Source organism: Stegodyphus dumicola, chromosome 1 (assembly GCF_044657685.1).
Source record: "Stegodyphus dumicola isolate Sdum_Otavi_A_Nest chromosome 1, ASM4465768v1".
NCBI classification, from domain to species: Eukaryota; Metazoa; Arthropoda; class Arachnida; order Araneae; family Eresidae; genus Stegodyphus; species Stegodyphus dumicola.
This window is the reverse complement of record NC_140768.1, coordinates 225,832,559-226,120,916: the sequence shown is the minus strand read 5'-3', so window position 1 is coordinate 226,120,916 and position 288,358 is coordinate 225,832,559. Positions and strand designations below refer to the sequence as shown.

Genomic DNA, 288,358 nt, shown 5'->3' with positions numbered 1-288,358 from the left:
GACTCATTCTTAGAATGGTTCCCATTATAAAGGGTGAGTGATGGTCTATTTTTGGAAAGGGTGAGACATCCTTCCCAGACAAAAAGGGGGTTCATTAATTTTTATCATGTCTAGAAGACATGATAAAAACTAACCAAAAGTTTTTTTTTTTTTTTGAGTAACAGAAATTTTTTCCAGCCGACTCGATCGACAAGACGTCCCCATTTTTATTTAAGAATGGATTCTTGTTTATTTGTGTAAGCATTCCGAGTTTCGTTTTAGATGAGTCTATGTTGTTGAAGAGGAAACATGGGTACCCTCATTTTTTTTTCCTATCTGATTTAAGATGAATTCAGTGAGTTCACCTTGACCTTTTCAAATTTTGTTTGTTTACTTTTAGCCCAGAGGTCGACGGATAAATCATTCTAATTTTTTATATATTTTTTGTGTCCCTCTCTCTCTAAGAAACCTATCTCGTTCCAAGTCTTCTCAAAGTGCTATTGGTTCGTTTCGAGACGAGGTCATTTCACATCCCCCCTCCTCAAAAAGTATATGTATATAAATTAAAGGAAGTGATTTTCTATACACACACTTCACCTTTTTGAGTGGTGTCACGATGAGCCTATCCAGTAGAGAACGTCTTAGGGAAAGAATGCGTGAACAGAAACGACGCTGGCGAAGCATTTCAGCTAATCGAGGGCGAGAACGAATACTTCAAAGGGAACGTTATGCTGTTCTTAAAAAGAACTCCCGACCGCGAAAGGAACATCTTCCTCCCAAGCAGTGGGAAAGCTATACGAATTTGCAGTATAAGGATATGTGGTCCGAAGAAGCCTATCAAAAATGTATTCGACAATGTAATAAAGAGCAATACAATTTCCTGATCTACGTTCTCGTCCGTTTGTACACCTATTACGCGTTACCTGAATCGAAACGTCCCCCTCCTCTGGATATTATTGTGCAAGGATCTGCCGGAACATGTAAATCTTTCCTGATCCAAGCTTTATACGAAACTCTGATTCGAACGCCTCTTTTTAGCGAAGCGTGCTCGGTTCTCAAACTCGCACTCAGTGCTCAAGGAGCGGTCTACATTACGGGAGATACTTTGCATCATGCCCTGCGTCTTCAAATGAACGGGACTTTTGTTCGACCTCTGACCCAAGAGACTTTAGACTATTACAGACCCCTGTATGCTCCTTTACGGATGGTGCTTTTTGGATGACGTTTCCACGATCGGATCCAATTTATTTTCGCGCCTCTACCAGCAACTTCGACAATTGTGTCATGTGCCGGATAAGCCGTTTGGGAATGTGCATATGATTAAATTCGGAGATTTGCAGCAGCTCCAACCGATTCGCGACACGCCCATTTTTTATTCTGAAGGGTGGTGGACGCCTCAATCCTCGCTCTACTATGAACTAGTCGAATGTATGCGATTCTCTCTGGATTACGAGGAGAGACTCGATCGTTTAACGAGAAATCACTTTTTAGAACCGGACGATGTGGCATTTTTCCAGTCCCGCGTTCGCAGTTTCGACGAAATTCCTCGCGAAGCTATTATTCTCTGTTTTTCGAGCAAGGATGCAGAGAAATATAATATGAAACGTCTCCAATCCCGAGGGACGTACTGTTCGTGTCTGGCTCGAGACGTGATTTATTCCGAGAGCGAAAAATTGCGCAAGAGGATGATGAAACGGAGTCGACATTTACATCGATCTCAGATGGCGAATCTCGAATCCGTCCTCCATTTACAAAGAGGAGCGCGATATCAATTGACTAAAACGCTCGACAGATCCAAAGGATGGATGAATGGAGCGATTGGAACACTACACCAAATAGACCAGGACGAAGACGGAGTTGTGACGCGTGTCTGGCTGCAATTTTCCAATAGTCTAGCTCCTATCGATCGCGTCTCCATTCGTATTGACACCTGTTCGACGAAAAGACTCGCATTTTATCGCGAACAGTTTCCTTTGATGTTAGCCGAAGCGATTACGGCTCATAAAGCCCAAGGAGCCACCTTTCCGTCGATCGCAATTTACATGCACGGACCTTTTAATCGATTTCAGCAATATGTCGCTTTTTCTCGAGTGACTCAACCCCAGGGATTGTATATTCTGGACCAGTTTCGTCCCCGCATGAAATTGGCGAGCAAGCAAAAATACGAGGAGGAACTGGAGCGATTGCAAAACATGTCCCGGATTCCGTATGATATATCGGCTCGAAAAGAGAACCAAGATCCGTACGAGTTTCTCATGAACCTTCTTCAATGTGAGAATCGTCTTTCCTTCCATCTTTCCAATAGAAACATCTCCCAAGAAAAACAAGTCGTCAAACTAGAAGAAAAACCTTCTTTCCATGTAAAACCTGTTATAAAATGTCACTCTTAAATCTTTTTTTAAAAATTCAATAAAAAGAAATATTCTCCATCAAAACCCCTCCATTCTTTTAAGCTTCACAAAACGCTCAACAATGTCCACACAATGGGAAGAGAAAAATCGATCTCAACGGTCCACACAACATGTTGACTCCTCAAAATATGTCTCTCCCAAGTGACAGGATGCTTCTTCTTCGACGGCTGACACTCATCTAAAGCCAAACTGGGAATGCTTAAATAGATAAGCGAGAGTTTATTCTTAAAAAAAATCGCGCTGTCTTGTCAATGGAGAATCGAGTCGGCTGGGAAAAAATTTTGAGAGCCTGGAAAAAAATTCTCTAAATGTAAAAAAAAAAAAAAAAAAAAAAAAACTTTTGGTTAATTTTTATCATGTCTTCTAGACATGATAAAAATTAACTCTACCCTCCTTTTGTCTGGGAATGTTGTCTCTCCGTTTCTAAAAGTAGACCAGAACCCATTCTTAGAATTTTATTCTTTTTAGAAAGGATGAGTGATGGTCTATTTTTAGAAACCGTGAGACAACATTCCCAGACAAAAGGGGAAGGTAGTTAATTTTTATCATGTCTAAAGACATGATAAAAATTAACAAAAAGTTTTTTTTTTTTTTTTTTTTTTTCAAAGTTAGAAAATTTTTTTCCTGGCTCTCAAAATATTTTCCCAGCCGACTCGATTCTCCAATCGACGACACAGCGTCGTTTTTTTAAGAATGGATTCTCGTTAATCTATTTAAACATTTCGAGTGTCACTTCAGATGAATGTTAGCCGTTTAGGAAGAAAAACGCAGATTCCCATTTTCTCATTTCCTTCAGAGAGAGAGAGAGACCTAGATTTTCGAGACTCGATGACTTTTCAAGCATTTTTTGTTTAAGCTATTCGACTTCATATTTGTCTGACGTTCAAGAGTATGATCTCTCTTGGATGGATCTCTTCCACCTCATTCTCTTTCCAGTCGATTTAGAAGGGGAAGGGGAGATTTTTTTCCCTCATGGAGGATGTCTCCTGAATACCGTTCAAAGAGTCTATGGAGAAATTATATGGTCAGAGTCACAGATTTCCAGGGCAATCTGCTTCTCAGCTAAAAAAAAGGATCTCTCTTTCCCAGTCTGTCTTCGATTGCCTCGTTAACTGTGAAACCCATCGCTTTTCGATTTTATGGTTCTCCCAGTATAATCAGACAGTCGGTCACAAAAGTATTCGAACACCGGTACCCTATCAGAAAATGACAAGATGGCGTTTTTTTTTCTCTTTCTCTCTGTGTGTCGTGTTATTCCATCCTAGGCTTTCTTCTCCCCCCCCCATCTTGGAAAAAACTGGAAAAAATTGGTCACGATCTCTTTTTGAATGGGGAGATGACATTTTGAGAAAAAGCTGACGACCCTATCTTGGAGAATGAACATGACCGCTCTACACACCCTTTCACTCTCTCTCTCTCTCTTTGAATTGGGAAGCCATTTTGGGAAAAGCGGACCCTCTTCTTCTGATCTTGGAGAACTGGAAATGAACGCTCTACACGATCTCTCTTTGAATTCAGAAGGTATTTTGGGACCTTCTAATGTTGGAAAACTGAAATGGACGCTCTACGCTTTTTCTCTCTCTCTCTTTCTCTGAAATGGGTAGCCATTTGAAAACTCCCTAACCTTGGAAAAAAACAGAAATGAACGCTCTACACTATCTCTCTTTGAAAATGGGGTGTGTCATTTTGAGACCTCCCTCCCCTAAACTTGAAAAAAAACTGAAATGAACGCTCTACACTTTCTCTCTGTGGACATGGGTAACCCTTTGGGGACCCTCTCCTCTTGGTAGGAAAAAAAGAACTGAAGTGAAGGCTCTACACAATCTCTCTTGGAATGGGATCCATATTTCGGGAAACGTGGATCACCTCATGCTGGAAAACTGAAGTGAACCACCAAGATTGGACTCTATATAATATTTTTTTAATTGACATTATGACCCTCCTCCAATTTGTTATTAAAAAAATTGTTTTTTTTTGTTTTGGTTTTTATCCCATTTCCGATGTGATTTCAGAAATGCAATTCCATAACAGTTCAATTTCATTCGAGGTTAAATGATCTAAACAGTCTTTGACCCACCCATCCGTATGATTATTTTCTTCTCCTTCCTGTTGCATCAAATTTTGTAAGTCCATATAATCATTCCATACTCGAAGGGCTGGATCCTCACAAGGCTGTCTTGAAACAATTGGAGTCTCTTTGGGATGAGTGGAGGGATCTAGGATGTCTGGACCCGGCTGCGATTCTACCTCCATGATTTCTGGACCCGTTGGAACTTGTTTACCCGGCTGAAATTCTACCTCTACGATTTCTGGACCCGTTGGAACTTGTGAACCCGGCTGTGATTCTGCCTCCATGATTTCTGGACCCGTTGGAACTTGTGGACCCGGCTGACATTCTACCTCTACGATGTCGGGACTTTTTGAAGCTTGTGGACCCGTCTGACATTCTACCTCTACGATGTCGGGACAGGTTGGAGGAGAAGAAGAAGAAGAAGAGGATACTGGAAGAGGTTCTGTCTGTGAGGAGTCCAAAAGAGGTTGCCTGTTTGAACAAGTCGGGGAAGAAGAAGAAGAAGAAGCTTCTGGGTTCTGAAGCGGATCTTGCACGCCAGGTAGGTTCCGGTAAGTCGACCGTTTTTTAAGAGGTAATTTTTTTTTCTTCCTCCTCATCTTCAATTGTGATGACTTCAATTTCATTCCGTTGCCGGGTCGATTTTGTTTCGGGCCATGACGGTTTGGTCCAGCTCCTCTTATCATCTAAGGAAGGGATGGGTAAAGGTGGCGGAGGGTTTTCTTCTTTTTCTTGAAACATCATCGGCGATTGGAAAGAAATCTCCTCTTTCAATTGTTTCCAAAGCGAGTACGAGCACCGATCGACGAGAAAGAGACTCTTCTGGGTTGTGACGATGAGATATTGCGTTTTCGGGGGAACGACATAGTTTTGAAAAGGTCTTAGAATATATTTCTTATATTTCATCCTGTCGCTGACTTTAAAACTTCTTTCCTTTAGATTGGGGGACGATGATTCGTAATAGGCGAGAGGAGCGGCTGTGGTCTGAACAATATGAACTTCGTCCTCAGCCGTCGTTCTCACTCCAAACGTAAAATATCGTTTCGTGAGAAAAATATTCTTCCACCGAAAACTCGTGCGCGGTTCCGTATATCGCCGGTCTGTTTGAATGGGCCGTCTCAAAGCTCGATCCATCCAATTCCAAGAGAAGGGAGATTCCTCTTTCGTTTGTTGCGATTCGAATAAATTTCTGTATATATTCTGAACAAGCAGGTTGGAGGATTCGACATCTTGGTTGAAAGAAACGATCGCTTGATGAGGTGGAAATGCGGAATAAATGTCGCACAATGACACGCCAAAAAGATTTTCAAGTTGGAGATTTGCTTTAGCGTCTTCAAATCCTCCCCGTTCGAAATCCGTTGAGTTGGAGAATCGTCTAATAGCGACATGGCTCCCAATGGAAAAGAAATGATCTCGCCCAGTACTCTCGCCTTTTTGTATATATATAGACACACACAGACACACATAGAGGCTCTATGACGTCCGTTTTATTTGTTTTTTTTTTGTTTCTCTCTCTCTTCTTTCCAGGAAATCTTATCTCCATGACCTCTTTTTCTTTTCTTAAAAAGATGAATGTGTGTGGGAATGAGGAAGTGAAAGTAATAATTTAATAAACAAAAAATTATCCAACCATGACCTTCTGTTTTTTTTTCAAAGTCACCCTTTCCAATCCAAGGACGTCCAGAGATAGAGGAAGCAGGGAGAGAGGAGGAGGGAAGGGAAGGTCACACTCTCTTTCTCTTTATAAATAAAAGGGGAGAGCCCCAAAGTCGTATTTTTGTCCAAGTGGATCATGAGGAGGCATCCCCAGCTCACTACGTGTATTCCTTTCAAATATAAATATGTTGATCTTTCCTTTTATATCATCCAAGGAGTCGTTTACCTGAAAGCCTCCGATTTTTCAAAATGTGCGGGTTATCATACCGTGGGGAGTTATCAAAAGATGCGGGACGAATTTTTATCCGACGAAAACGTGTTGATGGCTCGTGACATTCCACCTTTGGATGCACAAATTTTGTTATGAAACGAGCCAAATATTTTTACACGTCCCACTTTCTAACCGTCTCGCAAATGAATAGGATTATGGATCGTCTTGAGAAGACAAAAGGGATTCTCGTTCATTTTAGTGAATGGTTGCACAAATGTTTGCACGAACCTCTCTCGATCGAGAAGACTGGGAAGAATACCTATTATTTTCTTCTCGAGGACTCTCCTCCTTCGTCTCATCTTAGAGAGGCCACGACTTTTGAAAAAATCCTCGAGCAAGAAAAAATAGAATGGTGGAACAACTACCCCATCCCTCTCCCCGAGCATCAAGAGGAGCCTGTTCAGAAGAAAAAGAAAAAACCTTTCCAAAAGCCTATCCTCATCCTCCTCGATAATGATGGGGATGAGGAGAAGCCTGTTCAGATTCCTCTCCGTTTGTCAAAACCCGTCGAGGATGAAAAACCTCTCCCTTTCTCAAGACCCCTTGAGGAAGAGAGACCCCTCGAGAAGGAGAGATCTCTCCCATTGTCAAACCTCCTCGAAGATGAAAAACCTCTCCCTTTCTCAAGACCCTTCGAGAAGGAGGGACCTCTTCCTTTATCAAACCCCCTCGAAGATGAAAAACCTCTCCATTTATCAAGACCCCTCGAAAATGAGGGACCTCTCGATTTGTCAAAACCCCTCGAGGATAAGGGAAACAAAACTTCTCTCTCTTTCGAAGAGGAGGGACCTCTCAATTTGTCAAGACCCCTCGAGAATAAGGGAACCGAAAATCCTCTCCCTTTCTCAAGACTTCTCGAGGAGGAGGAGGAGAGACCGCTCCATGTCTCAAGACAGGACCCCCCTCTATCTCTTGAGGATCCGAGGGAAATGATTCCTATTGAAAAACCATCTATCGACGATCCCCAGAAAAGGTCTTCGGAGGAGATTAGACTTCCATGTAGAAACCGAATCTGCCACAATCATCATCATCATCATCATAATAATAATAATATACCCCCTACTCAACAACAGAATCCTACAACATTTGTAGATAAATGCATTCAAACCAATCCCTTTATAGTAACCCTTTTGATTGGAGAACCCGTGCATTAGCCTCGAAAAAAAAATGAGATTCTAGACTGTTTCTATGACCAGAATGTTAAGCCAATAGATAGGTCTAGCTCAGAATTTTTCTTTTTAAAAGAAAATAAATAAATAAATAACCCAAAGACTATTCGTAAATATAAATGGTAAAGTCTCGAGTCGGCTGGAAAAAAATTTTCAGAGCTGATAAAAATTCTCCAACTCAGGAAAAAAAAAAATAAAAAAGAAAAAAAAAAACCTTTTGTTAATTTTTATCATGTCTTAGACATGATAAAAATTAACGACCCTCTTCCCTTTTCGTCTGGGAATGTTGTCTCACTCTTTTGAAAAACAAATCGTGATTCATTCATGGAATGATTGCCATTAGCGAAAGGATGAGTCATGGTCTATTTTTACAAAGGGTGAGACATCCTTCCCAGACAAAAAGGGAGGGTCATTAATTTTTATCATGTCTAAGACATGATAAAAATTAACCAAAAGTTTTTTTTTTTCATTAGAGAATTTTATTTCAGCTCTGAGAATTTTTTTTTTCTCCCAGCCGATTCGAGACTTTACCATTTTATTAAGAATGATTTCTCCCTGATCTATTATTTCAAAATTCTAAGTTTCACTTCAGAACCATTTGTGCTGTTGAAGAAGTAACATGATATATGTATTTTTTTAATGAGTTCTGTCAAGATTGAATTGTGCAGGATCGACCTTGCGAATTTCTTCTCTGTGTCTTTAAATAATAATGATACCGAACCGCTTTTTGTAGAGCGCAATGGAAAAAACCTTTTGTATGGTTAGGACAATTCATGTGTTCGATCCCATTGTATTTGAGAATCTCTTGCGTCGATCCCGAAATGCAATAAATGGATCTTTGCAACCATTTTTCTAAAAACCGCCGTTTCATTTCTCCTCGCACCCAAATCATGGAAAAAGGTTCCGTCAACATCGTTAACACCCATGGAAAATAACTGTACGGAATTTCTCCTTCGTACCACGACAAGCCGTGATAATAATCACTCGCCCACACAGCGGCTCGTTTTTCTTCCTCGGTGAGCATTTTCCATGGAAACGGGGATTTAAAAACAAATACCCCTCGAGAAGTACCGTCCTATGTGACGTAAGCCAATTCTTTCACAATAAAGGCTCCTTGAGAATCGTAGAAACCTTCAAAGTCGAGCACGAGTTCCATGTTTTTTATTTCTTTTTCTTTCCAAGGTGACCTTTATTATTATTATGATGGATGTGTATTGAGATACACATGATATTATTCAAAAACAAATATATATACGAATGTGACCTTTCCCAGAATTCATACGACCTGTCACGTGCAACATTCTCTCTCTATATAAAAGAGGAGACGGCGAGAGAACGCTATCCATTTTTTCCTTCAGGACACACAGCGAGAGAGAGAGAGAGAATTTTGTTTTCTTTTTTTCCTCAATTGAAGAAGATGGACATTTTGAGTGCCAAACCTCTCAAAGATTCCTACATTGTTCTGGACATGGAATACTTTCACTGTTATGATCCAAAGACGGGAGATATATGTTTCATCTTGAAAGAACTGGGCTACATCACTTGCGATTTAACCTTATGCGGATCCATGATTTTTCTCCCTCCTGTCCATTACGATGACTTATCGTCCCGCAATCAAGCTGTGGTCAACCAGACTACAAATAACCGGCACGGCCTGCAATGGACCGAGGGTCGTCTTTCCTACGAGCATCTTCCTACGACCCTGAAAATACTGACCGAAAATGTGGAGACGATCTATGTCAATGGATACGATAAAGCCGAATTTTTCAGCAAGCTCTGCCAGCGATCCGTTCACGAGTTTTACATCCCAGGGAAAACCGAGTGGCGGAACAAGTCGAAATGCACGCGACACCAATATTTCCAAAAGATGATTCATTGTGCCGAGAACAAGGTGAGAAATTTTCGATACCATTTGATGGAGGGTAGTTACGTTTTTCGGAAATTACATTGTTACCCCTCCGAGAGCAAAGCTGTCGAAGACGAAGAGGAGGCGGAAGAATCTCCCCAGGAGAACTCGTGCGACGATGAGGAGGAGGAGGATGAACTTTCTAATAATAATAATAAATGTCTAAGTTGGGATGCTTTAGAGACCCAAGAATATTGGTCTCAACCCTTATCTCACCTAGACCTGAAAGAGGATCCTCAAGTGTACTCTTTGGGGTCCTCTTCTAAAATTTGGTCTTGGAGAGAACCCTTGAATGTTCATGAATGAAATGGTATGTAAATCCCTAGAGAAAAAAATAGAAAAAAAAGTTCCTTTTTTTGTAATATGTTGATTTCTTTCCAATCCCATTTCTTTTCCATAACTCCACCCCAATCGACGAGAAGAAGAAGAATTTTCCAAGTTACACAAGACGAATCTTCCAAGTTACACAAGACGTAGAAAGATTTCACAAGGATTTATAAATCACACTCTCCCACATGATATATGTATAGAGAGAAAAACACCCTCTGTTCTCTAGCCAATACGTCAAGACTTCCCTAAACTAAGAGAGACCATGAGTACCGAGGAAACCTTAGCAGAGCAAGTGGAAAGACTTTCAAAGAGATTAGAAGAGTTAAGACGGGATAGATTTACAGTTCCGCCGACTAAAGAGGAAATTATCATCGATTTCAACAAACCGCTGTACTTTCATCCCCTACCCCAAAGAATGAGACGAATGGACTCGCCGTTGAACAGTTCCAATGAGAAACAAAATGTCACTTATTTGAATAGCCAATTTCAACACATGAATATTTCATAAGTATTTTTTTGTTTTTTTTCCCTAAAGCGTAGGAAGATCGGATCAGTAATTTTTCCCTTTTCATCGTCGAAAAAGATTGGGAGGAAAAATCTTTCTGATCTCTTTCAGAAAAATTTTTCAGCCTTTAAAAAAAAAAAAACTTTTTGTTAATTTTTATCATGTCTTAGACATGATAAAAATTAACTCTACCCCCTTTTGTCTGGGAATGTTGTCTCACACTTTCTAAAAATAGACCATCACTCCTCCTTTCCTAAAGAATAGAATTCCAAGAAGGGGATCTGGTCTATTTTTAGAAACGGTGAGACCCTATTCCCAGACAAAAGGAGTCTTAGAGTTAATTTTTATCATATCTAAAGTTCAGGGTCCATCCATCTTCTTATGTGAAACGGTGACCCTGACGAGATCGAGATAAACAAGTCCTGTGAGTTGTTTTGTAATCTTGACGCGATCCAAGAAAGACTTTTTTTTTGAAATAGGCGGGGGGTGGGGAGAGAAAATGTTCTCACGACCCTCAGATATCTTTTCATAAATATATTTTTTATCAAAGTGTTTCTTTCATTCCGATCCTTTTAAGAGGTTGGAATGACCCTGACATTTAGATGGGGTCGCGATCCCGACAGATGTCGCGCGAGTATAAAAGTGTGTGTCCTCCGCAAGATTTCTTCAGAGAACAGAAGAAGACGTGAACTGAGCTGGTAAGTCCCTTTGGTCCTATGAATATGGTGATCTATAAAATCGATTTGATTCTTAGTTTTTTTTAATAATCATAATAATCATAACTTCATTTAAAAAGAACTCTCTTCTTAACCCTTTGAAAAGAAAAATGTCTCTTTCAAGACGACGACTCTAAAACGCTTTATTGTTTTTTTTTCCTTTCTAGATCTTCCCTGTTATACATATATACCTTTTCGATTCTTTTTTTGCTCCTGTTTGTGGGAGACATCACCGTATTCATCGCCATGGCGTGTTCAGAAAACTTTATCGTGCTCGATCTAGAGGGTTTCCAGTCCTACAACCACAAGAAGGGTGAATTTACCTACGTTTTAAAAGAATTGGGCTATGCGACAAAAGATTTTTTGACCGTGGGATCGTTGACGTTTGCTCCTCCTCACCCCTTCCACCAACTGAGTGAAAAAAACCAAAAGACGAATGCCTGGCTGACGAGAAACCGGCACGGACTTCGTTGGAACGAGGGTCATATTCCCTACAACCATTTAGGACGCATTCTCCAATCGCTCACTCACAGCTTCTCCACGATTTATGTGGTGGGATGCCAGAAAGCTAAATTCTTTGCTAAAGCCTTGGATTATCAAAAACCCGTGACGGAAATTTATGTGCCAGATGGAATCATTTGGAAGTATCGGGAAAAATGTGCCCGACATCATCAAAGGAGGAAATATTTCCATTGTGCCGAAAACAAAGTGCGCAACTATCGATGGCATATTACGGAAGGAGATTTTCATATCAATCACGTCTATCCAGACGGAACGGAGAAAGAGGAGAGGATTCAGGAGGAAGCAGACAATCCTCTGCAAGCTTTTGATAAGGCCTACGATCAGTTAGAGAAGGATCCGTCCCCAAAAGCGTACGATAACCTCATCCAGAAATGGGATAATCTGTCCTGTTTCCAAGTGATGGAACATCCGGATGAGCATACGCCTTTCCACTTGATGGGCTCTTCTACTTCTTCTTTGTCGTCAACTTCCTCCAATAAATCGAGGAAGACGGAGGGTTGGGGAGACATACCTGAAAATATTCCCCATTACGATCCAGCAGCCTGTTGGGACGAACCTTCCAAAGAATCTCATGAGACCCCCAAAATATCTTCAGAGGATCCAAAGACAAAATCCACTGAGTGTTGGGACAATGAACGGACGACTCATGCTCCAAAATCTACTGAGACTATGTCCACTGAGTATTGGGACAATGAACTGACGACACATTCTCCAAAATCTACTGAGACTATGTCCACTGAGTGTTGGGACGAAGAAACCGAAAAGACGACAGAGAATTGGGATGACCTTTCTCAAAAGTATTTGAATTGATATATACATAAACTCAGGAGAAAAAAAAAAGAAAAGATTTTTAGAAATAAGTAGGGAAAGGTTCTCCGCTTTCCCTATATTTATGGAAATGGACTGAGAAGAGAGAGAGAGAGAGAGACGAATCAGGAGACCAAAAAAATGGGTCTTGGAAGGAATGAGTGCAAATGCATTCGATTCCTTCCGAGACCCATTTTTTTGGGTCCCTCTCTCATCCAATCTTGGAAAAGAACTTTGTCCTATTTTTCTAGGTCCATTCAAAAAGAAATGAATCTATCCATAAATTTTCTTAAAAGAAAAAAACAAAAAGATCCTTTACCTTTTGACGGTCCAAAGTCGAGAATCTTGGAAAAAGTCATCCACTCTCCATCCAGTCAAGCTTCTCTGTAGAAAATCTAGTAGGTGCATCTGCATTCTTGAACACCCGGCAGTTATTATTGGACGCGAAATGTCGAATGCTGAAATAGTTAACAGTGAGCCCATTCTTAAAGAAACGGGGATGTTTTATTCATCCAGTCGAGTGCGGAAAAATTTCTGAGAGCCGGAGAAAAATTTCTCTGGCTGGAAAAAAAAAAAAAAAAAAAAAAAAAAACCCTTTTAGTCTGAAAATTGATGTCTTCAATTTTTCAAAAATTGAAGACATCAATTTTCAAATTTTCAGACTAAAAAGGGGGGTAATTTACTTTTCAGAAACTTTTCCCAGCCGACTCGATGTGAATAAAACTTTACTGTTTGTTAAGAATGTTATTTAATGGATCGATTTCAACCTATCGAGTTTCGCTTGAGTTCCGGCCGTGCTGTGGGCCCACCTGGATACAAGTTTTCCCCTTTTGGAATAGAATAAAACTTTACTGTTTGTTAAGAATGTTATTTAATGGATCGATTTCAACCTATCGAATTTCGCTTGAGTTCCGGCCGTGCTGTGGGCCCACCTGGATACAAGTTTTCCCCTTTTGGAATAGAATTTCCGTCAAGGTAGGCTACTTTTCCTCTTTTTGCATTTTTCATGTCATTTCATTTGTATTACAATATACTAAAAACGGGCGTTCGAACTGATTTCTAGGCTATTTCTATACAAATGGAGCTCGGTCCAAAAAAGAAATGATGTCTTTTTTTTTATTTTGTGGACTGCCAATTTGTATTGGAATATACTGAAAACGGGTGTTTGAGTCGGTTTTCAGTATATTTCAATACAAATAGAGCTCGATCCAAGAAAGAAATGATGTCTTTTTTTTATTTTGTGGACTGCCAATTTGTATTGGAATATACTGAAAACGGTTGTTTGAGTCGGTTTTCAGTATATTTCAATACAAATAGAGCTCGATCCAAGAAAGAAATGATGTCTTTTTTTTTTTTTTGTGGACTGCCAATTTGTATTGGAATATACTGAAAACGGGTGTTTGAGTCGGTTTTCAGTATATTTCAATACAAATAGAGCTCGATCCAAGAAAGAAATGATGTCTTTTTTTTTATTTTGTGGACTGCCCTATTTGTATTAGAATATACTGAAAACGGGCGTTCACGTCGGTTTTCAGTATATTCCAATACAAGTGGAGTTCGATCCACTAAAGAAATGATGCTTTTTTTATTTTGTGGACTGCCAATTTGTATTGGAATATACTGAAAACGGGCGTTCACGTCGGTTTTCAGTATATTCCAATACAAGTGGAGCTCGATCCAATAAAGAAATGATGTCTTTTTTTTATTTTGTGGACAACCAATTTTGTATTGGAATATATTGAAAACGGGTATTCACGTCGGTTTTCAGTATATTACAATACAAGTGAAGCTCGATCCAAGAAAAAAATTATGTCTTTTTTTTATGTTGTGGACAGCCAATTTTGTATTGGAATATACTGAAAACGGGCGTTCACGTTGGTTTTCAGTATATTCAAATACAAATGTAGCTCCATCCAAGAAAAAAATGATGTCTTTTTTTTTTATTTTGTGGACAACCAATTTTGTATTGGAATATACTGAAAATGGGCGTTCACGTTGGTTTTCAGTATATTTCAATACAAATGGAGCTCCATCCAAGAAAAAAATGATGTCTTTTTTTTATGTCGTGGACAGCCAATTTTGTATTGGAATATACTGAAAACGGGCGTTCACGTCGGTTTTCAGTATACTCCAATACAAGTGGAGCTCGATCCAAGAAAAAAATGATGTCTTTTTTATGTTGTGGACAATCAATTTTGTATTGGAATATACTGAAAACGGACGTTCGAGTCCTTTTTCCGACTATTTCTCCACACATTCCACTATATTAAAATGACGTTATGGTTGAGTCCAAACAGAGTCGTCCCCGGACAGAGTCGTCTCCGGACAAAGTCGTCCCCGGACAATTTTATACCGAATTTGTATAGAAATATACTTAAAAAGGGCTTGGAGGGGAGGGCGCTTTCTAGTATATTCCTATATACATTCGGTTGCATTCAGAAACAAAAAGAATGTCTTTTTGAATGGACAGGATGACTATGGAAACCGGATCTCTCTCTCTCTCCCAAGATTGGATGAGAGAGTGCCTCCTATTTGTATTGTAATATACTGAAAACGGGCTTTCGAGTCAATTTCTAGAATATTTCTATACAAATGGAGCTCTATTTACGAAAAAAATTATTTCTTTTTTATTTTGTGGACAGCCCTATTTGACATGATAAATGACATGATTTATGACATGATTTATTTTGTGGACAGCCCTTCTAGACATGATAAAAATTAACTCACCCCCCTTTTGTCTGGGTATGTTGTCTCACCGTTTCTAAAAATAGACTAGAACCCAGTCTTTTCTTGGAATTCTATTCTTTAAAAGGATGAGTCATGGTCTATTTTTAGAAACTGGGAGACAACATTCCCAGACAAAAGGGGGGGTGAGTTAATTTTTATCATGTCTAGAAGACATGATAAAAATTAACAAAAAGTGTTTTTTTTTTTATTTTATTTTTACATCTCAGAATTTTTTTTCTGAGCTCTGAGAAATTTTTCCTAGCCGATCCCATTTCGTTTTTCGACTTTCACTTTCAACTCTTCACTTTTCTATAAAAGCATTCCATGTTTCTGTTCAGAACAGTGTCTCTCTCTACCCAAATCTGGAACCCTAGTCACGAGAGAATATGAGACTAGAAAAATAGTTTAGCTTATTGATCTAAAAAATGTCCCATGCTAGAACTCAGAATTATAATCAGAGCGGGGCTTTCCAGTATCCACTTCCAAGATTTTAGATTTGCCTCTCCCAAGATTGGAGGAGAGAGTGGCCCAAAAAAATGGGTCTCGGAAGGAATCGAATGCATTTTGAAATGCACTCATTCCTTCCAAGACCCATTTTTTTGGTCTCCTGATTCAACTCTCTAGTCTATGGTATAGGGAAAGCGGAGAACGTTTCCCCTTCTTTAAGCGACTGGAGACCATAGCGCATCATCATCATCATCACCATCATCCTCTTTCTGATACTTTTCAACGAAGGCTTGATGTCTCTGGATGATTTTGGGGAGATGATGGATCCCGAATTGAGTGATGAAAAAGAGAGGACTCTTTTTCCTTTCTTGTTCGTCTTGCACAGTCTCTCGGAGGGTGATATACGTTTCCCCGTCCTCCTCAATTTTCGTCAGAGGTCTCATGAATATTTTACACATCCAAGGGAAGAGCGACTTGTTATGCAGGGATTTCGAAGCGACGAAGGCCGCTTCATTCGAAGTGAGGACAATCTGGTTCGGTTGACCCCATTCTTTGGAGTAGTTGTCCAAATCGCCTAGTCGAAGAAAATGGTGTCGATTAGGAAAAAAGACTTGGAGAACACTCGTCGTATGCGAGACGTTCGTAGGCAAGAGGGTCAAGATATCTTTGGCATTCCAGTACAGGAATCCTAGATCCACATACGCGTGCACGTAATAGTCATCGTTATATTCCAGTTTGAGCAGCATGGCTTTTGTATTTTTTTTCCGTTCTCAAGGCGAAACACTCGTCTGATATGAACAAGAGCTCGCTGGCGATCCGTTTATATAGACTCCTCAGAGAGAGAGAGAGGGAGAGGGGAGCAGGAACAAGGTTGATGAATTCTAAAATAAAAAAAATGATAAAACATGAGTGTTTGTGATCGGCTGGGAAAAATTTCTGAGAGCCGAGAAAAAAATTCTGAGTCAAAAAAAAAAATTTTTGGTAATTTTTATCATGTCTTCTAGACATGATAAAAATTAACTATCCCCTTTTGTCTAGGAATTTTGTCAATTAACTATCCCCTTTTGTCTAGGATTGCTGTCTAGGAATGTTTCTAAAAATAGACCATGACTCATCTTTTCTAAAGAATAGAATTCCAAGAAAAGAATGGGTTCTGGTCTATTTTTAGAAACGGTGAGACAACATTCCCAGAAAAAAGGGGGTACATTGAGTCTGTGCTGTAGACCCTGAACAACCTATCGGTCACCGGTAATATATCTGGAAGGACCCCAAAAAGCTATCCACTGTCGTTGGAATTGTGTTCACTGGAGGCTATTTCTTTTTTTGCAATCTCGCTTTTAGTTTTCTCTGAGATTCTTTAGAAATGGGTGAAGATGGGTAGCGTGAAGCGGGGGACACCTGGATCAGGATTCCCGATTAGGGTAGAGAGGGAGGCGTGTTGCCTTTTCAACAGCCGACAGTGTTCTGAACAGAAACGTGGAATGCTTTTATAGAAAAGAGAAGAGTTGAAAGTGAAAGTCGAAAAACGAAATGAGATCGGCTGGCAAAATACTTTCAGAGCTCAGAAAAAAATTCTGAGATGAAAAAAAAACTTTTTGTTAATTTTTATCATGTCTTTTAGACATGATAAAAGTTAACTCATCCCCCTTTTGTCTGGGTATGTTGTCTCACCGTTTCTAAAAATAGAACAGAACCCAGTCTTTTCTTGGAATTCTGTTCTTCAAAAGGATGAGTCATGGTCTATTTTTAGAAAGTGGGAGACAACATTCCCAGACAAAAGGGGGGTGAGTTAATTTTTATCATGTCTAGAAGACATGATAAAAATTAACAAAAAGTGTTTTTTTTTTTTTTTTTTTTTTTTTTTTTTTTACATCTCAGAATTTTTTTCTAAGCTCTGAGAAATTTTTCCTAGCCAATCCCATTTCGTTTTTCGACTTTCACTTTCAACTCTTCACTTTTCTATAAAAGCATTCCACGTTTCTGTTCAGAACAGTATCTCTCTCTACTCAAATCTGAAACCCTAGTCACGAGAGAATATGAGACTAGAAAAATAGTTTAGCTTATTGATCTAAAAAATGTCCCATGCTAGAACTCAGAATTATAATCAGAGCGGGGCTTTCCAGTATCCACTTCCAAGATTTTAGATTTGCCATGGGTGACATGTTCCCAAATTCATAAATTCTTCAATTATAGTCCCCTTCTTTGACAAATGGCTAAGAAATTCTTAAAGAATATCATGATAAAGATTTAGCTATCTATATATAACATTATGTTTTCTTTTCAAAAAAAAAAATCCAGTCTTGATCGAAATGGAATTTACGCACAATTTGTGTCCCCCCTTTCCAAGATTGGTTTGAAGAAGTGATCAAAAAAATGGGTCTGGAAGGAAAAGAGTGCATTTCCAGAAAAAAAAGAGGACCCTCTTTTTCTCGCAATGCACCCGTTTCCTTCCAGACCCATTTCTTTTGCCTCCTCAGAACTCTCTTTCTTTTCTCCTCCCTCTCTCTCTCTTAAGAGGGATTGAAAGAAAGAGGCTAGATGGAAAAGTTTCTTTTTTTTTCTTTCGAGAAGATAAAAAAAAATTTGGAGGAGGAGCAAATTTTTTTTGGGTGGTGGTGGTTGTTTTTTTTAGAAGATGATAACTTTAGTGACATTTAAAGAGACCACCAGAGGATCCGTTTGAGTCTCGACGACCTTTTCTTGACGGGGGTCTGTCTGGCAATAAGCGCTGGCATATTGTTTAGGGTAAGTAGAAGAGTCCGTCATGCCTGGATGAGGCGGTATGTAGCGCACTCATAGATTAAAGAGGGTGATGAAGGGAAATCTCTCCCCCGGATAGAGCAGTCGGTAAACGGGTTGATTGGGTACAACTCGAACCAGCGGCTGAGCTAAAATGCTATACACCCAGGCCAGAAGCTGATTATTTTTAGGATTCGTTTCGGCCAGATGTAACATTTCTTCGCTGGAGAGGACATATCCCTCTTGAGAACTGCCGAGACTCTCAAGATCTTTTATTTTCCTGAAGACGTGGTGTTCGTCGAAAAACACGGAGAGAATGTCCCAGGTTCTTTTACTGAAAGTATGAATCAGAGGCAAAATGTCCGTAGCGTTCCAAAACAATCTTCCGTCATCCACATAGCAGCGAATGCTCACAAACTCATTATATAAGACGCGGATCATCATCTTGAGTAGAAATACGGCTACGCACAGCAGTCTCTCTCTCTCTCTGGGGAATAGAGTCTGTCTTCCACTCGCCTCTCTATATATACGAGAAGACCACGTGATGGGCGACGTGACGGTTGACTTCTAGAAAAAAAAATCAACTTTGTCTCTCTCTCTCCCTCTCTCTTTCTCTCTCTCTCTCTCTCTTTCTCTCTCTCTATGACCTTCTATTTTTTTCCTAAAGGACACCCCGTCACCTTCTCAAAGGTCATGGGATTGAGAGGAACGAAATTAAAAAAAACAACCATCCTTTGTATACTACCTATGACCTTCTCCTAGAGACCCCTGTCATTTTCTTCTCGAGAGCTACGTGATGAAAGCTTTTTTTTATTCTAGAGTTTATCAACTTTGTAGACACATGACCCCGTCACCTTCTCAAAGGTTATGTCGTATGGAATGGGACCCTTTTGGTTTTTTCTTTTGAGGAAATAAAAAATAAAACAACTTTATAATCATCTCTCTATGACCTTCACAAACACTCCTGTTTTATCATTTTTTTTATTTTAGAATTCATCAACCTTGTTCCTCCTCCCCTCTCCCTCTCTCTCTGAGGAGTCTATATAAACGGATCGCCAGCGAGCTCTTGTTCATATCAGACGAGTGTTTCGCCTTGAGAACGGAAAAAAAATACAAAAGCCATGCTGCTCAAACTGGAATATAACGATGACTATTACGTGCACGCGTATGTGGATCTAGGATTCCTGTACTGAAATGCCAAAGATATCTTGACCCTCTTGCCTACGAACGTCTCGCATACGACGAGTGTTCTCCAAGTCTTTTTTCCTAATCGACACCATTTTCTTCGACTAGGCGATTTGGACAACTACTCCAAAGAATGGGGTCAACCGAACCAGATTGTCCTCACTTCGAATGAAGCGGCCTTCGTCGCTTCGAAATCCCTGCATAACAAGTCGCTCTTCCCTTGGATGTGTAAAATATTCATGAGACCTCTGACGAAAATTGAGGAGGACGGGGAAACGTATATCACCCTCCGAGAGACTGTGCAAGACGAACAAGAAAGGAAAAAGAGTCCTCTCTTTTTCATCACTCAATTCGGGATCCATCATCTCCCCAAAATCATCCAGAGACATCAAGCCTTCGTTGAAAAGTATCAGAAAGAGGATGATGGTGATGATGATGAAGATGATGATGATGATGATGATGATGCGCTATGGTCTCCAGTCGCTTAAAGAAGGGGAAACGTTCTCCGCTTTCCCTATACCATAGACTGGAGTGTTGAATCAGGAGACCAAAAAAATGGGTCTTGGAAGGAATGAGTGCATTTCAAAATGCATACGATTCCTTCCGAGACCCATTTTTTGGGCCACTCTCTCCTCCAATCTTGGGAGAGGCAAATCTAAAATCTTGGAAGTGGATACTGGAAAGCCCCGCTCTGAATATAATTCTGAGTTCTAGCATGGGACATTTTTTAGATCAATAAGCTAAACTATTTTTCTAGTCTCATATTCTCTCGTGACTAGGGTTCCAGATTTGGGTAGAGAGAGATACTGTTCTGAACAGAAACGTGGAATGCTTTTATAGAAAAGTGAAGAGTTGAAAGTGAAAGTCGAAAAACGAAATGGGATCGGCTAGGAAAAATTTCTCAGAGCTCAGAAAAAAAATTCTGAGATGTAAAAATAAAAAAAAAAAAAAACACTTTTTGTTAATTTTTATCATGTCTTCTAGACATGATAAAAATTAACTCACCCCCCCTTTTGTCTGGGAATGTTGTCTCCCACTTTCTAAAAATAGACCATGACTCATCCTTTTAAAGAATAGAATTCCAAGAAAAGACTGGGTTCTGGTCTATTTTTAGAAACGGTGAGACAACATAACCAGACAAAAGGGGGGTGAGTTAATTTTTATCATGTCTAGAAGGGCTGTCCACAAAATAAATCATGTCATAAATCATGTCATTTATCATGTCAAATAGGGCTGTCCACAAAATAAAAAAGAAATAATTTTTTTCGTAAATAGAGCTCCATTTGTATAGAAATATTCTAGAAATTGACTCGAAAGCCCGTTTTCAGTATATTACAATACAAATAGGAGGCACTCTCTCATCCAATCTTGGGGGAGAGAGAGAGAGATCCGGTTTCCATAGTCATCCTGTCCATTCAAAAAGACATTCTTTTTGTTTCTGAATGCAACCGAATGTATATAGGAATATACTAGAAAGCGCCCTCCCCTCCAAGCCCATTTTAAGTATATTTCTATACAAATTCGGTATAAAATTGTCCGGGGACGACTTTGTCCGGAGACGACTCTGTCCGGGGACGACTCTGTTTGGACTCAACCATAACGTCATTTTAGTACAGTGGAATGTGTCTAGAAATAGTCGGAAAAAGGACTCGAACGCCCGTTTTCAGTATATTCCAATACAAAATCGATTGTCCACAACATAAAAAAGACATCATTTTTTTCTTGCATAGAGCTCCATTTGTATTTGAATATACTGAAAACCGACTCGAACGCCCGTTTTCAGTATATTCCAATACAAAATAGGGCAGTGCACAACATAAAAAAAAGACATCATTTTTTTCTTGGATGGAGCTCCATTTGTATTAGAATATACTGAAAACCCACGTGAACGCCCGTTTTCAGTATATTCCAATACAAAATGGGTTGTCCACAAAATAAAAAAAGACATCATTTATTTCCTTGGATGGAGCTCCATTTGTATTGGAATATACTGAAAACCAACGTGAACGCCCCTTTTCAGTATATTCCAATACAAAATTGGCTGTCCACAACATAAAAAAAAGACATCATTTTTTTCTTGGATCGAGATCCACTTGTATTGGAATATACTGAAAACCGACGTGAACGCCCGTTTTCAGTATATTCCAATACAAAATTGGCTGTCCACAACATAAAAAAAAATCATTTTTTTCTTGGATTGAGCTCCACTTGTATTGAAATATACTGAAAACCGACGTGAATGCCCGTTTTCAGTATATTCCAATACAAAATTGGTTGTCCACAAAATAAAAAAAAGACATCATTTCTTTATTGGATCGAGCTCCACTTGTATTGGAATATACTGAAAACCGACGTGAACGCCCGTTTTCAGTATATTCCAATACAAAATTGGTTGTCCACAAAATAAAAAAAAGACATCATTTCTTTATTGGATCGAGCTCCACTTGTATTGGAATATACTGAAAACCGACGTGAACGCCCGTTTTCAGTATATTCCAATACAAATTGGCAGTCCACAAAATAAAAAAAGACATCATTTCTTTATTGGATCGAGCTCCACTTGTATTGGAATATACTGAAAACCGACGTGAACGCCCGTTTTCAGTATATTCCAATACAAATAGGGCAGTCCACAAAATAAAAAAAAGACATCATTTCTTTCTTGGATCGAGCTCTATTTGTATTGAAATATACTGAAAACCGACTCAAACACCCGTTTTCAGTATATTCCAATACAAATTGGCAGTCCACAAAATAAAAAAAAGACATCATTTCTTTCTTGGATCGAGCTCTATTTGTATTGAAATATACTGAAAACCGACTCAAACAACCGTTTTCAGTATATTCCAATACAAATTGGCAGTCCACAAAATAAAAAAAAGACATCATTTCTTTCTTGGATCGAGCTCTATTTGTATTGAAATATACTGAAAACCGACTCAAACACCCGTTTTCAGTATATTCCAATACAAATTGGCAGTCCACAAAATAAAAAAAAAAGACATCATTTCTTTTTTGGATCGAGCTCCATTTGTATAGAAATAGCCTAGAAATCAGTTCGAACGCCCGTTTTCAGTATATTGTAATACAAATGAAATGACATGAAAAATGCAAAAAGAGGAAAAGTAGCCTACCTTGACGGAAATTCTATTCCAAAAGGGGAAAACTTGTATCCAGGTGGGCCCACAGCACGGCCGGAACTCAAGCGAAACTCGATAGGTTGAAATCGATCCATTAAATAACATTCTTAAAAAACAGTAAAGTTTTATTCTATTCCAAAAGGGGAGAACTTGTATCCAGGTGGGCCCACAGCACGGCCGGAACTCAAGCGAAACTCGATAGGTTGAAATCGATCCATTAAATAACATTCTTAACAAACAGTAAAGTTTTATTTACATCGAGTCGGCTGGGAAAAGTTTCTAAAAAATAAATTACCCCCCTTTTTAGTCTGAAAATTTGAAAATTGATGTCTTCAATTTTTGAAAAATTGAAGACATCAATTTTCAGACTAAAAGGGTTTTTTTTTTTTTTTTTTTTTTTTTTTTTTTTCCAGCCAGAGAAATTTTTCTCCGGCTCTCAGAAATTTTTCCGCACTCGACTGGATGAATAAAACATCCCCGTTTCTTTAAGAATGGGCTCACTGTTAACTATTTCAGCATTCGACGTTTCGCGTCCAATAATAACTGCCGGGTGTTCAAGAATGCAGATGCACCTACTAGATTTTCTACAGAGAAGCTTGACTGGATGGAGAGTGGATGAATTTTTCCAAGATTCTCGACTTTGCACCGTCAAGAGGTAAAGGATCTTTTTGTTTTTTTTCTTTTAAGAAAATTTATGGATAGATTCATTTCTTTTTGAATGGACCTAGAAAAATAGGACAAAGTTCTTTTCCAAGATTGGATGAGAGAGGGACCCAAAAAAATGGGTCTCGGAAGGAATCGAATGCATTTGCACTCATTCCTTCCAAGACCCATTTTTTTTTTGGTCTCCTGATTCGTCTCTCTCTCTCTCTCTCTCTCTTCTCAGTCCATTTCCATAAATATAGGGAAAGCGGAGAACCTTTCCCTACTTATTTCTAAAAATCTTTTCTTTTTTTTTCTCCTGAGTTTATGTATATATCAATTTAAATACTTTTGAGAAAGGTCATCCCAATTCTCTGTCGTCTTTTCGGTTTCATCGTCCCAACACTCAGTGGACATAGTCTCAGTAGATTTTGGAGAATGTGTCGTCAGTTCATTGTCCCAACACTCAGTGGACATAGTCTCAGTAGATTTTGGAGCATGAGTCGGCCGTTCATTGTCCCAACATTCAGTGGACATAGTCTTAGTGGATTTTGGAGCATGAGTCGTCCGTTCATTGTCCCAACACTCAGTGGATTTTGTCTTTGGATCCTCTGAAGATATTTTGGGGGTCTCATGAGATTCTTTGGAAGGTTCGTCCCAACAGGCTGCTGGATCGTAATGGGGAATATTTTCAGGTATGTCTCCCCAACCCTCCGTCTTCCTCGAGTTATTGGAGGAAGTTGACGACAAAGAAGAAGTAGAAGAGCCCATCAAGTGGAAAGGCGTATGCTCATCCGGATGTTCCATCACTTGGAAACAGGACAGATTATCCCATTTCTGGATGAGGTTATCGTACGCTTTTGGAGACGGATCCTTCTCTAACTGATCGTAGGCCTTATCAAAAGCTTGCAGAGGATTGTCTGCTTCCTCCTGAATCCTCTCCTCTTTCTCCGTTCCGTCTGGATAGACGTGATTGATATGAAAATCTCCTTCCGTAATATGCCATCGATAGTTGCGCACTTTGTTTTCGGCACAATGGAAATATTTCCTCCTTTGATGATGTCGGGCACATTTTTCCCGATACTTGCAAATGATTCCATCTGGCACATAAATTTCCGTCACGGGTTTTTGATAATCCAAGGCTTTAGCAAAGAATTTAGCTTTCTGGCATCCCACCACATAAATCGTGGAGAAGCTGTGAGTGAGCGATTGGAGAATGCGTCCTAAATGGTTGTAGGGAATATGACCCTCGTTCCAACGAAGTCCGTGCCGGTTTCTCGTCAGCCAGGCATTCGTCTTTTGGTTTTTTTCACTCAGTTGGTGGAAGGGGTGAGGAGGAGCAAACGTCAACGATCCCACGGTCAAAAAATCTTTTGTCGCATAGCCCAATTCTTTTAAAACGTAGGTAAATTCAACCTTCTTGTGGTTGTAGGACTGGAAACCCTCTAGATCGAGCACGATAAAGTTTTCTGAACACGCCATGGCGATGAATACTGTGATGTCTCCCACAAACAGGAGCAAAAAAAGAATCGAAAAGGTATATATGTATAACAGGGAAGATCTAGAAAGGAAAAAAAAACAATAAAACGTTTTAGAGTCGTCGTCTTGAAAGAGACATTTTTCTTTTCAAAGGGTTAAGAAGAGAGTTCTTTTTAAATGAAGTTATGATTATTATGATTATTAAAAAAAAACTAAGAATCAAATCGATTTTATAGATCACCATATTCATAGGACCAAAGGGACTTACCAGCTCAGTTCACGTCTTCTTCTGTTCTCTGAAGAAATCTTGCGGAGGACACACACTTTTATACTCGCGCGACATCTGTCGGGATCGCGACCCCATCTAAATGTCAGGGTCATTCCAACCTCTTAAAAGGATCGGAATGAAAGAAACACTTTGATAAAAAATATATTTATGAAAAGATATCTGAGGGTCGTGAGAACATTTTCTCTCCCCACCCCCCGCCTATTTCAAAAAAAAAATAAAAAGTCTTTCTTGGATCGCGTCAAGATTACAAAACAACTCACAGGACTTGTTTATCTCGATCTCGTCAGGGTCACCGTTTCACATAAGAAGATGGATGGACCCTGAACTTTAGATATGATAAAAATTAACTCTAAGACTCCTGTTGTCTGGGAATAGGGTCTCACCGTTTCTAAAAATAGACCAGATCCCATTCTTGGAATTCTATTCTTTAGGAAAGGAGGAGTGATGGTCTATTTTTAGAAAGTGTGAGACAACATTCCCAGACAAAAGGGGGGTAGAGTTAATTTTTATCATGTCTAAGACATGATAAGAATTAACAAAAAGTTTTTTTTTTTTAAAGGCTGAAAAATTTTTCTGAAAGAGATCAGAAAGATTTTTCCTCCCAATCTTTTTCGACGATGAAAAGGGAAAAATTACTGATCCGATCTCCCTACGCTTTAGGGAAAAAAACAAAAAAATACTTATGAAATATTCATGTGTTGAAATTGGCTATTCAAATAAGTGACATTTTGTTTCTCATTGGAACTGTTCAACGGCGAGTCCATTCGTCTCATTCTTTGGGGTAGGGGATGAAAGTACAGCGGTTTGTTGAAATCGATGATAATTTCCTCTTTAGTCGGCGGAACTGTAAATCTATCCCGTCTTAACTCTTCTAATCTCTTTGAAAGTCTTTCCACTTGCTCTGCTAAGGTTTCCTCGGTACTCATGGTCTCTCTTAGTTTAGGGAAGTCTTGACGTATTGGCTAGAGAACAGAGGGTGTTTTTCTCTCTATACATATATGATGTGGGAGAGTGTGATTTATAAATCCTTGTGAAATCTTTCTACGTCTTGTGTAACTTGGAAGATTCGTCTTGTGTAACTTGGAAAATTCTTCTTCTTCTCGTCGATTGGGGTGGAGTTATGGAAAAGAAATGGGATTGGAAAGAAATCAACATATTACAAAAAAAAGGAACTTTTTTTTCTATTTTTTTCTCTAGGGATTTACATACCATTTCATTCATGAACATTCAAGGGTTCTGTCCAAGACCAAATTTTAGAAGAGGACCCCAAAGAGTACACTTGAGGATCCTCTTTCAGGTCTAGGTGAGATAAGGGTTGAGACCAATATTCTTGGGTCTCTAAAGCATCCCTACTTAGACATTTATTATTATTATTAGAAAGTTCATCCTCCTCCTCCTCATCGTCGCACGAGTTCTCCTGGGGAGATTCTTCCGCCTCCTCTTCGTCTTCGACAGCTTTGCTCTCGGAGGGGTAACAATGTAATTTCCGAAAAACGTAACTACCCTCCATCAAATGGTATCGAAAATTTCTCACCTTGTTCTCGGCACAATGAATCATCTTTTGGAAATATTGGTGTCGCGTGCATTTCGACTTGTTCCGCCACTCGGTTTTCCCTGGGATGTAAAACTCGTAAACGGATCGCTGGCAGAGCTTGCTGAAAAATTCGGCTTTATCGTATCCATTGACGTAGATCGTCTCCACATTTTCGGTCAGTATTTTCAGGATCGTAGGAAGATGCTCGTAGGAAAGACGACCCTCGGTCCATTGCAGGCCGTGTCGGTTATTTGTAGTCTGGTTGACCACAGCTTGATTGCGGGACGATAAGTCATCGTAATGGACAGGAGGGAGAAAAATCATGGATCCGCATAAGGTTAAATCGCAAGTGATGTAGCCCAGTTCTTTCAAGATGAAACATATATCTCCCGTCTTTGGATCATAACAGTGAAAGTATTCCATGTCCAGAACAATGTAGGAATCTTTGAGAGGTTTGGCACTCAAAATGTCCATCTTCTTCAATTGAGGAAAAAAAGAAAACAAAATTCTCTCTCTCTCTCGCTGTGTGTCCTGAAGGAAAAAATGGATAGCGTTCTCTCGCCGTCTCCTCTTTTATATAGAGAGAGAATGTTGCACGTGACAGGTCGTATGAATTCTGGGAAAGGTCACATTCGCATATATATTTGTTTTTGAATAATATCATGTGTATCTCAATACACATCCATCATAATAATAATAAAGGTCACCTTGGAAAGAAAAAGAAATAAAAAACATGGAACTCGTGCTCGACTTTGAAGGTTTCTACGATTCTCAAGGAGCCTTTATTGTGAAAGAATTGGCTTACGTCACATAGGACGGTACTTCTCGAGGGGTATTTGTTTTTAAATCCCCGTTTCCATGGCAAATGCTCACCGAGGAAGAAAAACGAGCCGCTGTGTGGGCGAGTGATTATTATCACGGCTTGTCGTGGTACGAAGGAGAAATTCCGTACAGTTATTTTCCATGGGTGTTAACGATGTTGACGGAACCTTTTTCCATGATTTGGGTGCGAGGAGAAATGAAACGGCGGTTTTTAGAAAAATGGTTGCAAAGATCCATTTATTGCATTTCGGGATCGACGCAAGAGATTCTCAAATACAATGGGATCGAACACATGAATTGTCCTAACCATACAAAAGGTTTTTTCCATTGCGCTCTACAAAAAGCGGTTCGGTATCATTATTATTTAAAGACACAGAGAAGAAATTCGCAAGGTCGATCCTGCACAATTCAATCTTGACAGAACTCATTAAAAAAATACATATATCATGTTACTTCTTCAACAGCACAGATGGTTCTGAAGTGAAACTTGGAATTTTGAAATAATAGATCAGGGAGAAATCATTCTTAATAAAATGGTAAAGTCTCGAATCGGCTGGGAGAAAAAAAAATTTCTCAGAGCTGAGATAAAATTCTCTAATGAAAAAAAAAAAAAAAAAACTTTTGGTTAATTTTTATCATGTCTTAGACATGATAAAAATTAATGACCCTCCCTTTTTGTCTGGGAAGGATGTCTCACCCTTTGTAAAAATAGACCATGACTCATCCTTTCGCTAATGGCAATCATTCCATGAATGAATCACGATTTGTTTTTCAAAAGAGTGAGACAACATTCCCAGACGAAAAGGGAAGAGGGTCGTTAATTTTTATCATGTCTAAGACATGATAAAAATTAACAAAAGGTTTTTTTTTTCTTTTTTATTTTTTTTTTTCCTGAGTTGGAGAATTTTTATCAGCTCTGAAAATTTTTTTCCAGCCGACTCGAGACTTTACCATTTATATTTACGAATAGTCTTTGGATTATTTATTTATTTATTTTCTTTTAAAAAGAAAAATTCTGAGCTAGACCTATCTATTGGCTTAACATTCTGGTCATAGAAATAGTCTAGAATCTCATTTTTTTTTCGAGGCTAATGCACGGGTTCTCCAATCAAAAGGGTTACTATAAAGGGATTGATTTGAATGCATTTATCTGCAAATGTTGTAGGATTCTGTTGTTGAGAAGGGGGTATATTATTATTATTATTATGATGATGATGATGATTGTGGCAGATTCGTTTTCTACATGGAAGTCTAATCTCCTCCGAAGACCTTTTCTGGGGATCGTCGATAGATGGTTTTTCAATAGGAATCATTTCCCTCGGATCCTCAAGAGATAGAGGGGGGTCCTGTCTTGAGACATGGAGCGGTCTCTCCTCCTCCTCCTCCTCCTCGAGAAGTCTTGAGAAAGGGAGAGGATTTTCGGTTCTCTTATTCTCGAGGGGTCTTGATAAATTGAGAGGTCCCTCCTCTTCGAAAGAGAGAGAAGTTTTGGTTCCCTTATCCTCGAGGGGTTTTGACAAATCGAGAGGTCCCTCATTTTCGAGGGGTCTTGATAAATGGAGAGGATTTTCATCTTGGAGGGGGTTTGATAAAGGAAGAGGTCCCTCCTTCTCGAGGGGTCTTGAGAAAGGGAGAGGTTTTTCATCTTCGAGGAGGTTTGACAATGGGAGAGATCTCTCCTTCTCGAGGGGTCTCTCTTCCTCAAGGGGTCTTGAGAAAGGGAGAGGTTTTTCATCCTCGACGGGTTTTGACAAACGGAGAGGAATCTGAACAGGCTTCTCCTCATCCCCATCATTATCGAGGAGGATGAGGATAGGCTTTTGGAAAGGTTTTTTCTTTTTCTTCTGAACAGGCTCCTCTTGATGCTCGGGGAGAGGGATGGGGTAGTTGTTCCACCATTCTATTTTTTCTTGCTCGAGGATTTTTTCAAAAGTCGTGGCCTCTCTAAGATGAGACGAAGGAGGAGAGTCCTCGAGAAGAAAATAATAGGTATTCTTCCCAGTCTTCTCGATCGAGAGAGGTTCGTGCAAACATTTGTGCAACCATTCACTAAAATGAACGAGAATCCCTTTTGTCTTCTCAAGACGATCCATAATCCTATTCATTTGCGAGACGGTTAGAAAGTGGGACGTGTAAAAATATTTGGCTCGTTTCATTAACAAAATTTGTGCATCCAAAGGTGGAATGTCACGAGCCATCAACACGTTTTCGTCGGATAAAAATTCGTCCCGCATCTTTTGATAACTCCCCACGGTATGATAACCCGCACATTTTGAAAAATCGGAGGCTTTCAGGTAAACGACTCCTTGGATGATATAAAAGGAAAGATCAACATATTTATATTTGAAAGGAATACACGTAGTGAGCTGGGGATGCCTCCTCATGATCCACTTGGACAAAAATACGACTTTGGGGCTCTCCCCTTTTATTTATAAAGAGAAAGAGAGTGTGACCTTCCCTTCCCTCCTCCTCTCTCCCTGCTTCCTCTATCTCTGGACGTCCTTGGATTGGAAAGGGTGACTTTGAAAAAAAAAAGAAGGTCATGGTTGGATAATTTTTTGTTTATTAAATTATTACTTTCACATCCTCATTCCCACACACATTCATCTTTTTAAGAAAAGAAAAAGAGGTCATGGAGATAAGATTTCTTGGAAAGAAGAGAGAGAGAAACAAAAAAAAACAAATAAAACGGACGTCATAGAGCCTCTATGTGTGTCTGTGTGTGTCTATATATATACAAAAAGGCGAGAGTACTGGGCGAGATCATTTCTTTTCCATTGGGAGCCATGTCGCTATTAGACGTTTTTCCAACTCAACGGATTTCGAACGGGGAGGATTTGAAGACGCTAAAGCAAATCTCCAACTTGAAAATCTTTTTGGCGTGTCATTGTGCGACATTTATTCCGCATTTACCACCTCATCAAGCGATCGTTTCTTTCAACTAAGATGTCGAATCCTCCAACCTGCTCGTTCAGAATATATACAGAAATTTATTCGAATCGCAACAAACGAAAGAGGAATCTCCCTTCTCTTGGAAACGGATGGATCGAGCTTTGAGACGGCCCATTCAAACAGACCGGCGATATACGGATCCGCGCACGAGTTTTCGGTGGAAGAATATTTTTCTCACGAAACGATATTTTACGTTTGGAGTGAGAATGACGGCTAAGGACGAAGTTCATATTGTTCAGACCACAGCCGCTCCTCTCGCCTATTACGAATCATCGTCCCCCAATCTGAAGGAAAGAAGTTTTAAAGTCAGCGACAGGATGAAATATAAGAAATATATTCTAAGACCTTTTCAAAACTATGTCGTTCCCCCGAAAACGCAATATCTCATCGTCACAACCCAGAAGAGTCTCTTTCTCGTCGATCGGTGCTCATACTCGCTTTGGAAACAATTGAAAGAGGAGATTTCTTTCCAATCGCCGATGATGTTTCAAGAAAAAGAAGAAACCCTCCGCCACCTTTACCCATCCCTTCCTTAGATGATAAGAGGAGCTGGACCAAACCGTCATGGCCCGAAACAAAATCGACCCGGCAACGGAATGAAATTGAAATCATCACAATTGAAGATGAGGAGGAAGAAAAAAAATTACCTCTTAAAAAACGGTCGACTTACCGGAACCTACCTGGCGTGCAAGATCCGCTTCAGAACCCAGAAGCTTCTTCTTCTTCTTCTTCCCCGAGTTGTTCAAACAGGCAACCTCTTTTGGACTCCTCACAGACAGAACCTCTTCCAGTATCCTCTTCTTCTTCTTCTTCTTCTTCTCCTCCAACCTGTCCCGACATCGTAGAGGTAGAATGTCAGACGGGTCCACAAGTTTCAAAAAGTCCCGACATCGTAGAGGTAGAATGTCAGACGGGTCCACAAGCTTCAAAAAGTCCCGACATCGTAGAGGTAGAATGTCAGCCGGGTCCACAAGTTCCAACGGGTCCAGAAATCATGGAGGCAGAATCACAGCCGGGTTCACAAGTTCCAACGGGTCCAGAAATCGTAGAGGTAGAATTTCAGCCGGGTAAACAAGTTCCAACGGGTCCAGAAATCATGGAGGTAGAATCGCAGCCGGGTCCAGACATCCTAGATCCCTCCACTCATCCCAAAGAGACTCCAAGTGTTTCAAGACAGCCTTGTGAGGATCCAGCCCTTCCCGTATGGAATGATTATATGGACTTACAAAATTTGATGCAACAGGAAGGAGAAGAAAATAATCATACGGATGGGTGGGTCAAAGACTGTTTAGATCATTTAACCTCGAATGAAATTGAACTGTTATGGAATTGCATTTCTGAAATCACATCGGAAATGGGATAAAAACCAAAACAAAAAAAACAATTTTTTTTAATAACAAATTGGAGGAGGGTCATGATGTCAATTAAAAAAAATATTATATAGAGTCCAATCTTGGTGGTTCACTTCAGTTTTCCAGCATGAGGTGATCCACGTTTCCCGAAATATGGATCCCATTCCAAGAGAGATTGTGTAGAGCCTTCACTTCAGTTCTTTTTTTCCTACCAAGAGGAGAGGGTCCCCAAAGGGTTAACCATGTCCAAAGAGAGAAAGTGTAGAGCGTTCATTTCAGTTTTTTTTTTCAAGATTAGGGGAGGGAGGTCTCAAAATGACACCCCCCATTTTCAAAGAGAGATAGTGTAGAGCGTTCATTTCTGTTTTTTCCAAAGTTAGGGAGTTTTCAAATGGCTACCCATTTCAGAGAAAGAGAGAGAGAGAAAAAGCGTAGAGCGTCCATTTCAGTTTTCCAACATTAGAAGGTCCCAAAATACCTTCTGAATTCAAAGAGAGATCGTGTAGAGCGTTCATTTCCAGTTCTCCAAGATCAGAAGAAGAGGGTCCGCTTTTCCCAAAATGGCTTCCCAATTCAAAGAGAGAGAGAGAGTGTGAAAGGGTGTGTAGAGCGGTCATGTTCATTCTCCAAGATAGGGTCGTCAGCTTTTTCTCAAAATGTCATCTCCCCATTCAAAAAGAGATCGTGACCAATTTTTTCCAGTTTTTTCCAAGATGGGGGGAGAAGAAAACCTAGGATGGAATAACACGACACACAGAGAGAAAGAGAAAAAAAACGCCATCTTGTCATTTTCTGATAGGGTACCGGTGTTCGAATACTTTTGTGACCGACTGTACCCAAATCCTTCCAGGGCGGCAGCTGGCATTTCTGAATTCTGAGCCGTTTCTGCAGGCAGCACAGGTTCTTCTTGAAACTCGGCCATGGTTATTCTTCTACGTTGGGCGCCACTATCAGGTTCAATGTTTCTCCTAACCTTTTTCGCGAACATACAAGGACCTGACTAGGAACAGAGAGCTTACTAAAGCTATGTTCACTAATTGTAGTAAGTAGACAGGATACAGACGAAGGGTATTCAAAACCCTTTATTTTTCTTTATATACAATGACTTCCGTACTTCGGAATACAGTGACCCTCCACTCGGGGTCTAACGTAAAAGATATCAAAATAAAACTAAACTCTAATTTAACTTTAGAATAATACACGTGGAAGATTGGCCTTATAATAACAGGAAGCGTATGTAGCACAGAGACTGTGAACACTACAACACGTTTAATTTATCAAGAGGATTAAAACCTCTGGCCTGGAAGGCAAATAGCAACTGCGTAACTTCTAAGGTAAGCGGCCTGCTTCGAACTCACTGCTTCCTCCCTTTCGCTTGGCAAAAAGGCCATACTTAAATACTTGGCGTTCGCCAGACAAACTTTGCATAAAATCCTTAACGCTTATAATTCTGGCCGGAAGTAGAAAATAAGAAGTGATAGTAAAGATTTAAAATAAAATAAACGTTAGTAAAACTTAAGATCCTTACAAGACATTTAAATACGGTCATCGTAAAAAACTCACAGCTACCAATTATACAAGTCCTGGGTGGCGATGTACCAGTAGAAGCCCTCATCGATACAGGAGCAGAAGGAAATTTTATGAGTGAAAACTTCTTCAAAAAGAATTTTTATAGGGTTCGACTATTTAAAACCAAAAATACGGAAATTATAGCGGCGCAAGGAAAAACATGTCACTGCATCGGGAAATTATCATTAAACTTACAGGTAAAAGAGGAAAGTCTCAAAGTATTAATTTTTGTGGTGAAAGATCTGCAACATTCTCTTATTTTAGGTATGGAGTTTTTAAGGGCCTCGAGGGCCAAATTAAATTTTCAAGATAGTTCCGTGGTGTTGGAGATGGACCAGAGGGTGGTGGAACCTGTGGAGACACCGCAATTGAACCTTAGCCATCTGAATGACCATGAAAGTAAAGCAATACAGCAAGTGGTGAGTAATTTTTCTCATTTGTTTTCAGAAAAACCAGGAAACTGCCAAATAGTGACGCACAAGATTCAATTAAATGCCGAAAAACCTTGTAGGACTAAGCCATACCGTTATGACAAACAAAAAGACTTAATCATCGAGAAACATATTCAGGAGATGTTAAAGAATAAAATAATAACGCCCATAAATAGTGAGTACGCGAGTCCAGTCGTACTATGTAGGAAAAAGAACGAGTTTCCTCCTTCGGATAAAAGGGCTTGGAGGTTTGCTATTGATTACAGAAAACTAAATAGTATTACCAAATTTCCAGTTTACCCTTTGCCGGTTATAGACGAGATCATTAGACAGATCAAATCGACAAGATATATGTCTACTTTGGACTTAACGTCTGGCTACTATCAAATAGCTATGAGACCCGAAGATATACATAAAACCGCGTTTATAACAAAATCGGGCATTTATGCATTTTTACGCATGCCTTTTGGGTTGTGTGGGGCCCCATCAACATTCCAGAGAGCTATGGACATTGTTCTAAAGCCTGTCCTAGGAAAATCAACTTTAATTTATCTAGATGATATAATTATAACGAGTAGTACGTTGGAACAACACATTAATGACCTCGAACAAGTTTTTAAATTATTAAAAGAGGCCGGTCTTACAATTAACGCCTCAAAATGCAAGTTCGCAACTAAAGAACTTAAATATCTCGGTTATAAAATTTCGCAAAAGGGTATAGAAACGCAAGATTCAAAAATAAAAGCTATTAAGAATTTCCCACCGCCCAACACCGCCAAGAAACTTTCTTCCTTCCTTGGGTTATGTTCTTACTATCGATCTTTCATAAAAGATTTCGCTAATATTGTTGAACCACTCTTAGTAATCAAAAGAAAAAAGGGGAAATTTACGTGGACAGCGGAAGCTAACACAGCTTTTGAAAGATTAAAAGAAGTGCTTATTAATGCCCCTGTTTTAAAATTCCCGGAGGGGGACGAAAACCTGGAAATTGCAGCAGATGCGTCAGACTATGCGGTGGGAGCGGTTCTTATGCAAAATAACCATCCTCTGGCATTTTTTAGTAAAACGTTGAATCAGACTCAAAGGAATTATACAGCTACAGAAAGAGAAACATTAGCCGTATTAATGGCTGTACACAAATTTCGAGTTTATTTCGGCAAATCGCCAGTAACAGTCTTTTCGGATCATGCGGCTGTTGGTAGACTTTACTCGGGGAAAAACCTAACGCATAGGTTAATAAGATGGGCTTTAAAACTCCAAGAATATAATATCACAATAAAATATAAACCGGGTAAGGAAAACAATGTAGCTGACGCACTTTCTCGTATAAAACTGGACGATGAAGGAAATGAACATAAATGCGCTGTGTTAACTTCAAAAATTTTAGATTCTAGAGATACGGTTATTATTGAACTGAAAGCTGATCCTGAATTTGGAAATATCTATGCTTATTTGAAAGACCCCGAAAGCTTTGAGCACACAGATATCGATGCGATAAGAAATAGAGCAAAAAACTATGAAATAATAGATAATTTATTATTCTATACGAAAACAACAAACGAAAATCTTGAGTATAAGCCAGTCATCCCAGCCTCGCTTCGATTAAGCATTTTGAAGGAGTTGCACGAAGCAAAAACAGCGGGCCACCTAGGGGTCAGAAAGACTTTAAAAAGGGTACGCGAGGCGGTATATTTCCCGCAATTATACAAAATAGTAACGGCGTATGTCAGGTAATGCAATCAATGTGAGTTAATAAATGATATTAATTACAGCCCGGCCGGGTACTTAAATAGCATTCGCGCTACATTTCCGAATGAAATTTTAGGAATAGATCTCCTTGGTCCCTTCCCCCAGAGCGAGTTAAATAAAAATAGTTTTCTTTTAGTAATAGTAGATCATTTTTCAAAATGGATAGAAATTGTTCCTCTTAAACGCGCGTCAGCCAAAACAGTCGCAGATGCATTCTTACACAGATACATTTTAAAATACGGTGCACCGATAAAAGTCATTAGCGATAACGGAAAACAATTCATTAGTCAAATATTTGAAAACATATGCAATGGACTTGGCATACGCCATATCAAAATGGTTCCGTATAGACCACAGGCTAACATAGCAGAAAGAGTTAATAAAAACATAGTAGAAATAATTCGCAGTTACGTGAGCACACATCACAAGCGCTGGGATGGCTACATAAATGAATTAGCTTATGCTTTAAGAACAGCACATCATGATACTACGAGAAAAACTCCAGCAGAATTATTCTTAGGCCGAAAGTTAATTACGCCTTTAGATAAATTATTCTTTGTGCAACAAAGAGAGCAGGAGTTTAAACAAAAAGATGTGCAAAAGTTGATTGATCAGGCGCTTAAAAGCTCGGATACGGCAAGAAATAGGCAGAAAAATTATTATGATAGAAAACGCCGTGAAGCAGATTTTAAAGTTGGGGATAAAGTATTGAATAATAAGTAATAAAGTATTGAATAATAAGATAAAGTATTGAATAATAAGATAAAGTATTGAATAAAGTATTGAAGCGGAAATTTTCTTTATCAAGTGCCCCAGACAATTTTACGGCAAAGCTAGCTCCAAAGTTTGAAGGCCCCTATGTAATTCAGGAAATCAAAGGAGTAGTATTATATCTTAAGAACGAGAGAGGGGAAATCTGTAAAGCAAGCCCCGACCAGGTGAAAAAATACTATAATCCAAATGATTTTGAAATCCTTAAAAGTTTCTTGCAGGACTCAAGTCTAAACGAAGTAGAAGGTCCAACGACAACAACAACTATTCCATTACCCAAGAAACAGAGAACTGAAGAGAGACCTAGCCCTTCTACAACCCGGACGTCGGTATCAAAAAGAAAAAATAATTTTCAAACTCCAGCGTTTAAGAAAAACAAAAATACAGATGCACCGGGTAAAGAAACCGTGGTAAAGAGAAAAACACCACCTACAAAGGATGGCAGGAGAAATTTCACATCAAGGAGAACGCGCCCACGGCCACAGAGTCAGGTGCCAGCAAGGCCGCCGTTCCGGAAACTGAAACGGCAACAGGAGGCACAAAAATACGGGGAACAGAAGAAATTCAAGAAGGACTCCAGACCAGAGGACGTCAAGACCAGCCGTCCCAGGGAGAAACGGAAATGCCAACAACCAGACGATTACTCCGCCAAGAGACCAGCATGTAGAGGACGCAAAAGAAAAAGTCAGGTGGACGACACTCGGAGGGCAGTAAGGAGAAGATTAACATCCATGAAAACTCTAACTTGGGACCAATTCTGCCAAAAACGAATGACGGAGTTTCAAGCATCGAAAACTCAAAGATAAGTTAAAACCTTCTATAAATTTTTTTTTCTGTTTTGTTCCGAAATGTTATGCATAAGTACGAAGTTCTATGTTTTGACGAAAGTCAATATGTCTCGGTTGAGACTTAGTTTTGTTTTATTTAGCTAAGGCAAAAGTATTATTTTCTTTAAGTGTAAAAGCTAAAAACAAGCATTTTCTGTTGGTCGAAAGACTAATTCTGTTATGTTAAAGCCAAAATTTGGCCGAAGATAAAAATAACTTCGTATTCTTGTACTAATAAGAATTTTAGTTTCAGTGCCTCCAGTTTGGCGAAGAATGACTAAAGTAAAAATTTATTTTCTCTTATTCATTTTATGGTAAATTGTAAAAATCATATGTATTAAAATTTTGTAAATGTACGTAAATACTTGAATGATATGTAAAAGTAGAATTTAGTCTAGAAGCATAAAATTGTAGATGCTAAAAGTGAATGCTTAAAAGCAATGAAGTCAAAATTTAAGTATTAAATTGTAGATAAAGTCATGCTTTAGAGCGAAAGCCTGTATGTTTAAAGATGAATGAGGGGGAAGTTAGAATGAATGTATTTTGTAGGGTTCTCCACCTACATTTGAATTTTTAAGAATATTAAAGTAGCTCATTGAGTTGTAGAATGTCGAGTAAGGTGTGTCTATTTGGTCGTTGAATTCTAACAAATCATGGTGGTTAGGGGAAGTGTTGTAAGACTAAAACACGAATATTCCCGTTTGACACCACACACGGTGGAGAGCCAGGGTAAAGTTAAATTAATGCTTGAAAAATTGAATGAATGTGAAGTAAGCAATAACTAAGAAAAACGAATCGTTTAAAAAAATTTATTGTGTCAAGAAAGTGTAAATTATAATGTATTTAGAAAGATACTGATACTTATTCCTTCCAGATGCTGGAAGGAAAGACCAAGATTGATTGATGAAGTCCAGGAAAAGTTGCTATAAGAAGAGAGCTTTACAACGAGCAACAGAATTTTAGTATATAATTTGTTACATAAGATATTTTTTTGTGTAAACGAGGTTCTCGCCAATTAGTTCAGAATTAGAGAAACTTACAACAGGTCGTTTGTAGGACCTGCTTCCAAGTTTTCCAAATTCTGGCAGCGGCAAATGTAGGGTTTATATTTATTTTAACTAACATTTATTTTAAGTTTAAACTATCTTTCCTGTCAAGCCTTACTTTCCCCTGGAACTGCCAATGCCAGAATATGTAAATTTTAGTAGAACGCGCAAGGATTCAAATTATCAGCGGAAGGATTATGATTTAAATAGAAGGAAACGAATTCGGTGTGTGATATTCTTACTTCACGAGCGCGGAGGTAGTTAGCGAGAATTGAAGAACCCCGCGTTTCAGCCTATGTGCTTGGCGGGAAGTAGTGTTAATCGTCCCAGTGAGCTTCAAGTCTGCTGAATTAGCAGCGGTATTGTAAAACGCGGTGAGTTAGTTATTTTAGAGAGCCTCGTAGTTAGAGTCTTGTCTTTAGTTTCTTTTCAGATTATTATTTTTATTTGACTGCCGAGTTGGCACAGTCTGTGAGCGTCAAGAGCACGCAATTGTAATTTTTACGTTGAATGAAAAGGGACTTAAACCCTTCACAAGACTCTATCTTTTATACAGTTTTCACAGTCACCCCTTGGTTGCGTGCAAGTTGGAGGCGCGCAACGTTACAACCTCTCGAACTCTTTACGAAAGGACCCAAGTGATCCATGTGAACAATAGCAAGCAGTCTTTTACCAGGTTTTATGGGATGTAACAGTCCTTGTTGCTTGCCACCTGTCGCTTTATTCATAAGGCACTCAATACATGCTGATATGTGTCTTCGTACGTATCGTTTCATGCTTGGAAACCAATATAATTCCTTAATTTTGCTAACTGTTCTATCCACAGAAAAGTGACCAAATAAATCATGGAATTTCACCACTACACTCTTCCTCATGCTTTTTGGAATCGCATAGAGTAGTCTTTCCTTTCCATCTACTACGGTTTTCCGAAACAGTCTATTCTTCTTAAACACGTAATTCATAATTATTTTTTTCTCCTCAGCAGTTCGTTCCTCTTGTTTCTTCTTGAAAATTTCGATAATTCTTTTCAGATCTTGGTCAGCATGTTGTATCATTAGTATTTGCTCTTTTTCGGTTAGGGACTGGCAAACTTCAAAATTTTCAGCTATTCTCGTCATCGTATCATCAGCTTCTGATACAGGACCTCTGCTCAAAGCATCAATATGTGACAGTCTTTTTCCTGGCCTATGCTTTATCTCAAAATCGTATTCTTGAATCAAACTACACCAACGGGCTATTTGAGAATTTTTAGTCTTCTTAGCATTCATATATATTAGAGCTTGACAGTCAGTAATAATTGTAAATCTTATGCCGATTAAAAACTGTCTTAACCTGTCCAACATCCATACGATGGCCATTAACTCCAATTTGCTGGAATGATACTTTCTCTCTGCTTCTGTTGTTTTCTTACTGACGCAATAAACAAGATGCCATTTTCGATCTTCATCACGTTGCATTAGCATTCCACTCAAACCTTCTGCACTTGCATCACAATGGACTTCAGTATCTGCATGCGGTTGATAGTGAGCTAATATGGGCTTATCAGTCAGTTGTTTCTTCAGTAGTTCGAACGACTTCTTTTGTTCTTGCTTCCACTCGAAGTCTCGATTCTTTTTTGTCAATCTGTCAATGGTTCGCTCTTTAACCTTTTCACGTGGGCTGGAAAAATAGTTGGGTTCCTTCACTGGGGGCTCTTCGCTCAGCGGTTAGGGAAAGGGGTAAAATTTTTCAGATCGAGTCTTAACGACGAGGTGATTAGTGCTCTTTTGTTGGCAGGCAGAGAAACGGTCAGCATTTCTTTTCGGTCCAGTTCCAAAGCTCTAGGCGATAGAATGAAGGGAGTATTCTAATCGCTTTCGCACTGCAGATGTATGCAGTTTTCCCACGAAACGTAATTTATTGTTTTATTTTCAGACGAAATGTTTTATGCTACAACTAGGCAATTTTGTTCATTTTTTGGTTAAAATAACATTTTAAACCTGCGTTATATACTGAAAAATAAGAGAAGTAATCAGAGTTAGTTACCTATATTGACTTGTCACATTATAGAGAATTTAGTGATTTAAAATATTCAAACATATCCTTCAAACAATATATAGATTTTCATTTTAAGTATTATAATTATCCTGATATTGAAGAGCAAATTAAATACAGTTTAATTATTACAAGTGTCATTTAGAAAGCATTTTCGAGTTCCCAAAGAGTGTTATTGGATTTACACTTCTGTAAAATTCATTTCTGGAGAAAAAGAAATTGGTAACTACGTTTGTGCTGCATTGAATCATTATTCAACAACACTAACAAACATGCACTAACAAAAATTGACCAATGCACGAGGTAAGAATTTTTTTAAATAAATTGTTCTTCCATGTGACGTTGCAAATAGCGTTCCCAGGCTTGATCTGCCTTCATATCAGGGATATAAGATCTTTATTTTTTTAACCGCTTCACAGTTTTTGGTTCGGTAAAGAAATGCAGGAGCAAACGCTGGAGGTTGAGAAAATAATATTGAATTATTATTGAATACATTGAAACTCAACAAGTTTCAATGTATTCAATAACAAAAATTTAGGTTTACCACTTAGAGATATTGTATATTGCTTTTACCTTAGAATAGAAGGGAAATAGTTGTTCGTCTATTCAGATTGTTGCTGCATTTTTTCTTTAAAAGCAAAATTGCATATTCAGGAACGCATTAAAATTTTAAAAAATAAAGATTTTTGTCGAATAAAGAAATATTTCTTCAGTTTTTTATGATCTACATTTTCAGAATGCTAAAATCGACTTTGAGGTATCAGATTGTTATGCGAAATTTTCAGATCTCAAGCTTTTTATTGTTGCTTTCTTTCGGAGTAATGAAGCTCGGAATGAAGATTCGTACTCAGTTGATGAAGATTAATAAAGAATCGTACTGAGGATTAAATTCAGGGAACTAAAAAATAGTACACATCTCAATTACTCTATACATCCTTAGTATCCTAATATATTGTTTGATTCCCTCCAAAATACAATTCTCAGGTAAAATTACTTACTTTCTGAACACTACCTGTGACTGAGTGGTCAAAACCACTGAATACTGGTAGTTCGACTTGGGTTCGAGGCCAGGCGATTGCGTTGGCTGCATGGTTGGTTTTCGTTGTTTGCCCCATGTGAAACGTGAATACGAGAAAGTTTCCCCTAAAAAGTTCTCCTCGAAGGCATCCTTTTCGATAGGTAGGCATCCTTTCCCTTAGAAAGGCAGCCTTCGTATGTTTTCCCATGTTTAATTAATCTAAACTAACGTATCTACTTTCTGAAAGAATTGATACAGATATCATCTTATAGACGCAAACATATAACAACGGATAAATTAATAAGTTTTGAAACTTTTTTAAATTTTGAATTATGAAATGTTCTTTACTAACTGCTGTAATAAAAATTCGTGTTTCATTTATCGCACAGTCGAAATTCATTTTGTCATCAAAATTATTCATAAAGGGAAGGGTTTCTAAATGTAGTTAGGAGACGTTCATAAATATAGCTTTCTTATTTCGAATATAATTTTATTTTCATTCGTCTGATAAAAGAAAAAATTATTCGCCTAATCGAAGGGGGCTTTCGTGGAGGACGTTCGAAGGAAATTGGCTCATATACATGAACGAATACGAAAGGTTCATGCAGTCAATCTGTTCTTCGAAATTTGAACCCGGTTTGAATTATTAGTGTTAAAGAAAATTTATCCGCTCAGCCGCTAGTTATAATTTAGAACATAACAAACCAAAATTTCACTCAACAGTAGTCGTGAAATGTATGTCATTTAGAAATAACATTAAAATTAGTTTTCATCACCTGAAACGTTTATATTCATTACCCTGCCTTTACATGCACATTAAAAACTGAAATAAATTGAAATAAACAATTACAAAAAGAATGAAACAAAGAAAATTTCCTATACGTTTAGCCATTATTTACTACCGAATTCGAAAAAATGATAAATATCAAGTCAAAGAATTTATAACGGTATTTACAAAAGAAAAAATTCAAGAAAGATCTTAAAACGCAAACACGCGAGAATCGAAGTAACAAATTAGTCTTTTTATTTTCTCCTCTTGAGAAAATATTTCCCGGAAGACACCGAATTCCCAAACAAGCCAAAATTATTCATAAAGGGAATGGTTTCTAAATGTAATTAGCAGACGTTCATAAATATAGCTTTCTTATTTCGAATATAATTTTATTTTCATTCGTCTGATAAAAGAAAAAATTATTCGCCTAATCGAAGGGGGCTTTCGTGGAGGACGATGAAAATATTTCTTCAGTTCAGTTTCTTCAATTCAAAATATTTCTTCATTCATTCTTCTTTGAGAAAATATTTCCCGGAAGACACCGAATTCCCAAACAAGCCATGTGGGTTCAAACTACGGACAATTACCCTTACCCATTAGCGGAATCCCTCAAAAGAACGCACTCGTTTGGGTGTCATAAAATAGTCGTCAAGCCTCAAGCGTTAGAATTCCACCCTGCGACCAAGGAAAAACTGTCCCGGGCCCCCAGTTGCCGTACACGTTACTCGAGACATATATGTCCCAGCCCCCGGGAAAAGGTTAACGCATACTTCGGCACAAATCGTCTGAAAAATCCAGTCAGGCCCAAAAATCTTCGCACTTCGTGCACATTCTTTGGTTCCGGAAATTCTGTTATGGCTTTTATTTTTCTAGATCCCGGTCTAATACCGTCTTCGTTTATAATAAAACCTAAGAAATCTACTTCTCTTTTCCCAAATTCACATTTAGATAATTCTAAGGTTAAATTTGCTTTTCGTAGACATTCTAATACCTCTTTTAATTTGAAAATCATCTCTTCCCAAGATTTTGCAGGAATAAGTATATCATCCATTTAACACAACACCTTAGTATTCAACAAGGGGCCTAGGACATATGACATTGTGATATCTGGCGACTGTTTGGCGATCAACAGAGCATGCTTGGCGCAGGTAGCTCTTCTTCGAGAAGGGTTAATGTATTTATTAGGAGTTGCATGTTAGCCTCGGAAGAGGAAGGTAGTAGATTGTACTATGCGGTAGGAGCGACGTACTGCTCTGAGTAACTATTATATTATTATTTGAATTATTTGTTTAATAAATGTTTGTTTCGTCTTGCTAAATGGTGCCTTATTAAACCATGAAGTCATCACAACACGCTCTCTTACGAGAACCAGAGAGGTTAGAAGCTTCGAGCGTTGAAAACGGAAGAGGCGTAAAGTTAAGCCTAACTAACGAAAGAAGTGTTCATTTGCAAAAGAGAGTAAAAACGTGAGAATTATTTAATCGAGAGTTTGAAAGGCTTGATTCTAAAGGAAAATAGAAGAAAATGTTCAAAAACGCAAAGAAAGAGGATTTAGTAACAGTTCTATTGGAAATTGGCGAAGAAGCATCCCCAGATTTGAAGCTGGTAGAACTGAAACACAAACTCCAGAATAGCAAGGAATACATCGAAGATGTTGATTTCGTGAAAGAAATTCTGATTACTACAGTGGAGAATAGAAAAAGAAAAGAAGAAATGGAAAGAATGCAAATGGAAGAAGAAAGAATAAGAACAGAAAGAGAACACGAAATAGAACTAGCGAAGATTCGAGCAACTCAAAATGAAGGAAGTAGAAGTCCAACACCTTTAATCCAAAACACAGAACGAGAAACCGAAATTTCCCCTGACAAGCTGATCAAAGGAGTAGAAACACTGACTATACCAGTACCGAAGAGAGCAGAAGAATGGAATATATTTTTCGATTCTATCGAAAGAGCATTTAAGCACAAGAAGGTTCCTGAAGAATACAAATCAGAAATATTATTGAAATTAATTGGAGAAAAAGCTTCAAATGTTCTTGTTTATATAAAGGAGGAAGATCTGCAAAATTACGAAAAAGTGAAAACTCTTGTTCTGAAGGAATATCAACCTACTCCTCAAACCTGTTTAGAAAACTTCAGAAAAACTAAACGTTATTCTGGCGAAACGCATATCCAGTTCGCTTCAAGACTAACAGCTACATGGGACTATTACTGCAAGTCAAGAGATGTAAAGGATTTCGAAACACTCAAGGAGTTAATTATTTCCGATAAATTATTCCAAGCATTAGATGAAGAAACAGCTGCACACGTCGCAATACGCCAAGGAAATAAATGGCTGAAGCCTCAAGAATTAGCTACAGAATGTGATATTTATTTCACGGCCAAAGGAAAATCTTTCGACGAAGTTCGAAATGGAATTAAGCGATCACCGAGATTCCTGGATACAACATGTGCACACGACAAATATATTCCACCACCCATGAGAAAAGAATATCCAAAACACGAAAGATTTCACGCGAGAAGAAAAGAATGTTATATTTGTGGAAATTATCAACACATCGCGAGAGATTGCCCAGACAAAAGAAGAAAGAACGAAACTGCAGTAAATAAGAAGGGAAAGGATGATTCCAAAACTCAAAAAAATTCAAACAGAACATCAAAAGAAGAAGCCATCGTAGCTAAAGTAGACTCATCCCATCTACGATCTGAATTCGCAGAACGCATCGTTCAACCACTGCAAAAAGTAGATATTTTTATTAACTCTGAGAAAATCGAAGCTATCGTAGACTCTGGAACGCAGATAACGATCGTACACTCATCGCTCATTCCAAATTTAGAGGAGAGAGAAGGAGGTAAAATATTGCTAACACCTGCTTTCGGACAACCAATTGAAGCAAAGGTTTGCCGTGTACCTATTTACCATAAAGATCATGGAAGCAATATATTTAATTTTGTGGATACATTAATTGCAGTGACTGATAAGATAAATGTGCCTTGCCTAATAACTCCAGAAATATACGAACTGTTGATTAATCCTGTGGCAGAAGAACCAAACGCAGAAAGAAATAATTACGGAAGCGAAAACTTACAAACTTTATTCGCCAATGCACAGTCAAACGACAGCGTCGATTCCCCCCCGCTAATGCTTATGGAGGAGAAAAACGAAGAGGAGGAAGGGAAGAAGGCGAGTGTTTATGTAAACACAGACTTATCGTCTGCTGAACGCCTACGCGAAGAGCAAGTTAACTGTCCCTCGCTGAGAGAAGCATGGAAGCTAGCAATAGAAAAAAAAAGGAAATTATTTATTTATTGATCATCTTTTACATCACCAAGAAAAAATATTAGGACAGAATGTTTTTCAGTTAGTGCTTCCACTTAGTATAAGAGCACAAGTGTTGGAATGAGCACATAGTTCCATTTTCAGTGCACATCTTGGGATAAGAAAAACAAAGGAGCGAATACGATATTCATTTTATTGGCCTGGATTAGCACAAGATGTTGAAACCTTTTGTAAAACGTGCAAAGATTGTCAGTTGAAAAGTCCAGAAAAGCGATCTGACAAGATTCCCATCACACCGGTCAGAAGGCCAGGATTACCTTTCGAAACAGTTAACATCGACATTATTGGACCTATTGAACCTCCCTCTGCTAGGAAACATAAATATGTGTTATGTCTGGTAGATCAACATTCCCGATGGCCAGAAGCCATTCCACTGAGAAGCTTGACAGCAAAAGCCACTTGCGACGCGCTTTTGGAGATTTTCATGAGAACAGGAATCCCTAATACAATAGCTAGTGACAACGGAAGTAACTTCGTTTCAAAATTAACTAAAGAATTCCAGAAAAGACTAGGTTCTCACCCTAGGTTCTCTACACCTGCTTACAGTGCTTCAAATGGATTTGTAGAAAGATGGAACAAGTCCTTCAAGCAAATGTTACATCATGTCATCAGGACTGATCCTTCGAATTGGGATAAGCACATCCCATACCTGCTCTTTGCATACAGAGAAGTACCAAACTGCACCACGGGTGTCTCACCATTTCAGCTGATGTATGGAAGACAACCAAGAGGTCCTTTAGCAGTACTGAAGTCTTCATGGTCAGGAGAAATACCTATACCACCTAATCTAAGTGAATCGGCAGTGGATTACTTACAACTTTTAAAAATAAGGTTAGAACAAGCAGCCGAACAAGCCAATTTAATTGCAAGTGATAAACAACAAAAATATGCTGCGTACTTTAATCGGAGATCAATACCAAAAAATTTCAAAATCGGAGAACAAGTTTATTTACTCATACCAGATTCAAATAACAAACTCTATGCACGATGGACTGGTCCAGGAGAAATCGTGAATCATTGCCCACCTCATTCCTATAAAGTAAAACTACCTGATGGAAAGATCAAACATGTTCATGCAAATAAAATTAGAAAATTCCAAGCTAGTGTCAATGCAGTTGGAGTGATATTTGAAAATGAAGAAGAATTTGGAGAAATTATAACTTTACCAGGAAAAGATCTCTCGACCCCCCTGGAAGATTTTAAAATAGATGCAAATCTGAGTTTAGAAAATTTGAATCCGCAGCAGAGAAGAAAATTGATAGCTCTTATCAACAAACACCGAGCACTATTCACCGTAAAGCTGAAAATAGCTAAAGTTGAAGCTCATAAAATTAGATTAATACCCAATATGGAGAGGAAGAAACCTTACATTTATAGGATTCCTGAAGCATTGAAACCCAAGGTCGATGAAGAAGTAGAAGAATTATTGAAATCGGGACTAATAGAAGAAAGTAATGCAGAAATAGCTCATCCAGTAGTTTGTGTACGCAAAAAAAATGGAGATATCAGATTGTGCTTAGATTATCGAGCTTTGAATGCAGTGACGAAGCCAGATGACTTTCCTATGCAAAATGCCATTGATTTAATGTACAGTATAGGAAGAGCCAACGTCATAACAACTTTAGATTTGCTGAAAGGATATTGGGCAATTCCCATGGAGGAACAAAGTAAAGAGTACACATCGTTCAAAACTCATCGAGGTCAATATCAGTTTAAAGTGCTACCCTTTGGATTAAGGAACGCAGCAGCAACTTTTCAGAGAGTAATGAATAACGCACTGAAAGAATTTCAACAATTTTCAAGAGCCTATATTGATGACATAGCTATATTTTCCACGGATTTCGACACTCATCTCCGACATCTGGATAAAGTTTTTACCAAACTAGAGTCACTTGGATTTACTATCAATTCGAAGAAATGTTCGTTTGCAAAACCTCAAATTAAATATTTAGGACACATCATTGGATCAGGAAAACATCAACCAGATCCCGAGAAAATAGAGGCAATCAAGAAGCTGGAAACGCCGAAAACGAAAAGAGATCTTAAAAGTCTGTTAGGACTATGTAATTATTATCGCGATTATATCCCAGGGTATGCAGAGATCGCCTACCCATTCACAGAACTCACGAAAAATAAACAACCGGAAATACTCGAATGGAAAGAAATTCATGAGTCAACATTTCAACAACTGAAGGAACGATTAGCGATGTCAACGGAGCTGATCACCCCAACACTGCAGGATCCGTTTGTCATTCATTCTGATGCATCCCAAATCGGAATAGGTGCATGTTTGTCACAGCAAAGGGGAGAGAAGCAATTTCCCATCTGCTACGCGAGCAAGAAATTATCGAAACCTCAACAGAGCTGGCCGACTATAGAGCGAGAAGCTTATGCTATAGTATGGGCATTGAAGACGTTTGAACCTTGGATATTCGGTTCATCGGTGAAAATTGTGACTGATCATAATCCTCTAGCCTTTATAGTGAGAAATGCTCCGCAATCGTCCAAATTACAACGATGGGCCATAGCTTTGCAGAAATATAATCTCGAAATAGAACATTGCCCTGGAAAAAAACTGTCAAACGCGGATGACTTCCCACTTGTGAACTTTGAACATTAATTTACTGTTCATCTTCACGAACATTTTGTATAGTTAATAATTAGATAGTTTCTTTGCTTTTCATAATCATTTTACAATTTTGTGCAAATAAGATGTTTATGTAATTTGAAATAGATAGAGAAATTATTGGATAACAAATATTCGAGGTAAGTGGTAAATTTAGATATTTGTCTCCCAAGGATTTAAATCATGCTGCAGCATCATTAATTAAAAGGAATGTTAAGAATATAATTTTATATATATATAAGAAACTTAATAATTTTACTGTCATCATTGGAATAATACTAGGGTATATTTTAACATGTTTATAAAAGAAAATATCAACTTGGTTTCTTTGAATTAAGAATTGATAAATTGTTACAATAATAATAAGGTTCGGAACAAGTGAAGTTAAAAATGATTTATCTATGTTTATATATAAAAATGTGTTATCTATGTTTATGTAGTAAATTGAGGTATGTCTATAGTAATTGAGATTTGAAAATTAGGAGAGAATGTATAAAAGTATATGTAGTTTTTTTTTTCTTTTTCACGTTGATCGCAAACAGTTGCTAGATTTTAGTTTCCAGATTGCTGATTGATTTGTAAATAATATCAACAACAATCTTACGACGGGGGTGTGATATCTGGCGACTGTTTGGCGATCAACAGAGCATGCTTGGCGCAGGTAGCTCTTCTTCGAGAAGGGTTAATGTATTTATTAGGAGTTGCATGTTAGCCTCGGAAGAGGAAGGTAGTAGATTGTACTATGCGGTAGGAGCGACGTACTGCTCTGAGTAACTATTATATTATTATTTGAATTATATGTTTAATAAATGTTTGTTTCGTCTTGCTAAATGGTGCCTTATTAAACCATGAAGTCATCACAGACATTAGGCGCTGAAACTCAGCAGGAGCATTTACTAATCCAAATGTCATCCTTTCGAACTGTCCTGTTTCATCTGGAGTAATGAACGCGTCTTCAATTTAGCTTCTTCATTTAAGGGTATTTGCAAATAGCCATGGGCTAAATCCAGAATAGTTAAAATTTTACATCCTCCTAAACATTCTAAAAGATCATCTATTCGAGGCAAAGGGAACTTATCCTTTATCGTCTGACTATTAAGTCTGCGGTAATCAATTACTAGTCTGTATTCCCCTGTTTGTTTCTTTACTAGTAACACTGAACTAGCGTAAAGCGATCTAGTTTCGGAAACTATCCCATTATCTTTCCCTTCCTTAACAATTTCTTTTATTGCATTACGTTCAGCTGCATTCGTTTTGTATGGGCGAGAAGACACAGGCCTACTCCCGTCAATTTCTTTGATGTGCATTTTTATAACGTTCGTGCAACCTAATTCACTTAAATTAAGAGCAAAGCAATCTCTAAATTCATTTACTAATTTTAAGATATCAGTTCTTTCACTATATGTAGTTGCCTCATCAAATTTTATATCATCTATCTTTATTTGGTGAATATTTTGAGAAATGGAAAATATATGGTTTTGTTCTTCATCTTTGTTTATATTGGGCTTGTCTACTTCCTCTAATTTCCAATCTTCTGTTATATCTATTACCCTGCTGATACACTGATTTTCTTTTAATCTGATGTTATTGTGTCCTATGTTCATAAGTGGGACTGTTACTCTACCATTTGTAACCTCCATTACTGAATCCGGACTTCCATGCTTGCTTTGAAATAAAATTAGTCCATTATTTATATCTGGAGCTACAGAATGCACAAAGTTTATCGTGTTACTTTTTATTTCTATTGGTTTCTCAGAATATAATGTAATGTGTTTACGCTCCGTTTCGTTTATCAATTGCGCGAATGGAATTTTATTAGCATACCATATATTAAACGAATCCCCTATTTTTCCATAAGCCAACATCTGATCGTTCAAAATATCTCTCCAAATAATTAGGTCATACGGCTGTACTTCATCATTTACGATAAACAAATTCGCGGTTGTTTGTATTTCGCCGATTCGAAGTGAAACATGAACTTTTCCCAAGGTCGTTCTAGATGCGTGACTTACGCTCCCGATTCCAAACAATTTTTTCGTTTCCGGTTGCACTGGTAATCGTAATTTCGAAAAGACCGAAAATCTTAATAGACTGACAGCGCTTCCAGTATCAATCAAACATTCGATATGTTCACTGTCGTTAATTATTGCTTTCTTCAAATACTTTGAAACGTCAGATAATCCATCATGATTCATCGCGACACTATTTTGATCTTTCATTTTGTCATTCTTCATTTCTTCGCGACTCTCTATCTGACGCGTGAGGCATTTGGCGTCACAAATCAAGCTAGAATGTTTACGCTTACATGTCGTGCAGCGCTCTTTTCATTTACATAAGCGGACCACCTGAAATTTCTGGAAACATAGAAAACATCCCGCGTTCCGTTTTAAACTTTCTAATTTCTGTTCAAGTTCCTTATCACAATTTTCGGAACTGTGCTCAGAATTATTGCAAAAAATGCAAATTTTCTGAAATATGCTCAGTGCGGTTGCGTTAGGAATCGAATCTTGCTGCTTTCCTTTAAACTTCTGAAATCTATTCCCCTTTTCCGAAAATTTATTAACTGACAATTTATAGTCTACGCTTTTAACTGATTCATTATTTTCCCGTGTTTGTCGAAACAAAAATGTTCGTTCTCGCGTTTCTATTTCTCTTCTAAGAAATTTTAATAATTCTGTTACATTCTCAAGAATCGTCTTTTTCATGCTGTCTATAAAAATCTAGCACAACCCTACTAAAAATGCCCCATAGAAACCAGTAAAACTTTTTATGGGTACCCATAAGATTTTATGGGTTTTTATTGACTTTTACTGGTTTCTGTTGGTCTCTGTGGGTTTTTTTTACTGGTTTCAAAATGACCCATAGAAACCAGTAAAACTTTCTACTGGTACCTATAGAATTTTTGATGGTCTCTATTGACTTTTACTGGTTTCTATTGATCTCTGTGGGTTTTTCTTACTGGTATCAATTGACACCCATACAACCAACATTCAATGGCAGAACTTTGTACTGGTTTGTATAGGTTTATATTGACTTTTGCTGGTTTTCTTACTGGTATCAATATAATAATAAATCTTCTGTTGGTTTATATGGGTTTGTGCTATTTTTTTATCTGACGTTAATATACTTCTTGTAAACAAAATTATGAAAATATGATCTCTTTAAGACCACCAGAGTAACCTGTAAACGCAGGTGGTCGTTTTAGAGAGGGTTTTTACTAAATATGCTATTTTTTTTATTTAATTTTTTTTCGGAAACAATAACAGTAATCATATACACTACACACAACGAGGTCTCTCCAAGGCGACCAGCCGCAAATAAAAATTCATCTTTGCAAGTAGTCGCCTTAGAGAGGTGATGCTCAATACCAATAGATACTCACGTTCTCAGAGATACGTTTATCTTTTAGAGGTGGTCGTCTTAGGGAGATTACATCTACGGAATGAATCTCTCTAAGGCGACCAGACACACTTGCAGAATTTTCTTTTTGAATGGTCGCCTTACAGAGGGAATATTCAATACCAAAGTATACTTACGTTTTCAGAAATACTGGTTTCTTTCAGAGGCGGTCGTCTTAGGGAGGTGGTTTTTGCTACGAGTTGGTTCTCTGAATACACACACATAAGCACTTACATTTCTGATATTACAAATAAACACCGGTATCAACCAACATCTCTTTAACGCGAACAAGTTCATTCACAATCGCAAAACTTTTCTCCCTGTTAACGCTGACGTGAAGAAAAAAATTCTCCCTCCCTCTCCCACTCTCAGAAGTTTCCCAAACAAGCAATATGGCGCCGCGCTAGTTATTGTTGTGTGATGGTGGTGTTATTTTCTTCGTGGTTGTAGTAATGCAATATATTATTTACTAGGATTTACTGTATTACAAATTTTACTATGTTTTACTGTTTAGAAATTAGTAATAAATAATAAAATACCAGCACTGACTATGAATATACCACTAAAGCCATGCACGTGTAATCGTGTCTAATGTTTGAGAGAACGTTGCTGATAACTGACTATTTGTGAAATGTAGTTTCTGAGCGTGAAATCGATTTTCCATCTTTACTTTTATTCTGAAAAACAATGTGCTTAAAGACTGAAAAGTGATAATTTCAGGCTTGATAATTTGTTTCGGTGTGCAGATGCAGAAATGTAGTTTTTGCATTCTACTGAAACTGTATTTTGGAAAATTTATTTTTTTGATTGCAGTTTAGAAATACTTTTTTAAAGCTTGTTCATGTAGATGCTTTATCATTTGAATATTATGTACTAATAAATTTGAGCATACCTTACTTAAAAATGATCTTGCATGATTTAATTTTGAATTTTTCGACTAATGTGATGTGGCCGAGCAAAAAGAATGTTTTTTTATGTTTTAAAAAATGTACTAATTATATTTCGCGAGCAAAAAAGGTAAGTTTTATTAATGAAATAAACATTGAAGTATTTAATGTGTTTATTACTTATTGAATGGGGTAGACAAGACATACAAGCTTAAGGAAACTTTTTTTCCACTTCTAAAATTATGTGAAAATTTAGATGATCATAGTAGCTTACATTGTTTTTTCTTTTTGGTCTATTTTTCTTTACAAGTATGACACTAGAACCACATTTTTACATTAAATATTTTGTGCTATTTTGTTAAAACACATATAATCATTTTTATGCATACTTTAATTTTCATTATTATTAGTTTGATGAAGAAAATTTGAAATGTGTTTTTCCTAAATTGCTTTTGAAATAGAAGTAGATTTGTGAATAAGATTTATGTAATATTAAATGTACTAGTCTTGGGAGTATAAAAAGTGAATTATTTATTTGAAAAAAATTACATTTAGTTGAAACCTCATATAGTGGTTATTTTCTTAAATGACCACCTCTGATAATGGCACATTTGTCAGGACAATAATTAAATAACAGGACTTAAAAATCATTCATAGTTTTGTCAGGCTACAGGAAACTCGCATTATCTCGAATTGTGGAGTTGATTGTTTTAGGAACGTTTTGCTGTATAATCAATTGGTGTAGTAATTTTTACGTGGGTATGAATTTTGCAGAAGTAATTGAAAGTTTTTACGAGACATTTAAAACCAAAACTTTTCGGATCAATAGTCTTATAAGGGCACTGTTATAGCATTGCTTTCAAATATAGTTAGAGTAATATTTAAACATTTTATTTGAAAAAAATTACATTTAGTTGAAACCTCATATAGTGGTTATTTTCTTAAATGACCACCTCTGATAATGGCACATTTGTCAGGACAATAATTAAATAACAGGACTTAAAAATCATTCATAGTTTTGTCAGGCTACAGGAAGCTTGCATTATCTCGAATTGTGGAGTTGATTGTTTTAGGAACGTTTTGCTGTATAATCAATTGGTGTAGTAATTTTTACGTGGGTATGAATTTTGCAGAAGTAATTGAAAGTTTTTACGAGACATTTAAAACCAAAACTTTTCGGATCAATAGTCTTATAAGGGCACTGTTATAGCATTGCTTTCAAATATAGTTAGAGTAATATTTAAACATTTATTTTCGGAATCACTTCCACAGGGAATTCGGTTGTTCTCTGCGGATGAAAACCCATATAAATAAATCTTCTGTACAGCCTTATACAAATGCAGTTAAACTTACTGTCATTAATATTAAGCGAATATAGCCACATTTGTTTACAAAAAGTTATTATTGCTAAATACTGCACTATATCAATTTCATTTAGCATTGTAATTTCAGGAAATGCTCAGCATGAGGTATTTTTATATTATGTAATCTACTGTCAAAAACAATAGCTACCTTTTCAGTACTTTAAATTTTACTATTGAGAATTTTTATGGTTCAAAATAATATTTCTATACATTATTTCAAGTATTCTTTCTACAATAGAAATCTAAATAACTTGCACGTAAAACACTGACTCAAATTTATTCCAATAATGCATCGCTTTAATTAAATTTATGTTCCTTTGAGATGATATTTTTTCGGGTAAAGTGCAGAATCGCCCACTTATTTATTTGGCACTTTATACAAAAATAAAAGGAATTGGATTTTTGTCAATTTTCTTTTGACTTTTTAAGTGAAAATAAATTGATGTGTACATGAATAAAGTCAAAGGAGTGCACAATGGCATGTTTGTGCAATTCTGAGATTTTTTTTAAGTGAAAATAGGTCGATGTGTACATGGATACTGAGTATGTGCAATTCTTAAAAACACGCCAAGCAGTGGGCGATTCTACACTTTTCCCATTTTTCTATAGGAATTTAGTTTCATTAAATTAGTTATTTAGTATAATTATGTGTATATGAGTATATTCATACTTATTCACATAGATGGAATTTTTACAGTACGAAAGTTTATCTTTTTTACATCAAGAACTACATATACTATAGATACCCATTATGTTATAGATTTTATTTATATAAAATCTGTGGAAGATTATATAGCACTAAAAGTGAGATACGAAATAAAACATTATACGCTATGAGATATTTTCTTAATTCCTGAACTGAGCGTTGAGAATTGGTATTTGTTGAAACTTGTAAATTTTTTTAAATTCATTTTGTTACAATATAATTTATTGTATTTTGGGTACTATTAAGTTTATTATATGTTATCTTCATGTTTCATTTATCTTTTGAGAGATACAGGTAACATTCAAAGTATTGTAATAAGGGGTCGACACAGTATTTGTATATTATTATTTCTTCACTACATTATATTCTTGGATTCATCCTTTCTTCCACGCAAAACATCTATGTGTATGCATGTCATAATAAGCTGCAGCGTGTTACTATCATCGGTAAGCGAGCTTTAAGGGGATAGCAAGTATGCTAAATTTGAACTCTGTGTTAAGTTTCTAATTTGCAAGTCCCGTATTCTTTTTGCTTGCTTGTTAATAATGTTTCTCTTCCTGAAAATTTGGGTTTCTTCTAGTTTTGTTTTTTAATTTGGTTTAGTGCATTGTAGGTAACTTAAAATTTAAGCAGATGCTAGAAAGTACCATCCTTTGGCAATACATTTCTCATTAGGTATCAAATTGTTAAACAAGCTGATGTGATTAAATACAATTGTTTAATTTCCCAATTAAAGAACTGAAATACAAATATATGCAGTGAGGTACAGTACTATATGTATATATTTATAATGAAATCAATAATATATATACAGTCAAAGTAATGATTCGCAACCATCAAATGAAATGATATTATATATATATGTAATAGATTCTGTAGTCAAATACAAGCAGCTGAATCCGTAATGAACAGCAAGAATTTTGATGGCTTAGAGATGTTGAAACTCCAATCCACAATGAATAAGAAATTTGGCAGTCGAGGTAGATTTAATTCAACTTTTCTTTCAGCAAATATGTTGCAGCCACAAACAAGTTGGCAATTTATGCCTATTCCAAAAATTAACATTTTTGATAAATGTGTAGTAAGAAACAAGGAGCAGACAGACTGCAATCCAGCTAATACAAAGTGTAAAAAGCAAATGCGTTACGTTAAGGGTGAAATCTTAATTCAGACCGAGTTAATTTTCGTTCTCGATGCATTTTTACTCGTCTTTGATAGTTAATACTGCTGTAAAATTACTATTGGCTGTTTGAGTTTTAGTTTCTTTTACAACATCAAATTATGTAAGAGTCATATGACATGAATTAATCTCCAAATGATGCAGTGCAGAAAGATTACTGTTTTTAGAATAGAGAAGGAAAATTAATTTTACGCTGCTAATTTAATCTTTTGCATATTCCTTATTTTTCTTACATATATATATATGTACATATATCATTCGATGGTTGTGAATCATGACTTTGGTTATTAACTTTCTATTAATTTTATTTTCAGAATTATATAAAGGTAGTTTAAAATTTTGTAAAGAGAATTTATACAAATATTTTGTAATATGTTTATAGATATTGACGTGCATTAAGAAGCACGGGCTCGTAGGCTTCTAGATATTTTAAAATTTTTATTTATTCGCACTGAGTTTTATTTAAAATTACTTTACATGCTATCTCCGCAATTTAGTTCTGTACATTTGATCAGTGCTAATTATGTACTTCTGCTGGTTTATGTTTTTATGGAAATTTGATTTACAGTTCTATTTTTGTGTATTGTTTTTTATAGGGATTCTGTATATGGATACCCGTTCTATGTACGATTCTATGTATGGATACTCCACTATGGTATAATGCTATTGGTTCTGTTTATGGGTTTTGTGCAGCGATTTTTCCAAGAGGTACCTTTATTGGTCTGTGGATTTTGTGTAGTGGTTTTTACAGGATTTGGCGTATGGGTGCCTGTATAGGTGTACATGCTTTTGTTTACTGGTTTTTACAAGGCATAGACCTACGGAATATCCATTTTTTTAATGGAAATTTGGCCAATGGATATGCATATAAAGTTTTGATTTTTGGCTATGGGTTTTTACTGGGATTTTGTTTATAGTGCCTACAGTTCTACAGAGATTTGGCCTACTCGTAACTGTACAGTCGTACGGGTTTCCGTTTACAGGTTTTTTACGGGTATTTCGCCTAGAGGTACCTATACAGCCGTGCATGTTTCTTTCTATGGGTTTTTACGGGTATTCGGCCTATGGGTACCCGTACAAACGTACAGGTTTCTTTTTATGGGTTTTTACGGGTATTTGGCCTATGGGTACCCGTACAAACGTACGGGTTTCTTTCTATGGGTTTTTACGGGGATTTGGCCTACGGGTACCCGTACAACCGCACGGGTTTCTTTCTATGGGTTTTTACGGGGATTTGGCCTACGGGTACCTGTACAGTTGTACGGGTTTCTGTCTGTGGGTTTTTACGGGGATTTGGCCTACGGGTACCCACAGAGCTGTACGGGTACCCGTAGGCCAATTCCCCGTAAAAAATTTTATGGGTTTCTACGGGGCATTTTTAGCAGGGAATGGAATCTGGAATAAGTTTGGTTAGTAGTGGAAACAGCAAACTTCCATATAAATTCAGTTCGACACCAAGAGTTTGTAAACCCCGTACTTGGATTTCTATCGTATCGTATAACTCCCTTTACTGTTTCAAATACGAAGCGGATTTTACTGCATTTAAATTTAACAAATGGTTAATATGAGATCTTACAATAATTTCTTTTTTCCCGTATCTTTCTTTAAGCAATTCAACTGCTAAATCATAATTATTTTCCGATACCAATAGTCCTTGAATACTAATTAAGGCTGGTCCTTTCAAGAAAGCTTTAAGATAATTATATTTATCTACTTTAGGTAAGCGTTCGTTACTGTGAATCGCGTTATCAAACTGTGACCAAAATTCCTGAAACTTCTCTAAATTACCCTCAAACGGTTCTACATGAAGTTTCGGCAAATTTCTTCTCGGTTTGTCTGGTTCACTATTCGAAATAAGTGAAGAATTATTCTTCAACGAAAAATCTCCCTTATTTCTATCTGAATTCTGAAGATAATTCTTAACTTTCGATTTCGCGTAGATGATACGTTCTCTGTATTCCTGATTATTCTCGACTTCTGTTTCTAGATCAGATACTTCAGGAATTAAATTCTCAATTTCTACATCTAACTTAAATATCTGATCTGCTTTTTCTTGTAGATTCATATTCTAATGATCCTAATGATTTTGTATCTACAATATCCTGTTCTAATAATTCACATATTCTGTTAATGACTTGTGTTGTTAACTTTCTTAACGTTTTACGTTTCGTTTTTGCTTTATCTAAAGCTTTCTTTGTATTCTCATCCATAATATTACCTAATAATATAATTCTATACTGTAAGGATCTTAAGTTTTACTAACATTTATTTTATTTTAAATCTTTACTATCACTTCTTATTTTCTACTTCCGGCCAGAATTATAAGCGTTAAGGTTTTTATGCAAAGTTGTCTGGCGAACGCCAAGTATTTAAGTTGGGGCCTTTTGGCAAGCGAGAGAGAGGAAGCAGTGAGTCAAAGCAGGCCGCTTACCTTAGAAGTTACGCAGTTGCTGTTTGCCTTCCAGGCCAAAGGTTTTACTCCTCTTGATAAATTTAAACGTATTGTAGTATTCACAGTCTCTGTACTACATACGCTTCCTGTTATTATAAGGCCAATCTTCCACGTTTGTTATTCTAAAGTTAAATTAGAGTTTAGTTTTATTTTTATACTTTTACGTTAGACCTTAAGTAGCGGGTCAGTGTATTCCGAAGTACGGAAGTTATTGTATATAGAGAAAAATAAAGGGTTTTGTATACCCTTCGTCTGTATCCTGTCTATTTACCATAATTAGTGAACATAGCTTTAGTAAGCTCTCTGCTCCGAGTCAGGTCCTTGTATGTTCCCGAAGAAGGTAAGAAGGAACATTGACCCTGATAGTACTTCTAAATTCTGTTAGAATTATTCTACAGTTCGCATGCATTCAAATCTTTAAGAACAAAACTTACCCCTTCTTCGACGTTCTTGTACGCGAGTCATTCAATGCCTGCTTGCATCAATCATCCCACTTCTGAAATGTTATCTTTAATCTCTGTTATCAATCTCAGGACGGCTTGGGGTAAGTCGGGCTTTCACTTTTCATTCAATCGGGGTAACTCTTGCATTTTATAAATGCTTTATTATTACAACAATTATATACATATCATTACGGAACATTCTTTACATCAATCCCATTCTCTCGCTTCCCGATTGATATCGTGCGCCCTCTATCGGCGGCTTTTCTACAATTTCTATCGGCTGATAACAACTTTGAATGACTGTTTCTTTTTTTGTACTAAATGAGTTGAATTTTCTTTTTTCTTGGTGGATGTAGTCGGTTGAGTTTTATTTGGTAGAATCTGCGTACTTATTGATTTTTGGGTGGACACTGTACTAGATGATTTTACAACACTGGCGTATGATGTATTTGGTCGAAGCTGTGTGCTTTAGACTAATCTTCTGGCTTCGGCGTATGAGATGTTCCTAGTAACCTTTGCAGTCTGCACTTCTTTTTCTGATTTTCATTTTGGGAACAGGTGTGAAAATGCTGGGTGCTCACCCTTGCAATTAATACACAAAGGCGCAGCGGTACAATTTTCAGAATCGTGGCCAATCTGTGAGCATCGGGCGCATGTGAGGCTGCCACGACAAGACTTCTTAGAATGGCCGAAATGCTGGCATTGGAAGCATCACATAGGGTTTGGAATATAAGGTCTTACAGGACAATTTAAGTATCCGGCCTTAATATTCTTAGGCAGATCAGGCGTGTTGAAGGTCAGGATCACGTGTTTCATGTGGATCAACTTACCTTCCTTACGCATCTTGATCCGCCTAGCACCGCAGACATTTTGGTCAGACAGCTCGGATGCGATCTCTTTTTCAGAAGCATACAGAAAGTCGAATTCCGAGATTACACCGCGACAATAATTCAGTGTCTTATTACTGTTACTGTGACATTCTCTTGTCCAAGTTTGGTTATTTGAAGTAATAATGCAGACTGAGTTGCCGAAACTGTATCAATAAGCAAGTCTCCAGAGCGGAGACGCTTTATATTTCTCGGCTCACCAATACAAGACTGGGTCTATTTATTTATTACGAAAGGAGACATCTTATGCAGTTCGCCAGAAGGACTAGAGATAACAAGGAAACGGGGACTATTTGGATCTTATTCATTTGTATCTGTACGTACTTTTTTAGATTTTTCAGAACTAGTGCTTTGACCGACTTAACTCACTTCAAAATCTTTAATTAGAAAAATTTGAGGGTTGGCCATGATGAAGAAAGAAAAAATTCGGGTCCGACGGCCCCGCCCACCACGGAGCCCAACAAGGGAACACAGATTCCTACGTTATGGAGATGTAGTTACTATTTCATTGTTAAAAATAGGTTTGAGAAAATTAATTTCTGCACCATTCAGCAATTCAACTGTCAAAGTTTGTAAAACCAGTCTGTGTTTTGTCTTGTAATTCTATATATGCTGTGATTTATGGTGAAAGAGAAAATCAGAAGGAAAATGAAGATTTGGTAATAGGAGCTGCAAATACAAAAGTAGTGGAAGAACTTTCAGAAGACCAAAAATAAGTTTTATCTTCATGTTAGAAGTTACTTCTGTCGAGTATTTGATTACATACTACATAAATTTTTAGTCGACGATGAAGTGATTTTGCATGCTAAAGTTCCTGATGTTTCTGCTCTAGCAAATGCATCTTTTTCTGATATAAGAAAAAATTGAATTTAATTAAATAAAGTAATTAAATTTAAATACAAATTTCATTAAATAATTCTTTGCGCCATTGCTGCAAGGAATAAAAATTAAATTTAAATTTTAACAAACACGTATAAAAGTAAAAATGCAATTTTAAAGCCAAAATTAAAAAAAGCAAATATAAAACCAAAAAATTTTTTTTTAAATTTAAAAAAATGTGTAAACATTTTTTATGTAAAAAAAATGTGTAAATTTTAAAAAATGTGTAAAAAATTTAATTCTCGAACCAATCTACAATATCATTTAAATTCAGAAGCATAAGCAAATCAGGTGCAAAACCAATCAATGAAAATAAATTCACTAATTTAGCAAATTAAAATTAATCCAAACAATTTTTTTAAAAATGCATAAGTGAATGACTGTTGAGCAGGCAGGAGACAGACTTATCAAGGAGAAGTTGCCTCCAAACCTAACTCTCCAATCATTCAATTCGTGTTTCGTCATTCATGCAGGCAAGGGTAAAAGTCAAAACCAAAAGTAAAATGTGAAGAATGTCCAAAAAGAAATACCAATAAAGTGGTACCCTTAGAAATTAGCATTTAAGAATTAAAATTAAAAAAAAAAAAATACTAATGAGTAAACAAGTAAAGTCAAGTATAAATTAAACTTTTTTCAAAAAAATTAAATTTTTTAAAAAAATAATCTAGATACTAATGTATTTAAGAAACCCTTGTCTACAGAATCCTCGATCATATCTCCGACATGAATATGCATATCAATAAAAAGAAATTAAAAAAGAACTAGACATAATCCATATAAACCAATAAGAAACATAAAGAACTAATTCACAATTTAAAAAAAATATATATATATATATGTACTTAAAAATATAATCCGCAGTGAACCCGGTAAACGTAAACATCGCCAACATTGGCGATAATAGTTCAAACCTGGTAACCCAGCGGATTTATCCTATTCTCTTGTTTGAAGTTTGCAACCATTCCTCTTGCGTTCATTTTGTTGAATTATCCTTGTCGTTCTTCGCATTTGCAGATTTATATTATTCTTCTCTTATTTATTATTATTTTTTCTGAATTTTTTAACAACGAATAGATAGAAATATTTTGTAGATAGATGCCGGTTCTCGGTTCGGGATGAAAGGAAGAAAATACGGCGGGAGGGGTGAATGCTAATTTGTAACACGGCTGTTCACGTTGTGTTCTGAATTATTAACAGCTCTAAGAACCATGAGGTTTCCGACCTCTAAAATAATTTGTTTCCGTAGGTCGCAAAAATGTGCATGTGCATTTTAAATAAGTAATGCTTTTATTTTTATAATTGGTTATTGTCATCTAAAATTATGAGAATAAATCAATTTTTATGGCGTAAAATTTTAACAAGATAATATATTGTTAATGCTTTTCTAACAATAACCTTTCAGAGGATGGCAGGTGTGACATAAATAGCTGATTAAATTGAAATAAAAAAAACATTATTGATTATCTAAGATGACAGCATAGTTTGATGCATCACCATGGTCATCAAAATTAGCAACCACTGCTGGTGTAAAGAATATATTATTTTCTGTGTTAACTGAAATTTAAGACAAATTGTTTTCGTTTATCACGTGTAACCGGTTAATTTCAGTATACTATTAATACTATTTTTTAAATTTACATTTTTTAAATGAATTTTTATTTCCGTTATATGCTAACTTGAATTTAATACAAATTTATTTTCGTATATCACGTTTAACCGGTTAGTTTTACATCTACATGCTTATTACCTGTGAATTTTTACTACTATATGCTTAATATAATATATTGTTTTGTTTGCTAACTTGAATTTACATGCACTAAAAATTTCGTTTACAAAATATCACGTTTACGGCTCGGCCAGTGCCTCCTATGGCTCGGCTCATCGTCGATGAACCGCGAGCTTGGCGAGTAAAAATGCAACGGCGCCAACGGGTTCTTTCCCGAAGCGCCAACGGGTTCTCTCGTGGCCTTCGAGAAACAAGGCCGTCCAGCTCTCTCGTGACGTCACCGTATGGAGTGCGAAGAAACGTTTCTCCTCCACTGAAAGCCAGCGAACTCAGAGCGCGCTTATTTATTAGTAAAAGCTAATTTTATGTTATTCTGATGTAAAGTAAACAGGAAATTATTAAATAAGTGATACTATCTTAGCATTTATTAAATATCATGCTTTAAGACTTCAGGTATCTGAGCTTATTTTTCTTAACGCTTGATAAAAATTTTCACCTGGGTGATCAATAATTATTTATTTCAATCCCATTTTACTTTCTATAGTTTGGATAAACTTTTCAACACTTAAACGCTGTAACGCAAAAATGTTATGCTTTCGAACTGAAAATACTGCACATTATTTTTCATTTATAGATAAAAATGAAAACTATGAATAAAAAGAGCATTTTACAAGAACCCGATATTTCTTTACAGCCTTTTCTAAGTAGTACATAATTTTGTTCAGTATGGCGATAAGATAAAAGAACGAGCACTTTCGGTTATTACATTTATTTTTTTAAAACAAAATCTAGTGTAAAAAAGGTCTTTTACAATAAACTAAATATTAAAAAAGGCATAGTTCATCATTTATTTATTGGTATAAATAATTTAAAATGTAATTTTTTATGATAATTTTTAATGCCAGCATTATTTTAAAATGGTGTTACTGAAAAAATCCTGTTCATAAAAATAATTATTCAACTTACAGTGAGCAATATTCTTATAGAATCGAAACCAAAAATCTATTTTAAACTATTATTAATATAAAAAACGTAATAACAAATTTATAAAAATGAAATTTTTTTAAAAATAGTTCTATGTTTTATAAACAACTGGTTTAACAATATATTTTTCCAAGTTTTTTTTATAATTTTTTTTAGATATAATGTTAATTACAATTTTCAGAATAAACTTGAAAATGTGACAAAAAAAGAGTTGAAAGCGTAATGTGTTCCCTTAAAATATTATAAGCACACGAATTTGAATTTTTAAATGAAAAACATTATTACTTTCAGATCTCTAAAACTTACAATGACAAGTGGTTTTAAAATAATAGTCGAGATAAATTAGATATTACAAATGCTATTTTAAGTTCCAGATTTTTTATATTTTATCGATTAATGCTTTATATTAAGTACTGAATTTTCTACTGAATATTTAGTCTGCAGTATATGAAGTAAAATTTATTATACATTAAATAATACTATAGTATTATGAACTTAATTACCCATTAAAATATTCACATGCAATTTATGAAGCAACATGCATTTATTAAAAAAATTATAGAATTCACTTTAAGACAAATTGCAGGAAACAAAAGCTTATTATACTGCTTATTTACATTAGCAATGATTTATTGTATACTTTTATATTTTACACTAGTTATTGTTTACTATTATATTTAACACTAGTTTTTCATTGGAAATGATTTTGGCTTTAAAAACAGACATATTAAACATATTGAATATTTAATTTATATAATTTTTCTTTGAATATCAATGAAATCATAAGAATAAAAGCTCACCCTGCTATTTTTAGTTGGAATGAAGTCCTTTCGCTATATTGCACGGATCCACTTTTCTTTCAGACCGGCATCATTACGAAAAGCGAAAATGTGCACTTTAGGTCCAGATTTGTAATTGCCGTTACATCGCGGCACTGAGCACATGTAAGGCATTATATTGTTTCTGGAACTACTCACAAATTGCCAAAAACTCAAATTTAATATATCCAGCTGCAGGAAAATCCGGAATGCAGTTAATATCTCAAGATTTTAGGTTAAGAATTTTAGTTCAACCTCTTCTTTCGAAGCAATGGCGACTGACAACCTTTGACCCAGCGTTGCCCTCACCGCAAGAAGGGGTGCACTCTTCACCCCAAGAAGGGATGCACTCTCTGGCATGACGTCACACGCTCAACGTCACTGAGCTGTAGGGCCTTGTTTCTCGAAGGCCACGGTTCTCTGCGGATGAAAACCCAAATAGAAAGGCTGTGTGATCACCGAGGCAAGCGGCAGCACGATCGCTGGGCTCCGTAAAAAAGTGAAAATTTTTCCTTTCCTCTTGGTGATTATCAATTAAATTTCTTTGAAAAATGTTTATTTTTCCCCTACAAAACCTATATCAGTCCAATGAATTTCGGCTCCGATGCTGACGAGAATAAAACAGCGGACAATGTAAGGATATACTCCAAAAGCCTGGAATTTTAAGATAAGTACTTTTCTTTCATCTAAACTAAATCAAATTTCTATAAATAAGTGCCTTTAAATCAATAAATCTTAATTTTTCATCAGTTTAAAGCATTAAAAAATACTTTAAATTGCCATTGCTTGTGGCTTCCTTTGTGTATCAACTCGAAACAGACGCCAGCGTTATCAGTTCACGTCTGTCAACACTTACAAAGCCCTTAAGGAATCTCGAGAGAGGGAAAATTTGGGGATGAGAGGGATAATTTGGGCATCGCGCTATTTCCCTCTCGGATCTTCCGGATTCTCTTTTCTTTCTAGATCGCTTGAATATAGTTTCACCTTTAAATAATATTATACCTCACCGATTTTTTCTCATACTGTTCTTTGCTATTTGTTAAATGTCCATATGTAAGGGATGGTTTATTCTTCACCGCCTTAAATGAATTTTTAGAACTATGAGCTTACATAAATAACAGTGTGCCTCATTGTGTTAACATTATTTAACTAGTAATAAATTATGATAGTAAAATAATTAATCTTGTAATAAATTATGATAGTTAAATTAATAAATACTGCTTAATTTGTGTTCTTAATACATATACTCAGTAATTTACACACATAAATATATATATATATATTTTTTTAATTTTATTTATTTATTTATTTATTTATTTTTTTGGGTGTATGCGGTTGTGGTCTTGTATTGTATATGGTTCTATGTTGTTAGTCTGCTGCTGCTTTTTGAAAAATGTATGAAAATGTTGAGAATGAAAGTAGCATAAGTTACTTTGGTTAATTAATATATACTTTTGTTTGATGACCTTTGTTGATATCTCAGGATGCAAGCGTACATATTACTTTATATTCCATGCTAAATACCTTGATACGAAGCATTTTAACACCGTCAATATTTGTTTTTTCCCCAATAACACATCTATTCACCATTACCAAACACACTCACTACACAAACACACCTGTGAGACACTATTTATTGTAAATGAAGACAGTTTCTTCTCCTTTTAACTACACTCATGGACACAATCGTATTTTAGGATATTTTCTACTTCTTTTCCTTTTCTTTCTATAGGCCCCCCCCCCCTTTTTTTTTTCTTTTTCCCTCTATTATTTTTGGGCCATTTATTTTAAATTTTATTTTGTCCCATCTTTTCTTCCTGGCCTTTTGAACTCGTACAAGATGTACGAAGTTCCTTTTTACTCTCCTCAAATACGAAATTGCCCCTCTTTCTATATACCTTTCCTTCGCACCTATGCTTGATTTTTCGCCCATCGGTGCAGAAAGACTTAGCGGGTGCAAAACAAGACATCTGTCTACTTTGTCTGTCTGTCTGTCTGTCTGAAAACCCAAATACTTAAATACTACATAAAAAATTTTAAAAAATACTTAAAGCAAGTAAATAGTAAGTTTTAATTCTAACTTATCTACTAAATGAGCGTTGGGGTCTGCAAAAGTGTTTTTAAAGAGAAGTAAGTGTGTTCTTCAAATTAATTATAGATGGCGCTTATGTAGGTAAAGTTGAGTGCCAAGCTGCTATCTTTGTTATATTAAAATTTTTTTGCAAACATTAATATTAAAAAAATAATAAATTAATTAAAAAAATAAATCTAGAAAAAATTAAAAATCCTAAAGGTATGTAATTCAAGTTTTAATTTTAACGATAAATTATTTAGGGAGTTAAGCCAATCAAGAGAGGTAAGTTTGCTTGAAGTAAAATAGAGTTAAGTGGTATTGTGAATAACTGTTTGTAATGTGAAATGGGTGTTCTGTTGAAAAACTGTGTAAATATTGCAAGGCAAATAATTAAAGTAATTAAGTAAAAATGAAATGTTTTAAAATTTAAGTTTTAAAGCAAAATTTAAAATGTTATAAAATTTCCCAAAATTTGGTGAAACTAAGTTCTTAAAAAACCTCTAAAAATGTTCCCAGTAATTTTCCAAAACTTACTATTTACTTGCTTTAAGTATTTTTTTTTAAATTTTTTATGTAGTATTTAAGTATTTTCTGGATATGAAATTATATTTTTAAGTATATATTTGTTTTTTTTAATTGTGAATTAGTTCTTTATGTTTCTTATTGGTTTATATGGATTATGTCTAGTTCTTTTTTAGTTTCTTTTTATTGATATGCATATTCGTGTCGGGGAGGTTTCTGTAGACAAGGGTTTCTTAAATACAATAGTATATAGATTATTTTTTATAAAAAATTAATTTTTTTAAAAATTTAAGTACTTGACTTTACTTGCTTGTTTCTCAAAAGACTTCATTAGTACTTTCCTTTTTAAACTTTAATTCTTAAATGCTAATTTCTAAGGGTACCACTTTATTGGTATTTCTTTTTGGACATTCTTCACTTTTTACTTTTAACCCTTGCCTGCATGAATGACGAAACACGAATTGAATGATTGGAGAGTTAGGTTTGGAGGCAACTTCCCCTTGATAAGTCTGTCTCCTGCCTGCTCAACAGTCATTCACTTATGCATTTTTAAAAAAATTGTTTGGATTAATTTTAATTTGCTAAATTAGTGAATTTATTTTCATGGATTGGTTTTGCACTTGATTTGCTTATGCTTCTGAATTTAAATGATGTTGTAGATTGGTTCGAGAATTAAATCTTTTATATGTTTACACATTTTTTTTAAATTTTTTAAAAATTTTTTTGGCTTTATATTTGCTTTTTTTAATTTTGGCTTTAAAATTGCTTTTTTAAACTTTTATACGTGTTTGTTAAAATTTTAATTTAATTTGTTTAAATTTAAGTGTTTCTGATATAAGGTATTTTTTGAACAGATTTCCTGTGTTACTTCATTAGTCATGAAAGATGATATTCATGTTGCCACTGATAATATTGCAGTCGCAATTTTGCAGTTCACAATTAGAAAACTGGATGAAGTTATAAAATCAGCTAGGATTGACATTCAGTAGAGTTTAATTAGAAAACTGAAAGGTGCTGATGGAATTTTAAAATATAGTGAACTGTCTAGAATTATGTTGGCCATATTGACAGTTTCCCATAGTAATGCAGAGTGTGTGGACTTTCAGTGTTGTGAAAATGAGGACTAAATTTAGATCTAATATTAGTGATGATTATATTGCTAATATTAGGAATATTTTCGCTGACATGGTTATCTTTTGAATGGGTTATAATTTATTTCTATTTCTAATATAAATGATGGGATACTCGAGATTCTAAGCAAGAAGTGAAAGATAAGCATAGCGAAAAGAAAAAATGAATTTCGCTATGAAGAGCTCTTAAAGAACTTTTCGCTTTTGGGGATGTGAATTCTTTTATTAAACGGTTCTAAATTTGGCGACTTATCTACATTTTGGAGATTTTAAGATCAGTTTCCATAATTTCAATATTTGAATCTGAAAAATAAACAAGGTATAATGCTATAAAAAGCACAATTTATGAAACAGCTCTTAGCAAAAGCAAAATTAGCTATATAATTAATTAAAAATGTCTTTTTAATTTTTTCATAGTAAGATTTTCCCCATGTGATTGTCTCAGAATATGCATCAATTTTTCTGTATAAAATTCATTTTACCCTTTTCCCTTTCCTTTTTTTCCCAAAATATTTCTGGCCTTTTGCTGTAACAGAATTGTTAGGGATAATTTTTCTTTAGGATTTTAGACATTGCAGCTTGGAAAGGTTAGAAGGATTTGAAGGCAAGATTTATAGAGCTACGATTCTAGAAGATTCGAGAAATATGTGACAAAATGAAAACTGTCTCCATGGTATCAACATGTAATGGATGTATTTTACAGAAAGTTTGCAATGAATTTCTTACTTTTTGAAGAACAATGAAAACATAATATTTGAATGTTTTACTTCTGATTACTAGAATCTTAGCATGTTTATCTTCCCTTTATTTTCTCTACTTTTCACTAGACACAAGCATGGAAAATATCAAAAATGCTTCTAATCTTATCACATGGGCAAGCGGTTATAGAAAGGGATTTTTTTATTAATAAAGAAATTGAAAACTTACAATTTAAAAGATTAATTTAATATGTCTTAATGCACCATACACATAGCTGGCACTAGGCATTTTCCCACTCGATGCAGTCTTTGTGGATCCTGAATTCTGTTGCTTAGTGCCTTTCTAAATGCTTCCAATATCAGCTCTAATTTCTAAAAGTTTTGCGATTTCTATATTTTGTTGTTTGGGGTGTTATTAAATTTTTAAAATTCTGCCACATCAGCTCTGTAACCGGCCTTTACCATATATATTTCATATTTCTTCTGAATGTTCATATTACTAAGGAAATAAAATTATCCACCTTTTCTGTACATTCTAATTGCATTTAGTATTTTATAGAATAACAGAAATCCTTAATTAAATCCAAAAAATCTAAAATGAAAAGGAAACGTGTTGAAGAAAGAAATTGAAAACATAAAGAAAATTATTCTTCAAAGATATGTGCAGCCTAACTATAATTTCCCATTTCTGTTTCCTCATATGATAGTTACTGAGCTAGATTAAATTTAAATTGTATAATCTTTGACCACTAATCCACATTTTTAGTTTGAATTTGACTTTCTTGTTTAATTATGCCACCGGGAGCTGTAATTGATTTTGTTGGCATCAGAACATGCCTTTATGTTTTAAGTTCTTTTTAAATAACAGGCTTTTTTAAACCTTTGTCTGATATTGCAGTTTGAGACATAGCAATAATATGCTTCACGTCTCTCGGGGTTTTTTGGACTATTTAACTTTTACCAGATGAAGTAAACCCTCATAGGTACATTGTGGAGAGGTTGACAAGTTAGGAGATAAAGCACGCAGAAACTAGCAAGAGCACTGGTTTGCATATTGAGACAAATTTCTTAATTGTTAGAAAAGATGCTTAAAGAGAAGGAAATCCATATAAACTAGCCAAAATGTCTGAGAAGGCTTCAAATTAAAATGACTGATAAATATTTTGTTGAGTGTTGTTACAAAACATAAATGTTTTGTAGCTTTTAATGTGTAATTATCCTAATATCGTTTAAGAATCAATGTCATAAACTACATGTATTTTAAACTGAAATCTTATTAGATTTTGATTTTAATAGGGATTTTTTAAACAAATATTGTTAAAAAATAATATTTAATAGTGGCTATGTAAATCCATAATGACTAAGGTTATTAAACTACCTAATTTAATTACTGATAACTAACTGTTTACTCTACGTATTAAATCGAGTTATAGCCTTTCATCAAATACCCACTGTGGTCACAAGATAAAATACAAAAATGTAAAAATTCAAGTAAAACTTATTCTTTGCATCTAGTGAGACTTAAAATTATACAAAACAACTTATCACCGCTGGTCTGCCATCATGACTTGACTTACTTTAAAGTATATTAACTGGGTTACAGCCCCTGGAACTTTACACGAAGCTACGACACTAACTGCATCAAACAGAGCCTGACTGACTTTCAACACTTGCCAAACGTTTCTACATCAGGCCTTTCAAGTTTGTTCAAATCAGCAGGTCTCTCTCTAGACACGCAGCAGCGGTGACAACATTCAATCTTTTGTTATGAATCATGCTGAATATGATCTTATTTCTTATTTTAACTTTTGCAGTTTGACATAAAATTTACCTGCTATTTACTAAACCTGTAGACTGACTGACCAAATATATGACAAAATGAGACAAAAACAAAAACAAAAAAATAAAATAAAAAAAAAACAAAGCAAAAAAAAAATCAACATAAAGCTAACTGTTAGTAAAACGTAAGTGTCACTTATCTTTTTCAAATATGTAGTACAACTATTATAAATGTAAAATATTTAATGCTACTTGATAAATTACATAAAGTTTATTTTATTCTCAAACTTATTAATAATTATGTTAATTAATTCATGTTTAGTAATAATGCATACTACTTAGGAATCTATTTTATTTTTAGAATGGTATTACCAAAGTGAAATTCAGGCGTAGATAATATTTTTTATTGAATTTATTCAGTTCCCATTTGCTCATAGGTCCTTAATTTTTTTCATTAATGGTCCTTAAAGGTACTTAATTTCCATGTGCAGAAATCTGTACGGAAATCTGTGCAGAACCTATTGAAGAAACTGCATTTAATATAATACTTCTTTTTCTGCATTAAAAATTGAATTCCACAATTAGCAAATTTGATAATGTTCATGCAAAAGTTTTTAAATTAACGAAAATTAATCATCAAGATTAAAACTGTCGAAAAGTGGTCATGAAATGTTAAGAAAAACAAACGTGAAGCCATTAAAATGCATAGAAATATTACATGAAATCGGATACATACTAGCAAGCTTCTTTTCTGTATAAATAACAGCTTTCTTAATTTGGTTAAATCGCAGAATAGGCTGCATCAGTCGATGCTGTGTTTACTTCTCTTATGCTTGCACACGCCTTTTTATGACGTAATATTGGTTACGCCTCTTCTTAAAAACAAGTTATAAGTATGCTATAGCTTCGTATTTAAAGAAAATTATATTTTAACTGAGTTGAAATGGTAGGTTTATAATGTTCTGCCCGAAATTTTTTTAATTATAAATCTACTTTTGTGTGTTGTGTGGTAGTGTTAGCATTTAACGCAACGAATTATCTCTCACAAATGTATTATTAAGATACCAAACGATTGAAAACGATCATTAGCAAACGATTGAAAATATTGAATGCATGAATTAAAAATTATAACCGTAACTTCTGAAAATACAGAAAAGAATTCTTTTGCTTAAAGAATGTTTTGATTATTGATGAATGTGTCTAATTCGGTGCTTACTGCAGAATGGATGAGTATCTGAATCTGGATTTTTTTTATCAGTTGGAGCGAAGAAATAAAAAAAAAGTGTTATTGAGTGGTGTATGGAGAAAGGTTTGATTGCAATATCGTATAAATGCCCAATTTGTAGAACAAATATGAAACTAGTAGAGCGAAAAACCTATATGTGGTTAGGTAAGTGCGGGAATGATTTTATACGAACGGAATTACGTATTGCTAAAAACACGATGACAGATTGGAAAAGTTTTTGTAGGGAAGTATGCATGGAGTTATGTTTGAAGGAGAATGTGATGTTGGGTGGGGATGGTGTCATTGTCGAAATCGACGAAAGCAAGTTTGGCAAGCAAAAGTATCATAGAGGGAAAAGAGTCGAAGGAAGATGGGTTTTTGGTTTGGTTGAGAGAGGGACAGATAAATGCGCCGTTAAAGTTGTTGAAAACAGATGTGCCGAAACATTGCTAGAAATCATTAAAGAGAATGTTCTACCAGGATCGATTGTTATATCGGATTGTTGGAAAGCGTACGTCTGTCTCGAGTTCGAAGGGTATGCGCACCTGAAAGTCAATCATAGCTTGCGTTTTAAAGATCCAGAAACAGGTGCGCATACCAATAGTATTGAGGGAACTTGGGCGATCGTATTTTATTCTCACACACAGATCGTATTTTATTCTCGAGTGTCAAGATGTAGAAACATCTTTTTACTCGACCTCTGATAAGGATCGGTTGGGGGGAGAAAGAGTAGGGTAAAAGGAATGTGGGAGGCGGATGAAAAAGAGTGAGGTCCGCACTAGCGGCGGTGAAAAAGGGGGTGTCATGTTCAGTGTCGTTATAAGATGTAGCCGCGGGTGGTAAAACCGCAGAGTCAGTTTAGCGTGAATGAGTCAATTAAGGTTGCAATTCTTATATAGGAAGGATGTCACCAGGGTAGCGATGTTTTTCTCTGGGACGCGGGGAGTGTCTGAGAGTGATAAGAAGGCTATTACTGTGGGATTGTACTGAATAAAAGAAGTTGACCGCTAATCGTTTAATATACTCTTGAATAAGTTCGATTCGAAGGTCTCTGTGAATATAGATGTTGGGAATATACCAAGGAGCATTGATAATTTCTTGTAGTATTTCATTTTGTGGAATTTGAATTAATATTGGTTTTAGCTGCATGTCCCCAGATCGGTGCTGCATAAAGAAGAGCTGGGCGCAGTATGGAGCGATATAGAATTAATTTGTTTGTAGTAGATAAGTTGCTTTTTCTACCAAGAAGAGGTCGCATAGTAGCTGTGGTGATTTTAAATTTTTGTACTACGGACCGGAAATGGGTTCTGAAGGTAAGTTTTTGGTCAAGAGTGACTCCAAGGTATTTGGTTTCATTAATCCAGTCTATTTCTTCGTCAAATATTTCAGGGTGGGGAAAATAGTATTTCATGTTTCCTTTACGGAAAATTATTGCCTTAGTTTTATCAGTGTTAATTTTAATCCTCCAAAGGGTAAGCCATTTTTCCAGTTTTATGAGATAGCTTTGGAGTTGGTTTCTTACGGCGATAACTGTGCAGGCTTTAGTAAGTATGGCGGTGTCATCGGCAAAGAGTGCAAGAAGAGAAGGATCTTTAGAGATGTCTTGTGTATAAATATTAAAAAGGTACGGCGAAAGTGCCGACCTCTCTGTGGCACTAGCATTGATTATTCTGGTGGTAGAGTAAGCAGTACCGATTTTGATTCTGAATGTTCTGTTGCTGAGAAAAGAGGCTATTAAGCGAATAAAATGATCTGGAAAATTGAGAGTGATTAGTTTGTAAATAAGACCTCGATGCCATACCCTGTCAAAAGCTTTCGCGATATCGAGAAATATAGCACCGGTCGGAAGCTTGCAGTTGTAGCCTTCAGTGATAATGTTGATAACCCTAAGAAGTTGGTGGCAAGTTCTGTGATGATTACGAAAACCGAATTGTTCTTCTGGAAGAAAATTCATGGAAGGGTGAATTTTTTGGATGTGGAAAAGTAGGATTTTCTCAGGAACTTTAGAGAGGTCGCTAAGTAAACTGATAGAGCGATAGTTCTGTGGGAAGGTTGGATTTTGTTGCGGTTTAGCAAAAACAATTATTATTCCATGAGTTAGGAAAATGACTGAATTTGATAATGTTGTTGAATATCTTAGAGTGTCAAGATGTAGAAACATCTTTTTACTCGACTTTCTGATAAGAATCGGGTGGGAGGGGAAAGAGTAGGGTCGGAGGCGGAAAAAAAGGGGGTGGTGGCAAGTTCAGTGTCGTTATAAAATGTAGCCGCGGGTGGTAAACCGCAGAATCAGTTTAGCTTGAATGAGTCAATTAAAGTTGTAATTCTTATGTGGGTAGGATGTCACAAGGGTAACGATGTTTTTCTCTGGGATGCAGGGAGTGTCTGAGAGTGCTAATAAGTCTATTACTGTGGGTTTGTACTGAATAAAAGAAGTTGACCGCTAATCGTTTAATATACTCTTGAATAATTTCGATTCGAAGGTCTCTTTGAATATAGATGTTTGGAATATTCCAAGGAGCATTGATAATTTCTCGTAGAAATTTATTTTGTAGAATTTGTAATTGTTTAATATTGGTTTGTGAGTCAGAGTCTGCAGGCTGTATTTCAAGGCAGAGTCCTTTTAAGGTGCCAGTTATCTCTTTTCCGGTTTGCTTGTTTAAGTTTTTTAAGAATTCATCCACTTTTGGTACGTCATCTACGACAATAATGGCCACTTTATCAATTCTGTTTGTTTTTGGGTTGGAGTTTGGTTTTCTATTTGCGGGAATGGTGTCACTTTTGTTTGGTTGGTCTTTTGGGGTGGTAGTGAGCTGAGTGGCTGATTCATCTTCGTTATCCAAATGCATGTCGTCTATTTGGTTCTCTAATTGTTTATATCGATTGCTGGTTTTGAGGAAAGGCTACTCATCGGAGTCAGAATCCGTTTGTCTATGGCGCAGTTTTCTTTTTCTTTGTTCTTTGAAACCACTAGTGGATTGAAGTATGTCGCAGAAGTTTTTAATTTCTTCAAATTGTTTCGCAAGCTTTTCGTTAGAGGTTTGTAATTCGTTTATTTTTGCATTGGCCATCTCGTTTTCCTGCATACGCAGTTGATTAATGGCTTTTACAAGGAAAACGTTTAGTTCTTTTTGATCACTAGCGGACATAATCACATTTGGGTCGTTACGGGTATCTCGGATATCTTCCACCAAGGATCTGGTAGTTTCGACGTCATAGGATAAAGTAATTTTGTGACTTAATATTTGGAGAACGTTGGGTTCATCATTGAGATGTCTCATGTGAGAATTTTGTGAGTTTGGAGGTGAATTTTCCACGTTTGTGTTATTATTAGTTACATTTATGCTTGTTGTATCATATTGATTAATCATGTGAGGGAAATAGGTTGTAAAAAAGGCCTAACTAGAGGCCGTACCCGAAGGTACCCTTATCAGCACGGTGAATAAAGAGAATCAGAAGAAAGAATAAAATATGACCTGTTTTATCCAGCGAAGGATGCAGCGGTGGAGTTAAGGCGATGCTTCTGCGAGGCGAAAGCCAAAGAAAAAAACAACCCAGAACCCGTGAGGCGAGGTCGATGAACTCGGTACAGTAGCGGGGGTGGCAGCAACGCAAGGAAACGGAGAGCGAAGCGATAAGGCGTTTATCTCGAATGCTGTCCCACCTCGGAATGCTTTTAATTTAAAGTCTCTACGAAAAAAAATCTACTCTTTAAGTTCAGTATTCGTAAGAGACTGTGCTCGGTATCACGTGAAGAACATCGGTTTTTCGAAGTCTCGACTCACCACTTTTATTAATGAAAATAACATCATCAAAGACCATCAATTCGGATTTCGCCAGGGATTCTCAACGACTCAGCAGATCGCTCGAATCGTATAATTCATAAGTGAAAATTTTAATAAAAAGGAAGTAGTTGCCGCTATTTTTATGGAAGTAGAGAAACAGAAAGCTCTCGATAAAGTTTGGCATCACGATCTTATCATCAAGCTGATGAACTATAATTTCCCACATGCCATTATCCATCTAATCGCTAATTTTTTAAAGCACAGAACTTTCAAGTTAAGATTCAAGATAACTATTCCACCAGAAGAAATATTCACACAAGTTTACTACAGGGGTCGGTAATTTCCCCGCTTCTCTATAATTTATATATTAATGATCTTCCTAATATTGAAAATATTCTCACTGCATGCTATGCCGATGACACGGCACTTTTATGTCAGTCACTTAATACATATGCACAAGAAATAAACTACAGAATGCCATTGATTACATTTCACCCTGGTTTTGTGGTGATGGCGATAAGGAGCGCGCCTTGCGCCCTCCGATAAGTGTGGCAACCCTAGAGGAGAAGTTTCTTACGAGTAGCGAGCAGAGCGAAATAGGCAGGCTGTCGGGGAGTATGCGCGATGTTCCTAAATAAAGCTTAATTTTTATTGTGCACTATGTCTTGTTAATATTTATATTAATGCAGTACGAACATAATCTGTGATATGGAATTCGAGGATCGGTGGTAAAAACATAACCGGAAATCACCATAATGGTAACCCGGACTGTGTTAAATCGTATGAACAGTTCTCAAGCACTTTCGGTTTTGACTACAAGCCATCACTCAAGATCTCCAAACCAGAAGTAATGGATTACATCGGTTTTCGTCCTCCGGATCACGGATGAGTAGTAATTATAGATCATTTTATAATTCTGTTTTCTACTTATCATTTAATTTCATTTTCTATAGTTAAATTTTTGCTTTTATTTTGGCTTAAAAACCTTGCACAATGTCTGATGTTTATGCCGTCCAAATTCCGGTTTATAACCGATCAGACCCATCTTTATGGTTTATTATGTGTGAAAGTACCTTTGCTCTTGCCACCCCCAAACCTATCACAGAATCCATTACTAAATATAATTATGTAGTTGCTCATCTTCCTCCAGATATTGCATCAATAGTACGGGATTTACTTATGAAACCAGACCCTATTGATCCATATGCAAAGCTTAAAACTGAGTTAATAAATCGTTCAGGAGAATCTTCTCAGCAAGAAATTCGCCAATTATTATCTGGAGAAGAATTAGGTTCTCGAAAACCTTCCGATTTGCTTAGAAATATGAAGCGTCGAGCAGAATCTTTAAATGTTCCTGATAACTTAATGTTAGAATTATTCCTTCAACGTTTGCCTTCGACTGTTCAGTCTATTTTGGCAGCGGTTTCCAATTTAACTGTAGATAAAGCTGCAGAAATTGCCGACAGAATTTTAGAAGTAAATCCAACCCCAGGGACTTGTGCCGTTTCTCGCACAGTCGATCAGTCTCTTGAGGATAAATTATTTAAACAAATAGAAAAATTAAACAAACGTATTGATCGCATTTTTCTTTCTCGTGGTCGCTCGCCAAATCGCGGAGATCGCAATAAGGAAAGAAGCAATTCCAAAAGGAGAGATTATTCTGTTTGCTGGTATCATAGACGTTTTGGGGAAAAGTGTAGAGATGACAAATGTACAAAACCTTGTTCATGGCAGGGAAACGAAACCAGCAAAGAATAGAGGCGACTTATTCTTTGCCTCAAGTTTCACGTCGCCTGTTCGTTCGTGACCGTAGAACAAACCTTTCATTCTTGGTCGATACCGGCTCTGACGTGTCCTTACTTCCAGCAAATAATTCTCAAAAACGGAATTCGTCCCAACAAACACTTTTCGCTGCTAATTCTTCTACTATTCATGTTTATGGTCAAAAAACACTTTCTTTGGATTTCAAATTAAGACGACAGTTTACATGGACTTTTCTTATAGCAAATGTTAGTACACCCATTCTTGGAGCAGATTTTCTCCATTTCTTTGAATTGGTGCCTGATCTCAGAAACAAATGTCTCAAAGATTTAAAAACGCATTTTAAAACCGTCGGTTGCGTGAAAAATGCAAGCATTTATTCAGTAAAAACTGTATTTAGTGATACACCATATCACAAAATTTTAAAAGAATTTCCTTCAGTTACTAGATTACCAGATCCTAACCAACCTGTTAAACATAACACCGTTCATTATATCATAACTAAAGGTCCACCTGGGGTTGCAAAACCTCGTCGGTTAGCTCCAGATCGCTTAAAAATAGCAAAACAAGAATTTCAAACTATGATGCAATTGGGGCATTTGAGACCTTCGAGCAGCAATTATGCATCCCCACTTCACATGGTTCCAAAAAAGGGAAGTCTGGAATGGAGACCTGTAGGAGATTATCGAGCATTGAACGCTCAAACAATAAAAGACAAATACCCTATTCCATGTTTAGCCGATTTTACTGCTGCATTGCACGGTACTAAAATTTTTAGTCATGTCGACCTGATTAAGGCATACCATCAAATACCAATTAACCCAGCCGACATCCACAAAACCGCCATATGCACACCATTCGGTTTATTCGAAAGTATCCGTATGCAATTCGGCTTATGCAATGCATCTGCGACTTTTCAACGTTTTATAGATGAAGTCACGCGGGATTTAGAAGGCGTTTACGCTTTTGTCGATGACTTGCTCATAGCCTCTAAAGATTCTGAGGAACATTGCAGGCATTTGAAAGCTTTATTATCCAAACTTCAGGAATATGGACTTTGCATAAATGTTTCAAAATGCACCTTTGGTCAAACATCTATTGATTTCTTAGGTTTTCACCTTAGTGAAAACGGAATTGAACCTCTTCCTGACAAAGTCAAATGTATTTTAGATTTTCCTCAACCTACCACTCTCACTCAGCTTCGCCGATTTTTAGGCATGTTTAACTTTTATAGATGTTTCATACCTAAAGCAGCACATATTCTTTCTCCTTTAATAAAATTGTTAGAAGGCTATATTAATAAAAAGAAATCTCGTTCTCGTGTTCAGGATTCATCCCCACAATTAAATTGGAACGAGAATGCTGAACAAGCCTTTATTGCTGCCAAAAATGCCATTGCTCAGGCTACCCTTTTGAGACACCCTATTCCCGGAGCCCAGCTAAGCATCTGGGTAGATGCCTCAGACGTCGCAATCGGCGGCACACTTATGCAGTTGTCTCAACAAACATGGGAACCTATAGCATTTTTCTCTATGAAACTCAGTAAAAGTCAACAGAAATGGTCCGCGTACGATAGGGAATTATTTTCTATTTATTCTGCAATTAAGAAATTCCGACACATGTTAGAGGGCAGAAATTTTATAATTTATACGGATCAAAAACCGTTAATATACGCTTTTAAACAGAACCCTCATAAATGTTCACCTCGACAATTGCGACATTTAGATTTTATTTCTCAGTACTCTACTGATATTAGGCATGTGCAAGGTTCAAAAAACGTCGTTGCTGACGCTCTTTCAAGAATCGAAATTGATTCCATAACAAAATCTCCATTTTTGGATTTTAAAAAATTTTCGGAAGCTCAACGGCATGATCCGGAGGTACAAAACCTTCTCAAAAACAACACATCATCTTTGAAACTGGAATTTAAACCGTGCCAATATTCTGATGGTAATATTCTGTGTGACATATCAACAGACATTCCTCGTCCATTTGTTCCGAATTCCTTTCGCAGACTCATCTTTAATCATCTGCATAATCTGTCACATCCAGGAATTGCAGCTACTACGAAGCTTATTTGTTCTCGTTATGTATGGCCCGATATGAAACGTCATATCAAAAATTGGGTGAAATCCTGTGAATCTTGCCAAAAATCGAAAATTACTAGGCATACTAAAGCACCACTGGGCACATTCTCTCTTCCTGATGCACGTTTTTCAGAAATCCATATGGATATCGTTGGACCGTTACCTCCATCAGAAGGCAACGTGTACCTTTTGACTCTAATAGATAGATTCTCCAGATGGCCTGAAGCCATTCCCATCCCGAATATGAAAACGGAAACCATTTGCAGAGCCATCTTCAACTGTTGGATATCTCGTTTTGGCTGCCCATCGATCATAACAACAGACCAAGGTTCTCAAATGAGATCCGCACTTTTTGCAGAATTTACGCGCATTTTAGGTACGAACAGAATCACAACAGCCTAGCATCCAATGTCCAACGGCATTGTTGAACGATTTCATCGACATTTAAAATCTTCTCTCAAGGCTCACGAGACCAATAACTGGACTGAAACACTACCAGTTGTTATGCTTGGTATTCGGACAGCCGTAAAGGAGGATCTACAGTCATCTTGTGCTGAACTGGTGTACGGCACAACTCTCAAGCTGCCTAGTGATATGATAACGTCATCTAAGATATCTCCGTATGACACACAATTTATCACGAATCTTCGGCATAGAATGCAACAGTTGAATCCAATAGCAACATCTGCACATTGCCAAGAAAAATGTTACGTAAGTGCTACCTTAAAGTCGTGTACGCATGTATACTTACGTGTCGATCGAGTAAAGCCACCTCTGTGCCAACCATACACAGGTCCGCATAAAGTCCTTTCTAGAACGGACAAAACTTTCACAATTGATGTTAACGGTCTGAAATCTACTGTGTCTATAGACCGTGTGAAACCAGCCTATTTGCTTTCGGACTCTAATTTGCCTGAACTAAAAACAAATAAAGACTTAAAGACAGTTCAGCAGAATAAATCTGCAAACGAACTCTCTAAGACACAAACTGTCACCAGATCGGGAAAACATGTTCACTTCCCTAAGAAACTTGCTTCTTACATAACAATTTAAAACATTTTTTTTAATTCATATCTTAACATATTTCTTGTTATTTCATGTTTATTATATGTGTCAATACCTTGTTATATATTGAATTTCATTTTGATCTTTTCTAATTTTATATTCTAATTTTGTAATCATGTAAAAAATACCCGACAGCACGGATACTCTGAGATAATTTCATAACCTATGTCGTTCCTTTGAATAGCCATTAAAGGAACTGGGGGAAACTCTGTGGTGATGGCGATAAGGAGCGCGCCTTGCGCCCTCCGATAAGTGTGGCAACCCTAGAGGAGAAGTTTCTTACGAGTAGCGAGCAGAGCGAAATAGGCAGGCTGTCGGGGAGTATGCGCGATGTTCCTAAATAAAGCTTAATTTTTATTGTGCACTATGTCTTGTTAATATTTATATTAATGCAGTACGAACATAATCTGTGATATGGAATTCGAGGATTGGTGGTAAAAACACCACAGGAAATTTCCATAGTTTAAAGGATGGAAAATAAAAATTAGCCCCGAAAAATCAAGTGATTTACTTCAAAAAAGGAAATACCCCTCAAGACTTAAAAGAAATTACGATGAACGGACAAATCGTGTCACGTGACCACCAAGTAAAATATCTAGGTGTTTATCTCGACCAGAAGTTAAGTTTCATGTTAATGCATGTTAAATCAAGCTTAGATAGTACAACAGTACTCTGTATCACAACAGATCGTATTTTTATTCTCCCACTGATCGTATTTTATTCTCACACACAGATCGTATTTTATTCTCGAGTGTCAAGATGTAGACACATCTTTTTACTCGGCTTCTGATAAAGATCGGGTGTGGGAGGAGTGTCAAGATGTAGAAACATCTTTTTACTCGACTTCTGATAAGGATCAGTTGGGGGGAGAAAGAGTAGGGTAAAAGGAATGTGGGAGGCGGATGAAAAAGAGTGAGGTCCGCACTAGCGGCGGCGAAAAAGGGGGGTGTCATGTGCAGTGTCGTTATAAGATGTAGCCGCGGGTGGTAAAACCGCAGAGTCAGTTTAGCGTGAATGAGTCAATTAAGGTTGCAATTCTTATGTGGGAAGGATGTCACCAGGGTAGCGATGTTTTTCTCTGGGACGCGGGGAGTGTCTGAGAGTGATAAGAAGGCTATTACTATGGGATTGTACTGAATAAAAGAAGTTGACCGCTAATCGTTTAATATACTCTTCAATAAGTTCGATTCGAAGGTCTCTGTGAATATAGATGTTGGGAATATACCAAGGAGCATTGATAATTTCTTGTAGTATTTCATTTTGTGGAATTTGAATTAATATTGGTTTTAGCTGCATGTCCCCAGATCGGTGCTGCATAAAGAAGAGCTGGGCGCAGTATGGAGCGATATAGAATTAATTTGTTTGTAGTAGATAAGTTGCTTTTTCTACCAAGAAGAGGTCGCATAGTAGCTGTGGTGATTTTAAATTTTTGTACTACGGACCGGAAATGGGTTCTGAAGGTAAGTTTTTGGTCAAGAGTGACTCCAAGGTATTTGGTTTCATTAATCCAGTCTATTTCTTCGTCAAATATTTCAGGGTGGGGAAAATAGTATTTCATGTTTCCTTTACGGAAAATTATTGCCTTAGTTTTATCAGTGTTAATTTTAATCCTCCAAAGGGTAAGCCATTTTTCCAGTTTTATGAGATAGCTTTGGAGTTGGTTTCTTACGGCGATAACTGTGCAGGCTCAAGGCCAACTAGATATCTACAGGCCTAGAGCTACTAGAGATACAGGCTGACTCGTCAGCCATTTTGAATCTAAGCTTTAGGGTTGCAATTTAGGTGTGGAGCGGCAACTTTGGCTCTTTAGCGCTGTCCGCTAAAATTTAACATTCTAGAGAATCCGAATTTCAGCTTTTTTCTGCACTCCTATAAAGATGCGTGGCTTTTTCCCCTTCTTTTGTCTGCAGTACAGATTCTTTCTCGTATTTTTTTTTTTTTTTAAATTGCCAAATTTCTCGTATGATTCAAGTTATTTTAAAAGTTTCTAAAACATTTTCACATATCATATTTCAAATTTGTATTTTTAGTATTAATACAATTTGCCAAATTTGTATTTTTATGCTTTCTTTCTGAATTCCTTTATTGAATTTTCAATTTTTTCTTTTAAATACACGCATAATGTTATTTATCTCAAAATGTATTTTTTGACAAGAGCTTTCCCTCAACCACCTCAACCTCCATTAATTTAGGATAAGGTTTAATCTTTAATTTTTGTTTTTTATTTTTAATATGTTATTTGAATTTTGCTCACATGGAATCAAACGTCTATTACTGTAGCAAATTTGTTAAAAATGTTATTTTGTGTGTGTTTCCAGAAAAAGCTGCTAAACACTTTATTATTTTAAATACTGATTCAAGATATACACCTTTAAATTATAACGCTTTTAGAATGAAGTGCAGAATGCTATAAAAATTACTTCAATGCTCAGATGACTGTGGGATTCATAGATTTAATAGAGTAAAAAATTCCAGTAAACTTTTTTTTTTTTTGGTTCTTTATTTAGCTATAAACAATATTAAAATAATACACACACAAATAAATAAAAATAAAAATAATACCTTTACATACAGAATTTACAGATACTATTTACTTATAAGTTTATTTGTTGTTGATGGTTACTTTTTATTATACTTGGAAAAATTATACTTACATACATATGCTCTTAATATTACACGTATCTGAATATTTAAATGATAATTCCATAACATAATAAGATTCAATCTATATCACAGCAAAGACAATACTTAAATCACAGTTCTTTTTATTAATTAATTTGCATAAGTAAAAACATAAAAATATTATTTAGCTTCAAATCTATAAAATAAGTCCTCTAGTAACAAACATATGACAAACACATATAGTGAAAATAAAGATAAATAAATAAAAATGTTTTGCTTTTTGGTCTAATGTAGTGCAATTCAGTCTATTATATTCAAATTTTATTAAAACATACTGCAGTAATTGAATTTTTTCCATTATACATCAAACAGCTTTATATAGAATTTGGGGCTAGCAGAGAACCACGATATGGCCTCCCAAACCAGAACAGAACCCCCGCCATGTTTCACTCTTGGCAACAAACAGTCTGTATTATAGGCTTGAGATGGCGTTCTCCAGACGTAAACTCGGCTAGAAGTGGGAAACAATGTGAAAGAAGACTCGTCAGACCATATTACTCGCTTCCACTGCTCTATAGTCCAGGCTTTATGATTTAAACACCACCTTTTCCTGTAACGGGCATTAGCGTCACTGATGAGTGGCTTCTCAATTGCAGCAATTCCCTGTTTATGAAGCTCCCTTCTAATTGTTTTGGTACTCACAGGGTTCGGTAACACAACATTCATTTCAGCAGTAACTTTTGCAGCTGTGGTCTTCTTATTTTTCGTCACAATTGCTCTTAATGATCATCTGTCACGATCACTCAGGACACACTTTCGTCCGCCCTGTGATTTAGCAGATGATGTTTTTCCGCTTTTCAAATATACGGAATAAGTCTTCGATAGAGTACCTCTTGAAACACTAAACACCTTGGCTACCTTGCTTACGGAAGCACCTACCATACATGCTCCAACAATTTTCCCACGTTCAAAGTCTGTTATCTCTGACATAATGCAATGACAACCTCACATAACAGTACTCCGACAACAACTGAACTGTTTAGCACATTTTCGAAGTTGTATAGGTGGCGTCAGTAGTCAAAAACGCCAGCGCCACCTACATTTCATTAAAATCAATCTTTCTTTTCAAACATGCATTTCACAAGGTGTTTCCATATTTTTGTCCATCCACTGTATCTCATTGATATATTATAAATATAGCTTAAACATGTTTTATGTGCATACCCAAAGGGGGTGGGAAGTAAGCCTTGATTCAAAATCTGTTTTAAAGCAATAAATAAATAAATAAAATACACTAGTTCTATTAGAATGTCAAAAAATACTGTTATGTATTCTATAAACAAATCCAAATTATCACATCATACTACATAACCCTGGTACAAAAGAAGAAATGTCTGATTAGGAACATACTCTATTTATTTGGTAAAAAAAAAGAGTAAAACATATGCAACATCCCATTATGAAAAATCCTGCAAGCCATTACAATACTATAAGACACTGATTAGTAAGGTAAACATCAGTTGATCATTCTTTCACAACAGCAATAAATGTTTCATTTAAAATTCCTAATAACATGCCAAAACAGATTCACAATTGATGCCTCATTTAAGGTCACACAAAAGTAAATCCGATTTAGCTGACTATGAGATCTTCTATTGTAGAGGATTTTCTAAGGAGAACTGGCTTGTATTCACATTACACATGGGGAAAAACCACAAAAAAACCAACCATGCAGCCAGCCTGTTCGGAAACAGAAGATGGAACTCCCAGCATTCAGTAACTTTAACCATTCAGCTGTTGGTGGGCCTAATTATTATTTGAAGAGACAAACAGCAATTTTTCAGTGAAAACTATACTTTTTTACAGACAGAACTGAACAGCAAAAACTTCTTAAACTCTTGATTAGATTCTAGTTTACTTTCTTCCTTTTAAAAGCAGGAGATGCAAAACTTTGCCGCTGCTGCCTTTTATTTTGAAGAAGCTTCTTGAGACCAATTCCACGGGCAGTCAAATAATATTTTATTATCTTTGTTTTGATATTGCAACAGGAGGGAATATTTACCTCGCCTGCTTTCTTACAAATCATATTAACAAATTCCACATCCATAGTTACATTTCCATGTATTATTTCGTCTCGAAAATTTTGAATTATTTTTTCACACAGAAGGCACAATTTAAAAATTTCTGGAGAAGGACATTTAAGCCCACCTAAATTTGCAAAATTAATTATGTACTGCTTATTTTCATCAATGGAAGGAGTATTTTGCTCACAAACTAAGAGAAACTGTGAGCATGAATTACAAGCATTTTTCAAAACAGAATTTATTGCAGCTCCTGCAATATAACAGACGTTATTTTCCTCACTAAGGGTGAGATTCTGTAGAGATACATCAGAAACTTCCGGTATGGTAACAGGCTCTAAAGCTTTTTTCTCCTTCAGAAATTCAAATTCATCTTTCGCATAGTTTAATAAGTAAATATCTGAATCAGTAGCATAACTGGAGTTCTTAATGTCAGATATAAACTGAGATAAACAGATAAGCTTTAATGCTTTCACAGCTTGCAAAGCACTTGGCCTCAAACCAGCTTTTCTGCGTATCTGAGAAAATACATTTTCTAGAGCATCTTGTGTCAATCTGCTCATCAAAATAAACTGAAAATCATTCAGAAAACATGCCTCTGCTAACTGTATGGCTGATAAAGTAGAAAGAATCAAACCAGTATGTAATGGTTTCCATCCTTTACCAATTTCTATAAGCTGTATAACATTAATAAATTCAAAAAGTAACTCAATTTTTTTGCTTTTATTTGTCACAGAAATTGAGTTCTTTCTACATCTAGAGGATAGCATTTGAAACCACTGACATATAAATCTTATCCACCATGCTGTTGTAAGAGCATTAGGGCTTATCTCTTTTAAAGCTACTGCCTTCTCCAATCCCACAGCTGTTTTAATTGGAAAAAACCTCACAGCAGAAGCAACATTCATTTTATCAAAATGTGAGGGGAAGAGGTCTTCTTTGCTGAGATGATGCATAGTTCTCAAACCACAATTTTGGTTTCTTTCAGTAATCCAGATATCTTTTATAAATCCTGCAGATAAATGCAAAGTAACCAAATTTTCTTTATTGCAAACATAACTGGGCAGTTTTATACTATGATTAAGAGTTGCAGACCAGAGATTTTTTAAAAGATGTGGCACATCTGCAAATACATAAATAATTTTGCCCTTAATTTCAGTAGTGAAATTATTTCTTTGGTTTCGAGAAACAGATATTCCCAAAGAATTCCACAGGCTTCTATTTACTGCTGCCATATCGCTAACAATACCAGCAACATTAAATCCAACAGAATTGACAGCTTCGATAACATTGACAACAAGTTGTTTGAGCTGGCATCCTGTTACCTGTCCAGTTATCTCATGGGCAACCACTTGCTTCCATTTCAGCTTCAAACCTCTTAGTAAAATAACTAAATAGTGATTTCCTGTACCCTTTTGATTTCCTAATGTACATTTACCAATAAATTTACGTTTTGAAATATCAAAATCAGGATTGCCAGAAATCTCCATTTCATCCAATGATAAAATACAGTCTTTATCACTAGCATTCATTTTTTCTCCTTTAATTTTCAAAGGTTCAATCATCTCACTGATGACTCCAAAATTCATTTCAAGACCTTGAAGTCTTTTATTTAAAGTGCTGTATGAAGGCACGGAAAACCTATTCTGTGCAAGTAATTATAACCATGCTTGCCCAAGGCAAATCTAACTTTGAGGCCTTTTATTATTCCCTCGTTAGACCATTTTGCAATGCTTCTACGAGGAATTTTCAACATTGCTATTTGTTCATCTGAAAGAAATGTTTTCACTCCTTTCAGCAATTCCTCATGCTGTACTTGAAGGTCATGAAGTTGAATTTCAGTGCTATGCTATTTTTTTAAAACATTAATTTAATTTTTTTTGGTTGCTGTAAGTTCTTTCAGTAATATTTTGTTCTGGCATTGCAGAAGCGAGATCAATTCAGTCTGCTGTTTTATAAAATTCCTTAAAAGAACATCCTGGAATAAAGAAAAAATCTATATGAATAATCATCAAAGAAGGGGGGGAACACAACAAACAAACAAAAAAGATCTGAAAGGTTTCAGATTTTAAATTACACCCAAAGGGGCCTTTTTTTAACATTTTGTGTTTTACCTTTATTTATTAAATATCAAATTTTTCACACTTAAACTATAAAATTCAGTTCAACAGCAATATTGCAAGATAATTTTAAAATGAACATATCTTCAGAATTCCCGATTCATTGTCTCACACGCTGGAGATAAAAGTGTCTTTTCTGTACAACATTGCCATTGCTCGCTTTGAAATCCTGAAGTTTGTTAATCAAAAATTCGTTAAAGTTTTACAACATATAAAATATATATTAAAACAAATTCCGAATTTCAAATTCGATCTTCCAGATGTCCATATTCACAGTAGAATTAAGTCATTCAAAATTTGATGGCTCTAGGTACCGTTGTTTTATCAGAATGCAAAAAACATACATGCATTTATGCAGAGTCTTCATTATATTATTTCTTTAGATATAGTACAGGGTGATAATATTTGGTGGCAACAATTTGAAAAGTGATGCAGCCGTTTATAGTGTTTCAATACAAAACGAAAACAATAGTCCTTCAGGGACAAAGCCCCTTTGGATTAAATGTCAAACTTAAACAGATAATAAATCCACAAAATAAAAATGCAAGTTCCAGGTCTCTTTTCCTATACTGTGGTGGGTTTTTAAATTTGACTCTATTGTTTTCAGCATTTTCTAGATTATTTTTGTTTTATTTCCTAATATTTAAAATTTATTTCACTTAAAAATAGATTTTTAAAATTTATTTCCAGCTTTTCAAGGAATCGATTATCTCCGTATTCATGAGCAATTTAATAACACAAATTATCAACTTATATCACAGCCTTCACAAATGCTGATGAAATTAATTAAAATTAATTACAATTTGGTTGCAAGATGAATATAAAGGTTGTTTTTGCAAACAAAACTGAAATTTACATAGAGAATTTGCAACTATTGATGGAATTAATTACATTCCTTTTACCAAAAAATTACTTTATAGAACATTTTAAATGCATATAAGGAAGTAATTTAATTATACATTAGTTATCAACTTACATCAGAGCCTTCACAAATAGATGGTTAAATAGTTAAACGTTTTGTATAAGCTAGCAATTTAATAATACACTAATTATCTTACATGAGATCCTTCACAAATAGATGGCATTTTATCACAAGATGAAGTTGAAGCTTGTTCTTGCAAACAAACCTGAAATATATATATAAGAAATTTAGAAATACAGATAATATAAACTACATTCATTTTAAGAAATAATTATTTTACATAACATTTTATAATTCATAAATAGATAATAAATTGTTAACACTCAAAATTCAAAAATAATTCCATAGCACAACAGCCAGATATAGTACAGCTGTTTAGCAACCATAAGACAAACAATTTCATATTTCAGAAATCGTATAAAAATTCATTAATACATGTAAAACATATGACATTTAATAGCTGCTCAAATGAAAACATAGAATAGATTCTTTACTAGCAGATGTTATTTAATCAGAAGGTAATGCTAAATGTTGTTGCAAACACACCTGAGATGTACTGTAATGTACACATTTGCAACCACTGGTGAAATGAAATAAAGTGCATGATTATGAAGATGGAAACATTTAAAAAACATAGTACAGTTTACGAATAGATGTTAAAAAACTATTAAAATTTTTTAGAAGTGCAAAATGGCAATTTACATCAGATACTTCGGCAGCAAAATTTATTTCTCCAAAATATGAAGCTGAAGGTTGTGGCAAATGAACCTAAAAGAAATTATAATATATGAAATATGTGGAAGTGAAACAAATTATAAACTCTGTTCGGATAAAAATAAATACAAATAATCATTACCATTTTCAAAGTAACTCAAATTATAAAAAAGCATAAATACATTGGACTGTTCATAGCATTCATACTTCTTAAACATAAGTAAATATTACGTTAATATATTTTTTAATTTTAGAAACAGTGTTAATACTTTTTAGAAAAAGTTTATAATACTAAATATTTAATAACTGTTCAGATGAATACTTACAACAGATGGTTCAGCAACAGAAATCACTTCAGTTGATAAAGGTAAACCGTGCAGCAAGCCACCCTGAAGATGCAAAAATTATGAAACACATATAAGTAAGGATACCTGAAAATGCTGATAAATAAAATATACTTAATGTAATTTTAATAATAAATAATATAAATAATCCTAATAAGTTTTGTAAATCTTAAACAAAAAATAACAACATTCAGACAAAACATATAAGACATTAAAATATACATTTAAATCAATGTATTATAACTATATTGTTGTATTACTCAAGATTAAAGTTATTAATTTCAATATTATTTCTTCTACTTACTCCATACATATTTCTCTCTATTTATCTGGAATTTAAAATTAAGCAAAAAAGCAACTTTATTTTAATACAAATTTTGATTTAAACTCTTTTGACTTTGAAGGCCATCAGATACCGGTTTCTTTCTTTTAGGAGCAAATTTGAAGAAACCAGACCCATGTGTGACCGTCCTCGAAAAACTACAAAAATTTTATCCAAAAACTACATCAAATTGAGGTTTTATGCTTAATTTTCAATATATGATTATAATAACAAAGTACATACTTAATTATATATATAACAACAGCAAAATTTTAATTTTTTAATCTAATCTTAGGGACTGTAATTACAGCTTTATCACATAATGCCTTAATTTCAATATTTGGATTCTTTTATAAAGCAATTTAGTCCATTTGTAATAAAAACATATTTTTTTATGAAAAACCATAAAAATAAAAAACTACATACATTACAAAAATTGGATGTAACTGAACGGTGCTTTGGTAAACCAATGCCTTTTAGACGCTGTGGGGTCAACATTTGTGGGGGATTAGGCACATTGAAAAGAGTTGGCACAGCATTGGGCTTGAGTTTTTTACGCCCATCTTGCCTAGAGCATTCAAATTGATTTTCTTCAAAATGTACCTGCATATTTAACAAAAGCATGCATGAAATTTAACATTAAAATCAAAAGCACTAGTATTAAATTACAGTTACATATATTATAATAATTTAAGAATGTAATTTTCTGATAAATTTAAATTTTTTTATGAAAATAGAACAAAATTTTTAAAAAGTAATCATGTTTGTAAAACTACTTAAAACATATTTCCTGCTCACACACTAAAAATAAATTTAAAGTACCTATAGTTAAAAATACAACATTAAGATTTGCTACTACAATAAAGGATAATAATGGGATCAAAACGATTCATCGAATATTTAAATTAATATTTAACTTCTTAAAAATGTCTAAAAATACAGAATATATTTATCTTACTATAAAGAAAAAACAAAATCATTTATTATTTGGATCATACCATCCAGTTTTTAACATTGGCGCCAACTATCCGATTTGGCGACAATACATCAGAATCAAAACATAGAATGCTACTTTAAATCACCAATCGTACAGTATAATTAGAGAAAGAAAAAGGCACATCACATTTCTAACTGAGCACAAAGTTTACATGAAATGTATGATATAAATTTTACAAACGGTATAAACTTTTCACGATAACAAAAGAAACAACATGAAACAACGATATTTTACTGCACAAACACATACACATTCCGCAGTTGATTTTGTACTTATAAAATCAGTTGATCGTCAATAAGTGACAGTTAAATGAAAATAAATATTTTAAATATTTCGTAATGTTCGAAAAATAAACCCCATAAACGTTTTGCGAAAATATAAACTAATAATGATACTCCCAAAACCCCATAAACGTTTTGCGAAAATATAAAAAACTTTATTTTCTTTTACCGTAATGTTCGAAAAATAAACCCCATAAACGTTTTGCGAAAATATGAACTAATAATGATTTGCGACTTTCAAACTTTATTTTCTCTTACCGTAATGTTCGAAAAGTAAACAGAAAATTTCCCTTTTCCTCCTTCAGGAAAATTCCCTGTGTGGGTTGCAACAATTACCAGGGTTACCATATTCTGGCGCACGTACGCTCACTTCCGATGTAAACAAATCCGCAATTTCGCCAAGTGCCGGTTATGGAAACATCCCCAAGGAACCGAAGTATCAATTTAGATCATAGGCAATAGCTAGAAGAATTTACTTTTGTCGCATAGGCAATAACCACAGTGGGTTTATTTTTGGTGCTTTTATCCTCCTGTCACTGTTAAAAGGTTATAGTACTAGAAAAGCATAAAAACAGTATTTTAACACATAACACATTGTGAAAATCTAACTTAAGCATTAACTATAAAGAATACTTATTTTTTTTTTTTTTTCAAATCCATTGAGACAATATAAAAATACACAGGTTTCCATGCCACCCAAGAGGTACTGTGCAAGCTCGTTACCATGCTGGTTCCCCTAAACTAACATTTTTACATAGCTGCTCTTTTGTTAACGTCAATTCTGAACATTCAAAGAAAATTATATCAGCTAGTTGAAAGAAAAATGATAATTTAAGGCCTATATAAAAACTATGTTACAAGGCTTTAAACAGCCAATTTTGAAGCTAAGTACCATCAAGTGTTACTAAAAATAACAAGACAAGACCAATTTAATACGGGAAATACATTTCGGAATTAAATTTTACAAACACTCAATTCAAGGTTTAAAGCAAGAAAAAAGAAAATTCATACTAAATGCAGTCTTTGAATTTACAAGTTACGACAGTAAAATATATAAAAAAGTTTAGGGCACAGGAAACACAAGACAAAATACTACCTACGTGAGTTTAATGCTATATCAATAGGTCAGAAAACAAAAATTAAATAATATTTAAAACAAATGAATTATATATTTAACATCTATATTTTCACAATCTCTCCACCTAATTATGTAAAAATAAACTTCCTAAATTCATATGAATTGAAAGCCTGTTTAACATCTAAATTTCTGCTAATCTGATAGGCATAATAACAAATGAATACTCCACAACTCATGCCATCATTCTGAATAGCGTGATTGGGAAACGAACAATACCAATTATCACATATATCTAAAACATTATTAAGGATACTTTGCCACAAATGAATTAATGAATACACAGAATTTTGAACGGCATTAAAACCAAGTGGATCATAAAACTGAAACATTCTATCTTTAATCTTTGCAACAAGTAAAACCCAATGATTATTATTGATAAGAGCTGGAATAAAAAAGAAATCAACAGATGCAAAATCAGCTTTTCTCCATACATTTTGAGTTTTATTACCTGACTGAAAAAATGGTGTATGGTAACATTTGGCAGCTATGGAAGAAGTATTATGAAGAATGGTAAAAAAAAAAAAAGCATCAATATTGTCACTAAAGCCAGCCAAGCTGAAAATTATTATTTACAGCTTTCAGGGATAAAATTTCTTCATTTGAAATATAAGGATCAAGAGATTTTATATCGAGAAATGTTAGAAGTGTTTCCCCAGCTCGCAAAACACATTTTGAAATATCGGATACATTAAGCTCAGAGGTAAAAGAATTATATTTAAGTAAATTGCTACCCTTAACTTTAATTGTGGTATCCTGTGATGATTTATGATCATTCACATTAATATTACAGTCAAATGTCATTAATTCGGACACCCATAATTCGGAATGATCTATAATCCGGACCTCAAAACTAAAAATTTTCTGCGCATGCGACGCGTTGACACATGCGCATAGGCGTTTACGCGTGCGCGTAAGACCTTTTACAACTGTGCATATGAGTGTGCGCAAGTGCAGAATACGTTTTCGCGTGCGCTTTTTATGTATAATGGACATATAAGCTAAAATTATCTAATTATCTATTTCAGTTAATGTTGATGATTGCGTTGTTCCTTAATTTTCGAATTGGATCCGGCTTATTATTTTTTGCAGAGTGTAAGAGCAATTTTATAAAAGTAAGCTTAAACTTCTGATTATATCAAATAGAATTTCCGATATATATTTGTTAATATGTAAAGGATCTAAAGCGAAAGTATGTTTTGAAATCCGAAATTTGTTTATAAATTTCACGCTGCTCGGCGGGGGGAACGCCGCAGCGGGCACGTAATGAATTGGAAGTTGATCTGTCAGCACTATCCTTATCTTCATAGCAGATGTTTTTATTTTATTTGGCTTATAATTCCTTATCAAATTAGTATTTCATCTCAATGTGCTCCGTCTTTGATATCATTTAAAACAAGTTCCTCGTCATTATAATTCGCTTCCGATAGCGAAGAAAGTGACAGATGTTAGTGAAAACGAAAAAATTTCGATTGACAAATTAGTCGGTGTTCTTGACACAGCAATTATAGGACTTGAACAGCAGAACTTTGTAACTGACTTTATTGCTACTATGTCTGTTTATGTGAATTATGTCTGTTTAATAGAATCAAAGAGAAAGTATTATCACATGAAACGAAGCAAAACTTAAACAACTTACATTGAAAGAAATGTTTAATAAAGTAAACAAATAAATATTAAGCTTTTTCTTTTTGCAAATTTTGATACCCTTTACATCATAATTGTTTCTTTATTTCATAAATTACAGTTTCATATTTTTAATTTTAGAATTTCTGCATGCCATCTTACGAGATTTAAACTGATGATCTATAATCCGGAAAAATCGATAATCCGGAATCGCCGAAGTCCCGACGAGTCCGTATTAACGACTTTTGACTGTATTTGATAACCCTAACAAACCTTCCTTGACATTTTTTTTTTTATTATAAGTATTGGGATAATCTAGAATTTTACGTTTTATACCTTTCACAGATGTTGTACGAAACAGAGTTTGACGTGATAATTTTAAATTTGGAGCAACCTGAATAAATGGCATTTTATCAGAAAAATCTTTCAAATGGTTTGATTTTATTGCACCTTTACAATTAGAAACTATATCTTTTAAATTCTTTGTTATACTAGGTATTAATATCTTTTGGATTGTCGGATGCGGCAACATAACTAATAATTCAGACATTAAAGTCTTACAAGTGTTAATTTTAGGTTCAGTGTTACACACAACGGTATCTGAAATAGCATTAGATTTTTTAATCAATTCTAGAGGGGAGGAGTTTTCTGCTTTAAGGATATCTGTTGCAATTACAGAAGGACTTGGTTGCCTGCATGTAATTGAGTGTATTTTATGTACGTGTTTACATAGTGTGCTGAAGTCTGGACAATTACAATTATATAAATGATGACACAAATTTAGACAGGAGAGGTTAATACACTTTGAATAACAATGATCTGTTTCTGAACATAGTTTATGCAACCGCTTAACTGTATATTGAATATTTCTACGTGTCTGTGATTTTATAGACCACAAACAAGGATGTGTTTCTGCTACTAGTGGGTATTTTCATTACTATCAGGTATTTTCATTCCAGATTCATGACATTTATTATAAGTTGGCTGGTAGATGCTCTCTTTACAGTTAATTTCAACTTTATACTTATAAGCCATGTAAATATCTTCTTCAATTTTTAAAAGCACATTAATTAAATTATCGAGGCATCTGTTAAATTTATGTTTTAAGTACATAGTTTTCAATTTATTGTGAATTTCAATTTATTATTTATTGTTTCAATTTATTATTTCAATTTGAATTATCACAATACATGTTAGTATCTGTGAATGCATGAGGGAAGTTTCTGTATGCCACTGACCACAGACTTCCTCGGCAATAATAATACTCCTCAAAATAATTTACAAACGATGGTGCAACAGCTTGAAACTTTTGAAGGAAATTATCCATCATAGAAATAAATAAAGAAGAATTAGTTTCTTCAAGCAATATAATTAAATTAAAATAAATTTCATCCCTAAGTTTTTGACTTGAAACCATTTGAAATAAACTACGTTGCCATGCACGATGTACATGCCATTTACATAGTATATGTTTAATACCTGGACCAAATGGTTTTTCAAATGCAGGATGTGTAGTTTTATCATCATCTGTCATTAAACAATTAATATTAAGCTCAGGTATTACACATTTGATACTAAGAAATAAATTGTACATTGTATCCTGATCCAACTGATTTGAAATAAAATGTGCTACGGGGTAACCACTACCAAATTCATCTGGGACAATTAAATTTAGCAAATAAAAATCATACTGATTTGTTTTGTGAGTAGAATCTATACATAAAATCCTGCTACAACCTTTAATCATCATTTCTTTTTGCTCCTTTGTCTGCAATCCTAGTGCAAAAGACAGTGTGTCAAGGCCTTTCGGACCATACAATGTTGGTTTTCCTTGAGGTTTGTAAATAAGAATAGGGTCATACGATTCCTGCCTAAGTTTCTCAACTATGGCAGCAACAGAAAGTGAATGATCACTAAGAGAAGAAATCATTACATGCTTTACATAGTAATTTATAGTCCTACATGTTACAAAATTATCTTTAATACTTAAGCTCTCTCTATTATCACGTAATCCACTTCCATCTCAGATAAATTCTTGAATTTGATCGGTGGAAACACCTAACTGAGCATAAGTTTTGATTTGATCACGACAATTCTGACTAAGCTGTTAAAATTTGGTATTTTCAAACGACAGCTCATGATTGTGACCTGAATAAAAAATAGCTGTCGCAAGATCTTGTTCCTCAGAAACTAAAATTCTGGATGGACATCTGAAGCCTAATGGTAAAGAACCTTTAAGATTTTTTCTACTTGAAATTGGCACTGGTTTTTTTTTTTTTTTGTGTTACAGTGAAGTGACAACAATAATAATGGTATACTTTATTAACTTTATGTTTACTCCCAGAACACTTCTTAAAAGAACTGAATGTTTCCTTAGAATGACATTCTAACCACAGATGAAAATGTAAGCTCCTTCACATCCATCTCAGAATTGTGAAATTCAGCCAAATGTTTATTATGATCACTAATAAACTGGAAGGATGCCTTGCAATCAGGAAAAACACACGGTTTACGAATATTTAAATTATTTTTAGAACAGCAAAACTTCTTATGATGAAAAAGGTTACTGCGGGTTTTACAGTCTATTTCACAGTTGTCACAAATATATGATTTTGAATCAATTTCAGAAGACACAGATTTACACCTTTTTTCATGATTAAAAAATGACTGTCTTGAAGCATATGACTTCATGCATACCTCGCACGTTCTTGGATATTTATTTTCTATTTCATCATTCTTTATGGTAGTGCATAAATTATCCTTATTTAAAATTTTACAGTTACGTTTGTGTCTTGATAAAGTTTCTTTACAAGAGAAATCTTTCTTACAACATGGACAAATTATAGTCTTTATATTTGGGTTAACAGAGGTAATAACTTTGCAGTTTTCTTCAACATACCCATTTTCAGATTTCTGTACATTACTTTCACCCTGATTAGAATCATTTGCACCCCCAAACTTAATGTTAGAACATTCTGAATAATTTTTAAGAATAGAAAACTTGTTAAAATGAAAATATGGATGGTAAGAATTAAAATTTGCACAAGAACCAACAACTGATGGGCAAGTATTGGAATTGGTGACAAGCTGAGTAGATGAAACAGAGCCTCAAAAGCCAGTAGGCTGAGAAGTGACTAACGACATAAAAGAAAATTTAGATACAGATATAGTAGCCTTCTGCAAATCTGAATCAGAGCAAACAAATGAACCCTTAAAAACTGGAAAATTCGACATGGAAGTACAAGAATTGAAACTGATACCAAGATGAGATGATGATGAATTGAAATCCGAAGAGCCTGCAGGTTGAGAATTAGACACTGAATTTCCAGGAAGTTCAGAAATAGCTGCAGTATCAGGAAGTTGAGATCCAGTAGAATTTAAAACACCTGATGTAGTGTGGACAGTACATTCGAGAGCTGGAAAATCCAATACATCCAAAACACTGGAACTGCTATCCAAAATCATACTAGAAAATCCATGTTTTAAAACATCTGAGTAAAGTGGCTTAGGAGGTGGATCCAAAAAATTTACACTAGTGCCAAGTGAATATTCAAGAAGTGGAAAATCTGATAAACTCAGAATACTGGGATTAGTATTCAAAACAGAGCTAGTAAAACAATCATGCTTTAAAACATCTGAATAAAGCGGTTTAGAAGAAGAAACATGGCACAAAAAATCTCTAGAATTACAAACCCGAACACTGGCAACTAAAGAACGTTTCACAACAGCTGAAAAGAGTGGTTTGGAAACAGAAGCACCAGATTACTACCCAAATGAGTACTCAGAACAGAAGGAATACTGGTTAATGCTGGGAAACTGCTAAGGGATGTAGAACAAAATGGTGCACTTACCTCTGCAACAGTCAAACTTATCCTGATATCTTTTACAAAAATTGGCTAAATCGCAGAATAGGCTGCATCAGTCGATGCTGTGTTTACTTCTCTTATGCTTGGACACGCCTTTTTATGACGTAATATTGGTTACGCCTCTTCTTCAAAACAAGTTATAAGTATGCTATAGCTTTGTATTTAAAGAAAACTTATATTATATTTTAACTGAGTTGAAATAGTAGGTTTATAATGTTCTGTGCGAGATTTTTTAAATTGTAAATCTACTTTTGTGTGTTGTGTGGTATTGTTAGCATTTAGCGCAACGAATTATCTCTCACAAATGTATTATTAAGATACCAAACGATTGAAAACGATCATTAGCAAACGATTGAAAATATTGAATGCATGAATTAAAAATTATAACTGTAACTTCTGAAAATACAGAAAAGAATTCTTTTGCTTAAAGAATGTTTTGATTATTCATGCGTGTGTTTAATTCGGTGCTTACTGCAGAATGGATGAGTATTTGAATCTCGATTTCTTTTATCAGTTGGAGCGAAGAGATAAAAAATGTGTTATTGAGTGGTGTATGGAGAAAGGTTTGATTGCAATATCGTATAAGTGCCCGATTTGTGGAACAAATATGAAACTAGTAGAGCGAAAAAACCATATAGACGGTTTTGAGTGGATGTGCAGAGTTACTGGAGGCGAATGTAGGCATCGAATTTCAAGATCAATTCGAAAGAACTCCTGGTTTGCGAAGAGTAAATTGAGCATGTGTGATGTTTTGCGAGTTACCTATATGTGGTTGGGTAAGTGCGGGAATGATTTTATACGAACGGAATTACGTATTGCTAAAAATACGGTGACAGATTGGAAAAGTTTTTGTAGAGAACTATGCATGGAGTTATGTTTGAAGGAGAATGTTAAGTTGGGTGGGGAAGGTGTCATTGTCGAAATCGACGAAAGCAAGTTTGGCAAGCAAAAGTATCATAGAGGTAAAAGAGTCGAAGGAAAATGGGTTTTTGGTTTGGCTGAGAGAGGAACAGATAAATGCGTCTTTAAAGTTGTTGAAAACAGAGGTGCCGAAACATTGCTAGAAATCATTAAAGAGAATGTTCTACCAGGATCGATTATTATATCCGATTGTTGGAAAGCATACGACTGTCTCGAGTTCGAAGGGTATGCGCACCTGAAAGTCAATCATAGCTTGAGTTTTAAAGATCCAGAAATGTGGTGCACAATGCCGAGTTTGTGCAATTCTGAGATGTTTTTTTAAGTGAAAATAGGTTGATGTGCACATGGGCAAAGCCAATGTGGTGCGCTATGCCAAATTTGTGCAATTCTGGGATGTTTTTTAAGTGAAAATAGATCGATGTGCACATGGGCAAAGCCATGTGGTGCGCAATGCAGAGTTTGTGCAACTCTGGGATGTTTTTTTAAGTGAAAATAGATCGATGTGCACATGGGCAAAGCCAATGTGGTGCGCAATGCCGAGTTTGTGCAATTCTGGGATGTTTTTTAAGTGAAAATAGGTCGATGTGCACATGAGCAAATCCAATGGGGTGCGCAATGCCGAGTTTGTGCAACTCTGGGATGTTTTTTTAAGTGAAAATAAATCGATGTGCACATGGGAAAAGCCAATGTGGTGCGCAATGCCGAGTTTGTGCGCGATGCCGAGTTTTTGCAATTCTGGGATGTTTTTTTAAGTGAAAATAGATCGATGTGCACATGGGCAAAGCCAATGTGGTGCGCGATGCCGAGTTTGTGCAATTCTGGGATTTTTTTTAAGTGAAAATAGGTCGATGTGCACATGGGCAAATCGAATGTGGTGCGCAATGCCGAGTTTGTGCAACTCTGGGATGTATTTTTAAGTGAAAATAGATCGATGTGCACATGGGAAAAGCCAATGTGGTGCGCAATGCCGAGTTTGTGCAATTCTGGGATTTTTTTTAAGTGAAAATAGATGGATGTGCACATGGGTAAAGCCAATGTGGTGCGCGATGCCGAGTTTGTGCAATTCTGGGATGTTTTTTTAAGTGAAAATAGGTCGATGTGCACATGGGCAAATCCAATGTGGTGCGCAATGCCGAGTTTGTGCAACTCTGGGATGTTTTTTTAAGTGAAAATAGATCGATGTGCACATGGGAAAAGCCAATGTGGTGCGCAATGCCGAGTTTGTGCAACTCTGGGATGTTTTTTTAAGTGAAAATAGATCGATGTGCACATGGGAAAAGCCAATGTGGTGCGCAATGCCGAGTTTGTGCAACTCTGGGATGTTTTTTTAAGTGAAAATAGATCGATGTGCACATGGGAAAAGCCAATGTGGTGCGCAATGCCGAGTTTGTGCAACTCTGGGATGTTTTTTTAAGTGAAAATAGATCGATGTGCACATGGGAAAAGCCAATGTGGTGCGCAATGCCGAGTTTGTGCGCGATGCCGAGTTTGTGCAATTCTGGGATGTTTTTTTAAGTGAAAATAGCTTGATGTGCACATGGGCAAAGCCAATGTTGTGCGCTATGCCAAATTTGTGCAATTCTGGGATGTTTTTTAAGTGAAAATAGATCGATGTGCACATGGGCAAAGCCATGTGGTGCGCAATGCAGAGTTTGTGCAACTCTGGGATGTTTTTTTAAGTGAAAATAGGTCGATGTGCACAGGGGCAAATCCAATGTGGTGCGCAATGCCGAGTTTGTGCAACTCTGGAATGTTTTTTTAAGTGAAAATAGATCGATGTGCACATGGGCAAAGCCAATGTGGTGCGCAATGCCGAGTTTGAGCAATTGTCTGATTTTACTTTAAGTGAAAATAGATAAATGAGCACAAGGACACTGAGTTTGTGGAATTCTTTAATGTTTTTCGAGCGAATACTGATTGTTGTGTAAAAGGGGAAACGAGGTTGTGCGTGATGTCGAGGAGTAATGTGACTTTATTTATGTGCAATGTTTAACATATCGTTTGTGTATTTTAAATTTGTATTGTTGTTTTAATTGTGAATTATATTTAAGACATAATTTTTCATTTAAATTGTATTTTTAATTTTTTGTTTTTTGATATGTTTATAACGCTTTCCGATTTACGATATATATGGATAGTCTGACGATCGACTCAACAGTAGCAAAACTGTAAACTTTAACGCTTGAAGTAACGTTTACCTCATATTTTAATACGTAGTGTTTGGTATCGTAATTGCAAATAATATGTGTGTGTGTGCGTATGTGAAGCATTGCTTAGTGTTCCAAGTTTGTAGTATTTATTTTATTATATTATTTTCTTTCATTCTGAGAAATTAGATTTTTTTATTTATTAATGCGTAGAATTCTAGCATGCCTGCACAGAATATAGCGTGATTTAGGAATTTTAGAAACTGATATGAAAGCTGTGTAATGATGTTCATATGCAATAAAAAATATTCTTTTTTTATTAACGTAAAGTTTAAAATTTTTAGAAATAATGAAAATTGTCTAATTATTGGTATGTAAAGAATTATGTCGTTACGTAGCAAGAAGGTAATTTGTAAAAATGATAAAATTGAAATGTTCCACAATATGAATTTAAATTAAAAAAAAATAGTTTATTTGTATTAATAAAAAAAATAATAATTTAATATTGAAGCTCTACAACTATTAGAGACTGCGACGTTGTTTATCGTTTTAATAATTGGTAGAATTCGCTCACTGTATCATGGTAATTTTATAAACGATTTATTATACTTATTATCAGTAACGCCTAAACTTAAATGTTATAAATGTAAATTAAAAGTAAGGAATTTGATATTAATTTACAATAATAAACAATTTATTATTGTTATTTTTAAGAGAAAATAGAAAGTACACGTAGTGTAAATGCGAGACTACATTGTGACGTCATAAGCTTAGTCCCACCCATTTAATGACGTCACGCAGCTCCTCGTACTGAACTTTGTTGATGCAGCCTATTCTGCGCTTTTACCCAAAAATTTTCCCAACTGCTGATTACCTCTCCGATTTAGGTGTAAACCGTCTCTGGATAAACAAGTACTCCAAGAATAGTCAAAAGAGCTGCAAAAGAAAAACCCATCTTTACCTTCGTATATTGTGAGAAATCTTGAATTTATGTTTAGAATCTTCCTATTAAGTTCTTGTAGGTGATACGTGTTACAATCTCGATATAAATCCGGGCATCGTGGGAGAACACCTGAAAACAGAATGACCTTCGGGTTTAATCGTTCAATTCCCTTATATAGACAACCATATTTACGATGAATTTCATCTAAATCGTCATTTGAATTATTGGTACCAACGTGGACAAAAACTAAATGAAAATGGTTGTTCATAAAGGCAATCTCACGTGTCAACCTTTCAATCCTAGCTCCTGGAGAGCAACGAAAATCAACTTCGTAATCAGGTAAATTCGCAGACAAATATTCTTGTAAATATTTAATCATAGAAACCCCGATTATGAGTATTTTCATCTTTTCAGATTGCTTAGACAAACACATAACTAAAATAAGATAATTAAAACACAAAATATCAGCGCTAATACTACGTACCTTGCTTCCCCCACAGCAGCACGTGCAAGCAAAATGGCGAAAACGTGTATTGCTTACTTCGAAAAATTACATTTGGCTTCATTTTTCAATTTTGGCGCAAATTACGGTAACCTCTTAGTGTTGCCATCGGTCACGTGAGACCCGCTAACTTCTGTAAACTCTCAGCGTTTGTCGTCGCATATATCTGCAAACCTCAAACCGATAATGGTGAAGCCTCCAATTAAATTTTCGGATTTCTCTAAAAAATTGAGGGCTGAAACTAATTTAGACTTTGCAGCTAAAGTTACTGGCGAGTTTTTAAAAGTTTTCCCGAAAACGGAAAATGATCACCGTCAGATAACAAAATATTTGGATGAAAAAAGTGTAGATCATTATTTAATTACCAGAAAGATGGATAGGCCCATCAAAATAGTTATAAGAGGTTTACCTATTGATTGCCCCTCAGATGACATTTTTGAGGAGCTGGTTAATTTAAAGTATAAACCTCGAAAAGTTACCCAAATGCACAGAACCAAATCTAAGGCTCCTATGCCTTTGTTTCAGGTTCATTTAGAGAATGTACCAGGGGTGCAATCTATTTATGATGTTAAAAAACTACTATGTTTCTTTGTTGAAATACATCTTAATAAAGTGCGTGGAAATGTTGTGCAGTGTCACAACTGCCAACACTTCCACCACAGTAGCGAAAATTGCAAACTACAACCAAGATGTGTGAAATGTGCGGGTGCACATCGTACTGATAAATGTAATGTTAAAAAATTAGACTCTCCTATTTGTTGTAATTGCCTGCAAGAAAGACACACCGCCAATTATCGCGGATGTCCGAAATTCCCTCGACGCATAGTCGGAAATAAAACTGTGAATAAGAGTGCAAACTCAGAAAATGTAAATAATGGTGATAAAATGCCTAGTACTTCTAATGCAAATTTGAGTTATTCTGCTGTTGCCTCCGGGCGCAGTTATGCTAGTGTAACCAAGGGTGACGTTCAAAGATCTGTAAATACTGTTAATAATTTTAATGTTGATATGCATAAACAGACTGTCAGCAGTGGTGGTGCTGCTAGTGCTACTGTTGGTTCGGGTATGTTTATGGACTTTCTCAAAATAATCAAAGAGGTGTGTGATGTTTTTAAAGGCACCACAGTTATGAATGTTTTTCAAAAAATCTCGGCAGCCATGCCTGAATTGCGGGCTGCGAAGCATTCAATCGATAAGTTGTTTATATTATTTAATGTTTTTGACAGTGTTTTTTCCAATGTTGAATAATTATGTATAGTGTAAACAATAGGTACTTAAGTATTATTACTTGGAACGCAAATGGTTTGTTCCGTAAGATTAATGAATTGCGGGATTTTGCAAGTGAGCACAGTCCCGACTTATTTTTCCTACAAGAACACAAGCTTGACCCTAAAATACCATTGTGTGTGGCAAATTACTATACCTACAAGTCGCACAGAAGTACTACCGCTCCTCGCCCACGTGGAGGTGGCACTGCACTTCTTGTCAAACGCTGCATTCCCCATTATCACGTGAACATTCCACAGCTCTCAGCCGTAGAGGCCACAGCTATCTGCATCACAACAGACACTAACACTCCATACACTTTTGTCTCCACCTACATTCCTCCCATGAGACCTGTGGCTGTCGTTCAGGCAGACCTTGAAATTCTACTCACACTTGGTACACATGTTATTAGTGGTGGAGACTTGAACGCAAGACACCGCGCATGGAACTGCTACACTTCTAATGCAACAGGCAGACTGATTTATTCCTTGGCCGCGTCGGCACAGTTTAAATTGGCAGTTCCAAGTACCCCAACACGGTATGCTGCTGGGTCCACCGCAATTATTGATTTTTTCCTGTTGCGGAACACCAGTTCTCCACTGGATATTTACGTACTGGACGAACTTTCAAGTGATCACAATCCTGTTAGGATTATTCTGGACCTCAACAGATATACTACATCAGACACCAGGGCCTTTCGTACAGACTGGCAGGTCTTTGCCAAAGCCCTCTCCAACACCCAGTACACTTTACCCACGATACACAAGGGGAGTGACATTGATAGTTTGGTCAAGGACCTCACTGAAAATATACAAAATGCTTATGAGAAAGCACAAGTTGAAGTTAAACCTGGTATGAAACACAAGCCTCAAGAGCTCAGATTATTGATTAAAGAGAGAAATGCTGCAAGACGAGCGTATCAACGTACCAGACACCGTGATGATAAAAGGAACTTCAATCGCCTGTGCGAAGCGGTCAAGTTTCTTACAAATAAACTCTCACAAGATCGCTGGACTAACTACCTCAGATCTCTTTCTGCAGAGAATAACTCCTTATGGAAAGCAGTGAAGAGGTACAAAAAATGCTATAACGCCATTCCGCCCCTTCACGGCCCTCAACGGATCCATTACACCGGAACTGAGAAAGCAGAACTTTTAGCTCAGCATCTGGAAGCTCAGTTCTGCATTAACAACATTTCAGACTCAGACACTGAACAGCTTATTGCTGACTTCCACTCCAATTTTACAACACAGCCATGCACAGACAACATTATCTCAGCCATGCCATCGGAGATCTGTTTCTATATCATGCGAATTGCGAAAAGGAAGAGCCCTGGAGTAGACGGGGTCACAAATGAGATGATCAAACACTTCCCTGTAAAGATAATACTCTACTTCACCAAGTTAGTGAATATCATACTACGATGGCAGTACTTCCCAACTTGTTGGAAAACTGCCAAGATTGTCCCTCTGCTAAAGCCCAACAAGCCTGCGACTGCTCCTGAGAATTACCGACCAATCAGTTTGCTAAGCTCAATTAGCAAAATCGTGGAAGCAGTTATTCTACATAGACTAAACATCTTCCTGGATGAGCAGAAGATCCTCATACCCTATGGGTTCAGGCGTAAGCACTCGACAACGCATCAACTCTACAGAGTTGTTGAGTTAATAAGCAGTGGGATGCAACAACATCGTGTCACTGGTGGACTTTTCTTAGATGTCGCTAAAGCCTTCGATAGAGTATGGCTGGATGCCCTCATATACAAATTACACAACCTGGGACTCCCAGGCTACATCACAAACATAATTAAATCCTACCTAACCGGTAGACACTTTGTCGTTCATGTTTCTGGTTCATTATCCACAAACCGGCCTATACGGGCTGGTGTTCCACAGGGATCCCTTCTGGGCCCTACCCTATTCAATATTTACGTGAACGACATCCCCACTACACACAACACAACACTAGCCATGTATGCAGACGACACAGCGATCCTAACGCAAAGTGCATTTGTTAGTTCAGCAATACAACAGCTACAACACCACATCCATTCGCTAGAGACTTGGCTGACCAAATGGAAAGTTAAAGTGAATGTAGACAAGACGCATGCCATACTGTTTACTACTAAGAAGAATTTCCCGACTCACCTGCAAATGTATGGTGTGGACATTCCCTGGGTCAAGCAGGTCCCTCATCTTGGGGTGATCCTCAGTAAATCTCTTACATGGAACCCACACGTTACACATATTCTCAGGAAGTTTCGAGCTAGTAAAGCTTCACTCTTCCCCTTAATTGCTCGAAACAGTGTTCTATCTATTGATAATAAGTTGCTCATTTACAAAACCATGTTGCGTCCAATTCTTAGTTATGCATGCCCCGTTTGGGCATACTCGTGCAAAAGTTTGAGAAGGCAGTTACAAGCTGCCCAAAACGGGGTATTGCGTATGATATGTAATGCCCCCTGGTACATTCGGAATAGCCAAATTCGTAAAGAGTTAAGAATAGAGGATCTTTGTGATTTTTATTGCCGCCTATCTAGGGCATTTTATCATAAACAGGAACTTCTGGACAATCCTGTGGTTGTTAACTATTGTTATGATACTAGGGACCCCAATTTCAGTAAACGCCCAAGGGCGATCCTAAATGTTAGTAATGTGTAATTTTGTACATGTGTTATGCAAATTGTTGCTCAGATTCTTTATTGTATATTGTTCTTTTTTCCTCCTGATTGCTTTTTGTTTTTACTAGTGGCACTAAGGCGTCGCACTTCGTATTTTGTTTCTCTTGTGTGTACATGTATTCTTCTGTGAAATAGTTGTTAAAAAATAGTTAATTATGTATGAATTAGTAATTAGGTACTTAAGGAAAAAAAATTGTATTTAACTATTAGAAATTATGAATTTAAACTCTTGCTCATTTAATTATTTAGCACATTCAGTTATATTTCTCAGAATTCGAAACTTTTATCATGTTATTCGATGAGGGGTAGGGCTATGGCTCCCAGGCACCCTGGTGGTTAAGCACCGCAGTTCAACATCTTCTCGAACGACAAATTTTTTCTTCAAAATGCTTAATGCATACAATACTGTGTTTGCCAGCTACAAAATCTTTGCGATTAATATTTTTTATCCATTTCTGAGAGAGTACAGGATACGAAGGAAATTTGAAAGTCGACACTTGTTCATTACTGCTATCGTAATTTGATCGGCATTTAGATACACTACACTTTCTTGGCATTCTAAAACACACTTTTTCTTATAAATTCGAATTCACAATATAATATTTTACTTTCCGGTAAAATACAAAATTTTTCAGAAGAAAAAACACATGTAAACAATTATTTCACTAGCACTAGTCCTACGGCGAAGCAATGTCAACTTACAAAATTGAAGGACTAAGATTATGACGTCAGATCATGTGATCATCAGATTGGAGTAGAGCTACTAGAGATACAGGCTGACTCGTCAGCCATTTTGAATCTAAGCTTTAGGGTTGCAATTTAGGTGTGGAGCGGCAACTTTGGCTCTTTAGCGCTGTCCGCTAAAATTTAACATTCTAGAGAATCCGAATTTCAGCTTTTTTCTGCACTCCTATAAAGATGCGTGGCTTTTTCCCCTTCTTTTGTCTGCAGTACAGATTCTTTCTCGTATTTTTTTTTTTTTAAATTGCCAAATTTCTCGTATGATTCAAGTTATTTTAAAAGTTTCTAAAACATTTTCACATATCATATTTCAAATTTGTATTTTTAGTATTAATACAATTTGCCAAATTTGTATTTTTATGCTTTCTTTCTGAATTCCTTTATTGAATTTTCAATTTTTTCTTTTAAATACACGCATAATGTTATTTATCTCAAAATGTATTTTTTGACAAGAGCTTTCCCTCAACCACATTCTTAATATGGTTGAGGGAAATCCCTCAACCTCCATTAATTTAGGATAAGGTTTAATCTTTAATTTTTGTTTTTTATTTTTAATATGTTATTTGAATTTTGCTCACATGGAATCAAACGTCTATTACTGTAGCAAATTTGTTAAAAATGTTATTTTGTGTGTGTTTCCAGAAAAAGCTGCTAAACACTTTATGATTTTAAATACTGATTCAAGATATACACCTTTAAATTGTAATGCTTTTAGAATGAAGTGCAGAATGCTATAAAAATTACTTCAATGCTCAGATGACTGTGGGATTCATAGATTTAATAGAGTAAAAAATTCCATTAAACTTTTTTTTTTTTGGTTCTTTATTTAGCTATAAACAATATTAAAATAATACACACACAAATAAATAAAAATAAAAATAATACCTTTACATACAGAATTTACAGATACTATTTACTTATAAGTTTATTTGTTGTTGATGGTTACTTTTTATTATACTTGGAAAAATTATACTTACATACATATGCTCTTAATATTACACATATCTGAATATTTAAATGATAATTCCATAACATAATAAGATTCAATCTATATTACAGCAAAGACAATACTTAAATCACAGTTCTTTTTATTAATTAATTTGCATAAGTAAAAACATAAAAATATTATTTAGCTTCAAATCTATAAAATAAGTCCTCTAGTAACAAACATATGACAAACACATATAGTGAAAATAAAGATAAATAAATAAAAATGTTTTGCTTTTTGGTCTAATGTAGTGCAATTCAGTCTATTATATTCAAATTTTATTAAAACATACTGCAGTAATTGAATTTTTTCCATTATACATCAAACAGCTTTATATAGAATTTGGGGCTAGCAGAGAACCATGATATGGCTGCCCAAACCAGAACAGAACCCCCGCCATGTTTCACTCTTGGCAACAAACAGTCTGTATTATAGGCTTGAGATGGCGTTCTCCAGACGTAAACTCAGCTAGAAGTGGGAAACAATGTGAAAGAAGACTCGTCAGACCATATTACTCGCTTCCACTGCTCTATAGTCCAGGCTTTATGATTTAAACACCACCTTTTCCTGTAACGGGCATTAGCGTCACTGATGAGTGGCTTCTCAATTGCAGCAATTCCCTGTTTATGAAGCTCCCTTCTAATTGTTTTGGTACTCACAGGGTTCGGTAACACAACATTCATTTCAGCAGTAACTTTTGCAGCTGTGGTCTTCTTATTTTTCGTCACAATTGCTCTTAATGATCGTCTGTCACGATCACTCAGGACACACCTTCGTCCGCCCTGTGATTTAGCAGATGATGTTTTTCCGCTTTTCAAATATACGGAATAAATCTTCGATACAGTACCTCTTGAAACACTAAACACCTCGGCTACCTTGCTTACGGAAGCACCTACCATACGTGCTCCAACAATTTGCCCACGTTCGAAGTCTGTTAACTCTGACATAATGCAATGACAACCTCACATAACAGTACTCCGACAACAACTGAACTGTTTAGCACATTTACGAAGTTGTATAGGTGGCGTCAGTAGTCAGAAACGCCAGTGCCACCTACATTTCATTAAAATCAATCTTTCTTTTCAAACATGCATTTCACAAGGTGTTTCCATATTTTTGTCCATCCACTGTATCTCATTGATATATTATAAATATAGCTTAAACATGTTTTATGTGCATACCCAAAGGGGGTGGGAAATAAGCCTTGATTCAAAATCTGTTTTAAAGCAATAAGTAAATAAATAAAATACACTGGTTCTATTAGAATGTCAAAAAATACTGTTATGTATTCTATAAACAAATCCAAATTATCACATCATACTATATATCCCTGGTACAAAAGAAGAAATGTCTGATTAGGAACATACTCTATTTATTTGGTAAAAAAGAAGAGTAAAACATATGCAACATCCCATTATGAAAAATCCTGCAAGCCATTACAATACTATAAGACACTGATTAGTAAGGTAAACATCAGTTGATCATTCTTTCACAACAGCAATAAATGTTTCATTTAAAATTCCTAATAACATGCCAAAACAGATTCACAATTGATGCCTCATTTAAGGTCACACAAAAGTAAATCCGATTTAGCTGACTATGAGATCTTCTATTGTAGAGGATTTTCTAAGGAGAACTGGCTTGTATTCACATTACACATGGGGAAAAACCACAAAAAAACCAACCATGCAGCCAGCCTGTTCGGAAACAGAAGATGGAACTCCCAGCATTCAGTAACTTTAACCATTCAGCTGTTGGTGGGCCTAATTATTATTTGAAGAGACAAACAGCAATTTTTCAGTGAAAACTATACTTTTTTACAGACAGAACTGAACAGCAAAAACTTCTTAAACTCTTGATTAGATTCTAGTTTACTTTCTTCCTTTTAAAAGCAGGAGATGCAAAACTTTGCCGCTGCTGCCTTTTATTTTGAAGAAGCTTCTTGAGACCAATTCCACGGGCAGTCAAATAATATTTTATTATCTTTGTTTTGATATTGCAACAGGAGGGAATATTTACCTCGCCTGCTTTCTTACAAATCATATTAACAAATTCCACATCCATAGTTACATTTCCATGTATTATTTCGTCTCGAAAATTTTGAATTATTTTTTCACACAGAAGGCACAATTTAAAAATTTCTGGAGAAGGACATTTAAGCCCACCTAAATTTGCAAAATTAATTATGTACTGCTTATTTTCATCAATGGAAGGAGTATTTTGCTCACAAACTAAGAGAAACTGTGAGCATGAATTACAAGCATTTTTCAAAACAGAATTTATTGCAGCTCCTGCAATATAACAGACGTTATTTTCCTCACTAAGGGTGAGATTCTGTAGAGATACATCAGAAACTTCCGGTATGGTAACAGGCTCTAAAGCTTTTTTCTCCTTCAGAAATTCAAATTCATCTTTCGCATAGTTTAATAAGTAAATATCTGAATCAGTAGCATAACTGGAGTTCTTAATGTCAGATATAAACTGAGATAAACAGATAAGCTTTAATGCTTTCACAGCTTGCAAAGCACTTGGCCTCAAACCAGCTTTTCTGCGTATCTGAGAAAATACATTTTCTAGAGCATCTTGTGTCAATCTGCTCATCAAAATAAACTGAAAATCATTCAGAAAACATGCCTCTGCTAACTGTATGGCTGATAAAGTAGAAAGAATCAAACCAGTATGTAATGGTTTCCATCCTTTACCAATTTCTATAAGCTGTATAACATTAATAAATTCAAAAAGTAACTCAATTTTTTTGCTTTTATTTGTCACAGAAATTGAGTTCTTTCTACATCTAGAGGATAGCATTTGAAACCACTGACATATAAATCTTATCCACCATGCTGTTGTAAGAGCATTAGGGCTTATCTCTTTTAAAGCTACTGCCTTCTCCAATCCCACAGCTGTTTTAATTGGAAAAAACCTCACAGCAGAAGCAACATTCATTTTATCAAAATGTGAGGGGAAGAGGTCTTCTTTGCTGAGATGATGCATAGTTCTCAAACCACAATTTTGGTTTGTTTCAGTAATCCAGATATCTTTTATAAATCCTGCAGATAAATGCAAAGTAACCAAATTTTCTTTATTGCAAACATAACTGGGCAGTTTTATACTATGATTAAGAGTTGCAGACCAGAGATTTTTTAAAAGATGTGGCACATCTGCAAATACATAAATAATTTTGCCCTTAATTTCAGTAGTGAAATTATTTCTTTGGTTTCGAGAAACAGATATTCCCAAAGAATTCCACAGGCTTCTATTTACTGCTGCCATATCGCTAACAATACCAGCAACATTAAATCCAACAGAATTGACAGCTTCGATAACATTGACAACAAGTTGTTTGAGCTGGCATCCTGTTACCTGTCCAGTTATCTCATGGGCAACCACTTGCTTCCATTTCAGCTTCAAACCTCTTAGTAAAATAACTAAATAGTGAATTCCTGTACCCTTTTGATTTCCTAATGTACATTTACCAATAAATTTACGTTTTGAAATATCAAAATCAGGATTGCCAGAAATCTCCATTTCATCCAATGATAAAATACAGTCTTTATCACTAGCATTCATTTTTTCTCCTTTAATTTTCAAAGGTTCAATCATCTCACTGATGACTCCAAAATTCATTTCAAGACCTTGAAGTCTTTTATTTAAAGTGCTGTATGAAGGCACGGAAAACCTATTCTGTGCAAGTAATTATAACCATGCTTGCCCAAGGCAAATCTAACTTTGAGGCCTTTTATTATTCCCTCGTTAGACCATTTTGCAATGCTTCTACGAGGAATTTTCAACATTGCTATTTGTTCATCTGAAAGAAATGTTTTCACTCCTTTCAGCAATTCCTCATGCTGTACTTGAAGGTCATGAAGTTGAATTTCAGTGCTATGCTATTTTTTTAAAACATTAATTTAATTTTTTTTTGGTTGCTGTAAGTTCTTTCAGTAATATTTTGTTCTGGCATTGCAGAAGTGAGATCAATTCAGTCTGCTGTTTTATAAAATTCCTTAAAAGAACATCCTGGAATAAAGAAAAAATCTATATGAATAATCATCAAAGAAGGGGGGGGGAACACAACAAACAAACAAAAAAGATCTGAAAGGTTTCAGATTTTAAATTACACCCAAAGGCGCCTTTTTTTAACATTTTGTGTTTTACCTTTATTTATTAAATATCAAATTTTTCACACTTAAACTATAAAATTCAGTTCAACAGCAATATTGCAAGATAATTTTAAAATGAACATATCTTCAGAATTCCCGATTCATTGTCTCACACGCTGGAGATAAAAGTGTCTTTTCTGTACAACATTGCCATTGCTCGCTTTGAAATCCTGAAGTTTGTTAATCAAAAATTCGTTAAAGTTTTACAACATATAAAATATATATTAAAACAAATTCCGAATTTCAAATTCGATCTTCCAGATGTCCATATTCACAGTAGAATTAAGTCATTCAAAATTTGATGGCTCTAGGTACCGTTGTTTTATCAGAATGCAAAAAACATACATGCATTTATGCAGAGTCTTCACTATATAATTTCTTTAGATATAGTACAGGGTGATAATATTTGGTGGCAACAATTTGAAAAGTGATGCAGCCGTTTATAGTGTTTCAATACAAAACGAAAACAATAGTCCTTCAGGGACAAAGCCCCTTTGGATTAAATGTCAAACTTAAACAGATAATAAATCCACAAAATAAAAATGCAAGTTCCAGGTCTCTTTTCCTATACTGTGGTGGGTTTTTAAATTTGACTCTATTGTTTTCAGCATTTTCTAGATTATTTTTGTTTTATTTTCTAATATTTAAAATTTATTTCACTTAAAAATAGATGGTACTTTTCCGTTTCGCCGGCGCAAATCTCGCCAAGCAGACTTTGTTGGCGACAACATACAGTATACACATAAAAAATGTTAATTCTAAGAATTTTTTTTATTTTGAAGGCATGAACATTTTAATATGGTTTAAAATTTTGTAAAAAGCCAATAAATAAAGACAATAAATTTGTAAAAAGACATTAATTTAAGAATTTACTATGATTTCATGGTTCAAAATCCTGATTCGCCGGTTCGTATCACGTGACCCCAAGTGATCTCATCTCACGTAAACTACGCTACTAAAATCTAATTCGCTCAGTAATTATCTACATTAATTTCAAGTTAAATCTTAATTTGGAATACAAGTTTAAATGCAAGAATTATTTCAATTCGTACGAATAGCTTACTCAGAAATTATGTAAAACCGCAGTGCTTGACTTGACTAGTGCATTCTCATTAGAATTGATGAATTTAACACTTGATTTCGCCTTCGGATGAGCGGTGTAATTGCGTTCTAATTGACTTAATTACCGTGAATTGTCTTAGGGGATAAAATTTAAATATCGTGTAAAAATTCTATATTATTGTATGCCAGTATTGAAAGAAACAATCTGATAAGAAATGGCTTCAACTTGTTTTGAAACTGAGGCGTAAAAGGTTACCAGCGAAGATATTCCGTCTGGCATCAGTTAAACCATTATTGGCGACTTTATCGTTTGCGCCGGCAAAACGGAAAAGTACCAAATAGATTTTTAAAATTTATTTCCAGCTTTTCAAGGGATCGATTATCTCCATAATCATGAGCAATTATCAACTTATATCACAGCCTTCACAAATGCTGATGAAATTAATTAAAATTGATTACAATTTGGTTGCAAGATGAATCTAAAGGTTGTTTTTGCAAACAAAACTGAAATTTACATAGAGAATTTGCAACTATTGATGAAATTAATTACATTCCTTTCACCAAAAAATTACTTTATAGAACATTTTAAATGCATATAAGGAAGTTATTTATTTATACATTAGTTATCAACTTACATCAGAGCCTTCACAAATAGATGGTATTTCATTGCAAAATGAGGCTAAAGGCTGTTCTTGCAAACAAACCTGAAATGTACACAAAGAATTTGTAAATGCTGATGAAATTAATTACATTCCTTTTACCCTTCCCCCCCAAAAGTTAATAGAAATGTTTTGTATAAGCAAGCAATTTAATAATACACTAATTATCTTACATGAGATCCTTCACAAATAGATGGCATTTTATCACAAGATGAAGTTGAAGCTTGTTCTTGCAAACAAACCTGAAATATATATATAAGAAATTTAGAAATACAGATAATATAAACTACATTCATTTTAAGAAATAATTATTTTACATAACATTTTATAATTCATAAATAGATAATAAATTGTTAAAACACTCAAAATTCAAAAATAATTCCATAGCACAACAGCCAGATATAGTACAGCTGTTTAGCAACCATAAGACAAACAATTTCATATTTCAGAAATCGTATAAAAATTCATTAATATATGTAAAACATATGACATTTAATAGCTGCTCAAATGAAAACATAGAATAGATTCTTTACTAGCAGCTGTTATTTAATCAGAAGGTAATGCTAAATGTTGTTGCAAACACACCTGAGATGTACTGTAATGTACACATTTGCAACCACTGGTGAAATGAAATAAAGTGCATGATTATGAAGATGGAAACATTTAAAAAACATAGTACAGTTTACGAATAGATGTTAAAAAACTATTAAAATTTTTTAGAAGTGCAAAATGGCAATTTACATCAGATACTTCGGCAGCAAAATTTATTTCTCCAAAATATGAAGCTGAAGGTTGTGGCAAATGAACCTAAAAGAAATTATAATATATGAAATATGTGGAAGTGAAAGAAATTATAAACTCTGATCGGATAAAAATAAATAAAAATAATCATTACCATTTTCAAAGTAACTCAACTTATAAAAAAGCATAAATACATTGGACTGTTCATAGCATTCATACTTCTTAAACATAAGTAAATATTACGTTAATATATTTTTTAATTTTAGAAACAGTGTTAATACTTTTTAGAAAAAGTTTATAATACTAAATATTTAATAACTGTTCAAATGAAGACTTACAACAGATGGTTCAGCAACAGAAATAGCTTCAGTTGATAAAGGTAAACCGTGCAGCAAGCCACCCTGAAGATGCAAAAATTATGAAACACATACATGCATTTATGCAGAGTCTTCACTATATAATTTCTTTAGATATAGTACAGGGTGATAATATTTGGTGGCAACAATTTGAAAAGTGATGCAGCCGTTTATAGTGTTTCAATACAAAACGAAAACAATAGTCCTTCAGGGACAAAGCCCCTTTGGATTAAATGTCAAACTTAAACAGATAATAAATCCACAAAATAAAAATGCAAGTTCCAGGTCTCTTTTCCTATACTGTGGTGGGTTTTTAAATTTGACTCTATTGTTTTCAGCATTTTCTAGATTATTTTTGTTTTATTTTCTAATATTTAAAATTTATTTCACTTAAAAATAGATGGTACTTTAAGTAAGGATACCTGAAAATGCTGATAAATAAAATATACTTAATGTAATTTTAATAATAAATAATATAAATAATCCTAATAAGTTTTGTAAATCTTTAAACAAAAAATAACAACATTCAGACAAGACATATAAGACATTAAAATATACATTTAAATCAATGTATTATACCTATATTATTGTATTACTCAAGATTAAAATTATTAATTTCAATATTATTTCTTCTACTTACTCCATACATATTTCTCTCTATTTATCTGGAATTTAAAATTAAGCAAAAAAGCAACTTTATTTTAATACAAATTTTGATTTAAACTCTTTTGACTTTGAAGGCAATCAGATACCGGTTTCTTTCTTTTAGGAGCAAATTTGAAGAAACCAGACCCATGTATGACCGTCCTCGAAAAACTACAAAAACTTTATCCAAAAACTACATCAAATTGAGGTTTTATGCTTAATTTTCAATATATGATTATAATAACAAAGTACATACTTAATTATATATATAACAACAGCAAAATATTAATTTTTTAATCTAATCTTAGGGACTGTAATTACAGCTTTATCACATAATGCCTTAATTTCAATATTTTGATTCTTTTATAAAGCAATTTAGTCCATTTGTAATAAAAACATATTTTTTTATGAAAAACCATAAAAATAAAAAACACATACATTACAAAAATTGGATGTAACTGAACGGTGCTTTGGTAAACCAATGCCTTTTAGACGCTGTGGGGTCAACATTTGTGGGGGATTAGGCACATTGAAAAGAGTTGGCACAGCATTGGGCTTGAGTTTTTTACGCCCATCTTGCCTAGAGCATTCAAATTGATTTTCTTCAAAATGTACCTGCATATTTAACAAAAGCATGCATGAAATTTAACATTAAAATCAAAAGCACTAGTATTAAATTACAGTTACATATATTATAATAATTTAAGAATGTAATTTTCTGATAAATTTAAATTTTTTTATGAAAATAGAACAAAATTTTTAAAAAGTAATCATGTTTGTAAAACTACTTAAAACATATTTCCTGCTCACACACTAAAAATAAATTTAAAGTACCTATAGTTAAAAATACAACATTAAGATTTGCTACTACAATAAAGGATAATAATGGGATCAAAACGATTCATCGAATATTTAAATTAATATTTAACTTCTTAAAAATGTCTAAAAATACAGAATATATTTATCTTACTATAAAGAAAAAACAAAATCATTTATTATTTGGATCATACCATCCAGTTTTTAACATTGGCGCCAACTATCCGATTTGGCGACAATACATCAGAATCAAAACATAGAATGCTACTTTAAATCACCAATCGTACAGTAAAATTAAAGAAAGAAAAAGGCACATCACATTTCTAACTGAGCACAAAGTTTACATGAAATGTATGATATAAATTTTACAAATGGTATAAACTTTTCACGATAACAAAAGAAACAACATGAAACAACGATATTTTACTGCACAAACACATACACATTCCGCAGTTGATTTTGTACTTACAAAATCAGTTGATCGTCAATAAGTGACAGTTAAATGAAAATAAATATTTTAAAGTACCAAGAAGAGTAATTTTTCTAACATTCTATGGAAAAATACGAAGCTGAACTTACCTCACAAAGATACGCTCCTGGGCCCGGGATCCATTGATCTCGACGAGAATTAACTATCCATTTTCTTCGTCTTTCTTCATTTCTAGGGAAACGAAACATCCTAAAGTTATTTTTAGACTGATTCGAACAATTTGGTGCAGCACAACCACCCATTTTTCTGAAAATTAGGTCGGAATCGATCCACAAATATGTCAAGAAATCAGTGCTAATCCAATAGCGAATACCAACAAGTTAGCTTCAAAATGGATGATGATTCAGCTCTTCTTTATAGTAGCCTTAGATTGGAGCAGGCCTGTAGATATCTAGTTGGCCTTGGCAGGCTTAGTAAGTATGGCGGTGTCATCGGCAAAGAGTGCAAGAAGAGAAGGATCTTTAGAGATGTCTTGTGTATAAATATTAAAAAGGTACGGCGAAAGTGCCGACCTCTGTGTGGCACTAGCATTGATTATTCTGGTGGTAGAGTAAGCAGTACCGATTTTGATTCTGAATGTTCTGTTGCTGAGAAAAGAGGCTATTAAGCGAATAAAATGATCTGGAAAATTGAGAGTGATTAGTTTGTAAATAAGGCCTCGATGCCATACCCTGTCAAAAGCTTTCGCGATATCGAGAAATATAGCACCGGTCGGAAGCTTGCAGTTGTAGCCTTCAGTGATAATGTTGGTAACTCTAAGAAGTTGGTGGCAAGTGCTATGATGATTATGAAAACCGAATTGTTCTTCTGGGAGAAAATAAATGGAAGGGTGAATTTTTTGGATGTGGAAAAGTAGGATTTTTCTCAGTAACTTTAGACAGGTAGCTAAGTAAACTGATAGGATGATAGTTCTGTGGGAGAGTTGGATTTTGTTGCGGTTTAGCAAAAACAATTATTATAGCTTGCTTCCATGAGTTAGGAAAATGAGCAAATTTGATAATGTTGATTATCTTAGTTAGGCAGGTAAGAACGTTGATCGGAAGATGCTTCAGTGCTTTGGTCGAGATGCCATCGTGCCCTGGGGCTTTCTTCGTTTGTAAGGCGCTGATTGTGTTGTCAACGATTGTTGGGGTAGTCAGGAAAGTGAAGTTGTACGGAGCAGGGGTATTAAGGAAGTTATTGACCACCTGGTTGACCCGTTCAATATGGTTATTGTCGTACGGAGTGGGATTAAGAGTGAATGTATCTTCCATATAGTCCGCAAAAGATTTAGCTATTCTTCTGTATATCAAGTTCCACTAAGTCCATGGATAGGTGGAATAGGTTTATAAGGTTTCTTGAATTTGCGGGAAATGTCAAATAGGGAATTGTGCTCTATAGCTAGATTATTTAGGAAATTGGTCCATTTTTGGTTTTTGAAGTTCTTGATTCTTCTGTTGATTTCTTTTTGCATAGAGTTTAGTTCGTGTTTGAGTTGTGGATCCCTGTTGGTTTGCCATCTTTTACGGATCCGGTTTTTCTCTTTAATCCTATTTCTTATATCGGCAGGCAGGGGCAGGAAAGGCTTGTTCACATAAAAAGTATTGGTGGCTTCCTTTAAAGCAGTATTGATGCTGTTGGTAAATTGTGAGACTTCGTGTTTTAAATCTTCTGTATTGTTGATGCATGGGTTACCTTGCATGGAGTTATTCAGAATTCCAAAGTATTTGGTCCAATTTGTAACTCCTATACTTCTGTCAAGTGAGGAGAGGTATTTATTAATGGGGATTTCAAATACAATAGGGTTGTGGTCGGAAGACAGGGCTGAAATTACAGAGATATTGCATCTGTTAGTAATGTTATTTGAGAAGTATTAGAATTAAGGAGGTGAATCAATTCTTGTGCGCTGGGATTATTTGGTGGGATGTATATATTCGAAATTTTGAGTTTTTTATGTTCTATTACAATTTCTATTGTGTTACTTTCGAAAGTGGTGCTCGGATTAGGAATTTCAGCGTGTTTTATGCTCCTTTTAACAAATGTGATGATGCCACCGCCTCTTGCTGTCTCACGATCCGTACGGTAGGTGTTATAATTAGCATAAAGTACTGAGTGCTGGTTTAAGGTGAGTCTCTTGTATGAGTATTACGTCAGGTTCAATTTCAATAATGAGGTTGGATAATTCATCTTTTTTATGGCAAAGACCGTTAGCGTTCCAAGAGAGGATTTTTATGTTGCATCTGTTCTTGAATTTACTAGCATTAAAGATGATTTCCTACTTTTTCAATGAATTCGACTACTGCGATTATTTTATCAAGAGGTGATTTCTTGGTTTTAATGTTTTCGAGTCCTTGTATCACTATTGTCCAGATTGTTTTTAGCGAAGAGAAGTCAAAGAGGTCTGACAGGGAGGATTTTGCGGTGCTGGTAGTTTCTTCTGTTAGAATTTCGTTTTGAATGGAGGTTTCAGCGATATTTTCGTTACTGTTTGATGTCAGCGGAGGAAAGTCTTGTCTTCTGTTAGTCCAGGGATTGGTTGCTGGTGGAGGACTGGGTTGGAACTGAACTTGTTTGTTTTTTCGTCTGGCCGGGCAATTTGAGAAGTTGGCTGGGTGAGGACCTATGCAGTGATAACATATGGCTGGCTAGTCTCACAGCCATATATTCTGCAAAAGGAGAGGATTGAAGGTAAGTTTCATTTATTATTATTGACTTAAGTAAAATATTGGGTGCTTTTCTAATATGGCAGTTTGGATGTTCGATAGTTGCTTTATTTTTGTTTAGTATCATTTTTCTGGACACATTTTTTTTTGCAACTCGAATCAATGGAGTTGGTTCCGCGCGAGTTTCTGCAATTCTCTGATTTCTTTAAGTGAAAGCAAATTTCTGAGTATATAAGCAATGGAGAATTTATTCAATGTCTGATTTTTTTAAGTAAAATAGATCGATGTGCACATGGGCAAAGCCAATATGGTGCGCAATGCCGAGTTTGTGCAATTCTGGGATGTTTTTTTAAGTGAAAATAGATCGATGTGTACATGGGCAAAGCCGCAATCTGTGGAATAGTACCGATATCCGGACAAGCTTAACATTTATTTTCTACTATACTGGAACACTTTCCACTGAATTCAACATCATTAAATTACAGTGCGTTGATTAGACGCTACTGAATTGTCATGTGTTCAGATTAATTGCAATCGTAGAAGTGAAGCTAAGAAATTCCCCGAACATGCGAGTTAGGCTTTATATTATTCTACTGGTGCTCTTTGTTCTGCTCTGAGTAGTATCTTGGCTAGTACTTCTCTGTTACGAATAATGTCATAGTCTGAATTATTTCAGGTGATTAATAAATAATAAAATCCTGCATATTGATGTTTGGAGTTATAGCGCCTCCTAACGAAAGATATATTTCTGTGGAAGAATTTCTAAGGAAAATGGTCTTATATTCACGCTACACATAGGGCAATGCGTTTTAAAATATGGACGCGCCAATAAGCCTAGACATTAGTGATCAATACATGCATAGAATACACCTAAAATAATAGGAAACTTCTTTAAATATTTGAATTAATAATAAGCAGTAAACATTAATATAGTTAATAGTTTTGGAAAAGAAATAATTGTCTTTAAAAACTTAATTTAACTGCCCTTTTTAGGTTCTAAATACAATTTAAATTTATTTCAAGTTCATTTGCTTGTTTCAATGCAAAATGTTGGTTGAAAGAAATGGAGTGCTAAAACTGATGCATAGTTGTACAAATCATTAGCATAAAAAAATCCTTAATTTGAATTGAAGATTATTTCAAAAATGAAATATTTTTACTTATTAGTTAGACATCAAGTTCCAAATGCCGCTGTATGCTGACGATTAGCCTGAAGTATGTTAAGCTTTGTTCCGGCGATCTGCTGTTAGATGTAGCGTTGCAGGTGTGTGACCATAAGCTAGGATAGAAAGTAGATAATTAGATATCAAACAGAACGTTGCAGTAATATTTATTTTTGCCTTTCAGCCTCAGCTCTAGTTAAATGGCTAAGACCGTTGAATGCTGTCAGTTCAACCTTGGATCGAACAGGACACCTACCTGTTTGGTTTTTGTGATTTTCTCCATGTGTAACATGACCCAATTTCTCACAGAATGGGCCCCACTAAGGCCGATACCTCTTGTGGACTTTGCTATACAGTCAAAAGACATTAATTCGGACACCCATAATCCGGACCTCAAAGCTATACTATGTAGCTACCACGAGGAAACGAACTGATGACAAAAATGGTAACAGATTCTTGATGCGAAACACACCTTAACACGTTACTTCTATGCAAGTTAAATTTAGCATGGTTCTCCAATATGGATTAATTTTCAACCTAATCATTTTCAGCTAATGTGTGCACTTTTTCTGCAGTTCCACTTCTTTTCCATCAAACAAAACAATCATTCCATGAGTGTGAGATATGCAAGCACACAGCCCCACATATTCGTGTGAGCCCGAAGTCAGCCAAGAGATAGAGAGAAAAAAAAAAAAGTTTGCCGGGTGTTTATATATGCATGTGCAGTTCTGCGATTCTGATTACTGTTATGATATTGTCCCTGATGAATGAGCTACGTGGTGTGAGAAATTTCCATTCTCACATCCGTCAAGAAAATTTGTGCAAAAAGTCCTTTTCAGACTTTGAACATGTGATGAATGTTGTTGTAAAAGTGGTTAATTTCATACAGTCTAAAGGACTTCACAGACAATTCCAACAGTACTTGAGTGATTTGGAAGCTGAAGATGGTGATATTGTGTATTAACGCGGAAGTACGTTGGTTGAGCCGAGAAAAGATGCTTCAGCGCCTGTTTTCTTTGAAGAGCGAAGTTCAACAATTCATGGAATTTTAAGAGAAATCTCTATTTACGAGTTGAGTGTTGAGAAATGGCTGAAAGACTGCATTTCTTGTCGATATTTCAGGTCATCTCAATGATTTGAACTACCGCTTACTGGGAAAAGATCTACTTATTCATAATCTTTATTACTTTGTGAAAACTTTTGAGACACTATCCTGTGGGAAACTCAGTTGCTAAATAAGAATTCCACTCACTTTCCAAAAGCGATGGAGTGTGTCAAGAACTCTACAACATAATATTCAAAAAACTATGTAGTACAAGGCATTTCAAACTTGAAAGAGGAATTCAAAAGATTTTACGATTTTCATGAAAATGAAATTTTTATGAGAATTTTCTCCTTGCTCTTTTCAGTAGACGTTGGAAATGTTCCACCTGAACTTCAGTTAGAATTTATAGATTTACAGTGCGACTCTGCAGTAAAATGCAAGTCTCTTGAAAATCCTACCTTGATTTTTATTCGAAGTACGTGACCAAAGACAAGTAGCCAGGAATTCGTAAACATGCACTTTTCATGTCTTTTCATGCCTACATATGTGAAGATCATTTTAGTAAAATGAAAATCCTAAAATCAAAAACAAGAACATGGCTGACAGACAGATATTTGAAGGAAATTTTACAAATTGCAACTACACAGAATAAATGGGATATTGGAGCTTTAATCAAGCAAAAACAATGCCAAATTTCACATTAAAACTAAACTAACTACCATCTCTCACCAATAATGCAATTTCTTTTTTTATTGCAAATACATTTTGTAACATCGTTCTGAACTGTACAATTATTTTTATACTTTTTTTTCATAGTTAAAAAAAGTTGCAAAATGTTTTAATTAGATTTCCATTTGACTTTTTGGAACCAATGTATATAGTATGTACAAATCTGTAGCACTATCTCTTCGCTTAGAATCAATTGTAGTCTTGCAAAATAAACCTCCCTTTTTTATATAAATTTTCTGACTACACTATTTTTTTGACAGACATGTGGCTCACTGATATTTGTGAATTTATTGATGTGGCCCTCGGGTGTGAAAGGTTGAAGACCCCTATTATAAGTAAAAGGGGGATATAGTCCTGTTACAATTTCACATTTATTAATTTTGAATGTAATATACAAGTTCACTATATTTTACAATGTTTCATAATCGTGCATAATTTCATTTATTATAGTTCATAAGTTTAATTCATTCATTACAATACACGATTGTTCATGATAAATTTACAACATAATAGTTTTGCAGTGTTTTTAAATATATTTATAATAGTTCATACGTAATAGTCCATTTGTAATGGTGTATTCATAAATTCATTCAGAATAGATCATAGTATTTCATAAAGCTCTTTATGAGTTCATATGTAATAGTCCATTTGTCGTTTGTAATGGTGTATACAGATTCTTTCGTGGGCATAGTATTTCATATTACACTTTTTTGTTTGTACAATTTAGTCATAGTACATAAGTAATCATATTAAGATTATAAGAGATCATATTTTTCATAGTTCATTATTTCTAATACATGTTTGTATATTGATAATTCGTAATGGTAACATTTATTTCTAATTCATAATAGAAGAAATTTATAGTTAATCTGCGAGGTTATAATTATTGGAGTTATTGTGTAACATAGCTGTATTTTATAATTTTCATAGATTTACAGTGCTTGTTAATTAGCACAGTTTTTCTCCTGGATGAAAGGTGGCACATTATGGTATTTTCTATTTTCTTTTCTGAAATGCTTATTCTTGATTGCAAATTTAAATTTGGTGTTTGAGGTAGGTAATTTAATATGAAATGATCTAGTTAATAATAATTTATATAATGATTAGGGTCTCTTCTATCCCCACATATGCATTGATCGGAAGTAGAGAAAGTAGTGAAGTTATTGAAAGTATGTGCGAAATGGGCCATGTCCTGTGAGAATGCAATTTATGTAGTGGTTGACCATTCTGCATTGTTCGTTAACATGAGGAGCGATTTCACAGTCTTCTACCTATGTCATTATTTTGCCATTCATTTTCTGAGATATTTGTTTTAATTTTTCCAAGATTAAGTTTTAGGTAGTATTTTGGCTAAGAATGCTATATTGGAATACTGTTGCACGTTATGGCTGATCTTGCAGCTGTATTAGCTTCCTCATTCCCTGCTATTCCAACATGAGCTTCTTGGAGATGTTGATAGGCAAGGAAGGTACTATTAATAATTTGTCAAATCAGTTTAGATTTATGTTTAGTAATTTAGAGCACTACAATTGCTGACTGATTATTTGTAAATATGTTTATTTGCTGCCAATTGTTAATTATTGATTATAATCAAGTGCTAATTTTATTGCTAGGAGCTTGAAAAATGCCATTTTGTTTGGCAAGATATGCTTTTGTGCAATTTTTTGGTTTAGATTTGGTAAGATAGTACAAGCACATCCATAACAGGATAAGGAGTTCTGAGGAGGTGATTTTGGTGTACAAGAGATTCTGAAATTGGTAGCTGGGTGCTTGCTATATATAAGGGCTTCCAGGTAATTTTAATATTATGCCTTTAATATCCTCGTACTCTCCTGTAATATGGCAAGGTGGAATTCCAAAAAAGACTCAGAGAGCTGCATTTGAAGTTGTTCGATAACATTTGGTGATGCGGAGGAGAAATATATATTGAATCGCTTGTTGTAGTGTCTTTTCTTTTTTGTCACTGGTTGCAACCCGACTTCTGCACTGTAAAGAACTTTTTTAATAACTGTGTTGAAAAGTATTTTTTTTTTTTTTTTTTATCTGTGGGCTTAAACCCCAATTTAATCTTTGGACATTTCATAGATTATCTTCTAATTTGGATGTTTTTGTTCTTATATATAGATGGTGCTCAATCCAGTTTTATTTTTTGAACCTAGAAATTTCAGTTTTGGAACTCTTAATTCTATTTTTGTCTGTAGTAAATTTTGGAAGTCTTGTAATGTTCAGAGATATTTTGGGAAATATTATTGCTGTAGCTTTTTTTCGTTGATATTCAAGTCTGGCACATAGTTTTGAAAAGATGTAGTGTTTCATTTACATTAGATTCAAGCTGGTTTATGTTTTCCACTTTGACGAATGCTGTATCAGCAAATGTTTGGTGTGGTCTGGCCATAAATAAGATATTATTGAATTAAAAGTAAGGTTGCACAAATCAGTGCTGAAACATGATCTCTAGACAGCTTCGTCTTTTCTATAATTTTATTGTTGATAATTAGGCTCATCCTTTCTTTTAGAAAATCTTGTAAGATAAGGAAGATATTTCTAGGACAGTTTGAAACTCTTGAGTGCCTCTGTTACTGTAGGCCACCAAAGTAAATCAAAAGCTTTAGTTATGTCTAAGAAGATAAGTGCTGAGTGTAATTTGGCTTAACCCCTTTGCGCCTAACGGGACACATACGTCCCAAGCAAATTACAAAAAATACTCTTGGGATAGAAACGCTTCTCTGTCTAATGAGAGACTTTCTCACCAGTCCTGCCAATATTTTTGAAGGTATTTTCATTCACAGAACATAGATGGCACTACCATACATAATGCAATTCCCACGTTTTTGAAGTGTTGTAGCAGCTCATTCCATACTCTACGAACGTAAATAGTTTAGTTTTGGAAAATAATGCCTATTGTCGATTAAATTTTGATTTATCCATAAATCTAAGGCCAGATAAGTTACTCACGAAGTGGATGACCTCTAATAAACTGGTAAGTGGCAAAGTTTTACTTCCGTTTTTATTATCGGGACATATGTGTCCCTCTCGTCTTGGATAGTGGGAACACATTGTCCCAACAGTCCTATGAGATCATTTCTCTAGATATTATATTTTTCGGTTACTTTTGAAATAGTTGCTTATTATTTTTAATTTAGGCACATATTAATTCACTCTAAAATGACTCAATGCCGGGGACTTACTAATGAAGAAATCAAAAAAATTTTAGAAGAGTCAGATGACGAAGATATTGATTTGGATGATGAAAATAGACGATCCCGATTTTCAAGATCCAACACACAATTTGCAGTACTCATCCGATTCAGATGAGTGTGAAATGGATATCGATCATGATACCGTTCCCCCAAATACAAAGAACAGCAATGCTTTGAGTGATACTGATATGGCATCACTTTCATCAGTTGACGAGGTACCATCAGCTAATGCTTCAGACTTCAAACCAATCTTATGGTTTCAAGCAGTTTCAACTTTCCAACCTCGAATGACAATACCAGCAGAGTCATCGCCTAGTTTGTTATTCAAATTAAATTGTTCAGCTACCGAATTGGACGTGTTTCTCAAGATATTTCCAAAAAGTCTTATGATTTGGATCTCTCAATGCACAAACCAACGACTCGAAAAGTTAGGACAAACAATTCACCCTACAGACCCCTCTGAAATTATGCTTGTCATGTCTTACAATAGGGTGCCAAAATTCTCTCATTATTGATCATCTAATCCTTCTTTGGGAAATGTAGCAATAAAAAATGCTGTTTCAAGAGACAGATGTAAAACTTTCCTGTCGAAACTATATTTTTCTGCACCAGAAAAGCCAGAAAATGCAAGTAAAACATATTATATTGACGAGGTTGTTTCGTGCCTGAAACAAACCTTCAAACAGTGCCGAAGCGAAAGCTCATATCAAGCTATTGATGAATCAATGGCAAAATTCAAGGAACGTTCATCCCTCAAACAATATATGCTGATGAAACCTGTGAAAAGAGGGATAAAAATTTGGCAGCCATGTGATTAAAAAACAGGATATGTATATGACATGAACATTTATTCCGGAAAAGAAACGGGTGAAGTTCAAGGCACACTCGGGGAACAGGTAGTAAAGCTAACGGAGACAATCCGAGGTAAAGACGTGATGCTTACGTTTGACCGATTTTTTACACGTGTGCACCTAATGGAAACCCTGAAATTTCCTGCTGTTGGTACATGCATCAAGACATGCAGAGATGTTCCTAATTTTGCAACAAAACTAAGCAAAAGGGGTGAGGCTGAGCTTCTCGTAACTAAAATTGGAACATTGTGTGCGAGGTGGCTTGATTCAAAGGAAGTCATGATGCTAAGTAATTGCCACGAAACTAAATACACAAAAGTAAATCGCACCATGAAAGATGGAAGCAAAGAAGAATTTGAGTGCCCTGTGGCAATCAAATTCAACAAAATCATGGGAGGTTTAGACCTTGCAGATCAAATGGCAAATGTCTATGAATTAGGTTGAAAATCTTGCAAGTGGTGGAAAAAAGTATTTTTTCGCCTATTGATGAGCGCAGTGGTCAACTCATGGATTGCGTACTGCGAACTCAAACATCGAAAAACCCCACTTCTTGATTTCATTGTACCTCTTGCAGAAGCCATGATGGCGTCTGGAAAGCTCAACGCACAGTATCAACGCCGTAGAGGAACTGGACGCCCATCCAAAACATCACCAAGCTTACTCAATGTTGGTGACCATCTGCCAGTAACAACAAAAACATGACGACGGTGCCGTAAATGTGCACAACAAAAGAAGGAATTGCGCACTAAAACAATGTGCACGATGTGTAATGTCTCATTGTGCATTGATTGTTTCAAACCATACTATTCGTAATTAAATTTTTATGACTAGAAAAATCATTGGTTTTCTTTACAAAATTACTCACTAAAGACTACTGGGACACGTATGTCCCAGCAGTCAGGACTGATGGGACATATATGTCCCGGTCCTAAATCAGTGTTCAAAATTTTTCTAAAAATATAACATCTTAATTTTTAGCATTCTAGAGTGCCCTACTCATAGTTTATGTTATCAAAATTGTTCTGTTGTAAAAAAAAAAAAAAAAAAAAAAAAAAAAAAAAAAAAAAAAAACTCGTCGCGAAAGGGTTAAGGCTGAGTCTATTGCATTTGTGGTCGATTTATTTCAAATAAAGCCGTATTGATTGCTATTTATATAGCTGATTTTCGTGAAATTGTGGCAAAGATGAACAGCTATTGTTCTCTCTAGAAGCTTTCCTGCGGTTCCTAGGTTAATTGGTCTGTAAGAGTTTGCATTATCAGGATCTTTATTTGGTTTGCTAAATAGGACAACTTGGCCTGTTTTGAAGTAACTTGGTAAGGTATTTAATCGAGCATTTACTACACATATATAAAAATGGCAATCTGTCTGAGGAGTGAATGAGTTTTATTATTTGGTCTGTAACTCATAAAGTGAAAGGTACGTCATTTGGTGAATGTGGAGCAGTATTGTTAATTCTAACTGTTAATTGTTCAACTATATCTTCATCGGTGTTATCTTGTATAAAAACATTGTCCATAATTTTTTATATTGCTACAGATGTTACCTCTTGATTTTGAAGCAAAGATTGACTGGTAACTAAAGGCATTTTGATTTGTGTCCGTTTGAAGACTGTTCATACATAGTTTGTAACCTATATATATTTTGTATACTGAACCATAGGTATCTTAATTTTTGGTACAATGATTTCCAGCAATTATTTTTGGCTGTTAGGATCATTCTTTTGTAAAGTGCTTTTTGTTTCTTCACTTTCCTGTAATAAGTTCTTATCTTGTTTCTTTGTGTCCTTAGTTCTTTAGTCCACCAGTTTATGTTAATTTTATTATTTGATGTTTTAGTTTTGATGGAAACTTTGCAATTATTTTGAATAGAGTTCGTAAGATCTTCTACAGCATTTTAGTGGAGGAATTATTAATATTGGAATGAATTCTGAAGAGGTTTTGTCTTACTGATTGAATTAAGTGCTTACTTGAACTTGGGTTGATTTTAAAGCAATCAATAGAGAATATTTTAGTATTCACATTAATTATAAAAGAAATTAATTTATGGTCTAATAGGTTCTCCCTATCAGACCATAAATTAATTTACCCCATGACCTTTGTGAACCTTCCACGACAAGAATATATTCGCTAAGGAGGTAAGTGTAATATCTGGCCAGCCACGTCCTTGAATAGTTTCATAGGTTGGTGGAGCATAATTGAAGTTGTGAAGGAAGAGATTATGAGATGCTATTACATTTTCTAATTGTTGTTCTTTTAGGTCGGTAAGATTGTAACCACATGCTGTATTGTGTGCATTGGTCTCCTCCTATGACATGGTGGAGCGGTAAAGACGCTAAACACTGGTAGTTCGGTTCGAGGTTCGAATCCCGCGAACGGGCTGGCTGCATGGGCGTTTTCGTGGTTTTCCCCATGTGTAACGTGTATACGAGCCAGTTTCCCTTAGAAAGTCCTCCACGAAGGCATACCTCACTTTAGGCATATAGCCCTCGTGTGCTTTGCCATAACTGAATAACCCCAAGCCCCTCCTATGACATGGTGTGAATTCTGAAATTTTCTTATTGAAGAAAGAATATGCAAGTTATTTTTGAGAGTTTTCTGATGGTGATGAATAGAATGTTTCCTTGTGGAAAGTATTTTTATTACATACACAGGGTTCGTAGCGGTCCTTACAAGTGCTTATAAGTCCTTATATTTGAAAATAAAATATAAAGGCCCTTATAGGTGCTTACTTTTTCTTTAAAACCCTTATTTTTTTGTTTTTAGTGCTTATTTTTTGCTTTTAGTGCTTTTTTTTTAATCCTTTGTTTTTAATGAACGCGTATTTTTTCCCCGTACCAAAGCCGAAACTAAATAAACAACTTTTCTTCCTTACATGCAATGTCAAATGGTGAATCATACTCCCGAAAATTGCTTTCCCCCCCTTCGTCTGCATTAACGTAACCTATGGTGCGCGCAAGAGTACAGACAGGTACATGTCGTTCTATTGGCCAAAGAATTGTGAAAGATGCACGTCGTTCTATTGGCCAAAGAATTGCGAAAACGTAGAAAATTCCGGTACATTCGGTATTCTTTTCCTCCCACCCAAATACTACACATGTTTGAATTTCTATCAAGATTTTAATAAATTTGCATTCTCGTTCCGCGTGGTCAGTTCATATTCGTGTTTATTATGATCGCTATGCTTATATTATGAGCACATGTATGAATATTTATTATAATATAATTGCAGTAACTGCTGAAGTATAGATAAACTTCCAAAAATGGGTGTGTTTTTACACAGATTAGCTTTCTAAGGACTAATATTCGGAATGACTTAAATAAAAGGAAAATAATCGAATAGTCAAAATAATTTCATTTTCTTTCCCAATACATTATACAGTACGGAGGTTGGGAGTTTCTGCGCAAAATCTCTAATATTGAAGCAGCGGACCTTTTTTTTGTCACTGTCCAATCTGGATTGAATAGGACTAAAAGTTTTTGCGGTCTACCCAACTCAAGCGAAGATTGATTCTATTCCGGAAATTTAATACAGTCTGTTGAAAATTAGAATCAGAAAGACTCCAGATTAGTAAGTCTCTTTCTTTTCCTTTATTTAGTTCTTTCTCCGAATACCGGCAGGTGTTGATTCTGATTGCTTAATATCACATATGGAAGAATTACGCTGCACGTATTGCGCAATAACGTTTGCGGTATTTTGCATTGGTAATTAATTTTGATGTTCAGTCTGAGATTTGTTTCTGAACACTCAAAAGAGTTTTACTGTGCTTTCTAAGCAGAATATTTCTGAGTTCCATTGGTTCTTATATGATGCACATATCGAAATGTCAAAATAATTTATTTAGCCTAAATTTAAATCTAAAGAACGGCTACAATCTCCCCCACTCCTCTTTTTCCAGTTACTATCCGGAAAATTCGGGAATTTCCTTGTATGCTGGTTAGTTAAGCTTTTACCGTTAAAGGATGACTGAATGAAGCAATTTCCCGTCTTCTGATTTCAGAAATGCGCCTCTTTTTTACTTAAATTACTTTGCTTGGGATATATGTTAAGGGAAAACTGTTATGCAATGAAAATTTAGAAAATGTTCAGAATTTTGATTTAAGTTAAATTCTTTAAATATTAATATGAGTGGAAAAATAAATTGTATTTATTATTAGGTGCCAAACGAATACAATTAATATGGCTTATTATTTATTTTCTATATTTTCAACTGAAATATCATCATTAAATTTTGTAATATAGTTTAGTTCTGCATAGTTTTTTTCCCTCTCATTGTAAACTAATTCTGTAAATTGAACTGTCATTTAAAATAAAAAAAAAAAAAGTTAATTGTTTTCCATTGTTGAGGTAATGCTCATTCTCTTAATTAATATTGCATTGCTCATATTTTAAATTACAGTCTAATTTTTCTTTTAAGGTTATGTAGTTGTGTATAATGTAATTAGACAGGTGCTTAATTTTTTCTTAAAATGTGCTTGAAAAGTGCTTATAGGTACTTATTTTTTTAACTAAAATGTGGCTATGAACCCTGATACATTTTTACTTTTGATGACTACCTCTTCTGTGAAGATTTTTTCTTTTTTAAAATTTATTTCTGATATGCACAACATAGTTCCCTTCACTACAGCTAACAGAAACACTAGCTTTCTGAGAAAAATGACTACAGTTAAAAACTTATTTACTGTGTTGATAAGCACTGAAAAATAGGGTGCAGTATATAGTCAAGGCAAAAATACCATGCCATTTTGTTATTTTAAGACACATTTGTTACCCTTTCTATGCTTCCTATTGACAATTTGCATTTGAAAGGGCTTTCCTCACGATTTCTGTAAAGGGTAATAAAATTTACATTGCTTCCATGAGTAATTTGGGTCTTAAAATTAGATTGAAATATCTTCATGTTTCTCAATTCTTAATTTTTAAAAGTCCTCAAATGAGATCAATAGAAATGATAATCTGATGTTTTAAAATAATTTGTTGCTAAAATTTACATAAAAACATACTTTAGTTTGTTGCAAGTTTCAGGTAAAACTATTTTGCTGCCTAAAATTTTTACTTTACAAAAGAAATTGAACACTCTGAACATTATGCCAAACTTAGTTGTGCTAGAACTTGGAACAGTTGTACAGGGAATTTTGGCAAAATGAATATTTTACATTAGTGTTTCTTAAACTAAGTTCCACTGAACTCTGGAGAGCTCACAAAGGTTGCATGTGCTTTTTTTATTCATAACATTTAAGAAAATAACATCAAAAAAGGGAAAACGGAAATTAATGCCTGTCCTAAATAAATAAATAAATAAATAAATAATAATAAAAAAGAATAAGAACTAACCATCGTTTAATCTGGATAATCGATGCCAGTACGATGGTGCATAAAGATAATTTTTGGCATTTTACAGCGGCAGTGCTGGGGAATCGTTTGGAATCCCACTGATTCCCCGGCTTATTTCTTCATTGATCTCTACACTTGGAAAACCCACAGATCTATAAGTAAATGGTAATCCCCCAGTTTTAAAACTGCAGGGAAATACCATATACGTAATACAGTCAAAAGTCTTTAAACCGGACGTCCATAATCCGGAATGATCTATAATCTGGACCTCAAAACTACAAACTATCTGCGCATGCCTTTACGCATGCGCATAATACGTTTACGCATGCGCATTTAATGTATAACGGACGGTATAAGCTGAGCTAAAATTATATAATTATCTATTTCAGTTAATGTTGCAGATTGCGTTGTTCCTTAATCTTCGAGTTGGATCCGGCTTATTAACTTTTGCACACTGTTAGAGCAATTTTATAAAAGTAAGCGTGAACTTTTGATTATGTCAAAAAGAATTTCCGATTCTGGAGTGTTGGAATGAACTGGAAGTTGATCTGTCAGCGCTATCCTTATCTTCAGGACAGATGTTTTTATTTTGTTCGGCTTATAATTCCTTACTAAATGTAGAATTTCATCTCGATGTACTCCGTCTTTGATATGATTTAAATCAAATTCCTCGCAATTATAAATATCACGAATACACATCAAATAGTTTTCTAGTAGCAATTTTCTAATTTTGATTATGCGTAATGTATGCTTTACGCATGCGCGCGTTGAAAGAAATGTTTAATAAAGTAAACAAATAAATATTAAGCTTTTTTTTTTTTTTTTTTAAATTTTGATACCCTTTAGATTATAATTGCTCTTTATTTCATAAATTACAGTTTCATATTTTTAATTTTATAATTTCTGCATGCCATCTTACCAGATTTAAATTGATGATCTATAATCCGGAATCGCCGAGGTTCCGACGAGTCCGGATTAAAGACTTTTGACTGTAATAAAAGGCTACTGTAAGCAGGGCTGTGGAGTTTGAATCTGAGTTTGGCAGATTTTTGGGTAAAAGGAGTCTGAGCTGCAATCACTAAAAACATGTTGACTCAGACTCCAGTTTGAATTTGAAATGATATTAAAGTGAATTGAGGGAGGGGGATTAATGACAAACTGAGTTTTTATTTTTATATACATTAATAAATTAATATAAGGGAGGAGGATGGGTGTGATATTTGCCATTATTGATTAAACTGATTCATTTAGTTACAGATCTCATTAATAAATTTAGGTAAGCAGTAATACCATCAAGAACTCCCAAAATTGATGCTATTCTTCGGAAGCGATCAGAAAACGGAGCAATTATTGATCGAGCTATGCGATAGGGAAGTATACATTTGATGATAGAGAGGTTGCCAGAATCGAGAACTTTTTTAGAAGATGTAGATAACCCTAATGTTTCACTAGCAGAAAGACTGGAACGATCTTGCAGAATAGGAAGCTTATCTTTCTACACCATATATAAACAAAAAAGCTACAATCTGAAGAATTAATAAGAGGCGAGAATAGGAGAATGTGATGTTTGTTCTTTCTGAAATGGAGGGTTTATTGCAGGAGGAATCATTTCTTCAATGAAGAAAAGAGAAATTTGATTGCCACTAGATCATGAAGCTGGAATTTACGGGATGGTTTACGTCACAGATTGTAAGCTTTACGATTTTCAGCCTGGACCTTGAAAATCTGTTGTTTAGCTTCCTTGCGAAGATCATCTGGAGTGTTTATGAAATTGGACTGGATCTCAGTATTTAACAGTTCTGTAATTTTATTATGATTAGCGGATTTCATGTTTGTTCCAAACCATGAGTTCAAATGGAGTTGTATTGATACTGCATTGGTGTGTGGAATTGATGACTTGAACTTCACCGACGTGTGCATACCCTTTTGATGGATTTTGAAAGAACAGAAATTGAGTCAATAACAGCAAATATATACTTGTAATTTTTATGAGTACTCTGGAGTGGTTCTAAATGATCAATGTGATATGTATGAAGTGGTACATCTTATTTGGGTATAGAATGCAACATACCTTCTTGCTTACCGCATTTATGATTAATTAGTATGCAAGGAACACAATTAGCAATATAGTTGTCAATTTTATCTTTAAGTTTAGGAATATAAAATTCTTGTTTGATGAGTTCTTCAGTTCTTTTAGAAGCGAAATGTCACGAAGATGTGCGTCCTTAACCCTTTCAAGACAGGCGTGCCATATACGCATTCCCTAAGAATGTCTCTTACAGCCGGGTATTCCATCCACGCATCACTAGAGATTTCATTCAGAGAATGGGTGATGCATATATGCATTTTAAGCTTGAACGTTTTTCTGAAAGCCACTAGATGGCATCCTATGTCCATTACTTTTGAAATGAACACAGTTTTAGGTTCCTGGTATTTTACTCATCAGCTGTTGCGAGGGTGGGTGGGGGGAGGGAAAGCGTAAACAGAGGTGTGCTCTTTAAATCGCTGCATGCTAATGAAAACATTCTCGTGTCTGATTTACATCCAATTCCTTTTTTTATTCTATTTTCCTCTCTACAATGTATGGTCTTTTAGGGCTGCTGTGTGAAGTTCTTTTACGTTTTGCATTGCCTTCAGATATATTTCTGTTTCTTTTTTTTCTTTAGGAAAGCCTCACCTCCAGTCTACTATGGCGGGAAGCTGCTATTTATCAGAGGAAGAATACTCTCATATGGTTAGTGAACCATTTACTAATGCAAACGAGAGTGATGATTCATTTTCTAAAGAGTTAGAAAGCGATACTTTTTCTAAGAGTTAGAAAGTGATACTTCTCCGTGCTTCGAGATTTACCACACTCAGTCTTCATTTAAAGTTTTGTTACTTCTTACTGTAAATAGTCTTTATTGTGTTGTTTTATTAATTTTAAACTTTATTGATAGATTTTATCAACTAAAACTTTGGAATAATTTGAATGGCACTTCCGAAAAATATTTTACAAGATAAGCAATTTTTAAAGTATATTTTCATGTAAAATAAAGAAAAAGAAAGAGCTCAAGTAATAATCTAATATGATACTAAAAATTACGATGCTAGAGGTAAAAATTTTTTTTCTGATTTTTTTTTTTTTTTTTATTAAATTAGGATTAGGGATGCAAAACCTCCGTCTTGTATGTTGACTGCCTTCGATTCCCTTCCGTCCCGCATGAGCCATCACGAAAAGGTTAATTATGTCACTTTGCATTGATTCTGGAACAACAAGTAATTCTTTACCGTCTACAAATTTATAAAGTATATCAGATTTAACACAATAGTCATCATAAGGTTTAACTAAGACTTCTTTGATAGCTCAGATTTGATCATCTTGAACGTTTCATATTTTCAAAATGAGGCTATCTTGAGTGATGACCATAACAGGGGATCTGCTTAATGCGTCAACATGTGTCATTCATGTTCCAGTTCTGTGTTCTATTTCGTAGTCGAAATCTTCTAACATCAATGCCCAACATGCTATTCATGTATTTAAGTCTTTCTTGTTCATAGTCATTTTGAATGCATTACAGTCAGTAATAATTTTGAAGGGTTTTCCTAAAAGATAAATACATCTTTTCAAAGCTTGAATTACAGCTAATACCTCAAGTTCGTTCTGGTAAATTTCTTTTCCACATCAGATGTCTTTTTACTCATGTAATAAACAGGATGTAGGCAATTACCAATCACAGAACCTTTGCATGAAGATACAACCATAACCATGGATACTGGCATTGGTGTGTATTTCGGTATTGCTGTGCTGATTATAAATGCTGAGTTTCACATAAACATTGTTTAAAACAATTGAAAGCTTTTCTTTTGTTGTCACCAAAGTGGAAGTCAGTTAATAGTTGAGCAATTATGGAAAAATTGAGAATAAATTTATGAAAATATCCGGCAAGACCAAGGAAACTTTTTAAGTCTTTGTGACTTTTAGGTTCAGGATAATTAATAACAGTGGCTTTTTTAAGAGATGGGAACAGTTGACCATTTTTGATGACATGACCAAGGAATTCAATTCTATGACTTAAAAATTTAGATTTCTTAAAATTAATTTCAAATCCATAAGGAGATGCAACTGAGAAAACGAATTTCAAACACTGAATCCCTTCATCTTTAGCAGAAATTATGATATCATGTAGATACAGTAAAACATGACCTTGCAAGATTAAATTCTTGAAAATGGAATTTACAAACCTTTGAAATACAGAAGGCGAAGCACAGAGACTGAAAGGTACACGTAGAAATGATATTGTCCATTATGTGCAACAAATGAAGTGTAATGTCGGCTGTTTTTGTCGACACTAACATGGAAAGCATTTTTTAAATCGACTGTGGTGAATGTACGAGCATCTTGTAGTTTATCCAATAAGTCTTCTATTAAGTGTAAGGGATACCGATCTTTAACTATTTTCTTGTTTAATTTCTGATAGTCAATACAAACTCTTGGGTCGCCGTTTTTTTGCATACTACTACAACTTGACAAGAATATTTGGAAGAACAAGGTTCAATTATGCCATCAGCTAACCAAGTTTGAATTTGTTTGTCTACAATGTCACTTTCGACAAAAGGTAATTGTCGAGGTCCGTGAAAAATAGGTGTTTTATCTTTTACTTGAATAGTCATCTCAATGTTCGTAGTTTTGGTTTTGAGAGGTCTGTAATTGGAGACAAGATGTTCAATAATTATAACTTGTTCTTTTGTAGCAGTAGGACCTATGTCTAGTTGAAATGTTTGATTAAGGGAAATATTATTAATGTACACATCTTCCGGATCATTTTGTTTAACAACATGTTTAGAAATATGAACACCATCTTTGTTTATGTTCACCCTGTTTAAGAATGTCCATGTCAATTATAGTGTCAAATGGCTTTACATTACTGTCTACAACATAAACATTAGTTGTAAATAATTCCGTATCTATTAAAATATCAGCTGTAAAATAACCCATTGGTTTAATTTTGTCATTACCAAAGCCAGTCAACATACTATGAAACACACTTGCAGAGGAATTCCCCATTTGTTTATAAATGTCATTAGACAGAACGTTGTTTCCTTTCTGGTATCAATGATAGTGGTGAGTGACTTCATTAATTTTGATTACTTTATGGAGTAGGTTTGGCATATGAAAGTTTATTGATGTGACAGCATTTGTTTTTTCAGATGTTGGTGTGTTGCTTTCGTTAGCATTTTGCTTCTGAGTTTCCTTAACACAGGTAAAGGATTTATGACTGAAATTTTCACAAAATAAACATTTGGGTCCGCGATGTTTGTCGGGACAAAAATTAAGATAAATGACCAAACCCATTACAATTATAACATTTCGATGACTGGTAATTACTGGAATTTGCTGAGAAACATTTTCTGTCACTTAAAGCTAAAAATGTAGATTCCCGAGATTGAATTTCGAAATTTTAAAAAGAAAGAAGATCAGAAAATGTTACGTTGCATCTTGAATATGTGTTTCGCTTAAAATCTAAAACAAGATTATATTTAATTAAGATAAATAAATTTAGAACAATTGAAATCAAAAGTGGACCATAGGATTTTGAATCCTCTTGCAGTGAATCTAAATTTCGTATAGTGATATCAAGCTCATCATATAACTTTCTCAAAGCTGGAACATTTGAAGAATTTTTAACACTTTGCAAGTTTAAAAGTTTACTCGTAAAAGAATATATGAAGATATCTTTTTGACCAAAGCAATCTTCAAGTAACTTTACACAGTTGCCGTAATTTTTATCAGTTAACTGAAAACCAGATACTACACTTAAAGCTCCTCCTGTCAAGTATGTTTTTAAATATGCAAACTTTTCAATTTTCGAAAGTGAATCATTTTTTGATCGATAGTGATTTCAAATGAATTCCAGAACTCATTCCACGATTTCGGATCTCCTGAATACAGTTTGATTGTTAACTTAGGAAATTTAACTGAAGAGGGTAAATTTAAACTATTATTCTAACTTACAGTTTACAGAGTACTTAACAGTTTTTCAGATGTCGACGAGGTAATAAAAGCATCTTTCTGTTTCAATAAACATTTAAGTTTGTTAGTATACCTGAGCCATTTTTCTTGGTAGTCAGTACTAGTGTTTACTTCTTCCTCTATTAAGTTTACATCAATGAAATGTTCAATTTGACTATCTAAGGACTTTAGTTTTTTCATTTGTTTTTTTATGTTTTTTTATTAAAACATTTTCCTCTACTAAAGCAACATCAATTCTTGAATTTAGTTTAGTAGTACTGCTTCTTTCAACACTCTGCTTTTGTTTTAACTTTTCAAAATTTTCTTTTGAAGACATGTTTATTACTTGAAACAATTATACAGTCAAAATGAAATTGATAAATGTAAAGTGCTCACCAGTAATCCTTCTAAAAATAGGCTAACTTTATTAATCCAGATGCGATGGTGATCAGGATACAGCACAGGTGAGCTAACATAATCCAGTTATGGGCACGGAATCGAAAACAAACCACTTCTGGCACCAAAATACAGGGAAGACTTGATGATAAACATTACTACAACTCATGAAGTTCAACTAGGACTTCACTGTTTCACAACTTATCACTGTTTGTATAAAATTGCTATTAAAAATAAATCCATTAAACATGAGAAATCAGTTATTTAATTAAATATAAAAAATCAGTCATTATTTACAAAATAAAAATTAGATAAAATATAGTATATACAAAATTATAAGATAGTACAAAATGAGTAAAAATATACATAAATATTTACATCAATATACAATATCATGACAATTTTCAATATTATATGACCATTCTTGGTGTTCAGGTTTTTAATCTAAATAATTCGATTTTTTCAAATTGTTATATAATAGGTAAAAATACTAAAGCAGCTTGTATTAATGTTGAGCCTATTAAATCCTGTTAAATTACTGAATAAACACAGCTCAACATTTTTCAACACAAAACTTATTCTCAGGAAACACGAGAATTATCATCTAATAGGATTTTGCCTTGGAGATGGTCTCAAGATGTAAATGCTCAACCTCAGGTTAATTTTCTTTAATTATGACAAAAGATTTTTACAAACAAGGCAACTGTGTGGTAGAAAGTTGAATTTATATTAAGTGTTATAATTTATGCATTAATAAATATACAAAAAATAGAAGCTTATTGACTTTATAGAACATTAAAATGTTATTAGGAATGCACACTAAGCACAAAAGTTATTTGTTGACTCACACAAAAAAGGGGGGCAGTTCTATATCTCCCGTTCTACTGGGCTGATCGACAAAATTCAAATTGAGTTTTTCACGTCTCGAAAGCGTGACTTAGGATATATGTTAGATTTATATATATATATAGCTCTATTCTAACATAGTTATTTTGACACAAAAATTGGACTTTTTTTGAAATAACATACCGATTTTTTTTCCCATATTTCGATTCTACGACTCAAATTATGCCAAAATATGAAATTTTGTAAAATTTGGTGCGAAATTTATGGAGATATTCAAATTTATGTTGGTGCTTTTTTTTCAGTTTGCTCCAAGAATAGTTCACTTGGCGCACTTCTTAATGCATGGCAGGGATGGCCAAGACGTCGACCTCAAAGACATTTTAGGTAGTCCGTGCGATCATCCCGATAATGACCTCGGATATTAATAATTTAATTTATGACTTATGACATAGAATTAATGAATTATTTAAAATATAACTTTACTACAGTTTATGCTTTAAAACCTAAAACAAACTGTGCAAAGTAATACAATGAATTTGTCGTTAGAATTAAATAGAAACAACTTGACAAAGTGGGATGCTTAGATTATATCCAGTAGGTGGCGCGACGATAGCGACGCGGCAAGTCGACTAGTCTACCCGTCACACCCACTCGTTTAGTTCCAATTCTCAGTAAATCGTCTTACGTTGCAGGCCACTCGCTTCCTACTGCACTGATACGATAATTTGTTTTTTCAACAACCCGTCCAAAATGACTCAGCCAGGTACCAGTGCTAAGAGAAGTAAAACATACCATTATTACAATGACTGGGAAGATGATTTCTTTTTTGTTATGGTGAAGGAGAAACGTGTTTGTCTCATATGTAACTCAAGTGTGGCACTACCAAAAAAAGCAAACGTTGAAAGACATTTTAAAACCATGCACTTAGAATATGCTACAGACTTTCCCATCGGCAGTGAACTTCGAAAAGTTAAAGTGCATGAATTAAAGTCGAATTTACATTTACAGCAATCGTTATTTCACTAAAGCTAAAGCAGTAACATTGCTTTAGCTTTAGTGAAGGAACCAAAGCTAAAGCAGTAACATTGGCGTCGTTTAAAATTACAGAAGTTTTGATAAAGCAAAAAAAACCCATTCGAAAATGGAGAATTGATAAAAGAAGCTTTCTGTAAAGCGGGAGAAGTGCTTTTCCACCATTTTAAAAACAAATCTGAAATAATATCGTCAATAAATAATATTTCTTTGTCGCGTAACACTGTGATGCGATGGACTGAAGCTATAAATAATAATTTGGAGGATTTATTAAATGACGAATGACGATTTTAAAGCTTGTAAGTTTCTATCACTTCAATTTGATGAATCCACGGATATTAGTGACATTGCACAGTTATGCATTTTTGTGAGAATGGTTTTCGAAGATATGACTTCAAAAGAAGAGTTATTAACTATAATTCCATTGAAAGAACAAACAAGAGGCCAAGATATCTACAATTCATTTAAAAACTTTATTGATAAGACAGGATTTCCAATATATAAATTGGTCTCTATTACAACAGATGGAGCTCCAGCAATGGTCGGGAATCAAATTGGTTTTATTGCCTTGTGCAATAATGAAGAAATTCCCAGTCTTACCAGCTATCATTGAATTATCCATCAACAGGTATTGTGTTCAAAAATATTACAGTCTAATGATATAATGCAAATTGCTTTTAAAATCGTCAATTCAATTCGTTCAAGAAGTCTTCATAGACGACAATTTCGGGCACTTTTGGAAGAAACTGAATCAAAGTACGGAGATCTCTTATTGCACACAGACGTGAGGTGGCTAAGCCGTGGTGCTTTTTACTTCCATGTACGAAGTAAAAAGGAAGTATTGTAATCACGAAAAGTTTCAGGCAGCATATTTCAATGAAAATATCAATTTTGACCGATATCGAATGCAATTTAACGATGTTTTTGCGTCATATCTGTACGTAAGGACAGAATAAAATACTCTTTTCCTTCAAAAAAATTCTAAAACTGCTTTAAAATTAATTCTGAAGAGAATTTTTCGTGGTGTCTGTACGAACGTATGTATGTTCGTGCGTATCTCGCATAACTCAAAAACGAGTAGCCTCAGAACGTTGAAATTTTGTATATAGGACTGCCATAACATGTAAATGTGCACCTCGTATTTTGGTTGCACGAAACGTATATAAATATATTTATATATATATCCACTCTATTACCCAGCTCAGTGATCTCAGTTTCTTTACTCTTATATGTTTGTAAATTGTACATTTTTCGCTTTAAAAATGATTGAATTATGTTGTTTTTATCTTCCGGTTAAGGATTTTATGCCATTAGTAAATCTGTGTGCAATATTGTTAGAATTATCAGCAATTTTAAAGTTTTTTAATTGCCGCTAAGCCTGTTTTTAATGGCGGCCATTGATGTTTACATTTGAAACAGGAGACTAGTGGATTTGTTGCCAATCTAGAAAAACTTAGCTTCGCAACAACAAAGATAACGCATTCATTTATTATTGCCAATTAAATCATGCTTAATTCTTTCTGGAATTTTTTCGAGGAAATAAGTGTTTGAGATTAACTTCGTAATTTTTAATATAGATATTTTGAGTTTTTATGTATTTTGGCCTTCTCGCGAAGTGAGAACTGAATTAATTGAATGAGAAATACTCAATCGTCTGTGAAAAACTGTTTCTGTTTTGTTTTGTTTGCTTAATTTCTTTTATACATAGTTCTAGCTTTATTATAGTATTTGAATAGAACATGTGGCAACGACTAGATAATTCTTTAAATGATATACATTTTGTGCATTCTGAGTTATAATATGAATGAAATATAATACTGTTAAGTAAACCTAGCGCCAGAGTGTCGCTATGGTAAACAAAGTGAATTTTAAAGAATGCATTTATTCTATTGTGGTTTATGCGCTGTCGGCGAAGTTGGTTTAATTCAATCTAATAAGTTTAAATAAAATGCAAGAAAAAATGCATATAATTTAATATTCCGTACAAGGAAGTCATCAGATTTTTTAAAAAGATTTTGTATTCTTTTACCAGAAATAAAAAATTTTCTACAAATGAAAGGAGAGCACATTACTGAATTGGAAGATGAGAAATGGCTCATGAAACTAGCTTTTCTCTGCGATATCACTGCAAAACTTAATGACTTAAACCTAAATCTACAAGGAAAGAATAAATGTTTAACAGACGTGATGAGTGCAATTAAAACTTTCAAAGAAATGGTAAAAAGGTATGCATCTCAATTAAAATACATGAATTGAGAAACTTCAAAAACATGGAGGAAGAGTGCATCCATATTCCAAACCGAGACTTCGAAGATTTCGCTGAACACTTAGATGTTTTGTTTGAAGAATTTGTAAGAAGATTCATTGACTTATTTAGGTTGGAAGAAAATACTCAAATTTATGATATTTCCATTTAATGAAACTGTCAACATTGATGGAGTATCTGAAAAAAATAGGATATTTAATAGATACCACATCAGTCACGGTCGAGGAAGAAATTATTAAATTAAGATGCGATATATTTCTTAAATCCAGAGCATCTAGCGATACTGATTTTTGGAAATTAATTTCTAAGGAAATGTTTCCAAATATTTACAAATTGATTTTGTATTTGAAATCATATTTTGGATCGACATATCTTTGCGAATTTGCTTTTTCAACCATGAACGCCATAAAAACCAAACATCGGTAACGTTTAACAGATGAATTTCGTGTTTACACATCGCAATAAGCTCGTACCAGCCACAATATGACAAACTTGTCGCAGATATACAGTGCCAAATTTCAACTAAACGAAGTGAATAAAATGGTCATTTTTTGATATATGAATACTTTGATTATTTTCGGCAGTAAATTTTTATTTTGTAAATATTAATATTAATTTTTTTAAAGAAAAATTATATAATTTAACATTTTTTCTTGTTACGAAAATAAATATATAAACATGTACGTTACGTTAATTTAGCTCTGCCATCGGCAGACCGCCTTCGATTTTTTAAATGTGGAGTAGACTATGTATCCCAAATGTTTGGCCACCCCTGATATATGGCAACCTATTTTCTTTTCCCATGGGCGGGAAAAAGTCACAATCGTTCCTTTCTTCAAATAATGTTCTTTATATTATATTTTTAATTATATTTGTTATTAAGTAATTTTTCTTTTTCGAATTTCATTTTAATTGTTTAAGTTGCATAGTTTCTTTTGAATAACTGTTTTAATGTAGTTTGTTGTAACTGTTTTAATGTTTGTTTGTAGAATTTCTATTTACCCATTTGAACTGCTTAGTTTAAACCTCTGAGCATTATGGGTTTAGGCCTGAAATTTCAAAGCTCCTCAAAAAGTCACGAATAAGTGATATTTTCTTGATTTTAATTAAAAAATGACTCTTTCATTTTGTACAGTGATTCCTTTTCTTCCAATATACATCCAAACTGAAATCGGATACATTAAAAGCTAGCAGAAATTTTCATGTATAATGAATGTGGAAGGCAACCTTCGGTACAGAATTTTCCAGTTGTAACGCTGAGAGGGTTAAATAAAAGGTGCATCAATTATTTATTTTTTTCAAATAGTTTTCTTTATATATATGTATATATTTGTCAGTTATTATTTTAGGTAATTTTTAAATTTTTAGACTTTTATTTTAATTAATTATGTTGCATTGTCTATTCAGATAATTGTTTTAAAATTTTCTATTTATTCATTCGAACTGAGCATTTTAAATATATTTATTAATATAAATTTTCCAGTATTTTATTTTATTTATTTGAATTGCATTTCTTTCAGAAAACTACTTTGTATCCCAGACTATGATGTATCTGAAAACTGAATATATTAAAAGAGAAAATAAAGCACAGTTAACACGCCTTTCAATGTTCCGTTCAGAAAAGATATATAAATGAGAAAGATGTATAACAGATATTTTCACTTAGGATGACTTTCATATATTGCTTTAAATAGCTTTAACATTGTGCTCATTGCTTTACACAATTTTATCATTCTACATTTATTTTCTTAAAGTGTTACTCATATTTTAATAAAATATTTTATTTTTGAAATCGCAAGAAACAAATATCATAAAATTTAAAAAAAAAAAAAAAAAAAAATTTATGCAAACATTAATTTTTTTCTTCTTCATGGCTTGCTCTTTTTCTTCAGGCATTCTGCAAGTACATTAAAAAGTATGAAATTTTTCGAAACATCTTGGTATTTCTGACATTCATTTTAAATAAAGTTATTGCCTTCCATTTCATAAAGACACGCAAAGGACCGAACGGTAAAGTCGCTGAACACTGGTAGTTTGAATCCCGGGAAACAGGCTGGTTGTATGGGCGTAATCGTGGTTTTTTTCATTGTAACGTGTATGCCAGCTGGTTTCCCTCAGAATGTTCTTCACGAAGGCAGATAGCCCTGCTTTGCCGTAACTTAATAATCCAGTTCAATCCATTTCATCAGTATTTAATCAGAGCTTTATCAGTCTCTAGAGGCATAAGAATAAAGGAAAGACTGGTTTCATCAAGGGGGAAAATGTCTTTAGGTCACTGGATAAATTCCTGAATATTCAAATATTTCAGCTAAGAAATCATGGGATTCTCCGTTTATGATGATATGATGTTCTACAACGTAATTTAAATTTATACAACCATATAGTTGAAAACCAGTGGCTCTTTACTTTAATCTCCAATGATATCATTTTTGTCTTTTCCGTCTCAATTGATGTATCTGCTGGTGTGCACGTCCAAGTGTTTTCCTTTTGAACACCCAAATTCCTTAAAAGCACTCTAAAAGTATATTCAAAAGCATCCAACTTTTCAAAACACCTTGACATTTCTGACAGCCAAATTCCCCTTCAAATTTTTGCTTACTTTTCTTCTTTCCTTCTACATTTATTTTCAGTACTCACCACAAGAAAATTAAGATTTTTCGATTGTTACACTTCCATAAATTTTGCATTCCTGTCAATTTTTTTAAAATATCAATTACATCAACTGTGTTTCAGTTGAAGACAGCTTTTCATTTTCTAGGCATTTTAACTATAAATAAAGTTTAAAGCAAAGTCCAAAGGATAAATATTTTAATTAAAAGATTTTTTGCTAAATGACAAAGAAATAAAACAGTCCAGCAGTGTTTTTCTGTACCACTGAGTGACCCGATTATTATATCAACTACAGAGTTATCAAGTCTTTAATCCAGACGTCCATAATCCAGAATGATATATAATTCGGACCTCAAAGCTACAAACTTTCTGCGCATGCACATATACGTTTACGTATGTGCGTTTAATGTATAACGGACGGTATAAGCTAAGCTAATTTTCTATTTCAGTTAATGTTGCAGATTGCGTTGTTCCTTATTCTCCTAATTGGATCCAGCTTATTATTTTTTGCAGACTGTTAAAGCAATTTTATAAAAGTAAGCTTGAACTTTCGATTATGTCAAAAAGAATTTCCGATTCTGGAGCTTCCAAAGGATCTACAAAACGAAAGTCCATCAAACAATAAGTGGAATTCCTGCAAAAAATGGATAAAGACATATCCTTTGTTTCTCTAACCATTCCGAAATCTGTTTATCAATTTAACGCTGCTCTGTTGGGTGGGTGGGGGCGAATGTTGCGGCGCACAATGAACTGGAAGTTGATCTGTCAGCATTATCCTTATCTTCAGGGCAGATGTTTTTATTTTATTTGGCTTATAATTCCTTACTAAATGTAGTATTTCATCTCAATGACTGTCTTTGATATGATTTAAATCAAATTCCTCGTCATTATAAATATCACGAATACACATCAAATAGTTTTCTGGTTGCAATTTTCTAATTTCGACTATGCGTAATGTATGCTTTATGCATGTGCACGTTGAAAGAAATGTTTAATAAAGTAAACAAATAAATGTTAAGCTTTTTTTTTTTTTTTTTTTTGTAAATTTTGATACCCTTTAGATCATAATTGTTCTTTAACTGACAATCTATAATCCGGAATAACCGATAATCCGGAATTGCCGAAGTCCCGACGAGTCCGGATTAAAGACTTTTGACTGTACAAGCAATCTAAATCATATTAAAGATCATGTTCTTTATACAATCTATAACATGAGAGAAAATTAGCTACTTAACATTGTTTCGAAGAGGATTAATGTAAACATTTATACTTATATATATCATTTTTAAAGCCGGGACATGACTCAAACTGTCAAAATCTTGTTCACTTAAAAACATTGTGAAAATAAACATCAAACAAAATTTCTCAGTTTTAGACCATTCAAAGTAACGTAGCAGATGATAACATGGCGAAGGTAAAAATTTACTCTTACAAATATTAAAGAAAGAAATTTTTAAAAAGTTAAAAATTTGAATAATATCAAGTTAAAAATTTGAATAATATCATCTATAATTAAAAAAAAATAGCTTTTCATATAGTATCAATAAATATATATTACGCGTCACTGAGGGAAAATATTTCATATAATTAGTTCTCCGTAAAAATTTATTTGAAATTTAAGGTTAAAAATAGCTGTGGCAATTCACTGCAACAAAATTCCATAAACCACATTTGGCATTATTATCGCTCAAAAAAAAAAAAAAGATGCCAAATTTCAAAATGCAAAAATATGTAAATTCATGTGTATCTTAGAAAATTTTGAATAAAAAACTCTTAAGTTTTTGCAAGTATGCTTAGAACTACACCTACTCTAAGATGATGCTAAAAATTTTATAGGTTATGATTCAAAATTTTTTTCGAAAAATTTATAAAAATGATTTAAAAATAGAAATTTAAAATATAAAACACAAAAAATGGGTGAATTTTATTTGGAATGAAAGTAAATTTCTAAATGTAAAGGAAAAATAAAAAAAGTTCAATAAAAAAAAGAGATATTAATAAATATATGCTAAATTCAATTAACATTCAGGAGCTAAAATTTTGAGAGCTAATTTTTTAAAAACTACTCGTACAATTTTTACAAAACTTGGCAGTCTTGGCATCGAAATATGTAAAAAAATTGGTATGTTATTTCAGAAAATGTCCGATTTTGTGTCAAAATATCTATGTTAGAATAGTGCTATACATAAACCTAATATATGTCCTAAGTTGAGCTTTCGAGACATGAAAAACGCAATTTGAATTTTGTCAATCAGCCCAGTAGAACGGGAGATAAAGAACTGTCCCTCCTTTTTTTGGTGCATTGTACATTTTTCAACCCTCTTAACTGGCAAAAGAACTCACACTTTTTATTTCAAAAGCACAACTTATGATATATATTAGATGCATCTATAAGTATAATCTGTAGTGTAGAGCTGAAGTGGGGGAGGAAATATCATTTAGTTCAGAAAAGTAATTTTGTATAAAAAATTAATTAGTGCAATTATGTATAATCTTAATATACCGGGTTGTCTGGAAAATAATTCAGGTTTTTGCAATTGTTTATCTTTCTTGTACATTTTTAGGAAAAAAAATATTTTGAATTATATTATTTTGAACTCTATTTTTGGTCTATATTTCTATAATAATCATTTTGTTCCAAAATTATCTTAAAAAATATTCACTAGGTGTTTTTTTAGATGTGAAAATGGGATTTTCGACAAATTTATTTTTATGAGTACAAGCTAGGCTGCAGCGCAGCACAAACGGCTCAAAATGTCAACGAAGTATCGAGTGAGAAAAGTGTTAATGAATCTGCAGTTCAAAGGTGGTACCAAAAGTTTTGCTGAGAAGAACTTGACCTGGAAATTTAAGATGGTCATGGTTGCTCTTCAACTGCTGATGACGACGATTTGAAGACTTTAGTTGAACAAACCCATGCACAAATATTCGAGAGCTTGAGAAGGAGCTTGGCGTAAGAAAAACAACGATTTCTGATCGCTTGAATCGTATAGGAAAGTCAAAGAAGCTTGATAAGTGGGTGCCCCACAAAATTCAGATAAAATTAAAAAATCGCCGTTTTGAAGCGTCGCCTGCTCTTTTCTGCAACGAAAACGACACTTTTCTGGATCGAATTGTTATGTGTGATGAAAAGTGGATTCTTTATAACAAGTGGTGATGTTCGGCTCAGTAGCTGGACAGCGGTCAGACACTACAACACTTTCCAAAGCCAAATTTGAACCAAAAGAAAATTATGGTGACTGTTTGGTGGTCTGCGGCCGGTCTCATCCACCACAGCTTCCTAAATCAGGGCAAAATAATTACGGCAGCTAAGTACTGTCAGCAAACAGATAAATGCACCAAAAATTGCAACGCATGTGCCTGACACTGGTCAATAGAAACGGGCCAGTTCTTCTCCACGACAAATACTCGGCCGGACGTCGCGCAACTGACCCTACAGAAACTGAACGAATTGGAATACAAGACTGTGACTCATATTCGCCTGACCTCTCGTCGACGAATTACCACTTTTTCAACATCTGGATAACTTTTTGCAGAAGAAATGCTTCAGAAACCAAAATGAGGCCCAAAACACCTTTAACAACTTTATCGCGTCCAGAATTTTATTTTACTGGCATAAATAAACTTGTATCTCGTTGGCAAAAATGCATTGATTTGACTGATGCTTATTAATTAAAACAATTTTATTAATCAAAATAAAATTGTTTTTGAGTTGAATTATGCTACTTTAGATATAGGTTAAAAATCTGCATTATTTTCCGGAAAACCTAATATATAAGTTGTGCTGTCAAGACATGAAAAATGCAAACTGAATTTTGCTGACTGGGCACCTAGAATGACAGAGAACTGTCCCCCTTTTTTCTTTTGCGTACTATCTGAATAAAAAAATTCGTACTAAAAATTATATTTTAATGCATGGCAAGAAGTCTGTAATGTTGAAAACTTAACCCTCTCACTGTGTATTTTTTTTATCAAAATAGGTTCAAAAATTGCGTATTTTTTTTTATTACATATTTCAAATCTACATATATTTTAGACTTAAAATATACAAAAATTTTTTGTAAAACAGTTTTTTTCAATATAGAATTAGATCATAGAATAAAGTTGTCAGAATATTGAAATTGAAGAATAATGATAAAAAAGCAAAATTTTGAAAATCAATTTTGGTTAAATTATGATTTATTTTATAAAATACAAAGGTAAAAAGTATATACTAATGAAAATATGCAAAATACTTACAAAACATTTATTAGAAATGAAGTTTTGTATGATAAATTTCGAAACAAGGCTCGAGGCAAAGTCCGACCTCGCAATCTTTGCACCAAATTCGCGTTTCTTTTCGAATTTTTTTTCCGCTTTCAGTTTTTTTTTAACAACAGACAGCACACTGTCTACGAGGCTCTTTCTTGATGGGATTTGGGGGTATATGGCTAGCAAAATGTCGAGCAGTTAGCCTCATGGGATTGAGAGTTGAACTACATCTGCTGGAATTTCTATCTGAATACCTCTGAATGCTTAGTTCAATAATTTGCAAACGGAAATCTAGAAGCGTTATATTTTGTAATGGGTTATCCTTTTTATAAAGGATATAAGCATTCCACAGTGATTGATCCATGAATTGTCGGAAAATTTTTATATAATATTTCCCTTGTTGTTTTCTGAGGGTGGGGTAATATGACATTTCTTGGTCACATAAATCAACCCCACCCATCGTGTTGTTGTAATCACAAACAACAATTGGTTTGAGTACAGTTTTCTTTGATTTGCATTTCACCAAACGGGAACTTGCATTATGAACTGTACTTATAACACTTTTTTTATCTTGCCACTTCAGAGCCACAACTTTACCACTTTGGTAAGCAAGGACGTCACCTTTAGGGATTTTTTTCTTTTGCAAAATTTGGAGGAAGGTCTTTCCTCATCTTATTTACAGTTCCATATAAGTCTGTTCTTTCTGAAATTAAAATGTCTGCTAACTTTGGAGACATGTAGTAATTGTCCATGGTTACACAGTAACCTTGGCCCAGGAATCTGTCCATCAGGTGCAGAACAATTTTAGTGGAAACTGGATAATTTGCAAATTTCGGGTTATACACAGTTCCATTACCTGTGTATATGAGAAAGTCTGCAATATATCCAGTTCCCACTTCGCAGACCACAAAAAACTTAAGGCCAAAGCTTGCTCTTTTTTTCGCGATGAACATTTTCCAGCTCAGTCTGCCTTTGAAGCGCATCAAACTCTCGTCTATGCTGAGATTTTTATCTGGTATATAAAGATTTCGAAATTTGTTTCGAAGATGCTCCATGATGTCATAAATTTTATTTAATTTTGGCCATGGATGATTATCCTTATCAAACTCTTCGTTATTTGTAAAATGAAGGAACTTCATCAGCAAAATAAATCTATCTTTCTGAATTACTTGTTGAAAAATAGGTGTTTGCAATATGCGACGTTTGGACCAATAATATTCTTGTTTAGGCTTTTTTACAATTCCTTGGAGAAACAAAACGGAAAAGAATAATCTAAGTTCTTTCTCATCCGTATCTGTCCAATTTTTCCACCTTGATCTTTCTTTAGGAACTGCCTTATTCATATACTGCTGAGCATATCTGTTGGTCTCTTTTACTACTATTTGCAACATAACATCGTCAAAAAAAAGTTCAAAATAATCCAAAACAGTTCATCTGCCATAGTGAAATTTGGTCCGGGATTGCCAATAAAAGGAAATGAAGCAGGAGCTGGTGGAATATTTTGCATATCAATTTTGCACCACTGTCGGGCGTTTTGAATAGAAAATGAATTTTCAGATTCATCACTATCCACAGAGGAATCCGAGAAATTTTCATCAGTTCCGCTATAAATATCATCAATATACTCGGAATCAGAGTCAGAACTACTGTCAGTGTCGGAAATATCGTCAGGAACATAGGTCATATCACTCGCGAAATGCTTCCTGCCAGACATCTTCGAGCTCTGAAAAGCGCGCGCAAAATGCTAAAAAAAATTCTTTTTATATTTCGCAGAAACGTGGACAACTAACGCCATCTGTTAGTCGACATCTAAATAAACATTACAGAAAAGCCGAAATGAAACCATAAACGGGGAAAGAGCGGGTTGCACACTTAAATAGGCGGCAAAAACGCATCCCCGCGATAATCGCGGGTTGCGCAAATTTTGCTACTTCTACGTTGCCCGTGGAAATCGCGGGATGCGCAGCAAGAGGGTTAACAAAACTGGAAATTTTTTCTTCAGGAAATATTCAATAGCTTAGATTTATCTGTTGTATGATTACTGATTTCTCCCTAATATGGATTACTTATTTTAACATTAAGCCTTTAGTTTGAATGTAATAACATTCTTTTCTCTTCATTAAAAGTGCTCAGTTCAATAGTGGTTTGAATTTTGTGGTGAAGCACATTTAAAACATAATCTTGATTAGTCTCTTCATTCAAAAACATGGTGTACATTTACAACTGTAATTAATACTTAGTCAATGAAGTTCGGTGAATGTGGGACCTAGCCTCTCACAGGACAAATATTTAATAATATGAGAAATCTTATAGAATTTCCTTCTTTATCCAACATAGTGGATTCCGTGTGTAATGTGATTATCAAGTATCTAATTCATTAAAGGCATTTTTCACGCATCTGATCTGTTTGTCAACTACATGTAGCAAAACTTTGTTGCAAAGCTTATATGGAATTTCAAAAAGGGCCAAGACTCAAAATTTTTAAATTAGGACTGTTTTATGAATATGATTTAAATTCAGTATAGGGCAATTAACTAGAAGTTCTTCATCGTCATCACAAGCATGTGTTTTTGCATTATCCCGTTGTATGTATATCAGTTTTTGCTTATGACTTAAGGTAAACTTAATCACTGGAATTGCATTTTCAAGAATCATTTTTCTACTTTCTGTTAAACTTAGGGATTCCTACCTCCCCTTTCTTTTTTGTTACCAAGGTTCACTTAGATACATTTCTCTTTTGCTTAGCTGATTCCTGATAAACAAATGACTATATCGCAATTTTTATAGCAAAGTTTTAATAGCTATATTGGAAAAATAGTTTGGCATGTTCTGCATTACAGCCTTCCAACCACACCATCTAACTTTGTTGATGTTTCTCATACAAAATCAAGCACCAGTCAGTTTGTCTTATTTGTTAAACACATAATTTATACATAAGGACACCATTGAAAAACCACTAAAACCATTTGAAAATTTAACTGTGAAGCCAGCCGTTGTAATTATGTTTCAATATTAATTTATTTTACAGTACTATTATGAAATAGCAAAATTTTAAATAAGTTTCTTACTCAAGTTGGTGAATGAACATGAGAAACGATGAAGGCACTTAATTTATCTACATGTTCTTTTAGAAACTGGTTTTCTCATATTTTTATAATTTGCAGAGCAATAGTCCCATCTGGAGCCAGAATTGACTCTGATGATATTTTCTGATCATCATCATCATGGCTTTCATCACTTACTGCAGTCTTTTTCTTCAGGTCTTTTAACAAAGCCTTCAAGTGACGAATAGTTCGATCATGTCGACGTCTAGCTTGGTGAAGAGACTTAATTTTCTTTTTATATTCCATATTTCTTTGCCACACTTCATTTAGTTTTTGAAGGAGCTCCACCTCGGCCGGAGAATGTTTAAAAGTTTTGCTGACAGTTCCACTGACATGTACTACTGGTTCCTGAGAAAAATAGTTATTGATATATAAAAGAACTCTAAGTAAATATCATTAAAAGTACACTAAAATCATTTTTCAGTCATGGTTACATATGCATATACAAATTTTAAATACCAAATTCAAAAAGAAAATCTGCTGAATGCACACAGACTTGATGATGGCTTGATAAAATTTATTTTACCAAAAGAAACACTTCACAATTCTGGAACTTTCTACAAAAATAATCTTGCAACTCATCACAGTATAACAAAGTAGAATTAGTAGTTACACTTCAAATTACTAAGAACTTTATACAAAGCAGTGCAAAGAGAAGTTAGCTGGGAGCAGATACAGTTATAGTTGCATATGAAATCAATTAGTTATTCAGTTACAATACCTATTAAGGTAAAAGGTAAGGTAATAAGGCATTGGATCAAAATGTTGCCAAAACATCACCTTGGCGATATCTTGCCAATTAATGAGATACACTGACCGTTAGACTTGCCCTTGTATTCCTGTTTTTCTGGCAGAGCATCATCTCTCTAGATTTTCATGTTACATTACACAGAAAAAATACAATTTCACTTATAATTTTACTCATATTATTTATATGTGTACAAAATTCCTACCGGTATCACTTCCAGTTTAGCCAAAATCTAATATGTTGGTTCTCTTGATTATATGTCTCAAATATTAAAATTGAAAAGAATTTAATAATCTTTCATTAAAACTTCATTGAAATTCATGAACTTCATTTGAAATACCACTTCTGATTGCCCAGTTTTATCCAAAATCTAAACTCACTATGAATGAGAAAGCTTAAAGAAAAATCTGATGTGTACACCACATGACTGCCTTGTACGGAATATTAAAATATACATATTTTTTCTTGCATTTCATTTAAACTTATTTCCTTGAATTTCATTAGAGATATATTTCTCATTCAATTAATTCAGTTCTCATTTTGAGATAAGGTAAAAATAGATAAAACCTCTAAATATCTTTATTAAAAATATAAAACACCAAATACAGTTTTAAAAATAATAATTTTTATAACTAAAATAGAGTTTCTATGCAAAAACAAGCAATTCGGCCAACGGGCAAGAAGGAACCTTTCCTGGTGCACAAACTGCAAAGTTTGCTTTTGGGCCTACTCGGCAAGAAAACGCTGAAGTTTCAGAAACTGGCTTAATTCATTTAATTTGTTTACATTTGAAACTTAGTATTCTGCTAAGTTTCAAATGTAAACAAATAGGGCTGCTATGATAAACAAACATTAGGCTTAGCCACACTCAAACAACTTTTAAATGGCTGATAGTTCTACAACTATTGCATGCAGATTAACTAAAGACATAAAAACCTTAACCAGAAGATAAGAATAACATAAATCAATCATTTTTAAAGTAAAAAAATGCACTATTTACAAACATATAAGACTAAAGAAACTAAGCTTACAGAGCCGAGTAATAAAGTGGGTACATATATACTTATGTACAGTACAAAGTTCGTAATCCAGCAGGGTTCATAGCCACATTTTAGTTAAAAAAATAAGCACCTATAAGCACTTTTCAAGCACATTTTAAGGAAAAAATAAGCACCTGTCTAATTACATTATACACAACTGCATAATACCTTAAAAGAAAAATTAGACTTGTAATTTAAAATATGAGCAATGCAATATTTATTACGAGAATGAGCATTACCTCAACCATGGAAAACAATTAACTTTTTTTAAATTTTAAATGACAGTTCAATTTACAGAATTAGTTTACAATGAGAGGGGGGGGGAAACCTATGCAGAACTAAACTATATTACAAAATTTAATGATGATATTTCAGTTGAAAATATAGAAAATAAATAATAATAAGCCATATTAATTGTATTCGTTTGGCACCTAATAATAAATACAATTTATTTTTTCCACTCATATTAATATTTAAATAATTTAACTTAAATCAAAATTCTGAACATTTTCTAAATTTTCATTGCATAACAGTTTTCCCCTAACATATATCCCAAGCAAAGTAATTTAAGTAAAAAAGAGGCACATTTCTGAAATCAGATGACGGGAAATTGCTTCATTCAGTCATCCTTTAACAGTAAAAGCTTAACTAACCAGCATACTCGGAAATACCCGAATATTCCGGATAGTAACTGGAAAAAGAGGAGTGGGGTAGATTGTAGCCGTTCTTTAGATTTAAATTTAGGCTAAATAAATGATTTTGACATTTCGATATGTGCATCATATAAAAACCAACGGAACTCAGAAATATTCTGCTTAGAAAGCACAGGGACAGGGAAAAGTGGACGGAGGACCAGAACTTCGTCAGTGACTTTTACAGGTGTTGCTCCGCCGCACTACTGTACCCCGCTGGGCTTTTAGTTGGCCCGCATCGGATGCTAGCCTACCAAGACATTTACATAGTAATTTTACATCAATACTAGACTTACGTATTGAATATACAATTACAAAGACACAGCATACAATTATTACAAAGAGATTGACCTATTAACAAAAGTTGGATTATGGCAGATTAATATAACATAATTACTTCGAACATACATACAAACTTTCTTTTTACATTGTACTTCATACAAACAATATATTTACATTAGTATAGCTAGTTATATCGAATTACAATAAACATCTTTTTAAGAAACTAATTGGGGAAGAAATATTTTTTTTTGTACATCTTATTTATTATACTTAGTTGAATTACTAAGGCAAAATATTTTATTAATACATTTCCTTTCATTTTTTAACTTGTTACACACAACTACGTCAGCACTGAAGTCTTACATTATTATTTTTGTATATTAATGTATCATAAACACAGAAAATATATATTAGAAGATCACGTAGTACTTACATTTATACTAATACATCTAATAGAGTCATATATTATTTTTTTAATTAATGAAACAAATCTCAGACCGAACATCAAAATTAATTATCAATGCAAAATACCGCAAACGTTATCGCGCAATACGTGTGGGGTAATTCTTCCATATGTGATATTATGCAATCGGAATCAACACTTGCTGGTATTCAGAGAAAGAAGAAGAACTAAATAAAGGAAAAGAAAGAGACTTACTAATCTGGGTTGTTTCTGATTCTAATTGTCAACAGACTGTATTAAATTTCCGGAACAGAATAAATCTTCGCTTGGGTTGGGCAGACCGCTAAAACTTTTAGTCCTATTCAATCCAGATTAGACAGCGACAAAAAAAAAAAAAAAAAAAAAAAAAAGTCCGCTGCTTCAATACTAGAGATTTTGTGGAGAAACTCACAACCTCCGTACTGTATAATGTATTGGCAAAGAAAATGAAATTACTTTGAATATTCAATTACTTTCCTTTTATTCAAGCCATTTCGAATATTATTCCTTAGAAAGCTAATCTGTGTAAAAATACTTACACACCCATTTTTGGAAGTTTATCTATACTTCAGTTACTGCAATTATATTATTATAAATATTCATACATATGCTCATAATATATGCACAACGATCATAATAAACACGAATATGAACTGACCACGCGGAACGAGAATGCGAATTATTAAAATCTTGATAGAAATTCAAACGTGTGTGGTATTTGGGTGGGAGGAAAAGAATACCGAATGTACCGGAATTTTCTACGTTTTCGCAATTCTTTGGCCAACAGAACGACGTGCACCTGTCTGTACTCTCGCGCGCACCATAGATTACGTTAATGCAGAGGAAGGGGGGGAAGCAATTTTCGGGAGTATGATTCACCATCTGTCGTTGCATTTAAGGAAGAAAAGTTGTTTATTTAGTTTCGGCTTTGGTACGGGAAAAAAATGCGCGTTTATTAAAAACAAAGGATTTAAAAAAAAAAAAAAAAAAGCACTAAAAACAGAAAAAAAAGGGGGGGCTTTAAAGGAAAATTAAGCACTTATAAGGGCCTTTATATTTTATTTTCAAATATAAGGACTTATAAGCACTTATAAGGACCGTTACGAACCCTGTACCAGACATGCATTATCCGGAATGATCTATAATCCGCGCCTCAAACTTTTTTTTTTTTTGGTATGCTTTACGCATGTTGAAAGAAATGTATAATAAAGTAAACAAATAAATATTAAGCAATTTGATACCCTGTAGATCATAATTGCTCTTTATTTCATAAATTACGGTTTCATATTTTTAATTGTATAATTTCTGTATGCCATCTTACCAGATTTAAATTGATGTTCTATAATCCGGAATCGTCAAGATTTCGGCGATTCCGGATAACAGACTTTGTACTGTATATACTTTTGGCACTGCTGATAGGAACCAAAAATGGAAATGCACAACTACATGTTATAGCAGTCCTATAGACAAAATTTCAATGTTCTGAGAGGCTACTTGTTTTTGAGTTATGTGAAGTACGCACAGACATCACAAAAAAATCTCTTCTGAATCCATTTTAAATCCTATTTGCAACCTGTTTTGGGAAAAAGGGTAATTTATTCTGTTCTTATGTACAGATGTCATGGAAAAACATTGTTAAATTGTGGTCAAAATAGATATTTTCATTGAAATATGAATCGAAAATTTTCAGGATTGTACTTTGTACAAGGAAGTTAAAAATGGGATTTTTTGAAGTTTTATAACAAGGAAAAAAATCATCACACATGTACATAGACTTCACTGTAAAAATGTATTGCAAGGGCTCCATTTCATTGCTTGTTCATACCTTTATGTATAATGTATAGTTCATACGTACTCCCATACCTTTATGTATAGTTTGTCTGGAGGTAAAAAGTATCTTCTCTCGACTAATTTGTCTCTGCAGTAAGAGTTGGCACTGGAGGTGGATGATTGTTACGAGAGAGACACACATACTTGCTTAGAGTAGATTGTGCAGCCAGGTAAAATTATAGGGTTATAAGGTATTTCTCCCACTTTCCTAGCCTGGTGTAGTGGTCAGCACACTGAGCCTGTATTTCAGAGGTCCGTGGTTCGATTCCCAACGAAGATGTTGCTAATTTTTCATCTCTCTGGCTTTCCCAAAAATCCTAATGTCTATACAGTGGTGCCCAAACTAAAAGGGTGTTGGATGATGACTCTAAAATGAGTAACCTCAGAATGTTGAAATTTTGTAAAGCATATTCATAATATTGCCCAATACAATACTAACATACCAGAAAATAATATGATTAGATACGTAGTCACAAACTACTGCTACTAATAAGCTGGATGTAAAAAAATTTGCACAGATTGGTGAATTTCAACATTATGATCCCAAACTGATTCATCTGTTGTCTTTGAAAGTATCTCATTAAAACTATAAAAGATAGAACTGTCTCTTAGACTAAATATAAATTGTGACATAAGTGATGACAAGGACTGCGTGGTCTTATGGCCAGTCATATACCTGAATGAGATTCATCCAGATATATGACAGACCAAAAGACCAAGACCAATACTCCTACCTTTTAACTCTCATAAACTGACTCTTCCGATTACCAGAAGCAATACAAAAAAAAAGATATGTTGGCAGAAACTGTTCCTAAAACTTTTTTTCTCTCATTGGATTGATAAGTTTAGAGTTCTCGTACTGATCAGGGCAATTTGAGTCGTGTATGTTCACTATTCCCAAAACTTAGTGTTCACCAAACTTGGACTACCCCATAGCACACCCTACAGCGAATGGATTACTCGAGTGATTTCACCGCTCACCACTAGCCATTGATTTGTCATAATAATGTCCAGGGATGATGAGTCTTCCAAACGTGCATCTCAGTCTTCGATCAACATATAAAGAAGATCTGGGTGGAACCTGCTTGGAGATAGTCTAAGGAACTACTACAGTCAAAAGTCGTTAATTCGGACACCCATAATCCGGAATGATCTATAATCCCGACCTCAAAGCTACAAACTTTCTGACGCATGCGCGCAAGACCTTTACTGTTGGAAAATATGACCTATTGTAACCCTTTTTCTGCATCATCTCTCCTCCTTGAAATATTTCTAACTTTTACATAAGGCTTAGTTCTTATTTTAAAGGGATATAGTAGTTATTTCTACTTCGTTTTTCACTGCCACTGTTCGTATTAAGAACGGACTGTTCCAGCCTAATTAAGATGCAGAAACGAAGCTTGATGTTACGTCATCTGGAAAGCTGAGTCGTGCCGATAGCTGATTGATTGTCGTGAGATGACATCATGTCTACTTCAGGTATAAGTATCTTGCGTTGCTCTGACTTATTACTTCTGGTTCCTGTTTCTTTGCTCCGTCATGTGCCGTTCCAGCCCCCATTTAAAGATGATATTGAGATGCGTGCCATCCAGTGATAAGTGCCGTGGTTCCAGTCTACAAGATGACTTTTCCTGGATTCTCAAAAAAGGCTATGATGCGATCGACTGCCGTGGCCGGCATCCTGTTTTCATGAAGGCGGCATCTTCAACACAAGTGTTTTTCCAGAGTTAGCGGCGATGATTTTCCAAGCTGTGATTTCTCATATGTAACTACAGTGAGCGGCGTTTTGCCGGTTTAAGTGCTCTCAAGGATTTAATTTAATTTTCCAGGTGTCTTCTTGACCACGAAGCATGGACTTATTGATAGTGTAGAGAATTTCATTATAACCACGTAATTTCTGTTCAGTGATATGTTTTTCGCGTATTGAATGCCAGTATTTGGAGATCAGGTAAAATATTTACTGTGTCTTTAATTCTTTAAAGGAAAAACCCTTGGGGTTAATGGACGATCAATAAAGTGTAATTTTTGATAATGATTATGTTAAACTCTTTACGTTTCTGATATTGATTAAATTTATTCATTGTTTTTCTTTTTATTGTTATAATAAATTGGTTAAGTTTAAAACTTTTGTCTTCAATGTCTGCACAGTACATAACCTTAGGGAGCTTCTATTGCTACTTTTGCTAAAAGTTTAATTTTACAACTTTAAACTTTGCCTTTGCATCATTTACGGCTGCGAATACGCGTGTGTGCATTCGCATAATACGTTTACACATGCGCGTTGAATGTATAAGGGACGGTATAAGCTAAGGTAAAATTATCTAATTCAGTTAATGTCGCAGATTGCGTTGTTCCTTAATCAATCTTCGAATTGGATCTGACTTATTATTTTTTGCAGACTGTTTAGAGCAATTTTATAAAAGTAAGCTTAAACTATCGATTATGACAAATAGAATTTCCGATATATATTTAGTAATATGTAAAGGATCTACAAAGCGAAAGTATGTTTCGAAGTCCTTTAAACAAAAAGTGGAATTGCTGCAAAAAATGGATAAAGGCATATCCTCCTTCTTTCTCTAACCATTCCAAAATCTGTTTATCAATTTCACGCTGCTCTGAGGGGGGAACGCCGCGGCGCGCAGTGAATTGGAAGTTAATCTGTCATCCTCATCTTCAGGGCAGATGTTTTTATTTTATTTGACTTATAATTCCTTACTAAATGTAGTATTTCATCTCGATGTACTCCGTCTTTGATATGATTTAAATCAAATTCCTTGTCATTATAATTCGCTTCCGATAAAGAAGAAAGTGACACAGAGGTTACTGAAAACGAAACAACTTACATTGAAAGAAATGTTTAATAAAGTAAGCAAATAAATATTAAGCTTTTTTTTTTTTTTTTTTTTTTTTTTTTTTTTTTTTTTTTGTAAATTTTGATATCCTTTAGATCATAATTGCTCTTTATTTCATAAATTACGGTTTCATATTTTTAATTGTATAATTTCTGCATGCCATCTTACCAGATTTAAATTGATGATCTATAATCTGGAAAAATCGATAATCCGGAATCGCCGAAGTCCCAACGAGCCCGGATTAATGACTTTTGACTGCATTAGCCTTTCTGTAGAGTTTTTGCAACAAAATTTTGAGTTCTGTTGACCTGACTTCATTTATACAGAAATTATGTGAGACAATGACAGAAGCATCTCCAGTATCCCCATCAGCTCATATTACCAAGAATTATTTCATGCACCCAGCTTTAGAATCATGCACTCCTGTGTTTGTGAGGCACGATGCACTGAAACTACCAGTTACTTGCCTATATGATGGCCTATTTAAAGTAATAAAGAGGCTTAATAAAAATTTTACACTTTTCAATAATGGAAAGAAATCAGTGATTGGCGTCAATCACCTCAAACCAGCATTTTTTTTCACTCCAGCATAAATTTCTGAGCAGACTCTTACAGGAAATCCATCAGGCACCATGGTTGAAATACCTGTACAGGCCAAACCACACCATCAGTGTATATTTGTCTCAGTTGTGTTTAATAACCTCTGCTGTTAGCACTGAAAATCTTACAAACAACATTTTCATCTTTTCACAGTTTTGCAGTAAAGCTTTTCTTGACAGGGTTCATAGCCACATTTTAGTTAAAAAAATAAGCACCTATAAGGACTTTTCAAGCACATTTTAAGAAAAAAATAAGCACCTGTCTAATGACATTATACACAACTGCATAACCTTAAAAATTAGACTTGTAATTTAAAATATGAGAAATGCAGTATTTATTAAGAGAGAATAAGCATTACCTCAACCATGGAAAATAATTACTTTTTTTTCCCTTTAAATTTTAAATAACACTTCAATTTACAGAACTAGTTTACAATGAGAGAAAAAATGAGAGAAAAAAAAACTATGCAAAACTAAACTGTATTACAAGATTTAAAAATGAAATTTCAGTTTACAATAGAGAAAATAAATAATAATAAGGCATATTTATTGTATTTGCTAGGAACATAATAATAAATACAATTTAATTTTCCACTCATATTAATATTTAAATAATTTAAATCTAAATTCTGAACATTTTCTAAATTTTCATTGTATATCAGTTTTCCCTTAACAGATATTGCAAGCAAAGTAATTTAAGTAAAAAAGAGGAACATTTCTGAAATCAGAAGACAGAAATTTGCTTCATGCAGCCATCCTTTAACAGTAAAAGCTTAACTAACCCACATACTTGGAAATTGGCGAATATTCGGACAGTCGAGCTTAACTTGAAAAAGAGGAGCGGAGGGGGGTAGTCTGTAGCCGCTCTTTAGATTTTTCCGCTAAATAAATGCTTTTGACATTTCGATATGTGCATCATACAAAAATAAACCAATGGAACTGAAAAATATTTTGCTTAGCAAGCACAGTAAAACTCTTTTAAGTGTTCATAAACAAATCTCGGACCGAACATCAAAATTAATTATCTCTGCAAAATATCGCAAACGTTATTGCGCAATACGTGTGCCGTAATTCTTCCCTACGTGATATTAAGCAATCGGAATCAACAGCTGCCGGTATTGGGAGAATAAAGAACTAAATACGAGTAACTGGGGTGTTTTTCATTCTAATTTTCAACAGACGGCATTAAATTTCCAGAATAGAATCATTCTTCGCTTGGGTTGGTAGACCGCAGAACTTTTAGTCTTAATTCAATCCAGATTGGAAAGTGACAAAAAAAAAGTCCGTTGCTTGTTTTGCAGCAAACTTGTAACAGTTTCAATATTCGAGATTTTGCGGAGAAAAGGGAGAACCTCCCAATCTTCGTACTATATAAAGTATTGGCCAAAAAAATGAAATTATTTTGACTATTCGATTACTTTCCCTTTATTTAAGGCATTCCGAATATTATTCCTAAAAAGCTAATCTGTGTTAAAACACAACCATTTTTGGAAGTTTACTATACTTCAGTAGTTACTGCAACTGTTATTATAAACATTCATACATATACTCATAATATAAGCATAATGATCATAATAAACACAAATATGAACTGACCAAGCAGAACGAGAATGCAAATTATTAAGATCTGGATAGAAATTCAAATGTGTGTAGTATTTGGGTGGGAGGAAAAGAATGCCGAATGTACCGAAATTTTCTACTGCTTTCGCAATTCTTTGACCAATAGAACGACGGGCACCTGTATGTACTCTTCGTGCACACCAAAGGTTATGTTAATGCAGAGAAAGGGGGAAAAACTATTCACCATCTGACATTCCATATTAGGAAGAAAAGTTGTTTATTTAGTTTCGGCTTTGGTACGGGGAAAAATAGCGCGTTCATTAAAAAAAAAAAAAAAAGCACTAAAAGCAAAAAATAAGCACTAAAAACAAAAAAATAAGGGCTTTAAAGAAAAAAGTAAGCACCTATAAGGGCCTTTATATTTTATTTTCAAATATAACGACTTTAAGCACTTATAAGGACCGCTACGAACCCTGTCTGAGGTGAAGTTGCTGATATGAAAGTACTAAATATATACTATTGTAATGAAAGAGTATCATACGATTCATTTAAAATAAGCTTGAGCAAGAAATCTTTTCCAAAGTTTTTCGTAAGTTGTTTCAACTTTTATCAACATCTGGCAACAATTTGTATTTCACTTTCTTTTACCATTTGCAAATAAATTTGTTTCCAACGAATAAAGAATTTTTGCCTACTTTGGCAGTTTCCTAAAATCAAGCAAAGAATATGTATTACGCTTTTTGCAATGGAATTTTTGCTTAAAAATCATAGAAAATGCTGCCAAAAAATATTTTATCATAAACAAGTTTTTCAGTGGTATTAGATGTTTAAGGAAGGCAAAGAATGTGCTAAAGATAAATCATGCTTAGACCATTCACTTTAACACATTGATCAAGCCAGAAGTTGAGTGTTAAGCAGCTGTCCTTTAGCAATTAAGAATCTTAATGAACAAATTCTTATATCATCTAGATAATATTGTTATGGATTTTGTATTTAGTTAGCTATTTTTAGTAAAATTGGATTAAAATTAAAATTGTTTTATTTCCCCATGCAATGCAGCGAATGATGAGTTTTAAGAGAAAGCTACATCAAAAAAGTAAAATACAGGAGCACATGCATTTAACATTTAAATAAATAAATATCTTGTCATTTATACTGAATAAATATCATTGACTACTGTGTTAGCTGTGACCATAATTCTACTCTTTTGCTTTCCAGAAATCTTGAGAAAATGTAAATTACGAGAACTTTCTTGCAATGAATTAAAAAGCCAGAGAGAGAGACATCTCAGCTCAGTTGTTGTTGTTGATTATAGCGAATTCACGGTGAGATTGGATTAGCTTTCTCTGCGCTTTGGATTGTGTTCTATTTAATGTTTTAGTAGTTTAAAATATAACTACTGTGTGATATTTTACAAATATCTCTGAGAAAAAATTTCAGCATTTTCTTTTATTTCTTGCGGTAAGAATAAATTTTATTAAATTTTTATCAGACTTGTGCATTCAATCTATTACGTACGCGTACGCACGCAACAATATCAAACAATTCTGAAAGATTCTATTTATTTGCTTTATGGTTTAAGACACACTGCTTCTTGAACTGTTCCAAACATAAATTATTCCAAAAACAACAACATGCTCAAGTGGGCCAAGAGATGCTTTCTCAAGGTTCTTAAAACATTATTACTAGTGTGAAACATGAGCTTACATTTTAGATTTGTAGAAACAGCTCAACAATAAAGTGAACTGTGCTTGAAAGATACAGCAAAATAAAAAAGATTATGCAAGTGAGTCAAAAATCAAGGTAATGTTCCTGTTTTCTTTTATTGCAGAAAGTTGTTCATGAACAACTGAACAAACTGTTAATAAAAAATATTATTCAAGCACCTCAAGGCATTATGTGACCAATGCAATTTGAATTGTGGTACAATAATTTATGGATCTTGAATCTTGCACAGCAATAATGTGCTTGCCATTCATGAAGTTTTTAGCCAAAAATTCAATGACTCTCCAAGGTCAGTATTCACCTGATACAGCACCATGAAATTTTATTTTCACAGATTAAACTTAAATTTTAAGGTTACCATTTTGAACCTATTGAAGCAATAAAAGAAAATTCATTGCCTGTCCTCAACAATGACATAGTTTAGTTCATGACCTGGATTGTATCTCAGATCCCTTCTAGTTTATTACTGTCTTTTTTGATTTTATATCTTTCAAGACTTTAATATACCTCTGACTCAAGTTATCATCTTGCTATTCAAAATAATATGTGAACAGATCCGTTTATTTATTGTGTTCTTAATTATTGTATTGGAAAATTTATACAGAAGAATTTTACACATTTAAAAATCCATTAATTACATTTAAAATCCCAATAATTTACATGTACATAAATTTCCTTTTCGCATAAACTTCTCCAAATATTTCATCTACGTATATTGTCACACTTTTTAGAATGACCCTTTTTATTGCTAAAACAATTAAGTTCTTTAAGTTCGCGTATATTTAACAGTCAAAATTTTCTACAACTTTAATTAGTCTTTTTTATCTTTGTGATATCAAGAAAACTGCAAATATATTTTTGGTAATTTCTTTCAGTAATAAGTATTCTTGGGATTTTATTTTGAGACACTGGTATATATTTTATTACACACAGCATCAATATAGTTCAGTACAATAAATAACTGGATTTTGTTTGCCTTATTCCATTCTATTAGAAACTTCAGCTAAAGATACCTTAATTATTTCTAATGTGATTTTTTTTCTGTTTTTGTCTTAATTTATTTCTAATGTGATTGCAACATTAGTAGCATTGCTAAATACTGCAGGTGATATACCTCTAAAAGCAGAGCATATATTTCATTGAGACTGAATCGCTGAGATTGTACCATGAGGAGCTAAAATTTCTAATACCTGTAAGTATATGACTTTGATGAATTTTCAAATTCTATAGCAGTGGTTCCCAAAGTGTGGGCTGGGCGGTTGCGAAAAGAGTTCCAAAATAAAACAAAAACGCCTTGTTAAACTATTTATTTTAGCAATCTAAATAAAAATATAACAAAATAGTGATCAGATCAATCCAATAATGCAATTATCAAACTGCAAGTATATGTCATATATTCAGAAATGTACACAAAATATTAAAAACTTTGAAAATATAAAATAGATAAAATATTTTAATAAGACCCATGTGCCTGTTTCCCCAAAACCAGCTTTTTGAAATCTAGACTGTTTTTGATACACACACAATTATATCATTCTCAGGTTTGAGGTGAATTCTCACCTTTATTTCGATGGCAGATCAGAAGCTTAACTAAAATTTAAAATGACAAATGGAACCAAATATTTAGATAGCTTCACTCACAATCTGAGAGTATTCCTTTATTATTTTGGTCCAAAACTGAGCCGGGTTCTAGAAGAAAAATTCCAATTTCAACATTCCATATTATTTATTGGTGTTGCAGCATGTTAAAGAGAATCATCTAAAAATGGGTTCAGTACCTATCTGTAACTGTTATAATTACTTTGAGTTTCTTTGGAGAAATAGTCATAGAGCTGTTGTTTTACTGAGCAAACAAACTTGCATGTCTACAAAAAAATGCTCAAAAATTGTAATATTATACATATACTTGGTTATATCTTTTGTAAGTTTCTGAATATAATGAATGCATGAATTCATAAGATTTTAAATCCAGTCTGAATGAATCAAACTACTTTTGCGACCTGAAAATGAAAATATGACCTGAAATATGAAAGTAAGTCAGTTTTTGCATGTAAATAAGCAATCCTACATGTTGTCCAATAATCCCTTTTCCTCCTGCACTTTCCCTTCCTCTTGTCACAAGGTCTAAAATATCTATATCTTCTGTTAGGGTAACAAGACCAAAGTTGCCTGACTTATGACTGCATTATTTGTTTTAAGGTAAAAACATTTTCATAATACTTTTTTTAATTAAAAAAAAACACTTAAAGCATTACCAAAAAGAGACTTGCTTATTACTTACAGGAACAGTTTCTGGTACTTCTTTTTTTTTTTTTCCCTGAGCTTCACAGCTAACCTAGCTAGTCTGGAATCTATGCAACTGCTACTCAGCAGGTTTCACAAGAATGACTTTAAAACATGTTTCGGGGTTTGGGAAAAAAACTGGCATAAATGCATTGCTGTCAGAGGGAATTTTTTCTGGAATCTTTCTGAATACATTTTCATCATAATATCATACATAATAAGTACAAAATATAGAGATATTTTATTTCAAATTAATATTTGTGAAGGTAAAATGAAGTGTGATTAATAGTTATAGAAAATGAACTAAACTACCTTTTTAATAATCCCTTGAGGAGAACAAAGCACAGTAGCTTTTGGAGACATTCCTGTCTGCAAGAATAAAATGAACATATAACAATCATTAATTGTAGATTGAATCAAAGAAAACAACAATATAATTTTCATTGCAAATCTGCTGCAAAAATGAAATCTTTACCCTGAAATGCGTATATACACATAGTTATATCAGTTGCCATGATTTGATCCAAATGGCAAACATTAGTCCTAATTTTTTCCAAACTGTATCTAAGAATAAAATTTGGCACTTTGTTTATGATCCTGAGATTGTAAATTTTCCAAATGCATGCTAAAATTCAAATTTTACATGTCTCATAAAGCTTTAATTTTTGTGATGCTGCTAGTTTAGCTATTAAAATACCGACTCTTGCCAAATGAATAGTACTGGATACGGAATATGCATTTGGCAGCAATATACAATGTGCCCAGTCATACTTTTTTTTTTTTTTTAGAATTAGCTAACAATCATGAGACATAAAAATTATTTGAAAGACATGAATTATTTATGTAAATATAGTATATCTCATTGTAACATGTAAAATATATGGAAGTTTTCCATTAACAACACTACCTAAGAAAGGTGTCCAAACTTTATCTTTAACAGTTTGCAGGCCATAGTCTAAACATAAAAACTTCAAAATAACTTGCTGCTGTTTTGCAGTTTCACACACTTTGCTGATATTTTTCAATTTAATAGTCTGCAGTCTATTTTAAGTCTTTTTGAAGTGGAATATATTTACATAAAATGTGTTTAAAAGTAATGTTAGATCCAACTCATCAGCAAGAAGACATGAATTTTACCTAGAAAATTAATACATGAACTACATAGAAGTAAAAATCTAAGATACTAAGACATTGAACTGAACGTAAAAATTAATAAAGAAGAAAGTAATTTTGCTAAAATTAATCTCCCTTGTTTGGAGCTTCATAACAGAACTTGTCAAGGGAAAAGTGTTTTGAACCTCCATACCTGGTTGATTAATAAGAGAGCCAAGACAAATTTCATTCCAACAAATTCACTGAGACTCGGAAGTGTAGTACTTAATCAGTTAACTAATAAGTAGAATTAAGAGTCTCATTGAATTGTCTCTTTTCCCTATTTCTCTTAGCTTTCTAACACAAAATTATGAAAAGAGAAATATTTTACATTTTACAAAAACAAGCTATAACAATTTTGCTTCAAAATATACAAATAGTAAAAAACCTGTGAACTCATGAAAAAATTTTACTATGTAAAAAGAGAAAATGGAAAAATTTAATATTAGTCTCTTTTGAAGAATTAAAAGAGACAGTCCTGTAAAACAACTTAAAAAAGGAGTGTCTCGAAAATGAAGAAAAACTGTTTAGAAAATTATAAATTTTAAATGGACTAGAGACTATGTAAGTGAATGAACAACAAATTAGTAATAATTTTATATTACGATCTGTAAAAAGAAGTGGCATCAATGCAAAGTAAAATCAATTTGTTATGAGGCAGCTTTGCAAAAGTAGAAACATATTTAAGTAAAAACTAATTAGGGGAAAAAATAATAGTTAAAATGAAGAGGTTCTAACACATTAGAAACTGCAAGTGCTAAATGAAAAAGAGAATCAGAAAAGATATTTTCTTCTAAACTAACTTTTGCAAAGAAACTAAATGTGTTAATAAAATTTATGGAAGATTAACTAGCTTACTTTTTTAACAAGATCCCATGGAGAACGAACTATCATAGGTTTCGGAAGTACTGCTTCCTAAAAGAAAAGGAAAATATATATATATATATATATATATATATATATATATATATAATAATAATTGAACACATATCAACATGAATTGCTATTTGTATCAGAGAGGAAGACAATAATAATTTTTTACAAGAATAGTTGAAAACTATCGACTAGAAAAATGAAGCCTTTGCTTTGAAATGCAAGTGCATGTACAGTTGCAATTTATGACAGTTTCTTGCTTAGAACTTTTCCATCATAATTTTCTGATAAGGTATGATTAATTATATATGAACAAAATATTGAAAATTGAAAGGACATATGTAATGCACAGCAAAGCAAATTCTAGGCACCCTGATCCTTATGAAAGCTATAGGTACCAACCATTCTTAGCAGCTATAATAAAAAAGTACTTATGTATAAAAATAGCAACAATGCATGGTGTACAAATATTTATATGGTAAATGCTAAATACTTACAATTTACAGATCTATATAAATTACAAAATTAATATACATCATAAAAATAATCAACTATGTCACATATTAAAATATTTAAAAGTTTTTCTTTTGGTTTCAAAATTAAAATTTTCGTACCAGATTTTAGCCTTTTGAGCTATTACTTTCTCACCAAGATTTTTTAGTTTCCCAATTGAAGCCAAAATGGCAAACCTGTACATCACTACTGTAATGCATCTCATAGTTTAGATTGTGTCTAATGAGAGTGCTTGAAGTTCTTAATTACTTCTTGTGCATTTTAATTAGGTTTTTTTTTTTTTTTTTCCAACTATGTTTTATTATTTCATTCACATCTTAATTCTTTGGATTACCTGTTTAAAGGTAAACGTTTTGATTTAAATTTTTCACTGAAGTATTTTGTTTTTTCACTATCATTTTCAATTTTTTAAATAAAATAGAATTTTCTTTATTTAAGTTTCGAAATTCTAACTGGAATTTACTTTGTTTTTTCCTTGCTTTAGGGAAGGACCAGAATTTTCCAATGAGCTATTACAATTAAAATACACTAAAATGGTTCATCGGCTAATTCTGGATACAGAAAAGCAAGGATTCTTGTAGAAGTGAGATTTCAATGTCCCCCCCCCCCGATGAAGTAGCATTGAAGTTAATTGAATTCCTCTTCTGTTTTTGTTCATTTTTCTTTAAATTACTTTTTTTTTTTTTTTTTTTTTTTTTTAATGGGGTTTTGCTTGTTTGAAAAGTTTTGGTTTCAACATTTTTTAAATTTTTAGTTGCATTTATAATATTATTTGAAATTAATTACAAATTTAAATTTTTGGTCTTGGTGAAAAATTAGTTATACATTTCTTATGTCTTTAATGATACTTTTTCTGCAGCTTAATGCACGAAGTACATGTTTATATTTTGTTTTTAAAATACTTGTTTTGTAATTACATATATATGTTACCGTGAAAGACCGAAATTGGAGAATGTCAACATTCACCGAATACGTTGATGAAAGATCAAATATTGCATTACATTCTTCTACATTCGAACCCTCACCGGTGTATGTCGACAATCCCAAACATGCTCTGGTGTAGGTCGAAAAGAGAGGAGTATATGTACACGCTGTCATTGCAAAAGGAAGTGTTCCACAAAAAAATTCAGTTGTAAAAACAAGGGCCTCTTGTGCAATTCAAAGTGTCATAATAGTTTAAGTTGTTGCAATAAATAAGATTTGAATCACATAATTTTGAAAGTTTTTAACTTCTATTATTTTCCTTTCTCATTTTGAATGTACTGTGTGTTTTAAGTTCTTATATTTTTAAGTTCTTATTTTAAGTCTCAAGTGCGTTTTTTCGAGACTGAATTACGGAGAAGAAAATATAATATTCGTTTATGTTCAACATTCACTATTAGTACATTGTGAATGTCGACATTTACCGGTGTAAGCCAGAAATAAGAGTATTTGGAAAATATTTCGGACATACACCAAGCGACTATGTGAATGTTGACATTCACCGGTGAAAGTCGACATTCTCCAAATTTCGATGTTTCACCGTAACATATACATGGAATGGGTATATATACATCACTCTTTACTCAGCTCAGAGAGCTCAGTTTTTTTTTATTCTTATACTTTGGTTAATTATGCTTTTTTTTTTTTTTTTTCTTTAAAAATAATTGAATTATGTTGTGCTTTTCTTCCAGTTAAAGTTTTTATGCCTTTAGTTAATCTGCATGCAATTGTTGTAGAACTATTAACAATTTAAAAATTGTTTAAGTGCGGCTAAGCCTAATTTTTGTTTACCATAGCAGCCATATTTGTTTACATTTGAAACTCAAAAGAATAGTGAATTCAGTTTCTGCACCTTCAGTGTCTTTTTACCAAGTGAAACCAAAATTAGTTTTGCGCACCAAAAAAATTGCATTCTTGCCTGCTGGCTGAATTGCTTGTTTTTGCATAGAAACTCTAATGGTAAATATTAACTCTATTTGGCGTTTTATATTTTTAAATTTTATTAAAGATATTTTGAGGTTTTATGTATTTTTAAGGAGTATTGTAAATTTTTAAAAACTATTCATATGAAATTTATTTTCATTTCTTCTAATTATGTATAATAAATATTTATGAAGAGCTATTTTTTAATTATAAAGAATATTAATAAAATATTTAATATATTTTTGTTTTTTATGCTGGTAAAAGCAAATTTTTACCTTTGCTAAGTTATCACTTGCTATTTTTACTTTAATTTCATTAAAATAAAATTTTTAAAAAAACTTAGAAAGCTGATTTGACAATAAAATTAAAAAAAGTCATGAGATACATTCCACAAGAGAAGAAGAGGAAAAATGTGGTTACGTGGTTTAATAACAACAACATCCGCATGTGCTATGTTTACAGTGGAGTCGATAGCAGATATTTCGCTGAAATTAATTGATTTTAGAATTTAGAAATTTATAGCTATTGCGAGAAATAAAAAAATACGCTTGGAAATGATGTCCTTGATGTCAACAAGAAGGGTCTTTTGTTATTCAAGGAAAAACCTGTGAACAATATTTGTTTCAAAGTAATGCTAGATAGCACGGTACTTATAACAAGCTGTGTTAAAGCTGAAATGAAGAAATCAATTAATTATGAAACATCTGTGCAAATTTCTGCAGAAAACGAGGTAAGATTTATAAATTTTTCTTATGCATAATGCTTACCAGTATTAATAATGTTTTCATTATGCATGATGCTTACCAGTGTTAATAATGTTTTCATTAAGAATATTAAGTGTTTATCAGTTAACTGAAAACTATTCCCGAGACCTTGAATAACGTTTTCCAAACTTTTAAATGTAAGTGTAATAATAGCATATTCATGCTTAATGAATAGTTGTTCTAAATTACTGAAATAGCCGAATTCATGCAAGATCTGTTTATCTCCAAGAACATAAATGCAAAGCCAATTTTCTGTTATTAATATTAATTAGTGTCATAGAGTATTTTATGCAGCTAAAAGTTTACTAATTTCATCAGGATATGTTTTAATATTTTAGATGTTGTAATAGATTTTTAATGAATACACATAAATATAGGAATGTTAATTTTTTAATACCTTCCATTGTATATATTAAAGATACCAATAGCTGTTACATTAGAAGCATCAGTAATACTGAAACATTTTAATATAAATAATTAAGAATTTATACTTAATTCTAAATTTTCATGGGAGATTGCCGAGTTTTTTAGTTTAAATATTAAATTAGCATGCATATTTAGTCCTTGAAAATCAGTGGTTGTGTCAGTCCATAGTTTGAGATAACATGTGCCATAGTTACACTAATCTATTTCATATGGTAGATCTTTTCAATAAACACACTTGAAAATCTTCTTGAGCTACATGATTTTAATATAAAAAATTCTGCACATAAATTATGTAACTAACAAGATTAAAAATAACTATAATTATTTTTTGGATCTTTAAAATGTATACAGATAGTACTTTATTATTATTTATTATTATAAAATGAAGAAAAATGTATTATGAAACATTTTGACACTTATAGTATACAAAATGTGTTAATTTGAAGTTTATACTATCAATAAAAGAATAGTCAGTTGCTAAAAATTAAATTTTAAGTTGTATAAAATTATATATTAATTTTGAACTGTGCAGAACATTGGCATCATTATCCTTATACATGATTTAAGGGCCAACTGCATTTACAGTGCTCCAGAAATTTGACTACTACGATTTTCAGAAATCAACTATTTATATTTACTGTTCTGCTTGTTAAACTGATAAAATTATGATAATTATATTCAAAATATTTATAGTAACTTTTTTTTTTAGTGTAGAAGAGCAATCTACATAAAGATGATTTTATGTATTTATTTTTACATTTTTTATAAATGAATTAATTATCAGATCAAGGAAAGAATTCATAAATAAATATTAACAATCAATACATGGTAAAGCAGGGAACAAAAGAGTATCATGAAGATAACAATAACATATAAGAGTTACCAAAATTATACTAACCAAATGAATGAACAGTTAATTAATGGATGAAATGCAAATTTCACCACTAATTAAAACTAAACAAAGTTTCTGAATTTTCAACACATCTACCACAGCACAAGCTCATTTGTTTACATTAGCAGTTCTTACATCACATGATCTCTGACGTCACCGGAATGTATCTCATTAACCCATTAACCGCCAAAACTACAAGGAATGTTTCTTTTCTCATGAAAATAATAACAAATATTAAATTAAGCATTTATAACATAAATTTACATCGAAAATTTAAAAAAAATGCTCTTACCTGTGGAAAACGCGAGTGTTGCGTTCGCGCAACGTCAGCGGAATAAGACTACGGATGTTTAATGAGTAGGATTGTACTCGTGTGATGTTTCTTTTGAGTGGAGCGCAGGATTACTTTTTAGCTGTATAACGTTTTATAAATCTACAAATCACTTTACTTGTTATTAATTTAATATCAAAATATACATTGTATTTCTTTTACAAATACAGATTATTTCAATTGAAAGATTCAAGCATGAAAAGCTTGATTACAATCATGATGTAAAGCTACATTACATACTTTTCATCTATAAACAGTCTGCCTATGGTACTCTTTACAACAAAGTATTTAGTTATCAACGGACTTTATGATAAAATGTCTACCATGTTCATGCAATAGTTTTTGAATGCTGAATTGACTAGGTCTTCCTGTTGCTGATCTATTTCTGGCTAATTCTACACTCTCAATAGAAGTTTGCAAAAAGGAATAATGCATTCTCGCGTCTGAAATCTAAAAGAGACTTTATATTTCCAGAAGTAAAAAGTGGTGACATTTAGTAAGTTAGATACGGTCTCACCTCATATAATTTATCAGTATTGTGAAATGCAAATTCTGCTTCATATTCCTGTACTGCAAACGTGATATCGATTCTCATACAACAGGAACAGAAATGTCCTTATGAAAAGATCAATAAATTTTTTCTTGAGGTAAAGAATAATATCCTGTAAGCAAATAATATTCCAATAAATCTTCTCATATAGGTTTCAGATGCAATAAATTCTGGGCCTTTTTTTTTTTTTTTTTTTTCATGAGCGTATATATTTGTCTGTTCAACGAGAAGAAAGTAAATGCCTAAACCAAAACGAAAATCTGCGTACTAGCTTTACCTTGTATTTTGTCTTTTATAATTTCTCTTCTATCTCTTTCTTCATGTTCTTCCTGAGACATAACTAATGTTATATAGAAGTTTCGGCACCAATGTTAAATAGCTTTACTTCAAGGTACCATTGTTAAATAAGAAACTACTTGCCGTGAAAGGTTTCTACTTCCTCTTAGGGAGGAAACTAAACTCTTAAGAATTTTTGCTAATTACCCAAACTTTTAGTGATTGTATAGTGAAACGGTAAAGCATTTTGCGTTGTGAAAAAATGCATCCCGGGACTGCGCCGTGAGAGGATCGAAAACATAAGAAAAACATATACAAGATATATAGGAAAAACATATTAAATATATAAAGAAAACATACTGTAATAGGTTTCCAGATTAAATATCAGTTTATTCAATTACATCACAATAAAAAAAATCTTAACCTCATCTGAGAGTCTAAGGAGAAGTCATCAATTTGTCATTTACCCTTTTTTTTTCATTTAAATTCATATAAAAAAAACTTAAGGTTTGTCTGGTAATTTAAAAGGGGAAAGGGAAACAATTTAAGGCCTGAGAATTAATTTAAGATTCGACATTGTTTTTACATTCTAAGAAAAGTTATTGAAAACTTACTTAAAGTTCAAACACAAAAAAATAGAACTTAACTTGGGTGGACATCTTGAAGTGGAGGACTCGTATCCTAATAAGCGCTGACGTCGGCGGGGCTCATCTTTACACTGGTTCTCATAATGTCGACATTATTTTACCTCTGTAGAACAGAAACAGGAGCACTGCTGCCCAGCACGGCTATCCGCTTGGTCTTGAAAGTCTTAAGTCAACACGCAGGTAACTGGTTTTTCATAATGACGAAGCATTTTTTTTAAGTCTGTAAAACAGAAACAGGAGCACTGCTATCCGCTTGGTCTTGAAAGTCTTAAGTCTACACGCAGGTGACGGGTTCATAATTTCGCCTTTTTACCAGAACGCGGCAGGGGAGCGTGTTTGCAGCTTCCGGCCAGAAACGTTTTTCTAGGCAATTACGGCTCGCCTGTTCTTGCTCATCCCAAGAGCAAGCTTCACGAGTAACGTCCAAAGTAAGTTCCACACGCCAGTCAGTAAGAGAGTCCTCTTAACCAAAACGCGGCCGGGGAGCATATTTGCCGCTCCCCGCCGGGAAACATCTCTCGTCGTGAATTACATCTTGTCGATCTCTTTCAAGCCAGTTTTCAAGAGTAACGTCCACAAGTCCAGCCAACCAGTCAGTGATTCCAACTCGAATTGCCTTCGTCTCCTTCACAAACGCAGGCTCCCACTATGGCTTTAATTATCGCCCCCTTAATTTTGGCAAAATTTGCATTTTCAACCCTAGAATGCGGAAATAAGGGTGATCGCGCATGCGCGCCCTTCTTCACTTAGCCAACAACCGGACCCTCAATTGCCAAAAACCTGAATGACTTACATTGAAAGACAAGTAGCAACCTTTGACCTTTTTGTCACGTACTTCCTCTCTTAAGGTCAACTCCACAATGAAAATTCCTTCTAGAACATTCTAAAGGACAAAGTGCGCGAAATCATGACTTGGCAAAAAAATTGCTTCCCTTTCCCTGCTTCTTTCACAATGAATCAAAGCTTGTACAAAATTTGCAAATAAAAGAAAATAAATAATATTCTTTTAAACTAAATAATATTCCCAGAAGCATCTGTTTTCCCCCAAAATTAAAGCCTTAAAATAAATAATTCAGAATCAAATAAAAATTAAGATTTCCATAAATCAGAAAATCATTCACATAGTTTTTATAACGCTATCAGACAAATTTTCTACACAACACTAACAGTTCCTTTTTTATCCACTTCAAGATTTCAATCTTCTACTTTTTAAACTTTTTAGTATGACTATAACTGCTTTTAGAAGGCTGAAACTTTCTTCTTATGTGAATTTCAACTTCCCCAGCAGTATCATTTGGTAAAATATCATTATCATTATTTAAAACATTGCCATTCCTTTCTTCGTCACTAGTTTCTGCAATTTCTGGAGGACAAAAACAATATCATTTTCATTCTGGTCATTATTATCATTATCATCATCTGTTTCTTCATCAAAAAATCTTTGAAAGGCTTCTTCTAATGTAAGGTACCTCATTGTAGGTATTTTTAAACAACAAGAACATGAACCAGAACATTGAAAGGAATGAGTGAAAAAGGAGATTGACTACCCGTTTCCTGCTGATGTTGCGTCAGCGCAACACCTGTTTTCCCTTGCTTCCCAACACAAGTATAAACATCTGACAGATGTAATGTTCTGATAAACGGTGACCTTGACTAAAAATAGCTCACTCATAAAGACGGCGATTGTTTCATTAAATATTTTCAGCAAAAATACCCTGTCGAAAATTTTGCTTAAAGTATGAGATTAATTATTATAAAGAAAATAACTGTTGAAGGCAAATATTTTTTTACAGAAATAATCTTCATAATATTCCCTACACAAAATTATCTGCTGGTATAAAATATCTTAAGTAGTTATATTTATATATGCATTTATTTTGACCGTTGTGTTAACGCAACACCAGCGGCTAATGAGTTAATTAATAAAACTGATCTAGCACTTTAAAATACAAAACTTGCTGCACCAAAAGTTTACTAACTCAGTAAAAATGTTAGTACTTTATGAATTAAGATAATCTCAATTCATAAAGAACAATTCAATTTAAGAGCTTTATTATATAATTAAAATAAACAGTGAATTACTATTGCTATCTCAAAATGTTACAGACAGAAGAAATCATAGCAGTAAATATTTCAAATTGTGGAACATTTTTAATATTGATGTTAGTTTCTGAATTAATACTCTGGAATGAACGTTTGAAGCAATACATGCAAGTGCAAGACATAAACTGGAATATATTTATGTAGAAATACAGAAAGAGAATTATTCAAAGAGTTATATGTGTATAATTGAATTATTAATATTAAAATTTGCAACATTTTAAAAATCCAAGCTTTGCTCTTTATTTAAAAAACTGACATCATTTTGATTTTAAACTAAATTAAATTTGTCAAAATTTATGACTCAGTTTTATTTTTCAAAATTTCATCCCATTACCTTAGGTTAGGTTATATGAATATGGCAAAGTCAGAAGTGTTATATGCCTAAGAGACAGATGCTTTCATGGAGGAATTTTGAAAGAAAAACTGGCTCACATTCACATTATACATGGGAAAACACTGAAAATGCAACCAACAAAGTTTGCCTGGATTTGAATCTGAGATAAATTATCAGTATTCAGTGATCTAAATTAAATTTTCCAAAATTTATGATTCTGTTTTCTTTTCCAAAATCTTGTTGCATTATCTGAATATGGCAAAGCACACAAGTGCTATCTGCCTAAGAGAAGGGATCTTTTCGTGAAGGAAATTTCCATGGAAAACTGATTCACATTACACATAGGGAAACTACAAAAATACCTCCAGACTGTCTGCCTGGGTTTGAATCTTGGATGACATACCAGTATTCAGTTATATCTAACCCATCAGCCATTAGTGTGGCCCACTTAAATTTGAAGTTGAGTTATTGGTCTCTAATTTACTATTCAGTTAGTAAATATTAAAAATGTTATACGCCGAGCATAAAAACCAGAGTTAAATTTTGTTAATATGTTACTCAGTAAACTACCACACAATAATGCAAGTGAATATTCAATTATGCTTGCTATTATTGTATTCCATTAACGTTATTGAAATCTCAGCTACAGGCAAGATGGTAATTGCTTTGCAATCTGGAAAGATTAAACATGAATTAGAATTTTTAGGTTAGTGACATTAGATTTATCTTACAGTGTAAGGTGTTCTGCAGTTTTAAATGTTCGTCTGAGTAATTCAGTTAAATAGCCGATAATTAAGCAGATAACTTTTAATATTATTTTATTCAGTTCAAAATTACTATTCCAAATGTATTGTACTAGATGAGAATGTACACTGCTAGCCATTAAAACTACAACACCAAGACGAAATGATGTGACTAATGTCAAAATCACATGAAAGGAAGAAGAGGTTGGGATATGCACGATTCGTATTTCAGCACATTTAGAAGAAACAGGAGGCAGAAATGACATCTGAAGCACTGCATAAAAGAAAAGTTGTGTAATGGATTTCTCATTCAGAAATTACCCTTCTTTAGGGTGTATTTATTATACACGACACAGTATTTAATTATATGCTACTTTATTATACACAAGACACATCATGTTGTACACAAAGGCTTACAAATACAGTAAGACCCCGCTTAACACTGTTTCGGTTTAGCGCTCTTTTATTTCAACCCGGGGATTCCACGAAATCGCTCGCAGCATATGGGGATTCCACGAAATATTATGCAGCGATAGGTTTCAAATACATATCCGAAAGAGTGTACTTGTATTTCTTGTTTGGTGCGGTATTGTACAGACATATTTTGAAGGGGTAAATGTGGAAGATGTCAAAGAAATAATTCAAGAAGCAGTGGCTAGTCTTTCTAATGATGAGCTCAAGGAATTAACTGAACAAGAAGAAAACAAAAATGTTGACAGCAGTGATTCAGAAGAAGGGCAAAAAGAACTTTCGATGGCATTTGTAAAAAGGAGTTTGTCTACCATAACTGAAATAATGGATCAATTCATTGAAAATGATCCGAATTTTGACAGGAGCTCAAAAGTAAGGCGTGGTGTTAGAGATGCTCTATCCGTTTATGAAGAACTTTTAAGAGAACAACGCAAAAGAAAAAGGCAAACAACATTAGATGCTTTTGTCACAAAAAGACAGAACACTGAAAACGCGGAAGGCTAACTAAATATGAATGACTGAGAATTTATTTGTTTTTTTTAAGAATATTCGTTTTGTTATTTATATTTTGTTTTTATTTTTGCAAGAAATAATAATGTGGTATTAATTTGGGCTTTAAGAAATAAATGTTTGGTTTTATTTTTATTAAAAAAACATACTTTTTAAATTTAATACCTAACCAATTTCCTAGCCATCTTCTCCTAATCCCAATATTTACATGTAAAGATAGCCTCGTTTAGCGCTGTTTCGCATTACGCTCTACTTTGATGGAACGTATCCCCCGCGTTAAGCGGGGTCTTACTGTACACATGTACAACTTCAATAACCAGCACTTAAAGTCTGTCCACGTCCACACTCAATTCATGCGCTACCCGATGCTTGGCGCATGTCAGTTCTAAGTTCAATTACGATTAAGTTATCGATACACCACATCCCTTTACCATAACTGCAATCTATCAGGGAAATGTTGAATTCTACTGGACCGACCGACAGGTTGTGGCATATCTGGTTTCTTTGATAACCTGACTGCATCAGCAGCAGGTCTGGTGGATGAAGCTTCTGGTAACATCTTTGGCGCGGAAGACGACACAGACTCATCTATCTGGTAGCTATTATTTTTGGATGGTTCTGAAACTCCACTCTTATCACGCTCTTTGAGAATCATGAGAACTGGAGGTGTACGTAAGAACCCCTCATCGGTTATCATTCCTCCATTATGCATGTGGTCGACATGTTGCCGCCACAGTTGACCGTCTACATTTATAGTGTAATAAAGCTGTCCATCCTTGGATTGGATGATACTAAATCTCCATTGTCTGTCACTTTGGCGATAATTTCTTACTGCCACCTCGTTACCAACCCCAAATCCTCGGCCTGCAAATTTGTAGGTTCCTTTTCGAACTCTGTCTTCCACCTTCCTTTTGAAATCTGGTTTCAATAAATCTATTCTTGTTTAAATTTCCCTTTTCAGCATTAGAATTGCAGGGCTCTGTACAGTAGTTAACCTTGGAGATTTTCTATACTGCATCAAAAATGTACTGAGGTTTTGTCTCAGAGTTCCTGGATAATTTTGTATGGTTCTTAAGTATTGTTTCACTGTAAACACATACAGTTCGGCCTTCCCATTACTAGATAATTTAAATGGTGCTGTGGTTGATTCCATTACTCCGTGGAAATATCTTAAACTCATGTGAAGTGAATTGTGGTCCGTTATTACTCACTAACAGTATTAGAAAACTGAATTGTGCAAAAATGTCCCGTAAACATTCTATCATTTTGAGAGCTGAGCTTAATTTCATTGGATAGGCTTCTAGCCATTTTGAGTGAGCATTTATGATTATCAAAAATATATGCTCAAAATGAGTCCTGCATAATAAATGTAAATATGTTCCATTGGAGTGCTCAGGTACTCCCAATGACGAACTTTTACCTTCCGAGGATCTATTTTATGTTTTGCACATTCAGAACAGTTTTTGGAAGCATTTTCGAAATCCTTATCTACACCATTCCAAAACATGTAAAATCTCGCAATTGTTTTCATGTTTACAGTCCTTAAGTGTCAGTGTTACTGTTGATGCCAGAGGCGCCATCTTTGAAAAATATGTAATATTTGTGTTCTAAAACAATGACGCTGATGTTTGTTTAAAGCGCCACCTTGCGGCCACTTGTATTGAGCTTTGAGTGTGTTCTGAGACGCTGCCGAGAGGTGTGAACTAACTATGTGGCTTTTTGAAAAATTAATAAATTTGAGTATACAGTAAATTTTTGAGTTTTTGTGTAAAGTGATTTATTTAATTATGATTTTTACTGAGCTATTGACGGGCCCATTGTTGGTCCTAACCCATCCGGAGTTCGAATTGTGTGTCAAAATCAAAAGACAAGTGTTATGGAAGAAAACTTGTGGATTACTCTTAAATAGAAGGTAGGTGGCCTTAATTGTAATAAATGTGTAATTGAAAAGTAGATTCAAAATGTTTAAAAGTACAAAAAAAGAAGATTATCAGCGTATTGCTATAGAGCTGAATTTGGACATTTCAGAAGTGAAAACTATATCAGATTTAACTGATATAATTAAAAACAGTGAAAGCTATAAGAAGGATCCTGTATTAGTTGAAGGTAAGGCTAATAATATTATCGATGAAAGGAAAAGTGACGAGAGCCGATTGCTCGAACTTGAGAAATTGAAAACGGAATAACGAAATCGGAACTAGAACTCGCGAAGTTGCGAGCAGAATCAAAGAGTGAAAACCTCATAGAATATGAGAAAAGAGAAAATATAGAATCTCTTGACTCTCTTATTAAAAGTATATGCACATTAACAATTAAAATTCCAATTAGACCGGAAGGTTGGGATTATTTCTTTTTATCGTTAGAAAGGGCGTTCTCATTTCAAAAAGTGTTCCAGAGAAATTTAAATCGGAAATTCTTCTAGATTTGTTGGGAGATAAAGCCACAAATGTTATTACATACATTAAAGATGACGAATTAGGAGATTATTCGAAGGTTAAAGAAATAGTGCTAAGAGAATTCAAACCATCCCCCAAACTGAGAAAGGTAAATGACTTTGAAACATTAAAACAATTAATGGTTTCTGATAAAATATTTCAAACACTTGTTAAAGAGGTTATGTGTTTTATAAATGTAAGGCAAGGAAATTTTTGGCTTAAATCTGTAGAATTGGCGAAAGACATAGATTTATATTATACATCAAAGGGAAAACCTGTAGTGGATAATTCTAGGTTAAGTAATAAAAACAGTTATCCTAAAAATATGTCAAAGGTTTTTCTAACTCATGTAAACAATTTAAAATGTATTTTATCATGCAATGAAATTCATCCTTTGTACAAATGCCCTGTTTATAAAAACATGACAGTTAGCGATAGAGTTGGGCTAGTGAAATCGAAACAGCTATGTTTCAACTGTTTAGGAAATCAAAGGGGATTGATTGCAGCAATGAATTCTCTTGCCATATTTGCAAAAAGAAACATCACGTGATTCTTCATTTCCCTCGCGAACAAAAAATAAACAAAGACATAGTTGCGCAGGTGGTGAATCATGAAAATAAAAATATTCCTTCAAATTTGGACGCTTCGGCTCCATCATTTGAACCTCTGCAAGCTAAAACAAGTACTGATCAAAATTTATTATCAAAAACGTGCAATCTCGCGAATGAATTAAAAGCTGTCTTACTCAGCACTTTTGTTTGTTTAATTAAAGATGCATCGGGTAACTTTCTTAAGGTTAGAGGTTTGTTAGATGTTGGCGCTAATTCAAATTTTATGAGCAAAAGGTTAGCAGATTTGCTTCAATTAAAAGGGAAAAAAGACTAACATTTCTGTTTCAGGAATAAATAATTTGTCTTTGAATATAAAATCTAGAGTTAGTGCAACTATTTTAAATAGAGACAAGAGTTTCGATTTAAGTTTAAATTTTTTGGTGGTTTCTAAAATAACAGAATATATGCCCTCTAGGCCTCTTGAAATTAATGTTTCATCTTTAGATACCGTAATTTCCGGTACGTGTTTAAAACTTAAATTTTCAGCGGGTGCGGCGTTTCTACCCATGCGGCGTTTAGGTGCACTAAAAATAAAATATTTCCTATGATGGTCATTGTACATAGTTTGGATGGCCTTGTCATTGTGCATAGACTGGTGCTGTTCCCACACAAAAGACCACTCAGTTGCTTTTTGCGAATGTTATTTTGTTTACATTATTTCCCTTGAACGGACCTACATGCCTTATTCACCCTAAACGAGATCTCAGAACAATAACATTCTTCCCCCTTTCAAATCAACATTCTCATCAGTTTGAATAGTCTCTCTCCTCCGACATTCGATGAATCTTCCAGGACCTATCCTCTCCCCACCCCTGCCTTTTCTGCAATTTTTTTCAAAGGCGGACACGACTCCACCTGCCTCGCAATAACGAACTCTGACGTATTTCCCCTTCAGCATGAATGGATTTTTCTTGGCATTCTGCCAAATACAGATCCCGTCAGTTTGGGTACAAGTACTTGTTGGATAGTTTTTAATTAGGGAGCGGAAAATTTTTGAAAATGTCTCTAAACGGCACAGAAGCTATACATTTCTTACCTTTAATTTATTTTTGAGTTATGGTTTCATTTCATGCATTTTTCTTAACTGGTATGTCATATATCAGGACTTAGGTTGAGTTTTTGCATCTATACAGCCCACGATGATGTCGCGAGCAATTTAATCTATTGTGGCGTTTCTGTGTAATTTTAATTTTTCCCCCGCCATTTTTCTCGAGTGCGGCGTTTACGCTGATGCGGCCTTTCTTCCGGAAATTACGGTAATATCAATTTAGCAGATGACAAATTTTTTGAGCCAGGCCCAATTGAATTTCTGATAGGTGCAGAACATTTCTATGAGCTTTTAAAACCAGGTCAAATTTTCCTTCAGGATTCAAATTTAAGATTACAAAATAGTGTTTTCGGCTATGTTATAAGTGGGACTCTTCCTGCTAAAGGGGAAAGTAAATTACATTGTGGGGTTATTACAGATAATTTGGAGTTAGAAAGAGCAGTAAGAGAGTTTTGGGAAATCGAAAAAGTAGAAAGAGAGTCTGAGATTTCTAAGAGTAAAGAAGCAGAAATTTGTGAACAGCATTTTCTCAAAAACTATTCTAGGACTGAAACTGGAAAATATGTAATCAAGATACCATTTAAGGAAGATCCAATGTGTTTAGGGAATTCGAAACAAATCGCGCTTAAGAGGTTGAACTCATTGTGGACTCGTTTAAGTAAGGATGAAAATTACTTATTATTGTACTCTGATTTTCTACATGAATACAGTGAATAAGATCACATGACTGAAGTGAAAGATGAAGATGAGCAAAAGGGGAAATATTATATTCCACACCTTGGTACTTATCGCCCTGAGAAAAGTTCGACACCTTTGAGAGTAGTGTTCAATGCTTTGACTGCAACGTCAAAAGGTAATTCACTGAATTCAATTCAGTATAATGGTGGTATAATTCAAGAGGACTTGTTTTCAATTATGGTGCATTTCCGAAAACATATTTATGCTTTTACAGCGGATATCAAAAAGATGTACCGAATGATATCGATTCATCCTACTCAACGGTAGCTACAGAGAATTTTGTGGAAAGAGTCACTTAATGGTCCAGTTAAAACTTTTGAGTTGAACACGGTCACCTATGGCACAGTAAGTGCACCTTTTTTAGCTATGAGAACATTACGTCAGCTTGCTGTAGATGAGTTCACACATTTTCCATTAGCAGTTGCAGTTCTACAGAGTGATTTTTACATGGATGATGTTCTAACAGGGTCCAGTTCATTGAGTTCGGCAAAAGAGCTACAGCGTGAATTAATTGAGATTTTAAAAAGTGCAACTATGACTCTGCACAAATGGTGTAGCAACAATCCGGAGCTTGCAGTTAACGTTGAGAATGAATACACATTTCAGTGCACGAATGAAGTGTCAGCCCTTGGTGTTTCCTGGAAAGGCGATAAAGATTGTTTTAATTTTAAAGTGAAACTAGAAAATGAGTCTAGAATTACTAAAAGGCAAGTTTTGTCAACAATAGCGAGAATCTTTGACCCACTTGGTTTATTGGGTCCCATGATAGCTAAAGCTAAAATATTTCTTCAGAGACTATGGGTTTTGAAGCTCAATTGGGATGATCTTCTACCTGATAAAGAAGCCAAAGAATGGCAACGGTTTTTCTCTGAACTACCACAAATATGTAAATTAGAAATTAACAGATGCATTCTTGTCACAGAAGCAATTGTTATTGAGTTACACGGATTTATGATGCCTCCGAGTTAGCTTATGGAGCTGTAGTTTATTGTAAATCTGCCTCCCAGTATGGTGAAGTGGTGATAAGGCTGGTAACAAGTAAATCAAAAACTTCTCCTATAAAGCAAGTTACCATACCAAGATTAGAGTTATGCGCAGCTGTATTGCTTGCGAAGTTAATGACTCGAGTAATATCTGCTCTGAAACTTAATGTGAATAATGTATTTTTCTGGAGTGACTCTTCAATAGTCTTGGCTTGGCTGAAAAAGGAGCCCTGTTGTATGAAAACATTTGTTGCTAATCGAGTTGCGATGGTTCAAGAAATGATGGAGGTGCGACAGTGTCATCACGTCCCATCTAAACAGAACCCTGCAGATCTCATATTAAAAGGTGCTGATCCGGTCAAACTTCAACTGTGTGAACTGTGGTGGCGTGGTCCCCCATTTCTTCTTCGACCTGTGATGACTAGTGATAAGATGATATCTCTGAGGAGGTTGAAGAACTGTATCTTTGCGAATTAAAACCACCAGCAGTAAGTGAAATGTGTGCACTTATTAACACTTATGAGCCATTAGATGTCATCAATAATTGTTCATCTTACAACAAATTGCTAAGAGTAGTGGCTTGGTGCAAGAGATTCTTGCATAACACCAGACATCCATTGCATGCTACACGCGGAACTTTGACAACCAGTGAACTTTCTACTGCGTTATTCTGTATTGTGAAAAACGTTCAAAGGACTTCATTTGTGACATGAATGCAGTGCTTAGAAAAAGGTGCTCCTATTCCTAATAGTAGTAAACTACTGACTTTGTGTCCATTTTTAGATCATGATGGAGTACTCAGAATGGGTGGCAGACTGAAAAATAGTGACTTAAGTGAAATGAGAAAACATCCTATGATTCTGCCAACTAAACATAATTTTACTGTAATTGTGATTTATCATTTTCATGTTCTTTATTTTCATGCAGGTGCTGAAACAACCCTATCACTTATAAGGAGTAAATTTTGGATTGTTTCTGCAAGAAATTTAATTAGAAAAATTATATTTAATTGTATGATTTGTAAAAAGGTAAATTCTAGGTCTGTGCAGCAACAGATGGCTGATTTACCAGCTGCGAGAGTGACCATATCAAGAGTTTTTGCTAAAACAGGACTCGATTTCCGTGGTCCATTTGTAGTAAAAAATTTTGTAGGTAGAAGTAAACAGGTAAGAAAAGTATTTGTATGTATTTTTGTATGTTTCACTACGAAGGCTTTGCATTTTGAAATTGTAAATGATTTAACAAGTGCAGCATTTATAGCAGCACTTAAACACTTTATTGCCAGGCGTGGAAAACCCTCAGATATTTTCAATGATAATGGCAGAAATTTTGTGGGTGCTCATAGAGAATTAAAAGCGATTTTAAAATCTTTATTTAAGGATAAAAGTGAGGAAGAAATCAAAGGTTATTTGGCTACTGAAGGCATAAATTGGCATCCTCCCTCTACTCCTCACTTTGGAGGTTTATGGGAAGCTAGTGTGAAATCCCTTAAATATCACTTGAAACGTGTGAAAACAATTCTAACTTATGAAGAATTTTTTACTCTAATTGTTCAAATTGAATCTGTACTTAATTTTCGCTCTCTTTGTCCCATATCATATGATCCAAATGATGTAGAGGCATTGACACCTGCTCACTTTCTTATTGGTTCATCTTTAATTGCATTGCCTGAACCTAACTTTACAGAGATTCCTATAAATCGGATAACTAGATGGCAAATGGTTCAGAAATTAAATCAAAATTTTTGGAAAAAATGGTCGTCTGAATATTTAAACAAACTTTTAAATAAACCTAAATGGTATAAAGGAAAAGTAGAAATGAAGGAAGGAGATTTGGATTTAGTAAAAGATTCGGATAATTACTCTCCTTTAAAGTGGCATTTAGCACAAATTATTAAAACCCATCCAGGTCAAGATAATATTATTCAAGTTGTGACACTTAAAGATAAAAATGGAACCTATAAAAGGCCAATGACAAAAATTGTACCTTTGCCTTTTGTTAATGAAATAGTTTCAGTTACTTAAATTTTATTTGTAGTTAATTATCAAGTTTGAGTTTCTATAATTGTTATAATCATCATTATTATTATCTTGGAGTGTTGTGTTTGTATTTTATAACTTGTGTTCAAATTTATTGTTGAATGTAACATTCAAGGGCGGGCTGGATGTTGACGCCAGAGGCGCCATCTGTGAAAAATATGTAATATTTGTGTTCTAAAACGATGACGTTGATGTTTGTTTAAAGCGCCACCTTGCGGCCACTTGTATTGAGCTTTGAGTGTGTTCTGAGACGCCGCCGAGAGATGTGAACTAACTATGCGGCTTTTTGAGTAATTAATAAATTTGAGTATACAGTACATTTTTGAGTTTTTGTGTAAAGTGATTTATTTAATTATGAGTTTTACTGAGCTATTGATGGGCCCAGTTACAATTCATTCAAAACATTCTCAGGGTATTATTTATATAGGGTGCGAGTCAAAAGTTTCAAGACTGGTTTATTCTGAGTAGCGGAGCGTGCACGGATCGGTTCCGCCAGGTGGGGGAAGTAATGGGGGGTCTCAGGGAATGTACTGATGCTGTGGCAGTTGCCTCTAGAACCCTGAAGAGTGCGCATTGCTTGCAGTGTGAGTGTGTGTCATTCACCTCGGTTGAAAAGTGGGAGAGGCGAAAATGGAGCAGCACTTGGAGCAACATTATGCAATTAAGTTTTGCGTGTGACTGAACAAAACCACCACGGAAACTCTCGGTATGATTGAAGAGGCTTTTAAGGAAGAAGCCATGCCCAGTGCAATGGTTTTCATGTTGCACAAACGTTTCAAAGATGGCCACGGGAATGTTGAAGACAATGACTGCTCTTGGAGGCCATCATCAAGCCGAACCGATCAAAATGTGGAGAGAGTGTGGAAACTTTTTAAAATGACCGAAGTCTTAGTACTAGATTGATTGCCAATGAACTGGGACTCAGTCAGAGTATCGTGTGGAGGATTGCAATGGAGAATTTGATGATGTGAAAAGCGTGTGCCAAAAGTTTTGTCGGTGGATCAGAAGAGACGGTGCATGACTGTTTGCCAGGAAATGCTCCAACAATTGAATGTTGATTCGAACCTTCTGGAGAAAGTGGTTATGGGTGATGAGACCTGGTCTATGAGTCGAAGCGTCAAAGCTCAGAATGGCACACTGCTTCCTCGCCGAAGCCCAAGAAAGCTTGCATGAGCAAGTCGCATGTGAAGAGAATGCTGTTTTTTTTATGGCAAAGAAGGGATTCACAAGAAGTTTGTTGCTCGTGGACAGACTGTCACAGGTGACTTTTACGCTGGAGTGCTCTGCCACTTGAGGGATCGAGTCCGCAGCATCCCCCCAGCGATTAAGAGCGATTGGATTCTACACCACGACAAAGCTGATATTTTGGTCAAGTTCAATGTGACAACACTGCCGCAGCCACCCTGTGCCCGATTTTCTTACAAAATTTGCAGATACTTGTCTTAAATTCACAAGAATTTCTATCGTAGTCAGTCCTCGTATATCGCGTACACATTTTGCCTTTTGTGCTCTTAGTTGAGAAGTGTTGTTTTCCAAACTTTTGTTTTAGAGCAACCGACTTAGATCTTTATTCTTGGCACTAAACTCTTTAGTTTCTACTTGTTTACTAATTATTTTGTTTGCACATTTAAACACTTCTTCCATTGCCAAAGCTATTTTTAAAGTGCCATCTAAATTGATTATCCTGCTCAAAAATTTTATCTCTTAGACCACTCACGAATACATCCTGCAACATGGTATTTAACATGTTCAGCTCTTAAGCACATGGTATGACAAGTGACCTTAACTCTGCCATATATGCACTAATCGTTTCCCCATCATGCTGCTTTCGATTTAAAAATGTATGCCTGCTAGGAATTATAAGTGGCTTGGGATTTAAATAATTTCTCAATGCTCTTTTTAACACATCATAATATTTATCTGAAGGATTAGCAAGTTTAGCAGATTAGCAGGATACAGCAAGTTTTTTAACAGACTATACATTTTCCCGGACAGACTGGAAATCAGTACTTTTCCATGCTTGTCCTGTGAAACATTTTGTATACCTAAATAACTTTCAAATTTTACAAAAAATGAAACAAACTGTTCTTCCTGTTCATTATATTTTTCGAACTGAACAGAAAGTTTACAGTTATCTGTTGTAAACAGTCTGTTGTCTGTTTACAGTATGTTTCTTCAGTTAAGTAATAACTGAAGAAAGTCTCTCCACCAGAGCTTTATTCTGCTCTATTAGCTCAGTTACAAGCTGCTCCATGATTAATTCCTCTGAATAAAATAATTATAAAAGTTTTACCTTGAGGCATCTTCGGGGAATACTCTAATCCAACAATATCACTTCGATAGCGGCAAAGCACATCGTAAAAGCTATTTTCTTCAAAATCCACAATCCTATCCTCATTGCCACCTTTTACCCTGTCTTTAGGGAGTATTTATTACACAAGATTTTGTATTTAATTATATTCTACTTTATTACCGTATTTGACGGCATATAAGACACACTTTTTTCCCTAAATTTGGTCTCAAAAAAGTTACCTGCGTCTTATACGTGAAGGTAATTGCATTCAATAATTGTTTATTTGGCTTTTACGAAATGTGAGAACTAAAAGAAACCACACTATTGAAACTTTTTCCCTTGTGTGTGGCTGTCTAAATAAGGGTGCGTCTTATATGCCGTCAAATACGATATATACAAGACATATCATGGTGTACATAAAAGCTTACAAATACACATGTACAACTTCAACAACTGGCACTTATGGTCAGTTCACGTCCACACTCAATTTGCGCATTACCCGATGATTGTCACATGTCAATTCTAAGTTTGATTACTATTACGTTATTGATACACCACAGAAAGTGCTTTATAAGGTTGGAGTTTGCTCAGAATATCGTGTTATGCCTCGAATAAGAAGAGGAGATGCTTACCAGTAAGTTTTAAAAATGCATAGGGGCAGGATCGTTTCCTATCGAAAATGTAGATTATCATTCCATGGTACTGCCGGTCACACTGGTCGACATCCGACTACTGTTATGCGAATATGGAATCAATGGATTGCTGAGGGTCACACTGAATGGCATGGATGATTTTTAACACCTCCCATGAGTAACGCCAGAGAGAACAGACATATTGTATTGTGAGGTCAACCCTGCAAAACCGCATCACCACATTACAGACCATTAGTCAGAAAATGGGCATGTTTGCATCACGCCTAGTATCAGCTTGTAAGGTGCATTGGCATTTTCAGCAGCATGGTCTATCAGCCGGGTGACCATTACTTTCCTTAACAATGCAGCATAGAGAGAGACAGTAAATCTGGTGCACCAAACGACAAAGGTGGGTACTGGAGTGCCTTTTGAAACGAGTCCCTGTTCTGCGTGCAGTATTCTGATGGCTGTATATGTGTCTGGAGTGTCCGAGAAGACTGCACATCGCCTGCTTGTATTCGATATCGGCAAAGAGGCCCTGCACCTGGTGTGATGGTTTGGGCAACCATTGGGTACACGGCATTCTGACCAATAGTAATTTGATCGCAGATGGGTACACATCTGATATCTTATGTTCAGTGGTTGTGCATTATCTTCAAGGCCCCAAACACCGTGTTCCAATAAGATAATGCAAGACCATATGTTGCACTTCATGTTCTGACCTTCCTCGATACACAGGGTATTCAATCACTGCTTTGGCCTGCATGGTCTCCAGATCAGTAACCCACATCTGCTCATGAATTGCTGAGAGACTGGCCCACCACCCTTCCCCAGCTAATATGGTTAATGAAATGTGGCACAGACTTGAAGCAGCATGGAATGAGTTGCCCATTTCTGTCATCCAAGGGCAGTTTAACTTCATGCCTAATGGGGTAAGAGCCACTTTGGTGCCAGGAGTGGCAGCTGCATTGAAAGTTATAGAGGGTGCTGCGCTGCCACATATGTATAGTTAATTAAAGAGTTTCAGCAGAGAATGAGAGAGAGTGGAGAGTGTGGATGGGTGTGGTGATGTAGAGGAATGGTATTAAACAGCTATCATGTAACTCCAACAAATATGTAAATACTTGCATATAGATTTTGCCTCATAAAGTAGAATTAGAATCAAAGAAGTGTTTTTATTTCACCACAACTTGACATGAAAAACCATCGATGCTAAGATAAAAGCTAGTTGATAATCAATTAAGTATATTTATGCCATAACAGCTGTTTCTACTGATTTCCCATCCCTCTAAACCTCCAAAATGCTTACAAATTTAATCATTTTGTCTTCCTGCCATACTGTTTATGTGTAATAAATATCTTTTTTGTAATTGCTTTCCTTCAATAGTGTTGTGATTTTAATAGCCAGCAGTGTATGTTCCCACTTGTCAAGAACCACTTTGCAGAGCAGCTTTTGACAAAAAAAAAAAGTTAGTCAGTCATCTCACATGTTCTCCAGATTTCTTCTTTTTGTGATTATTTTTGACACCCCCCCTAAAAAAAATTAAAGTTGCCTCTCAAAGGAAATATTTTCTTTTTGGACATGGAAACAATAAAAGGAATGCAAAGTCTACTTATAAAGAAACGTCAAATATAGACCTCTGCAAGTCTTCTCTATAATTATGTTGCACTTGCATTAAGAGAAAGTTGCATCAGTATACACTCTACAATGTTCTGTTTCTTTTAATATACTCTTTATATTGTGAATATACACTGTGATTACTTGAACTTCAAGAAGTTGAAATTTCCAATGGAATGGGTTTTGGAACTAGAAATTCAAAGTTAAGCCAAATGGTTTTGAGAACTAGAAATTAAAAGTAAAGTCAGTGTAAATATCGAAGCATAGTATTCAGAATTAATACTAATTAAAATTTAAATTTTCAATACTTATTCTTAAGGCATGTGTTGCTTTAGTTTTAGCTTAATGAAATTTAAACATATTTGGATCAATTCTTTACATAAAAGTAAAAATTTCCACGATATACCTATTTCATAGCACACAGTTTCAAATAAAGTATTTACAAAATAAACTAAGAGTTTGACAGTTTTAGTCATATATCATCTTTCAATAGAAATATGTGAAATATTAATTTTATATTAAACCTCTTACAAAGAATGTTTCAAACTGCTAGTTTTCCCTTATACTATTACAGATAATTAAAACAATATGCTTTTTAATATAAAAATTACTAATCTAAAAAATTGGCAATATTTTATGATTTAGATTATTTGCACCCAATTTAAAAACTGTATCACTAAGTGGGACAGATTAATGCTGGATTCTGTTGACCACAAAAGTTTGGGAGATACCTCTAATCATTTCGTATACAGGTTTTATCAACAATTTATCCACTGAGCTCTACTTTGCAACTAAAATGTCTAGAAAATGAAGAGCAATCTCCCTGAAAGTTACAACTCACATTTTAAAAGAATTTGACAACAGAATTTATGGAAATATAATTGTTAAAAAAAAAAGAATATTGTGGAAATAATGAAAACAAATATTTCTAAAAGAAGAAAATTAGAAGAAAGAAAAATCATATGCGGAAAATCTGACTCAAAGAAATTGCATGTTTAAAGTGAAATAGCTAAAACCATATTTTGCTAAAGTTTTTTACTCATGCAGTGCATTAAGTGAATGGATGGATGTTATGAAAAGACACAAAAAATAGCATCGCGAGTGAATGCAAAAGTTGTCTATTTTTCTACTGAAGAGATGCATAAATTATGTCACAGAATATTATATTATTTCATAAACAAAGAATCCAAAGATGCCTTAGCCAAATTTGTTAAAAACATGAGAATTTATCTTAAGAGTTATATGGATATCAGCTAAAAACATTTTCATTGTTGATAAAACCAGTCTTTTTTGTCATCACCTGTTTTCAAAATACCTAGCCTCTGAAGACTTTCTGTGTCATAGTCAAAATCACTTCACTATTTTATGCTGAGCATAAACTGATGAAACAGAAGACAATATTTCTATTCATAAGAATGTTACAAAAACCAAGATATTTCAAAAGTGTTTACTATACATAGCAAATAAAAAACGTGGATGATTGTAGATACATTTGCAGATTGCCTCAAAAAATCAACAAGGTTTTAAAAACAAGGTTTTTGGATGAAATTTATTTATTTATTATTTTTTTATGTTATACTATTTGATTCTTAAAATTCAAAAAAATGAAATAGTGAAACTTATTCTGAAATATGGATAATATTTTAACAAACTTAAAGTAAGATGATGAAATGTAATGACACGTAAAGCAATGTAAAATTGTGTAAACAATTATACACTTCTCCCCTTAAATTGTCGATTATGGATCTTTTTGATTTTTATATCCTTTCTGAATGGCCCATCGAAAGACACATTGTCTGCGCTTTACTGTATTTCCTTTTTTAATATATGCAGCTTTCAAATGCATCATGACATATACTGGGTCACAAAGTTTCCTTTTAAAAGAAATGCAGTTCAAATAAATAAAATCATACTATTGAAACATTTATATCAATAAATATGCTTTGAGTACAATGCTTGAATGAATAAACAGAAATTTTAAAAACAATGATTTGTAGAAATAGAATTCAACCATGCAATTCAAACAGTTAAAATGAAATTTTAAAAAGTAAAAAAAAAAAAAAAAAAAAAAAAAAATCTAAATATAACTATGATTAAAAAATTTAATATAAAGAAAAATATTTGCAAGAAAGAAGAAATGATGCTTTCTTTTTCAACTCATGCAGAATGAAAAGAAAGTGAAATAGGTTTCCATAAACTGAAAAGTCTGCCAACTGACCCAAAATAAAAAAAAGTGCGCCAAGCAAAATTCTCAAATTTTTTCGAAAAGTTTTCACCAAAATTATTACAGTGTTTAGGAGTAATGTGAATGGTAGAATTGAAATAAAGAAAAATATTGGTATGCCATTTCAGAAAAAGTCTGATTTCATACGTCGCAATGCTGTATACAAATCTAATATATATACAAATAATGCTTTTGGGACATTGAAAACACAAACTGAACTTCGGCAAGCAGCCAAATAGAACAGATGATATAGAACTGTCCCCCGTCCATTTGTTTTTGACTCTGGATACATATGAATAGGGACTTAAAAAGATATTTCTCCTAAACTAATTTTTGTAAAGAAAGTAAAAGATTGTTTATTATATTTAAGAAAAATGAATTAATTTACCTTTTTAATAGAATCTTGGGCAGAAAGGGCCACAGAAGATTTTGGAAGCACTGTGTTCTACAAGAAAAAAATTATTATTGGACACATAATATTAACTGTTATATGAATCGGTCAGGAAGGCGGCAATAAATCTTCAAAGCAAAAGTTGAAAATTGCTAAAAAAATTAAATTATTACACTGAAACACAAATGCAAATACAATTAGGTTTTGGTAATATATGAAAGCTTTTTGCTTAAACTTTTGATGGTGAACATTCTGATAAGGCCTTGCTTACACAAACAAAATATTTGAAAATTATAAGAATGCTAAAATCAAAACAAAATTCTAGATACCCAGATTCCTACGAAAGTTAACTGCTCACCAGTCATTCTTGGCAACTACTAATAGAAAAGTATTTATATACCAATAAAGACACATTGTACGTATAAATTTCTATACAATACAGTAGAACTCCAATTATCCAAATCAATTGGGATCTGACCACATTCGGATAATCAAAAATTCAGATAATACGATTTTTTCGAAGAAAGGGTCTAAGTACACTTTAATTAATTACTATATGTTGAAAATGGGAGAAAAAGCTATTTTTAAAAAAAGGAGGTTTTAATTAATTAAAATGAAATGGCAACTCTTTTACGTACAGCGTACTGTACAGTACTTACAAGTGCTGAAAGTCACTGCTTGCTGAACATCTCAGTCAAAGTAAGCTTTTTGACGGACACTGTGCCTGCACTTAAAATTTCTTAGCAAGCTGTTACTTGCTTTAAAGGATGAACAACCAAGCTTCTGAGCTAAGATCTTAGCTTTTTCACAAAGAATCGGACTCGAATTGGGTTTCCCATGAAATGTTGCGAAAACCACTTGAAAATGACATTTAAATTTTTGTTTGTTGCTGCCTTCATTGATTTTTTTTTTTTTTTTGAAGAACTTCCATCTTCGTTTTCAAGCAGTGACACAAAGTTTAAAAGTGTAGGTTTGCTTCTTTAAATGTCTGAAATTGTCGATTATCCAACACTACATTTCTGTCTTAATTTTTTCTTAAATTCTGAAAGCGATTCGGATAATCAGTGATTTGGATGGTCGAAGTTCGGATAATTGGAGTTGTACTGTATATAATTCAGTACTCACAATTTACAGCACACAAGAAATTAGTCATCAAAAATAATCAATTGTATAAAAGGACAGCATGTGATTTACTATTTTCTTTTTCTTTTTAAAAATAATGAAACATATTTCAAATTAATTTTTTTCTTCCTATTATTAGTCTCTCTCTTAATCTAATCAGGCTTAGGAGAGATGACAAGTCAATTAACCTCCACTTTTATTTAGACTACAGGGTGTTTATTGCCTTTCTTAAAGACTATCCCGGAAAACATAACATACCTTTACAATCTGAAGCATGGAAAAAGATATTATGCACTCCCTTTGATCAACAAAAGACTGATAACGTATATGAAGTACTATGTACATTTGGGAGGGGGGAAGAGTCACACATTAAGAGCATATTACTTGGTCTTCCATTATAGCTCTTCTCTCACTAACCTTCATGTATCATGCCTTTCTTAATACAATGACAAGGAACTTCAAATATAATTATTATTTATCTTAGACAAGGAAATCATACCTGACAGCATATTTCCTTAAATAATTCATGGATCTTTTTTAGAAGGAAGGGATAGCAAAATTATATTAACCAAGAATTGGGCTATTTAAAGCAAATCTTCTTAATTAAGTTAATTAGTATAAAAAATTTAAAACATTGCATCATCCCAAAAGATTTGTGGTTTTGCAAAGTGATACATGTTTTCTTCCAATTATTTTGTTATAGCTAGTGCGCAATAACCTTGATTAAAATTGTATGTTTAAATACAGTCTTTTCTGCTCCCACTGCACAATCTCAATTTCAGTGCAGAGATAGGAATGAAACACCCCATCAAATCTGTGCAATGTGAGGAAAAAGTACTGCTTATGATCAAACAGTTTAAAGGTAGTTTCAGAAGTTTATGTATAGCAATTTCAGACTTGGAGACAATGTCTGCTCTGGATGACCATCCTCCATAAATGAGGACCTATTAAAAGAAGCTATTTCTGAAAATCCAAGTCATACAGCTCAAGAACTATTGCACAAAATAAACATCCCCAAAAGTAAAGTATACTCGTATGATCATTTGAAGAAAAATGGCCATGTAAGCTGCTTTAATGCATAATCAACCCATACTTCAACAAAACAGAATGTGCTTGCTTGAGTTTTGGCATGCAATTTTTTGCTGGAAAAATATAAGCAAGCTCCTTTTTTTGAAACAGTTCATAACTGAAAATGAAAAATGGATATCATACAATAATGTTACAAGAACAAGATCATACAGTAAACCAAAATAATACCTATTAGTATCACCGAGGGGGATTGCATCCTTCCCAAAATGCTATGTACATAATGGGGCTGCAAAGAAATTGTATACTATTAACTATTGCCATGAAACTACACAATAAATTTTGAAAAATACCCAAATATTACCAAATGGTAGTCTGAAAAGCAGAAATAAAGCAAAAAACCCAGAATTTACAGAATTTACCAACCTTTGAGGTATCGTCCACATAAAATCTTACTGAGCATAGCTGTTATGTTTTATGTCACCTCCTACATTTAATAGACTCTCAGATTTTATCTCTTCAGGCCACTTCAAAATCCTCTGAACAGCCTAAAATTCATTTCTTGGGAGAATGTCAAACAACATCTCAACAACTTCTGTTCAAATAAACCTAATATTTTTTAAAGAACTTTTTCAAGCCTCATGACAGATGGTAAAAAAAAATCACAGAATAAAATTATGCTTATGTGATTCAATAAAATCTTATATTTTTATACTGCTTCATTTATATTTATCATAATAAAACTGTAGAACTTTTTAGATGATTCAATAATAAATATGCCAAAATAGCACTGAGCTATCATCCAAATTCATATATTCAAAACTGGCAGCCATTCATATTAGACAACATGAATGCTAAAACTAGTAGTAGTAAATTGTAAATGCAAGTTTGAGGTATCCTTCATTGCAAATAAACATTTTTAAATAACAGCTGAAACAGAAGCAATCAGAAATAGTGCTACATGTCATAAATATAACATCAGCAAAGGTTGCCTTGTGACTGAAGAATAAATAATCAAAATCGTAAAAAACAACGTTATATTTAGCGTAGATATAATGAAACACTCAATCGATTTCGAAGGCAGCTAAAGGTCCCTCCTCATCAGGAGAAAGAAATACATAGAAAGAAGAAAATAGGAATCACAGAAACACGTGGTGCTTATCAGCACTGCACGTGGTTATAACTAGATTTTTAATCAGAGTTGCACTGGCCGCCTACTTTTACTGAGCCAGGCTGTCTGATCAAGCATAAAGAAATATTAGCGAAGTTAAAATAGGGAGCGAGGGGCAAATGCACATTACGCTCAAAATCTGAACTTCAAATAAAAAATAAATAAATAAATAAAATGAAAATAAAATGAAGAATAAATATCTAAACCTTTATTGCTAAAATGCAGTGGATTTAAGAAATGCAATATAATAAGAATTTTGAAAAATAAAGAGATTAGCTATCATAATCATGTACAGAGTGTCTATGAAATTGTAGGAATCCTAATTTTTTCAAGGGAAACTGCAAAACAATACATTGCACTTATTAATACATTCTCAATGTTTTACATTAAACCATCAGCTGTTGTTAAACAGAAATTTGAACATAATTCTTTGTTTAATATTATGTAACTAATACTCGGCTCTATAGGTTTAATGACTAAAAAAAAAGGGGGGGAGAGTGAGTACATATTTTTTCCCCCTTTTTTTAATAATACAACTACTAGCCTGGAATGTATGGCAAATAAAAAGTACAACTCTACACCAGAAGACTTTCTGCTTCTAAAATTAAATCTCAGCTTAAAGGTACCATTTTAAGAACATTTCAGAAAACTTTAACAATGGAACCAAAGAGAGTTCAAAGAACTGATTTCTATCAAACTATCCAGAAGCTCTATAAATTTGTGAAGAGATTTAAAGCATCAGAAAGAAAGTATGAAGAAAGATATATCAATAAGCTGTTTCCTTCATACCACAAGTTTTTAATAATTTATTTATAAAACTTTATAGATGCACAAGAGCCTAATTTGGCCCAATTTTGTATTTTTCACTATAAAGAAGGACAGAAGAAGTGCCAATAAAAATTATGTAGTAGAAAATAAACTCCCTAAGTGTACCTTCAAAATAGAACCATTTATTAAATTTTTAAAATTATTTATAACGGTGAAAAATGAATTTAAAAAATCATGTCATTGGTTCAATTTAGGAATCCGGTTTCTTTATTTGGACAGCTAGTTTCCTAAATTGGACCATGAGCTTTCTTAATGGCAATTACAACAAAAGAACCTTTTAATTGCAGCACTAACTCCAGCACACCAAGTATGTATCCAAGCGAGACAATTCATGCATTGTATTATTTCTTTTTCCTTGGTTTCTTCACATAATATACAAAACCATGAATCACCAATTTCTTTTTTATGTTTCTGCATTTTGTTAAACTTTGGTGATTTGATTTTTGCTACTACAGACTTTGGCTACTACAGATAAGAACTTTTCTTCTTGTGGAAATATTTCTACAAATAGCTTCTAAAATAAGTTTTAAGCACGCTTACGCATACTTCGTCTCGGAGACGAATGGTTGCCATTCTCGTAAGTTTTTCGAAGGGTAGCATTCTAGGATTAATTATGATTTATCCATGAAAAAAATGTTGTTGCCGAAATTGGACCGGTTCAATTTTGGCAACTGTTTTCGGTCCAACTTGGGAAGCTTGAATATTTAATGCTTGATATTGTACAGAAACGTCAAACTAACATAACCTCGCAAAATTATAATTGCAAATTGTAGATAAATAAGCAAGTTTTATGATGGTATAATAAGATACGTAATTACTTACGTTTAGACCAATTAACTGCTTTCACACTTATGTCGAAATAACAGATTTTCTTCTTAGCCAAATACATCTCTCAATGTAACAATGAGGTGTTTCTTTATAAACACAATTGCATTAACTTCTTCTACATCTATGTATAACAAAATGCCTATCTCAAATCTCGCAGATATCATCAGTCTTTGCATATCATAGCAGTCCAAATAAGGCTACTGTCCAAATTAGGCTACCTTCCCATACAGTTTAATAAATAAAAAATTGAATCTCATAAAAATTTCTTTTTCTAATTGTTGTACACATATTATGTATATAAATGGTGTTATATTCTGTCCAAATCTCTTTATATAACCAGATGATATTAAAAAGAAAAATTCAGACTTATTTTGATTTGAGATGATAAAAAAAAGCTTAAAGAGAGCTAAAAATAACAGCTTATAAAAAAGATATGTTCATTTTTTTAAAAAATATTATGAATATCACAAATTAAAGCATTGTTAGCAACAAAAATTAAAAATCATTGAGTTAAAATTTCAGTAACACAACAGTTCACAATAAACCATTATTCAGTGGAGCTAACAGCTTGTCTAAGCCTTCTTATTTATACCAATGTTAAAGGCAGGAGACGGCTTATAGGAGTCTTCCAGGAAACCGACAATTAGGATTTAACAAAAACGTTTTCCCAGAATATCTCCATGTTAGTATTTACCAAATGTCATCAGTTTCAAAACAGGAATGTACGGCACATTTATTTAAGAAGATCTTATAAGGTATTCCGCCCACTTCCCTAGCGTGCCTTTGTGGTGTAACGGTAGCACGCTGAGCCGGTATTCCAGAGGTCTGTGGTTCAATTCCTGGCGAAGGCAGTTGCATATTTTTCATCTTTCCTGCTTCCAAAAAATATACCTAATGTCTCTACAAGTGGCGCCCGAACTAAAAGGGTTGTGGATGATGATTCTCTGCACCCAGGATTTGGCGACTAGGTCCCCTAAAACCCTAGTCGCCCTTTAAAAAGGGGAGTGTATAAGGTATTTCTCCCACTTCCCTAGCATGCCTTCATGGTGTAACGGTAGCACGCTGGGCCGGTATTCCAGAGGTCCGTGGTTTGATTCCCGGCGAAGGCGATTGCATATTTTTCATTTTTTCTGCTTCCAATTAACCTAATGACTCTACAATCATAAAAAGTCTATAATATGCTAACTTTTGTCTCTTGATGAAGGCCTCAAAAAAGGTTATGTATTATTCAAGGATATGGATTATTGGTCACAACATATCTGTTAATAATGTATAAAAGTATACATATACAGTCATCCCTTAGTTATTGCGGTCAATAGGGACCAGAACCGGCTGTGATAAGTAAAAAACCACGAAGTAGTGTCACCCTCTCATTTTTAACATACATACATTTTTTGTGTATGTATAATATCAATAAATATGTATGAAACCATATAAGTGCATTATGTTATTACTAGAAAATTAGCAAATAGTTTTAAACATGTAAATAAAATATTAATAGCATAAATAACATACATAAAATAATGAATAAATAATACAAATATGCTACATGTGTGTGTGTGTAACATACATAGATGTAACTAAAGTGTACATACTGTAAATATGTTTTTAGAACTCTTTTATTCTTATAACAACTTTTCTTTTATAACAGAGTGCGTAACTCACCTCTGACAATAGCTTCGCTTCGCTTGATCTTTATAAATATTGATGAAACACCTGTGTAGTACGAGGGAGGTGAAGAAGATGAAGATGATTTACTGCACACGTTAATGAGATTTTTACTGCTCCTCAGATGACGCCTCATCATCAGGTGCTAGTGGCGCTGGATCGTCACGGGCAGCTTTGGATAGAGCTGGGATAGCTGCAGGAGGCGGCGTAGAGGCAGCAGGAGGAGCTTCTGCAGAAAGTTTTTGGCGCACAAGGAACATCATGATGGGGAGTTGTGTACATTGTTTTTTCTTCTGAGCAAAGGGTGCCCTTGTATAATTTCTTTACACCATCAATATGGTTAATGAATTCTATGGTTCTGACCATGTTGTCATCAATTTCTTGGGCCCTTTGTTGCAGAGTCCATGCTATGTTGTAGAGCTCTTGTAGGTTTTCCAAGGTAAGGCAACGTTCTTCAGTTTCATTGTTGTCACCGTCGTCAGCTACCTCCTCTTCTTCCTCACTCGCCGATCTTGTCATTTCCACAAGTTCCTCGTCGGTTAGGGGGTTTGAGAGGCACTCGATCAGCGAGTTCACTTCACTCAAACATTGATTTGAATGAACACAGTCGTCTTCACTGGGTATGAGAGCCAAAGTGGGGGAAACGTCTAGGTCAATCAGCTTGAGATTCTCGAGTCAGGAGGGATATCAATGGGGTGCTAGCCAGCCAATCAGAGACATGAATTTTGAATTGTGTAGGCACTCCCTGCCTTCTGCTGGCGTGTGGGCATTTTTGTTCCATAATTCCTCAATTTTGAATTTTTGATGAATATTTTTGAACAATTCGTGATATACTGAGGCCACGATAAACAAACTGCGAAGTAGCAAGGGATGATTGTATATATAAAATGTGAATTTGAAAAATATTTTCTTTTGAATGAACTTTTCTGAAGAAAACATAGAACAATTGTAGCTATTTAGGAATAATTAACTTACCTTCTTATTATTTTCTTGAGAGGAAAAGGCAGCAACAGAACTCTGAAGCACAATTTCCTATAAAGAAAATTTATAACTGAACATAAGTGATCAATATTAATTGCTCTTTCACAGTCTTTCCATTACAAGCTTTTAAATAAGCCTTGTTCAGTTATATATGAACAAAAGTTGAAACTTCTTACTTTCTTAAATACAAAATCCAAGAATAAATTACATACTTTAGTACAGTACAACGTCCGTAATCTGGACTCGTCGGGACTTCGGCGATTCCGGATTATAGATCAATTTAAATCTGGTAAGATGGCATGCAGAAATTATACAATTAAAAATATGAAACCGTAATTTATGAAATAAAGAGCAATTATGATCTAAAGGGTATCAAAATTTACAAAAATTAAAAAAAAAAAAAAAAAAAAGCTCAATTTTTATTTGTTTACTTTAGCAAACATTTCTTTCAATGTAAGTTGTTTAAGTTGCTTCGTTTTTTGTGCTAATACTTTCTCTTTAATTATATAAACAGACATAATTTCTTATTCAGTTACAAAGTTCCACTGTTCAAGTCCTGTAATTGCTGTGTTGAGAATACCGACTAACTTGTCAATCGAAATTTGTTCGTTTTCAATAAAGTTCTCTGTTACTTTCTTCACAATCGGAAGCGCGCATGGGTAAACGCTTTACTGGCTTTATGCACATGTGCAGCAGATGCGCGCATCAAACATGCATGCGTAAACGCTTTACGCATATACGTAAGTTTGAGGCTTTGAAGTTCCGATTATAGATCATTCCAGATTATGGACTTTGTACTGTATCATGATACCACTAGGAAAAATTTTTCCTTGCTTAGCACGGATTATGTTAACCAAGTATATGTAAATGTTATGTAAACATATAAATAACATTAAGAAATTTTATGTTTCAAATATGCACATTGACAAATTGCTACTGCTATATCTTAAAGGAAAAGATCTGATTTTCATTTGTATATCAGTGCATTTTATACCTGTATGCACTTCTAATGACATTTGCTTATTTTCCCTAATTCCAAATATCTGGCATTCAGTCTTTCTTTCTTATCTCCACAAATTCATCTAAGAACTAAGGAAATGCTAGAAATAAAAAATAAAAAAAAAGGGGGCAGGCAATTAGCAGGAATGGAAGAAAATGCTTGAAGTTAATAGAAATCAACATGTAAAAGCTAAAGCAAAGCTTGTGCATTCCCAAGGGTTCGTTAGGCATCACCAGACCTTGCTAGCATTTAAACTCTGCCCCAGTTTTGAACACAGAACAAACAGCCTGAAAAGTGGTCCGATGGTCTTCTACCCATCTTGTATTTTGAGCGCTTTCTTTGCACGCAAATACAATAAATACGCCTACAAATATCCAAGCCTTCTCTGGAATTCAAAGCCAAGCCCACTGGTATGGTCAGTTCAGTAGCACAAATCATTATACCAACTGGGCAGCAATGGAATTCAACATGAGGAAGAAGATGCATATACAACCATACAATATGGCTGAAATTCTTCAAAAATATAATCTGATAATGTGATGTAAAGACTTGTAGACAATGTGCTGCCATATGCAAAGACAGCTGGGTAACATATATATGCGTTATATTTGTTACTGCTGTCCAGTTTTTCTTTCTTTTTTTTTTTTTTTTTTTTTTTTTTTTTAATAAATGATGGTGTTCTGTAGTTGTAACTTTACTGTTTGGTTGATGAAGCACTTTCCCATCGCATTTTTTTATTGTGCATTTACTATGTTAATCTGTTAGATATGGTAACATGAAATAATGTAGAAGTTTCTGATAACTAGCAAAAATGTTTCTATTCTCTATAAGAATAAATAACTAAATGATGTTATTAATAAATGTATCTTCTTTCTTATTATGCTAACTATGCACGCTAAATATGCACAGATGGTATATAGTGTTTTTACTGCAGATTGATTGATATGAGCAAGAATACTGTAACACAGTGGTAGCAAACTTCTGTACATATAAGAGACAATTTAAGGCATATGTTGGTTCTAAATACCATACATTTTGTTTAACCAATGATAAGAATATTCTAAAATGGTATTTATTAAGTAATATTGAGTAAAACCATGTATATGTGTTCTGTCTACATAAAATACTTAAAACCATCATGACAGTGTTTTTAGCAGTATGACCACAACAAAATATATGTATGACTAGAAGATAGATATGAATATAGTAGATATGAAGACTTATGATACAAGGGATATTCAGAAAGTAAGGCACGTTTTGGAATTAAAAAGAAACTAAGTACAAAAAAAAGTCACCAAACAAATTGAGGCACTTATCATAGCGGTGAACAAGCTTTGAAATTCCTTCGTCATAGAATTCTGCCGCCTGTGATTTCAGACACTCAGTGACACGTACCCGCAGCTCCTTGTCGTTGTCAAAGCGCTGTGTCAAAGTGCAGATGAGGAAAAACCTCTCATTTGAATGAATTAAGGAGTTCTTAAGTGCAGTTTGTCGTGTGAGGTCGGGCATTGTCGTGCAAAAACAAAATTTTGGACGTCAAATTTCCTCGGCGCTTGTTTTGAATTGCTCTCCTAAGGTTGCGCAAAGTTTGACAGTACCACTCAGAGTTTATTGTGGCACCCCATTCGAGAAAATCAATCAGAAGCACACCTTGTCTATCCCAAAACACAGTCGCCATAATCTTCTTTGGTGACAAGGTTTGCAAACATTTTCTTGGTCTTTTGGGGGGAACTTGTGTGCCCCCACTGCATGGAATCTAATTTTGTCTCGCAATTCACGTGTCTCACCCACATCTCGTCACCAGTCACGATTCGATACAGTAATGAATCCCCATGTCTGTCATAGGCCTCCAGAAATGTCAGAGCTGCCCCCATTAGCTGACCTTTATGGTGGTCTGTAAGCAATTTCGGCACCCATCTTGCACAAAATTTGTGGTAGCCTAGCTTTTGTGTGACAATTTCAAACAACAAAGTCAATGAAACTTGTGGAATACTAGGCAAAAGCTCCGTTATTGTGAAACGGCAGTTTTCACAAATCTTTTCAACAACTTTAGTGACCAGTTCGTCAGTCGCAATGCTAAGGTGTCCACTCTTCTCTTCATCACGAATGTTAGTTCGGCCATTTTTAAACTGAATGCACCATTTCCGGATTGAACTTTCATTCATTACGGATTTCCGTACACTTTACACACTTGCCAATAAATTTCCATGGATTTTAGGTTTTTTGCCAACAAAAACCGTATCACAGATCACACCTCACAACTGGCGGGATTTTCAATTGCAGCGCACATTTTAAATTTGAATATCGAAAAAACGGGCCGCATGGAAATGTTCCCGTTGTGATGGCCGGAGGCCAACTGAGATGCCGAACTCGCAGACACCAAAATATATGTGATCGGTGCGCGCCTAGCGACGTCAGATGGAAACGTTCCTTATTTTCTGAATAGCCTACGTATAAGGTGTAGGAAGAAATGAAGTGACAAGTATATCAAAAGCAACATGCTACATTCATTACTTTATGCATCCATATTTAGAGGTTATAAGCTGACTACATACAGCATGAGACTGAATAATAAAAATCCTAGGTAATTGTCAATCCATATAGATCACATATCCACAATATGCTAGTTGTAGTTATGGGAGCTGACATATCTCCAAAATGCACAGCAATCATATCTTGCACACGTGCAATAAGGGGGGAACTCATATGACAACACAAGCCAAGGAAGAATACACTGACGAGAAAAAAAATTCCAACACCAAGAAAGACTTGTGTTAGATAAACAAAATTTGGTAGACGTATTTACACATCTGAAAGATGACATTGGTTCAAATTTTGCACTTCACGCATAAGTATGGCACTGCTAGTGCTACTCAGAACTTGCAAATCAGGTCTGATTTAAATGCATGCTGTAAAGTTCGTGATTGTTATTTATCTTTGAAATTTGATGTATTGAGATGATGCTAGCTAAGAATGCCTTTAAGAAGACATAGAAGCCATTATAGACAGCTCACCAAATTTGACTGAGGTCGTGTAATAAGGCTAAGATAAGGTGGATTTTCTTTCCGTGATATTGCAGAAAGACTTGACCGGAATATATTCACTGTGCATGATTGTTGGGAGCAGTGGTCAAATGAAGATACTGCTTCAAGAAAACTGGGTTCTGGTTGGCTATGTGGAACTACTAAGAGAGAAAACCGCCATATTTAGCGTACGAATGTGGTGCATCGTACTGCGTCTGTGGCAGAAATTCAAGCTTCAGTTGGTGACACAACGAACTGTTACAAATCGGTTACTTAAAGGACAGCTCTGAGCCAGAAGCCCTGTAGCGTGCATTCTACTGACTCCAAGCCACTGGCATTTGGCGTCAGTAGTATATACCTGATTGCCTCTGGATAGAATTTTACTCTCTTTAGTGGCGATGGTGGTTTTACTCTCTTTAGTGGCTATGGTGGCGATGGTGGTTTTACTCTCTTTAGTGGCTATGGTGGCGATCGCCTCTTTAGTGGCTATGGTGGCGATCGCCTCTTTAGTGGCTATGGTGGCGATCGCCTCTTTAGTGGCTATGGTGGTTTTACTCTCTTTAGTGGCTATGGTGGTTTTACTCTCTTTAGTGGCTATGGTGGCGATCGCCTCTTTAGTGGCTATGGTGGTTTTACTCTCTTTAGTGGCTATGGTGGCGATGGAGTCGATGGTGTGTAAGGAAACTTGATGTTGTCGGAGTTGAGTTAAAATATGTAATAATTTCAGATTATTATGATTTTGAAATGTTTAGTCATGTCATATATTTTTTTTCTGTGATTCCTACTTTTATGAAACGAAAGATATGCTTTTTATGATGAGAGAAGTAAAAAAAAAAAAAAAAATTTAAGTGTGTAAAACGGTTGTATTGTTAGTACATATGAGTTTTGAACGGAAACAAACATCAGGGGGATGGAGATGTCGAAGGTGTGTTAGGAATCGGAGGATATGTAGATGTGATGGAGAGTTGTTGTCGGAGCTGAGTTAAAATATGTAATAATTTTCAGATTATTATGATTTTGGAATGTTTAGTCATGTCATATATATTTTTTTTCTGTGATTCCTACTTTTCTGAAACGAAAGATATGCTTTTATGATGTTTTGGTGTATATACATTGTTTTAATTCGGTATCGAGTTGACACGTTTATATATATAATGATGAGACGCTATGTGATAATAATTATTCGCTTCCCTTGGAAAAAGGAAGGAGGAAAAATCCATTTTAGAACTAGAGGGAAAAAAAAATGAAAACACACGTTCGAACGAATTTAGATTACAGGATGTTTTTTTTGTTAAAAGGATGATAACTAGATTGGTGTGGTTCTTTATTAAGTCTATATGAGTATAATGACAGAATGATATATGGTATTTTTTTTACTTTCGGAAAAGAACAGAAAACGTTTTTAAAAGGAGGAAGGAAAAAGATTTAAAAAAGAATGAGAAAAAAAAAAACTCGAGAGAATTTAGATTACAGGAAGGAACAGTTCTTAATTTGTGATTGACATATGACATGATTTATTTTACTTATGGAAAAAGAGTAAAAAAAAAAAAACTTTAAAGATTGCAGGGGAGCGCACACGTTATCAAAACAGATGAGTATTCCGAGGACGGGAACATAAAAAGATGTGGAAACGAGGGTTGTTTTTTTTTCCTTCTTCCTTCTTTGAATGTGCCATCGAAGCTGCATAGAGGAAACGCGAATGGAGGTCGCAAAGAGGGAGAGGGGAAACCTCAAGTATGGAAAACGAAAGCAGTTAGTTTTAGCGCGGAGGTCAATCTATTGGGTCGAATGCGAAAAAAAAAAATGTGAGTCACTGAATAAAGTTTAGCAACTCCTTTTTCTTGGTAACAGAAATAATATTGAGGGGAGAAAAAAGTAAGCATATAAATGTACTGGAGAGGCGATGAGGGAAATTAGGACACGAATAGCATATTTAAAGAGAAAAATTCGCAACGAAAAACATATTCCTCCACTCGTTTGATTTGCAGTTCCTGACAGAATGGAAAGTTCAGCTTCGACGAGCAATGGTAAGACATTTTTTATTTTATGCTTTGCGCTATGTTTTTCAAAAAAACTATTTTTTTTTCTGCTCCCTAGAATTTCGTTCATAGTATGTGTAGTTTTAAATTATTTTTTTAGACTGCAAAGTGACAAGACACATTAACTTGCTTGACGACGAAGATGTGGAATTGAATAATCCCCACCGTAAAAAAGCAAAGAGCTTCGATTTAGATTTAGCAAGCGAAGAGAAAAAAACCCTCTTCCCATCGTACTCAATACATCTTGGTTGTAATCTTGTCATGGAACTCAAGGAGTTCCGGGGATCTCATTACATCGGCTTATCCAGACAGACCTCCAATAACGACATCAAAAATCGGTTTAATATCCCGCTCGAAATGCTGGATACCTTGAAACAAGCCTGCAAACACATGATCAATCACATTAAACGCAATCGAGTGGTTTAAAAAAAAAACGCTTGTTTTTTTAAATTTAATTGTATTATTTTTATTTTTTTTTTTTTTTTCATTTTTCTTTTTTTGAAATCAGTGTGTTATTATGTATAAATGAATGTGTTATATATTTAACATTGACTACTTTTTTTTTTAATTGTGTAGCATTTGTAAAGTACGTTTTGTTTAAAATTATTCAAAAAAAAAATGAATATATCAATTTGAAGTAATTTAAGAAAATCATATGAGGTTGTTTTGTTCAGCACAACCTTTTTTTTTTGTAACAATCCAAAGTAATAGTTTCTAAAATCAGTATGCTAAATTTTAATGTGCACAGAAATGCCCATCGCGGCTTTGTGCGTTCGTATAGAGCTATTTGCAACAATTACAGAGATCCTCATCTACTATATCAGGACAGTCGACAAATAATTTTTTCATTATTAAGTAGTAGTAATATTCTTAGGTTAAGAATACTTATATGCTTAAGCATATTATTTAAGAAAGGCGATGGAGATGAAGAAACAGAAAAAAGTTTCTATTTTTGCTCCAAATGTGAACGAATCCTAACACGAGGATAGATATTGATAGCAATTGACAATGCATTTCGAAAAATATTTCTAGGCATTGATAACTTTATTAGAAACGGTAGTGGATGGACAATAAAGCATCTGAACTATATCGACATTCAAGTAGGCAATTTAAGAGAAATAAGAGGCGGATGTAAACACATAGAATTGCCAGCAAAAATTAGGAACAAAAAAGCGGTTTTAAACATTAATTGTTATGATAATAAATGCTTTTTGTATTCTGTTATCGCAAAACTATATCCAAGGAAACAGAATAAAAACACGTTAAATTATTATAAAAAATATTTGAGATGTCTTAAAATTAGCGGGATAAAATTTCCGATTTCCTTAAGTGGAATTCAAAAATTTGAAAAGCTAAATGATTTAAAAATTAATGTATTTGCGTTTGAAGAAAATGAAATCTTTCCTTTAAGTATAAGCAAACAAAAAAATATCGACTTAATGAAAGAAATTGATTTACTTTTTTTTGAAAATCATTTTTTTTTAATCACAAACTTAAATAGATTATTAAATGTTCGTAAAGGTATTCATCACTATTGTAAAAACTGTTTGTTAGGGTTTCAGCGAAAATGCAGTTTAGAAACCCACATAAAATTGTGCGAAGGCAAAGAACCTCAGAAAGTAAGCATCCCTCAAAATTTAGTAGTAAAATTCACTGACTTGTCTAAACAATTATATCATCCTTTTTGCATTTTTGCGGATTTCGAGTCTCTCACTAGAAAAATTTCTTCAGCTTTTCCGTCTGAGTTTCAGAGTTTTTCAGTAGCAGTAGAACACCACGAACCTATAAGCTATGCAATTCTTGTCACAAACATTAACGATGAAATAATATTTACGGAATACTACTCCGGAAATAATGTCATTAATAACTTTCTAAAAACTTTGAAATACCTATCACATAAATTGTTACAGAAAATGAAAAGGATTCTACCGATGGTGGAAAGCTCTGAAACTTATGACAGAAACTGTTGTCACATATGTCAAAAGCAATTTTTACTAAACGAGATACGTGTTCGAGATCACTGCCACTGGAGCGATGGACATATACGCGGATTAGCACACCAGACATGTAATCTAAATTATAGATGTACATATTTTATTCCAGTGGTAATACATAATGCGCGTAATTACGATTCCCATTTAATTTTACGAAATATGCCGAAAGATGTTTTCAAATGCATTAATATCACACCAGTAAATTTGGAAAAATTTACTATGTTTACTCTAGACGAAATCAAATTTTTGGATTCTTATCAATTTTTAGACGCTTCGCTAGATACATTAGTTGAGAACTTAAAAAAGTCCGAACACCAATTCGAGATTTTTAATAGTTTTTTCAAAGATGAAACAAACAGATTTTTACTGCTGAGGAAAGGAGTATTCCCATACAGTTATCTGGATTCAGAAGCGGTTTTAAAGGAAACCTGCTTACCAGATAAAAGTGCTTTTTTAATATTTTAACAAATAACCATATAACAGATGATGAATATGAACATGCACAACTCGTGTACAAAACATTTCACTGTGAAACAATAGGAGATTATTTAGAGCTTTATCAAAATGTTGATACTGTTCTACTAGCCGAAATATTTTCGGCCTTTCGCCGAATGTCCATGACGTACTATAATTTGGATCCCCTCCATTTCGTAACAGGAGCGGATCTCACATGGAATGCGGGATTGAAATGTACAAAAGTAGAATTACAGCTATTCAGCAATGCCAACGATTACATGTGGATAGAATCACAAATGCGTGGGGGGATTTGTTTATTAGGCAAGCGACATGTAGTGGCTAATAATCCGTATACTTCAGATTATGACCCATAATTATATTTTAGCACTTGATGCTAACAATTTGTATGGATATGTCATGAGTCAGTCGCTACCATATGGACATTTCACATGGTTGACGACTGACGAAGTACGACATTTCGATATTTTGAACATCGATCCTAATTCAAGCGTTGGATATATTTTAGAGGTAGATCTCCTATATCCACCTGAATTGCATGATATCCACAATGATTTTCCGTTGGCCCCAGAACATTTAACAATAAAATATGACATGTTGTCTCCATATGCGAAAAAGATGTGCGACAAATTAAACATGAAAAGTGTTTTACCCTGCAAAAAATTGACACCGAATTTTTTCGAAAAGAAAAATTATATATGTCATTATTTAAACTTAAAATTTTATCTTGAACAAGGACTTGTTCTACAAAAGATACATAAGATTTTGGCTTTTTCCCAATGCAAATGGTTAGAAAGCTATATAGCTTTTAATAATGATAAAAGAACGGCATCCGAAAATGATTTTGAAAAATCTTTCTTTAAAAAAATGAATAATAGTTTTTATGGCAAAACGTAAGAAAGCGTGTTAATGTTAAAGCGGCCTTAAATGAAATTCAGAGCAAAAAATACTTGCAAAGTCCCTTACTGGATTATTTTGAAGTGATAAATGAAAATTTATCATTATATAAAATGAAAAAACAAAATTTGTGTTTAGATAAACCAATTTATGTGGGTTTCACTGTGTTAGAATTGTCGAAATTGCATATGTATAATTTATATTATAAGTATTTTAAGAGCGTGTACAATGATAAATGTGAATTGATTTATACTGATACTGACTCATTATATATGAATATTGAAACTCACGATATTTTTAATGACATGAAAAAGTATTTCAATGAAATTTTAGATTGTAGTAATTTCGAAAAACATCATTTAATGTACAGTATAAATAATAAAGGCAAATTAGGGTTTTTGAAAAATGAAAACAATTTACCCATCAAAGAATTTGTGGGGTTAAAGTGCAAAATGTATGCATTCTCTTTCGGAAATACATGTAAAAAAAAGTTAAAAGGAATTAAAAAAGCTAGTGTCGCAGATCTGACCACTGAGTCATATAAAAAGATTTTGTATGATGAAACATTAATGAGACAGTATCAATATACAATTACTTCCAAAAAGCATGATATATGCACTGTTCTTCAAAACAAAGTAGGATTGTCGCCATTTTACGACAAGAAGTTCTTAAAAGCAGATGGCATAAATGCCAATTGCTATGGTCATCATAAAAATCTGCTTTTAGAAGATGAATGTATAGAAAACACATTTTAATATGTAATTATTTTTATATAAACAGCAGTCATTTCAAGAAAATTGAAAAAAACTGTTTCATGTATTTTTTTTTTTTCTCTACTTAGAATATAAAAAACAACGAAATGTTGTTCCACGTCAATCATTCGACCCCGAATTTCTTACATCATGTAAAAGAAAGAATCTCACTACGAAAGAACTAATCAATATATTTGCCAATGGATTTTATCCACTCCAGTAAAAAACAGGCTACACACAATATGTTTTTTTTTAATAATTTTTTTGTATGTATATTTTTGAATGCTATGTTTTTTCATGTTATTTTATGTTATTCATATTTTGTTATTATGTATTTTGATTTGTATAGTTACTTTTTTCATGTAAACTAGTTTTTACGATTTAAAAAAAAAAAAAAAAAAAAAAAGGCAAGCCCCTTAAGGGCTTGCATATTCACGATGAAGAGCAATCTGTCGAAATATATATCAGATGCTTTTTAACGTGAGTATGCCAGACAGAGGGGAAAAAGATATGGTATGAAACTTATAGTATAATTTGTATATTTTTAAAAAATATCTAGTCTGTGTGATTATAAAATAAGAATGAGTAAAAACATGTTTTGTTAAATATACTTTTTTTATTTATTTATTGCAGAAAAAAAGAGATTACATAGTTTTTTTTTAACATAATAATTGTTTACAAATGAAGTTCCCGAATAACTTCGTCGTCGGGAACGATGATGAAGTATCCAATCTTCTTTTTAGTGCAAGGAACTGTATCTGGAACATCTTCACCGCCGCGTATATTTTGTTTCCCCATCATCACACAGTCAAATAAATTGTTAAACAAATTTAGTGATGAGTCATGCAATAACATTTTATCGCAGGAGAGTTGTAGTAGTAAATATCCATATTCATTTGCTTTCGAATGAGCATGAATGTGATTCATCACTTCCGAATTGTTCAAAATTTTAAAATAGCATCGTTTTCCAATCATTTCATTTTCAATTGAATTCCTGATACAGCTAGTAATATCTTTAAATAAAACATTATGCACATAATAATATTCTGTGCCATTGGAATCAAACAACAGATATCCGTAACGTTCCATGTTTCGTCGATGAACTAATGTTTGATGGCTTTGCTCATATATATAAGCGCAGTACAACGTTGATTTCCCCAATGAAATGTGTGGTGGCAACATCTATTCAGTTTAAAATTTTTCTTCACGAATAGTTTGATAAATTTTTCATTTCTTCTTGTATTTCTTTTGTTAAGATCCTTTAATGTCAAATTTCTTGAATACTGATATAAAAAATAAAGCGTAAAGTAACCGCACGAGGAAGAAAAATTATTCTGAAAGCAAAACTTGTTATAAAATACTTTTTGAGAATTTTGATTCAAAAATCGCAGGATGTTTTTATTTGATGGAGGTAATCCATAGCTGTCGAAATAATACACTTCATCGTTTCTAAAATAAATAGCAACCCAGTGACTGCCTGGTAGATTTTGAGGATCTAAATTCACTATAAAGCTTCTAAATTGATTTTTTACTTTAGGTAAAATATCCGATGCATATACTCCGCCAAAATGTTCCTTGATTTTTAAATCACTACAAGCTAATGTACACAAACTTATCGTATTCATTTCTCCTTTCGCCACAAGATATTTTTTTTTTTTTTTTAGTAATCCGTAAATACACTTCGAGATTTATCAATCTCTATGACATTACGATATTCTGCAAATGCCAATAAAGTGACTGTCTCTGGTAAACTATGGGAAAACTTTATATCGATTCCGATATTTCCATTTTTATTCACGCTTGTATGTGATTCACTTGCCGCATAATCAGGAGTCAAATCAAAAACATAAAGCGTATATCGATTTTTATATTCCTCATAATTAATGTTAATATTCTGAAAATTATGGTAATGGTTTAAATCAGTAAAAAGATTCATATAACATCTTGCATAACAATCCTGTTGAAAATCAGGTTGGAGAGGCTTAGAAGGAATCATTTGACTCCCATTTAATATACAGAGATAATTAAAATTATAATGAGAAAATTGAAAAGGATTTTTTGAAACATTCCCGTTATATGCTTCATTTGATAAAAAACCTAAAATGATGCGCGTTGGTAGCTGCCCAATAAATGCATTCGCTATTGTTGTCGATTGTAGTCCATATGATAGAGCAAAGGTCTTAACTTCTATTCGACGTATTGGCATTTTAATCACGCCACTTTCTAACGCTTTTTCATGTGCCAGAAAAACAGAAGGTGAGACGTTTACCTTACGAACGTATAATTTTGCAGAATGAATCACAGTTTTAAATTCGTCGTCTTTGGACATCAAAGAAAAAATGTCTTTGTTTTGTTCTAATTTGATGCGCACATTAACACCATTAATCAGTAGCTTCGGTTGAGTAGCTAAATCAAAATGAAGAGGTCCTATTAAATCCATTAAATTGCTTTTAGCACAAATTTCGTGTCGCTTCTTGTATCCTGAGTTGGTTGAATTTTTGCCAAATACATTATGTTGTGATGCCGTATCTTTATAAAACAATGAGGATGTTAACATATTCTCTTGGCTAGATTTAGAAGAAAATAAAAGACTTTCGAGGATTGAACGATATGCGTAATTTCCCTGTGAAGAAATTTGTCTATCATTGAGGTAAACACTGCACTCGGAAAACATAGTGTTTAGGAAATAATTGATCGGAGCAACATCATCTGTTTCTGTTAAATCGTGTCCGTTTTTTTTCACAATCTTTGCCTGTATATGTATAAGAGTATGTGCCAAATCTAGATAATGCTCTCCATTTCCACTTATATAAAACTCTATCGGAGTTTTATCATTCAGCGAGGCCACAGGATGAATTTCTAAAAATGAGGATTCTTCAATGGCAAGTTGTGTTGGTGAAGATGTAAAAAGATCCAGTTCACTTTTTAAGCACATGGATTCCATCGTGAAAAATATCTTTATGCTGTGTTTTTCGACGTTTTGTTTTAGTAGACTGAGTAGATTTTTTGTTTCGCTTTCTTTTTATACCCTTTCCATGTTGTAATTTGTTAAAAATATCATCTTTTATTTTTTTGTTGTCTCACGTAATCTAGAGCGCGCCGAGTCTTTTAGAGAAGCACCAGATGCGACGTCTGAAAGGACATTTTTTCCAGTTTGTAGCAAATGCCTGCCTAAATAGCGTGAAGCTTTTAATGCCAATGGAGTAATATATCGCCTCAAATCTCCAAAAATTCCATAACCTCGTTGATGTGCTATACCTTGAAAGTAGGGACCTCCTCCACCAACCTGGGAACAGTAATAAAATTCGCACTCTTTTGCACTCAAATGCATGTTGTTTCGTTTCGGAAACAAAGAATGACAAAATTGTGCTCAAACTATTTAATTTATAGAGTGTTTCGTTTTTAAAGGACAACACTACAAACGTTTTTCCACCAGTAAATATTATATTATTACCACTACTTGTTTTTAATTCAATTTCAATTGTGTCAACAAAATTCTTTCTGATCAGGAAATAAAGTGGTTTATGATAGTGTTTTACTACTTGTTCTTCCTTTTCATTCATACATGGTATAACTCGAAGAAGAGGTGAGTAAGAATCTCCAACATGATGTGGATGTATTAAATCTGTGTAAACAAATATTTCAGTTATTCCAGCATCCAACTCTAGTGGATAATTACTGATATAATTTCCAGCCTTAAAATGCAAGACATTAAATCCTAACATGTCTGCCAGACCTTTTCCGAAATTTACTTCATGTTCGGAAGGAACATTTAAAGCAACCTTTTGGTTCGGTAGCTGTTGCAATCGAATGTATTTAAATTCTTCGAATAATTTTAATGCATTTTTATACATTCCCACATTCACTGATAGATGTTCAGTTTGCATTTCTGTCCTTTTTGTTTGATGATATTCTTTTATAATTAACTCCATTTGTTCTCTCTCTGCTATTAAAATCAACGGGTTGCAAGCGAATCGTTGAGTTCCTTTTATGACTGTATCATGATTCAAATTTAGGTTTTGCATTAGTGAATTAGCGTTGCTTTTTTTCAATACCAATTCGACATAATCTGAAAGTTTAATTTCCACTTCTTTTTTTATTGGTTCATATGAAAACTTAACATAATTCTGAAGCCCCAATAATTCGATATTTTCATTTATGATGCTGTAAGCGTCTTTTTCATTATTTACACCACGCTTGATAGGTGTTGCTGGTATTATATGCGAAATTATATTTTTAGGATTTTTATTTATGATTGTAAATGTTTGTTGCATTTGTCTCTGAACTGTTGGTCTAAACCTGAAAGTCTGATTCTTTTTTATAATTATATCTTTAAACGGCAAATTCAACATATAAAGTATTATGGGAGCTTGTTTTGTTGTAATATGGACTTCAAATCCTTCTTTGACTTTGATTGTAATCCGATTTTTTCTGTCTCCATCGGAAGCAAATCTTACATTCGAGTTCACACTATGTGTCTTTTCAGTTTCTCCATTCACTTTTAACAAAAAATTCTCAAGACTATCTTTTGATTCACACATTAAAGATATGTCATATTGTATATTTTCCATTACTATGCTTTCCTCTTTTCTAAAAGAAACAGAATATTTGTTGTTATGATCACCAATGTTAAACCAATTTCGCGGAATGAATATCTCAGAAAGTCCTACAACGTAATTATTATCATTAAAAATAAGAGGTTTGCAGAGTTTGGTACGATATGAAGATTGAGTGTTTTGTGGGAAATATTTTATGCTGGAATTGCTTGGTAAGGTAACATAAAAATCAGTTACTGCTTCATCCATGATGCTTTTACCCAAGAATTAAAACGATGATCAAATCCTTTCCACTTCACATAGAATTCTTTGTTTTCTCCTGTTCCTTTCATTTTTAGAATCTTTTCTATTCGCCAAAAATCACTTGATCGCTTGTTCACTTTCTGAAGCTCTTCCTCATAGAACCTTCCTTTTAAAATTTCTTCTTTCAAATCTTTCAACACATATGTAGGAGGATTCGAAGGATATCGTTTAACTATGGTAAATATTTCATCAGTCCAATTAGGTAAATATCCACGACGAAATGTCTTCTTTGCTTTCGAAATTCTCACTTGATCACCAATATTGAACTTATATTCTGACTCTATTTGAAAATTGTATAATTTTTTAAAAATTTCAGGTTCCAGTTCAGACGTGACTGCAGCAGGAGCAAAACCGGTAATGCGATGCACACTTTCATTATAACTTTTTAAAACAGATTTTAAGATGTCTAAATATTTATAGGAATTTCGATATGTAAATATGCGATATAATTTAGATTTTAGAGTACGATTAAATCTTTCTACAACACTAGCTTTATGCTCACTATATGAGGAATAATGGTGTATCTTATTCTTTTTGAGTAGTGCTTGTACTTTTTTATTATAGAATTCTTTCCCTTCGTCAGTTTGCAAGTTTACTATTGTCTTTAATTGCTTAAATAATTTTTTAAAAGCTTCAACGAGTGCATCAGCATTTTTAGATTTTATTGGTATCGCATAGCCATATTTTGAGAAAACATCTATCGCAGTTAAAAGATATTTTACACCTTTATTGTATCTAGATACTTTTGACATGTCGACTAAATCACATTGGATCAGTTCACCAATTCCAAAAGATAAAACTTTTCTTCTCTTAAACTTGTATCTTATCGGTTTATGGAGTGTATAAGTGTCTTGTGTCATTAACCATTCTTTAGTCTTTTTTATGGAAATGCCACTCGTTTTTGAAAGACGTAAAGCCCCAAATACTGCTGGATTATTTACATCATAATATATTTTTTCTAGAATTCTAGCCACTTGTCCGTTTTTAGATCGTGAGCTTTCCATGTTCTTGAATAGGGTCCAACAAGCGAAGGATGACTTCGAGTCTTCTTTCCTTTTAATATTCTACTTTCCGATTCTTGTAAAATTTCTTCACTTCTGCTTTTCTCTCGTGTTAGTTCGCTTTTTGTTTCGCGCAACTTCGATACTAATTTCTTATTTCCTATCCAAGACAGAGGAATATTTATTTCTTTAATAGCTTTTAAAAATTCACTAAAATGATCGGGTTCAATTTGAGATTTTGTATTTCGAAACATGTAGGAGAAGAAATCGGCTACTCTGCTGCCTCTGACAGGAATACCATCATGGGTGAATTCTCCCTTTTCATTCCAGTAATATTGTCTTGTTTTAAGTTTTTCAACAATCAGCGGTACATATTTGGAATACTGATGAGGTGATGAAACCACAATATCTCTCACCTTGGGATCGTTGTCGTAATCCTCTTTCAAATGTCTCTTTTTGTCTTCCTTCTCATCATCTAGTAGTTGTTCATTAGTAATGCTTACCCGCACTGGATCTGCGGGCGTATGAATAGTTTTTTGATAGCGAGTGATAAGTTGACTTAATAATTTTACTTTCATATCATCTGGTAGTTTGTTTCTCTCTAACAAAGTTTCAATATCATCCTCAATGCGAATTTCTGGTTTGTGCAAATGATACGATGAAACCAACTCTTCAGGAATAAGTGCTACCTTTCTCGCCATGATATCCTTTTTCTTTTTTTTAAACTGTAATAATGTATATCATGAATTTTTTTTTTTTTTTTTTTTGCTTATAGTGTTTGTTCAATATGTTAATAATTTTTCTTTATATTCTTTTACCAATAGCACTCCCAGCTAAAGCAGAAATGATAGCAGGAGCTATCAGCGGCAAGAAACCACCAGTCTGATTTATTAAAAGTCTTTTTTTACTTTGAATCGAAGACGTTCGTTTGGCCAATCTTCTCACGATATTTTTATATTTTTGAAGTTTTTTTACGTTTACAGGAAGATGTCCAGCTAAAATGTTTAAAAAAATTTCACACAAAGAAGCGATTTGTGCGTTATTTGCAGTTCTCAGTAAGGCTCGTTTTTGATTAGGAGATGATTTGGCTAACACTTGTAGAAAATGATAGTTCTTTTTCAAATTCTTTTTCATTTTGGACGGTAAATCCAAAAAACTCCTTCATTAGTAGGAAATAAATTCCCTCGCAGACGATACTCTTCCTCTGTCTCGGGATGTAAATCAATAACTAAATATTTATATGGTTCAGCAGTAGCTTTTATATAAGCATCCAATAAAAATTGTGAATTACGTGGATATATTTGTCTTCCTAGACAATTAATTTGACTCATATCTCTTGCATTTTTAAATAAAATAATGTAATGAGAATTAAGACTAATGTCTCTCATAACTTTTAAACGAGGAAATAAATTTTGTAGTATTAGTATTACACTGATATTGCAATGATGAGATGCGGCTGTGAATAAATCTGCAATTTTTTCATTTAATCGATGCATTAAATCATCTATGATTATCAAATCTCCATTTTCATATACTTCTGGCAACCTGTGTATAAATTCAATATTTGGTTCTTCTAGAAACCATGGTGCACTATATGAATAACACCACTTAATGTTTTGTTTCGGAATATCAAAGATATTATTTTTTATCATTTGTCAAACTAGTGATGTTTTTCCAGATTGACTCGGACCAACAATCAAACACGAACTTGGATGTTTTAACTTTAACATCTTCTCAACAGTGTTTTTTTTATAAGTTTTATTTTTAATAAATTGTTTTAATACCGTTTAACAACAACGGAAGGTAATGTATCTCATCTCCGCATAATGTTCCTCGAATAAATAAATTTTTTGTTGTTATATCTGTGTTTTTATTGCTGTGGATTTCTCTCTTTAAAAAAAAAAAAAAATGTTTCAGATCCTCATTCCTTATTGACTATTTGATTGTATATGGTTTTTCAAATTTTTTAGGAAAAAAAAATAAACATACAATTTAAAAAAAAAAAATGTTACTGTAGAATGAAAAGTGTGCTTTTTCAAAATAAATAAAGATAGAAGAAAGTAAAGAGAAACAACACAAGAGTTTTTGCAATTTATCCATATCTTTTTTATTATTTTTTCTTTAGATTACATGTTTACATTGATAACAAACTTTCTTAAATTCATTTTGGTTTAACTGTACTCCAATAATTTCGGGTTTCAAATAATCAGTTTCATTTCTCCAAAAGTAACGTAAATCATATATCCTTTTTACATCCTTAATACAAAAATTTGTAGAAATATTCTTCTCCCAACATGTTCAGAATATATGCAAGATGTTTTGTTCAAATCTACTTTTGGTTCCTCTTCTTTCTGTCTTTCCACACAGTTTAAACATATGTATATTAGAATTTCTATGATACAAACACTGAGACAAATTAAGATTATTTTTTTTCGATCTTGTAACGTCCACTTCATTTTTATAGTCTTTCTATTACAACAGCAACAACTCAAATGAACCTTCTCCAAACATTTCATGAAAATTATATTAAAAAAACACAAGAAAAATCATTTTTTTCCCTTACAATTTCTTGCAAATATGTGCTAAATATTTTAAAACCAATCGTTTGTATAACGTATTTATTACATTTTCAGAAAAATGCTTGTTTAGTATTACATCGCATTCAGATATTTTATGCATATTTCTTGAGATAAACTCTTCTGATATTTCTTGATGAATTAGCACTTGATTCCAGTCAATGACATCTTCTAGCTCCTCAATTGTATCTTCATCCAGCTTTTGATATTTTGCAATACGCGACATATCCAAAACTGCTGCATTATCTCTGATGAATTTTCCACTCAAATCCTGATACTGAGAAATTTCTTTCCAATCAACTTTGTGAGCAAACTGAACCATAAAATCTTCTGATAAAGACTGACATCTAGATATAAATTTCCAATTCACGACATCTTGGTGGGCTTCAATAAATGATTGAGATAAAGTTTGATATGCTGAAATGTTATCCCAATCCACAAGGTGTTGAAATTCAAGAATAAAACTTTCACTTAATTTCTGATATTTTGAAATAGTCGTCCAATTCACCATGTTCTGTAAATCTCTAATAATCTCTTCGCTTAGTTCATTTTCCTTCCCAAAATTTTCCCAATTCATTTCTGTTTTCGACATCTTCATCAATTAAAAAGCACTCGTCAAATCAGGTTATCTAATCGTTACGCCTTATTAATATAGTCTTTTTTTTCGAACATTTCTTCACTTCTTTTCTTTCTGCATGTCAAAACATGTCTATTAAAAAGTATTTCAAATTTCGCAATTCTTTGACGAAAACGTTCAGCGTCTATTTCCCAAAAACCTCTTCGTTCTTCACTTTTGGGGATATAGATCACATCGACATGATCCGAAAATCTCACGCATTTGCTCATTTTTTAATATATTTCTATGATATGTACAAAATAAAAAAAAAATATTATTCAATATGCATCAGTCAAATTTTGTTTTCCCTTCTCATTTTTTTAAACATCAAAATAAATGTTTTTTTTTTGCAGAGCGAATACGGAAAGATTTCATGAAGATGGAAAAGGAAAATACAGAAGGAAAAAAGCGATATTTTGTTTTCCCAACGAATGTCTACAATTAATATGCGTTTCTTTTCGTGTCAGTACACACATAAATTTGATATTTGAAATAGTTTATGTGCGTACTGGCACGCCAAGCAATGCACACATCAACACTCCACCCAAGACGAAGATATCTCCATATCGAAAAAATCTCAAAATATTCAGAGAAGAAGAAGAATATTCACAGTTAATATGCGTTTCTTTTCGTGTCAGTACACACATAAATTTGATATTTGAAATAGTTTATGTGCGTACTGGCACGCCAAGCAATGCACACATCAACACTCCATCCAAGACGAAGATATCTCCATATCGAAAAAATCTCAAAATATTCAGAGAAGAAGAAGAATATTCATAGTTAATATGCGTTTCTTTTCGTGTCAGTATGCACATAAATTTGATATTTGAAATAGTTTATGTGCACATTGGCACGCCAAGCAATGAACATATCAACAATTTGTCCAAAACATTCCCAAGAATCGAAATATAACTATGTCTTATTATGCCAATATGCTCACAAAAAAGCTGTAAACAATGTATATACACCAAAACATCATAAAAAGCATATTAAGCGTTTCATAAAAGTAGGAATCACAGAAAAAAAAATATATGACATGACTAAACATTTCAAAATCATAATAATCTGAAATTATTACATATTTTAACTCAACTCCGACAACATCAAGTTTCCTTACACACCATCGACTCCATTGCCACCATAATCACTAAAGAGAGTAAAACCACCATCGCCACCATAGCCACTAAAGAGAGTAAAACCAACATCGTCACTAAAGAGAGTAAAATTCTATCCAGAGGCAATCAGGTATATACTACTGGCGTCAATGGTGTCAAACCAGAGCTCATTGGAGGGCAGAGTGGAGATCTGTTATGTTTTCTGAAGAAAGCAGGTTCTGCCTTGGTGCCAGTGATAACTGTGCTGGTCAAAAGGAGGCCAGGGGAATGCCTGCAACTAAACTGTCTGAGGCCTAGATACACTGGACCTACACCTGGAATCATGGCCTGGGGAGTGATTTCCTATGACAGCAGGAGTACTCTTGTGATTATCCAAACATACTGACTGGAAATTAATATGACAGCCTGGTAATTCAACCTTTAGTGATGCCATTCATGAACAGTATTCAAGGGGGAGTTTTCCAACAGGATAATGCTTGCCCTAATACTGCTGTTGTAATGCAACATGCTCTACAGAGTGTTACCTTGGCCTGGGAGATCACCAGATCTGTCTTCAATTGAGCACATATGGGATATCATTGGACGACAACTCCAGCATCATCTACAACCAGCACTGACCATCCCAGTATTGACAGAATAAGTACAACAAGCATGGAACTCCATACCACAAAGTGACATTCGACACCTGTATGAAGCAATGCATGATGCATGTTTGCAAGCTTGCATTCAAAATTCTGGAGGTTTCACTGGCTATTAATGTAACAGCATTTCACATTTGAAATGCATTTTCTTGAGCTTAAATTAACCTGTGATCTTGAAAATCAAATCGATTAAACATGTTAACTAGACAATGCATTATCCAAATTTCATTACAATAATTTTTCATTGGTGTTGGGACTTTTTCTCCATCAGTGTAGGTATACAGTGGTCAGAGGAGATTAGGGAAACAACATGCACCACAGGCAGTAATGCTGTCCTCTTGAAAGGTAACCGTAGAATGGAATTATCAGAGAAATCAGACTTTTAGCTCCAAGATTTCACAGATATATCGATTATTCATAATACTTGTGATTCACAGATGGTGATAGCATAAAGGAAATATGATATCTTCCTAAACCATGATGTGGATACTGATGTCCTATGATATTCTGCAATGCAGTTATTCCCCACTGTGAGGAGAAATGAATGGATTGCCCTCATGGCTCCAAAGATTGCATTACACTATGGGAAAGATAATTTGCACCACTGATGTCATTGATGTCTGTTGTAGAAAATAAAAAAATAAATATATAAAAAAAAAAAAAAGTCACACAAATAGATGTTGAGTTACAAAGCTCTGATCTAGCAATTGCCAACAATATATTCCTGTAGATATTACTTAATATGTCAAAGTCTTCCATTACGTAATATTGTTACGAATTTTGTATACATGTAAATAATGTTAGTGAAATTATATGTAAATGTAGTATCTCTTGTGCAGCTCAAAGTCCGAAATCTGGACTCGACGGGACTTCTGGGATTTTTCCGGATATTAGATCATCAGTTTTAATCTAGTAAAATGGCATGTAGAAATTATAAAATTAAAAATATGAAATCATGATTTATGAAGTAATGAAGTATTTATGATGTAAAGGGTATCAAAATTTACAAAAAAAAAAAAAAAAAAAAAAAAAAAAAACCTTAATATTTCATTGTTTACCTTATTGAACATTTCTTTCAATGTAAGTTGTGCAAGTTGCTTCGTTTTTTGTGCTAATACATTCTCTTTAATTCTATAAACAGACATAATCTCCTGTTTAGTTACATTGTTGAAGTCCTGTAGCTGCTATTTCGAGAATTCCGACTAACTTGTCAATCGAAATTTTCTCGTTTTCAGTAATTTTTCTGTCACTTTCTTTATTTCCGGTAGCGGTATTTTCTAGATCTAGAACCACACTACAGATTTTGCCATTCATTAATTGATTGATGATTGAGATGCATTGTCATCACAATGGAAAACTTCTTTTATATCATCTTCATTTATTACCGCTTCTCTACATTTCTTTACAAAATCCGTTAACTGGAAAATTTCACCTTTGTTTGAGATACCTGAAAACCTTTAAAATTAGCTGCTATCATCATCAAATTTAGCTATCCTTCTCCATACATATTTGGCTATGCATCATGAGCTTGGCGACTAATGACAAGTTGTTCAGTTAAATTTTATCTTGCTTCTATCGCGCACTTAGACAATTAAGCCTGAATTGTATTAGTTATTTATTATATTTATGTATAATTCTTGCACATGCTGAAGGCTTATCAGAGTTCTGAATAAATAAATTCTCACCATATACTTATCATTCCGGATAATGGAAGTCCAGATTTCGGACTTTGTACTGTAAAATATATGAAAGGCTTCAAGAGTGCGAAGCATTGCTGAGAAAACAGAGTTACAGAGGTAAGTCCATTTAACATTGAGGTAAATTGGCAAGATAGTGCCAAGCTGGCAATGGTTTTGGCAACTAATTGTTGTTGCCAAATTTGACAAGAAATTGCCAAAAGTCGCCAAACTTGGCAACATTTTGGTCCTATACCTATGTAACTGTGTACTTCAAACAATTTCAAGAAATCAAAGGCACTGGAAATTTCTTGTCAGACAAGGTAAAAAGACCAAAGAGAGTATCAGTTTTCAGTTTACTTCAGAGTACTAAGAGATTAATGTTCAAACTTATGCATTTGACACTTTTTATACTGCCTTATGTTTAATGTCCTAGTAGTTAAAAGTTGTAATTATTGAATATGCTCTGTTATACAGAGTAGAGCTGTATGAATACTTTTGTGAAAAGTTCAAGAACTTTTCAAGTCATCATCTGTTCTGTGTCCATTCAATCCTTTACATACTCATACACATGTAACAGTGTTATGAATGTTCCGGCACAATTAATAACTGCCATGTATACTAAGAGCCTTGTTTTAATACAGATCTAGCTACTACAGATCCTTTCCATAAATGTATGAAGCCTTCATCCATTAACTGCTTCCAGGTAAGCAAAACAATACTGGCGGATTGCCCAACCTGAGCAGCAATATCATGGTGTAAGAAACCACATTTTTTAGTCCAATAATTTATCCTCCTTTCAAATCTGTCAACTGTGTAATGTCCTTTTTTTGGGGCTGAGATTTGATTTCTATGGCCCTCTTTTGTATCTCCCAGGTCTGCTTTCAACCAGCACTGTACATGCATCCTATTTACATATGTCGCTGGTTTTGTAATCATTTACAGTTTGCATGACAAAACAATATATCTGCTGAATCTCAAGCAGATCTAATAATTTTCTTTGGCTATGTAATTTCTTGAATAGCAGTATACATACAAAGCAGATCATTCAAACTTATAATGCAAAATATCTTGAAACATAATATTGGAAAGAAATATGAGCAAAAATTAATTTATTATTTATTTTTTTATCTGTATAGGAAGAAAAAATAAGAATGCCTGCCATGTGTAGTTTCCAAAATCTCATTTTCAGTTATGCAGTGGTATACAAAGTTAATATGAAAATCTAAAACCAGGACCATCTGTGGTGTGAGGACCATACATTGAGAAAATATCACCTTTCAACGAATGTATTGTAAAAGAATTGACATCTCTGTTGGGATTAGTTAAAAAGATGATATAAATAATGTATTTCATTTGAATACTAAACTGGCGCCATCTTTTATTGTTATTATAAACAAATACTTTATGAAATATATTATGCATCGTAAATTGTTGTGTCTAACCTGAATATACTTAAGTGCACATGAACCTGGGTTAACCATTATGCAATATATGCACGTGCTTAGGGAATCAAGGAAAAGGGTCATCACAAAAATGCCCTTAGGTATTCAGGAAAACGGGCACCAACAATTTTCCCATTACCATGCAAGCTAAACCAAAACCGAAAAAGAGAAGGAATGAAAAAGAAAAATAATAATAATAATAAAATTTATGAAAAATGAATATTGAGAAATGTTACATTTTATAAGAAAAACATTGATATAACATATATTGAAAATTATACATAGCGACTTTCAAAACACAGTACATAATATCATATACAAATAATTAGGAAATGAGAAAGTCTATGTATAATTTTGCAATGCACTAAAATATGCAACATCCAATTCCGGTAAATAATACTCAAAATGCATCTGTGCAACTCTAACATGATCAAAATCATTTAGTAGGTGCGGTTAGAAAATACATGTGGAGTTGCATATTGGCAACATTTTCGATATATGAAGAGTGAAAAAATGTAGTTGTTGCAGAAATGTATTCAGTTCTGAATAAAATGAATCCTTAAAGAATATTTTACTTCTAAATAAAACATTATGCAACAGTTTAATGCTATAAACATTAACCTCAGTAAATATTTTAATTAAATATTAAATTAAATAATAATTTAATAAAATTTAAATTAAATAATAATTTAATATTGCAATAAAAATGCAATAAAATTATAATTAAAATTATTATTTAAATTTAAATAATAATTTAATATTTTAAGCAATAAAATGCTACAGAATCACACTTTTAATTCCAGGCTTTTAATCCTACAGAGTGATGCAGACTTGCTTACATTTAGCTTAAAAATAGCTGAATGAGGCATTAATTAGTTAGTTAGAGACGTGGTTTCCTGAGCCGGAGCCATATCCCAGGGTAATAAGTGTTAATGAAGTCCTAATACCGTAAATAGCATAACATTTAAGTAAAATGAGACATTAGTGCATACAAGAAAATCCGCTATTACACAGAACCTATTGAACCTACTTTAGTAAACTCTACTTTTAGAAATACAGTTGTTACATAGAGTTGTTACTTACACCTTCTTTTGAGTTGAAAAGAGCATAAATTTAGTTTTTTCAAAAATTAGAGCTACGTATGCGATAAATATATTCGAATACACACACATACAATTGTGACTTTTTTATAAATAAAAATTTTACAATTGTTCCGCTGTCTCAAAATGGCGAAAAGTGTTAAGTCAAAATGTTTACAAAAACTGGTCCAATACCTATTATAACATATGTATCACACTAGCACAACGTTATCAGTTCTGTTGAAATACAGCCGTAACCCTCACATGATTACATGGCATATTGGTAAAAGCTGGAAGCGATGCAGAGGTGACCAGAAACAGGTCAGTTACAGTGACATTATAAAGTTGTTTATTTTTATCTCAAGAATGGTGGCATGAACTGCCTATTATAGAGGTCACAAATAATTTAAAGCTTTGCTTGTCTTAAAAATTCTCTTTTTAATTGTTTTTAATAACAAAATAAAATATATTTGTTAAAGTAACCCTTCACTGCCAACGTTTCCATAAAAAATATAATGCAAGAATAAAAATAACTTTTATTGCATTATTCAGATTTTTCATGATAGGGAAAGGAAATTTCAATAGTGGAAGGAGCGAAACGATTTTATAAGGGAAGGAATGTAGTTTGATGTGTTGAGTAAAATAGTAATGAAACATAAAGGTATTAAACATTTGAAAGCATTAGGAAGAGCGAGATTGGAAAATTAGTATCATTAAGTAAACAAGAAAAATTATTAATGGTGTGAAAGTGTTCAAAGGAATCCAGTTGATTAAATGAAGAAGCTTTATGGACAATTTTTGAAGATTCCATATTAAAATGTAACTACACGACCGTCGTACTTAGCTAAAAAAAAATTATTTTTCTCTTTTGAAAATTAATTCATATTTCCTGACTAGAAATTTCAATGCTTTTTCAATTTGGTCAATATACAACAAAAACATGATATATATATCAAACTATGCTAAATTACACAATTAGAAGCACATATGGGATCTTTAAGAATCAAAAAATGAATTTTACTGGTAGTTGAAAAAAATGACTTAAATATTAAACTTATGGAGAAGTTAAGAAATTTTGTAATTGATAATAAGTTTAAATAATTATTGGGTATGTGTCAGTTAAACTTCACTTTTGGCTTAATGTCCTGCTGACTAAATGTCTTGACAGTTAAATGTCCTGTAGCTAAACGTTCTTAATAACTTTGTGACTCTAAACGTGCTGTCGGCTAAGTGTCCTAGTCAGCTAAGTATTCTGTTGGCTAACTGTCAGTGTCAGCTAAATGTCCTGTCGGCTAAGTGTCCTTGCAGGCTAACTGTCTGTGTCAGCTAAGTGTCGATGTGGGCTAACTGGTGTTGGTTAAGTGTTTTGTCAATGTGTCACGGATCCTTTGATAATATCTTTTCACAGATGAAACAACATTTCATTTTAATGGGTGTATCAATCATCACGATTGTCGCATTTGGGAATCACAGCAGCTGACGGAAATCTACCAGTACATTTGTGGTTCTCCAAAACTTAATGTTTGGTGCAGCTTGCTATACGATTGCATTGTTGAGCCTTTCTTTACAGAGTACCTTTATACCTCAAAAAGTTATCAGAATATCTGGAAATTTATGTCTTTCTACAAACCGATGATTTGGAATCTGTAACTGGGAATAATATTCTCTTCATGCTGGACAGAGCTCCTCCTCTTTTCTGTGCATGAAGTCTTAAATGAGAGGTTTTCCAAATCATGGGTTGGACGAGATGGTCCAATTCCATGGCCAGGATAAAGCCCTTCTCTTATGCCCCAGGGTTCTTTTTTTTTTTTTTTTTTTTTTTAAGTATACATTAAGAAGACTGTGCACATTGAAATCATTATTGATATTAGCCAACTAAAATGCTGAATCAAAACCGTAATTGAAACTCTAACTCCACAGATGCTTCACAACACATGTAGGATGATTGAATATTGTATTGATGGCTGTCATGAAACCAATAATGCACATATCAAAATGTATTGAAATGGGTATAAAACTCTGTATTTTTCATATTATTTTAGTACTAAATTTATGCTTATATGTGTTTATTAATTTGCGTGATAAAATTTTGTAATCCAGGCATTCTTTTACGATAACCCTGTATCACATTTCACAATAATATTAAAGAAAACAGTTTTTAAAATGCAATGATGAAAAATATATATATATAAACTTATAAAATGAAAAAAATGAAAAATAATGTTGCAGATTTCATATGTAAATAATTTTTAAATGCTAATATATCCTTACACAATGTTGTCATTGAGCTTAACAAAATGAATAGTAATTGAAAAATCAACACAAAAAATAGCAAAGAAATAACATTTATAAAATTCAAGAAGACCTATATTAATATCTTTGCAAGTAATGCTTTACAGCAAGGGAATAAAATTAATAAAAAATAAATCAATATTACAGAAATTCAAACAGAAACAAGAAAAACAAGGTGACAAATAATGACATCATAACTTTAAAACTATGTTTCCAAGCAAAATCACGTGACGTCCAAGGAAGAACAGAAACTTCTCCTTCTGCCTGAAGTCACATTGCAATATGCATTATTATTTTTTTAATATAGAAAAACCATCCATTAAATATCTTTTGATCACTCTTGTTTTCAAAAAGGGTGAAGAGTTTATTTTAGAATCTGAAAAAATTTCAAAACTTTGTAAAATGCATTTTTAGATGCTAAAATTTTAAAATAATGTACATCAAATGGTTGGGAAGAAAAAATTAAGTAATTCCCAAAAATTTGCCAAAAAATCAGAAATTGTGTTACAAATTTCATATTACTTCATTTAACAGTTTTTTCTCCCATTTTATCTAATAGTTTAAACAGTAAAATTGAGAAATTGAGATCTTTAGTTTGTTCCTTAACTAAGGATATATGCAAACATCTCAGATTTAAATTTGAAAAAATTTAAATTAATTTTGAAAAATCTCTTTATTGTACTCTCATCCACAAAGAAAGTGTTTGCAAAATTTGAGCTTTATAGCTTATCAGGAAATGATTTAAAAATCTGTAGCAAAATTTTAACCATAGCGACAAGTTAAGTAAAAGGCTAAAAAAAAAAAATAAATAAATAAATAAATAAATAAAAGGTTTCCCTTTAAAAAATTTAGGTTGACCTTCTTAAAAAATGTTCTTCGAATAAAACTTAACTAATGCTATTTGTTCTCTCAGCAGCTACTTATTTGCTTAACTTTTGAAATAGTTCTTCCTAAAATGCTTCATTTGCATGATATTTTATATTATCAACTTTAAATGGTTCACTGCATACACGCACACATTAGCAATAATAACATACAATACAATAGCAATAATAAGAATAATGCAATTAGTTTTATAAAAGCAATTACAGTATTTTACCTGAACAGCATATAAGAGGAAAGAAATGCAAAGCATGATGCTGTTAGGTATGTATTATGCCCTAATTGTTAAATAAATTGTTTTAAAACTTTCTATAAAAATACTGCCAGTACTGCTTCCCTCCCTCCTCCCTTTTCTCTCACAATAGTATTCATATTTCATACCTTATTTTAAATGACTGATGGATATCACAAAGTTGTATTCCTACTTTAAAGTAAGAATATTATCTAAACTATAGTGTCATGAATTTTGTACATAGTTGTACATTTTAATGAAATTATTATATTTTTCTGTATAATGTACCATGAACATCTACAAAGAGGATGATCTGCTAGAAAAATAAGAATATAAGGGCAAAGTCTATTTAACATTGAGTAAATGGCTATCTTGCTAATCTGGAAAGAAATCGCCAAAAGTCACCAAATTTAGTGAATGGAGAGAGCATTTGGTTGGGCAAATTTGCATTAGGTTGGCGACATTTTGGTCTGGTCCCTGTATCAACATAATAGGTGTCGTAATTGAATAATTGCAATTGATTTTTGATGCTCTGTAACTGTTCGGCGCTCATATGCCCTTCAGTAATTTTGAGAAGCAGAAAGTACTAGAAATATCTTGGCAGTTGTGTGCAAACTTTATAAGACTGGAGACAGCATTTGCTCTGAGTAGTTGTTGTTGTGAGCTATTAGTTCAAAGTGACTTCAAAGTATTGAAAGCTTTGCCTTTTAGGTACATTTTGCTTGCATTGTCTTTAACGTTCTTAGTAGTTTGAACTGTAACTACTGATCGTACTCTGTGACACGGTGAAAACTTGTACAACTATTTTTGTAGAAAGTTCCAGATCTGTGAAGTGTTTCTTTCGGTAAAATACATTTTATCTATCTATCATCGGACCTGCTGGCATTCATTCTATTACAGACCCATATGCATGCAACAACGTTTAATATTTGTAAGATGTTAGGATGAACTCAGGTATAATGTATATTTGTGTTAGAAAAGTGAGTCATATCTAATATATCTCCCTAAAATTTATAAATACTGTATATATATTTTTAATTGAAAGCTGGAAAAATAGATATTTTTCTAAAACAATTTTTGGAAACGAAATTAAGGTCTTTTTTACATTTATTTATGGAAAAATAATCAACTTACTTTTGTAAGAAGTTCTCGTGGAGAACGAACCACGGTAGGTTTCTGACGCATTATTTCCTGCAAGAAGAAATGTTTAATTCATATTTATATTCATCATTATTTGAATATGAAAGGGGAATAATAATAAATCTTTCCAAGAAAAGAGAATGGTAGAAAAATTAAACCACCACAATGCTATGCAAATACATAGTCACGTGGCAATTACAACACCATTTTGCTTTCAATAAAGTTACCATGGACTTTCTAATAAGGCATGTTTAATACATGAAGAAAACATCTTTCCCAGAAGCAGATCTCAAGATGTAATTACTTGGGAATTTTATTAATTTAATACACAAAAAAAAATGCAATAAAGGAAATGTTCAAAATATCTATGCCCTGTTTCCATAACTACGAAAACTAGAATTTCATATACATATAATAACACAACTTCTTTATTAAGAAATTTCTTTCAAAATATAGTTATTTTTCTCTCTGAAAATACACAGCATAAAATCCAAAATCTTGACATAAGATATGCAAACCTCCAGACCACAACCAATATATATATATTCACCTGCAAAATTAAGAGGCTTTGCACATTATACTGAATTTCTGAAAAACTAATGGACAGATTTTAATGAACTTTGGTACGAATATACATTTATAACACAGATGTACCATTCAAGTGAGTTTATGTATGCATGATATATCCAAAATTCATGTTGCAATATTGAACTGAAAATGATCTAATATGCAGTATAGTTTCCTTTCACAGTCTTTTATTCAAGAAAATGCTGTATGTTTAATTTGTTATCATTCAATTTCAACTTTAAAATCATACAACCTAAAAAGACACCATGAACAAAAACATGGAGAAATTGATAAACTTGCTGTCGGCGAACAGAAAGCTAAATTACAATCTTTGAAGAACAATTTGACATCTCAACAATACATATTTCATAAGCAAACTGCCCAATCAAATGTTATTGTCAGTGCTAGCTTTCAAGTATCCCAAATTATTGCTAAAAATATGAAGCTTTTTACAGACAGTAACTATTTCAATGACTGTCTAATCACCATAGTTGAAGAAATCTGTCCAGAAAAACTGAATCTCTTTACTCAAATTAATCTATCATGTCAAACTGTAGAAAGAAGAATAGAAAATATTTCGAGTGAGATTTGTGCATTACTGAACACAATTACAACAAGCTTCATATATTTACCACAACCAATATATGTGGTATCTCACTGGCTTTGGATCAAACGTCGGATATAAATAATACTGCTCAACTTGCTATTTTTATTAGAGGTGTTGACAGTCAAATGAATATTACTGAAGAACTACTAAAAATTGTGAGTTTGAAAGATACTACCACTGGAAGAGATATTAAGGATGCTGTCATAAATTGCGCACAAAGTCATTCAGATAGATTTGAAAAATCTTGTCGGCATTGCAACAGATGGAACCCTTTCAATAGTTGGAAAAAATGTTGGTGCTGTTACATTAATTTTTGATCACATAAAAGCATAACACAAAGATCAGTTCAAATGATTTTGAAATGTTCATTTGTCATTGTTTTTTTTTTTGCACCTTGAGAATCTATGTGCACAAGAGTTAAATATGTCTCATGGAATGAAATTTGTTAAGGTAATTAATTCAATTAAAAACAATCCACTGAAGCATTGTCAATTTCAAGAATATTTTAGGGAATTGGAATCTGAATACAGCGATCTCATTTATTACACCAAAATTCGGTGGTTAAGTCACGGAAACTGCTTATTGAGATTTTGGAAATTAAGGGAAGAAATTGAAACTTTCACGAACAATAATGGTCATAATATAAGTGAACTTTCAGATGATCAATGTTTTCTAACAGATATAACAATGAAACTGAATGAGATAAACCAGAAGTTACAAGGTGAAAATAAGTTGATTACCTACTGTTATCAGGATATAAAAGCCTTTGTAGCAAAGCTTCAGCTTTATGAAAATCAATTGCTCTCAAACAATTTATTTCCCGTTGTTAAATGACTATAAAAGTGACCATAAAAACTTCTTCAAATATTCTATGGAAATTGAAAAATTACTTGAAGAATTCAACACCAGATTCTCCTACATACAAAAGTTTGAGAAAATGTTTACAATATTTTAAGCTTCATTTAACGTAGAGGTGGAATCGGAGCCTCCAAATTTGCAAATGGAGCGAACATAATTACAATCAAGCATCAAGCTAAAAAGCCTATGCGAAGGGAATAAGATTGAATATTATCAAAAATATATCCTCGAAGATAAATTTCCAAATTTAAAATGATTGGCTATGCGCATTACATCAGCATTTGGAACTACTTATCACTGTGAGTCATTTTTTCCCAAATTAAAGCTAGTAAAAACAAAGTATCACAGCAGGTTGCTCAATGAAAACATGACCAATCAACTATGATGAGCATCAATTAAATTATCCATTGATATTAAAAAAATCTCAAAATACAAAAACAAGTGTCACATTAATTGTAAGGTAATAAAATATTTTGAATGCTGTACAATAATAACAGATTTTGAATAATTTATTGTTTTATTTTGATATGTGCGGCACATCTCAGTTTAGTAAATTTTACTTGGACCACAAACCGATTTCGGTTGGGCACCTCTGGGTTAGATGGCACTGCAAATTAACATAGCAATACTTAGAGATTCCAGTTACAAAGCTGTGTTAGATCACTGGAGTTAAAATGTAGAAAACATTAAGAGTTACGGCAATGAAGGCAGTATGGCTCAAACCATACTTTTCACAATGAGACACAATTATGTTTTGGGCTGATTCTTCTAATAATGTTAATTCGGCAATTTTTATCACTTAATTAACAAATAACTTTTTAAAATATATTTATAATTAATTTTTAATACAGCCAAGCCATTACATTTCTCCATTTTATTTTATTTAAATTCTTAAAAATTAAATTTTAAATTGCAAAACATAATGATGGCTTTACAGACTTACTGCCTAAAATAGCTACGACAGCTGCATGTTGGCACCTTACAAATAGTATATAGGATGCATAGGAAAGTCTCTTTAACCTGAAAATACTTGCAAATGGAGAGAGCTACAGCTATGCAAGTGAGGTATAGTAAAGCAACTATGCCCAACCTAATGCAAATGACAGCATCACCCTTAGAGGTAAAATTTGGAAGACAGGCATTGTAAATCGAAAATGAAAAGAGATAGAGCAAAAGTTCCAATTAGAAAATTTTAGAGCATCAATTAATTAGTATGAAACAACATTTGGTTCTTAAGATAAACTGTTGCCTGTATACCCAAAGATGTTTGCAATCGATGCACTCCATTTTGTGCAAACGTTTGAAAGAATAGCCATAGGTATTAAGAAATATGCAGCTTTTTATTGCATAAAATACATATTTACATCAATATAGTTTGATAACGTCACACACACACATACACAAAAATAAATAAAAACGCAAAAGCAAAAACTATCACACAGTGATAACAAGTTAATGTTATCGTCTCTATCAAGATTATAATGAGGTTTGAGATTATGCTGTTTGCATAAAGCAAGAGCCAATACCTTTTAAACTAAAATTTTAAATGCATTGGAAACTAAAGTTTTACAGACATTACAGTACAGTACAATGTAATAACCTGCAATTGTGAACTGCTACATTTCTGAAATGTGAATATGCAGAGTAGAATAATTGTACATCAATTGCGGACATCTTTGGGTATACAGGAGACAGTCTATCTTATCTGTGTGAACTAAATGTTGTTTCATACTAATTAAATGATGCCCTAAAACTTTTTAATTGAAATTTTGCTTTATCTCTTTTCATTTTTGATTTGCAATGCCCATCTTCCAAATTTTGGCTCTAGGGACACTGCTGTCATTTGCATAACGTCAGGTGTAGTTGCTTTACTATACTGTTACCACACTTGCATAGCTATAGCTCTCTCCATTCACAAGAACTTTCAGGTTAAAGGGATTTTCCTATGCACCATGTGCATTTGCAAAAATGTATTTAAACTTCCAATTCCATGAATACAAACACTGACAGGATTTCATGGCCTCTCATCATAATATTTCTATGGATCCTTATTTTATCAGAGTTTTTTTAGTTTTGTTTTTGTTTTTATTTTATGCAGCAAATAAAATTAACAACTATTATTCTATTTTTATCACAAATATTATGAAAATGAATGATTCAGCATTGGTATTTTTTCATCTATTACACATTTACATCCATTTGGTCCTTAACTGAAAACAATGTAAAAATATATATTGTATACGTTTAGTTTAGAACCTTTATTCAAACAAATATTTCATATTGATACACATTTGGACATTTATAGCAACCACGAAAGCAACCTGAAATGGCCTTCCAGTTATGAGCGGCAAATTTTTATTCTTTTCAGGAAACTCATTTTCAACTATTTTCTTATAAATCTTGTATGCTTCTTTTACAGGTCTCAGCAATTTAAGTATCAGAGCAAGCTTTTGACTATTGTCATTCATTTTCATATATTATTTTATTTCACATTGTCCATTTATACTTGCTAACTGACCATTGTTGAAACAATGTTAAAAGTATCTTTAAATAGAAAGCTATAAAACAATATCCCAATTAATTTTTATTTTAGTCAATACAAAATCATTTCATGATGCCTAGAAAAAAGGAAAATAATAAATCACCAGATATTGTTTCTCATAGAGATAAACGTGATTTAAGGGGAAAATGCTGCTTTCTTGTAAAAAATTAACATCTTTTATAGAAGATATAAGTTCCCAATTACTATGCTAAAAAATTAAGATTAACAAAAACTTTAATGGAAAAAAAAAAAAAAAAAAGTTATAGTTCATGATAAATTTTTAAAAACTTGAAAAAATATGTTTTTGTTTAAATGCCATAAACTGGCAACTAATGGGTTGCTACCAATAGTGATATTTAATAGTTCATATACCACATCTTACAACTGATTATACATGAATTGCCATTTTAATGCACAAGAGAGGTGTACAACATATGGATTTTTAGAGAGAATGTTTAATTAGCATCTTTTTTTGCCATTAGCTATAGCTCTAGGCCTGTTATAGTGAAATTTATTGAGAATGGAGAACAATGACCTCATTCAACTGCAGTATTTCTTATTTCTGGTACTTCGTTTTGGAATCAAAGGGGAAATCCTGGGTTGAGCAATGTAAATAAATAGAGCTGGCTATTAACTGATTGCTGATATAAATACATGGGGATGATCTTGATGCTTATGAACACTTTTGTTATTATTTTTGGCAATATAAGGATATATGTCCTACTATTTTAGAGGTTTTATTCATCCCTCTTAAGAGTTTAGCTAGAACTGAGGCAAATGTTCTGTGTATCGTTTAACAAAACATTTTTTAATTTCAAATGGCAAGGAAAAAATAACGATAAAATTTTCCATTTAATTCTGACAAATACCTGAGTGTTCCCCTCATAACATGCCAAAAATTAGAACATATGGACTACAATTTTAATTCATGCAAATTTTTATCAAAGTTAAACTTAGCAGCACAATTTGCCCAAAGCAACAAGAGAGTACATCCTGTCAGAGTGCCATCCCAAGAGACTGGTTCAGTGATTGAGATGCATGCCCCAAAAGGGTTAATCAGCCTTCTATGGAAGATTAAGGAGACACATATAGTAGTTATTCAAAAAGCAAGTAAAATATTTTTAACCCTCTCTCCTCCAGAAAATGTTGAAAATAAATCAGTACAATGTTCTTCTCAATTTCATTTACAAGCTTAAAATCTCTCTTCAGTACTTCATACGAAAAGTTATGAGTTACAATATTTATTTGCTAAAATAAGGTTAACAAAAAATCTATCTTTTAACCAAGTTAATAGTTTATGTAAAAAATGCAGAAAAAAATATGAATGAGATCATGAACAAAGAGGGGGAACATATATAGAATGGAACACTTAAGCTTCTGCCAAGCAAGTTATAATAACATGTGGCAAAATTACAAAGTCTAAATGAAAAAGGGGGAAGGAGAAGGAAAGAAAAAAATCAGCATTGGAATTTCAGCAAAAATTACAATTTAAAATAAATTCTGAACATACAGAAAAGAAAAGATTTTTTATTCCCAATATTAGGGCACATACCAGCCAGGTTGGTTAATCAAATTTCAAAATCGCTATGGTGTAAGGCAGTTAAAAATTTGGGGAGAAAAAGCTTCATCTAATACTGCAGCAGCTAAATAAATTGCAAATGAATTTAGCAGACTTATTAATAGCAAAAAGTTACCTTCAGAACAAATTTAAAATGCTGAGGAAACTGATCTTTTCTGGCAACATGCACCTTGCTGATCTTTGCAGAAAAGGCCTCCAACAGTTATGTTATCAAAGATTCTAAAGCAAGACATGCTATGTACATGCTACATACATGGCATGAGCAAATGCTGCAAGAACACAAAAATGTAAGCTTTTCATAGTCAAAAAAATACATGACTTCAGGCATTTAAAGGAGTCAAAAATTTCTGCGTCATCTATGATTCAAATAAAACAGCATGGATGACAAAAACATTCATTTCACGCCCAAGGCTCAACAGCATTTGAAACTGGCTGGGTTTACCAGAGGATACAGAAATTGTCCTAATTATAGATAAACGTTCAGCTTCACTTTTTTAATAAGACTTAACATATTAGCATCATTCTTTCTTCCATTCTAAACATCCATCATTCAGCCAACTGATATCAGAGTACTTCGTATGCAGAAATGAAGATCTTTTTGAATATTTTTGAAATCTACAGCAACTTCCTGAATAGTGGCAAGTTCATTCAAGAATTTTTGAAATATTTCAACATAAAATCTGCTGTATGGCACTTTGCAAGATCACAGGAGGATATGTCTTAAAAATGTTTGTCATAATTTATGGTCAGCTACAATATTTAATGGTGATGATGATAGCTGCAAAATTGAGAATTTTCAGTTATCACAAGAAAAAAGGCAAATTTTCCAATTATTGGAATTTGTGAAGAAATGTTGAAAATAAATGAAAATGATGAAACAGAAGTTTGTGAGTGCGATGACAATGCCCCAATCATCAACCAACTAGCACATGGCAAAATTTGCAGTATAGCTTTAAATCCATAACATATCACTACCAATAGTGAAGAAAGTAATGAAAAGGTTGCTGGGAATGAAAAAATTTTGAATGACAGTTTGAAATGAGAATTTCCAACACAGCAATTACAGGACCTAAACACTGGAACATTATAAGCGAATAAATAATGCCAATCTTTAAAATTAAAGAGAAAGTACAAAAAATAAAACACATTAAAAAACTTACATTGAAAGAAATGTTCACTAAAACAAATAAATAAATGCTGAGAATTTTTTTTTAGTAAATTTCGATTCCCTTAAAATCATTATTTCATAAACAACTACATCATATTTTTAACTTTATAATTTCTGTGTGTCATATTACTATATTTAAACTAATGATCTAAAAACCTGAAAATTTCTAAAATCTGCTCAACAGCTCTGGATCTCAGATTTGTACTGTACAAATATACAGGGTGAAACTGGAAGACATTTCCTTCTGAATTAATTTTTTTGAAGAAAAAGATTTCTTAGTAACATTTATAGAAAACTTGTTAACTTACTTGTTTAATGATATCTTGAAGAGAACGGACTACCACAGGACTACTATGAACTTCCTACAAAAATAAAAATTTCTAATTAAATACTTCTACACATTTAATTGCTACTCGAATTAGAGAAGATTACAACTATAATATTTCTTGCAAAAGAAGAAAAATTCTAAAATAGTGAAACTTCGAATTTATTTTATTTAATCAAACACAACAAAGCAAATGAGGGCTATCTGCTTAACACAATGGATGCCTTTGGAGGATATTCTTGATAAAAGGAATTATTTTCAATATTTTGTATTCATGTTGCACATAGGAAAAATCAAAACAGTACCCATGCAGCCACATTATTTGCTGGGATTCAAACCTGTGTTTCACTACCAATGTTCAATGATCTTATCCACTTGACCACAATTGGGCTATTGGAAATTAATCATTACGAACAATGCACATAATTTCATTATGGTGATGTATAAGATTTTTTGCTTCAAAAAGCGTTTTCATGAAAAAATTTCTGATAAGACATGGTTATATATGAAGAAAACATTGAAATCATAAGAATCAAAACCATCCTTTTTATGAATAAAACTCAATATCAAATTACTTGCTTTCAGAGATTTTACCTTCTTAATCCTAAATAAAAAATTTTAAAAAAATCGGTACTTTTCCATTTTGCCGGCGCAAGCGATAAAATCGCCAAAAATGGTACAACCGATACCAAACGAAATTTCCTCACTGGTAATCATTTACGCCTCATTTTCAAAACAAGTCGCAGCCATTTCTTATCAGATTGATTGTTTCTTTCAATACTGGTGTACAATTACATGTAATTTTTACCCAGATAGTTAAATTTTATACCCTTAAATTCATCCATTCTAATGAGAATGCACTAGCGAAGTAAAAGCACTGCGGTTTTACATAATTTTGGAGTAAGCTATTCGTACAAATTGAAATAATTCTTGCATTTAAACTTGTATTACAAATTAAGATTTAACTTGAAATTAATGTAGATCATTACTGAGAGAATTAGATTTTTGTAGCGTAGTGTAGCGGCAGCGCCAAACAGGCGATACAGACTCAAAAACTCTGGAGAAAAACGCCAACTGGCGAAACAGTAAACCTGCTTGACAACCCTACGGGCTGACGGGAAGAGAAGAATTTTACCCGGCAGTTCTGGGTAACGACTTCAGTCTGTGTGTGCGTGCCTGTGAAACAACTCGTGCTTTCCACGTGATATGTAACTGCGATCAGTGTTGGGACTGTACGCTTCCTTAAGCCATTATTATGTATCTATATTACTTCTCCTTATTAAATCTCATTCTTAATGTTAAATGCCTATCTCAATTAAGATTGCTATTTTTCTAGGTAAGGTTATCTATACTTTTGTAGGCATGCGTTACTCGCGCGTACCTCAGTAGTTTACGGGAGATGAGATCACTAGGGGTGACGTGATAAGAAACTGCGAATCAGGGTGTTGAAAGCATAGTAAATTCCATTAAAAAACCATGAAAAAAACCATGAAAGCATAGTAAATTCTTAAATTAATGTCTTTTTACAAATTTATTGTCTTTTTACAAAATTTTAAGCGATATTAAAATATTCATACCTTCAAAATAAAAATTCTTAGAACTAACATTTGTTAAAATTTTTTATGCGTATACTGTGTGTTGACGCCAATAAAGTCTGCATGGTGACATTTGCGCCGGCGAAACAGAAAAGTACCAAAAAATCATATTGTCTTTAGCATATCTTACACTATATGTAAGATACTATGGTCTGTTACTTTAAAATAAGTATTTTAACTATTCTCTAAAAAAAATATGCTTCATATTATGATAATGGTCACAGAAGATAAAAGATTGATGCTTCTAATTTACTAAAATTCCCTGATCTTATCTGTGCAGTGATAAGGACACACATTACGATCATTGATGAGGGGAGGATCGCTCTAACTTTAAAGTGCCTGTTTTTACAGAGGCAGATTATATATGCACGTCATTGAAAAAAAAAAAAAAAGAGAGAGAGAGAGAGAGAGAGGTTCAACTTTTGTTTCAATGCTCAAATTCTTCAAAATTATACAGGTCCTACAGTAAGGTAAATATGAATAGAAAGTGTTCATTGCTAAAAAAATATATGAGAAAAATCAAGAGTAAAATTCAAAATTATAGAGTAAAGCATTATTCCTATTATTTACATAACATTCTTTGTGGCAAGCACCACCAGTTGCATAAAGTTGTCAGCTAAAAAAGTTCTTAAATTAAATGCTGCTGCTGCCAGCCTTTTTTTCACCCTAGTTTTTTTTTTTTTTTTTTAATATTTTTAATGCTATTTTATTTTGAAACAAAAGTAATTCATGAAAAATATATTTAAAGAAAGTAAGGAAAAACTAAGAATTACCAAATATTGTGCTAAAATTAACTTTCAATATTTTTTGATAAATTTATTTATTTCCCACAGATTTGTCATAAATTTTTTCAGAAAAACAGTACTCACACTAGGGCATACTGAATAAATGACAGTTTTATCAAATTAAAATTTCTGTTATGTATTTGCAAAACATAAAAATATAAATGTATATGATTTGTCAATAATTTAAAGTAGCAAATCAATTAGAATTGTACAAACAGATACCCTGATCCAATAAATATTAAAATATATATGCAGTTCTAACACATTATTTAAAATGCATCACCTACGTTAGTGTATAAATTCCAACGAGAGCCTTGTTGCCAAGATTTCTACTATCACTGTCATAGTTCGAAAAATGTCTAATATTTTTGAAAATGTGTACTAATAATTACTTGAAGGTGTGAAGCCTGCACTGGTGTTCACAATTGCCTTTTTAAGCTGTTTCTGTAATCTGTTTTGTAATATGTTCAAGTTTTCCTTCCCCATTTTATTTTTATATTGCTAAACCCTATCATTTCATAGCTTGAATTATATTCATACAATTAGGATAAAACCTTTTTTTGGCACATTTTATCATCCCTTAAAGTTTTGAATTTGGTTGCAGATGTTACAAATATCAATTTTCCCATCTGTGTTATTCAAGATTGCATCAAACCAGTTAATTCCAATGCAGGAATAGTATACAGCTATAAAATTTCTAGTTATTTTTTAAATTTCCCCAGACACCTCTTTAATTCAGACATTATTAGAGACTTAGGGGAGTTAGAAATTATAGCAGCTTCTTCAGAAAGAGGCCGAACACCTGAAAGGACAATATAACAGCTAACAAATGATACTGATGACTTTCCCAGAATACATTCAATACTCTGGGAACTCTGAGAGTAGAAGGATTCAATTTTACTCAGTACTCTGGGAGTAGAAGGATTCAATTTTAAACCATATATTTGCAATCTCTCATAATTCAAACATAATTGACTCTTATGGTCATCTTCATTTGCTGAGCCAGAGTGTACTAGATGAAAATATCTTTGGAATGTTTGGCCTACATTTCGCAAACTAAACGGGGTTTTAACAAACTCAAACAATTTAAATGGGGTAATCAGGGGTAGTCGTAGCTGTTTCAGCCATGTTTTCTGGATTAACAGGGATTTGTTGGTACGCCCTAGCTAAATCAAATGTTAAAAAAATATTTTTTCAAAGGGGAAGAAAAAAAAAAATCTGTGTACTGTCCTTCATATACAGTAGGGGATACTGGTCAGGAACAGACACAGTATTCAAGTGGTGATAGTAACCGCAAGGGTGACAGTCACTATTAGCCCTATGGTTAGTGATTTGACATTTTCCGCTTTATGAAGGAAACACGCAAGCTGATATTTCCTTGCACACTAATCAAAATTTACATTACAGAAAGTCTGTTCTGTTTGCTTTTTGTAATAATGAGTGCATTTGCGTGACCTAATGTGCCGGAGCAAATGCTGAAAATTGCAGTTAGGACTGTGAGAATCACATCCCAAGGCAGAGGTTAACTCAACAACTTGCTTTGTCAGTTCCACTATTCACTTGCAAATTCACTTGGCTCAGGGGTCACAATAGCCATGTTCACATAAGAGTGAGGTTCGAGCTCAAAAATCTTAAAAGCAACTGTAGCCAATTTACTCAAACCATCTTCACAGAGAGCAGCCAAAATAGATTGTGTATTATTGGAAAGCCTTCCAAGCCACAAAGAGCTTAATAAGGATTCATCTACGGTACCTTTTGCTACGGCGCACATGAGAGTCAACAACTGAGAATGGTGCTGGTTGCCAAGACATTATAACAGAGTACAAATTTTTGGCACTTTGTTTTCAGAATGTATTGTAATAAATATTTGTTTTAGGATATCATATTTTCCAGTAGCGGAAGATTTTAAAATAATATCACTACCAGAATTAAGTACAACAGAATCCATACTGGAAAGGGAAAATCATGATTTTAGTCTAAATACCATAATGCAGGGCTTTTTCAAAAAGGCGATAATTTAACTAAAACATGTAATACCTGCATAGCTACTGTATTTTCAATTAGAAAATCATTGTTAAGAATTTTCATAACTCAAGATGACTATTAAATTTAGAAAAGATGTATGGTTCTAACTGCAAACACAAGAAAAATATCAATAATAAAGAATGGCATAAAAGGTCAGAAGACCTATCATGCATCTACAACCATTAGGGATACACATGACAATGAAAAATACGTTAACATTAACAGCTTGCCTGATTATCCCGGGTTCGTACATATTGCAGTTAATTATTATCCCGAGAAAACTCGGGCAAAGCAGAATTTGTCGGTACGATTTGTTTTATCATGGTTTCACTCGGCTTGGAGGAAATGAAAGGAAATATTCAGCTTTTATTGGCAATTCGCCAAGTTTTAATGGTTTCACGGTTCTTTTGGCGGAACTGGTCACGTGTTTTCCCTATTGTCTAGTATACGTCGGCTTGTGGATTAGTAATGCATAAAAAGAATGATAGTTGTGTTGAAAAAAGTAAAATAATGGCGATGATGCAAGATGGCGAAAGCGATGATTTTTCAGATAGTGATTATAACCTCAAGGCATTTTTCAGATGTTATTCCTGCTTCTGAAAAAAAATAAAATCCAATGAGACAGTGTCCTCTATGCTCCCGCAAAAGAGATTCCAGAGGTAAGCCAGTAAAAGAGACCAGATACCAGTGTATAGAATGTTAGATATCACTTTGTGTTGCCTCTTGTTTCAAAAACTCTCATACAACGACTAATATTTAATTTTTTTTTTATTTGCCCGAGATAACTCGGGATAGTTACTAATATAAAAACTAATATAAAAACTAATATAAAAACTAATATAAAAACTAAATGCTTTTACACCTGTAAAAAATTAAAAATTCAACTTAAAACCTATATATTTTGTTTTGTTTTGTTTCGTTTCCTAGTATTTAATAATAAAATTAAAAAAATGTGATGATTTTTCGCAATTTTTTTCAAAAAAATGTGTAAGGGAAGCGATTAACAAAATGTAAAATATTTACCTCATAATGTACTGCACACATTATCAATAAAGGAAACATCGACTCCAATGAATGCCAAGAATACACGATAAAAAATATTTTCTTCAAAAAATACACTTTAAAGTTATTCGTCAAATTTTTCAAAAATTCAATAAAATCTGAAAAACTTAAATGCCAAAAAAACAATCGTATGAAAAAAATTAATTTAATCCTACCAACATTCAACAAAAATACAATAAAATTTGAAAAACACCAACTTAAATTCCAAAAAACTGTCAGAAGAAAAAAATAATTTAATTCTACCAACATTAAAAAAAATTATAATTTTAAAAAGTTAATCCAGCTTCAGAACCGACACACAAACTGACGAAAACCTTCACCAAAATATTCTTGAGAATCATTTGTCCTGACATAATACCACAGTGAAATCACAAAACCTATCCAGGTTGCTCAAAAACTTCCTCCAGCAGCACATGTAATTGCAACTTACTTCATTCGTCACTCCTTCTACAAGGAAGTTAGAACAATGCAGAATAAGGGGAATAATAGATTTTGGACCACAAGATTTTATAACTGGAGAAGCGTCTTTCATACAAATAATACATGGGTTAAAATCACAACCAGTTTTCAAGGTAGATATATCTGCAACATAAGATGTACTAGTGTAGTTCTTTCTTTAGGTCATCAAATATAATGATGTTTTATCGCAATTATACTCCACCAGAAGGTCATTAGACAGGCTTAAGAACCATAAACTTTAGCTAACAATTAAAACTCTGAGTATAGCAATCTTGCAGAAAAAGACTGGAATACAAAAATTCACATCTATACAGGAAAAATGCATTGCAATGGCAGTTGAGAATATCACTGAAAAAAAGGTACAGGAAATTCCAAATTCTTTCTTGCAGCTGCTAAAAATTTTAAAAAGTCCAGATACTTATTGCATATTATTATAGGATGGTAGTTAAAAAGTAAAGAATTCTTAGCAGTGTTTATGGAAAATAATTAGCTCACCTCCTTAGTGGTATCTTGAGTGGCACGAGCTTCCTTTGTTGTCTAGAAAAGAGAAGACAATAACAAATTTTCAAAGCAAAAGAAAATAATTCAAATAAAAAATTAAATTATTGTTTTGAAATGTAAATACACATAGTCAAATTACGATAAAATCTAAGAAGGTGGTGCTTAGGAGAATTTTTCACTGAAGACTTTTATGATAAGGCATAGTTAATTATGTGTAAAGTATAACTTTATTACACTAAAGCTAATACTCAACATAGAATAAACTTGTTAGAACAACAAATAAACAGTAAAGAAGTATTTGAACTAGTTCTTTAATTGTATCTAGCAACTAATATTTTCTAGATACAATTAAATATATAATACATAAGTCTTATCTGTCATCACAAAAACAGAAACAATTAACATAAAAAATATCAGTGTTGCGTTGTCAACAGTTTCTTTTTATGGTTGATTAGTCTCTAATTTTTCATAAACCTATTATCATAACCTCACACAAGATAAGTAACTGAATCTTTTTAAAATGTTCCTCTCCAAATGTTAGCAATTTATCTTTCTGAGACTTTTTAACTCAGTACAATTTCTTTTCCATTACTTTTCTCATAAACGAAATACATTGTTTCTATGTACTTGTTCCTCCCATGACATTTTGGATTTTGTGCTGGTTTTGTAGCTTCTTTAATGCTTACTAGAAGTACATGCATTTCCATCAAGTTTGATAAAGCACACCAGTGACTGAAAAGGGGGGAAGTGATCACATGTAGTTTGATCTTGGTTCAAATCCTAGCAAACAGACTAGCTGCATTAAACGTTTAATGGTTTTCTTATATGCAACATGGCTTAAGCCAGTTTCCCTTAAAAAGTCCTTCATGAAGGCATTTCTCCCTTTAGGCAGATAAGCTCTCATATGCTTTGCCATAATATAAATAATTTGAATTACTTCACTACACACTGATACAATCTCTGAAATAAGAGAAGTTCTTTAAAAGCTTCAATTGTTATTACTAATTTACTTTTATGTTTGAATACTATTTATTACCTGTCTCAGAATATGCCAATAGATTATTCTTCCAACATAAATTTTCATAACAAAGATGCAGATCTCCCAGTTTTGGTGCATCCACTAAAATCTATAGTACATTTTTTATACCAGTTACTTGATGCTGAAATTAATTATATCAGTTTATCACTTATAGCTAAAAAGCTAAGTAGTGAAGGTTTTTTTTTTTTTTTTTTTTAATTTTTATTTTTAAAACCAATCATGCTTTTGGATGGCAATTGCATCCAACAAGGAAATTAGTTTCCTTCATTTTTCTGAGCTTCTATAATTCTAATTGCTTCAACAAAGGCATTGTTACAGGTTTACAGGCATTAAATATAAAGCACATAAAAACTCTTCTGATTTTTTTTTTAAAGTTAATTGTAATGACATCATTTCTATTATTTTCACGATACTACAAAGTAAGGGAATTTTCCAACAAAAATTTTGAATATTGCTTTTAATGACTGTTTCATGCTTTGCAGATCAGTTACACTAATTAGACCATTATCAACATCTGAATCACTAGATGTTTCTCATACTTTTCTTAAATAAAAGAAAAGATCAGATTTACCTGCTCTAAAACCAAGTTTTAATAGAAACTGCCCAAAAAAAATTATGTCAATAATATAAAATTTGTTTTAAGTCATATAAACAGCACTTGGGCTTATAAACATGTTTTGTGTGACTTCAACAAGCTTTAGCTGTTGTAAGTAAATAATATCCTCTAGCTCTCTACACAAAAATGTTGTTGACATAAAAGTACATATGACATATCAAACCATGGATTTTTTTACCCAGCACTGTAAATATGGTTTCCAGTTTGGCTGTTGGTCTGTACATGTCACAGTAACTAATGCTTTGACACTGATTGAAATCTTTAACAACAAATCTGGCTTTATACTTGTTTAAACTTATCCTTGTATTATATGCTACTTAAAAGCATAGCTTTGAAATCTGATTTTCCTTCAGCAAAATCACTTCATTATCCATGTCATGCTTCCAGTTTTCACTCTACTTACTTCGCATTGATTCTTCGTGCTTCAGGATTATTAGTATTATTTACAAATGATTTAACTTCATGCTACAATGACTGAAATATATGGCTTACACAACTAAGGATGATTTCTTAGCTGCTTTTTAGAAGAAATGACAGTTCTTAAACCTTATGAACAATAAATGAGAGTTCTTAAAGCAAAATGAGAGTTAAAGAGTTAATGAAGAAACGAGAGTTCTTCATTAACTTTTGATCTCGTTATCACTTGCAATACATTTTCTTTTATCTGTTCTGTCTCTTGCTTTAACTGATCTGAGTAATTATAACATTTTTTCTTCTTTATCTTGTGATGATGGTGTACTGGCCTGCTCTTTCTAAAAAAGAAAAAAAAAAAAAAAAAAAAAAAAAAACTTAAACAGTATTACAGTTTTCTCCTCTCATTCAAATTCTACATTGTTTATTAAGAGTGCATCTTAAAACAGCCTTTGATAATTTTCTTGTATCTGTTTAGGACTGATTTAATACTTCTGTTTAGGATTGGAATAGAGCATAACAAGTGGATCCTATTACACGAAAGTGCTCTAATACAGTTTATTTTTAATCCATAGTTTCCATGGATTATTTGTCTTCTACTAAATGACTAGTCCAGTGCTGGTTCCAGGGGTATGCAACCTGTGCCACGGCACAGGGCGGCGAGTGAGTAGGAGCACCAGTTCCTAATCATAAATTTGGAAATTTGCATACATTATATCATTGCTGACTGAAACAGAACAGAAAGCTAACCTAAAGCATAGCAAGCAGCTAAACCCTGATAGGAATTGAAAAAAAATAAACCAATCAGAAAATGCCATTGTTGGCAACATTTTCACTAAATGTAACTTTTGAGCAAAACTAGTATTACAAGACTGTGCTTGTTAATGTTATGGTAAGTTTCATTACACTTCTTGAGAAGAAGTACTAATTCAATTTATTTTTGTTATTATTTTGTGATATACAGATATGATTCGATAATTCAATATATTATAGAGGAGACAGGTCAAGAATACACAATATTTTTATAGTAAATAAATTAAAACTGAATTTTGAAAACAAATATAACCCTAATAGTTTAACCTATTCAGTTTGGTTTCTCAATGCCAAATTACATTTTGATTTTCCATATTGTTAATTTTGGCAAATATTATTGTATTGTGAAATTTCTTTGCTTTTTATTTATTTCAAAATAATTGGTGATATCTAGGTCTTGTATTATTTCATACAATGTACACATTGTAAAATTCAATATAAAAAAAAAAATTCAGAATAGACAAATTTCAGAATTTTTAACTAGCAGATCTTGGAAACCTCTTTTTTTTTTTTTTTTGTGTGTGTGTGTGTGTGTGTGTGTGTGTGTGTACATGTATCCTTCCTACAGTACAGCATCTTGTAACATGGTTTCGCTATAAAATGATTCATAAATTGCAAGAACTCTCCTACAACACAGCAGCCTATAACATAGTTTCACTCTAACAAGATAAGAAAATTGCCCAAGAAATCCAAAGACCTTTAACAAACTCGACAAAGTTTTTCCATATTGAGCAAAGCACCCACATATTCATTTAACACTTAAGAATCCTTGTTTGGCAAATCTTGCCAGTTATCTTCTAAGATTTGGTTCCCATAGGAACAAATGTCCTCGGAGATGAGCTATATGGTGAAGAGGGACCATTGAATTCTTTCTCACCATGACTTTGAAAGTATAGAATATTAGAAACAATACACAGTCTCAAGAGACCACAATCCCCAGATAACAATGAAGAAACTTCACTATCACAGAAGATTGAACAACATTAGCTCACAATAAAAGCTCAAAAATACAAAACCTATAAGTTCAGCTTCCAACATTTGAATTCTCATCTCTGTGACCTGAAAACAAAAGTGTCTCACACTTCTGGTAGGCAGTCTGTATTGAGCAATAGAATATTAAAGAATAACTTTTTGTCTTTAAGACATTAAACTTCAGTCCTAAGCCATTTCTGATAATTAAAAAAAAATCAAGAGGAAATTAATTTTTTTAGAAGTAAAGATACAAATCTTGGATCATCTTTTAAAAGAACAAAGAGCATCTCACATTGGAAAAAATCTTAATTTGAATGAAGCAACAATTCGGACTATTAAGAAAAAGCAAAAGGGAAAAGGGTACTATTCCGTTTTGCGGGCCGTAAAAAAATTGCAGCAAAAATGTATGTGCAAAAGCGCCAAATCTAGCAAACGTGGCCATTTAACAGCATGCCAAATCTAGCGTACGCGCTGATTTCAGATTGCGTAAGTTCATATAGTTCTATTCTTAAGACGCCATTTAAATACTAGTTTAATTTTTAAATCCTTTTTTGATATCCTATGGATTTAACAATTTGGGAATTGCCCATGACGAAAAGTCTGTGATAGAATTTTGGGTAAAGTGCAGAATTACCCACTGCTTGACGTGTTTTTAAGAATTGCACATACTCGGTATCCATTTACACATCAACTTATTTTCACTTAAAAAAAAATACCGGAATTCCACAAAAATGGCATTGTGCACACCCTTGACTTTATCTATGTACACATCGACCTATTGTCACTTAAAAAGTAAAAGAAAATTGAAATTGTTTTTACCCTTGTAAAAAGCGGCAAACAAATAAGTGGGCAATTCTGTACTTTACCGAGAGTGTTTTCAAAGAAAGGGCATCATTCATTATAGGAAATTATGTTTGAACAACCAATGAGATGACATTATGCTTTAGCGATAACTCTATAGCGAAATAGCGATGCAGGCATCCATTCAGTTATGTTTAGCAATTGTTATATATTAAATTATAATAATGATCTGAATAGATATTTACTCTAATGCTTCCATTCAGTCATGTTTAGCCTTTTATATATAAATTATAATAATAAAAAAGTATTATATGAAATTAACCTTTCATCTAAATTAAAACATCAATCTTAGATAGTAATTTACTATTATACTTCCTTTCTTGCATTAGGGTTGCCACAATTATTTTTGGCAGCACTGGCATCAACAATAGTTTGGCTACTTTTTACGGCCCTCAAAACCGAATAGTACCGGAAAAAGAAATAAGAAGCGCAGTTGCTGCAGGATCTCCCACATCTGCAAAAAATGCAGCTCCCCCCTCCAAGCATTAATAACTGAGAAGATGGAAAAGCACTTAGTATTTGGATTGATGATAACTGTCATAAAAGAATTTCATTGGATGGTAATATCATTAAACAAAAAGCATTTAAAATTTACAAACAAATAACATGGAATATTTGTCAACCCAGATTTTGTGGCAAGTAAAGGTTGGTTAAAAAATTTAAAGTAGCATTTTGTAATTAATAGCACTAGAATTCAAGGAGAATCTGCATCAGCTGATCGTGAACTTCCTAGGATGTATCCAGAAAAAATTCAAAACATCATAGAAGAGCATAAATACACAGCAGATCAAGTTCTCAATGCCATCGAAACTGGGCTTCAGTGGAAAAAAATGCCCAATAGAACCATTATATCAAAAAAATAAAAAACTTCATCTAGATTTAAGGTGGGTAAAGATTGTCTAATGCTACTTTTGTGCAGTAATGGGTCGCGGAGCTTTATAAGGGAAAAAAAAAAAAAAACTTGCTAGTTTGTGGACTTAAAGGCGTACATAAAAGCACCTTACCGGTATATTGGAAAGCAAATCTTGGAGCTTAGGTAACTAGAAATTTATTTAAAGATTTGTTTTTAAATTGTTTTGTGCCAAATGTTGAACAATGTTTAAGAACAATTTGAACTTCAAAGTGCTGTTACTATTTGATTGTTCCCACAAGATGTACTCCATGTTACCTACAAGATTTGAATCCCAATTCCAAACTACTGTTCCTACCACCCTTTGTTGATCCAACCATTGGATGAAGGTATTATTTATACCTTTACAATGTATTACATAAGAAGAGCATTACAGTGGATTTTAGACATAACCAATTTAGAATCAATGAATATAATGGAAGCCTGAAAGAAATTTTCAATCAAGCATTATATTGACATCATTGTCGCTGAAAAAACTGAAAACATCAACATCAATGTTAAATGCATGCCGGAAGAAGACATGGCCCTCTTCAGCTGAAATAGAAAACATGCGTGAATCGTCAGAAAATAAATTTGGTGGCATATTAGAACTTGCTAAATTAATCAGAGGTGAAGGTTTTGTGGATCTGAAAACGTTCAAGATTATTTAGTGGAAGAATAGTTGATGAAGTGAATTTGAAGGAAATGGCATCCGAAGCTGTAAATCATATCGATTCTGAAGATACTACCACTGATGATAATTATGCAGTTAATAATTTAAAATTAACAGATGATCTAAGCTTAGCTTAAAATCTCGAGCTATTTTTCTTAAATGAAGACACTATCACTGAAAAAAGCTGAAAATACAAAAGGAAGCAGCAAAATTTTTACCTCCATAGTTAGAAATTTACACTCAGCTGGTAAGAACCAACAAGCAAACTAAGATTACAGATTTTTTAATGAGGGAAAAAGATGAAAGAACTTAAATGAAGAAAAAAGTTCTCGAAGGCAATGTCATTCCACTGAAAAAACATTCTCAGTTGATTGTACTAGGCAGTGATGACAAAGAAATTTGTTAAATAAAATTTGTATTCAAATAAAATATTTTTTTCTTGTTGTACATACATTTATATTTTTAAGAAAAATTAAGTTGTTTATGTAGAATTAAAAAAAGAAAATATTTGTTTTAAACAAGTTTTTGGAATGTAAACCTCCTTTTTATACTGGTCTGAATCTCATGCAACATAGTTTCACACAACATCGCATTTTCTAGGAACCTATCTACTTACTTGCATTTTATGTTGGTAAAACTATACCAACAAAAGCTCATATTTAAATTGTAGAGTCATTAGGTTATTTTGATACTGAAGAAATGAAAAATAGCAATGCACTCGTCGGGACTCGAACCTGGACCTCTCAAATATGTGTTGATTGTGCTGCAGTTACACCACAAAGGCATAGAGAACGGAGGGAGAAAATACTTTATATACTCCCTCTTTTAAAGGGCGACTAGGGATTAGGGGACCCAGTCGCCAAATCCTGGTGGTGAAGAATCATCATCCACGACTTTTTTTTAGCTCGGGCACCACTGTAGAGTTATTACCGTAATTTCCGGAAGAAAGGCCGCATCAGCGTAAACGCCGCACTTGAGAAAAATGGCGGGAAAAAAATTAAAATTACACAGAAACGCCGCAATAGATTAAATTGCGCGTGACAACGTCGTGGGCCGTATAGATGCAAAAACTCAACCTAAGTCCTGATATATGACATACCAGTTAAGAAAAATGCATGAAATAAAACCATAACTCAAAAATAAATTAAAGGTAAGAAATGTATAGCTTCTGTGCCGTTTAGAGACATTTTCAAAAATTTTCCACTCCGTTCTTACTTAAAAACTATCCAACAAGTATTTGTACCCAAACTGTATTTGACAGAATGCCAAGAAAAATCCATTCATGCTGAAGGGGAAATACGTCAGAGTTCGTTATTGCGAGGCAGGTGGAGTCGTGTCCGCTTTTGAAAAAAATTGCAGAAAAGGCAGGGGTGGGGAGAGGATGGGTCCTGGAAGATTCATCGAATGGCAGAGGAGAGAGACTATTCAAACTGATGAGAATGTTGATTTGAAAGGGGAAGAATGTTATTGTTCTGAGATCTCGTTTAGAATGAATAAGGCATGTAAGTCTGTTCAAGGGAAAGAATGTAAACAAAATAACGTTCGCAAAAAGCAACTGAGTGGTCTTTTGTGTGGGAACAGCACCAGTCTATGCACAAGGCCATCCAAACTATGTACAATGACCATCATAGGAAATATTTTATTTTTAGTACACCTAAACGCCGCATGGGTAGAAACGCCGCACCCACTGAAAATTTAAGTTTTAAACACGCAAACACCGCGGCGTTTCTTCCGGAAATTACGGTAGGTTATTTTGATGCTGCAGAAGTGAAAAATGAGGAATGCCCTCACCAAGACTCGAACATGGACCTCTCAAATATGCACCGAGTATTCTACCGATACACTACCAAGGCATGCAGAAAGGAAGGAGAAAATACCTTATAAAATATAAAGATGAAACAACAGTATGGCATCTACCATTTTTAACACCATGAGATTTATCTTGTATTGCATTTTAAATATATATAACATTAAAAAATACTTATGTATTTTGGTCCTCTTGAGGGTTAAGCATACGAACAAATATACAATACATACAAGGATGAGAGGCCACCATAATAAATTCATGCAGAGCACTGAATACTCTGGAGACAACCCTGGACTAGTCACCTCTGCTTAATATATATATGGTATAAACAACTGGCTCAGTCTGTACTGCTGCAAAAAAGGAGCTCCAGAAATCAAGCACATGTTATGTTCTGACCATTTTGATTATTATACACTTCTTGCATTCACTAACATCACTTTGCTTTGGTGTGCAAGGTACTGTTTGCATGATTCCTCATGAATACAAATTACATGTATGTTTCTGGCACCAAAATTGCCTTCATCGTCATCAAGAAATCTTTTTACTGAACATCTCAAAGTCTAAGTAGATTTTTATCATCTTTAAGTTTTAATAAAATAGTCTTTTCAAAACTATACACAAACACAATTAAGTAACACAAATGGGTAAATTTATCAAAAGATCCCTAAATGTTACAAAGGATTCCTTTTGGGTTGACATTTGGAGTAACTGTTGACTTTATAATAATAATCAGAATCCTCTTTGTTTACTTTTATTTCACATATGTCTCCTTTATGCTTCTCATTTTATTTACAGTGCTCTTTTACAATAATTCTATATTTTACATTTCCACTAAAATTTTATAAATTAATGAACATGTCTAGTCAAATGCATCTTTAATGAAGCATAATTTTCTTGGGTCAGTACTTCAAAAATTTTTCAAATTCACAAGGTTATTTTCTAAAGAATAAATGTTGATAGACATTTATTTTGCAAAGCAAATAAGTCTTAAATAAGTCTTTGCGCAAAAAGTCTTTATTGCTTAAGTTTTTAACTCTTTTTAAATGGCAGAACATTTTCTGTTTCTCATTGAAAACTTTGACAAATATTGCTTTTTTTTTCCTATTATGAATTATCATTCACTCATAATCTTAAACCACAACTAAGAATCAAGAAGATATATGCCTGTTTGAACCACAAAATCAAAAATGGATGTAATTTAAATACTTGCTACATTAAAAATAATAATAATAATAAAATGACATGAAAACAGAAACAATCAACACTTAATAGTTCTCTGTTTTAACTTCAATTTAAGTACTTAAGTACTTGCTAGATTAATAATAATAATAATAAACATATAGGAACATGATTTATTGACATGATTTATGACATGAAAACAAAAACAATTAACACTTAAAATAATAGTTCTTTGCTTCAAAGGAAACACTGAAAAGTCACACCAGTTTACTTTTCCAGGATGGAATGCAAAAAGAAATTATTTGCTTTCAAAGATTTCATCCAGGTAATACCAAATTATATGTATAGATAGAAAATATGAAAGTAAACTTCTAATTTTAATTGGATATAACCTCTTTTCTTTTCCTTTTAATTCGGGGACTTTCCCTCTTTATCTTAAAATTAGTACTATATGTCTAAATTGCATAAATCAAATTAATCATGTGATCCTACATAACGCTTAATGCAGATACTCTTGAGCAATCCCCAAATTGTAAACCAAATTTTTTTTAACTCGAGCTGAAACTTTTTGACTTCCTCCCTTCTTTCTCTGAATTGCTGTGACACTTTCATTTAAGCTTTCCTCCTGACAAGACACTCCTGCAAAGATCTATGTGCTGTTATGCCTTTCCTACCAAAGATGATGTCTTGCTACCTGTGTACATAAAAATTATTGTAATTGCTTATGATCAAAAAGTACATTGCCTATAAAGAAAATGATTTTGATGTACCTAAAAATAAAGATGGTGATTTGCCAAACTTAGTTTTGTCAACGTCTTCTTCCTGGCCTTTCCACTCAGCCATCACCATTACGCACTTAAAATATTGCTTACATATATAATAAAAAAAATAAATTAAATGTTTAAATGCCTGTGAAATAAGCTTGGTCTCAATGATACCTTATTTCCACATGAATTAAAAGAAAAAGTTCATACATACACATGAAAATATACACTACTTATCAAGAAATGTCTTTCAAAATACATTTATGGTGCTAGCCAGCATGCAGCAAAACATCACCAAAGATACCACTCAGCAGCAGCTTATGAAATTGCTGCAATGTTCTACTTAGAGCAGTTTTGGTGGCATATTCCTAGGTGTTGGTAATACATAAGTATCTATATTTATTACCAGTATTAAGGATATATACAAAAGTTTGAAATCATTATGCTTAACATATGGATAGTAATATTTGCATACTAAAATTACATTGCAAGGTTTATCCTAAGTTTTTAACAGCTATCTTTAGTTTAAGCTAATTTCCTGTCCTTCCTAATTTCAGCTTACAATTTCCTACCGAAAATGTGTTTTTAGAATTGCGTTTAATACAGATGAATAAGAATGGTATTTAAGTCGAAGTTCCACTGGCCTCGTTAGAGCCTCAGAGTTTCTAAGTATTGCGCGTTTCGCTGTTTGGCTAAGCCTCTCTTTAAGCTATTACTATGCTCGGCCGTATTTCAGGCCCCTGACAGCTTTGCCAGCTTATTTGCTATTTAGGGGCCAACTACTTAAAATCATGATAGCTTTGACTGTATCTTTTAGTTAAGCATTAGTTAAGTTTTATTTCTGATTACTTTGAGTTGAAGCCCACGTGGAGGCTTTGCTGTATGTTCTTTGAAAGGAGCCGGCTGTTAAATTCTTATGAGAAATAAATTCTTATTCTTATGAGAAATAAAGGATAATTAACCCTTCTTGAGTTTACGTCTCTGTTCATAAACTAAAGCGATTATTCGCTTAGCTGTTCACAAAGTTCCTACACATTTAGCAGTTAGATAAAAGAGTGGAACCCTAAAACAAAATAATTAAAGCTATTGAAAATACCTGCATGTAATGCATAATTAAACTAAGAATCAGGCGATCAGTTTATTAATTCAAGAATCTAGAGACACATTCTATTATGAAATGTCTCTAAACATTATATTTCTAGAACAACCAGTGTGTACCATAAATCAATATATCAAAAAGAAACTTCAACACAGAAAAATTAGTGCTCTTCCCCCACACCTCCCCCAAGTTACAGAAAGATAAACCTACATTATAAGCAGCTTTTATCACCACACTACATTACCTCTAAATCTATTGGTTTATTTATTTATTTTTGAAAAAATGAGAAATGAAACCGGAATTGAAGCTATTCCCTTTAAATGCATCCCAGGCAAATTCCCTAATGCTTCTCCTATGGATTACTGTGCATTTGGACTTTTAAACAAGATCTTTAAAAGCAGCATCCCAAAACACTAGATGGGCTCTGAAAGAATATGAAGGAGGAGTAGAATAAAATCAACCCTGATGTTTTAAGATAAGGACTTTTATCTTGGAAATCAAGATGTAATATGATTGTTCAACAAAAGGGCTATTAGATTCAACATGTTAGAAAATAAAATTCTAAGGTTTGTTTATATATAAATCTTTGCAAACTTGTTACAAAAATGTGTGATTACCCTCTGTAAATATGTAAATGCACCTGTATGTATGTGTATACATATGTGCACACACACGTACATTTCTGAATCCAATCCCATTAACAGAAGAGTATCAGCAATTTAATATGCCACAGCTATTAAGTACTAAACAATTAACATACACCTAATCTAATCTACAACAGAGTCATACTTTGTTTTTAAACCAAAATTATTTTACATAAACCACATCTTTTACCACAATGCATGGAATACAATTAAATGACCCATCACTGATTTAAAAAAAAAGGCCAAAAGATTAACACTCGTAAAAGAATTTGCAAATGTTACCGATTTTGTCAGTCCCATTCTAATGTTACTACATTTTTCCAGATTACTTTACGATGACTGATTGCTGGCTTGATTGATAGAGAACTTGACTAACAGAGAGAGGCCTAATTAATTTAGGTTCTAATGCTATTAAAAAATCAACCCACTCGAAAAAAAGTTTTAAAAAACTATAAGCCCATATAAATAATTATGAAATTTGATTCGGTACTTTTCCGTTTTGCCAGTGCAAACCATAAAGTCGCCAATAATGGTACAACTGATGCCAAACAGAATATTTTCGCTCGTAACCTTTTACGCTTCATTTTCAAAACCAGTCACAGTCTTTTCTTATCAGATTGATTGTTTCTTCTAATACTGGCATACAATTACATAGAAGTTTTACCTAGATAGTTAAATTTAATGCCCTAAGACCATTCGCATTAATTAAGCCAATTAGGATGCAATCACACCGCTCACCCGAAGGCGAAAATATAGAAAAGGCAAAATCAAGGGTTAAATTCATCAATTCTAATGCGAATGCACTAGTGAAGTAAAGCAATGCGGTTTTACATAATTTCCGAGTAAGCTATTCGTACGAATTTAAATAATTCTTTCATTTAAACTTGTATTCCAAATTAAGATTTAACTTGAAATTAATGTAGATAATTACTGAGAGAATTAGTTTTTTGAAGCATAGTTTATGTGAGATGAGATCACTTGGGGTCACATGATAGGAACCAGCAAATCAGAATGTTGAACCATGAAAGCATAGTAAATTTTAAATCAAGGTCTTTTTACAAATTTATTGTCTTTATTTACTGGTCTTTTTATAAAATTTTAAACCATATTTAAATGTTTATGCCTTCAAAATAAAAAATTCTTAGAACTAACTTTTGTTAACATTTTTTATGTGTATACTGTATGCTGTCGCCAACAAAGTCTGCTTGGCAAGATTTGCGCCAGCAAAACGGAAAAGTACCTTTGATTCTACTTTTTAATTCTCATACCACATATTTCAATAAATAGCTCTGGATTTTCCATTAATTTTGGCTACACTGCTTATAAAGCATTTTCATGGTTAGGTTAGGTTATTTAATTATGGCAAAGCCTCGAGGGCTATCTGCCTAAGAGGAGGGATGCCTTCGTGGAGGACTTTCTAAGGGAAACTGGCTCGTATACACGTTACACATGGGGAAAACCACGAAAACACCCATGCAGCCAGCCCGTTCGCGGGATTCGAACCTCGGACCGAACTACCAGTGTTCAGCGACTTTACCGCTCGGCCGCTGGTGGGCAAAGCATTTTCATGAAGTAGTAGATTATCAGGGTATGATGACTGAGATATAAATTAGTGCAACACAATAAACTAATGGCAGCACATTTTTCTTGAAAACATTTAATCTTTTCTTTTACTAGTTATTTAATAATGTACAACAAAATTTTATTTATATTTTAGATATTTTTTTTTTAAATCAGTTGGCCAAAGGTTTTAAACAATTGATTAAAATTGTTGTAACTCTGTACAAAATCCTTATATTTACAAACTGCCCCCGCAACAATATTAATTCAATGCTATTTTTAACTATGTTATATTATTAACATTTAATGAAAAACCTCTTTGATGAAAAATGGTTTTCTTTATACTTAAATACCATGAGCTGCTTATGTTCAAAAATATTTAATTTATAATTTGTTGATTAAATAAATGTATGTAAAAATATACCTGCTGAAGATAAGTTGGAAAATTCTTGAAGACATTAGGCACTGCATTTTCTCTGAGATAAACACGATGTTGTGAATATTTGTCAATTCGATCTTCAGAAAAGTGTTCAGAACATAATCGTGAATATTTTGTAGGCTCCCAATTCATCCTTCGAATGGCCTTTATCCATGCTGCTCTTAACTCTGGATTTTTAGGAAACCTGAAGAAAAAATCTGCAGTTATCTTAATGAAACATCAATAAGTGTGTACATTTTTTATGGACATTATACCTTACAACCAATCAAACAAAAAATGATATAATATAAATTTTAAAAAAATACATTTAGATTTCTTAATTTATTTTTATTTTAAACACATTTAGTAGCTTTCCCAAGCAATAGGCTCCTTCCAACATACAACACAAATGATTTAAAATGGGAATTGAAATAAGGAATTATCATTAATTTTTTTACACAATGCACAATATTATACATTTTAAAACAGCATAACTAATTATGAATTAATTCAAAAGACAAGTTATAAAAAATAGAATAATTACATTGAGCTGTAATTAAGATAAAAAAGGTGATGAGTCACAATATGTAATAAATGAATATAACAAGGAAAAAAATGGTGATTTCTTATTAACAGGACACCAGTTGCCAAATGTGTGTCAAATTGCCAAATGTTGTAGTCTGTTTAAATTACACAGGCAACAGCATCATAAGCTACAAATAGGAAGAATGTACATCAATTGAACAAATTATCATCTTAAGATTTTTCAGCTGCTTTTGCATTGAAGTGCAGATTTTTCACTGAATTTGTACTAAATGCCAAATTTATGCAAACCATTAATTTTTTTAAAAATGAAAACAGACTGCTTTGTATACGGGAGGAACGTTTTGTTCTCACCATGTAAACAGTGATCTGTTTTCGCTTAAAAAACACCGGAGAATTCACAAATTTGGCATTCTGCTCAATAAACTAGATACTCATTATATGTAAAATAGCTATTCCTTTCATGAAGATTTATACACTGTTGGGGTTGCTGCCATCTAACTAGATCTCATGGCTATGTTTGGTGATAAGGAGTGCACCATTAACTGAAAAACATTATAAATTAAGTTTATTATTAAATTGGACACCGCTTTGTTTAAATAACCTATCTTAGCCTTCTTCAGCAAGTTTTTTTATAAATCCCAACACCAGAAATTTCAACTGCTTCTTGGGATAAATAAGGCACTTTCTGAATTATCCGCAACCCCACAAAATGTTGCCAATACATTCCTAAATGCCAAAAAGCATTTGGCTATCTTTATTATTCACATATATTGTTGTGTTCATGAATAATAATAAAAAGATATAATTAAAAAAAATAGAAAAAATTACGAGGCGGCAGGTAGAATCCACATGACCAATATTTACATTTTTACAGCTGGTGCATGTAATTAAATACATTGGTTATCATTAATTAAGGAAAAATCACAAGAATGATGATTACTCAAAAATTATATGTAGAATTTAATGAAACTTACCCACAGTATACAATGCATAGTTAAGTACAAAATTACATGAAAAGAAATTACCAGACAATACTATGTTATGGAAATTAGCACATGTATAAAATGAACAAATCAGATGTGTCAGTTCAGTAAAGGAAAATTGCTTTCAATATGGAGTACAATCTCCCCTAGAAGCAATACAGCACCTACAGAAATTTGTGATGCTGTTAATTATGCGGTCTGTTAGTTCCATAGGAAGTGAGAGCCATTGCTCTTGCAAAGCAATGGCAAGGGTCTGAAGAGGAGAACTGAGAGTTAACTATATGTCTTCCAAAAGCATCCTTAACATGCTAGATAGAATTCAGCTCTTGGTGAGTGAGGTAGTCACTCCACGTGCTGAAACATTTGCTGCTGAAGATAATCATCCACAATGTGAGCCCTGTGCAGTTTAGCGCTACCATCTTGTAGAAGGAAATCATCACCCATTGTCCCAGCATAAAAGCACACATAAGCATCAATGATGTCGTTTCTATAGGTCTGAACATTCATTCCACATGGAGAAACATGGAGGTCTGTGTGTCCACCCAAAAAGATGCCACCCCAAACACAGACACTGCCTCCTCCATATGCATCTCTTTCAAGGATGTTTAATGAATGATAACGGATTTCAGGTTCTCTCCAAATCAACTAATGCCTACTATCGCTCTTCCGTTAAGAGAATAGTCCTCCAGCGATGAGCCGTCCAGTGCACGTTGATGTACCCACCTCAAACATTCCCTTTTAAGACATGATTTGAGCAGCACACAAATGGTTGGTCGCTTTGCATAGAATCCACCTTCGTGAAGCTTTCTACGCATGGTTGATGTTGACACTAACTTTCCAGTGGCTGCAGTAAAGAAGGTTCTGAGTTGAGTCATAGTTGCAGTTCTACTCCTTGTCCATAACAACAAATATCGGTCATCGGTGCTTATAATAGCAGTTGGCCGTCTTTGGCTGAATCTCCGAAACCTTGGCCAAATTTTTGTTTAGAAATAGTTGCCAAAGTCTATCATTTGCCTGAAGGAAATTGTTACGAATTGGCTATATCAGATTTCTTATCTCAGTATCACAATGAAATTTGTACACTTGCTCTCAAACATGCAATTTTATGCTCATAGATGTAATTTTATGGCAATGGCACTAGTTTGCAAACTACAGTTTTACTCAGCAACTCTTATTTGACAACACATTCAAATTTTATATGGATTGGTTTATTTTTGAATGAATTATTGGTATTTTTGTGATTTTTCTTTAATTTTTAGAAACCAGTGTAAAAAGCATTATAAATCCTCATGTTCTAAAATACATGTATGGTATGTAAATGCATGGGTTGGCTATTACCTTGCATATACTTAAAAATACCCCCCCAAAAAAACATACAATTCTATACAATGGAGATGCAGAAAATCCGAAAATATTGAAAATAGTGTGTTTTCTTAGTTACCTTTCTAACTCTTGCCAGGTATGCTTATTAACAGGCCCTGCTCCAGCATAAGTCATATAGGCAGCCACTACATAAATCCTTTTCAGCGACATCATGCCTTGTCTCACCAGTATGTACTTTTCTGTGTTTTTTGGTGAGACTGTGGAGACGTTTTGGTGAGATAGTCTGAAAGTACCATATTTTAATACAACTGTGAGATTCTAGCTAAATTAACTTTACTTGGATGGTCAGATCTTTACTTGAACTGTGAAATGGTTTGGTTTGGCTTGGTTTATTAGATTATGGCAAAGCACTCGAGGGCTATCTGCCTCAAGGGAGGGATGCCTTCGTGGAGGACTTTTTAAGGGAAACTGGCTCGTATACACGTTACACATGGAGAAAACCACGAAAACACCCATGCAGCCAGCCCGTTCGCGGGATTCGAATCTTGGACCGAACTACCAGTGTTCTGCGACGTTACCGCTCGGCCGCTGGTGGGCGAACTGTGAAATGACTATTCACCAAGTTTAAATTGCATTAATGAGAAGGTATGTAAAGGGTAAAAAGAAATGAGATTAATGAGAAGATATGTAAAGGGTTTCATTCAACTCAAGAAGTAATTAACAGACAGTACTCCTAGTGCTTAGACAGTTAGCCAATACTTTTGGCTGCAACTTAAAATAGAAATATAAAATTAGAATTACATCTAAGTTAAATAATAATCTGAAGCTTCACAAAAATAATTAATGAGAGTTGCTGCTAGCATCTTTGCTAGAGTTGCTTAGCATCTTATAAAAAACTCCTAAATGTGGAAAAAAAAATTTTTTTTTTGCACTCCGGTTTGTAAATTCAAAAAAGTTTTAAAAAATTCAAAAAAGTTGACATTATGTATTATATTTAAAAACAAGAATAAAATAAAATATTAAAAATGTATTTCATTTATTGTGGTTATACTATAAAAAATCCTGGTTTCAAAATATTACTGAGATCTAGATGTAAAAATAAATAAACTTTTCATATGATTTAAATTATTACACTGATGAACACAGTACTTTTATCTTCTTTGATATTATAAAGAGATGAACAAAAGTCCTTATGCATTGCTTATTGACAAGAAAAAGTTCTCAGACCTCTGATCTTTATTTGTGATGGACAGGATTTGATCTTTAACTAAAAGCAATATACCTTTCTGAGGTGTTAAGAACTGGATTGACTACTACTGACAATTTTAGTACTGTTCCTATTATCAGGACCAGGTTCGGAAATACATGCATTTATGTGTTTATGTATGCATGTATATATATAAGTATAAATGTGTGTGTGTGTACATATGCACATACATACAGACACACATTTATACGTCGATATATTTCCGAATCCGGTCCCGAGAAAAGAACAGTACCAGAATTTTTTCCTAACTACCCTCACAGAGGATCAAAATCATCTGAAATTCTTCCTAATGATTATCTAAAGATGGTGCCATTAGAAGATCAAATTAAAAGGATTATCAAAAAACTGTTTTAAATTTGACATAATGGTTTATCATTATTTCTTTCACTTGATTAAAAAGCTTAATTAATATTTATCCTTTAAACGGGCATTCACTTTAAACGTGGGAACTAAAATACTCATTTTACTTCTGTTTTTCAAACCTATTTTAATAAATATATGGTAGAATATATGGTCATATTAAACTTTCATTAAAAAAGAGTGAAATTTCTAGATTTAGAATCCAATAAAGGTTGAAGCAGAAGAACTAAAAGAAAAAATGAACAAAAGATTTAAAAAGAATTTGAAGATTAGATGACAAATTTTGATGAATATAGAAATTATTATAAAAAAAAATTATGAAGCTATTGACATAGCCAATGGAAGAAAATTCTGATGATGATGATAATGACAGCATAGAAGAAACTAAAATGCAATTTAACACATTAATTACCATTTGTATCCGAATACACATAACATATATTACCCTTAAGACCCGTTTCCACTGCTGCGTATGCGTTGCGGTGTCTATGCATTTATCCAATCAGCGAGCGAATTGACTTTGATTGACATCTTCAATCCAGTCGATGTGCAGTGACGGATGGCATACAGATGGAGTTCAACAATGTTCAACTTCTATCCGTATGTCTGCAGATACGTTGGGGTTACGTGGTAAAAAAGGAGCAATCAGGTGCAGCCACCAAAAATTAATGGCGGCAGAAGTAGCAATAAACGTTTGCTTAGGGAAAGAATGTTTTGCTAAAAAATACTTATTTCTGAATTAACATTATAGCGAGAAATCTGTGTGCTGAAAAAGACAGCAATCAGCTGAATTTAGTCAAAAAAAGATAAGAAAAATAAGATAACTGCAACTACAGTACTTGTTCGCAGATAAAATCAGGCGCTCAAGAAAATCAGCGGCAAAAATTATATTTCCAAGTCCATGAAATAGCAAAATTTATCCTGACAATTATTTCCTAGTTCTGCATACTCATTTACCTTTAATGAAAATGAATGTCTGACTATATCAAACTGCTATAGCAAATTAGATATGATTAAAAGATTTATTATTTTTTCTTTTGAAACAGGTAAAAACTAAAAACGTTAATTATAAATTAAATTTGATAGCCTTTTAAATATTCCACTGTATTAAAGAGTATGTTAAATTTGTATTTCCCTTTATAAATATATGTTTTTACCCAACATATATTTGTAAGCACATGCAATATATATTTTAGCAGCCCGTTTAACTTCAATCGGAACGCCACTTTAAAACATAATGTTTTTTGTAAAAAATGTACTAGAAGCTGAAGAACAAACTCTGGTGAATTTTTCAAACGACAGCACAAAACTTTTAAACTTAGTTTTTGATTTCTGTTCCAGGATGCCATTTGCTGCATTCAGTTTTTCATCGAACTTCACATTACAGGTTTCTATTAATCTGCGTTCTTCTGGCAGCCATATCCTATAACCCCTAGTTTCCTTCGCATATCCTACCATGATTCCTTCTTTGCACCTCATTTGTAATTTATTTCTAATCTGTTTTGGCACGCCAACATAGGCTTTACAACCAAATATTTTAAAATAAACAATGCTGGGTTTTCTATTTAGGAACATTTCATAAGGGGTTCGGTTGCTTTTATGACATACTCTGTTCCACGTATGTACGAAACAGCCAAGAGCTTCTGCTCACCATTCTTTTCCCATTTTGCCATCTTTAAGCATAGCTTTAACTGCGTCTAATGCCGTTTGGTTAAAACGTTCACACACACCGTTCTCTTCTGGGGTGTAAGCGTTTGTGCGTTCAACACTAATTCCATTTTCGGCTGAGTACCCTTTGAATAGCCTGTTACGGAATTCCCCACCGTCATCGGTGCATATACTTATTAATTTTCTATTCGTCAAGGCCCGTGTCCACTGCTGCGTATGCGTTTCTCCAATCAGCGAGCAAATTCACTTTGACTGACATCTGCAATCAATCTGCAACTTCTATCCGTATGTCTGCGGATGCGTTGGGGTCACGTGGTAAAAAAGGAGCAATAAGGTGTAGTCGCCCAAAATTAATGGCGGCGGAATAGCGATGAACGTTCGCTTAGGAAAAGAACGTTTTGCTAAAAAATACTTATTTCTGAATTAACGTTATAGCGAGAAATCTGCATGCTGAAAAAGATAGCAATCAGCTGAATTTAGTTAAAAAAAGATAAGAAAAACAAGATAACTGCAACTACAGTACTTGTTTGTTCAAGAAATTCAGTTCAAGAAAATCAGCGGCAAAAATTATAATTCAAAGTCTATGAAATAGCAAAATTTGTTCTGATAATCATTTCCTAGTTCTGCATACTCATTTAGCTTTAATGAAAATGAATGTCTGACTATATCAAACTGCTATAGCAAATTAGATATGATTAAAAGATTTGCTATTTTTTTCTTTTGAAATAGGTAAAACTAAAAACGTTAATTATAAATTAAATTTGATAGCCTTTTAAATAATCCAGTTCATTGAAGAGAATGTTAAATTTGTATTTCCCTTTATAAATATATCTTTTTGGCTAATATATATTTGTAAGCACATGAAATATATTTTTAGCAGCCCGTTTAACTTCATTCGGAACGCCACTTTAAAAGATAATGTTTTTTTGTAAAAAATGTACTAAAAGCTGAAGAACAAACTCTGGTGAATTTTTCAAACGACAGCACACTGAAATAGGACCAAAAAATTTAGTTTTAAGAATTGATTTACTTGATGATGTATATAAGCCAAAATATGCATACGTCTCTCGTGTGATGCTAGCTTAGTGGTAAAGCTGACGGTAATCATGTTTACTTTTGGGGGTCGTGAGTTCGAATCCCATATGCTTTTTGCACCCCGTCTGCAACTTTCTATTCAGCTTTTTGTTCCAATTTGATCTATATTCGTGTTTTATAATTTATTTCTATTATTATAAGCGTTAAATATATTGTTTTATTTATGCTCTTATTTATTTAAACTTCCTCCCGCAAAAAAGTTTGAAAATTATATACTACTAATTTAAAACATACCCTGTACATATATATTTGAATTTAACAAACATTCTCTATTCGTAAAAAGCAAATTTAAAGTTAATTAAATTTAAATGAAATTTAATGCAAACAAATAAATGATTAATTATTACTGCGAACTAATCTACAATATCATTTAAATTCTGAGAGCATATGTAAATCAAGTGCAAGTATCATAATTGCTTTTAAATTCAGTCCTCTCCGGCAGAAGTACATGAATTAATTAATTAAATATTTCCATTTTCTTTACCTAATGTGTGTATATATATAAAGAGAAAAATCTTATTTTTATAACTTCTATAAAAAGAGATATGAATTAAAAATGTTTAAGTTAAAAATAATATTTTATGGATTATGCATGAAATATAACTGCCTATAGTGCATTTTAAAACAAACGAGATTTCTAATAAATTATCCAGCTATGACCCTGAAGTCAGCGGTATACAAGCATAGCAAATTTTGTGTAAATATTGTGAACCTTTCTTTACAGTTGCTTTGTATTTTTAAAGTACCAACTATTTTTTAATTAATTATTTTTTACTATACTACAACAACTATTTTTTAATTTAACTTTTTTATTTTTTCACTAACAGTACATTTTAGTTTTAATAATATATATATTATTTCATCAATATTTAAGGCTTCTAGAAACGCAAAAAAAATTTTAAATTTACTTCAGCTTCTATGGAATTAGTGATGTTTATAATATGCATTATAACCTTACTTATATAAAAATTGCTAGTGTACTTTATTTTCGCAGTTCATAAGCAGAAATAAAAATTTCCAGTAACATGGAATTTAGTAAACAAAACTTTTCTGCATTTTATGTCAGGATCCATATCAAGTCCAAAACAAAAAATACTCGCTTAAGTGGGAAAAAATCAGATGTTCAGCGTCGTAACTCGCGAACTGCTTGTTTGGCGCCAAAATATTACAGTGACACCTAGCGGCGGAAAATGAAAGTATTATATGGATACGCAGCAATAGAAATGCTTGTACGGATGCCGTAGGCGTGTCTTCAATTGACGCAACGTGTTCGTACGCAGTAGTGAAAACGAGGCTTAACAGGCCACTTGAATTAGTCTAGATACTGTGGCATGCATTCATATTCATTTATTTGCATGTATTCTAAAGGAAATAAATGCTATGCATAATTGAATGAAGTAATGGTTTTAGGTGTCCCAGTGGTACATAATTTCATCATTGGTCATACAGGTATTGTTTTGCTAAATTAGCTCTGCAGTTCCATCTTAATTTTGAGGGCGAGCACCCTAGCAGGCAGTTGGAGGGTCTCCCACTCCTCTTCCCTCACCACTAATCTCTTGAGAAGACTTTTGGCTCGCTGTGTATTTTAAGTGCCCCTTGCTGCACAGACACTCTAACATCAATATTTTCATTCAAATCTGAGCCCATCAGTATGGCAGTCAGAATTACTAGCCACTATATAAATATAACATTATGTTTTACAAATATATTTCATTAAATTGGCGAACATTTATGATATGTTAACCAAAAAATAATAGCAGCCAAACACAAAAACTGTTTTTTTTACATGATGACATACGATGTGTTAACAATTTATGAAACTTTAAAAGAAAAATATTTCGAATTTCGATACTTAATCTAATATTACAATCACTTTAGTAGAAATTGCTAAAGTTTTAGAACACTAAACTCTGGTAATTACATGCATAACAATTATTCAGGCAACCATATGCATGACAAATACTCAGTTTCCAACGTTGCTATTCTCGTATGGGTTCTTTTGGTATTCCAAGTTCCAACGGCTTTCATAGGAAAAACATGATAACTTTCAATTTAAACTCATTTTAAAAATTTGTGCTTTGTGATTTTCCCATAATAGAAGAAGCAAAAGTGATCTAAAGGAACAATGGTTTGGTTGAAATCCTTCCCGAAGGCGATCACTGCAAAATTTCCACCTTAACAAAAACATTTTGTAATTAGGCTTACTGATTGTTTTTCGAAATAAATATATATAGTTGAAATAATACACAATTTTTTACAATAAAAGAAATTGCTCTTTGGTAAAATTTGCCAAAATGCACCAAGGTTGTTGTGATAATGCATAAATACCAAAAGTTTAAAATAATAAAGTTACATGACTGATCAGGAAGTATATAAATTGCAGAGGAAAAAAAAATCAAACTCTAATGCACAACTACTATAAAAGAGAAATTTGAAAAGCATAAAAATTAATTTTTCCTTTGTAAGATTTTATGTTTGCTTCTTATACATTCTGCCCTTTCTTCTTATACACGCCTTTTACTTCAAACTAATTATTAATTCAAAAAATATAACTGATAAATCATCAGATATCTCATTTAGTCAGCACTGCATTAAATCATTATTTTGATATTTATATCTCATTTTTAATAATCTCTGACAACTGATTATAAGAATTTGGCATTTCTGATACACAACATACCAGCACCATATTTTTTTCACATGCTCTGAAGTCAACATAGTTCACTAATTGCTTTTTATTATTTTAAGCTGTGGAAGAAGTCTGCTGCTAGAGGTATGTTGACCAGAAAAAAAAAAAAAATGCCTACACTGTTGGTGTACACCTATGTATGCTTTTGTAATATGATCCATTAGTTTAATAACTTCATTTTCTTTTTCTGCGCAAGAAATGATTTTTGTGAGAAAACATGTCATGGAATCTTCTTTTCAGTTCTGAGTTAAGTAACAGAAGTTTCAACATGCTTAGATGAATCAAACTCCAAATTCCTGCCCTAAAAAATGAAATGACGAAAGCAGATATAGAGCTCATAATTTTTTATACATGTTTTCCTTTTCCTTATAGCATGGTATTTAGGTCACTTGATTCACTTGTAATGATATCGATTAAAAATGCCAAGACTGCAAACCTCTCCATCTATTTTTAGGTCATACCTGTAACCAGATATGAAAAAGTTTTAATCTCTGACAAGATTTCAACAAATCTCATTAAAGCTTTCCTTGACTCAGCAACTTTACTTTTGCAAGGTATACTCACTATCTAGCTCATCAAGCAAAGCTTTAAAGAGTCTATGATTCAAAGGCCATTTCTCAGATAAAATTTACAATGCATATAATAACCGTCATTACAAGATCAAGGCTGAGGTTTTTAGCTCATTTTCTTGATGAATAATGCAGCAGTACGGATTATACACTGCTGGCCATTAAAACTGCAACACCATGAAGGAAAGCAAATATAAAAAAGATATTTATTGTACATAAACAGAATGGCATGAAGACAAAATGATTAAATTTGTATCCAGTTTGCGGAAGGGGTGCGAAATTAGTAGAAACTGCCGCCACACCTGGAAGCTAAAATGGCCTTTACTTGGTTAGGCTTGGAGTTGAACTGGACTCAGATGACAGAAACGGGCAACTCATTCCATGCTGCTTTAAGTCTATAGCTACACTTCAACAACCACATTAGCTAGAGAGAGGTGGCAAACCAGGCTCTCAACAACCCATGAGCAGATGTTTTCAATGGGTGACAGGTCTAGCAACCGTGCAGCAATCGAATACCTTGTGCATCGAGGAAGGTCAGAACACGACGTACAACATGTAGTCTTGCATTATCTTGTTGGAAGATGGCATTTGGCAGGCCTCAAAGATAGGACAAAAACACTGGATGTAAGATGTCAGGTACCGATCTGCGTTAAAATTACCATCAATTCAAATTAGAGATGTGCGTGTTGTGTACCCAATGGCTGCTGTGATAGTTCTTTAACAATTTGCAGTCAACTCCAATGATGGAACACAGCAATAACTTTTGTTTTACACTAAAAAAAATGGCGACATACAAACAAGAAAAGAAAACTTATTCAAACATTTAAAAATAAAGTACATTCTTCATGCGAGAGCCACACATGGCACTCGAGTCTGCGTTTCAATATTGCCAGTAACCTGTACATTATTATTCATCTATTTCAAATGCATGCAAAATTAATAACAATATTTGGTACTTTTCCATTTTGATAGCGCAAATCTCGCCAAGCAGACTTTATTGAAGACAACACAGGGTATACACATAAAACATGTTAACAAATGTTAGTTCAAAGGATTTTTTATTTTGAAGGCATAAACATTTTAATATAGTTTAAAATTTTGCAAAAAGGCAATAAATAAAGACAATTAATTTGTAAAGCGAAATTAATTTAAGAATTTACTATGCTTTCATGGTACAGCATCCTGATTCGCCGGTTCATATCACATGACCCCAAGTGATCTCATCTCATGTAAACTAAGCTACAAAAATCTAATTCTCTCATTAATTTCAAGTTATCCAGTTATTAGTTCATTCCACATGAATTTCAAGTTAAATCTTAATATGGAATAGAAGTTTAAATGCGAGAATCATTTTTATTCGTACAAATAGCTTACTATAAATTATGTAAAACCACAGTGCTTTACTTCGCTAGTGCATTCACATTAGAATTGATGAATTTAACAATTTTCTGTATTTCCGCCTTCGGATGAGCGGTGTGATTGCATCCTAATTGACTTAACTACCGTGAATGGCCGTAGGGCATAAAATTGAACTATCTGGTAAAAATTCTATGCAATTTTATGCCAGTATTGAAAGAAACAATTAATCTGATAAGAAATGCCTGCGACTTGTTTTGAAAATGAAGTGTAAAAGGTTACCAGCGAGGATATTCTGTTTGGCATCGGTTGTACCATTTTCGGCGACTTTATCACTTGCGCTGGCAAAACGGAAAAGTACCCAATATTTAAAGCTGTTACACTGCCCAAACCAGGTGCAGGGACCTATGCTGAATGCAAGCAGGTGACATGTGGTCCCCTCTGAGCCTCCAGACACATATATGGCTAACAGAATACTGCACACAGAATCGCGACTCATCTGAAAATACGGCATTCTGCCACTCCTGTATCCAGTTTTGTCATTCAGCACACCATAGTAGCTATCTCTTTCTATGCTGCATCGTCAAAGGAAGCTGGTCGCCGTGCTGATAGTCCATGCTGCTGCAAATGTTAATGCACCATACGCGTAGATACTGTGGTTGTATGTTTTGCAGGGCTGACCTCACTATGTGTCTTTCCTCTCAGGTGTTAGTTATGGGAGGGCATTGAGATCATGCATGCCATTCAGTGCCATTTAGACATTTATAAGGCAAATTTTAATATATTTTATAAATATATAAGGTGTTTCAATTTTAAATTGTCTATGCCCGTAATGTGGTTGCTGTGCCAAGGTTCTGAGGGTAAAATCCTGATGAATAAACAAATAGATACAGTATAAAGTCCGAAATACGGACTCGTTGGGACTTCGACGATTCTGGATTTGGGATTTTTCCGGATAATAGATCATCAGTTTAAATCTAGTAAGATGATGTGTAGAAATTATGAAACTAAAAATAATGAAATAATGAAGTATTTATGATCTAAAAGGTATCAAAATTTACTAAAAAAAAAAAAGCTTAATATTTGTATACTTTATTAAACATTTCTTTCAATGTAAGTTGTTTAAGTTGCTTTGTTTTTTGTGCTAACATGTTCCCTTTAATTCTATAGACAGACATGATCTTTTGTTTAGTTACTCATTAACTTCTCTGTCACTTTCTTTCCTATCGGTAACAGTATTTTCTGGATCTAGAACCATACTACAGATTTCGCCATTCATGATATAAAAACTTCTTTTATATCATCTTCATTTATTACCACTTCTCCACATTTCTTTACAAAATCCGTTAATTGGAAAATTTCACCTTTGTTTTGCGATATCTAAAAAAACTTCAAATCTGTAGCTATCATCTACATCATCCTCACCATGAAATCAAATGCAGCATAAAGCCTACGAGAAAAACTTTGTTGGTGGTTTTGAGGTCCAGATTTTAGATCATTTCAGATATTGGACGTCCAGATTTCGGACTTTGTACTGCATACAAATCTCTCTTCATTCCTTAATCCTTTTAACCTTCAGAAGCCCAAGGCCTTCACTAACCTGTATGCTTAAAATACTGAAATACACGAAACTCCATCTTAAATCTATAACAAATTCCTCCCCCTTTCCATTACAGAACAAACCAGTCTGAAGGCTCAAAAGATCTAGTTCTAAACAAAGGAGCTTCCATAACATAGTATATGTATATTCTTTTATGAATGGATTCGAAAGATCAGACAAGTTCTTGGGTCAGACCAACAGGAAAGCAGTATGACTACTTATCTGCCATGAAAGTTTATAAAATTTTCTTGTGATCTTGTAATATATAGCAGAAATACAGTTTCCACCTTACACTAAAGGAAAAATTGAAAAATTTTTTAGGATTCAGCTTCTTGTTTTTGAAAAGTTAGTTTCCGAAATTCAAACGTTAAAATCTACAATACTACAAGTTTCTACACACATTTCATAAATATATATATGTTTATAACAAGTAAAAAATGTACCTCATTAAATAATGTTGTACTTCAGAAACAAGGAAAAGCTAAGTCTTTGAATATAGCTTATGATTTATACAGTGAATTTGTAATGTTGCTTTGTCCATTATTTATAAATAGTACAGTAAAAGTCTTTAATCCGGACTCATTGGGACTTCGGCGATTCCGGATTATCGGTTTTTCCGGATTATAGATCACCAATTTAAATCTGGTAAGATAGCATGTAGAAATTATAAAATTAAAAATATGAAACCGTAATTTATGAAATAATGAGCAATTATGATCTAAAGGTATCAAAATTTACGAAAAAAAAAAAAGCTTGATATTTATTTGTTTACTTTATTAAACATTTCTTTTAATGTAAGTTGTTTAAGTTGCTTCGTTTTTTGAGCTAATACTTTCTCTTTAATTCTATAAACAGACATAATTTCTTGTTCAGTTCCACTGTTCAAGTCCTGTAATTACTGTGTCGAGAATATCGACTAACTTGTCAATCGAAATTTTTTCGTTTTCAATAATCTCTCTGTCACTTTCTTCACAATCGGAAGCTGTACATCGAAACATGCTTTCGCTTTGTAGATCTTTTGGCAGCTCCAGAATCGGAAACTGTTTTTTACATAATCGAAAGTTCAAGCTAACTTTTTATAAAATTGCTCTAACAGTCTGCAAAAAATAATAAGCCGGATCCAATTAGAAGATGAAGGAACAACGCAATCTGCAACATTAAACGAAACAGATAATTAGATAATTTTAGCCTAGCTCATACCGTCCGTTATACATTAAACGCGCATGTGCAAACGTATTATGTGCATGCATAAACACATGCGCAGAAAGTTTGTAGCTTTGAGGTCCAGATTATAGATCATTTCGGATTATGGACGTCCGGAATAAAGACTTTGTACTATAGTAATTTTATAATTATTTTTAATATTTTAAGTATCATTTTCATTGCCATTTTTTGCACAGGGATGCTGAGTAAACTGAATTTTAATATGTTTATTTGGAGTAAATATACTACTTTATTGACAAGTAATTGTAAATAAACTCATATTTTTTTTAATTGTTAAATTAATATAAACTAAAAATTGACAAATATCCATTCTCAAATTTGAATAGTTTCTAAGTGTTGAATACATGAATACTCGAATCTTATAAAATTAGTACAAATTTTACCTCTGTACTGAAATATATTATGCAATATTTAAAATATTCAAATTTGTTATTTAATACAAAAATATTCAACACAGTTGATACCATTTGTCCATTTTTAATATTAACACTACAAAAAGTGCACTGATATTAAAAACTAGCTTGTAAATAATATGCAAATACAATATTATATTCAAATAATGTTTGCAGGGAAATATGACCAAAAAAAACTTATGGCGCACAATTAAAATAAAATAAAGAAATGAAAATTGAAAATATAAAGAAAGATGTAACACCTATTGCCATTTTGTTTTCAAAAAAAAAAAAAAAATTTCCTATCAACATTAACATCAATCAGCAACTGAGTTAACACTGTCTTCTACAAATAGCAGTTTAGAAATTTAAAATGATAATAAAGCCAAAAATAAAACCCAAAGCCACAAAAACGAAATGCAGTGTAATGATATGATGGGTTTTAAAACAGATAGGTAAAATATGATGGGTTTTAAAATAGAATCTAAGAATAATACAACAAAATTAATAGATTCTAATGATCACACAACATAGTGCAAAATAAATATTTGTTCAACATTTCATTAGGGAATGATATAATTGCTTATTTTGATACAAAAAACAGGCATTTTGTTTAAAAAAATGAGCTCTACTCTTATACGTGCCCTAAGATCACCAAATGTGGCGATATGTGTTCTGCACTGGTTTTTGGCACGACTGTGTGTTGTATGGCAATCCTTTTAACGTTGAAAACTCTTTTGCTGGAGTGGTTTAAATGCTCGTTGGTTCGTGTCACGCGTGTTTTGAAATGGCCTATGTTGCAATGACAGACGTGGTTGCAAGAGGGTCTGGGGGATTATTTTTAGTGGCTGTTCATGATAGAAGTAAGGTAACGCTGATGCAGTGTATTAAAGAGTGGACTGAGCCTTGTACAACTATTTTTTCGGATGGCTGGAAATCTTACAAGGATTTAGGAAAAGACAGTTTTGAGCATTTATTTGTGAACCATAGTATGAATTTTGTGGATAGCGAGTCTGGCTGTCATATAAATAACATAGAGAGTACGTGGAGGCATGTTAAAGCTACGTTCTGCTGTCTGAAGAAACATTGATTATGGTAAGTGCATTTTATTTTACTGTTTTTATTTTGTAGAATGTTATGTTCATTGTTTTTTTTACTATGAATTTCTGTTGTTATTGTTCTTTTTTGAATTATTTGTAATTTATTTTAGTTATTTTAGTTTATTTTGTTGATTTGTGCGCAGTGCCTAGATTGTGCAATTCGTAGATGTTTTTTTAAGTTTAAGCAGAATGCTGTGTACATGGTATTTTTTTAAATTTATTTTGTTAATTTATTAAAGCGAGATGTGCATAGTTCGTAGATTCCTTCACTGCTTAGATTGTGCAATTCATAGATGTTTTTTAAGTTAAAACATATCCCTGTGTACATGGATTCGTGTCAAATATTTTTGGTTAGAAACTTTACATTTTTGCTATATAAATTTTCTGTTTTTGCTTTGGATTTTTAGCTTACATTGCGTGTTCAAAACATGGTTTTTACATGCGCGAAAGCCGCGCTTTGGGAGACATTTTAGGCTTAAAGTTCGAAATGTAGACAAAAAATTTAGATAGTAATATGGCACCGTGGAGTTTCTCGCCAAAAATGTTTGACGAGAAATTTGTCGTCGCATTTGGCGAACTGAGGGTGCATATAAGATTAGTCCCAAAAAATTATTTATGGAAACCCTATCAAACACAAACAGGGTTCGTACACTTTTCTGCACACAGAAATTAAGTACTTTTAAGGACCATTAATGAAAAAGTTAAGGACCTATGAGCAAATGAGAACTGAACAAATTCAATTAAAAATACTATCTGTGCCTGACCTTCACTTTTGTAATACCATCCTACACATAAAAGTAGGATGCATTACTATTAAACATAACTTAATTAACATAATTATTAATAAGTTATTGAATAAAATAAAACTTTATGAAATTTATCAAGTAGCATTAAATATTTTACACTTATAATAGTTGAACATATTAGAAAGAAAATAAGTCACATTTTATTTACGTTTTACTAACAGTTAGATTTATTAAGATTGTTGCTTTACTTCTAAATTAATAGTTAGCTTTATGTTGATATTTTTATGTCTCAGTTTGGACAGGAACTAATGCAGCGAGTATGTGGAGAACATAAACACACTCTGTTTTACACTCCATACACCTCAGTTTAAAAACTATCTAAGCGATTTATATTCTGGTGAGAAAACACAAATGGGAAATTATAGTAAAGGCTGAAATTATAAACAACTGGGTAATTTACATAATAATAACTGTACATACTAATCGCAGTACATATCTTTGAAGAATCTTTCTTCAGTAGCTTTCCTTTTCATTTTAGAATTTAAATTAAAGATTTCTCTTATTCTAAAAACACTAAATTTAGAAACTATAGAAAAAGTTGCTAATTTTATTTCTTTAGTAATATGAACATTCAGAAGCAATATGAAATATATATGGTAAGGACTGGTTACAGAGACGGTGTGGCAGAATTTTTAGAATTTAGTGACACACCAAGCAATAAAATCTAGAAATGGCAAAACTATTTAGAGCAGGCATTGGAAGCAGAATTTAGAAAGGCATTAGGCAGCAGAATTAAGAATCTGGAGAGATTGCATCAGGTGGGAAAATGCCTAGCACCAGCCCTGTGTATGATGCATTCAGACATATAATATGAATCATTTAAATTGTCAATTTTCAATTTCTTTACTAAGAAAAAAATTTCTTTTTATAATGCCTGTCCTTCTGATAAGAATAAAAGTATTTTTAATATTTTCCATGTCTGTGTCTAGTGAAAATTAGAGAAAATATAGGGAAGATAAACGTGTTAAGAAAAAGATTCTAGTATCAGAAGTAAAACATTCAAATATTATGTTTTCTTTGTTCTTCCAGACCTTCTCCAAAAAGTAAGAAATACATCGTAAACTTTCTGCAAAATACATTCGTTACGTTTTAATAGCATGGAGACATTTTTCTATAATTTTCAAGAATCTTGGGTCTATAAATTTTGCCTTCAAATCCTTCTAAACTTTCTAAGCTGCAATGTCTAAAATCCTAAAGAAAAATTCTGTAACAGTAAAAAGCCAGAAATATTTTGAGAAAAAATATCAGAGGAAAAAGGTGTAAAATTAATTTTATAGAGAAAACTGAATATTCTGATAATTCTGAATACTCTGAAACAATTACATTGGAAAAACTCTAACCATGAAAAAATTAAAAAAGACATTTTAAATTATTTACATAGCTATTTTGCTTTTGCTAAAACTGTTTCGTTAATTGCGCTTTATATTTTGTTTCATTACTTGTTCGTATACCTTGCTCATTTTGCAGATTCAAAATATTGTATAATAAGTAGCCAAAATGAAACTTTATAATATGACAGCGAAAATTAAAAACGTTTTATTTTAATGTTATTTTTTAAACACAATTTCAATATTTTACCACTATTTTAATGAAAATTATCCATGTTACAATGTTGTAAAAAAATGTCGAAAAATTCCCAGATCACGAAATTAAAAATTTTCTACAGAAACTGATCTTAAAATCGCCAAAATGCTGATAAGTCGCCGAATTCAGAGCCATTTAATAAAAGAATTCCCATCCTAAAAAGCCAAAAATTGTTTAAGAGCTCTTCATTAGAAAAAATGAAATCATTTCAAAATACTTATGCTGCACTTTTTACAATATAAAACTCGAAAATCCCATGATTTATATTAGAAATAGGAACGAATTATAACCCACTCAAAAGATAACCTTATTTGTCAGTTGAATCACCAAAAATATTCCTCCAAAATGCTAATTCACACTCAAAATGGCACTCGTAAAAAACAGACAGCTATTTCCGATGATTAAAATTAAGGACCTTCTGCCGGTTTTGGGCGAAATCAAGGACTTTTAAGGACAGAAAATCGATTAAAAAAAACTTAAGGACTGTACGAACCCTGACAGAGAAGACTTAGAATTTGTGATACAGTACAAAGTCTGTAATCTGGAATGATCTCTAATCCGGACTTGCGTGTTTAGCACAACAAAGCAACTTACACTGAAAGTAATGTTTAATAAACAAATAAATATTAAGCTTTTTTTCTGTAAATTTTGATACCCTTTAGGTCATAATTGCTATTTCATAAATTACAGTTTCATATCTTTAATTGCATAATTTCTGAATGCCATCTTACCAGATTTAAATTGATGATCTATTATCCGGAAAAAACCCTTAATCCGAAATCACCAACTGTATATTCCAAGCACAATTATGTGCTGCTCTGCTTTCCATTTGGTAAAAATCAGAATCAGAAAGTGTGGACTATTGTGGGATGTTGAGAATAGCCAATTTAAATTCAGCCTTACCACTTCACTGGATCATAAAAACAATTATGTCCAATAGAAAACATAGAATCAAAAATCAACAGATGATCAATTAAAATAAACAATCTTAAAAAAAAAAAAGAAAGATAGATAGAAAAGAAAAAAGGGGGGCTTACTTTAAAAGTATTTAAATGCAATTCTACACTGTGCAAAAAAATACTGACATTTGGAGAGGAACTTGTGAGAAAACTGATGATCCCAAATATGGAAAATTTTTATGTGTTGCAGAAATAATCAGTCACTACGAGCCCATTGTAACATAACATACTGAAAATGATAAGAAAAATAAGATGAATCATTTCTTTTCCATAACAAAAAATTATATGATTACTATAAGTGCTTCCAAAATTAGACAGCATATTATTTCGTATAATAAAAAAGCAAAATATATTTCTATTATATTTGACTATACACATGACACTTCTCACTAGGAATAGATGACTGAAATTGTATGTTATGCTAACAATGATTCTTATACAAATAAACGTAGCAGTGAAGAAAAATTTTTAGATTTTATTGCGACCCATGAAAAATCTGGCGAAGCACTTGTGAATGACATAAAAGAAAGCTAATCTCAGATGAACTAATTATTAGAAATATAAGAGATAGTCACATGATAATGTAGCTAATATGACACGTAAATACAATAAGATACAGGCCAGGACTTTTAGTTTTAAATGAAAGAGTGAAATTTGTTCCACAGACTTAATTTTTTAGGTATCCATGCTGTGCAAAGATCTGTACAGATGAAATGTTTTGGAATGATTGAACAATTGTCAATTCTTGTGTAAACTCTGGTACTAGGTGGGATCTTCTAGGTACAACTCTGATATACGCCCTAATTTCACCAAATGTGGTGATTTGTATTCTGTGCTGGTTTTTGACGCGATTGCGTGTTGTATGGCAACCCTGTTGACGTTGAAAAATCTTTCAGTGAAGTTCGTTGGTTTGCATCATGTTCCGAGTCTGAGAAGCTAGGGGGTAAAGATAAAATGGTGGAAGTTGTTGAATTGAAGTTCGGCAAGAGGAAATATTGTCGTGGCCATCCTGTTGAGGGGCAGTAGGTATTTGGAGGTGTGGAAAGATGGTCTGGAAGATTATTTTTATTGGCTGTGCATGATAGAAGTAGGGATTTGTGATTATTTGTTATTTTATTTATTTGTGAACCATAGTATGGATTTTCTGGATAGTGTGTCTGGCTGTCATATAAATACGATAGTGATTACGTGGCAGCATGTTAAAGGCGGTATGAAATTGGTATTTCTGCTGAAGCATTAATTCATGGTAAGTGCATTTTATTTTATTCTTGTTCTTTTTTTGTAGAATGTTATGTTCATTGTTTTTTTAGTATGAATTTCTGTTGTTATTGTTGTTTTTTTTTTTTTTAATTGTTTGAAATTTATTTTAGTTATTTTGTTGACTGGTGCGTACCGTCTAAATTGTGCAATTCGTAGATGTTTTTTAAAGTTGAAACAGGACGCTGTATACATGGTATTCTTTGAAATTTATTGTTGTTATGTTAATTTATTAAAGTGAGTTGTGCGTAGTTCATTTTTTGCCTAAATTGTGCAATTCATAGATGTTAAGTTGAAACAGGACGCTGTGTACATGGTATTCTTTGAAATTTATTGTTGTTATGTTAATGTATTAAAGTGAGGTGTGCGTAGTTCGTGGATTCGTTTGTTGTCTAAATTGTGCAATTCGTAGATGTTAAGTTAAAACATATCGCTGTGTACATGGACTCTTGTCAAATAATTTTGGTTGGAAACTTTATGGTTATGCTATCTAAATTTTTGTTTTTGTTTCGGATTTTTAGCTTAAATTGTGTGTTCAAAGCGTGGTTTTTGCATTTGCGAAAACCGTGTTTTTGGAGACATTTTAGGCTTAAAGTTGGAAATGTAGACAAAAAAATTAGATAGCAATACGGCACCGTGGAGTTTCTAGCCAAAAATGTTTGGCGAGAAATTTGGCGACTTGAGGGCGCATATCAGAGTAGTTCCATCTTCTAAAGCAAAAATTATCTTCCATTCCAGACATTCTTATCTTATCTTGTTGTCACAGCTTATCTCATTCATTTACACTTTGGCAACCGAGGAAGTTGTTTGATAGTAAAACCATCGAAACTAGTCCTGGAAAATTGGCAAATATAATGCTGATTTTTGTTGTTTGACTTCTAAATTAATCCTTGTTCGGTGTGTTATTTTAACCTAAACAAAAATTATCTGCTTGTATAAAACGTTTTAATGAAACAAAATGATCCGCAAAAGCCGACACGATAAAAGTGTTAAAAAATCAAATGCCCTTAAAAGTATTACTTCTAAAAAAAATGTGTCATGGATAAATGCAAGTTACAGTAGACACTGCAGTAAATGTCAAATGTTATTAAAATAACAAATTTCGATTTTGTTGTATTATTAATATTCTGGTATACAATATTAAGAAATATTTAAATATAGAAATAAATAATGTAAATTTCCTCTCACAGGGAAAAAATACTACTATCGAAAATGATAAAAGATCTAACTGATAAAATTTAGCAGCATAGAAATGATTTCTTCGATGCATTTCACAATACAGCGAAAAGTTTAGATGAAAAAATATATATATAATATATTGTTACAAAATGTCCAGCCACGGTAGGATAGATTTCCCTAAAAGCAGGTTTAAGGTTGCCAAAAAATGGCAAGGGAAGGCAGGGTTGCGACATTTGATGAGAAGCTGCCCATTTGGCAACATGCAATAAAGGGATGGAGAACAAACAGAAATTCTTACTGGTTCAGCCGAGAATGTTCTCAAATACAAGCCAAAAGCTATTTAAACCCTGCTGTTACAGGGACAGTCAGTCAGTGCTGAGGCCATCGAGTTGAGAGTTAGTCAGTGAGTGTTTAGTCAAGTCAGCTAAGAGTCAGTGAGCGAGTGTCTCGTAGTCTAGTGCCGAGTTGTGCACAGAGAGTCTCTTAGTGAACAGCAAATTAGTGCATCGTCGAATTTTATCTTAGAGCATGTTGAGCTCCAAGAACAATCGAACCGAGTCGGGAGCTGTAATTTAGTGCATCACCAGCTGTAGCGTGGAATGTCTCAAGAGTACGTACAGTTCCGAGAACCACTGAATCGAGTCGGAAGCTGTACTCTGGTGCTTTGCTATGAAGCTGTCTTCACGGTTATAGTCTGAAGGCTATGTCACTGATTATTTCAGTGTGTTTATAGTAGTTCTTCAACGTCTGTAAACGTGTTTTTGGGAATACTGGCTAATAAGGTGTGTTTTCATTCTTCACCAACTATTGTCATCGTTATTCACTCCAAATCGATGAACCTGTACATATGAAGAAAAACGTAACATTATGATTTAAAAATATCACACAGGTAACAGTCAGTCTCTTAAATTTCATTTAAAATTAAATGGAACATAAAATAAAAGGAGCCTAAATGATACAAAATGAAGGCAGAACTGGCATCATTACCACTTTTAATCCCATGCTTAAACACCATAAAACATTTTCAATACTTAAATTTGCACATTTGTGATTTTTTAATAAAAAAACGGAATATTTTATACGTATGGGAAAAATATAACATGGTGCATTAATATTTATCTTATTTATATAATATTTATTATTATCTTAGTTATATAATAAATATTGGATAATCTTTGGAATATGGTAACAGGTAGTTTAGCGAAATTTTGGTAGGCGATAAAGGTTAGGACTTTGGGAATAATGTGAGTAGTACTCAGTTCCAATTACGCATTATTTTGTGTGAGGGAAATGAGAGATCATGAGATATGTCATGTGACATTAATGGACGAATTACAGTTCTTTAATCGGAAAAAGGGGGAAATTTGGAAAAATATCTGCAGTACTTTATAGCATTTTGTATTTAGCTTCATTCTGTGTTGTGTGAAACAGTGTTGGTTAATTTTTGGATCCCATGGCCCTATCTAAAGTGAATTCGAAATGGGTATTTAGTGGGATTGAAAGGGGTAGTAATAAGTGATTTTTTAAGGTTGTGCGAGATAGAAGTAAAGATTGCTTATTAAGTTTTATTAAGCAGTATATTCTACCTGGTACAATAATAATATCTGATTGCTGGAAGTCATATGTCTGTTTGGAGGATGAAGGTTTTCAACATCTTGCTGTGAACCATAAGTATGATTTTAAAGATCCTGAAACAGGCGCACATACGAATACAATAGAGGGCATGTGGAGTGCTATAAAAGTGCCATTCCGAAGCATTATGATAAAGAGAATTTGGTTTTTAGTGGAGGAAATAAGAAAAGTTTATCCGCCATGTAATCAAGATTCTGAAGAAGATTAGGTAAGTTAGTATTTTTAATTATTTTTATGCATTGTTCTAAATGTAAGGAGTAAATAAATTACAGTCAAAAGTAGTTAATTCGGACACCCATAATCCGGAATGATCTATAATCAGGATATCAACACTAAAAACTTTCTGCGCATGCGCAGCATTGACACATGCGCACAGGCGTTTACGCGTGCGCATAAGACCTTTACGACTGCGCATACAAGTGCAGAATACGTTTTCGCGTGCGCGTTTAATGTATAACGGACGGTATAAGCTAAAATTATCTAATTATCTATTTCAGTTAATGTTGATGATTGCGTTGTTCCTTAATCTTCGAATTGGATGCGGCTTATTACTTTTTGCAGACTGTAAGAGCAATTTTATAAAAGTAAACTTGAACTTTCGATTATGTTAAATAGAATTTCCGATGCTGGAGCTCAAAAAGGATCCACAAAACGAAAGTATGTTTCGATGTCCGTCAAACAAAAAGTGGAATTGCTGCAAAACATGGATAAAGACATGAAGAAGGTGACAGAGAGGTTAGTGAAAACGAAAAAATTTCGATTGACAAGTTAGTTGGTATTCTCGGCACAGCAATTACGGGACTTGAACAGCGGAACTTTGTAACTGAACAAGAAATTATGTTTGTTTATAGAATTAAAGAGAAAGTATTATCACATAAAACGAAACAACTTCCATTGAAAGAAATGTCTAATAAAGTAAACAAATAAATATTAAGCTTTTTTTTCTTTGTAAATTTTGGTACCCTTTAGATCATAATTGTTCTTTATTTCATAAATTACGGTTTCATATTTTTAATTTTAGAATTTCTGCATGCCATCTTACGAGATTTAAACTGATGATCTATAATCTGGAATCGCCGAAGTCCCGAAGAGTCCGGATTAACGACTTTTGACTGTAATATGGTATTACTGGAAAATTGCTATTAGCAATGATTTAGATTAAAATAATTATGATTGTAAGCTAATTTTTAATAATTTAATGTATGTGCTTATTTATATTTTAAGTAGTGTTTTTTAATTTAATTATATTTTAATTAAATGATAGTCATTTTGTGAATTATATGTTTGTAGCAATTTGGTATACGTTTCAGTGGAAGTAAACGTGCATGGAAATAATTTAAATATTTGACACTAAATATTTGCAAACATTTTTAATGTTTGCGTTATAAATTTGTTGGTGACGTTTATAATAGATAATTTCGTTGATCTTTACAATATGGTAACTGGTAGTTTGCGACATTTTGGAGGCGATAAAGGTTACTACCTGGAACTTTTTGGTAATAATGTGAGCAGTACTCAGTTCCGATTACGCATTATTTTGTGTGAGGGAAATGAGAGATCATGGGATATTTCATGTGATATTAATGGACGAATTACGGTTCTTTAATCGGAAAAGGGGGGAAATCGGGAAAAAATCTGGAAATTTTGTATTTGGCTTTATTCTGTGTTGTGTGAAACAGTGTTGGTTAATTTTTGGATCCCATGGCCGTAACTAAAGTGAATTCGAAATGGGTATTTAGTGGTATTGAAAAGGGTAGTAATAAATGTTTGTTTAAGGTTGTGCGAGATAGAAATAAAGATGTTTTATTAAGTTATTTATTTTACCTGGTACCTTGCTATGAAATATAAGTATGATTTTAAAGATCCTGAAACAGAAAGAAGAAAAGTTTATCGGACACGTAATCAAGATTCTGAAGAAGATTAGGTAAGTTAGTATTTTTAATTATTTGAGGATATTATTTTTATGCATTGTTCTAAATGTAAGGTGGAAAGGAATTTGGTATTATTGGGAAAATTGTTATTAGCAATGATTTAGTTTAAAGTAATTAGGATTGTAAGGTAATTTTTATTAATTTAATGTATGTGCTCATTTATATTTTAAGTAGTGTTTTTGAATTTAATTATATTTTAATTAAATGATAGTTATTTTGTGAATTTTATGTTTGTAGGAATTTGGTATATGTTTTAATTGAAGTAAACGTGCATGGAAATAATTTAAATATCGGACACTAAGTATTTGTAATGGTTGCGGTATGAATTCGTTGGTGACGTTTATAATATAATAGATGATTTAAAGGTAAATGTTTTTGGATATTTTATTTATTTTATATGTGGAAATGTTCATACTTGGAAAGAGTAAATACTTTTTCGCGATCAGGTAATTTCATATATGTTCTTTTTACCGGGTTTAAAGATTGAGAAAATTGTCATGTATTTTCGTGAAATTTTTCTAATTTATGAGAAAAAAGCAGTGTACACGGATATAGTGAAGAGTGTGCGCAATGCCATTTTTGTGCAATTCTGGGATGTTTTTTTAAGTAAAAATAAGTCGGCGTGTACATGGTTTATGTGTGTTATTTTGAAAAACGCGTAAGGAGTATGGTATTGTGCACTTTTTCCCAATTTTGCAGTGAATATTTGTCATGATTAAGCAGCTTTGTTTGATAAAATTTCTAGCATAAGTGTAATTCGGCTAGTAGATTGTTGGAAGAAGTGTTCAGTAGATAAAAAGAAAAGAAACATGTCTTTACTTCGAGAAGACAAAATGGCGGCGGGGAAAAAAAAATAGAGGGTTGCTGTAGGAGAGTTGGTTGCCAAATTTTTGCCAAAAAATCGCCAAAAAGTTACCATACTGTAAAGATCAACCGATAATTTAGAGGTAAAAGTTTTTGGATATTTTATTTATTTTATACGTGCAAATGTTCATCCTTGGAAAGGATATATACTTTTTCGTGATCAGGTAATTTCATATAAGTCCTTTTTACCGAATTTAAAGATTCACAAAATTTTTATGCATTTTCGTGAAATTTTTTTAATTTATGAGGAAAAAGCAGTGTACATGGATATAGTGAAGAGTGTGCACAATGCCATTTTTGTGCAATTCTGGGATGTTTTTTTAAGTAAAAATAAGTCGACGTGTACATGGTTTAATTATATTTTAATTAAATGATAGTTATTTTGTGAATTATATGTTTGTAGCAATTTGGTATACGTTTCAGTGGAAGTAAACGTGCATGGAAATAATTTAAATATTTGACCCTAAGTATTTGCAACCATTTTTAATCTTTGTGTTATAAATTCGTTGGTGACGTTTATAATAGATAATTTAGAGGTAAAAGTTTTTGGATATTTTATTTATTTTATATGTGCAAATGTTCATCCTTGGAAAGGATATATACTTTTTCGCGATCAGGTAATTTCACATATGTGCTTTTTACCGAGTTTAAAGAATCACAAAATTTTCCTGCAAATTTTTGTAATTTATGAGAAAATAGCAGTGTAGATGGATAAAGTCAAGAGTGTGCGCAATGCCATTTTTGTGCAATTCTGGGATGTTTCTTTAAGTAAAAATAAGTCGATGTGTACATGGTTACTGTGTATGTGCGATTCTGAAAAACGCGGCAAGGAGTTTGTGATTCTGCACTTTTTCCCAATTTTGCAGTTAATATTTGTCATGATTAAGCAGTTTTGTTCCATAAAATTTCTAGCATAAGTGTAATTCGGCTAGCAGATTGTTGGAAAAAGTGTTGAGTAAATAAAAAGAAAAGAAACATGTCTTTACTTCGTGAAGACAAAATGGCGACGAAAAAAAATAGAGGATTGCTATAGCACAGTTTGTCGCCAAATTTTCGCCAAGTTACCATAATCCAAAGATTAACCTAAATATTTATCGCTTATAACTCAAACTACGTGTAAAACGATAACATAAAAACTTAATTAGAAAAGCGATACTGTCATATATAAACCAAACTCAATCAACATAATGGTGTTGAAATTTTGAATGCCAATTTTAAAAAAAAAAAAACCTGCTCCAGCGATAATCACTAATTGGATCAGAGAATAAATTTGGCATTGAATGTATATGTGAGAAAAATTCAACACCCCATTTCAGAAAAAAACGCAATTTCGAATCAAAATAAGTATGTTAGCATAATGCTATGCATAAATCTTGGGCTAAAGTGCAGAATCGCCCACTTATTTTGATTGCCGCCTTTTACAAGACTAAGAAGAATTGGATTTTTGTCAATTTTCGTTGACTTTTTAAGTGAAAATAGGTCGATGTGCACATGGATAAAGTCACGGGAGTGCGTAATGTCGTTTTTGTGCATTTCTGGGATGTTTTTTTAAGTGAAAATAGGTCGATGTCATGTGAACATGGATACCGAGTATGTGCAATTCTTAAAAACGCGCCAAGCAGTGGGAAATTCTGCACTAAATCTTGTATATATCTTCAATCGCTTTCAAGAAATAAAAAACGACAAATGAATTTTGTAGATCAACCAATTAGAACAAAAGATACTGAACAGATTTTCCTCATTCCCGGTTTACTTATATATATTCTTTTTATCAATCTCAGAAAATAGAGTAACTGTGCGAAGTTTTAAATGTCTGCTTTCTCAACATTATCCGATAACTACATTGTATGCACAAATGCTTCACTTACCGGTGAAATGTAATACCAGGAATTTTCTTTGAAGGTCTATTAGTACATCCGCACGCTGCACACGATGTCATATTTCTTCTTCAATAAAAAGTTCAAATTATTCCCTTAACCCGTTTAAAACCTTAAAAACAACATTGGACAAAGGCCACAGCAGACTTCATATCCAGCTTCGTACCTGATAGAATCTCTGAAAATTCACTAGTTCTACATTTTGGTAAGGATAGGCAATGAATATTTCACGAAAATGTTTTTAATTTAAAGTTTCCGAAAAAGCGAAATAAGTTTTAAAGCATTTTTTAACTCTCACTGACTTCTATATTATGAAAATTAAAACTCAGTTAAGGAAAGACATTTATTTGGTTCCATTCTCATCATTCATTCCAAAGTGACGTCATAGCTATTCTTATCGAGATTATCGAGACGCAATGTGAATGAGACCGAAGTGCTTTGTTCTAATTGTCCAATCGCTAATATTTTATAGACTATTTTAAATAGAAATGATGAAGTGGAAAAGAAACAAAATTGAGTTAAGCGTAGATTGCATGCTTTATCATTATCATCAAAACAATGTTAATGTACTTATTCATTTTTTAAATCACCAAATTTTTCAGTACTTATTTCGTTCAAAGCTAAAGGAATTTTGGGTAAAATCCTAGTATACGGTGCAGCCTTGGCGCGATTTTGAAAATTATCGCCAACACCAAAAATTACCAAAAGAACGTTTCTATGTAAATATAGTGATAGTATACTATACACTATATTCTATCACTATATACATAGTATTGTAGGCAACAATTATTATTGGTCATAATAACTACAACTACTTCTACTAGATAATGACAGTTTCTGCGGCAGTTCTACTAGATAATGACAGTTCTGACAGAAATCTTGCTATCAACAGTTCTTATGGGTTTGCGAGCTGCTCTACATGAGGACTGTAAGTATACAATAGCTGAAATGGTTTATGGCAAAACTATTAAATTACCTGGCGAATTCTTTGAAGAATCACACATGTCAATAAGTAATCTTCGAAATCAGATGGCCCTTTTAAAGCCCTATCAATCCAAATCCAAATGCAAACAGAAGATTTTCATCCCAAAAGATTTGTACACATGCTCGCACGTGTTTCTGCGGGTTGACAGAGTAAAAAAACCTTTGGAGCACCCATATGAAGGACCCTTTTTGGTACTGCAAAGAACCCCGAAATATTTTCTTCTATCAATTAAAAATAAACAAGTTAGTATCTCTGTGGATAGGTTAAAACCAGCTTATGTGTTACAACCTAATGAACTTTTGTCTCCAACAAACTTTTGTCTCCAAAAAGTGATCATACATCTGTGCCAAGTAAGCAAACATCAGTGCCAAGTCAGCAACTAGAACAACCTAAAAAATTAACACGATGTGGAAGACAAGTAAAACTTCCAGTTCGTTTCAATGACGTTATTGACTCTTCTTGAACTTATAACTCTTTCATATTAATTTAAAACTTAATTATGGTTTTTTTTTTTTTTTTTTTTTTTTTTTTGTGTGTGTGTGTGTGTGTGTGTGTGTACATAATTTCAATTTATATATTTGTATCAGTGTTATTTGTATAGATATTTGTATCTTCTCTCCCACCATGTTTTCAGAGTAACGTAACTTTGTTACTGGTAGGGGAGTGATGTAGGCAACAATTATTATTGGTCATAATAACTACAACTACTTCTACTAGATAATGACTACTACTTTCACTTCACCTTTAGTTTCAGTTTAGTTTTAGAAGGTTGCCATGCCATAAAATCAGTAAGGAGTTAGTGAGGGCTACAAAGAATAATAAAGATGTTATATATAGAAAATATTGATTTTTGCTATTTAAATTATTATAAAAAGAACTTATCAAGCAACCACAGTATACACTATGTATAACTATATATATTCTTTGAATACTCGTTTACTACTCATCGTATATGTCCCGTTTTTACTGGTCATCATAAAAGTAGCCAAATCCCGTGTGCACCGGATACTAGGATTAAACCGAATTTTGAAACTCTGTAGACATGGATATCCAAAAGTATGATCTTTCCATTAAATACGTGATAGCTGA

The 288,358-nt window shown here is 33.6% G+C and overlaps 1 protein-coding gene across 14 annotated transcripts; it reads right to left on the bottom strand.

Moving 5' to 3' along the window:
• Window positions 1-137,187: 137,187 nt before the first annotated feature.
• LOC118179658 (uncharacterized) lies at window positions 137,188-286,649 on the bottom strand. 14 transcript variants are annotated; one of them, XM_085826138.1, is made up of 13 exons: window positions 286,276-286,643; window positions 280,279-280,819; window positions 260,994-261,158; window positions 258,030-258,228; window positions 244,273-244,314; window positions 237,835-237,888; window positions 230,200-230,256; window positions 200,464-200,520; window positions 192,843-192,899; window positions 167,354-167,410; window positions 165,656-165,712; window positions 148,175-151,638; window positions 137,188-137,405 (listed from the first exon to the last, which is right to left on the bottom strand). In XM_085826138.1, the coding sequence occupies exons 3-12, from the start codon at window positions 261,086-261,088 to the stop codon at window positions 151,330-151,332; spliced, it is 984 nt and encodes a 327-aa protein (XP_085682264.1). In that variant the 5' UTR covers window positions 261,089-261,158; window positions 280,279-280,819; window positions 286,276-286,643; the 3' UTR covers window positions 137,188-137,405; window positions 148,175-151,329. The 14 variants fall into 14 exon arrangements, with proteins under 14 accessions (XP_085682264.1, XP_085682265.1, XP_085682268.1 ...); XM_085826139.1 differs by lacking the exon at window positions 280,279-280,819 and adding an exon at window positions 277,623-277,773; XM_085826142.1 differs by lacking the exons at window positions 148,175-151,638; window positions 280,279-280,819 and adding an exon at window positions 164,251-164,379 and having other exon boundaries at window positions 286,276-286,649.
• Between the last annotated feature and the right edge of the window lie 1,709 nt (window positions 286,650-288,358).

Bases quoted from the DNA above. Each gene is read 5' to 3' on its own strand.
- LOC118179658 (XM_085826135.1), bottom strand. From the start codon at position 286,346: ATGACATCGTGTGCAGCGTGCGGATGTACTAATAGACCTTCAAAGAAA. The intron at 244,315-258,029 runs GTATATTTTTAC...TCTCTTTTCTAG, and splicing joins TTCCAACTTATCTTCAGCAG to ACAACAAAGGAAGCTCGTGC. The intron at 167,411-192,842 runs GTAAATTAATTC...CTTTTCTTTTAG, and splicing joins CCCAAGATTCTATTAAAAAG to GAAGCAGTACTTCCGAAACC.